The sequence below is a fragment of the Schistocerca americana genome, chromosome 2, assembly GCF_021461395.2.
Source record: "Schistocerca americana isolate TAMUIC-IGC-003095 chromosome 2, iqSchAmer2.1, whole genome shotgun sequence".
Lineage (NCBI taxonomy): Eukaryota > Metazoa > Arthropoda > Insecta > Orthoptera > Acrididae > Schistocerca > Schistocerca americana.
The window spans coordinates 848,322,066-848,610,423 of record NC_060120.1 but is presented as its reverse complement, the minus strand read 5'-3'; the positions used below and the strand labels follow the sequence as shown (position 1 = coordinate 848,610,423).

The 288,358-nt window shown below is 40.1% G+C and overlaps 2 protein-coding genes across 2 annotated transcripts in view; one reads left to right on the top strand and one right to left on the bottom strand.

Annotated features, from left to right (window-relative positions):
• LOC124595625 (ubiquinol-cytochrome-c reductase complex assembly factor 1) overlaps window positions 1-9,017 on the top strand; it is a 127,844-nt gene extending 118,827 nt beyond the window's left edge. Inside the window, exons 5-6 of the mRNA XM_047134448.1 lie at window positions 3,598-3,792; window positions 8,565-9,017. Coding sequence (XP_046990404.1) covers window positions 3,598-3,792; window positions 8,565-8,672 — 303 coding nt within the window. The 3' untranslated portion in view covers window positions 8,673-9,017. The remainder of the gene's footprint in view (window positions 1-3,597; window positions 3,793-8,564) is intronic.
• A 61,932-nt stretch (window positions 9,018-70,949) lies between these two features.
• LOC124596345 (sphingomyelin phosphodiesterase-like) lies at window positions 70,950-254,144 on the bottom strand. The gene is made up of 11 exons (XM_047135447.1): window positions 254,024-254,144; window positions 185,960-186,117; window positions 169,061-169,228; window positions 140,276-140,443; window positions 133,906-134,130; window positions 130,645-130,817; window positions 123,151-123,345; window positions 102,688-102,858; window positions 94,386-94,566; window positions 88,296-88,486; window positions 70,950-71,306 (listed from the first exon to the last, which is right to left on the bottom strand). Exons 1-11 carry the CDS (start codon window positions 254,097-254,099, stop codon window positions 71,144-71,146), a joined length of 1,869 nt encoding a protein of 622 aa, XP_046991403.1. The 5' UTR covers window positions 254,100-254,144; the 3' UTR covers window positions 70,950-71,143.
• Between the last annotated feature and the right edge of the window lie 34,214 nt (window positions 254,145-288,358).

Here is a 288,358-nt window from a genome sequence, read left to right as displayed (position 1 = left end):
CAATTATAGTTAATCTTTTTCAATGTGCAGAACACTGCAGAATAAAATGTATAAACATCGCAAGTGACACAGAAATAAGACCTTTAAGCTCTGAGAACATTAGCAACTTTTTCAGCAGCTGTTAGTAAAAATAATCGTCAGGTTTTACTGAGACCTAAATATTTCTTGTATTCTATTTTAATGAACTTCAGATTGATTTTAGCTATTCATCACATGCAATATAAATATGAAAAGAGTAGGTTTTACCAATTATGGGCTGTACACTATGTGATCAAAAGTATGCAGACACCTGGCTGAAAATGGCTTAAAAGTCCGTGGCGTGCTCTATCATTAATGCTGGAATTCAATATGGTGTTGGCCCACCCTTTGCCTTGATGACAGCTTCCACTCTTGCAGGCATACATTCAATCAGGTGCTGGAAGGTTTCTTGGAGAATGGCGGCCCATTCTTCACAGAGTGCTGCACTGAGGAGAGGTAGCGATGGCGGTAGGTGAGGCCTAGCATGAAGGCGGCATTTCAAAACATTCCAAAAGTGTTCTATAGGGTTCAGGTCAGGACTTTGTGCAAGCCAGTCCATTACGGGGATGTTATTGCCGTGCAACCACTCCGCCACAGGCCGTGCATTATGAACAGGTGCTAGATCGTGTTGAAAGATGCAATAGCCATCCCCAAATTGCTCTTCGACAGTGGGAAGCAAGAGGGTGCGTAAAACATCAATGTACATCTATGCTGTGATAGTGCCACACACAACAACAAGGGGTGCAAGCCCCCTCCATGAAAAACATTACCACACTGTAACACCACCACCACCTCCGAATTTGACTGTTGGCACTACACACGCTGGCAGATAACGTTCACCAGGCATTCACCATACCCACATTGTGTTCTGTGATTCGTCACTCCACATGACGTTTTTCCACTGTTCAATCATCCAATGTTTTTGCTCCTTACACCAAGCGAGGTGTCATTTACCATTTATCGGCGTGATGTATGGCTTATGAGCAGCTGTTTGACCATGAAACCCAAGTTTTCTCACCTGCCACCTAACTGTCATAGTACTTGCTGTGGATCCTGATGCAGTTTGGAATTTCTGTGTGATGGTCTAGATGCCTATTACACATTATGACCCTCTTCCACTGTTAGTAGTCTGTCAGTCAACAGACAAGGTCGGCCTGTGTGCTTTTGTGCTGATGTGTCCCTTCATGTTTCCACTTTCCTATCACATTTGGAAACAGTGGAGCCAGGGATGTTTATGAGTGTGGAAATTTTGCGTACAGATATGACACAAGTGACATCCAATCACCAGACCATGTGAGTTCGGCGGAGTGCCCCATTTTCCTCACTCTAGATGTCTAATGACTATTGAGGTCGCTGGTATGGAGTACCTGGCAGTAGGTGGCAGCACAATGCACCTAATATGAAAAATGTATGTTTTTGGCGGTGTCCAGATACTTTTGATACAGATAGTGTATATCAAGGGAGAGCAGTCTCCATCAGTATTTGACAGCGTTATACATTATATGAGGAAGACATGCTACACCTATTAAGTTAACTGCACTCTCACAATGATGCCTGGGTGGTAAAACCTAACCAATAAAAGAGCTTGAAACATGTGTGACTGGAAGAATCTGTCACTTAAATAAATTGCATTCCTTTTAGTTGAGTCGCAGATAGGCTCAACGAAGACTTTCATAGGCCTTCATCAAACACACACACACACACACACACACACACACACACACACACACACACACACACAACTGCAGCCTCGGGCAGCTGAAACCACACTGCGAGCAACATCACCATTGTATGATGCGAGTGGTGACTGAGTGGGGGTAAAGAGGAGGCCGGGGTGGAGAGGAGGAGGGAGTCACTGTCGTTAGTCACTGTCCTCACCCATCCAGCTCCTTTCCTGTTCCCATTCCAGTGCTACACAGCAGTCATTCCCCCAATACAACCAGTCTTTTATTTCCTGTCTTTTCCGCTTCCTCCCCCCCCCCCCCCACCCCCCTTCACTACCTCTCCCTTGCCATCCACTACCCTGCAGCACTTCACTATCTGTCACCACTCCCACCATACATCCCTCCCCCTCCCTGCCTCAGCCCCCTCTTTACCCCCACCCAGTCACCACTCCCATCATAAATCAGTGCTGCTGCTCACACTGTGGTTTCAGTTGCCTGACTGCAGTCGTGTGTGTGAGTTGCTACAGTGTCCTCTGAAATATACATTGAAATTAAATGCTCCTTCCCCCTCTCCCATGACTGACTAAGATGTTTTGCCTAGCAGAAAAACACACATCTGAGATTAGGTTGGATTCAGTTTTTGTTCCATAGGCCCAAAAATGAGATGATTCTCATGGGCAAGGGCAAGGTACAAGTCAAAAAGTATAACATAAAACATTTGAATATAATAGTCACTACACTGATCATTTGTCAGAAGATTGTCAAAATATGTGAATACAGTAAACTGGAACTGGCAATATTTACAGAATGAGTACACTGTCAGAATGAAACGTAATTATGGATGTTTAATAAATTTATCTCACACAAAATACCTAATCTCGACTGTTGTGACAAAGTGCTGCTGGCCGGAGTGGCCGAGCAGTTCTAGGCATTACAGTCTGGAACCACGCCGACCGCTATGGTCGCAGGTTCGAATCCTGCCTCGGGCATGGATGTGTGAGATGTCCTTAGGTTAGTTAGGTTTAACTAGTTCTAAGTACTAGGGGACTGATGACTTCAGAAGTTAAGTTCCATAGTGCTCAGAGCCATTTTCGACAAAGTGCTGTCAAAACTGAAATATTAAGACTGGTCTAACAGTTCCTGTTAAGATATTCATCTACAGATTAGAAGGAGTTGCCTATCAAAATGTCTTTTATACTTTGTTTAAATTGTCCTTCGTCTGAAACCAAGTTTTTAATGGTTGTTGGCAATTTGAGTGCGTCTAATAGGACCAAAACTAGTAAAATATGTTCTGACATTTTCACTAAGACTGTATTTTAATTTTCAAAGTTTTTCTTTAATTAGTTCTGAAAGTTACTTATTTGAGAATTTAGTGTAAAGAGTTACGTGATCACACCTGTACTGCACCTCTCCTCTATAAACACCAAGAAACATAGTGTTTTTTGGAAAAAGACACACCATTTCATGAAAAAGGAGATTTATACTACTTCACAAACTTAACCATGACTCTAAGCAACAAATCTCATCTGTGAGTATGAACTATACCAAAATCTGACAAATGGGGACTTCAAGGGGACAATATTTAAGTGAGAAGTAATTGAGTTAGCAAAGGGGTAAAAAACTGATGTTTTAGTTTTTTTGGTATTGTACCACTCACTTATTCTGTTGTGACTAAGAGCCATATTCCAGGTCAAACCACTGAACAGAACTGTTGGTGGGGAATAATGTGATATATAATCACACAGTGTTGACTCCTATTTTGTTGTCTGTAATTTGAATTGTGATTCAGATGTTTCTACACATGTATCTCTACAGATATCATTTCTAAGCAGTGTGATTAAGTTGCATGTGATAAATTGAATATACTAAAATAATGAGAAAACGGTTGAAATTTTCAACGCATGTTTCATTTCAGGCAGCGAATCCAGGTCTTGTACGGGAGCAGTTATCAGAAATGTCTGAGCAATTTCAAGCTGCCATTATGGGATATGACGAAGGACTGCTGTCAGATGATAAAGTGCTAGCTGGAGCTGTTTGGAGAAGATTCTTTGAAAGAAATTGTAACAACCCAGAGGCAGTTGAATGCTTAGTAAGATACATAAGAAAACAGGTATTAATCTTAATGTCTTCATTATTTATGCAAAATATACATTCCCATTATGGGGAGACAGTTAATAAAATATTTAAAGGGGTATGACATTTACTCATTCTCTCAAAGATGTAGATATCACAGCGAACCATACAATTTGTGAATTAAAATAAATAAATAAAAACAGAATTTGAAATAGTATTAGAAGTTTGTAATTGTCCATTATTTCTCTGGAATTTGAATGAAATTAGTCTGTGTGGTAATCAATGAGATTATCTGTTCGGTAAACATGAAAGAGGTAATAAACTGGAAGAGAGTTTGCTTACCATGTGTATTGCTATTTTACAGTGATAAGCAATAAATATAGATAAACCTCTTACACTGATATGTAAGAGTACTTGAAATGTTGGTAAATAGTTCATTGAACTTTATACTTGAAATCGCCAGCACTTGCACTGGCCTTATATTATCAGTTGCTCAAAGCATATTTTATCAGAGTTGATGGTCCTTTTCCCCCCTCCCAGACACATGGAATTAGTCCATTTTTGTCAGTATTCCTATCTGCTTGAATGCTTTCTCCTCGTTACTCCATTTCAGGCAGTTTGGATTTTCAAAACTTTGTAATTTGTTTAATGCTGTGGATGGTTCAGTGTTAGAACAGATGCAGAAATTTTTTAATTGCATATTTCTGCCTCGAGTCATCTTAGGCAATATGCATAGCCTATTATCCCTCTAACTGCAGGTGATTTTCATATTTTTCCCCGCATCATTGTGGGGCATTTTTATTTGATAATTAGAATAGTTTAAGGCTAGAACTATGGTAATGTAACAATGAAATCAAAAACTTACTTTAGAGTTGATTTTTAATGGACATTTAGTGTGAATAATGTGGGAAATGCAAATATTGAGTGTTGTGTAGCTTAAAGCAAGGTTTATACAAGCTTGGGAATATGGACACAAAATTGCTGCCACAAAAAGGTGAATGTGGAAGTATGTGAGTGAGACTTCAGAAAGTGTAGAATGCGACTTCCAATGTTTGACGGGAGTATAGTGATATCCAGTGTTCCAGGGCAACAGAAAAAGATTTTAGGGGAAAATAGTGGCCTATGATGTCCCAGAACAACAGAAAAGTATTCAATGGGAAAATTCATGACGTCTGGCTTGCAAGCAAATCAGAAATTACATCCAACACTTACCACGGGCCCTGCAAAATTATCTGGGAAGAGCTGAACACACGTTTTCATTGCCCGCACCTGGAGGTTTAAGATAAGAACAGGTTTGATCCTGAAGTTTCCTGTCTCGTTGAAACTGTATGCTGGATTGGGACTTGAACTTGAGACGTTTGTCATTTGTGTGCAGGGCTCTACCGACTGAGGTATCCGAGCTTGATGCATGACCCACATCTGTCTTACTTCTGTCAGTATCTCATCTCCTCCTTTCCAAAGTCACAGAAGTTTTTGTGTGTACATTGCAGGACTAGCACCTCCAGAAGTACTTGACCCTTAAAGTACGCAGAACTTCTGTGAAGTTTGGAAGGTTAAAGATTGAGGTATTGGTGGAAGTGAAATTGTGAGAGCTGGTGTCTTGAGTTGAGCTTGGATAGTTAACTGAGTAGTATACTTACCTGCACAAGGCAAGGGTATCAGGTTCAAATTCCAGTCTGGCACACAGGCTAAGTTTCAGATTGGTGCACACTCCTCTGTGAGATGAAGATTCATTCTGGAAATTTGATCTTATCCTCTGTAGCTGTATTTTATTTTTATGTTTAACTCATTTCTTCCATTTAGTCTGATTATCATCATTGTAACCATTGTGTAAAAGCATCGTCATTGCCACACATACCATATGCTAACAGTTCAGTAATGTTTAATTAAGAAACCAATTGTATGCCACAATAAAAGGTTGCATGTAACACTAAGTTGCGGGATTTCATCCTTACCGTGTCATTCACATAAGATAAATCACTTGTTGTCTTACGACTCTTTCTGACAAGGGTATTCACAATGCATGAATACAGGTATCACTCTTTTCATATAGGGAAGCTTGTGGCACTAGTGGCTAACAGGCTGCATAGCATAAGTGTGTCACAGAATTATAGTTGGTAAGTAATACTCAAGAAACTGCACTTCAGTGCACAAGTTTGTACTCAGGCTCCCTGAATGAAATCATTAGCCATTCTGCTGTTGCCCTGTTGTGTTCCAACATCTATTACTAATTGATGTCATTCCTTTTCCCAGATGTCCCTGTTTCATTAATATCTCAAATTTTCATTTTTTGGATGCTTGTTATTCATTTAAGTACCCATTGATTCGGGTGTTTTAAATACTTAAATCACCAGTTCCAGATCTGATTGATATTAGAGTTTTCTCTTCCCACCATGCTTAGTTGTTAGGTTCATTGTTTTTATTTCCAGTCACTAATGTAATGTTTTCAAGGTGTTGTAAATTCATTCTGCTTGACTTGCTTTCTATCCTCTGAAGTACATTTGAAGTACTGTGCTCCACAACTCGGGTAGTTCAGGTCTACCATCTTGACATCTATTTTTTGTGGTTGCGGAGGTAGAAACAAGCTTTCTTTCATGCATTTCGCTCTCTTGATCCATCTGGTCTTCCTTTGAAATGCTCCATTATGTGCCACTACCCCCTTTTTCTCATCATTTCTGTTTTCAGTTGGCATTATCATTCTCGTAGCTTATCGGGATCTGTCTCACTATTAAATATTTTCTATTCCCCCCCCCCCCCCCCCCCCCCAATTGTGACCCTGTTTTCCTGCTGTTAATCTTTTTCCTCCATTTAAACTCGGTGTTAGGTTCATAATTTTCTTTTTGATCTATTGATTGCGCACTACAACAGAATTTCAATCTTGGCGTCAACTTCATACATCCTGTCTCTCTTTTTCGTACGAAGGGCATTCAGTAAGTTATGCAACACATTTTTTTCTGAAAGCAGTTTGGTTTCATTCAGGATTTCAAAACATCATATTATTCCTCACTCTTTTGGCTACAGAACCCTATTTTTCAACGTAATTTCTGTTCAATGCACTGGTCTTATGCCACCTTACTGAAGGGCCTGTGTGCCTGCATGGTATACGTTGGGGCCAACATCTTGCTGCATCAGTAACCTCATCGTCACCCATGTACTGCTTCCCATTGGTCCAAACTCATGGAAGTTGGAAGATACGAGTTCTGGGCTGTAGTTTAGGAGCTCATAGAACTTCTTTGGACTGTTCTTCCTATTGTATGCACAGACTTGTGTGAGGCTTTGTGTTGTCATGGAGAATGAGAAGTTTGTTTGCTTTTTCTGGTGCCAAACACATTGGGAAGTTGTTCCTTAAATTTCCTGAGGGCAGCACAATACACTTGAGAGGTGGTCATTGCACCACGAGTGAGGACATTAAACAGAATAACTCCGTCAGGCTGCCCGAAGACCATCACGATGAGTTTATTGACTAAGGAGGTATGGCTTTAAACCTTTTTTTTTGGAGAAGAGATGGTGTGGCACTACTCGATGGATTGCTGTTTCATTGCCTGTGATAACGCTTGATGAGAAGTTGTCACAATAAGCCTTGTTATGCACAAGCAATTCTGCACAGATGGTCTGTTAGGTGGCAAGGAACCCAGCAGGCACACACTTCTGAGTACCCCAGTTGATGGATGTGGTGTCAGCACTACAAACAGAGACATCCAATTGAGCAGTGAGGTGTTTGATTGTGATCTTTTGATCACCTCACACGAGTGTGTCCATCATTGCTGGAATTACAACTGTGTGTGGCTGGCCAGCACGTGGGAGATCTGACAGGTTTGCACGACCTTGGTGTGATGATGACAGACACTTGGCCCAACAGTTCACTGTGCTTTCGTTCACTACCAGGTCTCCATAGATATTCTGAAAGTGCTGATGAATGTGTGTGATGCTCTGGTTTCCTGCCCAAAGAAACCTGATGACACCCCTCTGCTTCGAATGCACCTTTGTTATGGGTGCCATTTTGAAGGCTATGTATAGGGCCGCCACCTGTTGGAACTTCATGAAACTACAGGAGCTGAAGTGAGAATATTCCACGAAGTCCTACAACAAATTCTGCATTTTTCAGCCAAAATTGTTGCAGAAGAAAAAACGTGTTGTATTACTTATTGAAAACCCCTCGTATATCAAACAAGTTCTGTGCCAGTGTTTGGTGGATGGATCATTAGCTCTCTTCATTACCTGTACATCTTACATTTCCCAATTATCAGTGCAGGCACACTTCCTTTATTGACTTCATGCACACTTCATGAGTTAGTAATGTGAATGGCTGGTCCCACGTCTCTACACCACTACAATCCCTGACTAGAGAGGGGGAGACAGTCCTACTCTCTCTCTTTAACAGTATGTCATCGTCATATGCCAGTGAAGAGTAGTCTAGTATTTATCTAAAGATCACAACAGAGCAACAACAATTGTCAACAGTTGTCAATAGTTATTGGTTTTTGTCTTTGTGCATCTTGTCTTTAGTACTGAACATAAATCATTTTTGTAGAAGGATATTTCTGGACTTGTGCATTTCACTCACCAATCAGAATTTTCATTGTTTGTATCTATAGCTTAATGTCAAGACCAGGCTCAGTATTTGACATTGCTGTTGAAAATTTTGCATTCTGGCAGCCTTAAAAAAACTAGGTATCCTGTCATAAAATAATGCATTTTACACTGTATTTTTACTATACCATCCGTGTGTAAAATTAATCGAAGCTTGCTCACATTTTATTTGTGTTTGTGCTTAATGATATGACAGTTCAGTTTTGTTCTTCTTTCTAGATAAAACTTCTGGATGAAATTGGAATAAATGATTTAATATCGAACCCAGACATTACGTGGCTGCCTGCTCCAATACCATCCGATGTCAGAGATCAAGAATTAGTATAAATATGAAAATACTGTAAAGTAGCTGTTACAAAAGCAGAAAATGTGAAGATAAAAGGCTGTGAGGCTATTTCCTCATTTTGTGCATGTGTACGTGTGTGTGTGTGTGTGTGTGTGTGTGTGTGTGTGTGTGTGTGTGTGTGAGAGAGAGAGAGAGAGAGAGAGAGAGAGAGAGAGAGAGAGAGAGAGAGAGAGAGAGCATCTGATATTTGGGTGTTACATATTGCACTGCATTTACAGCTGTGCCTGTTTTTTTTCCCTCAAAATATTTATTTTGTGACAGTCATGTGCTCAAATCTCGTTTGACTGTAACAGGTCCCAAAATGAAATAAAAATATTGAAATTTGATTACCTCATTTCCTTTCATATTTTAGAATTAGCTGATGTTTGATAAATTTCAGAAAATTGTCTGATTGTTTAATATCGTTAGATGCAGCAGAGTGGGTCATATAACAAGTTGGCATAGGTCAGTATATACTGAAATTGGCACTTCTTCAAATTAATTATGTAAATATAGGCTGTAAATCACTCTTCAAACTGGTTCTCTCTTCTCTGTCAAAAGTGTGGAGTTGATTGTATTCGGAAAGTATTGGACACCTCAGCATGGCTATGTTAAAAGAAACAAAAACTTCCTCATTTGTTTAAAGCACTCCTTGATTGAGATGGATATTAACTGCTGGATATTAGCTGAAGCAATGGGTCATTGACACTTTCCTACACAAAAAAAGAAAACTTGATCAGCTGTTGGAATAAATCCTTCACTGAGAGGGAGAAAGAGGCAGGAAGAGGGATTAGGGGTTGGTAATTAGTTGCTCTTAGGGAGGCAGCAGGTTTTCTAGCTAGGAACACAGGACAGAGACATCAGGTACGTGGGTGGGTGAATGGACAGAGGAAGGAGAAACTGTTGGGTAGTGTGGTGCAATGGGGAGTTAGCAGAGATTGAGGCCAGGAGGGTTCCAGGAAAGAAAGATGTATTACAAGGATAGCTCCCATCTGTGTAGTTCAAGAAAGCTGGTGCTGGTGTGAATGATCCAGATGGCATGGTCTGTGTAGCAGCCATTGAACTCCAGCATGTTGTACTCGGCTGCATGTTGTGTCACTGGATGGTAAACTTCGTCCTTGGCTACAATTTGGCTGTGGTAATTCATTCTGGTGGACATAAGGTTGCTTGTCATAGCAAGATAAAAATCTGTGCAGTGATTGTAGCAGAGTTGGTTTATAACTTGGCTTCCTTCACAGGTGGTTCTGCCTCTGATGGGATAGGATAATTCTGTTGACAGGACGTGAGTAGGAAGGTGCTAGTGGGTAGATTCACAGTTCTTGCACCTGGGTCTCCCACAGGGACATGGCTGCATGGGCTGGGAGTGGCAGTGGGGTCAACCAAGATGTTGTGTATATATAAGATATTGCAAAGCCTTAGTTCAGAATTACAATGCAATGTTCCTGTGGACATGCATGCATGTCTGAAGGAATATTGTGTCATAATTCTGAACACCACAGGTGCTGCAAGATCATATTTATTCATTGACACTGGGCAAGCAACTTTCAATTAAAGTGCCCCTCCTGTACAGGAATATACATAATGAATGAGTACAGGTTGTAGACACATGGTTGACAACATATGGAAGTTTGGGTCTGGCCAAGCAGTGTGCTTGGATATCCTGTTGGGAAGGTGACTACTCACGACAAATGGGAAATCTGGGTTCGAGTCCCAGTCCAGCACAAATTTTCTTCATTGTCATTCCATTATACAGCTGATGGTTGTCCATATTGACAACCGTGAATACGTTTCATGTAAGATAGTTTGTAGGTTGGGTGGGCTATGGAATACCACTTCAGGAGTAGTAGGAAGTATCTAAAACAGGATGTCCCTCATTTCTGGACATGGTGACAGATAATCAAAGCCATGATGAAGGATATGGTTCAATTGCTGTAGTGCAGGATTATACTGTGTTGAGGGGACAGGCTCTTCTTTATAGCTGATTGACAGGGCGGTGGGAGGATTAGGGACTGTGTAAGGATATGAAGGATATGACAGCAAATCTGTTGGCGAACTAGGTTGTAGTAGGTAGGTAGTGGGTAGATAGTGCTTGTCTGTGAAGGCCATCGTGTGACATTCACCATACTGAGCAAGGGAATTGTGCCCACTGCAGATAAACTCTTCACGGGGGCCATGCAGTATGGGATCAATTTTTCAATTTGCAAGGGGTGACAGCTGTCGAAATCCAAGTACTGGTGGTGGTTTGAGAGTGTAACATGGACAGAGGTGTGGATGGAGCCATCAGAGAGGTGGTCACATCCAGGAAGGCTCATGAGGACCAGGTGAAGCCGATGAGAGAGAAGGTGTTGAGGTTGTGAAGGAATGAGGATCTCGTCCCTGGCTCAAGGTCATAATGATATCAGTGAACCTGGCCCAGACTAGCAGCTAGAAGTTTTGGAAGGCTAGGAAGGTTTTCTTTAGATGGTCTGTAAACGAGTTGGCATAGCAGGATGTCATGCATGTTCCAATGGATGTCGCGGATTTGTTCATATACCTTCCCCTTAAAGAAGTATTCGGTGTAAGAATATAGTTGGTAAAGTTTGAGGAATGAGGTAGTGGGTTTCGCATCTGAAGGACATTGGTAGAGCTAAAATTAGGTAGCGGCAAAGCCGTGGGCATGAGAGATGTTGTATTGGGAGGTGACATCAACAGTGACGTGTAGGACTGCAGGTGGGGGTTGGTAGAGTAGGCAGGTTTAGGATTGGCCTAAGGATTATTATTATTATTTTTTTTTCTGCCTGCCATCTGTTTCTCCCTCACCCACACCATCTGACACAATCCCCATGTCACCCCAATATACTTGTTGAAATGCAATCCCAGCATTGTGTGCACAGCCGAAACAATCTAGGGGCACAGTTGTACGTGTCTTTGTATTTCACTGTAGCTCAACAGAAGATTTGTTTGAAAAGCTGCATGTTTTCTTTCTTACTTGTTTGTACCTGTCAATGATGCATTACTCCTGTTATTTACTCCTAAATTATTTGTGTGTGGTATAATATTTTCTAGATCTCAAAAATTGTCTAGTTACCAGTGTTTTGTAGCTTGTTTAGCACCACTCAGAGGACACATGCAGGCTAATTCACTAAGAATGAGTTTGCAGTCTGCTTTGAAGGAGGGCTACTCAGATGTAACAGAAACCTGAAATATCTAGAGATCGCAACTGATAAGAACACTCAGTTACAAACAACATTTGTTAAGAACTGCTGCCAAAATCAATACTCAAAATAACTTTATCCAGAAACCCTGTCGCACATCATGGGGATCCTACGCATCAACGTTCTATACCTCACTTCTGGTGTAGTATTCGCTGGTGGTGTTTGATGTAACTGTAGATATTTTACAAAGATATTTTACATGCCTTTGTATTACAATTTAAGAACAACAAAATTAATGCATTTCAAAGACACACACACACACACACACACACACACACACACACAGGCAGACATACAGACAGGTCTAGAATGCTGAGGCTAGGACAGATAGTTGGCTGCGACCTTATAATAGGAAACATCCTGACATTTGCGTGAAATAATTTAGGGAGACCATGGACAACTTAAATCAGAATGGCTGGATGAAGAATGGAGTTTCCACCCTCCCAAATATAAGACCACTCTCCACACAGTACTATATCATTCAGTTTCCACCTAGTGTACACTACTGTTTCACAAATAAGTAATTTAATAATGATAAGACTAGTGCTGTACTGTTCAACCATTTCTCACCCACAGTCACAGTACACACTACACACACATTGTTTCATAATACTACACGTCAGCACCTGATGTCGGGATCATTTTTTGCACTGTAACTTCCTGTTTCTTAGCCTGAAAAACTGAGTTAGCATCCAAATATAACAAGTGATATATTGAGTGCAGAAAGAGGAAAAGGCATTAGTATTAAGCCACATACACACTGAGTTTTAAACATACTTTCAAACCATGATTCTGACTACTTGCTGTGGTCACCATTTCGAAACATAAACATGGCAACATGTATCCAAAGCAGTGTCGGCACAAATCGGAGCAATGTTTCAGGCAGCTACCACATGTCACCACTGCACGGCACTAACGTTTGTTTATATGTTGCATTGTGTGCATCAATTGTTTAGAGTTGTATAGTGTCATGTTGTGTACTTTCTGGGGAAAAAATGGATGAGACGACAGTCTTTCGAACTGCTAGTGCTACCTGACTAAGGACTGCTTATAGAAAAAATAAATAAATAAATAAATAAAATAAAAAAAGCAGTATATGAACATTAACAAAAATCCTGATGCTCTGCAGCAAATTGCTGATTCATTTGCCTGAGACAAAGCATTGAGAAAAAAAATATGGTCCCTTTTTGTCGCGTATCAACATGAAAAGAAGAAGATCGTGTCAAGCAAATCATCGGACATTGATGCAGATGCTTTATATAAACCATCTCTTGGAAGTTTCTCAATGATGTCCATGAGCCACAAAAAACTGCACACACTATGGACAAAGAGGTATGAAAATTATCATTGCGTGCCTGTATTTATATTTTATACTGTACAGTAACATTCATCCATAGTTGTTTTGCCATAGTACACTACATTGTGAAATTTAAAACTAATTTGCAAATTCATCTGAAATTTGTTAGTTTGTGTTCAAAGCTTCTATTGTATATTCTAGGGTGCAGTAAAAATTGATGCAGTGATGTATCATCTCCATTTGTCTGGAATCATTTCACCTTTCTGTATATCATAGGAATTCAGGCTTCCTTGTGGAATATATTGCTTCCTTGCTTCAGCATTTCATGTAAAAAGTTGCGGAGGTACACAGCTGTAAGGGTGACAGCTTGCGTCTTCCCTGGTCGCAGCAACATTCGTTTTTGGAAGAGAGAAAAAAACCAAAGCCGTAATGCCGAATGTGTTCTCCACAACCATTATAACCTGAGGCAGTCATCAATTTAAAAAAATGTTTTAGAACCATGAACGGCCGGCCGGAGTGGCCGAGTGGTTCTAGGCGCTTCAGTCTGGAACCATGCGACCACTACGATCGCAGGTTTGAATCATGCCTCGGGCATGGATGTGTGTGATGTACTTAGGTTAGTTAGGTTTAAGTAGTTCTGAGTTCTAGGGGACTGATGACCTCAGATATTAAGTCCCATAGTGCTCAGAGCCATTTCAACCATGAATGTCCTTCCACATACTTTCATTATGTGTTCCTGTAAATCATCTGCCATGAATTTGTCCCTCCAGGTAGAGATTAAGCTTGTGGCAAGTTCATTTTATTTTGATGAATTAGTTCACTTATGGTCACTTTCTTGAATACACTGCCATCTGAAATTCTTGCTTGGCAGCCAATATCTGCATACAAAAAGATGTAGCTGGCATAAATGATAGTAAGCGGCACAATGCTTAATGACCCTTTGTAATTACAAAATTTTATGCCAATAGCAACACGGGACAGTGAATGACTATATAGTTCCCATCAGCTGCTCCCACACAATAGGATAAGTGAAGTATTTGTGAGAACACACGTGGTATTTCAGGCTGGTCATTTTCAGTCACGAAAGAAATAAATTTGATTTCAGGTTATGTAAAATTTGACAGACTGAGGGAATGATGGGAAAGAGAATGTTGCTGGTTCTTCTGCGTAGTTGATGTAGAAGGACCAGCAACGTCCTCCACTGAGTAAATTAGTAATACAAGTGAATAGGAAGCAAGGTGGTGAGCTATAAAATGTTGCTTCAGCATTAGTGAATAAACTTCAGAAAAGACAGGAAGAGCAGTTTACTGTTGAATGCAGCATCTACAGCCAGTATGTGGCATCTAAGCTGTGAAAACTGAAAACTGCCACAGGTGCATAGAACTAAAATTATATCAAAGTTTCAGTGATGTTCTAATGAAAGAACAAATAGACTATTTTGAAAGTCTGAAGTCATCAGTTGATGTGGATGTGTCCAGGGCATCAAGCAGTAATTTTGATTCCCCTGTCACATTACTTATTATTGACACTTGACACTGAAGAATTTTTTTTTTTGTAATATCATGGAGAACAAATAAAAATTTAACAATGTTTTTCATTTACTTACCTTTACATAATCTTTCAATACTTTCACCATTGCTCTACACATTTCAGGTAATATTCGGGATATAGTTGGCTTCGAAATGTGAAATAAATATGCAAGGCTTTAAAATGAATCTTCCGTTGCCAAAAAACAAAGAGTAATACTGAGTCTTTGATTGGTTGTAATTGCTCTGCTGTAATTTGTGTCTTTTATTGAAACAATCGGTGCCATCACATTTGCCAGAAATTCCAAATCAGTAGATGACATCTGATTTGAAGTGACGGAAACCAGAGCTGTCTTCGATTCAGCTCCAGTAGCAACTTGTACCTACCAGTTCGTATATTCTATGGTTTTGCCCACCAATGATAATGACACCTCTCATTTTGTTTTGAGTGTTTTCTAGTACTGATAGTACGGCACCACACATCATTACAACTTCCTCTGCTCTGTGGTTTTTAAGTAATCCTTCAATATATTGAATGTTTAGTTTAACAAGTGATTAACTGCCTTTTTAAATAAGTTTGTTTTAGCAATTTCTTTAATTTCCTTTGGTAATTTATTGTGAAGTTTTATTCCTTGGTAGAAAATGCTGTTCTGAGGTTTATGTTAATTTGTTTGGTGAATGTAAGTTCAGTCAAGATCTTGTTGCGTTGTAGATGGAGCTGTTTGTGCAGTAATTACAAATATTATTTTTCATGTGCACAAGTGATGGGTAAATTATTCAAATGGTACAGTTAAAATTCCCAGTATTTTGAACTTATCTTTACAATGAGCTGGACTACTGTTTTTGGTTGTTATTCTTATGACTTTTTTTACCATTTCTAAATTTCATTGAGGATTTCATTTGCTTTCTCTTGAAGGAGTTCTGTTGGTCTCTCAGTGACTATAATATTATCATCAGCAAATAATTTTTTTTCTCCATGATGTGTTTCAGTGAAACTTTTTGACTACTTTGAGGTGCATGTTACCTTTGATCTCCGTACTATCTGTGCTACGTATGGTCAGAACCGGTCATTAGCTATCCCTCTTATTCCTAAAGTTTCTAGCTTTTTTAGCAAAATCATTTGGTTACCAGTATCAAAAGTTTTTGAAAGATCTAAAAATATGCCTGTGAGACACTCACCTTTGTCAAAAACATCAAATACAACTTTTGTGAATTCCATTGTGGCTGATTCTGTGCTTCTACCACATTGTAAACCAATTCACTTAAAATATTGTATATATTCAAATAACTCATTGCAAAGGTTGTATGTATTACAGTAACTCATTAGTCTGTCCTTTAATTTGATTCTATTATTTTTGAGAATGGTGACAACGGGGAAGTGGGCCAGCGATTTTCTGTTTCCTGCATTAAATTTTTAGCATATACTACTCTTGCCTGTTTTAAATACTCTGGAAATTTCTGTGGTGTGAAGGATTCATTGCGTATGTTTAAGTGAGCTTGTATACTATCTTGAACTGTTTCAGTGTGTTGCAAATTATTAAGTCCGAACAAAAAAGTTTCATTTAAAATGGTATATTTTTTTAGGACACAGATTTGGCACTTAAATGAAAAAAACGAACTTTGAGAAGATCCTATGTACACAAAACATACTTAATGAAAATACCAAGGAATACTACATTGAATGTTAAAAACATTTTTCCTTTTTTACAACACTTCCTCCAAAAGGATAAATAAAACGGTCATATGAAAACAAATAGTTACTATTTTGACTTCCTTCACACCAATCTCTGCACGCAGCAAATTAAATCGAACTCACTCAAGTGGCTTTGTCAACAGATCAGCTAACTGGTTTTTTCCGTTTATATGTTTTACCAAAATTTCACCATTCAGAAATCTTTTATGAACATAGAAGTGTCGGACCACTATGTGTTTTGACAGACAATGATATTCAGGTTTTTTTGCCAATTTTAATGTACTGGCATTGTCAATATAAAGTGGTGGAGGTTGTTCCGGCATTTCAACCAAGTCACTTAGTAAACAATGTAACCAAATTAATTCTTTGGCTCCTTCACTTGCTGAAATGATTTCTGCTTCAGTTGTAGATGTAGCCACTACCTTCTGCAACTGACTTGTCCATAATATTGCCCCTCCATGGTACTTTGCCACAATACCAGTTGTTGAACGTCTTGTCTGTCTGTCTCCAGCAAAATCAGCATCACTGTAAATTCTCAGATTTTCTTCTCTATCATAGATAATGCAATCATTTAATGTACCTTTCAGATACCGAAATATGCGTTTAACACGGTTCCAGTCTGAAGCAGTTGGTTTTTTCATAGCTCGAGCAACTCTATTGACTGCAAAACTTATGTCTGGATGAGTTGCTATTGAGAGATACAGAAGCCATCCAATTGCCTCGCTATAGGGAACGGAGGACGAAATTGCTTCTATTTCATTCTGATCATTTTCTTCATATCCAATGGGAGTTGAATTCATTTTAGATTTTGCCATTAGAAATCTTTCCAGTATTTCTTTCATGTACTTTACTTGACTTATCATAATTGCTCCATTTTCATTTTGTTTTATTTTTATGCCAAGAAAACTGTCAAGAGTCCTCAGTGTTATATCAAATTCACATTGTAAAGTATTCAGAAATGCTATTATTTCTTCTTTGTCACTGCCAACAATTAGGCCATCATCAACGCAAATAGCTACATAAAGTCTTTTTTCATTGCATTTGCGATAAAACAAACAAAGATCTGCAGCACTGTTCTGAAAACCTGCTTTCTCCATAACTCCCATAAACAGTTTGTTCCAGCAGCTTGGTGCTTGTTGTAGTCCATAGAGACTCCGTTTCAGGAGAGACACTCGATGCGTACTATCTTCAAAGCCTTCTGGTTGTTCCATGTATACTTCATCTTGAAGTATTCCATTCAAAAATGCTGTCTTCACATCAAATTGTTTCAACACCAGTTTTTTTGAAGCAGCTACCGCTAGCAAAACTCTGGTGTCATAACATGCAACAGGACAAAAAGTATCTTCATCATCTATTCCTGCTTGCTGAATATATCCTTTAGCAACTAATCGGGCTTTGAAGCGAGTGTTTCCATCAGCTGAAACTTTTTGACGTAGAACCCAACAATTTTGTATTACTTTGGCATTCGTAGGATGTTCAACTAACACCCAAGTATTGTTTCTCTTTTTCTAGTTCTTCATTGATAGCTTGCATCCAATTTTCTCTCTCATTTGACTGTAGTACTTCAGAAAAACAGTTTGGGTCTTTTTGTTCACCTGCAGTAAGATTTAAAAACATCAAGAACTCACCACTTTCTATCCAGGCTGGTTTTCTTCGTAGTCTTCTGTTCTCCAGTCCATCTACGTTAGAAGATTCTGATGCTTTGGCTTTCAGGAATTCTGCTGATTCTATTTTATTTTATTTTTTTTTCATTTTTTTTTTATTTTTATTTTTTTTTTTATCTGATTCCTCACTTCCTCCAGATTCAAGTCCTTTTAAGTTTTCTTCAATTTGACTTCCTCCAGAAGCAGACTGCCGAAGAATGTGTAAGGTAATGTGATCACTGTGGGAGCTACATACTATCTCTGGTTTAGATTTTATATCATGACTCAAGACAACTTTCCTTTTGGATGGAACCCAGACCCTAAATCCATCTTTGTCATTGACATACCCAACGAGTTGTCCAGAAACAGCCTTGTCATCAAATTTTGAACGGAATTGTTTGCTTATATGAACATAGCAACCTGTGCCAAATATTCTGAGGTGATCAAGTTTTCCCTCATATGGAATTTGTCTGGAACCGAAGACCTTCCAGAACAATTTAAAATATAGACTGCTGTACTGCACGCTTCTGACCACAGTCCTCTTGGCAGCTTACTTGTGTTTAGCATCGAACGTGCGGCTTCAACAATTGTTCTGTTTTCACGTTCGGCCACACCATTTTGTTCAGGAGTATACGGTGGAGAAATCAGTAATTCTATTCCTTTATCCATGAGTAATTTCTTAATCATGTTGTTGAATTCCTTGCCTCCATCACATCAAAATTGTTTAACAACATGTCCTCTGGTTTGTGCTCCATTTAAAAACTGCTTAAGCATATCGTACTCTTTATGTTTGTGCTTAAGAAAGAACATTCGACGAAATTTACTGAAATCTTCTTTAAAACTCATAATATTGAGCACCTCCGAACGACTCTGTACTCATTGGTCCATTGACATCTGCGTGAATTAATTCACCAGTAATTGTGGAGCGGTTTGTTCGTTGTTTGAATGGTACTCTGTGCATCTTTCCTAAGGCGCAACTGTAACAAAATTCATCATTACAACCTTCTACACTGATGTTAAGTTCCTTCTAAATGTTCTTGATGTTTTGCTTATTTTGATGACCAAATCTTTCATGGTACATTTGCAGTGTTTCAGATGTCGCTATATTTACTTGATCACTGTTTCCTGGTCTGACAACACGCATATTCAACACATACAGGCCATTTTCCACATAGCATGTCATGACGATGTCGCCACTGATTTTAATCATAACACTTTTATACCTGCAGCTGCAGGGGCACATACAAAACAATTTCCAACCTGGCCCTATAACATTCATTGTTTCGTCTTATTTCAATGTAAACTGAGCCTTTACCAAGTGCATGCATGTTAGTACCTTGTCTTCCTAATGAAACCACTTCAGGAACATCAAATTCGCTGTACAAGACGAAGTATTGTTTATTCGGGGTGATATGCTTCGTAGCACCACTATCACAATACCATTTATTTACGTCAATATAATTTACAGTAGAAGCACCCATGTCACATGAAGTAAACACAGCATTTCCACTCACCTTCTCTTTTGGCCGCTCGTTATTGCAGTCAAGAGGTTTCGGTGGCCACTCCGCTGCCCAGTGTCCTAGTTGTTTGCATTTGTTACATGGACATTTTTGTTTTGCTCGCTCTTTTGACATCATCTTTTTTCATGCGTTATATGCAGCCAATGCAGTTACATCTGTTGTACTTTGTTCATGCAGTTCAATAGCACAAAGTTTTTCGATAAGTAAGTTCAAATTCTGGTATTGTGTCCTAGAGATCTTTAAAATTATCATATTCCTTTCTCAGCGTAGATAAAATTCGAACATTTAATATTCTTTTGGATGATGTATTCTCTTCATGTTTCGTTAATTCATCATTTAAATCTACAAATAACTTTTGTAGCTTAACAACATGTGAGCTAATATCTTCTGCTTCATCACGTTTGACATGGAAGAATGTTTCAATTAACATGTTCAAGCATTGCGTGCTACTACGTTCAAATCTCGCATGTAGTTTGTCCCATATTTCTTTAGCATTTCAATACAAGTTCAGCTACTGGTTTGCTTAGCGCACTTGCTATCAAGCTTGCCGCTTTCGCGTCATTCTTTTGCCATTCTGTTTACGCTGCCATCTGTTCACTTGTTGGTTCCCGAGGCAGCACCGCGGGTTCACGCGTGCCGAAAACGTCTTCCAGCATATGAATGGAATTCCATAGAGATACGCCATTTCCATTTTGCTCAATCTTCAGGCCTTTCCGAGTTTATATTCTCAATTTGTAGCCATATTCTTACCGTACAGCTCGATTCAACAACAGATAGCTTCTACCAGCGCACACTGAATTGAATCAAACTTGAAAAAACTGTATTTTGTTCAGTTTGCAAATTATTAAGTCTGAACAAAAGTTTCATTTAAAACAGTATATTTCTTTAGGATACAGATTTGGCACTTAACTGGAAAAAAAAACGAACTTCAAGGAGACCCTATATACACAAAACATGAAAAATGAAAATACCAAGGAATACTACATTGAACGTTAAAAACATTTTTCCTTTTTTACAAGACAGTGCACACATTGGTACTTCACTTAGTCCTACTGACTTCTTATTTTTTAGTTTTTGTACAGTTCTACTGATCTTATGCCCTGTGGTTGGTGGCAACATCATTGTACTTAATGCATAGGTATTTACAGGTGTTGGTTTCGGGGGTTTTTGGTGTAACTTCTCTGCAATACTTGAAAAATGCTCATTCCTGGGAAAAACCCTGGATTTCTTTCATCCTGGAGAAAACTGGGGAAAAACCAGTGAACTTTTTAGAATTCAGGGAATTTTTCATTGTTTTAGTTTTCAGTTTTTGTAATTTTGACTGGTAAGAACTGTTACTCTAATAAAGAATTTTACTGTATTCCACTACAGCAATAAAACATAAATGAGAGGAAAAAAACAAAAAGTAAAACTTAAGTTGCAAAGGAAATGTGCCATTTACAACAAGCAGCTGCCAACATAGAAAATATGTCAAAGGCTTTAGAATGAAGACATGCAATACTTCTTAGCAACAAAACTGCTTTGGATGAGTGTGATGTCACAACTGTTTACATGAGGTCCATTCGAGCAGTTGCCTGCTAGATTCTATACACAGGGGGAGAGTGCCCATAGGTGAAACTGCATGTGGTTGGTTGAGCCGCTGTGATGCCATGTTTATGCCACAGGTCTCTCTCAATTACTATGCTCGCAGCATGTTTCGGAGTTACATTACTGTTTTGAAGACCTTTGGAAACAATTACAAGGTAATTTGAGTTATTTACAGATTCATCGTGCATTCTGTATGTGTTTCACTTTACTTGGCAGCATTTTGCACAAAATTTACATGAGTGAACTTAAATAAGAGCTCAAATAAGAAAGTATTTTTGTTATGAAATCAACACTGTTTTGAAGTAAGCACGATAGCAGTGGTACCATATGTATGTATCTTTAACTCATTCTGCAGACATTCAGAAAAGATGCCAGGTTGTGCGGCTTTCGGGTGTACCAACAGAGGCGAAGGTGGATTTCGTATGCTAGTATCTCTGCGGAATGAGGAAAGAAACTTCTGTTTGGGCTGGAAGCTTCACAGGCTTATTCAGAGTTTGTATCTCCTTTTTCTCTCTAGTACATTTGTGTAAAGATGTTCAGATATCAATTTACCACAGTTCCTTTCTTTTTCTTCTTTATTATGGACGCATTTCACTGATGACCAGTGGGAGAAAGTGAGGGTCGATGCCAAGAGGAAGCTCAAGTCCAACGCCATACCAACAGTTTTTTTCTCACATACTATGAAAGGTTAAAAGAATGTGTATTGTGCAAGACAGTGATTTAAGTAAACCAGTAGAATGCGAACTCTCAGATTACATTCATGTTCAACAGACAGATTTCAGCTCTCAAGGAGGAGGTCAATTGTCTTACATTGAAGAATACACAACTAAAAAAGAAACTCCACAGTATGTGTTACTCAGTTCCACATAAACTAAAAACATTGTTCAGTGACAATCAGCTGGAGAGTTTAAATAAGAAGAGAGTGAAATGGACAGTGAGTAGTGTGACAAAAGCTCTTCAGTTGAAATTTGTATGTGGTAGCTAACGATTTGATTTTTTAATTAGTTCAGGTTTTCCATTGACATGTCAACAAACACTAAGGATGAGACTTCAAGATTTAAACTTCAGTTCTGGTATTCTAGACCAAGGCATCGTGCTTCTCAGAGAAAAAGTTGAGTGTATGAGCAAAAAAAAAAAAAAAAAAAAAAAAAAAAAAAAAAAAAAAAAAAAAAGTGACTGTGTTCTACTGCTTGATAAAATGTCAATTTCTTCAAGCAGGGAAATTGATGTGGGAATAGGTGAGTTTACTGGCCATGTTATGCTTCCAAGCCATGAAGGTGTTGCCACACATGCTTGTTTTCCTCTTGCGTGGTATCTCTTCCACATGGAAACAAGTAGAGGCATATCATTTTACTGGAAACAGTGTAAGTGGTAAAGTTTTGTGTGACGTTATTTTACGAACAAATGCAGTGAACATATAGGACTGTGTACAGTGTGTGACAACAGACAAGTGTGCTGCAAATTAACAGTATATGGGGACATTTTGGAATTGTTTTTGTCATTTAGACTTACATTTTAAATCCTGAAGACCCAGCTAGAAAAATATACTTGTTTATAAAATAAAACTGACTTTTCTTGCAGCAACTTAAATATACTTCATTGCAGATGTGCCACAGCTTTTAATAAATATTGTCTAATGTTTACAGTCCAACACTGTTATAAACATTCCTGATAGGATAAGGGACAAGTATACATTGCTGAGTATAGAACAACAGCATGTTTTGTTGAGATAGTTGACAAGTGATTTTCAACAATGACTTCTAGACATTCAATTACTGTCCTCAGCACCTTCAGTGAGAAAAGGTACAAAGAGACTATCACGTTGCTGAATGGAATTATGATGATATTTGAGCACATTGAAATTGGAAAATTTGGTCATTGGAAACCAGTTCAAAGTAGTGCGAGACTGTACACACAAAGTGTACTTGATCTTCAGGAAGTCTTTTTGCTGACAGGTAGATCAACAGAAGACTGCCTAGAAAATTTGTTCTCCTGTGTTGGAAGCATTCAGAATGTTCCTACAGCACTGCAGTTAAAAAACAATTTGAAAAATGTTTTTGTTGCTCAGTATTTCATGCCTGTGGGAAAAGGATCCTACAACAAGAGTGATTTTGTCGACCTTTCAAGTTTCCTTGACCAACATTCCATTACACATCCCACATCATCTGTAACTTAGCCTGTATTTAAGCTTCCAAAAGGTGGAAAGATCATGAAGTCAGTTGTGAGAATGAATTAAGTAACACTGAAAGAAATTCGTTACATCATTTACCTTGTATGTTATAGGGACGGCAATGAAATTTGGTAAGCTGTGTGAGAAGTGCCTGAATGCAGTAGCTTCCTATGCCAGACAACCAAAGATTGTTGTACATCTGTGAATTTGAAACAGTTCGGACTGGAAAAAGACAGCCTCTATGCCCTATGCCTCAGAGGAATGTGTGTGTGTGTGTGTGTGTGTGTGTGTGTGTGTTTTTTTTTTTTTTTTTAAGGAAGTGATTTTTAGAAATATTGCTCCTAAACTTGAAAACACACAGAATTTGAGCTGTTTCCAGTTTGTCATTGATAAATTTTGTAGTAATGATCAGACCCAAGGAGTTAAGTTTCCTGATTGCCACAAAATTAAGTTAATTAAGTTGAAACTGGTGAAACAATGACAGATTTTGCCTGAAGGTATTCTGTATGAAAATTAAGCATAATATGTGCTTGAAATTTTGAAATGTTATGGTCAGCAAAACCTCTGCTATGCATGCACTGGCTCAAAATGTTAGGTAGTTGTAGTGAATCTGATCTGCATTATGTGACAGTTATAACAAATTACTTCTTGTGCTTCAGCTCTGAAATTTTTCTGGAGTGAAGGACTGTTTCAGTTGTATATAAACACCAGTGCAGTTTCATGCCCCATCAGATCTCAGAATGACAACACCATCTCCACCAAACAAGTAAAATGTGTTTAACCATGAGCAGTTACATAGATGGTCCAGTGTTTGTAGTGTATACATTGTATTTTGAAGGCATTTGATGTGCTTGTCCTGTATCTGTTGCTCATCAACATACACTGCAAAGAATTTAATGTTCGGGACTAAAATAATCTATTTATTAACACTCCAGTTGTATCTTGAGCAATCTTCGGAAAGCTCCACCACGCCAACCTTACAAATTTTATGGATTATGAGTGGAAAAGAAAACAAAGTACCCCAGGGAGTAAAATATCTCGACTCAGATAACAAGCAGGCATTTCGGATTCTGGGGAGGCTGCACTTCCTGCTCGTTTTATCGAAAGAACCTGAAAAACTCAAATTCAAGAAGAAATACAAAATAGGAACACTAAACATTAACTCACGGATCAAAAACAGGAAAACATCCAGAACTGACACAAGCACTTGAACACCATAATATCCAAATTCTGGCACTTAAAGAAACTCACCATACTGATGAAAATTCTTTTGAAACAGGCAATTACAGAATTTATAAGGGAAAACCAGCAGAGTATATCTTTGGAAAATGCCCTCTATTAGGTACAGCCTTTATTGTTAGAAAAAATATAACAGAGTTCGTAACAAACTTTAACTCTTATGTCCAACAGTCTCTCAACATTGACGTTCAAATGTTAAAACAAAATGTATACGTTTGTGAATGCTCTTAAAGCACTCAGTCTTCAGGCCACGAGTGGCCTACCAGGACCATCCAAGTGCCGTGTCATCCTCAGAGGAGGATGCGGATAGGAGGGGCGTGGGGTCAGCACACCGCTCTCCCGGTCGATATGATGGTATTCTTGACCGAAGCTGCTACTATTTGATTGAGTAGCTCCTCAATTGGCATCACGAGGCTGAGTGCACCCCGAAAAATGACAACAGTGCATGGCAGCTGGATGGTCACCCATCCAAGTGCCGGCCACGCCCAACAGCGCTTAACTTGGGGATCTCACGGGAACCGTTGTATCCACTGCGGCAAGGCCGTTGCTAGTGAATGCTCATGCTCCAAGAAATATTGACAATAAAAAAAATGCAAACAAAGTACTGATTTTCTGGGAAGAACTAGGACACGATTAAGAAGATTCCAAAGGAAAATGTCATCATTCTGCTCTTTGATTTTAATGCACAGCTCAGCAAGGAGAAAAACAAAAACATCATTGGAGAATACCCAGCACATAGGAGGACTTACAACAATGGAATAAGACTTGTGGCACTCTGTCAAATGTTCAACCTAAAAATTGTGACTACCTACTTCAAGAAACGTCCCAAGAAGATGCAGACTTGGAAAGCACCAAATCAACTCCTTGGAGAATTCCAGATTGACCACATAGCCCTTTCTAGAAGAGAATTTAAGACAATTCAAAATATTAAGGAACAGAAACGAGCCAAAATATATACGGATCACTGTCTTGTTAAGTCTAAAATTAAATTCATCCCAAATTCAGGAAGAAATAATAATAAACCAATGAGGAAGCATTTTGAAACCATGAATATTGAGGCAGATACTCAAAATTATTTCAAATCAAAATTGCAAGGTGATACATGGGATGAAATGAAGTCTCAAATAATGAAAGCTGCAGAAAATCTATTCCAACCAAAACTAAACAGAAGAATATCTGGTGGAATGAAAAGTGCAATGAAGCTTTGGAAAACAGACAAAAGCTTTGCAAAAATTTAAATTGAATCTGACAAAATAATGTGGAAAGGTTCAGAGAAGGTAGAAAAATAGCCTCCTACACAATCGGAAACGAAGAGAGACTGTGTGAAAGACTATCCCTTCAACAAATACAGGTGTACTTCACTCAAAACAAATCCACAGACTATTACCAATCTTTCAAAAGACACCTGAAAGGTTATGAACCATTCAGTTTAAATCTTCGTGACAAATCACGTAAATTAAGCACAAATGACCAAGAAAACTACATTTCAGCAAACTATTTCAAAGACCTTTTCAACTTTAAAGCGCCTCCGGAGAAACAGAATCAAAACTCCAGGAGAAATCGCTGCAGAATCACATCCACCAGCTCTACTTGAAGTCCGGCAAGTTATAAAATCTCTCAAGAACGACAAATCTTCTGGTGAAGATGGAATCATAGCTGAACTTTTGAAACTAGATGAGGAAAAAGTAGCACTACACCTCAGTACAATTACTAAAGAAATTTGGAGAACCGAGAAGATTGGAGGACGGCACTTATACATCCACTTCACAAAAAGGGTGACATATCAGATGTGAACAATTAAGGAGGATTTCCCTTCTGTCTGTTCCAAACAAGGTCCTTTCCGACATATTACTAAATAGGATTGAACCAGTTCTCGACACACAGATAGGAGAATACCAAGATGGATTTAGAAAAGGGTAGAGCTGTTTGGAGCAAATTATTAACCTTAAAAACATAATTAGTACACGTGGTGGTCAACCACATGTTATGATGTTTATTGATTTTAGAAAAGTATGAGACTCCATAGACAAAGAAAGCCTCATTAGAACTCTGGAGGAATTTGGAATTGACAGAAAAACTAGAGAGATAGTAAAGCAAACACTGTCAGATACCAAGTCCAAAGTCAAATTTAGAGGCAAAATTTCTGAACCTTTTAAAAATACAAACGTATTTGAGACAAGAGGATGGACTCTCCCCAATTCTTTTCAACATCACTTTCGAAAAGATAATCAGGGAGACATTGGAGGAATACACACAACAAAAAGTAAAGGGAATTTCTTTTGGAGAATCAGTTAAAGGCCTTAAGATTCATGCACTAGCTTTTGCAGATGATCTTGCTCTCCTATCCACAAATATAGCAGATGCAATTAAACAAATAGAAATCTCAGCAAAGCATGCAGCTGAATTTGGTTTACAGATACACAAGAAAAAACTAAATTCATGTCTAACAAATATAAGGAAATCAAAGAATTGCACACAATTATTGGATATATGGAAAGGGTCAAACACCTTAAATATTTGGGAGAAACAATAACGGATATTGGCATATAGAAAGAATCTGTCAAACTTTGAATAGATAAACTTAGGAGGGCACATATTTTAACACAGAAGCTGTACAACAAAAATACCTATCTTGAAATGCGAAGTTATAACACTACAATACAGTGACTAGAACAGAAGTTCAATATGCAGCAGAAACACACTCCCTCAAGAGCAAAGGACTAATAGATGAGCTCGAGAAGAAGGAAAGAGTAATTCTGTGTAAGATTCTGGGTGGACATAAAAAAATTGGTGAAAAATGGGTAAAGACGAGCAGTGATAAGATATACCAATTTATTAAACCAGTCACAACAGAAATGAGAAAGAGAAGGCTAATGTTCTTCGGTCATCTGATGAGAATGGATGATGGCATATTAACAAAGAAAATATTCAATATAATTCAACAGAGGAAAACACACGTGTCTTGGTTGCAAGGAATAAAGAAAGACCTCGGTGAACTTGGACTTACAGAAATGTCCGCAATGAATAGGGACAAGTACAGAAAGGCAATAACTGAATTCAAGGTTTTTCAGGAGGCTCCAAAACTGAAGACTAACAGGGAGCTAACAGCTGAACATCTGGCAAAAAAGGCAGGGGGTAGAAGAGCAACCTGAGAGAAGAGAAATAGAAAAGTGAACATGAAATGGAATTTGTAACGTGGCCCTTAGTTGGTCAATTCGTTTAAATAATTTATGTTCAGATTTACAAGTTCAGATTTCTTTGTTATGCTGAAGTTCATTGTTTTCAGTTTATCTGTGTAGCTCTGTTATGTATTGCTATGTTTGAGCTACCTTAAGTACAATTATTACTTTAGTATTTCTGGTGACTCACCTGTAATTAAAAAGTTGCTATCATCTGTGAACAGTATTGTTTCTGCCAGTGTGGTACATTACATATAATCGTTAATGTGAACTTGGAACCTCTGTATTTACATACTATTGATCTGAGAGATATTTACCAATCCAGTGAAATGAAATGTTTCAGTAATCCATTCCATTGTTTTCCAGGTGGGGTAGAAACAATTTCCTCACTATCCCCAATATTTTCAACATGTCAAGTTTCTTTAACAAAATTTCTTGGTCTAAGAGTCAAAGGTTTTTGTTGTGTCTAGCAAGATACCCATTACGTGCTTTCTTCATCTAACATTTTACAGTACTACTACTGTGAATGGTGCCACCACATGAAATCAAATAGTTCTTTACCGATATGTCTGCCTTAGGCAGTTCATAAGCATGTTTTTTCAGTAGTTTTTATTTTCTTTGTGGAAGATGACAGTGTTGGGAATTATTATAATTTCCTACATTGTCACTGCCACCTAATCTGTGTGCAGAGGAAGAAACTTAAGTGTGTTTGAAATATTGTGGGTTTGTAATTGGGTATCAGTCATATATCAATATTGTCAAATAAAGCCCTTCCATCCTGTTAATGCATTCTCTTGGCAAGTACACTGTTGTTTAAAGCTCTAGAAGATTTTTTTTTTTTTATACTGAACACTGTATTACTGGCTGTCTGCTCCTAGGCAATGGCACAAACACTAGTGGTAGCATAGAGTTAGATGATGTACAGTGACTTGTGTTAATAAATTCTCTTGTCGGTGAGCTTCACCACTGCTAAAACATTTGTTTATAAAATATACAAAGTTCTTGGGATTATGTAGCACATTAACCTTTTGTAGCTACTTTTTAGTTTCTTGTTATGAGTGTCCTGCTGGACATTATTCCATATGTTATGAGTGTCCTGCTGGACATTATTCCAGAGTGTTAAGTGACGTGTGTATAATAAAAATGAGTTTCAGTTATTGTACCCCAACAAATCTGTATATGTTTATTGCTTATGCACTATATGATGACCTGTTTGATTTTGTTTCTGATGTTTACTTTGAGCCTTAATGAGGGCCATGATGTCTGTTGTTAATTACTGACAAACAGGAATATTGCATTCTACTTTACCTACTAGATTTAATTGCCTACATTATTACTGATGTAAACTTTGTTGTATATCTGTTTGTTGTGCTGAAAGTAAAGTAGCAGGTTTGGATCATTCTGCATGTTCTTAATAGGTCTGAAGATACTTGGAATTTCCAGAGGATTTCCTGTTGCCAATAGTCACCCTACTCCTGGACAATCCAATTAAATATTTTAGCAAATGCTTCATCAAATAATTGCTTGAAGAATGTGGTGTACTTCCACATTTATACATTCATATCTCATTATGTTGTACACTTCCTCTTCTTTCTGCCTTTAACTAAAAAATTCTTTAAGGTGGGTGGAGGCAATGTTTTCTTTTGCATGCCATATGAGACTCCATTATATGGATAAAATAAAACAACCAGTGGTAAATGATGCTGAACCTGCCTCACCTTATGCAAATGAGGAAAGGTTGTTACAAGTGTCCTGCTGGACATTATTCCATAGAGTTAATTGATATGTGTGTAATGAAAATTAATTTCCTAGGGAACACACTCTCTCTCTCTCTCTCTCTCTCTCTCTCTCTCTCTCTCTCTCTCTCTCTCTCTCTCTCTCCCCCCCCCCCCCCCCCCCCCCCTCCTTTCTGTGTGCCAGGACACAGCCGATCTGAGGTAAGTTTGGGCAGAGGCGTTGTATATTATAGGTTTGTACACAGTCTGACAGTTTAGACGCCTGAAGAGCCAGAAAATGCTTTACTACTGTCATATTTGTGATCACAAATGGTTGGAAATGTGTTCTGCGTACTATATTTCTTTAAAATTTCGTGCCTCTCATCGTCAGTTTTTATGAAGCCCGTATCCGCCATTCGTCACTGGTAATGGAAAGTTTCATCAAATGCTTTGCAATGGTCATCCGAATTTGTGACAATTATAGATTTATTTGCGAACCAGAACACAAGGAATTGTTTGTGTTTCAGAATTATTATCGCCTGAGTCTTGACACGGATAAATTATTAACACAGTCATATCTTTCGCTATTATAGTTTGATGCGTCCACAGTAGTCATTTGAAAAATTTTTGTTGAACAAATCGTCTTTGAAAACTTTTCCGTTCTGTGGCGTACCACGTCTTTTTTGTCGGTTTGCCAAGGAAATTTGGCTTTCATTAATCTTCACTGCAGAGGCAGTCAATTTAGTTGAAACGAAGTATTTCATTCCACTCTATCCGCTAGTTTCTACTGTTCACTGAATTTCAAGTGCACGATTTTATCTTCCGGCACACATGCATTATACCATAAAGAACCAGAATGAAAATTTGCGCCCCGAAAACAGCACTGAAAAGCTTAATGTCAGGTTGAGGCCTGCTACATTGCATATCTGGACATAGGAATGTGCACTTCAAGCTGAATTATGCATGGTAGTGTAGTTTACGAAATTCCGATGCTCTTGGAGTACGGTATCTTCTGATGTCCTGTTTCTTTAATGAATAAATGTAAGATCTCTTAATGCTATATACTTACGAAACATCGTCCTTCCTACAGCATCGTAGTTGCGCAAGCACAGTAAGGCCTGTTTTCCGGCGCTCTCTGGCAACTGCTGAAACGCAACTACGAGAGTTGGAACTTAAATAGTGGCAACTATTTATTCACTACCGATACAAGCGAGATGCATGGTTGCACCTGTTACTATCCTTCAAAGTAGTTACCAGCGTTGTGTAGAACCTGTTGCCAGCGATGTGGAAGCGGTAGTATACCATTAGCAGAGCCAGTTCTGTTGATGGTGCGAATGGAGCGGTCTACTGCCTGTCGAATATCTGGAACAGTCCTGAAGCGAATGCCATGAATTGGTTCCTTCATCTTCGAAACCAAATGCGCAGTATTACTGTTCGTTTTTGGAACATCACCTCCGACCAGCTTTGCGAAAGAAGCGGCGAGACTTTCTGCGCAACCCACCCATCATTTTGCACGACAATCTGCGGACACATCCAGTGCCCGCTGTGGCAGCTCTGTTCGATCGCTGGTACTGGGCAGTACTGTACCGTTCACCATACTCCCCGGACTTGGTCCTTGTGACTTTGATTTGATTCCGAAGATGAAAGAGCCACTCCGTGGCATTCGCTTCAAAACTGTTCCAGAGATTCGACAGGCAGTAGACCGCTCCATTCGCACAATCAACAGAACAGGCTCTGCTACGGTATACTACGCCTTCCACATATCTGGCAACGAGTTATACACAACGCTGGTGACTACTTTGAAGGACAGTAACAGATGCAAATATGTAACTCTTTTGTATCGGTTGTGAATAAATAGTAGTACTTTTGAGGACCAGCCACTTAGAAGAATTTCGAACCCAGAAGACCAGACATTTATGTCATTATGTAAAATGTTATTGGCAAATTTGTGTGATGTCCTTAAAGCATAACACATGCAAAAAAAGACCATTATTAAATGTGAACGCTTAGCTTTACTTTTACTAATGTTCGCACTACTTTAACTGATGTTGCTATCGGCTGACTACATCACGTGTTCTACGCTCCGAATATCTGCTCTCATTGGCTGGCTAGATCATGTGACATGAACTATGATTGGCTTACAAAAGCACATCGCAATCTCAGTTTCAGTGCTTCTGAAATTAATGTGCAGTGTTTGGTGTAATTCGAATTTATACTTTCATAATATTAAAATGTGCAGCTTAACGTAATACGAAAAAATGCAGCGTATATGTTGCTGTGCATCAAAGATCTTTCCAAAATGCGCTGCTTTTCTTTCCGGGAAGTTCTACGCCGGCTTATTTAAACCTCTACAATTCAAAGGATTGTTAAGTTTTACGGTTCTGAGGGAAAGTATACTGCCACTTAAATCGGAAAAAGTTTATTTTCACCCAGGGAAGAGTGTATTTTTAACCTGGAAATTCGGGAATTTTGTTTTCTTATCCGTTTATACACCTGTTTGTACTGTTTTCTGTCCAGTACAGGCTTGTAGCAAATACAAGGCATCAATATGTCTGTCTCACTTTAGATTATCTTGTAACCACAGACCCAGAAATTTGAATTCTGTGTTAGTTTCTGTTCCAGGTAGATGAAAGGGGTTTGTTTTTATGTCACGTGGAAGTTCATGGAAGCAGTCTTGTTAGTGTTGATGGATAGTTTGTTGTTTATACTCCAGATGCTAACTTGTTCACTAACACAGTTTACAGCTTTCTGTCCTACACCTGTGTTGCCCCTTTGAGAGCACAGTTGTGTTATCTGCAAATATAATTGCAGTGCACACAAAGGTTTTTAAGCCCCATTCATGAATGGAATACGGTAAAGCATTAAAACGTGGTACTATGGGAAGTACCGTCTGCCAAACACTTCACAACGGTTTGCGGAGTGTAGATGTTAGTGATGGGGAGCTCGTGAATGAGTCGTTCAAATGAACGCTTCACTCTAGTGACGTGTGAACTAACTACTCAATTTCAGTGAACTGCTACTTCAAACTCTTCACAGATAGCACACTCCACACTTTTTTCTAGTTCATTCACTCACTCTCTTCCCCTCTCCCGCTACATCGGCGCTACGTCACTCAATTCTCCCTTCGCTTCAGTCCTCCCTCTATTGCCTATCAACGAATCGCGCGGTGTTTGTGGGGAACGATCGGTTTACGAGGGGTAGTGCGGGTGAGGGGCGAGGGGAAAGCAGCGTCAGGAATGGAGGGGGTATGGCTAGACCCCGGGTCAAGTCAGGAGTTGCACTATTGGTGCACTTAAACTTCACGTCTACAGATAGCCTACCGTTGGCAGCGCTTGCAGACAAATGAATATTAAAGATACAAACGAAGAAGCTGGCTGTGTGAGCACGCACAGCCAACATGAAAATAAAAGGTTTGTTAATGACACTGAAAGAGGGATTTTACTCGAAATCTTACCAATGACTACAGGTGACAGTTTACGTTTTGAATCTGGAGGATTATTATTCTCAACAAAAATAAAATCTACAGGAAAACGTCCCGAATAATTACTTAACGTAGGTATATAGACTTTGTAACAGTGGTAAACATACTCATTCTATTTTGCATTAAATTTTAAAAGGAACAAAAAATTGGACTGCATTTCGTTGGTAGCCCTAGTTTTCAGTCCATGAATACAACAAATAATGTTTAATTTGGCAGATAAAGACTTTTTTGGGCGCTTCATGAGAAAATGTCAAGCAAGATTAAATGTAATACCTTCTTCATATATGACAGGCTTCTCTGTTTATCGTTTCTTTGTCCTCTTCGACCACGTTCTATTTAACTCAGACGCTGTAAGAGCGTAAAACGTTGCGTGCACGTTACTGCATAGTTCGGCCACCTGTTGGTAAAATTATGAAGTATTACGAAGCTTTATTGTACGAGTGGGGCGAAGCTAGTGTAGCCGAGGCTGAGCGGCGAACTGGGCAACTTCGCCAGGCTTCCGTACTTCATGAATGAACTACTTCATTTGAACGCTTCACGGCAAAGAGTGAAATGATGTAGTTCACGAGAATGAACGAGTTCGACCCATCTCTAGTAGATGTATACGTAGAATAGACAAAGGAAATGGGCTGTGACCATATCACATTTTACGAGGTACGATCAAATGGTGACAGGAATTTTTTAATTTTGCAGGCTTTATAACATCCGATTTTCAATATATTTTTTTTTTTAAATTGTTGGACACATGTTCCTGATGTATGTTTCCATTTTCATCTGTTTTAAATATTTAGTTTATAGTTGACAGCGAAAAAGGTTTGTGTGTTTCCGAGTGCACAGCGAATTTTTACATAAAAAATTGATCAAAGAATTTGCATTAATTTTGATGGAAACATGGAATAAAGTGCACCAATGCATCCGAAGTATTGACTGTAGTTTATGATAATGCTCGGTTTACACTAGCAAGTTACTGCAGCAATTTACTTGCGCGAAGGAACTTGCCACGCAATTTGCGAGTGTAAACATATCGCCAAGTCGACTTGCGACTGTAGCAGTTTATTGCGGAAGTGACTTGCTGCACGTTTTCCGCTTCCAGTGTGAACACCACGCAAGAAGTATCTGCAAGTAACTTGCAGCTTTTAGGATTTATTTCTATTTCCTGCAAGTAGGAAGCGCAAGTTATAGTAAGTATGTCGTCTGCATAACACTGATATTTAACACTTTACTTAATGTGGTGACTTAATTTTATGCAACCATCTTACGTATTATATGCAAACAAATTTCAGAAATGGAGGAGAAACGGGAATGGATGAAGCAGGATACAGAATATTTCATTCAAGCCGTGGAGAGCTACCCCGAAATACGAAACGTGCATAACCGAGACTTTAAGGACAGAGTGAAGAAGATGAGCGCATTAAATGACATCTCGTCGATATTCAACTCATCTATAAAAGAAGTACATAGAAAGTAGCATAACTGGGTGACACAACCCCTTTGCCACCTGCATCCACTCGCTTGTTGTTTTAGGAGTCTAGAAAAAGACGATGTGTAATTATTACATGTTCTATTTACTTAGTTTGTCACTTTCCATTTTATGAGCATTAGAAAAAAAAAACAGTTTTATAAGCATATCATTCTGTAAAATGCAGTTTATTTCAATAAAAAATTTAATTTCATTTTTGTGTTTTCACATACCTTCAAATAATTTTCCCTTTCCTAGACGTTAAAAAAGGCTCTACATACATCAGGCACGATCAGAGAAATCGTGCTGACGGGAATATGAAGCAACTACATTAAGGACTTGTATGATTCTCCTACAAAGAAAAGATTTCACAATTCAAACTTTTTGGTTGTATGTTTCACATAAATATATAAAATGCCTATTTTATTCGTAGCTCACCGGTAGCTATAAATCATAGTGACTAGCAAACGTTCCTTTGCTAAAATAGCAGTATCGAAGTTTGTGTCTCGTTTTCATATGATGGGCGCCATTAACATCAGCAAATACTCAGAATCATTTGAGGACATTCTGCAAAGGTTTGCAAAAGTATCCATGCTCTCGATACTAAGTTCTTGCAAAAGGTTATTACAGGTACAATTTTGCGATCTTCTCATTATCTACTCCGTAACCCAAATACTTCTCTTTTTCTTTTTCAAGTTTTGCATTCCAATTACAAGAGTTGCAGCGTATCTCACCCGCCTACTTGTCATTTTACACTTTGGCTGACACTCGTAGTGGTACTGAAGGCATATGTAAACAGTATCAGCAAGTTGTTGACGCAAGTTTCTTGCCAAAGAAATTGCGGAAGAATCTTGCTTAATTCTTGCGCTGCTGTGTAAACACAGCTGCAAGCGGCTAGCAATAACTTCTGCAAGCGACTTGCTAGTGTAAACCCAGACAAGAGTTTGAGTGGTATGTTTCGAAGGGGTTCGAAAATACATTGAAGAGAATGACTGTTCTGGAACCTTAGGACAATTACTGTCTACAATGAGGCAGAAGTAATGCAAATGGTTCTTCAAAGTCGTAGAATCATCATCAGAGGGGTCGCTGATAATGCTGGAATATTCTTTACCTCATGCCAGCCATTTTCAGATGTTTTGGGCATGAAAAGTTTGTTTAGAATTTGTTGAATTTTGACAAAAAATGATGTTGCGTGAATATTGCTCAGGAATTGCTGAATGAAGTTGACAACGATCCAGAACAGGAAACAACGTGGGTTTAGTAGTATCGCGTCAAGACCAAGACGCAAGTGTCTCAATGGAAACTACCTGAAGAACCAAGAAGGGAAAAAAATTCGACGAGTTCGATCACCTGTGAAGGTTCTTCTCGCTGATTTCTTCGATCATACTGGGGTAGTGCATCATGAGTTCTTGTTTTACATTTGCACCATCAAAAAGGAATACTGGTTGGGAGTTATGTACTGTTTGCTTGATGCAATGCGAAGAAAACAACCATAATTGTGGCAAAACCACTCATGGAAATTGCATCATAATAATGTTTCCCCTCACGTCTCAGTGGTTGTTCATGATTTATTATGCAAAAAAATGTTATGTTGCCTCACCCACCATATTTGCTGGACATGGTCCCATGCGACTTCATTCTATTCTCGAGGCTGAAGAGAACCATGGAAGGATTTAGTTTTGCCACCATTGACGAGATAAACACACAGTCGCTGAAGGAGTTAAACACCGAAACGAAAAGTGAGTTCCAGAAGTGCTTCAGAGACTGGAAAAAGCACTGGCACAAATGTATTATATCTGTGGGGGATTACGTTGAAGGGGACAAAGTTGATGTTTATAGCTAGATAAAGATTGTGAAAGAAAACAAAAATTCCCTTAATGATTTGGTCACGTCTACTAAGTGGAATAACCACAGACCAGTACTTAACCTAACTTGGTGTAGATTTGAAGTGGTATTCTTAGACGAATTTAGCCAAATGCGATGGAATTTCTCTCATTCCGCTCAGATAATATTACAAAAAGAATGTATGTTGGGCAAATGGACAGGGAAACATGTACACATTCAAAGCTGCTTATCAATATGAAGCAATCCTTTTAGCCCTTGGAGTGTAAGGTGTGTAGTGTTTGCTAGGGTGACCAAATGTGTTCCTGTATGAAAACAAGGAAGATATGTCACATTCGTACAATGCTTACTAGTCAGAACACATACAAGCCAGCTGGTGTTAAATTTGTAAGTAGTTTTCCACCCTCAAAGAACTACTGTGGTAGATTTTTGTTTTGGCCTCAGATATACTTTGTCATCTTGGGTATTGATAAACCGCTTCTGCTGTATTTAGTCCTTTATTGCTGGATCACTACTTGCTTCGTGGTTTGAATCCTATCTGTGTGGTAGAAAGCAGAAAGTTATCGTGGAAGGACTGCATGGTGGCCAGGTATTTCAGAATGGGGCTCCATTACTGCAGGAGTACCTCAAGGCTCAGTGTAGGGCCCACTGCTCTTTCTAATATTTATAAATGACTTAGCACTCTGTACGGAATAGGGGAAAATACTCATGTTTGCTGATGACACCACTTTATCAGTTAATAATCTCTCAGGGAATGTGTCAAATGAGGCTGCAAATAACGCTTTTGCAGATTTGACAAACTGGTTTGAAACCAATGGCCTTACAGTCAACCTAAAAAAAGATAAATTACATTCACTTCTCTTCTAACACAAATGTTACTAATGAAATGAACCTAAAAATGGGCGAGCACAAGATTTTGAAGGTTGAGTCCTCCAGATTCTTGGGTCTGCATATAGATAGCAAAATGAGGTGGCACTACCATATTCAAGATCTGTGCAAAAAGGCTAAGCTCAGCAACGTTTGCCTTAAGAATAATTTCAGACACTAAGGAAATGAGCACAATAAAAACTACACGTTTTGGCTATTTTCACCAACTTATGGCCTATGATATAATATTTTGGGGAAATCAACCAATAGCAAAAACGTGTTCCATGCACAGAAGCGAGCAATAAGAATTATGTGTGGAGTACATCCTGGGCACTCATGCAGGGATCTGTTTAGAGCTCTACAAATCCTTACAACACCTGCCCAATATATTTTTTCCCTGATGCGCTTTGTTTAAAAAAAATAGCAACTTATTCAAAATCAATAGCTCATACCACAGTTATACCTCCCGAACGAAACTGCATATCCATTATGAGCTAAAAAGGAAAAGCATGGTCCAGAAGGGGGTTTTACACAGTGACACTGGTTGGAAACATGCCAAAGTTTAAAGAAAATCTGAAGCAGTTCCTTTTAGATGAATCTTGTTACAGTATTGATGAATTTCTTAGCAAAAATGCATAGAATCTCTTGTTTGTGTGACCTCTACAATTGATTAATCATACTCTGTAAGTACAGTGTAACTTAATACAATACCCAAATTTATGTATGTCTGTATATGATGCCTGTATAACTTAAGAACAATACCCAAATTTATGTATGACTGTATATTCTTTCAGATGTCCTGTATCTTAACTAATATGTAAGGGTATATGCTAAACTTCACAGTTTCTTTAATCTAATGATAAGATCAATGTATCTGTGCACAAAACAATAATCTGTAAAAACCTTGACGTGTTCTATATCCAGGGATATGTTCCCATATGGATCTATGGAACACGAAATAAATAAATAAAACTTAAAGCGACATCTTCAGTAGAACATCTGTATATAAGCATATGATGTAAATCTTTTACATCATCACACGCTCAAGCTTTAGCATAACTTACTGTATGATGTATGGAAGCTATAACTTGGCATGCAGTCCCCCCTAGTTCCGAATCGGAAACAATCAGCAGCAGTCAGGAGATTTCGTGGCGTGGCGATTTGTACATGTTGCCGACTGCATTTATCGTCTGCTTTGTTGCCTGCTACGTTGGTCGCTAAGGATACACGGTACTTTTCTGGCTCAATATTAGTAAAAATCAACACCTATTTCTTTCCAGCACTGTTTATAATGTATATGTTTTACAGATTTTTTGTTGATATCAGGCAATGCAGCACACTTCCTAAACAAATTTTGAATATTTTTGAACCTGCTTAGGGTCATTAAAAAAAATACAAAGAAACTGATGCAATATTTGTCCCAAAATGTTTGCTCAAATGGACGTACCATTTAATCCAATGTTATGCATTTGAAGGAGACCAAGTTTTTACCAGATATGCATGAAATAATGGTTGAGGTACTAGACCTATTTAATTCCACCTATTATGTACATAACAAGGATAAAAAATATCACATCTTACATTTTAATTTTTATAACTTTTCCTATTAAAATGCTATTTTTTCTATAATTTAGTTGATTCTGCAATAAAGCTTAGGTCTACTGCATAAGTATGGACTATTGCAAGTTACAGAAAAAAATTAGAGCAATGCTTTATAAACATTAGGAAATATTTGTACCTGAATTCTGAAAAAAACAACTTGCAGGAAATTGCGAATGAAGATATGAGTTCAATTAAACTGTGCCTCAAAACATTCCTGAACCATAGTCTTCATCCTATAGCATTTCTTCATCTTCAAGCTTGCTCTTGGCATTCCTTTTAGCACTTCTTGCTTCTTTGGTAACTTGAAGAGTGAATCTTTCAGCTTCATGCACCTGTCTTCTGTCACATGCAAAAATTGGTCTTCCATATTAGAGCCACATTTTATGCCCAAATTTCTCAGGACTTCCAAACTTCCTATCACTTCATCATTGAAACATATCACTTCATCTAGTACACCAACTTTTAATGTATTTAGTCCTACAAAAACATTCTTGGGCAATCTTTCCCATATGCAATGGTTGAACCTTTCATGTGTTTTCTGAGTGCCCCCATGAAGACATTTACTAAGCAAAACAGGGTCACTCAGGTCTCTAAAAATTGGTTTTATTTCATTCATAATAGGCTCAGGAAGCGGATGCTTATGGTAGTATATTTGACCACTTTCTTTTGCTTTTTGGTAACCACACCAAGTATCTCCTCCTCTAGGGTAAAGTTCGTGAACAGGGTGGTTATCTGTGGACGACTTATGAATGTAGGTGGCCCGCACAGCTTTTCTCATTGCTGTAACATCATTCAGAGGTGCAGTTCGTCTAATGGCCAGTCCATAATAACTCTGAAGGAGGTCTATTTCAGTTTCTGTCAATCTGCCTTGGCCAGACAGAAATCAGATAGCAACTTTCCTTTCACTTCTCTTCATAGAGAATCAATCTAGCACCCGTCCTCTTTTGCACATGCCCACAACACTCCAGTTTTGTTACCAAGGTATCACCATAAGCATTGAACTCATTACTTTTATTGAAAGCTTTAGAGTCCCCATCGCCTAGGTACTTCATACATCTAACATTATAAATGGGCATCGACCTCTGAAATATTTTTAGAGCTCCCTCACACTCCATACCACCACTGTAACCATCATAATTCTTGGAACACTGATGTTCAATATTTCCTTCAGTGTTACCATGGCACGTGTGGCAGTACTTAGATAAGCACTCAACATCAACAACTTTTCCATTCTCCAGAGAAGTAGCACTTACAACACCATTCAAGGAACGATGTCCTCGATGTTGCCATGTCCCATCAAGTGCAACAGCAACGCCCCTGGTTCCACTAATATTTACAGTTTCTTCTATTGCACATTTCATAGATGCTTTAGACACAACCACAAGGCATCTAAAGGTTATTTTTATGTACTTGCTGAACCTACTGGGAGGAGGAGGAAGGTCCATCAAACCACAAAATGTTTCAACAGCCTTTTTTCCTTTTCCTATTGCACGCATTGCATACACTAACTTCAAATTCACATCATATGAAATATGCACAATGTTCAAGGCAGATTTATTGCAGTATCTACACAGAACAACTAATTTTGATGCTAAAACCTTACTGCTACTTTGTTGTTCAGTTATTTCCAGACAGCCTACACCATCACACTGTTTACATTTCACCACTTCCTTTATCAAAGAAGATAAGATGCCCACGTCAACAACAACAAATCCACTACAAACTGCATCATTGTTAACACAAAAATTTGAATCAGCTGGAGGCGTGCCATGTGGGAATCTCTTTCCTGAAGAACTGATATATAGGTTACTTTCAACAGTGTGGCTTGCTTTGTTTGTGAACTGGTTACCACAGAATTTCGCTTTATTGAATTTATTGATGCATGGCATAGTTCATATTTATTGCACACAAATATATGTAGCACTTGGGCAACAAACATTCAATAACACTTGAACAAACTGCCTCAGCAAAACAAAAGTAAATAATAGCAAAGATAATCATTTACAGACACTAGAAACCTGCACTGTTACCAACATATACAATATATTATATGTATAATCGCTGGAAACAGGATGTTCACAGATCTTTTCGAAATAATACTGGTTTCTATAATGGAAAAAAGAGGGTGTGGCGTCATACATGATTGTAACTTTAAAACTTGGCATATATAGGTCATTTGTCATTTGAAACTCTAAATGTATATATCATTGTAATCAGGAAAGATAACAGAATTTAATAAAGTAATAAAAAATTTTCAGTTTTTCCAGTATTTATAAGCACCCTGTATCCTGTGGGTATTACACAACAATCCGCCGCGAATGGTACTGGTCTAGCGTGACAGCCATGTAGCGGTAGAACAGGTTAAACTAGGAAAATTAGCAGACATGTTATCCACACACGAGAATGGAGAGCAGTTCTAAACTGCTGTCAATCCGCACATGTGCAGTAGGCAGCGATAACTTGTGCATGTGCAGAACTGTGTACCACAGCGCTTTCTGCTTGTTTGGTTATTGTTAGGTGGCTAGTGGCTAATTTCAAATTTTTGTGTTGGGAATCTTCTGCATTTTTTTTGTAAGCAGGTTTCATAAATGAAGAAAAGAGACCCCTTTTTTCATATTAGCTGTTTGTGAATGGATTTTTTGCTGTTGGTAGCTTCATATTCTAGAAATGAAATGGAGCAAAGAGGCATTAAGCATCTTAAATCAGGCATACAGCGGGGAAAGGTGTATGTATGACCAACTGTATCATAATAAGGTAGTTGGAAATTGTTTCTTTCAGAGTAATATGCATATAACATTATACCATGATTTTCACTTTGTATCGTAATGTCTTAATTTACGAAAGTTCATGTTTGATTAGATTACAATCCTTGCCTGATTTCGGCATGCCAGAAAAGAGAAACTAGCGGTGAAAGGGAGAAAGTCCTTCCAGTTTGGCCCAGTGTGACAGACAAGGACTGCAAAACTCTGAGTAGCACATATACAGGGTTAGTCACCTAACAGTACCACTGGAAACAACTCCCAAACCACAACAAACACAGAGTAACCAATTCCGCAGACCAAAAGTGAGGAGATGGGCTGGTGTAATTGCTTAATACAAATCATCGAGAAATGCGTCGAAGTATGAGTTTCAACAAATACTTATGTTTTTCTAAATAGAAACCAGTTATTATTTTTAGCTCAACTGAAAATAGAATAAAAACTTAATCAATGTTGTTTATTACATTGTAAAATGTTAATTACATCCAGAGTAATTAGTAAAGTAAAGTTGACGCTTGAGTAACTCCTCAGCAGTTCAGTCGTGTGTATCGGAAAGAACCGAATTAATTAGGGATACAGAAAGCACAGTGCCGTAACGTAGGTGCAGAAGAGACATGAACAGCACATTACGTCCACATACTAACATTTTTAATAGCCTTTTCTTGTGAAGAATACTGTGCAGCACTGATTTGTTGGAAGAAAATGTACATTAACATGAGAATGTAGTTAAACTTACAAATTTGTTTTTGTTTTCAATTACAGAATGTAAAAGAGTGTGTCCTGACATTTCATGCCAATGCACACGTTTGCAATCTATTGCATAATGAATGTCTTACACGGCACAGTACATATGGTGTAATGTTGCCACAGGCTACCTCAATACGATGTTTCATATCTTCTGGGGTTGTAGGCACATTGCGGTACACACACTCCTTTAACATACTCCACAGAAAGAAGTGTAAATGTATAAGATCAGGAGAAAGGGCTGGCCACATCCTATGAAACGCCTGTTGAACATTCTGTCAATGGTCAGCCTAGTGTTCATTGCAGAATGTGCAGGAGCACCATCATATTGATACCACATATGTTTATATGTTTCCAGCGGGACATTTTCTAGCAGTGGCGGCAGATCAGTTTGTAGAAACTAGATGTATTTTGCAGCTGTTTGGGTGCCTCTAATGAAGTGGGTCGCCAATTACTCCACACCATACATTTACATTCCACAGTCACTGTCGCTCAACCTGTCAAAGCCAGCAAGGATTGTCTATGGACCAGTAATGCATGTTTTGTAAGTTCACTGCACCGTGGTTTGTGAAACCTACTTCATTGGTAACCAGGTAGAACTACAACACATTCTCTGTTAATGCCCATTGACAGAAATTCACTTGATTATTGAAGTGATTTCCATGTAATTGCTGATGCAACAACACATGATACGGGTGAAATTTGTGACGATGAAGTATGCACATTACATTACTTTGACTTATTGCGCTGCCTCTAATGATGTCACGTGAACTCGTGTAGGTTCACAGCAACAGCAGCTAACACAACTGCACCTGATTCTCCTGTTAAGGGTTTGTTACTGGCCCGTTTGTGTGTTATGACCATACCTGCTACATACAACTGTTTGTAGATGTTTTCAAATGAGCAGTGTGGTGGATGATGTCTGTCTGGGTACCTTTCCGCATGCAATCTTCAGGCTGCAGCTGCATTTTGTCTACACTTGCCTTAGATGAGCATCATCTCTGCCATTACAGAGTTAGAATAAACCATTTTCACAGTTCTTACAACACTGTACACACTATTCTACTTCTACATCCATACTCCACAAGCCACCTGACAGTGTGTGGCGGAGGGTACTTTGAGTACCTCTATCGGTTCTCCCTTCTATTCCAGTCTCGTATTGTTCGTGGAAAGAAAGATTGTCGGTATGCCTCTGTGTGGGCTCTAACCTCTCTGATTTTATTCTCATGGTCTCTTCGCAAGATATACGTAGGAGGGAGCAATACACTGCTTGACTCCTCGGTGAAGGTATGTTCTCGAAACTTCAACAAAAGCCCGTACTGAACTACTGAGCATCTCTCCTGCAGAATCTTCCACTGGAGTTTATCAATCATCTCCGTAACACTTTCACGATTACTAAATGATCCTTTACTGAAGCGCACTGCTCTCCATTGGATCTTCTCTATCTCTTCTATCAACCCTATCTGGTACGGATCCCACACTGGTGAGCAATATTCAAGCAGTGGGCGAACAAGTGTACTGTAACCTACTTCCTTTGTTTTTGGATTGCATTTCCTTAGGATTCTTCCAATGAATCTCAGTCTGGCAACTTTATATGACCATTCCATTTTAAATCATTCCTAATAAGTTATGGAATTAATGGCTTCCAGTTGCTGACCTGCTATATTGTAGCTAAATGATATGGGATCTTTCTTTCTATGGATTCGCAGCACATTACACTTGTCTACATTGAGATTCAATTGCCATTCCCTGCACCATGCGTCAATTCGTTGCAGATCCTCCTGCATTTCAGTACAATTTTCCATTGTTACAACCTTATGATACACCACAACATCATCTGCAAAAAGCCTCAGTGAACTTCCGATGTCATCCACCAGGTCATTTATATATATTGTGAATAGCAACGGTCCTATGACACTCCCCTGCGGCGCACCTGAAATCACTCTTACTTCGGAAGACTTCTCTCCATTGAGAATAACATGCTTCGTTCTGTTATCTAGGAACTCTTCAATCCAATCACACAATTGGTCTGATAGTCCATATGCTCTTACTTTGTTCATTAAACGACTGTGGGGAACTGTATCAAATGCCTTGCAGAAGTCAAGAAACACAGCATCTACCTGGGAACCCGTGTCTATGGCTCTCTGAGTCTTGTGGCCGAATAGCACGAGCTGAGTTTCCCACGATCGTCTTTTTCTAAACCCATGCTGATTCCTACAAAGTAGATTTCTAGTCTCCAGAAAAGTCATTATACTCGAACATAATATGTGTTCCAAAATTCTGCAACTGATCGATGTTAGAGATGTAGGTCTATAGTTCTACACATCTGTTCGACGTCCCTTCTTGAAAACGGGGATGGCCTGTGCCCTTTTCCAATCCTTTGGAAGGCTATGCTCTTCTAGAGACCTACGGTACACCGCTGCAAGAAGGGGGGCAAGTTCCTTTGCGTACTCTGTGTAAAATTGAACTGGTATCCCATCAGGTCCAGCGGCCTTTCCTCTCCTGAGCGATTTTAATTGTTTCTCTATCCCTCTGTCATCTATTTCAATGTCTACCATTTTGTCATCTGTGCAACAATCTGGAGAAGGAACTACAGTGCAGTCTTTCTCTGTGAAACAGCTTTGGAGAAAGACATTTAATATTTCGGTCTTTAGTCTGTCATCCTCTGTTTCAGTACCATTTTGGTCACAGAGTGTCTGGACATTTTCTTTTGGTCCACCTACTGCTTTGACATAATACCAAAATTTCTTAGGATTTGCTACCAAGTCAGTACATAGAACTTTACTTTCAAATTCATTGAATGCCTTTCGCATAGCCCTCCTCACACTACATTTCGCTTAGCGTAATTTTTTTGTCTCCAAGGCTTTGGCTATGTTTATGTTTGCTGTGAAGTTCCCTTTGCTTCTGCAGCAGTTTTCTAACTCTGTTGTTGTACCACAGTGGCTATTTTCCATCTCTTACAATCTTGCTTGGCACATCCTCATGTAATGCATATTGTACGATGGTTTTGAACTTTATCCACTGATCCTCAACACTGTCTGTACTTGAGACAAAAATTTTGTGTTGAGCCGTCAAGTACTCTGAAATCTGCTTTTGCTTTTTGTCACTTTTGCTAAACAGAAAAATCTTCCTACCTTTTTTAATATTTCTATTTATGGCTGAAATCATCGTTGCAGTAACCGCTTTATGATCGCTGATTCCCTGTTCTGCATTAACTGTTTCAAGTAGTTCGGGTCTGTTTGTCACCAGAAGGTCTAATATGTTATCGGCACGAGTCAGTTCTCTGTTTAACTGCTCAAGGTAGTTTTAAGATAATGCTCTTAAAAAAAATTTCACTGGATTCTTTGTCCCTCCCACCTGTTATAAACGTTTGAGTCTCCCAGTCTGTATATGGTAAATTAAAATCTCCACCCAGAACTATAACATGGTCGAGAAATCTACTCAAAATATTTTCCAAATTTTCCTTCAGGTGTTCTGCCACAACAGCTGCTGAGCCAGGGGGCCTATAGAGACATCCAATTAACATGTTTGAGCCTGCTTTAACCGTGACCTTCACACAAATTATTTCACATTTCGGATCACTGTCAATTTCCTTTGATACTATTGCACTTTTTATCCCTATAAACACGCCTCCACCTTCACTGTCCAGCCTATCTCTGTGGTATACATTCCAATCTGAGTTTAAAATTTCATTACTGTTTACATCTGGTTTCACCCAACTTTCTGTCCGTAATACTATGTGGGCATTGTGACCGTGTATTAATGAGAGCAGTTCTGGGAGCTTTCTATAGACACTCCTGCAGTTTAATATTACCACATTAATATTGTTGATGGCTATGGCAAAGAGGGCAACACTTAAAACACTGCCCTGGGGGACACCGTTCTCTTGCTCAAAGCGATCAGACTGTGCGTTACCAATGCGGGTCCGAAAAAAACGCTGAGACGGGAAAGACCAAGTGAAAATGGGGAGGTGGCTACAAAAGCCCCATTGATGCAGTCACGCAAGAATACAGTGTCTCCAAGTAGTATCATATGCCTTACTGATATCAAAGAAGATACTGATACAGTGATGCTGACGGAGGAAAGCCTGCTGAATAGACGCCTCTAGGAGGGTCAGGTTGTCGACCGTGGACCGAAATTTTCGGAATCCACACTGAGAGCGGCTAAGGAGCTGTCTGGTCTCTAACAGCCAGACCAGATGACAGTTAACCATCCGTCCCAGGGTCTTTCCGACACAGCTTGTCAAGGCAATACTACGATAACTACTGGGACGTGCGGTCCTTTCCTGGTTTGAGGAGAGAGATGAGGATTGCGTCCCTCCATGAGGTTGGAAACACTCCTGTCTGCCATATGAGATAGCCAACCGACTGAACAGTGGCCAGTTAGCCCTGCCAATCATCCACGATGGCGGCCTCTGCTCTAGCAATACACCATCCAGGAGATGAATGCAGATGGGGAAGTGATCGCTGGAATGAAGGTCGTCAATGACCTCCCAGTGAACAGAATCGGTGAGGGTTGGAGAGCAGAAAGGTAGGTCAATGTCTGAGAATGACCCAGAGGCAGCAGAGAAATGAGTCAGAGTACCAATGTTGAGGATGCACAACACTTGTGATGCCAGGAGGCTCTCCAAAACTCGACCCTGAGCGCAAAGAGAAGTGGAGCCCCACAGGACATGATGGGCATTGAAGTCGCCCAGGAGGAGAAATGGGCAGGGGAGTTGAGTGATAAGATCTGTGAAAGCCTTTAAGTACACTGCATCCAGAGGAGGTAGATAAAGGGAGCAAACAGTAAGCCTCCGACGTGAATGAATTTCAACTGCAACTGCTTGCAGGTCAGTATCCAGGGGGAGAGCATAGGAGTGGTGATCATTATTGACAAACATGGCGACTCCACCTTTGGCCCTTTCCCCAGTCAGGTCATCCTTGCGATATAACGTATAGCCCCTTAGTACAGGAGCATCAGATGGTTTGAAATGCATTTCCTATAAACACAAGTACATGAGGCGTTGCTGTACTAGGGGGTTCAGTTCCTCCACATGTGCCCGGAATCCATTCATGTTCCACTGTATAATGGGGGCCATCTATCAGGGTGGGAGTACCTTAATCCTCACTTTCTGTCAGGGAGGAGAGCCCACAACAGATGGAGGCTCAGTTTTGGGGCTAGATGATTGCCCCAGTCTGACATCAACCTCCATCACCTCTGAAGAGGAGTCGAGAGAGATGTCAGTGAGAATGACAGCAACATCAGCAGACAGTATAACGTCTACAGTGAGGAGTTCAGTACAGTGCGCCTTATTTGTGGACGACTTTGCTGTTTTCTGTTCCTCCTCCACTGTTGCAACCGTGAGCTGTCAGTTGCAGCTAACAGTGTGGCAGTTAGAGGAGTGGGCTGCAAAGACGGGTTTCCAGTTTTCTGCCGATAAGTGTGTTTGTGTTCATTTTAATCATTCTCGTCGTCTTTTTACTTTGCCAGCCTTGCATATGGGGCATACTGTCCTACATTTTCGAGACACAGCGCGGTTTCTGGGCCTAATTTTTGACTACAGGTTGTCATGGCTGCCACACCTACGAGACTTGAAAGCCAGAACCCTGAAGTCACTGAACATCCTCAAGTGCCTCAGCCACAGGTCTTGGGGAGCAGCCAGGGTGTGTCTCCTTCAGTTTTATTGTGCTTTTGTGTGTTCATGGCTGGACTATGGGTGCACAGTGTATGGGTCAGTGAGGCTGTCTTATTTGCAGATCCTTGACGCTGTCCACCATGCAAGGATTCGACTGGCCATGGATGCTTATCAGACCAGTCTCATACCCAGCCTCTGTGCTGAGGCTGGGGAACTGCCACTTACCATCCGGTGGCAGCTCCTGCTGGTGTGCCAGGCTTGTAAGTTTCTTGCAACTCTGACCTCGCCTGCTGACCATATTGTTGCTCATCCACCTCTGGACCGCCTTTTTTCCCACCGTCGCCGTTTGGGGTCCATGTGCAATGTGTGCTAGAGTCCCTCGGTGTGGAGTCTGTACAACCCCAAATCCTGGGTTTTAACTGCCTGCCACCCTGGTTACTGAAGCGGCCTGGAGTGATTTTAGATTTATTGCAGTACAAGAGAGATTGCACCCCTGCCACCGTTTTTAATGCAGCATTTTCTGCCATTTTATCTGAGCACCACGGCTATGTAGCTGTTTTTACGGATTGGTCAAAACAGGGGGATTCCATTGGTTGCTCTATTGTTTTTCCGGATCGTGCCTCAGCCTTTTACTGTCTTTGATGCAGAATTGTCTGTGATCTTGCGGGCACTGGAGCAGATGAGACATTCTTCCTGTCCTAAATTTCTTGTCTGTTCTGATTCACTCAGTGCCCTTCACTCATTGCAACGTTTGTATCCAGCAGATAAAATAGTCCAGACCATCCAGGATGCCCTCCTCCAACTACAGCAACTGGGGAAGGTTGTGGCTTTCTGCTGGGTTCCGAGGCATGTCGGCATTGCTGAGAATGAAAGGGCAGATCTCACAGCCAAGGAGGCGTGTCTCGATCCACAAGTATCTCAGTGTGCTATCCCCCTGCACGCACTCACCTCGCTGTTGAGTTCATGAGTCATGCGTCGGTGGGAGGATGAGTGGCTGGAAGTGACTGACAATAAGCTCCGTATAGTCAAGCCCACAACCCGTGTGTGGTGCACTTCCTTTCAGCCCCATTGACGAGACAAGGTTCTCCTTACTCAGCTTCGGATAGGCCATAGCCCTATGACACATGGCTTCCTGCTCTGGCGAGAGGACCCTCCAATGTGTGGTGCTTGTGGCACCCAGGTCACTGTGCGCCACGTTTTATTGGATTGTGTTTTATTTTCTGAACAGCGGGCCATGGATGACTTGCCAGCAGACCTGCCATCTCTTTTAGGCAACACTCGGATGAATATGGTTAAAAGTTTTAAAGTTCTGTGCCATGTCAAATGTTTTTACAAAGATTTCAGGGAGAGGATCTTAATTTGCTCACTGTGTGATGAGCTCCCCATATTTTATGTAAGTGGCCAGCCAATGACAATTTCCTGTGGCATTCTTGTTGCTACGTTTTCCCTTTCCTTATGTTTTACTTTCTTATGTAGCTTTTTCCTTCCTTTCCTGCCTTCTTTGCATGTGTGCTTCAGTTTTATTAGGTCTGTCCATATTCGTTCCTTTCCATGTGTGTCAGGGCGCTGATGACCTCCATGTTGAGCGCCCATAAGCCCCAACACACACACACACACACACACACACACACACACACACACACACACACACTTAATATTGTTATTCCCTGTGTCTCAGGAGGCGTCTTGTCGGGAGGGGATTCTCTAACCTAAAAAACCCACATGTGCACTCCACACATACTCCGCTACCCTTGCAGCTGCTTCCTGCGTGTAGTGGACACCTGACCTATTCAGCAGGACCCTACATTTCTCCACCCAATAGCGGAGGTCGAGAAATTTGCACCTCATATCTCTGCAGAATCATCTAAGCCTCTGATTTAAGCCTTCCACATGCCTCAAAACCAGAGGATACTACAAATAGTTAGCTCAGATTCCACCCCGCGAGCAAGGCTTTCCGCCTTCACTGACTCTGCCAACTGTCTGTATGAATTGAGGATGACCTCTGAACCCAGACAGCAGAAGTCATTGGTGCCAACATGAGCAACAATTTGGAGTCGGGTGCACCCAGTGCTCTCTATCGCCACTGGCACGGCCTCCTCCACATCTCGGATGAGACCCCCCGGCAAGCAGACAGAGTGAACACTGGCCTTCTTCCCCGACCTTTCCACTATTTTCCTAAGGGGCTCCATCATCCGCCTAACGTTGGAGCTCCCAATCACTAATAAACCCCTCCCCCCGTGTGCCTGCTCGGACCATGCTGAAAGAGCGGCCACATGTCCACTCACAGGCAGAGCAGGTGATGCCACACGACCAGCCTCCATATTGACCCTCCAACTCATGCACTGCGAACGCCGCTGAACCCGCCACTCCACCTGGGGAGACGGTGGCCCAAGCGCGCCTGGTACCCACGAAGATGTCTCGACAGCAGGGACCGTGGGTGAAGCATGTAACACCTGTGGTGTACCATGCAATGCACCAGACTCCCCACTGCCGCTACATTCCGAGGCAGCAGCATGAAGATGACTGACCGCGGCCATCAACATGTTCAGCTGTTCACAAACAGTGGCCAGCTCCTCCTGCATCCATACACAGCAGTCACACATCCTATCCATCCTAAGAAATCAATTTACTGTAGAGAGTTAATCAACTTTTAACTAGACTGCTAAGTCACTAAAGGCAGCTGATAGCTGACCAAACTGAGGGTTACTAGACACTTCTTGTTGAAAACAATGAAAATAAGCACTACCTGTCTCTGGACTGTATTGAAAACAAACACTAGCACTACTGGCACTACAGCTGACTAAAGGGACCCTCTCTGACTGTATTCAAAACAAACACGAAATCTATGGAACACTATTACTAGTACTCGAAAATTAAAGCTTCCTAAAGCAAAAACACACGGTAGAAGAAGTGACAAGTAAGGAAAATACAGTTAATACTTAAATTAATGTAGCTCACGTTCCTACTGTGCATACTTTTGTTTTTACTTGTGTACAGCACACTACCACAGATGTCTGGTAACACAGTGTACTACAGTTATTTTGAGTACAAGGACTAATTCAGGAAGTGTTACACGCAGACACAGAGCCTACCAAACTCATAAACATCATAGTCTTTGTAAACATACCCTTACAGATCTTGTTTATTACAGCACAAGACTGAACATCTGAGGTTTCAAGCATCAACTTTGCATTACAAATTGCTCCAGATGTACTTAACATTTTACAATGTAAGAAATGGCACTGATTAAGTATTTGTTTGTATTTTCCATTGTGCTAAAAATAATAACAGGTTTCCATTTAAAAAAACATAAGTATGTGTTGAAACTCGTACTTCTGTGCATTTCTCAATGGTTTGTATTAACCAGTTCCACCAGCCCCTTTCCTCACTTTTGGTCTGCAGAATTGGTTATTCAGTTTTTGTTGTGGTTTAGGAGTTGTTCCCAATATTAATGTTAGGTGACTCACCCTGTATATAGTCCAAACTTGGAAAAATACACAAGTACACCTTTAAGTATTGGTCCTTTAAAGTGTTGCAGATTGCAGTGCATATATCCACAACAACTTTTGAAATGGTGGACGGTGCTATTCTGTGGCTAAAAGCCAGACTCTTAAAAGATTCCCCAGTCGCCAGGAAATGTAATGTTACATCCAGCCTGCAATGTAACAGGGTGTTTACCGGTATTTTATTCATGGTCTAGGCTGGTATAATCACAGAATGTATCAACACATGATTTAATTCTTACATTCGAGAAAGGGAGATGGCCTCCCTCATGACTGTGTCTCACTTGCTAATTCAATCTTCTGTCATAGAGAGCAGTTTCTCGAAACAGGCCATGTCCATCCTCATGAAGCTCCAAAATTAATGCAGATCTTCAAGCCCCTGTTCTTTCATGAGCAGTAAATATAATCACCTACCTTAGTCCCTTCTTTTCAGCCAGGATCAAACTCTATAACACCTGGCTTTTTGATTTTGTCATCGTTATGCCCTAATCTGAAGATTTACTGTCACTACCAGGGCAATAGCTCCAAAAACAAGTAGGTCCTCCATGTGCAAAATGCTGTATAAATACATATACCTGTGTAATAAAGTGTTGTAATATAAAACTAACTGTTCAGTCTGTAATTCAGAACAGAAGTAATCTACATAAGAGAATAACAATTACTTAATAAACAATGAAATAATACAATTTTTTATGAAATAGGAACCTTGAGTCATATAAATAATTCGATCGGATGACATTCCAATGTCACACGGTCCCCCTTGTGTTTCGTGCTGCAGAACGAATGACTTTACAAGAGGTCGGACAGATCTGTTTGCATTTTGCACGTTGTCATTGTCTACTGCGCATGCATGCCAGGTATATCCCATGTGGATGGTGTAATAGGTCTATGTGAACCAGCCTGTTGTTACAGATATTCATGCTTGGGGCACTGGTGCATAGGTCTATGGTTTAGGCATACTGTGTAATACGGGCTTTACACCTGATTTGACAGTCTTCCCTCACAGCTGTGGCGTGCGCTGGGAAGAGCCTGCATAGTATTGCAAGAGTTAGAGAATTAGCCAGGAATCACACAGCCGTATCCCCAGGAACTCTTGGAAAAAAGAGGTTAGTTTCAATTATAATCCTATTAGAGAATATTTATAAATAGCTCCAGATTTGGTTGTAATTAATTTAAAATGTGTTCTCTCTTACTGATAGCCAGTAGAAAGATGTGCTTATAGTATTGACTAATTGTACACTTTAGCCCATTTCTGAAAGTATTCAAATGCAATTTCAGTTCGTGAAAAAAGCGTTTTAGTCTCTTCAGCTTAGGAGAAAATGCAGGGCAGTTGAAGTAGTTGTTTATGACTTCAACAAATTTGTTATTGGCGGGCTAGTAGAGCAGAGCTGAAAAAATTGAGCAAGACTAAATGTGCAAAGAGAGGACGGAATGCAAAACGGCCAAACTAGATGATAACATATTGAAATGGATTCAAAGACACTGTCAAAATGGCACTGGAATTAATACAAAAATGATTAATATAGTATATGTTCATAAGCTAGTGTTACAGTGGAACTTAACAAACTTTAAGGGTGGAGGTGCTTGCTGCTACAGGCTTATGAAGGATCATGGATTTAGCACGTGAACCAAAACCATAATATCTAGAAAATGCCACAAGAGTATGAAGAGAAAATATAGTGAAACCCCTATTTTACATTTTAGTGCAAGCCAGACTTAAAAAACCCAAAATTGATGAAAATGCAGAGTTGAGGGAAATGTTAAAACCCCCACAAAATATGATCAAAAACACATGTAATTGACATACATAATTAAAAGTCGTAATCATCTCCATTACTTTGTCTAAAATCTGTCTAAATGAAAGAAATTAAATGTACAATACAGTGTTTTTACAATAATTTGTGGTAATGAATTTCATCAGTTCTTAAAAATTCACAGATTGGTAACAGCAAGTAAAAACTCATCAAAAAATTGAAATTGGCATCTGTGTACTAGGTAATCTAGCTATTTTCTGACATGCTATCACCTCAAATTATACATTCAAAACACACCTTTTTGAGAGATCATCCATTATGCTCACCCAGGAAAAAGCAAAAATTGATGAACATGTTGAATTAAACCAGAAACATAACAGCAGCCAAGTGGTTAAACCATAAGTATACATTCGGACAGCTGCTTAATACAATCTTTGTCACCATTGCTTTATTGTTTAATGTTTTGCTTATGAGCTGCACTTCAGGCGCTCACCATCATTAAAGTGTTATTTCATGCTTGTTTAGAGAAACAGAGATGTGAAAAAATGGGTATTACTTCCCCAGTTGATGTTACAAGCTTATTAAAAGTCAGCTCAGTGAATTTCTGTACACTGTGTAAAATGTAAATTTGAAAGAAAGCTCAGCTGCTACAGGTTCGCTTCATGCCCTCTATCATGGGTGCCAATCTTTACTATCTACAGTGTGTGGTGCAAAGTATATACATGAGTAGTGTAAGTAGTTGTTGCAACTGTATTGTGTCAGATTTGAACACAAAAGTTTTTAAAATGTGCCAGTGCAAAACTCTTGTTCTATTTCCCTGTAATATCTCTGTCATAGCTCATCACCTTCATGAAATGTCCAAGGTCCCGAGTTTGAGTCTCAGTCCGGCACACAGTTTTAATCTGCCAGGAAGTTTCATATAAGTGCGCAATGCACTGCAGAGTGAAAATCTCATTCTAGAAACATCCCCCAGGCTATGGTTAGGCCATGTCTCGGCAATATCCTTTCTTCCAGGAGTGCTAGTCCTGCAAGGTTTGCAGAACAGCTTCTGTGAAGTTTGGAAGGTAGGAGACAAGGTACTGGCAGAATTGAAGCTGTGAAGACGGGTTGTGAGTCGTGCTTGGGTAGCTCAAATGGTAGAGCACTTGCCCAGGAAAGGCAACGGTCCCGAGTTCGGGAGTCGGTCTGGCAAACAGTTTTAATCTGCCAGGAAGTTTCAAGAGTTCTCTTCTTGTGCTAGATCAGTTTAGTAGTCATTTGAAAAATTCTGTGAAAGAGAAGCTGAGACAGGGGAATGCAGAGCTTGCTGTTATTCCTGGGGGACTTACTTCGTGATTGCAACTTCTTCATGACTCAGTAAATAAATGATAAAAAATGTATACAAGATAAGAATGGAACAAGTGGATGATTGATAAAACCCAACATGAATTCAAGTCAAATGGTGCTTTGAAACAACCTACAATCAAACATGTCAGTGGATAAAACAGTCATGGTCTAGGATGGGAGAAGATATTATTGTTAAATCCTTCAAGAAGTGCAGCATAAGTAATAATTAATGCTCCTGATGACAGTGAAAACTGTTTTGTATATGAAGAGGACAACAATGACGATGAAGAGGAAGAAGAAGTTAGTTCAGATGGTGATTTTCTGGAATGTTAAAGATCGGTTTGATTTTATAAACTAAGAGTTCTTATTTAATCTGGCTTTGCAGTCTAATAATATAAATGCTAAAATGTTATTTAAAAAAAATACTTAAAAATTAAGATGCTGTAGGGAAGCAGCCTACTCACGCTGTAGTAAATTCACATCAGTTTCCATTGTGTGCCAGCCAGTCTGCTGTAACTAGCTCTGACGTCATAAATGTTGCGCAATACCTTAAAAATCAAGCAAATGAACTAAAACTTTTCTAGCACGTCAGAAATAATACTACATTAATGTGTGTTAAATATCAGTTCGATAACTTCAGCCATTTTCGAAATTTGGACATTTTTGTGAAAAAATCATTGGCGCAACAGAAAAGAGCTAGAGACTTCAAAATTTATATTTAGATTCATCTTTCATAATGATTTAATAAAAATAGTACTTTGGATTTCACAAATTAAGACTTTAGTGGAAATTCATGATTTTGTGGTTTTAGTCTCAAAACTGAAGGAAGCAAGATAGATTAAGTAGGCTAGTAAATAAGGCTAGGATGTTTAGATTTAAATAGGTTGGAGGTCCGCTATGATTATGAAGATGTGTAAAGTTTCTTTTGAATACCTATAAAATTATAGCGATAGCGGATCTCAAAAGGGCCAGTTCAGAGCTCATCTGCTGCGTGCAGTGTAATTTAATTAATTCTCTCGCCCAAAATATTTAACTTAGCCACGTCAAAATTTTATTATCAATACTTACCTGCGTGCTGAATGCACGTTTAAATTAAGAGCTTCTTCGGCCATCAGCTATAGAAGCTATAAATTATTATGTAACTTGAAGTGGTGCGTTACTAGCCCAGCGGCTAGTCAGAAGAGCCGACTTGATCAGGCGTTCCCTTAGCCGTCCGCACCGCGGCTTTATATATAAGAACGCTGCGCGAGGAAGAAAGGCCCCAGTTCTCTCCAGATGCTGAATGACACGCCATCTGTGTCGGGAGCCGCGTCGCATCAGTGTCACTGCTACAAACAGCCTCGGGTACCGTATTAAGTTACTAGAGATACGCGGAACCATAAAAACATTTCATGTGAAGTGTTAATTCTGGGATGATTTTCATTATCTAGTTTCAGTTTGCGTATTGTCGTATTTTCACGTGCCGGCGCGGGACAGACATTCTACCAAATATTTAGCGTGGCGTTTGATGAAGTATTTTCATCAAATTATGGCGAGCATTCTCTTTAACATTTGATTTGGACATTTATAGTTGCATCAGCGCATTAGACTCTGAACTGCTCTGTTAGTTAGGTTGTAGGGATACTTGTGTTTTTTATCAGTGAATTTCAGAATATACTCAACTATTTTGGAAAACCGTTTTTGATTAGAAATCCCGGACAATCTCCTAATTCTTCAGAGCTATAAGCTGCAGCTATAATAACATTCTCAGATAAAGTGGGCACTAGGATCTCTAATTACTGGTTCCATGTTTTATTAAATCACTTTCTGGGTGCCAAAAAGTAAATAGAGAGCCAGTGTTGAGAACGGCGAAAGACAGCATTAACAACATTCTAAAAGCCAGAAACTGATTCAACATGCAAGTGTTTATACAGCAATGCAATTTAATTATTTTTACAAACTCATCCACCGCCCCACATATGGTGCATCGGCCGGGAAATGTTACAACATTCAAACAAGGATACAGCAAGTAGATTCATTTTTACAAACTCATCCGCCGCCCCACATATGGTCCATCGGCCGGGAATTCAACTAAGTGAAAGTGATTTTTAACTATTCGGATTCGCGAGTGAAATGCGACACGCAACTGAGTATAGAACAGTGAATGTGTTACGTGTGCATGTGGACGACGCAATTGGATTAACAACACATCTGGATTGACGGAGCTGGAACTGAGTCTAGCGGTGCTGCCGGCATCGTGAGAAGCCAGTCTCGCCGCACCGCAGTCGTCCGCTGGAGCAGCCGGCGCAGAGCCTGTAATTGCGGGCCACGCAAACACACAACAGCCGACGGAGAGCCGTCTGCAGTTCAACGTGCCACGTCGCATCAGGAATCCTGGTACGCCGCGCCGGCAACGCCATACGTCGTGCAGAAGGAACTAAGTTAAGTGAAAAGCTGTTAAAAATTTTACTAACCTGCACTAAAAGACTGTCGGCGATGGAACCGGCAAAAGAAACTGAGATTAAACTTATATCAGAACCCATGTCTGTTGAAGGAACTGTAAATCCAGACAACGGTTCAAGTGTGAATATGCATGAAAGTAGTAATGTTAAAGTGACAAATTAAGTATTGTCTCCTGACAGTAGTGTGGGAAGGGGCAATGATTCAATAATAGAGACCCCTGTAGTAAAGTGGAAAGTAGAAATTGTAAATTTATGGGATGATCGTTTCTCTGATGAATTAAAAATGAAACAGTCATCAGAAATGGTAGAGTTTAAGAAGGAGCAGTTGGATATGACTAATCAATCAGAAGTTTCATGTAGTTTTGATGATTCTGGTATTGGAGCTAGTTTTTCGTCACCTGGGTGTGATAAAAAGCCAGCTCGTGAGCAACCCAAAGATGCTGGGGCTGTTGATTTAAATGTTATATTACAAGCAATAGCTGCCAGCGATGCTGAATTAAAGTCTGAAATTGTGGCCAGCCAAACAAATTTTAATAAACGATTGGAGGTAATGGACGATACCTTCAAGGCTGGTTGCAATAAGTTGAAAGAGGATCTAGACAGTTTGAATTATAAAATTGATTACAATCATGAAGATATTAAGAAAAAGGTTGCTCAACAGTTTTCTGAAATGTATAAAACAGTTAAATCCGAAGTTGCTGAGGTTCGCAAAGACTTCCAAATGGAAGATGCGAAGCTGGAGCACAAGTTAACAGAAAAGATCAAGGCGGAATCTGAACTGTGCTCAGATAGATTTAAAGATGTTAATATAAAAGTAAATATATGTCAAGCAGAAGTAGAAGCAATCAAAACTGATACTACTCATATTGTACAAAGAGTAGATAATGTTGAAATGAAAGTAGAAAATATCAGTACTAACATTGCTAACATTGAAAGTAAAGTAGCTTCAGTAACTTCTGGTAATGGTAGTATACAACAAGTTGTAGCTGCAAACGCCGCTTTTATCGGGTGTCGGCAGTTCTTGCGGTTTGATCCAGATAAAAATATCCACCCGCTAGATTTCTGGAACGATATAGAAGATGTAATTCCACCGACTTGGTCTGAACGAAAGAAAATCTCATTTATTAAAAGCCATTTAGCAGGTGACGCCATGCGTTGGTCAGCTGATGTTATGTTGAAGTATAAAACATTAGCGGAGTTTAAAACAGCTTTCATTAATGAGTATTGGTCTAGCAATAAGCAAAATGAAGTATTGAGAGAATTTTGGAGTGGAAAACGCTTCAATGCAGGCAAAGAATCAATTAAAGAGTTTGCTAGGTCATGGATCTCATGTTTGTCACATTTGGCGGAAAAGCTAAAACCAGAAATGATTATACTAGGTCTTGAAGCCAAACTGCCATGGTATTGGCAAACGAGAATTATATCTGCCCCTAGAGACAATCTGGATCGTTTCATTGAGTATTTGGAACGTGTAGAACGTGTTGCGGCCATCACTCACAGTATTTGATAGATACCGTGTTAGAGACGCTTTCTAAGTGGGAAGAGAAAGAGAAGGCGCAGCAGTGTAACGATAGGGACGAGCTACAAAATACTGAATTGACAGGTGAAGAAGCAGAAGAAATTCATGCTTATATTTACGATGAGGATGATGTGCTCTTATCTAAAGTGCCTGTGCAGGATGTTGATAATGTACTAATAGATTTAGGACAGGAGATAAGTGGGAATGTAGAGGGTAGGCTGTTTGGGGTCGATGAACCCAGTAGCTGTGACCAGTTGTCACTTGAGAAGGAAACTGACGATAATGGTGAAAGTGGTTTAGCTGTAACTAATGTTATGCCCGGTCTGGAGGCGCAGAATCGCTCAGACTACAGTAATTTGGGTTATGTTCAGCAAACTAAATGTAATGAAGTCATGCGGTGTTTCGATTTAAAATTAATAGACCGACTGGAAAAAGCAGCTGAGAATGTAATTCAGGAAACCCCTACACACTGTGACCTAAATGTAATGAAGACAGATGTCGATCACTTTAGTTGGAGACAAATCCAAAAGGAACTACTAGATGAATTTGAGGAACCACCTGTACAACCTAGAATAAGCCACCCTATAATAATAGTGAATATGTTGGGAATCAATGTACGTTGTCTCTTAGACAGTGGAAGTGAGGTGAGTGCAATATCTGTCCTTCTTTGATGCATTACCTGGTAAAGACAAGCTTACAGTAATGAGGGTATCAGGACTAAGAATAATTGGTGCTACTGGCAAGGTTTTAAAAATGGTAAAGCAAGAAGCTTTACTACCCTTTAACATTAATGATAATTTAATTGATCATCCATGTTTAATTGTAAACAATCTCAGTATTGAGGTTTTAATTGGCATAGATTTCTTGTCAAAATATCAGAGTGTTGTTGACTTTGAAAGAAGCCAGTTAAAAATGGTCTTGCCAATAACCGGAGTAATTATAGTACCTTTTAGTGATAAACATGTAGTAACTGATCATGAAACTTGGGAGCTGCCTATACGAGTTCTGAAAAACAGGAGATATTGGGACGAAGGTGTTAATCTTAATAACAATAAGCTGAACACAGAAGAAGAAGAAGAAGAAGAAGAAGAAGCAATTATTTTAGACAAAATAAAAGCTAAATTGCAGGAAATCTATAAGATTTCAGACAGTCAAAAGGAAGAACTGAGACAGGTTCTAAAAAGGCATCATAAAGTATTTTCAGATCGACGTGGCGTGGTCAAAGGTTATGAATGAATCCTGTAGGGAGGAGGTTGTTCTGGAACCTCTACACAGTGTGGCAGCTGTGCAGTCCCAGCTGTGTGAGATCTTCTTTCCTTTTCAGGTCTCACTCATTCTTCATCTTTCCTATCCTCAAAAATTTCGACCTCTTCTTTCATACATGAAAATTTTCTGTCATGGCTATCAAGCCATGAGGTATGTAACCATTCTATCTACCGATTAGTGAAGAAAAATACCTAATGTGACAAACCCAATAGTGACAAACAATAGAGAAGTATGAGGTAATTAAGATACAAATGTATTTGAGTAACAATTATGTATAGTACCCTGGTAATATAATAAGTACAAAGTGTTGTTTTATTGGAAATGGTCCACCAACAGTAATTTAAAAAGATATATGAATTAGTGTTCAAGCAGGGTCTGAAGTGGCAGTGAAACCTGTTGTATGCTGTAGAGCTAACTAATTAATAATAAAAGAGAGTGCTTAGTGTTATGAAAAATATGTAGATAAGTTGTAAGGATGAACTCACCTTGTGTAGCAAGGAAAGGCAGTGTAATAGAATTGAGCAGTGTTTGTGGTTGAGACGTGAAGGACACGTCCCTGAAGTATTTATAAGGTTGGAGCTGGCCGTTAATTTGGTGTAGTTTGTGACAGGACACACCTACACGTATTGAGGTTATGAGTTGGAGGCATGAATGCGACCATAGGTATCCTTATGTTAGATGAGACAGAGCAGCTCATGGTGTCCTATAGGTTTAAGGAAATTAGCATTACGCTCGCCCATAATTACTTGATGCAGTTTAGTGGTAGGTCTGAGAGAGACTACCTGAGGTTTCAGCGTCCGATAAAGTGGAAATGGATTGCCACGTGAGCAAACTAATCAGCTGCAATACACTATGAATATGAAAGAAATGTGCTATCCTATGCTTTAAATATTAATAGAGTGAGTTTTAAATAAGTTCATACACTGGCAAAGTAAATAAATAACATACTGACAGACGTGAAATATTAGTTTAGCTCAGCATAAATACACTTCAAAGTAAGTAAGTACCTATTGCAGATGTGGAACTGACAACAGCAGAGGACCAATAAGTGGATTTAGTAGTTAACTAAACGTAGTGTGTTTTGAACACTCACAACTGTACTATTACCAAAAGTTACTCACATGTTCAAAGAAGCTGAGAAAAAAAAAAACAACCACTAATCATACTCATACTATCTCTAAGAATAAGGTAATCAAAGATGAGTCAGTTAAGTGCTTAAAATACAAATGTATCAGGAATGTACCGAGCATTGGTTCAGTGTTCCGGCCCAGAAATAAGAAATTCAGATTAAATATGATTTATGATTGTATGCCTTAGGGGCATAGATTTTCTCTAGTACGTGACTAAAGGCATTTTGAGCCATTTGTTTAACGATTTTATGACAGTTAAGTAATCGCGAGAGTAATACTGAAAAAGCTCTGTTAACTTTGTTCCAGCAAAATATTGATGGATAAAATGTATATATCCCCATTTCATTGTGACCCACCCATAGAGATTAAGTGAACGGAGTCTGAGGCACTCTTTTTGTTTGTTCTACAGGACAAACCAGATAATGGCAGCCTGGTAGCTGCGTGAAAGCATGGAGTGACTTGGACACAACTCACAGTGACCCCTCCCCTTTCCCCCATGTAATTTAGAGAGAACGTGAAGGACGCACACCATAGCAACTTCCCCTCCTCTACCCTTGTGAATGGAAGTGTAGGACGCCAGCGAAAGCGGCTACAACCACGTGTGTAAAAATTATTTGTGAACTTTTCTTTCAGGTTTAGAAAAGACTGCTAAGAGATAATCATCTGTTTATGTATCATGTTATTTTCTTTGAATTTGTGTATGTAAAAATGTATTTAATGTATTTAATGGATCTAAGATTTTCATAATTTTTCAATTTGTATGTGTTTGTTTGTCTAAGGCAATATGTATGCCAAAATATTTCATTGACTTTGCTTAAAATTTTGAGTAATGACATTGTTTGAAAGGCAGTGAACATGCCTACAATTTAAATAATTAATGTAGGTAATCAGTTTTCTTTCATGTTTCTACAGGTTTATATTTCAATTTTGATTTTTCATAGGGAGTTAAACTGTACTCTTGCTTCCCTTTTTGTAATTAAATTTTTTTTTCATTCATTAACATTCATAAAAAAAAATTTAAGTAGAGGGTGATGTAGGGAAGCAGCCTACTCACGCTGTAGTAAATTCACATCAGTTTCCATTGTGTGCCAGCCAGTCTGCTGTAACTAGCTCTGACGTCATAAATGTTGCGTAATACCTTAAAAATCAAGCAAATGAACTAAAACTTTTCTAGCATGTCAGAAATAATACTACATTAATGTGTGTTAAATATCAGTTCGATAACTTCAGCCATTTTCGAAATTTGGACGTTTTTGTGAAAAAATCATTGGCGCAACAGAAAAGAGCTAGAGACTTCAAAATTTGTATTTAGATTCATCTTTCATAATGATTTAATAAAAATAGTACTTTGGATTTCACAAATTAAGACTTTAGTGGAAATTCATGATTTTGTGGTTTTAGTCTCAAAACTGAAGGAAGCAAGATAGATTAAGTAGGCTAGTAAATAAGGCTAGGATGTTTAGATTTAAATAGGTTGGAAGTCCGCTATGATTATGAAGATGTGTAAAGTTTCTTTTGAATACCTATAAAATTATAGCGATAGCGGATCTCAAAAGGGCCAGTTCAGAGCTCATCTACTGCGTGCAGTGTAATTTAATTAATTCTCTCGCCCAAAATATTTAACTTAGCCACGTCAAAATTTTATTATCAATACTTACCTGCGTGCTGAATGCACGTTTAAATTAAGAGCTTCTTCGGCCATCAGCTATAGAAGCTATAAATTATTATGTAACTTGAAGTGGTGCGTTACTAGCCCAGCGGCTAGTCGGAAGAGCCGACTTGATCAGGCGTTCCCTTAGCCGTCCGCACGCGGCTTTATATACAAGAACGCTGCGCGAGGAAGAAAGGCCCCAGTTCTCTCCAGACGCTGAATGACACGCCATCTGTGTCGGGAGCCGGGTCGCATCAGTGTCACTGCTACAAACAGCCTCGGGTGCCGTATTAAGTTACTAGAGATACGCGGAACCGTAAAAACATTTCATGTGAAGTGTTAATTCTGGGATGATTTTCATTATCTAGTTTCAGTTTGCGTATTGTCATATTTTCACGTGCCGTCGCGGGACAGACATTCTACCAAATATTTAGCGTGGCGTTTGATGAAGTATTTTCATCAAATTATGGTGAGCATTCTTTTTAACATTTAATTCGGACATTTATAGTTGCATCAGCGCATTAGACTCTGAACTGCTCTGTTAGTTAAGTTGTAGGGATACTTGTGTTTTTTATCAGTGAATTTCAGAATATACTCAACTATTTTGGAAAACCGTTTTTGATTAGAAATCCCAGACAATCTCCTAATTCTTCAGAGCTATAAGCTGCAGCTATAATAACATTCTCAGATAAAGTGGGCACTAGGATCTCTAATTACTGGTTCCATGTTTTATTAAATCACTTTCTGGGTGCCAAAAAGTAAATAGAGAGCCAGTGTTGAGAACGGCGAAAGACAGCATTAACAATATTCTAAAAGCCAGAAACTGATTCTACATGCAAGCATTTATGCAGCAAATTATTTTTACAAAAATATCCGCCGCCCCACAATGCGTCTTAAAGTCCATTGTATTTTATAGTCCGTAAAATATGCACTTAACAGTGCAATCCCTTTCAACTCATTACAAACCCACATGGAACTGCTGCTACTTGTCATTGACCACAACTCTGAATACTGTACTTATGAAATAGATGAGACTGGAAAACAACAGAGGACCTTAAAACTGCCATTACAATCAAGACCTTAATCAGAAGCATATAGGTAAGGTAGAATATTCCAAATTTTTAGGTATGTCCATTGATGAGAGATTAAATTGGAAGAAACACATTGATGATCTGCTGAAACGTTTGAGTTCAGCTACTTATGCAATAAGGGTCATTGCAAATTTTGGTGATAAACATCTTAGTAAATTAGCTTACTACGCCTATTTTCACTCATTGCTTTCATATGGCATCATATTTTGGGGTAATTCATCACTGAGGAATAAAGTATTTATTGCACAAAAGCGTGTAATCAGAATAATAGCTGGAGTCCACCCAAGATCATCCTGCAGACATTTATTTAAGGATCTAGGGATATTCACAGTAGCTTCTCAGTATATATACTCTCTTATGAAATTTGTTATTAACAACCAAACCCAATTCAAAAGTAATAGCAGTGTGCATAACTACAATACTAGGAGAAAGGACGATCTTCACTATTCAAGATTAAATCTAACTTTGGCACAGAAAGGGGTGAATTATACTGGCACTAAAGTCTTTGGTCACTTACCAAATAGTATCAAAAGTCTGACAGATAACCAACAAGTATTTAAGAAGAAATTAAAAGAATTTCTGAATGACAACTCCTTCTACTCCATAGAGGAATTTTTAGATATAAATTAAGAAAAAAAAGAAAAAAAACAAAAATATTAAAAAAATAAAAAAAAAAAATAAAAAAATAAAAAATAAAGAAAAACAAAAAACACAAAAAAATAAAGTTGTTATATTAACTTAAGTATGTTGCTAAATTAATCTAATTATGTCATGTATTGGAAAATTCGACTCGTTCCACATCATTACGAAATATCGTATTCATGATCCATGGAACTAGTATTAATCTAATCTAATCTAATCACTGAGCTAATATGGGCACAGGTGAAACTTTACATTGCTTAGAAACACAGTTTGTTTAAAATTTCACATGTCTTGAGTCATGCACACAGCAATTGGCAACACTGTGATTTCCGCTGAAGTAGCACATGCTAGATGTACAGAAAACTTAAGAAACTTAAGCCTACCATACTAATTTAGAACTTGTGTGCGATAATGTGGGTTGAATAATGTGCCAAGAAATACCTATATGTCATTACTGCATTACTGTTTGAAAGATATTTCATCTTGTCCTTCTTAATATTACTTATATATGTGGAAATGCAAGTTAAAATTTGAAGTAAGTTAATTGGAGATAACGACTTTGAGTGTGCCTTTGTCAGATTTTTCTGAAGCCAGAGAAATATCATTTAGTGTCAACAATAGCATCTTGCATGACAAGAGTTTCAGATTTCACTTATGATATTGTCATAGCATAACCAGAACCAAGTCCAAACCTGAAAGCAGGGCAGTCAGTGAAATACAACACACAGCACTGAAAGCACATCATCGTGAAGACCAATGTACAGCTAGAACTGAAAAGAGCTGAACTCCTGGACAGTGTGTGGTGTTATTTGTACTAACATCAAATATTCTAGAATAGCAAACATAAGATATTTTGAGTACCTTCAAGAAGTGGCATATGCTAAGTAACAAGTAACTGCTGGTGGTCAGGTTTGAGCTTGAGACTTGCAGCACACAGTCCAGTGAGGCTAACCACTATGCCACACTGCATGCACCACAACATATGGCATTGTTGAGTTGGTCTTCGGTATGCTTAAAACTCCCATTGCCAATTTGAACTTCAGGACACTAATAGGTCTTCCTATGGAGGACATGGAAAATGTCGCTACACTTTTGTCTCCTTGGTGAAGGGTCATAATGCTTGACTTCATATGTGACATCTGACAAGCAACAAGGATACAATATGGCTAGTAATTTTCCCGGTAGTCCCATTTTATGTAGAGCCACACCAAGTCTCCCAGGCTCTATTTTGCTATACAGTGTTTGGCATTATAATGCTTTGTCTTTCTTTTGGGTGTCCTGGGTCTGCATGTGAGCACTTGTCTTGCTGCTTCTGTCCTGGTGGTGAGGTGTTTCACAAAGTCATCCTTCTGGTTGAAACATGTACAGTACATCTGTTCTCATTTTGGATTTGTGACTATGGAGCAGCAAGAACAATGCAATGCCTGTAGTGTCGTGCTTCACTCTTTTGTTTGTGAATGTGATGGCAGGCAGTATTGTATCCCAGTGTCTCAATTATCTCTGATACTAGTCAAACTGAGAACTTTTCTACAATCAGAGCTAATCTCAAGCAGTGCTACATGCTTCACTATGGTGTATTCTACAAGGAACTCGGAAATTTCTGGGTCTTCAGCACTTGGCACAACTTTGGTGACAGGATAACAAGTGAAATAGTCAGTGCATACTATTATATTATCCATCAGTTCCTACTTGCCGACTTTGGGAACCTCCCCAGGAGGTAGATTCCTGTATGGTGGAATGGTGCTGCTATAGATGGATTTGGTACCAGCTGTCCTGAAGGTAATTGCTGCATGTGCTTCCATAGCTGGCATTCCTTACTGTTTCCCACATATTATCTAATGGGCCAGTGGAAATCTGCATCTGTTTCTATCTAGAGTTTTCATGAATCCCACGTGACCATATGTTGGTGTGTCACAGAAATACTTCATGCTAGTTGGATGTAGATGAGCTGGGATGAAGGACAATCATTTACACTCCACTGGATCTTAATTCCCCTTATGCAACACTCCATTCATTAAATGGATTTCTCCTTTGATCAGTTCTTTCTCCTCCAATGATATTATGGTTTACAACTGTGCTGGATCTTTCCTCTGTAAAGCAGCAGCATCATTTAATGTAGTGATGACCAACATTTCATCCATTGTGCTGTGTTCCATGAAAGATTCCTTGAAATACACTTGGCATCCCAGTATAAACATCCACTATAATGTACCACTACAACAGCCTACTCCTGAAGCCTCAGTGCTTTCTCGCCATTTGATCCAATGAGTCTTTCAGCCTAGTCAACCAGCATAGAGAACGGTTGTGCATCACAATGGTGAATGGTTTGTCAAATCAATATGGTCAAAACTTGTTGGTGGCCAAAACAACTGCTAGGCATTCTTTCTTGGTTTTAGAGTAGTTCATTTCAGACTTGGACAGTACTCTGGAAGCATAAGCTATCCATCCATTTAAAGAGTTGAAGCAGGTATTTCGTCATATGTTCAGAGGTGGCTGGAGCATTATACAGTCCAAATAATATAATTTTAAACTCATAGAGGCCATCAGGAGTTTCACAGTCAACCTCAGTTCTCCAGTAGCCTGTCTGCAAGTTTGTAATGCAGAAATAATTTTTTCCTTTCAAGCAGTCTATGGTGTCATTAATGCGTCACTGCAGGCAGACATGTTGCTTTGTGATTTTGTTCAATCATTGACAGTTGACGCAGACATTCCATATGCCATCCTTTCTCTTCATAAGGACAACAGGTGAGGACCAAGGACCCTATGAAGGTTCAATGATGTCATCTTGTAGCTGGCAGCACTCTAGATGAGTGCTGTTTTATTGATGGATGATCCCCAGTGATCATATGGTGTTTTATCATGAGCCGCTTGATCTATCTTTTCTACACTTTGGATCTGAAAGCATCTGAAAATTGATGCATAACAGCTATCACTAACCGGTGCTATTCCTCAATCAGGCCACATCATATCGGTGATTTGACAGTAGCTTCCTCCCCAATGTTGTCTGTAGTTCTTTTGGAGCATGATGTTTTGTTGATGACAGTAACCTGCCCTTCCAGAACTGATTTAGCTGTCCATATACATAAACATTAGGTGTGAGTTGTGGCTGCTCATGTCAGTGACCAAAGTTCGTCTTTACCACCTACAGTGCTTATTATTGTCGCTGGCATGCAGATTTATTTTGTGAGACTGGGTAGATTTTTGCAACTGACAAAAATTTTACTGTTTAACAGAGCATCTCAATCAGTGACTAGAACATGTTGTGAGGTGTTTTAGCTGGGAAGCTGACTCACTAAGAGTCTTCCCACTCCAGCACAGCACAGTTCAATGCCCTTTCGTAATAAATAATTACCAGTATTAATATGTGTAATGTATGAATATAATAGAGGGAAACATTCCACGTGGGAAACAAACATCTAAAAACAAAGATGATGTGACTTACCAAACAAAAGCGCTGGCACGTCGATAGACACACAAACAAACACAAACATACATACAAAATTCTAGCTTTCACAACCAACGGTTGCTTCGTCAGGAAAGAGGGAAGGAGAGGGAAAGACGAAAGGATGTGGGTTTTAAAGGAGAGGGTAAGGAGTCATTCCAACCCCAGGAGCGGAAAGACTTACCTTAGGGGGGAAAAAAGGACGGGTATACACTCGCACACACACACATATCCATCCACACATATACAGACACAAGCAGACTATCCCCCTAAGGTAAGTCTTTCCACTCCCGGGATTGGAATGACTCCTTACCCTCTCCCTTAAAACCCACATCCTTTCGTCTTTCCCTCTCCTTCCCTCTTTCCTGACGAAGCAACCATTGGTTGCGAAAGCTAGAATTTTGTGTGTATGTTTGTGTTTGTTTGTGCGTCTATCGACGTGCCAGCACTTTCGTTTGGTAAGTCACATCATCTTTGTTTTTAGATATATGTGTAATGTATTGTAGATATACTACAAACTGTGTGATTATTTTCTTCGTTTCATGGTCTACACAGTGACTTGACAGATGTGGAGAGATCTTCTGGTGTAGTATTGCCAAAGAGAGGGATGACAAACAAGTTTGCAGCCATGTTGACAGCCAGACTACACAAGATGATTTCTTCAACCCAGTCAGGATCCCATTGAAAATCATTATTGTCACAAGAATAATGAAGAATATGTTATAAAACTCTGCATGTTCTAAATTAGCCATGGTTGCTTATGCATGTACACTGCTTTGTTGAAAATGTATGTTGTGTTATACAATAAAAATTTTTGAAATGTTGAAGAGAATATAAAGTGTTTGTGTGACAAATTATTTTCCAAATGCTTGATTGAAAATACTTGGAAATACTGTTTTATCAAAATACTAAAAAGAAGGAGTTTGTTTTTCTTTGGTGTTGGAAATACGAAACTTGTCAGTTTTAACTGTAAAAACTTGTATATACTGAAATGATAGCAAAAAGATAGTGACTTCCTTGAAAAATGATTGAATTTCTTTTTGAGAGAGTGCTTAGAGTGATACCAAATTTGAAAATAATAGCATTTAACTGAAAATAATTAGTTGGTAAGTCACTGAAGCCGTAGTTATTTCTTATCTTTGGTAATTACAGCAACCAGAATCAACAGTTCTATACCAAACAACAATCTGAATTGATGCACTTCTGCAATATGAAAAGAAATTATTTGATGCCCAGTGTCAGGCTGCATGAGTGGCACAAATCTGTTTATATAATTTTTAATTGCTTTGGATGACTGGTGCGTACGATCTTCAGTAGATTAGTGAGTCATGTTGAGATGCCACTGTACGTAAAAGATACATACATAATATGTATCAGTAACACTACTTTGTCCACATAAAAGGAGGTCATGGCACTACAGTATCGATAATGGCAGGACAATGGCAAATGACTGCCCTGAGCAATCTTTGCTGCGTGTGCTTGTTGGAATAGTTTTGTCAATATGGAACTCTGATCTTCAACAGTCAATGGCCGCTTGTGATGCCTGCAAGGAGGAACATCTGAAAATAACATTAAGGCTACATGATGATAAAACAACAAATTCAAAGTGCTGTTTTCTGTCATTGATAGTTATTCTTGCAATTTGTTTACGTGTCAGCTGGGTGTATTTCCCATTTGCAACCTTCTGAACTGTCAGATTCACATCACAGTATATAGTCTTTTTTAGATGGCAATGATAAGCATATGACATTATAGAAAAGGAGACTCTTGAGTCAACTAGCACCCAGACAGTTTAACTTTTGTGATGATGTCGGTGAGATTTCCCAACATCTTGGTAGATATACATCTTTGTGGTGGCCTCACTTCCGTGGGTGATTGCCTCACTTAGTTTCCCTGAGGCCGGCAGCTAGGTGAGTGGCTGGTACCTCTGAATGATGACAAGGAATAGCTATGGCCTGTTGGAAAGTGACCTTGTCCAGGGTGAGATGATAGGATTTATCCCACAGTTGACTGTAATAATTTGAAATCGACTGGTGGGAATAAAACTGTTGTGATGATCAACATTCTCTACCGCCTCCTGATGTATCTGTATGACATCTATGGCTGCTGTCTCTTTCTTGCTCAGTCAGACAGTTCAGGCTTTTATAAAATGTTGTATTTTCAAGTTTGCCTTCAGCAATTTTCTGAGTAGTCAGAGAAATTATTAATTCAAGGCTGGACTACCATCATGGGATAGTAAAATATTTGGACCCCATATTCATGTGCTGTCACCCTAGGCTGATAACTGATACTCAGTGTGCCTAGACTGGCCAACTGGTTGACAAAATAGATCACACCAAGCATAGTAAGTGCCAGAAGAATATAAAAAACCACTACAAGTATATAAAAGTCCATGTCCTGGGAGCACATTAGGAACATCTCTAGAAATGTTTGAGTGGTAAAGTCCATGCCTAACATTCAACATGATAGATCAATGTGTTCACACACTCTCACAATCTGTTAACATACATTAAAAATCTGTGTACTATTATCATCTACCTAATGTTCCAATGAAAGTGCGCTCTCAATTATAATCACAAGAACAGGTTCATGGTCTTGGCATTAAAGAAAATCTGTAGCTCACTGCATACATTAATGTTTATTTCAGACTGCTTACGAATATTGTTTTGTTAACTTTTATATTGTGAATAACAGGACAGGTGGTAATGATATGTTATTTTGATGGACTGTGACTTCAAAGACAATTAAGCCCACTACCACTAAGTATTGAACTTCTGTTAATCAACTGTTGTGATTACTGTGCTGGGAGTGCATTAAGTGGACAGTAAACTAGTGTTAGGTACAAGGGAACTGTGTAATAATGACATGAATGGACTGTGTAGACTTGCTACTGATGAATGCTGCTTATAGCATAGAAAGGTAAGGTCGCTTTACTTGGTTGTTTAATCACATTACTTGGAAGAAAATTAGGACAGTTTCTGCTAAATTAATCAGTGGAATAACACTCAAAGAGTTTTTAATTGGCGGAGACTGCTCATCACTTCGTAAGACTATATGGAATTGTAAAAAATTTAACCTAAGCATTTTGTGTTTGTCATTAAACTGTGTGACTATCAACAAAAAGCAATTTCTGATTATGAGACTTCAGTTCTGCAGATGCCTCTAAGAAACTTCAAACTGTTTAAGAAAAATACACATTTTTACACAATTTATGTAGCTGAACACTGACACACTTGTAATTATTCTTGGTTGAAGTTGAGCAAACACAACAGTCTTCTTTGTGAGATAGGGGTCTTTTCAAAATCAATGATTTTCCTTGGACAATAAAAATTCCAAATGATTTCTTTGGTTTACAAGAACACATTTTTCAAAAAATTCACTGTTTTAGAGTGACTGACTCATTGCTTGCTAGAATTGAATGACCACAAAAATTATAGCACATTAAACTAAATGAATACTCTGTAGAGGCATCAAAAGCTTAGTGATTTTTCACTCTTTACATTACTGCTTCACTAGTTTCATGTTGTAATGTGTTGGTTAGAAGGTAGTTTCATCTTTGTGGCTTTCTTTTAAATTACTTATTCAAAATTTTTGCTCTTCCAGGCATACTGGCTGTTATTTCGTCACATTTAGTAGTGCCTCTGAAATAGGATGTAACAATAGTGCACAGTTGACTTCTCTGGCAATTTGCATCACAGCCTGATGCCAAACTTGGATCTCCCTCTTTGACAGAGTATCTGAAACAAATTTGATTAATGCAGAATTATTTTTAAAAACATGTAATTTAGGGACAAGGTATGAAGGTAACATCAGAATTCATTGGTTAAATAGCATACTGACTGATGAAAATGTACTTTATATACCAATTTAGGAACATGGTTTTTGCAACATGATAACAGTATTGTTGTTGACAACTTTAAAACCAAAGTAAAGATGATTATGGATCAATAACTTATATAGTGAAATACACTACATCTACATCTACATCTACATGACTACTCTGCAATTCACATTTAAGCGCTTGGCAGAGGGTTCATCGAACCACAATCATACTATCTCTCTACCATTCCACTCCCGAACAGCACGCGGGAAAAACAAACACATAAACCTTTCTGTACGAGCTCTGATTTTTCTTATTTTATTTTGATGATCATTCCTACCTATGTAGGTTGGTCTCAATTAAATAATTTCGCACTCAGAAGAGAAAGTTGGTGACTGAAATTTCGTAAATAGATCTCGGCGTGACAAAAAATGTCTTTGCTTTAATGACTTCCATCCCAACTCGCGTATCATATCTGCCACACTCTCTCCCCTACTATGTGATAATACAAAATGAGCTGCCCTTTTTGCACCCTTTCGATGTCCTCCGTCAATCCCGCCTGGTAAGGATCCCACACCGCACAGCAATATTCTAACAGAGGACGAATGAGTGTAGTGTAAGCTGTCTCTTTAGTGGACTTGTTGCATCTTCTAAGTGTCCTGCCAATGAAACGCAACCTTTGGCTCGCCTTCCCCACAATATTATCTATGTGGTCTTTCCAACTGAAGTTGTTCGTAATTTTAATACCCAGGTACTTTGTTGAATTGACAGCCTTGAGAATTGTACTATTTATCGAGTAATCGAATTCCAACGGATTTCTTTTGGAACTCATGTGGATCACCTCACACTTTTCGTTATTTAGCTTCAACTGCCACCTGCCACACCATACAGCAATCTTTTCTAAATCGCTTTGCAACTGATACTGGTCTTCGGATGACCTTATTAGACGGTAAATTACAGCATCATCTGCGAACAACCTAAGAGAACTGCTCAGATTGTCACCCAGGTCATTTATATAGATCAGGAACAGCAGAGGTCCCAGGACGCTTCCCTGGGGAACACCTGATATCACTTCAGTTTTACTCGATGATTTGCTGTCTATTACTACGAACTGCGACCTTCCTGACATGAAATCACGAATCCAGTCACACAACTGAGACAATACCCCATAGGCCCGCAGCTTGATTAGAAGTCGCTTGTGAGGAACAGTGTCAAAAGCTTTCTGGAAATCTAGAAATATGGAATCAACTTGAGATCCCCTGTCGATAGCGGCCATTACTTCATGCGAATAAAGAGCTAGCTGCATTGCACAAGAACGATGTTTTCTGAAACCATGCTGATTATGTATCAATAGATCATTCCCTTCAAGGTGATTCATAATGTTTGAATACAGTATATGCTCCAAAACTCTACTGCAAACTGACGTCAATGATATAGGTCTGTAGTTTGATGGATTGATCCTACTTGACCAATAACTAGGTTACTTCATGCGAATAAAGAGCTAGCTGCATTGCACAAGAATGATGTTTTCTGAAACCATGCTGATTATGTATCAATAGATCATTCCCTTCAAGGTGATTCATAATGTTTGAATACAGTATATGCTCCAAAACTCTACTGCAAACCGACGTCAATGATATAGGTCTGTAGTTTGATGGATTGATCCTACTTGACCAATAACTAGGTTACCTTCTGTTTCAAAGAAAACGTAGAAGGACAAAGACAACACATTTACAATACTTTTCTTTGATATGCTTGTTGTTGAACTGAACTAGTAATACCATTAAAAAGATTACCTTATTCTCTCAGAAACAAGTAATATTTCTCAGAGGGAAAAAATCTAAAATGGTAACCAGTACCTTTATGCAAATGATGGGATGATGAGCTTCTGGGCTGTTATGTTAAAGATTACAATTATTGAGACAATTCATTGGAAGTCAAATTAGCATTTTGACTGCTTGTATCTCAGATCAAACATTTTCAGTTATCGTCTTTTTTCACACTTCCTCATTTCTTTTCCTAATTGTAAAAATATGTGTTTAACACATTAGCTGTACATCAATAATAAAATTACAAGAAGAGGAAAGTGTGTTTTATAATCAGTAACGAGCTGCTATTAAATTAGTATGAGGTCCATACAGATGTAAGAAAAACAAAACATTAAAAGGTTAACACTTGAGAAGGAGTGAGTACAGTCTAATGCTACTTTGATATGACAAGGTTTACTTTAAGATGACATGGATGGCAGAATAAAATAGCAGTGCTATAAACATAAGAATCATGCTTATTACAGAGAACATTTTCTATGTGTTGCAGGAAATACCTCTCCATAATTGTCGCAAACTGGGTGAGTTTCTAGAAGCTTATGCTGACCAACAACCAAAAACTGTTTGTCTCAATGAGTTAATAAAATTAGGCCTCGAGTTGGGAGTGGTACAACACTGACTCAAGACAGGTAGCAACCAAACAATGAAGTGAGCAGTATGAGGGATTCAAAAGACAGCATATCATTAACTATATTATATCAAAATGTCTAGGGTCTAATTAGTGTGATTGTGAACTAGATGTGCTTTTGATGGATCAATTAAAGGTTCAAATGGCTCTGAGCACTATGGGACTTAACATCTCAGGTCAGCAGTCCCATAGAACTTAGATCTACTTAAACCTAACTAACCTAAGGGCATCACACACATCCACGCCCGAGGCAGGATTCGAACCTGCGACCGTAGCGGTCATGCAGTTCCAAACTGAGGCACCTAGAACCGCTCGGCCACCAGCAGCCGGCTGATCAATTAAAGGATATTTCGGTTTTATGTATAAGTGAGCACTGGCTAAAAGAAAACCAAACATGTACAGCCAGAATAACAGGATTTGAAATTTCCAGAATGAGATTTTCAATCTGCACAGAGAGTGCACTGATATGAAACTTCCTGGCAGATTAAAACTGTGTGCCCGACCGAGACTCAAACTCGGGACCTTTGCCTTTCGTGGGCAAGTGCTCTACCATCTGAGCTACCGAAGCACAACTCACGCCCGGTACTCACAGCTTTTACTTCTGCCAGTATCTCGTCTCCTACCTTCCAAACTTTACAGAAGCTCTCCTGCGAGTCTGGAAGGTAGGAGACGAGATACTGGCAGAAGTAAAAGCTGTGAGTACCGGGCGTGAGTTGTGCTTCAGTAGCTCAGATGGTAGAGCACTTGCCCGCGAAAGGCAAAAGTCCCGAGTTTGAGTCTCGGTCGGGCACACAGTTTTAATCTGCCAGGAAGTTTCAGGATTTGAAATGATCAGTAGCTCTTGTATTGAGAATTTTAAAGGGGGAGGAACATGTGGATATGTGAAGCAAGGAATTGAATGTAAAGAAATTAAACTCAGTAAGATAAAACACATTGAAAAAGAGTTCAAATACAGTATGTGGAAACTTATAGAACCCAAAATAATAATTATGTGCATATAGCATTACCCATCAGGGAACTTAATGACATTTTTAGACAGTGTTGAAAGACTTATTAGTGTATTAAGACATTTTACAGAGAGCATTATTGTACTTGGTGATTTCAATGTCAACTTTAAAATTAACTGTCAAAAAGTATCAAAACTAAACAGTTTGTTATATTCACAAAATTTAGCACCATCTGTCCATGAATGCACTCGATATGGAAAACATTCTGAAATGATAATAGATCAAATATTTTTTGACTTGCAAAAGCTAGATCATGTTATTGAAGTAATTGACACAGGGTTCTCGGACCACAAAGCAATAAAACTCTATACAAATAAAGTACTGGGCACAAATTCTAGAATACGTGAGAAATATGTCTACAGAAGATGTATCAATGAGGACAATATCAGGGTTTTTAATAATTTATTAAGAAACTCAGACTGGGATTTAGACAATCTCAACACCGTGGATATGAAATTCGAGTCATTTTTAACTTGTTATAAACATAACTATGAAATTACATTCCCTCTTAAGAAAATTAAAATAAAAAGCAAGCCTAATACTTGGGTAACACAGGGGATACAGAAATCTGGAGAGCAACTTAGAAAGCTAAGTAAATCAGCCAGGCTAAATCCAGCTCTGAAACAGTATGTCACCTGTTACAGAAAATTGTACAGGAAAGTCATTAATGCAGCAAAAAAGTTACATAATGACTCATACATTGGTAGAAGCAAGGGTAACAAGAAAATGATATCAGTTTGGAATGTGATAAATACAACTGTAGGCAGAAGTAAAGTAAGAGACAGCAGCTTTGTTATTAAAAGTGAAGACAAAACAATAAGTGATCCTTTGCATATTGCCAATATATTCAACCTTCATTATGCAAGTATTGTACAAAGCCTCATAAAAACCCAAAGACAAACAAAGATTAAACATAACATCTCCACAAATCCTAAAACTATGTTCCTATACCCTGTAAGTGTACAAGAACTACAGAATGCAATCAACAAACTAAAAAATAAATTGTCTTGTGGCACTGATGGCATTCCATATAAAGTACTTAAACACAGCATAAATATTGCTCGTCCCCTTGTAGACATAATTAATGCCTCTCTCAGCACTGGCACTTTCCCTAAAGAACTAAAGCTGTCAATAATAAAACCATTATATAAAAATGGTGATTCTCATGATGTAAAAAACTTCAGACCCATATCCTTGATATCCTGCTTCTCAAAAGTTATTGAAAGTATAATGCATGAAAGACTCTCCGCTTTCCTGAACACAAGTAGAATATTAATCAGTGAGCAAAATGGCTTCAGAAAAAATAGGTCAACTGGAACAGCTGTATATAATTCCCTAAAACTTCTCCTGATCTCTATAGATCATAACGAAGTAAACTGTGGGGTGTTTTTAGATTTATCAAAGGTATTTGATGTTATTGATCATGAATTATTGCTTGAGAAACTACATTGCTACGGTGTACATGGTACTGTTCACAGCTGGTTTAAATCATACCGGTGAGAAAGATACCAGAAAGTAGAAATAGTTCACGAAGGAACCTCTTACTTTTTAGAATATAAGAAAGTTAGTAATGGAGTGCCACAAGGTTCTGTGCTGGGATGCCTCTTGTTCTTGATTTTCATAAATGACCTACCAAACTGTTTAATACTAGCTAATGCTGTATTGTATGTGGACGATACAAGTCATTTTATTAAAGCTCAAAATGAGACTGACTTGCAACACAAAGTAGAAATAACAAAATAAGAAGCAGGAAAATGGTTTAGAGATAACTGTTTATTTGTAAATGAGAAAAAAACAGTATGGATGAATTTCAGCCATGTATCGAATAAAGTAAAGCCCAATATAGTTTTGAAACTTGGTGAACAGAAGATTTTACAAACTTCTAACACAAAATTTTTTGGTATCTGGTTAGATGAGCATCTAAAGTGGGATAAACATATTGAAATGCTCAATAAAAAGCTAAGTAAATGCTGCTATATACTCAGAATGCTGAAAAACTGCTGCAGTGAAAAAACAGTAATATGTGCTTATTATGCTCTTATGCATAGGCTATTGCAGTATGGTGTCTTATTTTGGGGTAATTCAAATCTGGCAAACCGGTCATTCATTATTAAAAAACGAGCATTAAGAATAATGAAAGGGGCTGCAGCAAGAGAGGCCTGCAGGGAAAATTTCAAAGAATTTCAAATAATGTCGCTTCCATCTTTATATATCTATGAAAGTATCTGCTCCCATGTGGAATGTTTCCTTCTATTATATTCAAAGTATCTGCTTTTTCAGATCTCACCCCCAATTTTCTCCTTTAAATAGTGAGTGCCATGACTACCCAACAAGACACAGGAATGATTTCCACAGAGAAACACACAAAACAGCCCAATATCACAAAAGTGCAATACATCACCCCAAAATCCTTTTTAGTGCTCTTCCCTTAAGCATCCAAAAGTTAGAAAAGTTTTCCATTTTTAAAAATGAGCTTAAAAAATGTTATTAAGAGAATGTTTTTACAGTTTTACAGAGTACATGGATTTTCAGAACATAGTGACATAGAGGTCAATGATAATGATAATTCATATTTGAACAAATGTATGAAATAGTCTGCCTGTACACACTATAGTTAATTAATTATTGTTTGTTCTGTTATTCTCTACTACAGTGGTCAATGATATTGATAAGTCATATCTGAAAAGCAAATGTATGAAATAGTATGCACTATAAATAATTAATTATTGTTTGTTTTGTTATTATCTACTATATGCTGCATGAGATATATATTTATATATGTTTTACCACTGTAGGCCTATGTTATTAATTTATTGTATAATTACAAACTCATATAATGTAACATGACTACTCCTATATCATTGTATATGAAAAAATGGATGCTCAATAAATGAATGAATGAATGAGTATGATGAAGATCAGTGTATCCTAATCTGCTAACAGCATTTGGAACATGAGTCTCAATTCCATGCATGATTCATGAATCCAGAGAAGACTTTCTTGCAGGATTAGGAAGGACAACATTTCTGCATTCATTAACTCAGTTAAGTTCATATTAGTGATTTTGAAATTTGCATCTAAATTATGTTCGCAGTATCTCACAAATGAGCATGTTTTCTTCATGTGAGGATTGAAAAGTTTTATATATGTTAACCCCTGAATGATTTTTTTTTTCAAATTATGTTGCAAAAAATAATTTTTTTGAAGCATACTGTAATGAATGAAATTATATATAGACAGTTAAAGACTGCTTTTAATGCGTTAAAAATTTTTGAAGATCGCCAATAACAAAATCCTGTGTATGCTTGTGCACTGGACTTTTGGAACTTGGAGTAATTTTTTGGTTTATGTGTAGCTATGGAGACTAGTCATGTATTTCACATTGGTTTCCTGTGAACATAAATCTTGGAGGAGCTGGGAAGGAGCACAGTGAATGTATTTTATCTTGTACCACTGGTGAGCACTTGTCACTCAGCTGATGAACTGTCATCACTTTCAGTCTCTAATGAAGTAACATCACATTCTTCTTCACTTTCTGAGCTGCTAAATTCAGTGTCAAACTAAGGAACTATAGTGATACTTTTTTGAAAGCATTCTCTAAACAACAATATAGGAGAGAGTCTGAAAGCATGCGTTTCGCTGTCAAGTATCCAAAGCTGCACACAGTGAAGACGATATCTAGTGGCAACAAAAACACGACAGCCAGGTTATAAATGTAGTACCAGATGCTATTTAGTGGCCAAAATCACCCATCTCTTAGAAGATAGCCTTGTAAGAATCCAAGAAGGTTCCTAAATTAAAAACCAAAGAATGCCACTTACGCTCTTTTAATATTATTATGTTCAATGTCTCGAATGAATTATTGTCAGTTAAATAAGTGCTTACTAATATTAAATTTGCACTCCGAAAATATCTGACCTTGCCTGGTAAAGATGATGTTCATTTGGGAATTACTGAGGTGTGGCTTGTTTCCGTGCTAGAGAAGGGTATGAAATTCATCTATTATGCCTACCCTAGACCTCGGGTTATTCTATACATCAGTCTGTCATTGCAACCATGATTTCAGGAGGGGAGATGGGGGAATATCACAATGTAGCCAAAGGTTTACATATGATTTTTTTTTTCTGTTTCATATTCAGCTACTAAATATCACTAAAAGCTAAGTCCAAGATAAGATTTATAGGTAGTATATTTATTTAGTACATATTTTGCACATAAAGATATACATAAACAAACATGGGCTTCAAGAGATGGCATCACAAAAAATCAAATTGATCATGTATTAATCGAAAAACAACATCATAAATGCATACATGATATCAGAAGTCAAAGGGGAGCAGACTGTGATTCGGATCACTTTCTTGTAAAAGCCAAGTTCAAGATCTCACTCTCAAGACATAAATGGTCTAAATTAAATGGTGTTCCTAGGTTTAATACAATGAAACTGAAAAACCCAAACATTCTCAACCAGTACATTAGAGAATTAGAAACACACAAACCTGAAGTGGAAAGTAAAATTAACAATGATGATACTAATCAAGCCTGGAACGCTCTGAAAGAAAATATCACACGAGCAACTACCTCAGTTTTGGGACATTTTACTACAACTAAGAACCCCTGGTTTGATGCCGAGTGCTCGAACGCTATCGAAGATAGAAAATTAGCAAGGGAAAAATTCCTACAAAAACCAATAACACAAAACAAACTTATTTTTGAAGAGAAACAGAAACTTGCCAGGAAACTCATTAGGAAAAAGAAAAGGGATTTTATGAATTACAAATTAAAAAGAGCTGAGAATGACCGTACCACAGACTCCAGAGGATTTTTCAAGAGCATAAATATGTTTAAAAGTGGGAATATAAAAAATTATGGACAGTTCATAACAGACCCAGATGGCTCCTTGCTAACAGAAAGAAGTGACATTGCTAACAGATGGAAGGAATATTTTAATGAGTTACTAAATGCTCCAACTATAAGCATCTCTCAGGAAGATGACAATGAATATCTTACTGCTGACCCATCGGACGAAGAGCCCAGCTTAGCAGAAATTAAAGAAAGCATCAAGAAGCTGAAGAGACATAAAGCTCCTGGAAGTGATGGTATAGACACAGATATATGGAAGCTCAGTAAATTTCCTTTTGTAAACTGCTTACACAAAATCATCACCAACATCTGGAAGCAGGAACAGGTCCCACATGATTGGAAAGAAGTAGTTGTGTGCCCTATATACAAGAAGGGGGACCCAACAAATTGTTCAAACTACAGAGGAATTGCGTTACTAAACACAACATATAAAATTCTGACAAATATACTGTTAGCAAGGATAAGCCCTTACGTTGAAGACTCCCTAGATGATGCCCAATGTGGATTTAGACCTAACAGATCGACTATTGACAATATATATGTCCTAAGGATGTTGGGTGAAAAGAAATATGAATTCAATCAAAATGTACATATGCTTTTCATTGATTTTAAAAAAGCTTTTGACAGTATCAACAGGGAATATTTATGGAAGTGCATGAGGCAGATTGGCATCCCTAACAAATTGATAAATTTAATAAAATCTTGCACTTTAAACTCAAAATACAAAATAAAAGTAGCTAGCAAACTTTCTGAAGACTTTGAGGTTAAAACTGGAGTCAAACAAGGGGATTCACTCTCACCAGTTCTTTTTAACATAGTAATCAATAGAGTAATCCAAAAAGTAAAGCTACTACAAATTGGAGCACAACTGGAAAGCAAAATTAACATTGTAGCATACGCTGATGACATTGCATTATTATCTGACAGTGAGAATGATTTGAAGCTTCTTACAGCACAATTAATTAAAGCCACAAATGGCACAGGCCTCCAGCTGAATACAGACAAAACAATGTACTTTATCTTATCCCGCTATCCATCAAATAATAATGTACTGCAAATCAATAACACAGCTTTCACAAAGACAAATGAATTTAATTACCTTGGTACAATAGTAACCTCTGACAACTCCATAAAAATTGAAATAGAATCACGAATTCAGAAGGCTAACAAATGCTACTATAGTCTCTTGACAGTTTTCAAAAGCAAGTTAATTTCTAGGAACACCAAACTACAAGTATACAAATCATTGATTATACCAGTACTCACCTATGGATCTGAAACCTGGACTCTCACAAAAAAAGAGGAAAACAGATTAAGAGTATTTGAACGAAAAATTTTGAGAAAAATATTTGGACCCATAAGAGATAGGATCAGTGATGAATGGAGATTGCTAAATAACAATGAAATTTACAAATTATATAAAGACTCCGATATAGTGGCCAAAATTAAAGCCAAAAGACTGAAATGGATAGGGCATGTCATCAGAGCACCACCAAACAGGACCATCAAGAAAGTGACTGAAGAGATTCCCACCGGAAGACGACCTCTTGGACGCCCACGCATGAGATACTTGGACAATATTCAAGACGATCTCAGAAAACTAGGACATGACAGACAGTGGCAAATTACTTGTAAAGACAGAGCAAAGTGGTTCAACATTGTCCATTCTGCAGCAAAAAGCCTTCATGGATTGTAATGCTTAATAATAATAATAATAATAATAATAATATTTATTTACTGAAGTCACATTTCCTGAAACTTTATGACAGCAAATTGTACTGAAAGATGTGTTTTGGAGAAATCCTTAATGCTGCATGTGTTAGCTTTGCTGCAGGCTCAAATTTTTTGTGTTTTCAATTCTATACTTGAGACATTTAATGCTTCGTGTGTGACCGGTCTGCAGGATTTGTGGGTTAACACAAGGAGACAGTGATTTTTCTATGATGTCACAGATCTTGTGCTGTGATTGTGATTTTTGGATGAATAAATAAATATTGAATTGTGATCAGATAAGGCACTGACAAAATAAACAATCTTAATTCATTGATTCTCTACCATGTTCACACAATATAACAAACACATTCCTGAGAGAGAGCTCTTGGTGGCTGTATGTGCATAATATCTAATATTACAGAACATACTTCTCTTAAATTAATAAAATAGTCCCAAAATATTTTAGAAAATGCAATGGTGGGGAGAAAATTGTAGAAAGAAGAACACAAACTCATGAACTTTGATACACCTCTATGTACTGGATGTCCCATTTATCTGATGACCGCCTGTGTGGTGCAGTTGATGCTGAGCAGTGAACACTCCATTGCCCAGCGATCAGATGCTGTGTTGCCCATCTACTGATGCATTACAACATGACTACATTTAAAATATAAGCAAATAAATTTTGTGCTCAGCCATGTCATGCAAGGAGATACTGTAACTGCCTGCCATTATTTTCCATGCATTTCTAACATCTACTCAAGAAATTATTAATCACATGGTGTAATTCTCTCTGAGATATAGAATTAATTGGTTCACGGGCATTATCCTTTAGTTCCTCTATTGTGTGAGGATTTGTTGTGTACACTTTGTCCTTCAGTGCACCCCGTAAATAAAAACCACACAGAGTTAAATCAGGACTTCTAGTGGGCCAAATATTGTTACTAAACACTCTTTCATTGAACGCATCATGAATTGCGTGCAAACAAACATTTGCTGTATGAGCCCTTCCCGAATCCTGTTGAAAAGTGCGAAGCTTCATTCTCTTTTACTCAGTTCATTAAGAAACGCTCACAAAATATTTTGCATACATATTTCACTTGTAACTGTGTCATTAAAAAAAAAAGTTTGGGCTGTTATTCTGTCACCACTAACTGCACACCACACCCCAATTATCTGATCATGAAGGGCTTTCCTCATGAAGCACAACAGGTCTATATGCACTCTATTGTCGACAGTTTTGGGAATTAACGTACCCTTATAAATGGAACCAAGCCTCATCTGTAAACAGAAGGAGGTAAGGATTGATTTCACTGCCATGCACTTGTTTTAAAACCCATTCGCAAAACTTAACCCTGTGCTCAAGATCATCAGGTTGAAGTTCTTGTACTACTTATATTTTATAGGTCCTTAGCCCAAGCAGCTTAGCACCTCTTTGTACATAGGTGCACAATATTTGAGTGTGCTGTGAAAGACATCTAAGAGACTTTTTAGGGGAATTTTCCAGGCGGGATGCAATGTAATCAAGATGAGCTTCTGTGAACACTGTGTGTCGTCATTTACACTTCTTGTCTTGAGCGCTTCCTGTTTCATGAAATTTATTCACTAATTTGCAGACTGAATCATGAGTGGGAACTTCCGTTTAAAAAATGTCTGTATGGACATACAAATTGTAAATACTGAATAATTTGCTCTTGCCATTGTTGTATTTGCAAACTTCACTGTTCCATTTGTGATGCCTGTTCACTGCTCAAATGACACTAGCTGACAAGGCATGTATGTCTTTATGGCCTTCAGGCTAAAACTCACAAAAAGGGGGGGGGGGGGGGGGGGGGGGAGCATAGTGTAGTTCCACGGGACTCATTCGATTGGCAGGTGCAGCTTCCTTGGCCGGCCTGCAATACCCCGGGCAGCCGGTCATCATATAAATGGAGCACCCTGTATTACACTGCCTTAACTCCTGCACTTATGTTTCATATATGATTCTCTAATTGCTGACATGTCATAACTGACACTTAATTATAACAAATCGTAGCAAGAATGATGCTTCAATGCACCATTACCTTAAAATGGCATACTTTCATAACACACAAGCTATAATATGAATACGACAAAATACAAAAATTCTTTAACCAGCAATACAATGGTTCTCTTCATTTTTTTATGACAAATTGTACCAGTAATTACACATTTTCAATGTGCTAGTGTTTTGAAACAGCATGAATTCATAGTATGTAAGTTATAAAATATAACCCACAAAACATGGGCTTCAACTGATGAGGCCAAAATCCAATATGGCTTGTTCAAAGTTCTGCATGTGATGTAGATGTGATGTAGGATAGCTGGACTGAAGAGACCAGTGTACAGGGAGAGCTGCAGTCTGTGGAAGCCATGCCCCCAAGCCTCTGCTACACTGAGCTTAACCACCACTGAGATTACACCCCATATACAAGAGAATGGGATCCCACAATGTTCAGTCCTGAGTGTCCCTCTCTTTTTTAGGTGTGGTCAATGGTCTTGCATTAGCAGTTGGATGATCAGTATCTCCCCCCCCCCCCCCTCCCCTATATGATGATGATTTTTGTATTTCCTTCTGCTCCTCTTCTATTGTTGTGGCTGAATGCTGGCTGCAGGGAGCTATACGGAAGGTGCCCTCACTCACAGCTTTCAGTTTTCGGCTGCCAAGACTTGCGTCAGGCAGTTCTGTCATTGTCATAATGCCCATCCCCATTCAGAGCTTTACCTCAATGACCAACTACTAGATGTAGTGGAGACTTACTGCTTTTTGGGACTGGTATTTGATGCCTGCTTAACTTGGTTTCCCCGCCTCCGTCAGCTTACGGGTAAGTGTTGGCAGCACCTTTAATATTATTTGATGCCTGAGCCCCACTGACTGGGGTGTTGTTTGTCCTACACTGCTGCAGCTGTACAAAGCTCTCATACAATCCTGTATTGACTATGGGAGCCTGATGTATGGTTCAGTATTGCCCTCCGCATTGCATCTGCTGGACCCTATTCACCACTGTGGAATTCGGTTCGCGACAGGAGCCTTCTGAACTAGCCCTGTGAACAGCCTCTATGTGGACGCTGGCATTCCTCCATTGTGGCTCCAATCCTGCTGGCTTCACTTATGCTCATGTTGGATGTACTGAACAGCACTCCTTACTGGCTGGCTGCAGTGTTTTCACTGCAGAGTTGGTAGCCATCAATTGTGCTCCTGAGCACATCCACTCCTGTGCCGGTGAGTCCTTTGTCATCTGTAGTGACTCCTTAAGCAGCCTACAAGCTCTCAACAAGTGCTTCCCTTGACATCCTTTGGTAATAACTGTCCAGGAGCTCTTTATGCCCTCGGGAACAGTGGATGTTTAGTGATCTTCATTTGGACCCCAGGACATGTCTGGATACCAGGCAATGAACTTGCTGACAGACTGGCCAAACAGGCTACTGGTAAACCAACTCTAGAGATCAGCCTGCTGGGGACTGATCTCTGATTGGTCTTCTTCTACAAAGTTTTTGTGATTTGGGATATTGAATGGTGCAGCCTCTGTACCCCAAACAAACACCATGTTATAAAGGAGACAATGAATGTGTGGCGGTCATCCATGCGAGCCACTTGCAGGGACTCTGTTGTCCGTTGCCAGCTCCGCATTGGCCGTACTTCACTAAAACATGGTCACCTCCTCCATTGCGAGGACCCACCTCAGTGTCGCTGTGGCTCCTGTATAACTGTCATCCACCCCTTGTTAGATTGCCCAATTTCAGCCACTCTGCAGGGGACTTTTTACCTACCCAGCAGTCTACCTACGGTGTTTGGCAACATTGCCTCAATGGCTAATTTAGTTTTACGTTTTATTTGTGAGGGTTCTTTTTTTTATTATTGTACCATCTAAGATTGGACACCTGGCTTTCTCTTCCAGGCCTCCACTCTTACTTTGCATTTTGTTTGTCTTGTTGTTTGTCTTTTCCCTATGTGTGTTCTTCTCACCGTGTCTTTTAGGCTGGTGATTTTAGTATGTTGTGGAGTGGCTAGCGCATCCTTTTTTGTCCTGGTAATCAGTCAGCCCAAGCCATCTGCTATGTGATTTTACTGCCTTTCCTACCTTTCCTTTTAGTGTACGTCTCCCCCTTTGGTTCGCTTCTTTCGTTTTCTCTTTCAGTGTGGTTTCCCCTTACTTTTACTCCCTTTTACTTGCCCCAAGTCCTTTGTTTTTAATTGTTTTACCTTGACACTTGTTCGCTTCCGGAGAAATGAACTGATGACCCTGTAGTTTGGTCCCTTTACACACCAAACCAACCAACCAACTACCTATTAAAAAACCATCAGTCAGTATCATCAGTTCCAAAACATTGACTGTCATTATGTAAATTCATGTGGGGAAATATTTGAAATATGTCCTGCTCCATCTCAGAGAATACAACTACAAGCCACATCTGATTTGACCCCTAAAATGATGCTTAGAAAGATAAAAGCTGATTGGTTTACAACCCTGTATAACAGTCTTACAACATACTGAAGGAGAAAATAAAAAGTTAATGTGAAGACTTGGGCCCTCACAGTCTCATCATCTCAACAGCAGGAAACCAATAATTTCTTGTTATCATAGTTATTCATGCAACATCTAAATAAAAGGTTTGTGGCTGATTAAATCCAAAGTGGCCTACTATACTATAAATTATTTGAATTTGTACCATATTTACCTGAGTATAAGCGGCTTTTACCTCTTTTCTTTCTTTTTTATAAAAAAAAGAAAAAGAGGGTCCTTGAGAAAAATTTATTTTTAACAAATTCTGATTGATGAAAATTACAAACTGTTTTTCTAACATAAAGCATCTGCCTAAAACATTAGCATTATATCATTTTAAACTTAGACTATTCACTGATTTCCTACATATTGATAATGCAAGGAGTAATAAAATAAATAAAGAGAAGCTGTTTACACTAATTTTTATCTTCACTAGCTTCTTTGCCTACTAAACCTTACACCTGGGGTATCACTATTCTTAAGCACCTCTATCATCCTAATTACACTGTGTAATTTATATCTTCATTGTCACAAATACTTGCCTGTTCCCTCTGAATATATTATGATTTCTGAAGCAGTGGTTGCAGTGGGGCCTGAGAACACAGCTGTTTCTTTTACCAAATGATTTTGCCTTCATCCCTACCATCTATACTGCCCACAAAGCTTTCACTATTAAAAATTAGAATAGCTCTTTACAAATCCTCAAACAGTTCATGAAGGATGAAGACTGAAAGGTTGCAGCCACAGCCATATCAGGACTGGATGTAGGTAAAGAATATGCATCAAATGTGGAGCTGATGGTTTCCTATAACAGGACCATTATTGTCCACACTGCAGAACTTATCTCAGTCTCTTTGCCTTTTGCAAGTACCATTCTATCTATGAATCATCTGAGCAGATCAAACTGCACAACTAGAGCTTCAGTCTCTTCAAGTTTTTCTCCTGCAGTTGCCAACTCAGTACGTTATCCCACAATTCTGTATTGTAGCACCTCTGGAAGAAGCGTTTGACTGAGAACTGTCTTGTCAAGTTAGCAAAGTTGTGCTAAGGTTGGTCTACCTACTAACTGAAATTGCATGCTAATTACAGCATTACAAATATATGAGAATTAGCAAGAGAAAAGAACTAGCAGACTGTAGCTGGAAGACTGCTGGTGGGGCAACTTTACCTTACCTGGTAAGAACATTGCCAATAAATGACAAAAAAATCTTGAATGACTCTAAGTACAGGACACACTTTTAACATGTTAGATGGTTCAATATTGATAAGTATTTCATTACAAAGATGAAGTTTCAATATCGTATATATACCTTCATAATGGTTGAAACTCATTTTCCAAAATCTATATTTTCCAAAGTATTACATGTACAAATATGACTGATGCATGACTAGGACTGTAAACTCATAAATTTGGCATATGGCACTTGAAAAATGTCCTACAAGTGCCTCTCTGCCCACATGATAGATGCCCAGGCAGTAATCAAGTTCATCCATGCCTTATGTAGCAATATTCTGTCAATGGTCATCACCACAGTATTGATGTGTTCTCTGTACTTTCCCAGTATGCAGGAAGTGGGAGGCGTGGGGGTGGGGGGGGGGGGGTGTTTGGCGTGCATAAACACAATCCTTAATATACTCTCAAAGGAAAATGCGACAAGGCATTAGCTAAGGTGACCTACAAGGCCAAGGGAACAAACAACGTGGAAGTTTGTCATTTAGGTAGCGATTAACACTGATGCTCCAATGAGGGGCTATCTCATCTTGTTCTTTTCCATAATTCCTTCAGAATGTACTCTGTGCCATTGTAACAGATAAACATCTTACATTTCCAACACACAAAAACTCCTTTCTTACTTTATTGCCTCTTTGTCCAGGCACTGCACTTGCAACTGGGTGAGTTCACAGTTCTACTCATGCACTTATCATATTTATTCATTTAATACTTCAGAAAATGTAAAACTTTGAAAATGAAAGACTCATTTGTAGTAGTACAGTATATGAAAAGATATAAAAAAATGAATACATTTTTATTAATAGGAAATATAGTTTGAAAATCATAGAAATGAAACACACACATCAACATCAACAGTTTAGGCTAAGAAAGATATGGAAAAAAGGGAAACAAAAGTAACAAAATTTAATAAAACTAAAAACTGTGAAAAATGTGCCTCATTAGGTGCATTTATAACATTGCATACTGTAGTTACACATCTAATTTCTTTTAGATTGTCAATTATCTCCCCATACTTGGCCAACAGGAGGCATGTGTTTTTCAAATACATCAGATTTTGGCTCACTGTGTTATGTTCTCTATCACTAATCTAGAAAATGGCATATTCAGCTTACCCATAGTATTGCTGTATGATCTCGGGAGTCTCAGCCATTCGATGGACTAATTTGTCCAATTCAGTCAAATTCATAGACTCCACACCATAAGCTTCTCGGAAAGAGTAAAGTTTGTACCAGTTAGGCTCAGTATTTGGGTCAAGGTTGGCTTCAGTAAGATTAAACATCCAAGAAGTGTAATCCACAACAGCCTGTATTTGAGATAAAACATTGTACTACAATCTGGATTCTTAAAATTTTTAGTTCTTTTTTAAATATCTTAAATGCTTTTGAGATTGACTCTGTCCTTTTTTAATTAATTAGAGCAAAATACAAACATGTAAAGGTAATACAAAAATTACAGACTACAAAAATAATAGGTTTTTCTTGTTACTGTTTATAATGGGAAAAAGCTTCAGACATTTTTAATAGCTAAGCAGGTAACATGGATGAAAAAATAGCAGATAAGCAGTTTACTGAAACTCAAAGTAACAGTAACAACTGTTTGAATTGCTCAGCAAAACAATAAATTTTGGAAAAACGTGTTAAATGCTTATTGTCATATCTTTACTGTAGTTTTATGTGCATAGTTTGGGAGAATGAATCAAGTGAGTTAGTGAGGAATGTGAGGTGAATGTTGATGATATGTCCATTAGCCTGCAGCAGGCATGCGATGAGAGGATCTCTTCCTCATTGTTAACAGTTATTAACAGGCCAAGCATGTAAATTGTGTCACTAGTTGTCATTGTTTCTTCAAATTGTCAGTGCAAAAATAATTGAGAGAATGCATGAAGATTTTTTTTTACCAAAAGGAGCCTTTCAATTATTTGAATCAAGCTATTGTAGGGAAGAATACTTTATTGCTAACAGGGAAGCAAGCTATCAGTCTGAATTGAGTATGAATGTGTCAGAAAAGATAAAGACATGTAAAATAATTAAAAATGTGTGCCAACATTTTCTGCAATGGAATTACTGTCAGAAAGCTACAGAGAGTCACCAATTTTTGGTCTATATAAACCCTTGAAAAGTTTAGATGTGCAGCTATGAGTTTTTCATGACAATCAAGATCAGCCACATTATGGAAAATAGAAAGTGAAAGTTAGGGAAGATTGTCATTATCCTGTTTCATTACACACTATTTTATTTTCTATATAGCAAAAGCTAATACTTTTATGCGCTTCAGCATCTGTGTGCAAATACCTTAATTTAGTTAGCTTTGTATGGATCATAAAGCATATTATTCACAGTACTAATTACAAGGGATTTTCAATAAGTAATGCAACAGACTTTTTTTCTGAAGGCAGATAGGTTTTATTCAGGATTCCAATCACCATGGGATTCCCAAATCTGTTGGCTACAAAATCCTATTTCTCAACATTATCTCCATTCAATGTGCTGGTCTAATTCCACCTTACTGGGAGGGCCTGTATGCTTGCATGGTACTACTCTACTGATCGATGCTGGAGCCAACATCCTGCTGCATCAATAACCTCTCCATCATCCATGTACCGCTTCCTGTGGAATGCATCCTTTATTGGACCAAACAGATGGATGTTGGAAGATGTGAGATCTGGTCTGTAGGGTAGATGAGGAAGAACATTCCAATGAAGTTTTGTGAGCTCCATTTGGTGCACAGACTTGCTGTGATGCCTTGCATCATTACAGACAAGGAGAAGTCCATTTGCACTTTTGTGGTGATGAATGCATCGAAGTCATTTCTTCAATTTTCCGAGATTAAGACAATACACTTCAGAGTCAATGGTTGCACCATGAGGGAAAGAAATCAAGCAGAATACCCACTTTGAAGCTCCAGAAGACTGTTGCCATGACCTTACTGGCTGAGGGTGTGGCTTTGAACTTTTCCTTTGGAGGAGAGGTGATGTGGCACCATTCCATGGATTGCTATTTTGTTTCCGGTTCGAAGTGATGGCCTATGTCTCATTGCCTGTGATAATGGTTGACAAAAAATTGCCACAATCAGCTTCCTAACATGCAAGGAATTCTGCAAAGTGATCCTTCATTGCCCTTTATGTCTTTTGTTAGGTGGCAAGGAACCAAGTGGGCACACATCTTTGAGTACACAAACTCATTGAACGAGTGTGGCAGCTCAACTGACAGAGAAGTCCAATTGATTAGTGAGTTGTTTGATTGTGATCCATGAATCACTTCAAATGAGAGTGTCTGCACATTCCAACATTGCAGGAGTCACAGCAATGTGTAGCCGGCTGGCACGCAGGAGATCGGACAGGTTTTCATGACCTTGTTTCAATGATGACAGATGCCCACCCAATGACTCACTATGCTTTTCTTCACTGTCAGGCCCCCGTAGAAATTCTGCAAGTGCCTATGAATATCTGTGGTGCTCTGGTTTTTTACTAATTGAAGCTCAATGACAGCTCTCTGCTTGGAATGCACCTCTGTTACAGGCACCATTTTGAAGGCTATGTATAGTGCTGTGACCCATCAGTACCTCATGGAACTATACAGGCTGGAGTGGAAATATTCCATGATGTCCCAGAACAAATTCTGCATTTTTTCAACGGAAACTAGTTAAGAAAAAATGTGTTATATTAGTTACTGAATGTCCCTCATGTTGAACAATTTATCGTTTATTCAACTATTACAAATCTTCATTGTGAGCCCTGTGTTCAATTTTTGTAGCCATTTAAAAGATTACTAAATTTTAATCCATTGGGTGCCTGTGTGCACAGTGACCATTGAATACTTATATCTAAAGGACACCAGTCAGTTGCAGTCACAAAAATCCATAATCTGTTGCAGATTTAGATTTCGAGAATAACATAGTCATCACTGGTGCATTACCAGAAGAGTCATACGAGTACAAACTAGTCAGAACATAAATTTGTGACAAATGACACTACCTTTTATGTGGCAGAAACAAAAAACTTAATTATTCAGAGAATATCATGATTCACACAGTAAAATGCCTTAGATAGGTTGCAGAAAATGCCAGTTTGCACTATTTTATTATTTAATGGTTGTAGAATTTGGTGAGTGAACATATAAATGGCATTCTCAGTAGAACAACTCTTCTAACTGTAATTTGCCAATGATATTATAGTTGATCAGCTGAGATACTATTGTAGAATATGTCACCTTCTTGAAAATTTTCGAAAATGATGTCAGGTGTGACAGATATGTAGGCGGCTTTAGGCCTCAGGGATTGTGAGAATGGAAGCTAAGCTGGTGTTACCATTCCCTCCTACATAGTTCAGGGGAATTTCTGCTGTGTGGAAGAGGAAACAATAAACTTTGGGTAGTGAAGCTTTAAGATTTTTCAATTGCTTTTCTTACTTAATGTTGCAAAACAAGAATAAATGTGACTGAGTCTTTTGTGCAACACATGTGGAAATAGTGAGGCATATTGCACTCAATCCAACAGGATACATGCCATTAGTGGAAGCTTAAGGGGGCAGTTTCAAACTACAATACTTTCTTTATAATATTAAACACTTACACTATCGGTAATTATAAACATATAAGACTGTAATGATCAACACTGCTTTACAAAAAGAGTGAAGCCCCTAGAAGGGACGAGGAAATGAAAAGAAACTTCACAAGTTGAAAGGGTGTGTCATGTTATTTCAGCAATTACAAAACTGAGACAAATTTACCAAGACATTGTCAGTATGATTCAGTATGATAAGTGATTTCCACTATGTTGTTGTACACTATAGACCCTGGGTGCATGCACTGATTCAGTTGGGAAGAGTGTCATAAGTCTGAGCTGATCCCACAAGTTTTGCCAGGGGCAGATTTGAGGATCTTGCCAGCTACATAAGTTTCTCAACATCACATAGATATTTCATAAAGAAATGTACCATGTGTTGTCGACCATTGTCCTGGTGTAAAATGTCACTATAACAACACTCCATGAGAGGTAAAATATGTGGGTGCAGGTTGTCTATGACATACCCTTGTGCCCTCAGAGCCCCCTCATTCACTACTACCCATGACCTGAAGTCATACCCAATGGTTCCCCACACCACAACACCAGGAGTAACACCACTGTGTCCCTCCAAAACATTGGAAGAATGGGACCTCTTCCCATGTTGCTACCATAATCACCATAGATAGTCATCAATGGTAGTATGGTAGTGAAGAACTGCATTTCACCACTGAACACAATGTGATGACATTCATCAGCACTCTCTGCTTTCCAGTAGCGGCAGAACCCAAAACACAGGATGCAGCATGTTATCATAAGGCTCTAGTCTGCCTTCTGCTAGTCTCTGACCAATGGTGTGCAATGACACAGAATGTTGTTGGGAGACCACACTTGTTCTCATGCTGGCACAAGTTTTAAGGGGATGTGATGTGCTTGGTGAACATTGCGGAGATCTTTACTTGTGGTGGTCTGACATGGTTGACTGAACATTGACGATGAGTAAGCTGACCCTCAGATTCTCATGCAATCCAACATCAGGCCATTGTCACATCTGAAAGTCTCATAAATCTGGATATCGCATAATTCAACCAGATGGCCAAATGGAGATCCCACAATGAAGACTCTTTCATTTTATGTCAAGTGCTGCTGATGCTGTCCCACACAAGTAAGTGGCATCTGCACGTCCTTCACAGTGATCACATCACTCTACATCTGATGCTGTCAACACCCTTTATATACCCTCAAGTTCTACTAACAACACTAAACATGAAAAACACAAATGCTCTCTGGTGCCCATTTTACTCGTCACAGAGAATTAACCATTTATGTACACATCAATTGTGTGTATTTGATGTACTTACAGTGTTTACAAAAGAAAGTGAACCATACAAGTGATTAATGTAATTAAAGGAAAGAGCAGTGTAGAAAATGACCACTCTCAGTGAGGCAGGGTACTGGAACTGACACTGCAGAAATTGTCTATGTCAGAAGATGGAAGACTGCCATTAACAATGCACTAACCAGATGGGGCAGCCAGTGAGTGCCACCCATACTGCTACATCTGATAGGGGCTCCACACAACAGTTGCAGATATCAACTCACCAGCATTGTACATAACTGTAACTGCTCATAGTTTTGTAGTGATTGCTCATAGTTCCAGTTCACTGTTTTATGTTGTTTGCAGACAATAACTGACTGTGTACAGAATGCATTGATCTTTAATTTAAGGAGTTTTTTCTCAGTGCCATTGCTAATATAATAGATTCTTCATTTATGAAATTTCTTTGAAAAACCTTAGAAGGGAGCAATTACCAAGTAGATTGGGAGTCTGTTAAAAGACAAATTGTCAAACAAAACACTAAACATACATAAAAAATTTGGTGAACAATAAAACTTTACTGAACGGTGATGACCAAAACATATTTATTTGCAACCTTTTTTGAAGTATACTAGTTAATAATTTAAGCAGTTAATATTCACTGTCTCATGTTTCTGATGTTAATTCAGTACATCTTCTTCCAAGATGTTGTGAAGCAGCTGTCAACAGTGCTATCAAAAGTGATCTGATCATAGCTGGCTTTAATATAGAGTAAAAGGTAAATGTAGCCACTTTTACTTTTCAATGAGTTGGTGTTATATGCTAGAGCCAAATATGAGGGCTGGGATAATCGTGCGTCACATCGAAAGTGAAAGCAAGGTTTGGCTGTGGCCTGTCTACCACCAGCCATAGAGAGTTTAATATGAGCTAGCAGAGATGGAAGACAAAAGTACTAGGTGATTATAAGTGAAGAGGCACACAACAATGAAGTCTAGTTGCTGAATGATTGTTCTGGCAGTAACAAGAAGTCAGTCATGCAACATTTTATCACTTGGTAAAGGCAGAAATATCAAAGGAGGACTAATTTGACCAGAACCCATTTGATCAATAGAATGATCACAATCAAACAACTGAGCAGAAGTGTTACAGATTGTCCAGAGGGCAACAATCTTTGTGGTGTAATATTGGGGGTATAGGTGGCAAAGGGATGAATTTGGATATTGTGTGAGTTGGGCAGGTGACAGAACACTATTATGAGTGATGGTGATCAAATTTTTGTACCAATATATGTCAAAAACAATTGTTTTCTGAGTAGCTTGTCATCTAATCCTCCTAATAAGTCCATAGTAACAGCACATTATTGTAATGAAAGCAAATTACTCACTCCTGTATTTCCATCCACTTTGTAGACTTTGTAATTTGGATTTACATCACTGTATGTCACAAGACTTCCTCCATTGTAAGCAACAATGCTGGCCCTAGATGTATCATCAGAAGCATAGTGCAGCTGAAACCTGTCTTTGTGTGTGTGTCCATTGAATACAGCTGCTATGGTGTACTCAAATCTAAAAATTAAAATAAAGATGAATAATAAAAATATTAATAATAAAGATTAACAATATAACACAGAAAAAGGTTATAATAGTGCAAATTGGTAACAGAATAAATCAACACTGAACAACAAGATAAAGCAAAAAGGAAATTGTTACAAAATCAGTAAACATGTGGCAGCACACATGCATAATACGTTCTAAAATCCCATGTATTAATATGGGGTTTTCCAGTGCTCACACCTCAGGTTCTATTAGTGATAAAAAGTTAGGTGGAGGGTTTGGATAGCTTTTGTGCAAGGGACCATTTGTACACCCAACAGAAAGGTTGCCTTTGTGTCACTATCCTACAGCATAGGGACAAAATATGAATATTACACATCCTTTTGCGTAAGCAAATGGGTTGGTTCTTTTTGTGTCCCGTGTGGTCTATGGTGGGTTTGGTGGGACTTATAGAGGCACTATTAGTTCATGTGCAATTTCCGCAAAAATGACTTTTTTTACTATACTTTGGCCATCACAACTGGACCAAAATGCAGCCAAGGATTCCAACATGGCTAGGCAAAGAAAATGGCTGAAATATTTATGATGTATTCCCAAGATCATGATTTAAAATAACCGTGAAAATTTTCTTGATGTCTTTAACTGTTTCTAGGATACAGAGGTTCAAAGTTACCCTACTTGTACACATAAAATACACATATAAAATCCAATGTGTGACAAAAACATAGTTTATAAAGTTAGTTAGCATGGAGAAGTATGCTGTAAAGTGTCTGTTATCACTAGCGAACCCCGCATTGTGGTAGTGTAGAATGTACAAAATTTTTTGTACGTAAAATTTGGTCTGAGCTGTAAAATTACTTTTGCATTATTTCAATTTCACATAAAAAATCTGCCTAAATTTTACTGACCAATACATTTTTTTCATTTAACTTATATGCCCTGCTGCAACAGGGAATAGAAGGGAACCAGTGGGAAAAGTATCCTATCAGAGCACAAAAACGTGAATATGCTCCTATTTTTTTAAAAGCCTCTGACTGAAGAGTGGGGTACTAGCTGTCTCAGTCTACATTCCTCAGCACCTTTAAAAATTTTCCCAAATGAAGACTTATGTGCACTATTTTATGCTTATACAGAAGAAGACAGTGGCAGTGGCAAAAAGAGAGAAAAGTAATAAATACTGGAGGAAAGCAGACAGTGGTTGTGTTACAGGAAGAGCAAAGGACACACTGGCATTGTGAGAGGAAGAGGAGGACACAGTGGCAGTGAAACATAGATGACCGTGACAGAACAGCACTAGTAAAAGAATGAAGACTGTGCTGGAGTGGCATGGGGGGAGGGAAGAGGAGGAGGAGGAATAAAAAGAAAGTGGAAGTGGGTGAGAGCCAGTGATAATGAGAGACAGAGTATATGACAACAAGAAAGAGAGAGAGATAGTGATAGTGAGAAGAGACTGCAGCAGTAGGAAGGAAGGAATGAGATATTAGGAATAAGTGATAGCAAGGAAGCAGTGACAGTGAGAGGAGACTGTAGTTGAAGGGCAGAACAAGGGGGACTGTGGCTTTGAAAAGGACAAAATGACAGACAGATACAGAGAGATAATGACAATGAAGGAATGAGAAAAGGCAACTGGGAGTTGATGGGTATGACCAACTATCAACAGTGGACTAGTGGATATGAGTGAGTAACAGTTCAAAAATGGCTCTGAGCACTATGGGACTCAACTGCTGAGGTCATTAGTCCCCTAGAACTTAGAACTAGTTAAACCTAACTAACCTAACGACATCACAAACATCCATGCCCGAGGCAGGATTCGAACCTGCGACCGTAGCGGTCTTGCGGTTCCAGACTGCAGCGCCTTTAACCGCACGGCCACTTCGGCCGGCAGAGGAGTAACAGTAAAGGGAGTTTGAGGTGAGTTGTATGTTAAAAAAAGCATGAATATGTTTGCATGCCAAAGTTTTGGAAAAAAATTTAAAGGTGCTGAGGAAGGGAGAATTAGGCAGCTTGTATCCTACTCTTCAGTCAGAGTCTTTTAAATAACCAGGAACATATTCACATTTTTGTGTTCAGATAGTAGCATTTTTCCACTGGTGAAATACTGATCTTAGAGGGTACTAAGGCACAAAACTAAGTAATCAAACAGCTTCTAATGTATTAAAATACAAATAATATGAATATAAGGTGAAGGAGCATTGGAAAATATAAATTAACACAATTAATTATAGAATGAAAATTTATTACAAAAGAAAATCATTTACTTGAAATATGAAAAGTCTAAATGGGTATAAAATATAGAGCAAAGAATAAATAAAATAAACCACAATTAAAAACACACACCCCTCTTTTTTGTTAAAAAAAAGTTTGGATCATCTACTCTCTCTGAAATAACCAATCTGTGTACCGAAGAAGTATACTGATGCCACAAAAGTTAACTTTCAAGAGGCAAGCCTTATATTTCTCACTTAAGAAATGTAATGCTAAAGGTAAATTAAATTGTGGTTATGATTCTTTGCTCTAACCATTCTCAAAAATATTACAAACAGTGAAGAGGCAGATTAATATTCTAAATAAATTTAATCTTTTCAGCACAGCATAGTTTAGTTTCAGAAGACAGAAGTATGAGATCTGCCATAACAGAGCACCTAACAGAAGACCATTTAAGGTCTTGGATACTGTTGACTACAAAGTTACAGAAAATAGATGGAGTCACACTGCATAAAAAATTAGAAAATTATCAGATAAGTACATTCTATGAAGAAAAACTGCCACACTTGGTGGTCAGCATGCAATTCCTCATCTCAGTTCAAGACGAAAGTGTATCATGTCCAAGTAATGTTAACGCCAAACTTGTTATTTTCATTTACTTATTTTTATTCCCCCCCCCCCCCCCCCCCCCCCCCCCCCCCCCCAGTTAAAGCATCAAATTGTATCCAGTTTACAGCTCCGCAATGCAGTATCTTGTGTATTTCTTTCTCTTTCTGTTACCTTCATGTAAGCATTAAGACATAACATGAACTTCTTATAAATGTAAATGACCACTTTGTTTCTTCCATGATGCAAGTAAAGTGAATAGAAAATAATATAGGATACAGTACCCATCTGTATATAATAACACACAAAAAACACTATTGTGGGATACACTAAATTGCAAGTTATGCTACACACAGGAATTCCATTCTGTGCATTTGACATTCAGGCATATTTTCACAGAGCTGGTATGTACATGTACAAGGAGCATTCATTTTAGAGTAGATGTTCGAAGTGACCACCTTGCAATTGCAAACACTTTGCCACTAATTGGCTCATACTTTGCTGGATCCTACACAACACATCTGCATCCACCACTGCCAAAGCGCCATGCATACAAACTATTAGGTCATGTATATCCAAGGTTGGAGTACTATAAATTTGTTCCTTTATGTATCCCCACAAATAAAAATAGTTAAGCACATTCATTCCAAAGTGTGGTGGTGCACAGTCAGGCTGAAACCACAGCTGTTGCTGAACACCAAATGGAATGTTTTCTAATTTGTCAAGCGAAGTATTGCAAAAAAAAATGTAATACAGGAGTGCATTCAACTTGTCCAGCAATAGGTATGGGGCTCAAAAGCAGTCCTTACCTTATTCCAGCCCGCAGGTTTCTGCTAAAGTATGCCTGAAAGCCACATTCACAGGTGACATGTGGACTGTGTTCCAACCGATAGCAGCTATTGTGGAGGTTGAAAATACCTTCATAAGTGAAGCTAGATTCATCAGTCCATATCACGTTATTTATAAAATGTTGGTTATCTTCCACTTGGCGCAAAAGCCATTTGTGAAACTTATCTCATCAAATGCAGTCTTCTGGTTGCTTGTGTTCAGTTAATATGTAACAATATGGTTGCAGTTCATGAAACACTTCAACAACCAGTCTCTGAAATCCAGAATGAGATTTTCACTCTGCAGCGGAGTGTGCGCTGATATGAAACTTCCTGGCAGATTAAAACTGTGTGCCCGACCGAGACTCGAACTCGGGACCTTTGCCTTTCGCGGGCAAGTGCTCTACCAACTGAGCTACCGAAGCACGACTCACGCCCGCTACTCACAGCTTTACTTCTGCCAGTACCTCGTCTCCTACCTTCCAAACTTTACAGAAGCTCTCCTGCGAACCTTGCAGAACTAGCACTCCTGAAAGAAAGGATATTGCGGAGACATGGCTTAGCCACAGCCTGGGGGATGTTTCCAGAATGAGATTTTCACTCTGCAGCGGAGTGTGCGCTGATATGAAACTTCCTGGCAGATTAAAACTGTGTGCCCGACCGAGACTCGAACTCGGGACCTTTGCCTTTCGCGGGCAAGTGCTCTACCAACTGAGCTACCGAAGCACGACTCACGCCCGGTACTCACAGCTTTACTTCTGCCAGTACCTCGTCTCCTACCTTCCAAACTTTACAGAAGCTCTCCTGCGAACCTTGCAGAACTAGCACTCCTGAAAGAAAGGATATTGCGGAGACATGGCTTAGCCACAGCCTGGGGGATGTTTCCAGAATGAGATTTTCACTCTGCAGCGGAGTGTGCGCTGATATGAAACTTCCTGGCAGATTAAAACTGTGTGCCCGACCGAGACTCGAACTCGGGACCTTTGCCTTTCGCGGGCAAGTGCTCTACCAACTGAGCTACCGAAGCACGACTCACGCCCGGTACTCACAGCTTTACTTCTGCCAGTACCTCGTCTCCTACCTTCCAAACTTTACAGAAGCTCTCCTGCGAACCTTGCAGAACTAGCACTCCTGAAAGAAAGGATATTGCGGAGACATGGCTTAGCCACAGCCTGGGGGATGTTTCCAGAATGAGATTTTCACTCTGCAGCGGAGTGTGCGCTGATATGAAACTTCCTGGCAGATTAAAACTGTGTGCCCGACCGAGACTCGAACTCGGGACCTTTGCCTTTCGCGGGCAAGTGCTCTACCAACTGAGCTACCGAAGCACGACTCACGCCCGCTACTCACAGCTTTACTTCTGCCAGTACCTCGTCTCCTACCTTCCAAACTTTACAGAAGCTCTCCTGCGAACCTTGCAGAACTAGCACTCCTGAAAGAAAGGATATTGCGGAGACATGGCTTAGCCACAGCCTGGGGGATGTTTCCAGAATGAGATTTTCACTCTGCAGCGGAGTGTGCGCTGATATGAAACTTCCTGGCAGATTAAAACTGTGTGCCCGACCGAGACTCGAACTCGGGACCTTTGCCTTTCGCGGGCAAGTGCTCTACCAACTGAGCTACCGAAGCACGAGCACTTGCCCGCGAAAGGCAAAGGTCCCGAGTTCGAGTCTCGGTCGGGCACACAGTTTTAATCTGCCAGGAAGTTTCATATCAGCGCACACTCCGCTGCAGAGTGAAAATCTCATTCTGGAAACATCCCCCAGGCTGTGGCTAAGCCATGTCTCCGCAATATCCTTTCTTTCAGGAGTGCTAGTTCTGCAAGGTTCGCAGGAGAGCTTCTGTAAAGTTTGGAAGGTAGGAGACGAGGTACTGGCAGAAGTAAAGCTGTGAGTAGCGGGCGTGAGTCGTGCTTCGGTAGCTCAGTTGGTAGAGCACTTGCCCGCGAAAGGCAAAGGTCCCGAGTTCGAGTCTCGGTCGGGCACACAGTTTTAATCTGCCAGGAAGTTTCATATCAGCGCACACTCCGCTGCAGAGTGAAAATCTCATTCTGGAAACATCCCCCAGGCTGTGGCTAAGCCATGTCTCCGCAATATCCTTTCTTTCAGGAGTGCTAGTTCTGCAAGGTTTGCAGGAGAGCTTCTGTAAAGTTTGGAAGGTAGGAGACGAGGTACTGGCAGAAGTAAAGCTGTGAGTAGCGGGCGTGAGTCGTGCTTCGGTAGCTCAGTTGGTAGAGCACTTGCCCGCGAAAGGCAAAGGTCCCGAGTTCGAGTCTCGGTCGGGCACACAGTTTTAATCTGCCAGGAAGTTTCATATCAGCGCACACTCCGCTGCAGAGTGAAAATCTCATTCTGGAAACATCCCCCAGGCTGTGGCTAAGCCATGTCTCCGCAATATCCTTTCTTTCAGGAGTGCTAGTTCTGCAAGGTTCGCAGGAGAGCTTCTGTAAAGTTTGGAAGGTAGGAGACGAGGTACTGGCAGAAGTAAAGCTGTGAGTACCGGGCGTGAGTCGTGCTTCGGTAGCTCAGTTGGTAGAGCACTTGCCCGCGAAAGGCAAAGGTCCCGAGTTCGAGTCTCGGTCGGGCACACAGTTTTAATCTGCCAGGAAGTTTCAGTCTCTGAAATATCTGGAACTGCCTTCCACTATCAATGATACTTCATTGAGGTGACTGATGAACAGTTTCAAGAAACACTTCCTCTGTCTATAGAGTGCACTAGTCCTTGAATGACCTCTGTCCATTATTAGTGGGTGAAAATTACTGGATTCATGAAGGTATTACTCGAGGTGATTAAAAACATTCTTATTGGGGATGGAGCAGCAGCACCAAAAGCATATTGACATATTCATCATTTATGTATTCCATTGGGAAGCTGCCCTACACAAACTTGACAGGACCAGTATGGTTAGTAGACACAAGCATGCTCCTTAATGGATCTCACTGTCATATGATAGGCTATTGTCATGTGACAAAATGATGTCCAGCTTATAAATGATGAGAACTGGGGAACAAATGTCTAAAAAATAAAAAAAAAGTACCTTATGAGGTATTGGACCATGGTTCCATGGTGGATGTGGGTTTGATGTACCAGCAGTCTACTCAATGAGCTACTACAGCTAGTACAATAGTGTAGGGTGATACACATTTCCCTGTATATTCTAATGTGCAGCAATATGTGACAGTGTTGGCAGCTCCTCATTTTCATACATGTGTTTTCAAAATGGATCCAAACTGATTCTGCTAGATAAACTTTCGTCTTGAACCTGGAAGAGGAATTGCATTTCGATTCTAAATGTGCAATTTATTCTTCAACCTGTATACTTTAATGATGTTTACTTATGAGCCAATACAACAGTTTCATCTGCATTCATAGCCTGCAAACCAGTGTGAAAGCGCATAGCAAAGGTACTTAGCATTGTGCGAAATTTAATGGATTTTTTCCACTCCAGTCACGCATGAAGCATGGGAAGAATGACTGCTTCACTGCCTCTGCACATGCTGTAATTAGCATAATTTTGTTTTCATTGTCCTTACAGGAGCGGTATGTAGGAGGCTGAAGTATATCTTCAGATTCTTCACCTAGTACTGGTTCTTGAAAGTTTGTAAGTAGGCTTTTTCAGGATAATTTGTGTCTATCTTTAGCAGGCTTTCCAACATTTTTCACATTTCCATGACAGATGGCAAATTTTGAAACACATCACGATAGTTCCAGTTAGTGATTTGTAAAACTTAAATGTCTACCCTTGTATATGTGCAACAGGACAAGTCACAACATCTTGTGCCCATGTCAGCTGAGGTCAACGCTGCAGCCTAAACTACACACATTAGCTCACTTACCATACTCACAATGAGATGGCTGATGTTTGCCACTAGGACTTTTCTGTTTGTGTTTCACATGTACAGAATACACTTTCCTCCTACCAGTTTCCTTGCCTCTATGATAATGGACAACATGTGATACGATCATATTAACAAATGAGCTTTCTATTGGAGGAATCAATACCTGTAAATCTGTGGAAGATATTCACTGTTGAGATGACAAACTGTATTGCATAGTTATCTCCTTTCATGCTTTCTGCACATATCTTCATAGACTAGTTCCCAGAAATGTTTCTTCCCCCTTTTCCCTCATCTAACAGTTCATCATATCTCTAACTTGACATCAATTTCAACACAATTTAACTTCAAAATTACTCAGTTGCCACCATTTGGGAAAACTGAAGGATCAGCCCTCCAGGCACCTACAGTCAAATTGCAATGAAAAATCAAGGCTTTTCATTTCTCTCTCATGCAGAAATGTTCTTTATCCAGTGATCAACTAGGTCAACCAATACAGTCTACAGTGAGTTACCACACATGTGTCCTAATGACAAAGTTATCAAAATGACATAATTCTGTCATTATCTGTCATGTCCATATAAGATGAGAAGATTATATTGCAGACCAATGTGAACAATAATCTGTTATATATTTTGTAATCTTCTACAATTACATACCGATCAACTATTTTGTTGTATTCTCTTGACCATGTTGAATAGCAGTCACTAGATCCTGATGGAACATGGCCAAGAATGTGTACTTTTTCTCCTGCTGCTTCAGCTGCAAGTAATGTTTCTGCTAACCACTTGAGCTGTTCACATGGATCTGCAGGCTTGTAATGAATCCACCTATGAAACAGTAAGTTATTGTTGTACTGAATTTCAGAACCATGAACATAAATCTGTTTTTATGTCATTCCTTTTTCACAAACACACACACACACACACACACACACACACACACACACACACACACACACACACACACACACACTTGTGTGCACTGTAATTAGTCTAATATTTTTCCACAGTCACTACTGGTGTGACATGTAGAGGAATCTGGGACATTACTAGATTCCTCACTTAACACACATTCATGAAACATTGTAAGTAGAGTTCCAGGGGGTAGTTGGCACCCATTTTCAAGAATCTTCCCATTCAGGTTTTTCAGCACTTCTGTAACACTGTTCTGTGAATCGGACACTAGACATTAAACCTCAGCTTTCTGAGGTCACAGCTTGTGGTCAAGGGCTAGCTAGTACCTAAAGCTATCAGTAGCTAAATGTAAGTATGTATGTATGTATGTATGTAGATGTCACACTCAGAGAGTCGTTCTCTTCAAGACTTGCAGAAATGACTGCAATGAATTTGAGTTAGTGTCAGATTTTTTATGCACTCTATAAGTGTTTACACTCTGGTCAGACTGCAGGTTGTATAGAGTTTATGACAGAGAGTGTAAATATGAGGTTTTCTCCAACAAGGAGACCTTATGGAACAACTCCATTCAATTTTCTTTACATTTTTAGTATTTGGAAGTCTATGGCCGAACATCAATTTTTTAAAACACAATTTTAGAAAAGAAAAGCTTGAAAAAGTTGCCTCTAAAAATCATTTCTGAGCACTGTTAAGTGCAGAACACTTGGTGTGTGTTACATAGGTGCTTGCTGGTGAATGTATAGCATTGAAGTCTGGTAACAGGAAAATCTCTCGTCTGTGTCTCCTTTATTGCAATTTTTTTTTACTTTTATTTAAATTGTACATTTTCTGTCCAGTTGAAATTATAATAATCAAATTGGAATCATAATTTTCTAATGAAACCAACATATTTTGTTCTCAGTTATGGGTCATATGAAACAAATTTAAATCTGATGCAGACATGTGAAATAACTTATACACATCAATAGTACCCCAGAAAAAATGTACTCTCTGCAGTGAATATGTGCTGAAATGAAAAATTCCTTGCAGTTAGTCCCAGTAGAACTGTTTACTGTAAATAATTGTCCAATTGAAGATAGTGTACTGAAACTATCACATTGACAATACTTTATACTACAGGGTTTGTAGTCTCATGACACAGCACCTATGCAGATTGTCTAAATTAAGGCATTTATATTTGTTGTTGAGTTTTGTCTTATCTAGTGAGGTGCAAGTTTCGTGTTTAACTTCTTGCACTTGACTCAACACCTAAATTTGTGGTAGGTTCTTGTTATTTTAGTGATTTGGCTCCTGAACAAGCTTCAAAGCAGAAATATGAAGTTGTATAAATAGCTTTTACATTCACTGTACTGAACTCCATATACTGTTAGTGTGAACATAACTAAAAAGCTGTATTGGTCCAGTAAACAGACAATAGTTCAAAATTTGTTTATGCAATTTTATCTCTTTTTTTGCCTCAGTATCAGAGGTGTAACAACAAAATCTCTACTTGTTACAGTCCTGTTTGTATCTGCTGCTATAGTTTGGAAGAAACATGGCTGCTTTAGTGGTGTTGGCCACTCTTTCACTGTATATAGATTTGTGGCAGCCACACCAGTCAAACGCGCGAAGGGCTGAACTACAGCACAGCCAACACAAGTAAGCGATGCCCGGCATTCACGAGTGCAGCTATACCATTATGCCGAATTTTGGCAATGGTGCGTTGCGCACTGGACCGCCCGGGACAAAGCAGGCAGACAGGGCGAGCTGGTCAACGTGACGTGACACACATCTCCGACTTCTCCCACTACTGACCACATGTGTCAAGTTAATGCGACTCCTCCATAAATGCATATTCGCAGTCTTAAACGCAGTTGCCCATTGTGTGGTGTCCACCCTTCCATTTGGCAGTGCCTTTCTCCCTTTCGCGGACATCATGGCGCCTCCGGTCATGCTGTGGCTCATCACTGGAGTGTATACCCTGTGGGATCAGTGATCAAACTGTACTGCCAGTGTTACGCGCCTGTACAGACAGGCATTAGTGATGAATTGTATTTGTAACTTCGTGTAAGACTTGTGAAGTATAAATGTGTCACGACCTCAACTGCTCTAGTTGTTTCTGTCACCAAGCCTACCCCTTGAACATAGTGCGTGGGCACAGCAATAAAGCTGGTCTGCTGCACGTTAATGACTGTAAGCAGTGATACCACACATCTCTGCTTCACTGATGACTCCAACGTGATCTGAGGGTAACAACAGTTGGTGATGAATGTTCGTTGGTACGAGTGACGTGGAACCACGAGTAGTCTGGCGCGTACATGCGCACACCCGAACAGTGCTCTGTAGTGATAAGCAATTTTTTTTTGAGCGAACTCCTTTTTTGTATTGCTTTTTATGTGTATGTTTTGTTCGTGAACTGACTAGTGTTATTCTTTTTTGTGTGTTTTCCTTTGTTGTGTTATTTTCATTGTGTCCTTTCCCCTTGTGCAAGAACTCAAGAACTCGACTATAAGCTAAGATGGCAACTTTAGAAGTGTTGCAAAAGACTGTTGAAGACCTGCTCGCATGCAACAAGGGGCTGGAGAGTGAGCTACAAGCACGGACTACATGCGCGAACGCTGCGCAGCCATGGACAGCCCAGGACAATTTTGGTGTGCAAATCCCCACCACACTGACGCTTACTACAATCACCAGTGCGCCCACAGGCACTGGATGGGTGTTGATCAGGCTGCCTCCCTTTTGGCCCCATGACCATCTAATGTGGTTTAGCCAAGTAGAAGTGGTCTTTATGAGTAACCATGTAACCTACGACCTGGCAAAATTTGGACACGTAGTGAGCCAGCTCGACCAGAACTATGGAGTCAAAGTGCAGGATACAATCACCATCCCACTGATGCAGTCGTCCTACAAACAGCTCAAGGAAGAATTGATCTCATTGTCTGAAGAACAATGAGTGTACCAACTGCTGCGGCAAGAGGAATGCGATAACCAGAGGCCTTCACAGGTCCTGTGCCAGTTGCGGAGCGTCACGCAGTCTGACATGGTGCCAGATTCACTGTTACGCACCATCTGGATGCGTAGCTTCCCAGCTCAGGTGCAGGCAGTGATAGCAGCATAGACAGAGATGCAACTGGACGCTATCGCTAACTTGGCCGACTGGGTGCACAATGCGCTGACATCGGCACCTAGCACCGTGGCAACTGCAGCTTATGACACCATCCCCCCACTCACAGCAAGAGGGCAGCACACATTGCAGTGGCAGCAGACCAGGCTACAGGCAGCATGACTCACGCAGCCAGCAACACTGCAACAGCCACTCCATCGGTATGCCACTGACGTCAGAGCACGCACAAAGCAGCTACTGCTGATACAACGCCTGTTTTGGCAACGAAGCAACCAGGTGCAGCATTGCTTGCTCCCACCCAAATTCCAGCTGCTACTCGACCTAGGCATACCAGGCTGCAGTACGATATGAAAGCGTCTGTTTGTCATGGAATGGGTTGTGGGCGTGAGGTACCTCGTCGACACGGGTTCGGACCTTTTGATATTCCCCTGTTCTATGTTACGAGACCGCAGGTGGGTCGAGGCACTCTGCCTCGCAGCGGCAAACAATTCAGCCATTAAAACGTATGGCACACACAGCCACAATTTAGATCTAGCTCTACGCTGCACATTCTTGTGGACTTTTACTGTGGCCAACGTCAATGAGCCGATCCTGGGCGCAGTCTTTTTCGACCACTACGGGCTGCTAGCTGACATCGCAAACGGCCAGCTCAGCAACGCGAAAACAAATTTAAAGACAGTGGGACAGCACCAGCAGGCCACATTCTATAGTATTAAATCTGTGAAGTGCCTCGGACCTTACGCTGACATCCTTGGAAAATTCCCCGACCTCACCCATCCAGCCGACGCACCGTGAGACATTAAACATTCGACGGTGCACCGTATAATAACCACACCCGGAGATGTTGCCCACGTTGACTCACACCTAATAGACCTGCAGCAGCAAGGCAGAGTTCAAGGCCATGTTGTGACAAGGCATCGTTTGACCATCGAGCAGCCCGTGGCCATTGGGTTACATTTAGTACCAAAAAAAGACAATTTGTGGTGCCTGTGTGGGGACTATCGTGCCCTTAATTCGCAAACAGTGTCAGACCATTACCCAGTCCACACCTTCAAGACTTCAGTTATGCTTTGGCAGGCTGCGCGGTGTTCAGCAAGATAGATTGCACAAAGGTGTACACCCAAATTCCAGTGGCGCCGGAAGACATTTAAAAAACACCTATCGTAATGCCCTTTGGGCTTTTCGAAAGCATGTTTGTGACTTGGCAGCGGTTCCCAGGTGGCGTCTTGCGAGGCTTGCCATTTTGTTTCGCGTACCTCAACGATGTCCTGGTGTATTCCAAGTCGCCCAAGCTTCACTGACGCCACCTGACAACCATCTTTCAGCCCCTGAGTGAAGCTGACGTTATTAATCCAGCAAAATGGGAATTCGGTGTGACAGAAATCGAGTTCCTTGGCCATTTAATTACCCCCACCGGATTGACTCCAGTACCAGAGGAAGTGCAAGCGATACTGAACATGCCGCGTCTGCAGACCCACAGAGAATTACGCTGTTACTTCGGCATGTAGAACTTTTATCGCCGACACCTGCCCAACATTGCCGCCATGCAAAAACCATTAAATAAGGCTTTACACAGTCCTACTTCAAAGGAAAAAACCCTCGTGAATTGGACGGATGCAATGGAGCAGAGCTTCACGGACTCAAAATGGAATCTCTCAGAAACGATTCTGCTCGCGCACCCAGTACATGATGCAGACTTAGCTGTAGCCGTGGACACCAGCCAGGCCAGCATCAGTGCGATGTTACAACAGCACATTGGCAGGAGCTGGCAGCCTCTTGGTTTTTTCTCTAAGAAGGTATCTGAATCACAACATGCTTGGAGTGCTTATGACCGAGAGTTGCTTATGGTTTATGTGGCAGTGAAATACTTCCGACCATCTGTAGAAGCCCAACAATTCATCATTTTCACTGACCACAAACCGATTACTCACACGTTCCAGAATAATCACAATAATTTTTCACCGCGCCAACTCCAGGAATTAGAGTATGTGTCGCAATTCACGACAGACATCTGACACATTTTGGGGATAGACAATATTATACCTGATTGTTTGTCCCAAGTGTGTGCTGTTATCTCACCCCCTGTGAACTTTGAGGACAGGAGAGTGATGAAGAACTGCACCACTTCCGTGATGACACTTCCAGTGGCCTGCAACTAGAGCTGGTGCCTGTCTCCGGCTCTGCCCAGAACATTTGGTATGACATCTCAACCGGCACGCACTGACCATACCTTCCGGAGAAATTCCGGCACAGTGCCTTCGACAGTGCCCACAGTCTGTCACACTCCGGCACCAACACCACTGCGATGCTCCTGGCTGTGCGTTTTGTCTGGCCTGGGCTTTGGAAGGACTGCCGTGAATGGGCGCACACTTGCACAGCATGTCGGCGCACCAAAGTCGGGAGGCACACCCACGCACCCGTGGGTGCCTTCCCTGACATGACATGCTGATTTGTGCACGTTCACATGGACCTCATCAGCTCGCTTCCTCTCTCTCAAGGCAAGTGGTATCTCTTAACTATGGTGGACTGCTTCACTTATTGGCACGAAGCAACACCCATCGTGGAACTCACTGCCAAGACTGTTGCCACCGCATTTGTCGACACCTGGGTGGCACGCTTCAGATGTCCCAGTCACGTGACAACTGATTGCAGCCACCAGTTTGACTGTGCATTGTTCACACACATCACCAGACTGTGTTGCATCTGGTTACACAGGACAACAGGCTACTAGCTGGCATCGAATAGCACGGTCGAACGGCTCCACAGGACTCTGAAAGCCACCCTAACTTGCCATGACACTTCATGGCCAGAAGCACACCTACTAGCGCTGCTCAGCCTGTGGGTAATGCTGAAGGAGGACATCAGCGCATCACCTGCCGACCTCATTTATGGACCACGTCCGACAATCTCGGGCGATTTTGTCGAAGAAGTATTACTCCCACACTACGCTGCGGCACCCACTCTGGCAGAACATCTGCTCACTCACATGGCCAGCCTCCAAGCACACGCACCGATGTGGTGTGGCACTGGGAAGGTATTTGTGCACACCGACCTGCAGTGCTGCATGCACATCATGTTGCATGCCGACGCAGTACAGCCACCTCTCCAGCCACCCTACTATGGACCGCACCGCATGATCGCGCGAGGAGACAAAACACTGGTCATCAAATGCAACAGGAAGCTGTCTACAGTGTCAATCAACTGTGTCAAGCCAGCTTATGTCTTGCACGCTCCAGCAGCCATGCAGTTCTTCGACCCGGCAGTAGATCTGATTACAGATGACACTCCCTCTGGCAGCGGTTGGATTGAGCCCACACCTGTAGCCACTGGTGATGCACAGCTGCTTAGCCTGCTGTTATTGCACTGGCATGTGCGCTTCCCACCACCCTGCCCAGGCAGCTGGCATGGCCACCCGGACTGCACCCACCACAGGCACACCCGTCGCCCCCACTACAGCCGCCAGCAGACTACATCACACGCGCCAGCCTCCTCATCCAATTCAAATGCCAATGCTGCGTCGCCAATGTGCCATGCCACCAAAAACAGCAAACATGCACCTGAGCTGCTGAATTCTGTCAGAATCCAGTATCCAGGAGCTGCCGTCTGCTGCAGACACCCACCCTTCAGCTGCCCATGCCTTCAGCCGGTAACTCCAGTCGAGTCCCGGACAACTCCTCCCGTGTCCGTCGCAGCTCTTGAACCTGTGTTTGTGTCCCTGTGTCTCTGCCACATAGGGCGTTGAGGCTGGACCAGCATCCGTACCAGATTACCTTATTTGCATTGCCGTTGAGCTCCAGACATCGTGCTCCACACTTCCCGGCTTGTCCATAGCAGCTCCCGGACTCACGTTTGAGTCACGACAGTACCACACTCGTGTATATTCTCCGGACCTCTGTTGACTTGAGCGTAGAGATCAGTTCAAGTGCTGTGATGTGCTCCTGTGACTGAGTCAATCGGCAAACTTGTGGAACTGTGCAACGTATGAACACTTGGACTTGCCACTCTCGACACCATTCTGAACAATCTAAATAGTGAACTTTTTCTGTAGCTCTTGTGAATCCTCGGAGCTGTTATTAAGATTTCAGTGCCTTTGAGACGTCATACTAAATGACCTCCAGTGCACGCCTTCACTGTGCATTGGTACGGACAGTTGTAGCCAGTGGCTGCTGCCATTCTCACTAACCGACCGTGCGAGGACATGCCCACTCCACACTCGCCGGTCCAGCGTGCTGAAGTCATGGGCAGCCGCCCTTCCAACACTGACCGACCCCTGCCAATGCTGCTGCACTGTCATTATGCAGCACGCAAATTTTAAACACACGCATGCCACAGAACAATCACTGCATTTTCGCAGCTACAGAGCTCTGCTCTGCAAGGGGGGATCTGTGTGGCACCCACACCATTCAAACAGCTACACCACTACGCCGAATTTTGGCAATGGTGCTTCTTGCACAGGACCGCACGGGACAAAGCAGGTGGACAGTGCGTGCTGGTCAGCATGACGTGACACATGTCTCCGGCTTCTCCTGCTGCTGACCGCATGTGTTGAGTTAACATGACTCCCCCGCAAATGTGTACACGCAGTCTTAAATGCAGTTGCTTGTTGTGCAGTGTCCACCCTTCCATTTGGCAGCGACTTTCTCCCTTTCGCGGTCATCGTGGCACCTCTGGTTGTGCCACGGCTCGTCACTGGAGTGTATACCCTCTGGGATCAGTGATCAAGCCGTACCGCCAGTGCAATGTGCCTGTACGGATGGGCATTACTGATGAACTGCATTTGTAACTTACTGTAAGACTTGTGAAGAATAAATGTGTCATGACCAAAACTGCTCTAGTTGATTCCGTCACCAAGCCTCCCACTTGAACATAGTGTGTGGGCATGGCAATAAAGCTGGTTCGCTGCACGTTAATGACTGTAAGCGGTGATACCACACGTCTCCACTTCAGATTCTCTGAGAATGACTCTCTAAGAGTGACATCTACTGGCAGCACTAGGTATTTGGCAGCCTGACATCATGAGCTGTGACCCCCAGAAAGCTTGGGATTTTCTGTCGAGTAGTCAAACAAACCTGTTATCATTTGTGTTGTTATTCTTTGTATCGAGTCAATATTTTTTTTTAAAGTAAGATCCATTTAGTCACATACCAGCATGCCTTGGGAACAACTATGTTCAGTTTCAGCTCTGTAGCTAATCTGTGTGGTTCTGTTCTGTGGTTTCAAAATGTTTAAGACCATCAACTCGCCTGCTGCATGTGAGGTTCGCTCAGTGATACAGTTTTTGTAAGCAAGGAACCTGTCTGTTGCAGAAATTCATCGACAGATTTGTAAAGTGTACGGTGATACTGTTATGAGTGAGAGCATAGTGTTTAAGTGGGTACGAGAATTCAAAGGTAGTCATGACAACGTCCATGATGAGGACTGCTCCAGTCGCCCTTCTTTGATTACACACGATTTGTTGGCTTCAGTTGAAGTGAGGATTCATGAGAACAGGTGCTTCACAAAAACAGGTCTCTCAAATAAATTTCCTGATGTGTTGAGATCAGTGCTTTACAACACTGTTTCTGAACACCTAAATTTTAGGAAACTGTGCACCCATTCGGTTCCAAACTCCTAACAGTGGACTACAAAAACCAAAGATTTGAGTGTGTGATGAAGTTCTTGACTCATTATGGCTTCTTGAGTCAGATTGTAACTGGAGACAAAACATGGGTTTCGCGTATCATGCCCAAATCGAAGCAACAGAGCATGGAATGGAGACACACACACTCGCCTGTACAGGTGAAGGTCAGACAGACACTGTCCAGAGCAAAATCATGGTGTTGGTGTTTTGGGATAGGCATGGTGTTTTGCTGGTCGACTTTGTGCAGTGAGGAACCACTATCAATGCAAAAGCATACTGTCAAACCCTGAGAAAGGTATGCAGAGCGATTCAAAACAAAAGACGCGGCATGCTGACAAAGGGAATTGTCCTTCTCCATGACAATGCAAGACCTCACACTGCAGGTCAGACCCTCAATTTATTGGACAGTTTTGGTTTTGAAGTTTTAGACCACCCACCCTACAGTCCTGATCTTGTGCCGAGCAATTACCATCTGTTACTCCACCTCAAACAACCCCTCAGTGGCAACCATTACAATGATGAAGACGACCTGAAAAATGGCAGTGAGCTCTTGGTTATCGGAGCAGGTGGCAAGTTTTTATGAGGAGGGTATTTTAAAATTGGTTGAGAGGTGTGATACGTGTTTCAACAAACTTGGCAACTATGTCAAAAAATAGAGTGAAGCATGTACTTCCTGAAAATAAATTTACTTTTTCGAAATAACCTTTCATTGTGTGCTTATGTTCAAATGGACATTACTTGAAAAACACACCTCGTACAATAACAGGTCATCAAGATTTAAATGAGTTGAATGAGGTGTTATAGTCAGTTCATGAGTGATGGGACACAGCACCTTCAAGGTAGTGATGACATAGGGGATTTTCCCATATGACTATTTCATGAGTATACTGTGAATATCAGAAATCCAATAACACATCAAGTCTCTGATATCACTAAGGCCGGAAAAAGATCCTGCAAGAATGGGACAATGACACCTGAAGAGAATCATTATATATGACAGAAGTCCAACCCTTCCACAAAATTGCTGCAGATTTCAATGGTGGGCCATCAACAAGTGTCATCATCAATTTAGGCTTTTGGAGCCAAAGGCCTACTCGTGTATCCTTGGTGACTGCATAAAACAAAGTTTTACCCATCACCTGGGTCGATCAACACTGACATTGGACTGTTTATGACTGGAAACATGTTGCCTGGTCGGACGAGTCTCATTTCAAATTGTATCAAATGAATGGATGTGTATGGGTATGGGGACATCCTCATAAATCCATGGACTCTGCATATCAGCAGGGGACTGCTCAACCTGGTGGAGGCTCTGTAATGGTGTGGGGTGTGTGCAGTTGGAGTGATATGGAACCCCTGATACATCTGGATATGACTCTGACAGATGATGTGCTCATAAGCTTCCTATCTGCTCACCTGCATCCATTCATGTCCATTGTGTTTTCTTACGGACTTCGGCAATTCCAGCAGGACAATGCAGTATTTCACACATCCAGAATTGCTACAGAGTGGCTCTAGGAACAGTTTTCTGAGTTTGAACACTTCCACTGGCCACCAAACTCCCTAGCTTGGACATTATTGAGAATATCTGGGATGCTTTGCAACTTGTTGCTCGGATGAGATCTCCTCGCCCTTGTACTCTTACAGGTTCATGGTGTCACTTGCCTCCAGCACTACTTCAGACATTAGTCGATTCCATGCCATGTCATGTTGTGTCACTTCTGCCTGCTCTTGGGGGTCCTACATGATATAAGGCAGGTGTGCCACTTTCTTTGGCTCTTCAGTGTACAAGTGTTTTGTAAACAATCTCCTTTGTACTCTGACTACATTTTCCCAATATTCAAAGTCTGTCACTTGCTTTGCCTCTGATTAAGTGTATGTGATCATTCCATTTCATATCTCCACAAACTGCTACAGCCAACTATTTGTATGAGTTGACTGATTCCAATTGTGACTCATAAGCTACTAGGTTTTTGCACTTTGTGACATGTGAACATTTAAAGCAAGTTGCCAGTGTTTGCACCACCTGGAAATCTTATTAATATCCAACTGAATATTTGTGCACCTTTTTTCAGATAGTGCCTCACTATCTGTGAAAAATCTGAGGTTACTATTAATATTTTCTGTCAGATTATTACTATATAACATGAGCTGTAAGGGTGCCAACAAGATACGCTGTGGCATGCCTGAAGTTACTTCTACATCAATTAATGGCTCTCCATCAAAATAAAAAGCTGTGTCCTCCCCACCAATAAATTCTGCATAATTGTATAGTTTAGAGTGAATTTGTATTAAACATAATTTGTAGAGTTTTATTTTGCAATCCACAAAAACAATATTGATAGTGATGGGATAAGAAAACTGTTCATAATAATGGTTTTTTGGTTCCAAATATCAGATCTGCTTAGGCTACTGAAAATCAATTGAATTGCATTCTAAAAGAACACAGTGGTCATTAGAACTTTAAAATGTGATTTTGGTATTTTTTTTTATACCAGAATAGCAAATATATACGAGAAATATTGACTGATATAAATATTTTGAAGATCTGATATTGGGTTGCTGAGTGAATTATATCTCATATGGACATTTTTGTGCTGTTCTTGCATATATTTAAATGCTGAGCTGCCTAGAAGTTAGCTTCACTTTCCTTAGAGTGTAGCATAAAGATAATATATTGCCTGCCTCAATAGCACTATCATCTGTCATTTAACATTTCCATTAATGACTTGAGAATGACATTATTTTTTGAATTACTGTTTTGAGCAACTACATTAGCTAAGTATATTAAATAAATGATGTGACACATAACACTATCTGATCAGAAGCATCAGGACACTCCTATGTAATGTACAATTGACTACTAGATGTCACAAGAGGTGTATCCACTAGCATAAAAGTATTGTGTTGTCAGTATAAACACAGTTACAATAGGTTGGGTCAATCAGGAGAGCTCAGTGACTTTGAATGTGACTAGTCACTGGTGTCATCTGAAGATAAATTTATTAGGGAAATTTCAACTTTTATAAAGCTGTCCCAGTCAACTGTTGGTGACGTGATTGCAAAGTGGAAATGTGAAGGAACAACTGCAGGTAAGCCAAGACCAGGCAGACTCCATGTATTGACTGAAACTGAACACCGGGCATTGTGGAATGTAGTGGTAAACATTACATGAAATCAGTGAAGGGATAATGTGTGAGTTACAAAGTGCTACCATCAGTCTAGCTAGCAAAATGACTGTGTGTGTGGAGTTAAAAAGAATGGGATACCACTGTTGACCGGCTCCCATAAATGACACATTTCTATAGTCGATGGTAAGCAATGCTTGAGGTAATGTGAACAGTCAAGATGTCAGACAGTGGATGATTGGAAATAAATTAGCAACCATGATAATTTGTTAACTATGAGTCGTGGCGGTTTCTGTGAGGGCGCACACGTGATCCTACTGGTGACACTTGTGTGCATGTTCCATTGATTCTGGCTCTTGTCACATAATCTTGGCTTGGTTGTGTGTTCCCTCTGGTACTGTGTGGTAGTGAGTGGTGTGTGGGACATGAAGCTGAATGTGTGTGCCTGAGTACTCAGCATTCTGGTGATTGCAGTGCGTTGAGACCATTCACTATTGGCCTATGAGGGACCTTGTTTTCCTGCAGCATTGACCATTGCTAATGACAAGTTTAGTGGGCAAGTAGTAGCCATCATCACATGCAACTTAGTTATGAAGTTCATCAGTCAATTGTGGTGTTATAAACATATTGAGATGTATTGAACAACTTGTTAGCAGCTACAAGCAGAGGGCATTACTATCTGGTGTCTACCTGGAGCCCTTAAGCCTCCTTGGCATTTATTTGAAATTATGTATGAGGACTGTTCAGTAAGTACTGTACCAACAGATTGCCAATTCTGCCCCAGTTTGAACTTGCCATTAATCCAATTCCTTATGCCTTTCAGTGACTCCATTTGGGGCTGTGTGTGTCAATCTGGAGGTTTCTGTAAGCACCAAGATAGTGTTTTGCAATGTTAATCTGACACTTAAAATCATTGTTTGTTATGCTTGAGTATTGGATACTACTGATTGTGATTTCTGTTTGGTAAAGACCTGATGGCCCTTCCTGGGGCAAGTTATTGGTTTTGGGCTGTAACTGAAATTTTGTGCACTACACCTAGAGGTACACACATGTAGGTCAAGTGTGTGTGTAAGCTCATATTTGCACACTGTAAAGGGACACCCCCCTCTAGCATTACTTTTCTTCAACAGAAGTTATCGACACCAAAAATACTTTCTCCTTTTAATCAGGTTAATATTATCTCAGGTGTTTAACTAAAGGAATTTCATGTGATTGTGTACATGATGTGGTACTTTTCAGACTATAATCCATAAAAAGACATTACTTTATTTTTGTTGTTACAATCAGTATGTACTACCTCTGTATGTACAGTTAAAATTCTTCTTCTTCTGGAAACATTATGAAATATCTGGCACACTTAAAATTTCTGTTATTAATTGTGCAGTCAGATGATATTTATGATGTTTATTCTGAATTCATTAATAAAATAATGGTACAGATTAACAGAAAGTCATTTGTCAAGAAATTTTGTAAACTCTTTGGAATATTGTTAGTACCGCAGAATGGAACAGCAGTGGGCATGCCTCAGATGTGATCGGACGTGTTTTTATGTTTGGGAATAACAATGTAATTTTCGATTTTGAAGTGGAAATTGTAAAGAGAGTTTGAGAGTTTGATATAGAAAAATATGAAAGAGTAAAAATTACAGAAACTGAAATTTCTGCTCAGGCAATATTTCAACATTATTTGTGTCGATTGGAACTATGAGAACCTATAATATCAAAAAATTTCAGCTTCAAATTCAATATCTAGACATGAAGAACTGGAGCCACCTATGAGAAGAGAAGATAAATAAAAAAGTTTATTGTATATCTAACTCCTCTCAAAGCTTACTAAAAGAGTTTATTTTGAAGTCAGTGACAATCAACAAATGATGTGAGGGAGGGGTAAATTATAACACTCTCTTACTCGATGTTGAGGAGCCATTCGGGTTATAGGTGTACATTTTAACCAGCTATCTGCCATTTGGTGTGTATCCAAATTACAGTGTCTATTAGTCCCTAAGAGGCCCCAGTAAAGATGTATGTTGACTTATTTAAGCTTACTTGAATTATTATGTAATTATTCTTTTAAATGACTTTGTGCAGTGTTTCTTGTTATTGCTAGGAAGGTTAAACTGCAACTTTTATGAGTGGATCACTCCTGTACTGAAGTTTTAATAGTTGGTTTCCTTGAAAATAATCTTTAATTGCCCGTTTAAGTATTGCTGTGTAAGTAAATTTCTATTGAACTCATTTTCTGTTTGTTGTTTGGTATATGTTGACAGCCTTGCATCAGCAGTGGTTGATGCATTGCTGTTCTGTTGGTCTGGTGCAGGGACACATTTTCCTTCTATTTCGGGGGCTTTCCCATCATCACAATATGCCTAGATGTTGGCAGGTCATGCATGCTTCTGCAGATCTCCCATTTCACCCTCAAGTTGAGTAATTAATTGCCATTCTTTTGGTATCAATCTGCAGTGGGGGGGTGTCACCAGATTAGGACTTGGCTTTAGCGATTTTGGGGAAGCAGTTTACTCAGTGTTTTGATTGTTGTAAGATCCTTGTGGGCATGTGATGAAACCCTTTGGGGAAACTGAACACTGAATTTCTTGATTTCTTTAAAAAAATAATGGTTTATTTGTCATTATCATTTTAATAGTGTTTTAAGGGCCCAGTAATTTATTTAAATAGTTAACTTGATTTTAAAAGCCTTTTGGCCATCAGTGAAGTATTACTGTTTGCTTTGGTTTTTACATTTGGGTAGCATTTGACCTGCTTGGCCATATCTTGTCTACATGGGAGCAGAATAACATTGTCTTATAAAGCCAAAGTGTCATCATTTGCCTTATGCTCCCTAGTATTATTAGCAAAAGGAAAATTTAATGTGACTGTGTACCTCCTAATGACGAAGCAGCTAATAGACTTTGTATACCAACATTATATGTACTTGTAACTAATTTCTCATCTTGGAGTAGACCTGCAGCTTACTGTTGCAGTGGAGATGCATGTATTTTCATGTTTTTCATTTAATATTTGTTCAACTTTTATTCAAGTCCTGTTGTGGAATCAGCCCACAGTTGTAATGCTAGTCACGTAGACAGCATGCCACCACAAGTTTATTTAGTCAATTAGCTGTTTGTAATCAGACCACCATTGTATTGTACACCTCACATGTTCTTCAAGTACCATTTATAATTTTATGTATAATGCAAATGCCCTTATGCATTATGATATTAATTTAAAAACCTTAACTATTTGTATGAATTTGGCAAGAATCTAAGTAACTGTTTGTTGGCTTGTGATTGAATTGTTACTAAATAAAAATATTTGTTTGGGAATGATAAAAGATGCATCTAGTTGGCTACCGTTCCATATATATGTCTGCTTGTGTCTGTATATGTGTGGATGAATATGTGTGTGTGTGTGTGCGAGTGTATACCTGTCCTTTTTTCCCCCAAAGGTAAGTCTTTCCGCTCCCGGGATTGGAATGACTCCTTACCCTCTCCCTTAAAACCCATATCCTTTCGTCTTTCCCTCTCCTTCCCTTTTTCCTGATGACGCAACCGTGGGTTGTGAAAGCTTGAAATTTTGTGTGTGTGTCTGTGTGTTTTTTTATTGTGTCTATCTACCAGCGCTTTCCCATTTATATATACTGTGAAATGCAATGCACAGGTTATGTTCCATTTTACCAGGTTTTGTGTGCACCACAATTAATCTAAACTAGTCATCAAGAGCTCTGTGTGAGCAATAAGCATGTGGTTATAGTGTGTCCCTAGAATCATGATTTAAAGCCTCTTCTAGAAATTTTGTAAGTAGTCCTTCACAGGATAGTTCACCTCTATCTTTTAATGTGTGCCAGTACAGTTTCTTCAGCTTCTCTGTGACACTCTCCCATGGATCAAACAAATCCGTGACCATTTATACTGCTCTGTGTATATGTTCAATTCCACTGTAGTCCTATTTGGTATGGGTCCCATACACTTGAGCAGTATTCCAGAATGGACCACACAAATTATTTATAAACAACCTCCTTTGTAGTCTGATTGCATTTCCCAGGTACTTTGCCAATAAACTGACGTCTGCTTCTTGACTTACCCATGACTGAGCCTGTGTGAACATTGCATTTCATATCCCTACAAAGTGTTATGCCCATGTGTTTGTAGGAATTGAGTGATTCTGACTGTGATTCATTGATATTATAGTCATAGGATACTACATATTTTCATTTTGTGAAGGGCACTATTTTACATTTTCATTTCAAGCAAGTGGCCAACCTTTTCACAAATTTAAAATCTTATCAAGATCAAACTAAATATATACTCAGCTTATTACAGTTTCTTACAGACAGTATTTTCCTATAGACAACCGCATCATCTGCAAAAAGCCTGAGATTACTAGCAGTTTTATCAACACGGTCATTAATATACATGAACATCAAGTGTCTAGATACATTTCCCTGGGGCACACCTGAAGTTACTCCTATATCTGATGATGACTCTTCATTCAAGATAATGCTGCATCCTCCCTACCAAAAAATCCTTAGTCCATTTACAAATTTCACATGATGCCCCATGTCAATGTACTTTTGACAATACACATAGATGTGATATTGAGTCAAACACTTTTTGGAAATCAAGAAATACTACATCCTGACTACTTTTATCCAAAACTTTCAGTATGCTGTGAGAAAAGAGCATGGTTGATGTTTTTGGAATCCAGCATGGAGGAGATCAATCTGTTTGAGATACCTCATTATGCTGGAGCTCAGAATACATTCTAAGATTCCACACAAAATTGATGTCAGTTGATGTCAAAGATGTTAGATGGCAGTTTTATGGATCACTTCTACTTCCCTTCTTGTAAATGGGTGTGACCTGTGCTTTCTTCCAACTACTGGATACAGTTTTTAGCTCAAAGGATCTGTACTAGATTATATTTAGAAGAGGGCCGAACTCAGCCACAAATTCAGCATAGAATCTGATAGGGATTCCTTTTACCCTGTAACATTGTTCAGTTTTAGGTCTTTCAGCTGATTCTCAACACCACTGATACTAACACTTGTTTCACTCATTTCTTCAGTAGTGCAAGGCTTAAATTGGGACTGTTCTCCTGAGTTTTCATTTGTATATGAAAAGTTAAAAATGGCAGCATTGCAGATTTTGCATTTCCACCCTCAATTTCAGTTCATGTCTCATTTGCAACTGACTGGACACTAACTTGGGTGTCACTAACAGCCTATACATACAACCAGAATTTCTTAGGGTTTTGTGAAAGATCATTTAACAATATTCTGCCATGGTAGTCACTGAAGACATCATGCATTTCTCTCTAGACAGCTAAACAGCTTTCACTCAGAATCTCTCTATCTCTACCCTATACTTTGTTTTATATCTATTGTACAGTAGTCTCTCTTTTCTTAGAAGTATCTTTCCAGTGACTGTATACCATGGAGGGTCCCTCCCACTATGAATAGTTCTACTTGGTACATATCTATCCATTACATTCTTTTAAACCTGAGACATAGTTCCTCTACATGCTCCTGTTCTGTGCTAAATATTTCAAGTTCCTCATTAAGATATGACATTACTGCTTTTATTATCTAGTTTGCTGAACATATATATCATTCTTCTTCTTTTAGGTGTCCTTTGTGCTTTGATAATCATCATTGCCACAACCACATTATTATGTGGACATCCTAAATAGGTCAGGTCTATTTGTTGCAATTATATCTAATATATTTCCATCATGAGTTGCGTGTCGAACCACCTGTTCTAGGTAGTATTCAGAGAAGACAATTAGTAGTGTCTCATAGGATGTCTTGTCATGACCAACACTAAAAAAACTGTGGTTTCCTCAGTTGATTGTTGGATGATTAAAGTCTCCACAAATGATTACAGTGCAGTTGGGAAACTTACATACAAGCAAACTGAGGTTTTCCCTAAAGTTTTTGGTTATATCAGGAGGTGAGTTGGGTGGGGGATAGAAAGATCCAATTACCATTTTATGCCTACCTCCAATACTGAGTCTTGCCCCAACAATCTCATATGCAGTTTCAATTTCTATTTCAATGGATTTGAGGTTCTTGTCTGCTTCAACAAATACACCACCTCCATTACCCATTAGCTATCCTTTTGATAAATGCTTAAAATTTTCCCCAAAAATCCCACTGCTATCAATTTCAGGTTTCAACAACCTTTCTGTACCTTGTATTGTATGAGCTTCACTGCTCCTAGTATTTTAAAACTCTCACCTGTGGTGGTGGGGTAGAGGGGGGGGGGCATTCTTTTGGACCTTACACTTACACTTATGGGTCTCCTTGTGTGCATCCCACAGAGAGTCAGCTGCCTGGGTAGTGCACAACTGACATATTTATTTATATGAATCACCTCTGTACAGAATATTTTTGTGTTCTGTATTGAAGGTAATGTGTTTAATTTTAACAAATTCAGAAGATAATGCAGTGAAAATTGGATCTTGCATTTATACCTGCATTTCCTTCATTTTTCGTCTTGGTGTCTAAAAGAATAGACTCCTCCAGTATAACGAAAATTGTACAAATGGTGCTAATTTCAGCAGTGTTTGTGGTGGAAAGCATAATTTATTCTTTGCCAATCTATCAACAGACTGAATATTATATGAAAGATGTTTCTATATTGATTCATTACAAGAAAGAAACAGTCATGAACTGTAATATTAACTCAGACAAAAAACAGTTGCCATTTGGTGGAGAACTGGGGAAAACTGAGGCAATTATAATGAACTGTGAAATCAAAACTATTAACAGTGTGTTTTTGTTACAGTGGTAAATGTTTCAAATTAATTCATCATTAGTATTTTGCATCAGTTTTATATTCATGTGTATTTTATATTTGTATTACTGGTAATCAAGTGAAAATGATGATTTAATAGTTAGATGTTTTCTAATGTAACAGTAACTACAGCAGTATATTAAACTTCACTTAAGCAATTTCTCACAAACCAAAACAATTGATATGGTAACAGTTTATGAAAATGATAGTTGCTACTCACCATATAGTGGAGATACTGAGTAGCAGATAGGCACAACAAAAAGACTGTCAGAAAATTATCTTTCAGCCAACAAGGCCTTCGTCAGAGATGGAACACACACACACACACACACACACACACACACACACACACACACACACACACACACACACGACTGCAGTCTCTGGTTGCTGAGGCCACATTGCGGGAGCATATAGAAGAAGGTGAAGAGAGGGTAGAGCAGCTAGGCGCAGTCAGGCGGTTAGACAGGGGTCAAGGCGGAGGGGGGTCAGTGGAAAAGAAAAGAGATAAAAAGACTGAGTGGCTGTGTTGCTGGAATAGAGGACTGTGTAGCACTAGAATGGGAACATGGAAGGGGATAGAGGGTAAGGACAAAGACCAATGAAGGTTGAGGCCAGGAGGATTATGGGGACATAGGATATACTGCAGTTCCCATCTATGCAATTCAGAATTTGCACCAACACCACCTTTTCTGAATTGTGCAGGTGGGAACTCTCTCTACAATATATCCTGTTCCCGTAACCCTCCTGGCCTTAACCTTTGTCAGTCGTCATCCTCTAGTCCCTTCCCTGTTCCCATTCCAGCACTACACAGCACTGGACTCGCATTCGGGAGGACAACGGTTCAATCCCGCGTCCGGCCATCCTGATTTAGGTTTTCCGTGATTTCCCTAAATCACTCCAGGCAAATGCCGGGATGGTTCCTCTGAAAGGGCACGGCTGACTTCCTTCCCCATCCTTCCCTAATTCGATGAGACTGCTGACCACGCTGTCTGGTCTCCTTCCCCAAACAACCAACCAACCAACCACTACACAGCCCTCTACTCCACCATGGACCAACAGTCTTTTTCCACTCTACTTTTCCTCTAACACTCCCCCCTCTGTCTAGCCTCCCGACTGCACCTAGCTGCCATACCCTCTCTCCACTGTGACCCTGTATGCTATCACAAGCAGCACTTTACTATCCCCCACCCCTACCCTACTATCCCCCCACCTCCCTGCCCAGGTCTCCTCCTTACCCCCTCCACCCAGTTGTGTCTCCCATCATGCACAGATGCTCACAGTGTGGCCTCAGCAGCTAGAGGCTGTGGTCATGTGTGTGTGAGTTTCATGTATGTGTGCGTTTTCTATTCTGACGAAGACCTTGTTGCCCGAAAGCTCATTTTCTGACAGTCAGCATCTCTGCTATATGATGAATGGCAGTTATCCTTTTCATAATATTGCTACATTCCATCATGGATTTTCCACAGTACAGTTGATATTGAGTAGGCACCAGTACCATATGAGGAATTTTACTGAAAAAAAAATGTATTGACAGTAATAATGTAAAATCAAATTGGCTCACCAGTTATACTTATAGCACACATTGTTGTTGAGAGATATGATCCGAAGTCCTGGTCTCACAAGGGTTGTATAATATCCCCCCTTCGTAACAGTTGGTACTATATCAGCTGGTAGCCATGTCTGCCACAGATTTGCCATTGTTTCGTAAAGCCATTTGGAGGATACAGTATCATCTGTTACATCATCAGGTGCGTACCTGTTTTAAAAATTACAGACAAAAAGAATATCTGCAAATTACAAATAATCAGTTTTAGGAATTTACTCATTATTAATCAATAATTTAGACATAATGTCTGTTCAGGCAAACACAATTTCTTGAGTGTAAAAAACAGTTTTGATCACATTTATTTAACTTTAATGTTGTAGAAACAGTTCTCAGCTGAAATGTCGGATGTTGCTGTGAAATACTCACAATACTCCATTGGCACAATTGACCAATATCTTGAGGTGTCACAAACCTGCAATTTATATGCATACATTTTACACTTCTTGCAAGGAGACAATGCCCTCTCCTGCAAGTTAAGTTACCTTATGTGTATCCCATCTTCCTAATTCCTATTACCCAAGTGTTTGTTCCCATATTTTTTCATTTCTCCAGGTGTAATGCTACATATATAAATGTCTAACAGCGATTATATAAAGAACAGTCATAGTAACTGACATCTTCAGGTGTCACAAACCTGGAGATCTCATTCAGTTGCGCTGATGAGATATTGTGAGGATTTTATGATGACCTCTGCTGTCTCCCCTGAGAACCATTTCTACAACTAGCCTGTCACAAAAGCCTCAAAAAATATAATGTTAATTGTATTAGCTCTTTTGGTTGGTAGACCATTGTCAGACAGATTTAAGGTGACAGCAACATATGCTACAAGGTAAAACTGAATGATACACCTCTCCTCAGCTTGGGACTGATACCATGCTTCAAATAGTGTCCGATGATGGGCTATTGACCAAAAGCACTAACAACATAGCACTTTGACTGTTTTTTATATAATCACTGTTAGACATTCATATTCATGGTGTCTCACCTTACTTTGCCACCTCAAATGCCTCTGGAACAACAATAGATATTCAAAAATGGTTTTCACCAGCATGAACGTACCGCAGGGGCTTAGGAAACCAAATACTATGCAAAATTTTAAAACGTAAACAAATAATATTTTCAATACAAACTTGTGTATTTTTAAGTTGACACTGCCTATTATATTGTATGCAATCAGTAACATGAAAAATAACAAAAATAATGGTGTTGGTTGCATCGCAATACGTCAATTACATACCGAGAAATTGCAAAGCGAAGTTGATGCTTGAAATAAATGAAACGCACAGCTAGCACATGTCCTGAGACTCAAGCGTGCACCTCACACCACCAGTAATCATGATGTGGTTAACGTACTACGTCAGTGGAGTGTTAATGTATGGTGTTATATTGTATGACAACACATCATTGGCCCATATTTTGTTAATGGCACTTCTGAATGGGAATAGTTAGCTCCTTCTTGAGCTGTACCTTTCTTGAACTGATCCACCTCTTATAATGTGTCAAATAATGCTGTATCAGAATGATGGATGTCCTGCACATAATGTTTATTGTTGTGAAATGACAACCAGATGTACAATCACTGGTAAAACACTTGGTTTCACGTTTCTAAATGTCATAAGTTCTAAAATATGTGGCTTGTAAAGAATAGCAATGGTGTCACAGTTTCTGACCTAATGCATCGCATGTAGTACTGTGCTTAGAGCAGGGGTTGCCTGCACTGGTGCCTGTATCCTGCCATGAACATACCAATATCACCATGGCACATTCTACCTTCAGTGTACAAGCGTCTCTTAATCTGGTCTGCTGAAGTGCTCTCATACTGTCATGTAATTCACATACTTTGCCATATAAAACTTGTTATTGTGGCTTGTTACATTTGCCATCATCTAGTCGATATGCCGGCCTTCAGTAATGAAGAAAAACTAGATATTATTTTAATTTATGGTGAATGTCCCAGAAATGCAACTGCAGCTGTGACACTGTATGCTGAAGGCTACCCAGTTCGGCGGTGTCTGTTATGTTGAACCATTGGCAAAATCTGCAAGACACTCACGGAAACAGGAAGCTGGGCACCCACAAAACGTCGATGTATAATGCCAGTGACTGTCAATGGAAATGATATTGCTGTTCTGGCTGATGTAGTGTACAATCCTCTGGTGGGTGTATGAGAAATTGCATGAGGTGTAGGAATAAGCCACAGTAGTGTGTGCAGAATCTTGCATCAGCACCAGTTTCACCTGTTACGTATCTCACTGCACCAAGAGCTGTATGGGAATGACTTTGAATCCTGCATTGCATTACGTCATTTTGCACTTCAGCAGTTGCAAGGTAATCCAATATTCCTAAGCAATATGTTGCTCATTTACAAATCATGGTAATGTGAATCTGCGGAACATGCACTACTGGTCCATGCAAAATACCCACTGGATTTTCCAAGTTGCTCATCAATGACAGTGGAGTGTCAATGTTTGGTGTGGTATAATTGCTAACTGTATTGTAGGTCCCTATTTTTACTGTGGAACATTGAATGGACAGCGATATGCATCATTTCTTCAACACACTCTAGCGCTTCTCATGAAGGATCTAGGATTGGAAACTCATCTACCAATGTGGTTCCAACATGATGGATGTCCTGTACACATTGCAAAAGTTGCCAGAGACATTCTACATGTGACATTTTCAAATAGGTGGATGGGGCGGGGAGGTACTGCCGGCCGAAGTGGCCATGCGGTTAAAGGCGCTGCAGTCTGGAACCGCAGGACCGCTACGGTCGCAGGTTCGAATCCTGCCTCGGGCATGGATGTTTGTGATGTCCTTAGGTTAGTTAGGTTTAACTAGTTCTAAGTTCTAGGGGACTAATGACCTCAGCAGTTGAGTCCCATAGTGCTCAGAGCCATTTGAACCATTTTTTTGGGGAGGTACTGTACGATGGCCAGCATGGTCCCCCGACTTTACGCCATCAGACTTCTTTCTCTGGGGCGTAGTGAGAGACAGAGTGTATCAAGAACCCCCAATAACAGTAGATTATATGCAACATTGTATTACTTCAGTGTGTGTGGCAATATCTGTAGAAACTCTACAATCTTTGCAACACTCTCTCGTTACCCATCTGCAAACATGTATTGATGCAAATGGAGGGTTCTTCAAACATATGTTGATGTGACACAGTTTCATTGGTCAAGATGTGGGTGTATTTTCTATGCTGGATGTAATGCACAACAATACAGTTTCTGTAGGTGACAGGACACTAGTAAATGTGTTTAGCAAAGTGAATTCAAGTGTGTTATCTCTAATGGTAGCTCTAGTTGTCATTTTGATAGAATAAACATACATTTACAATTTGAAAAACCTAAATTTGCATTGGATGTGTTACTTGTTTATTTTTGTGGATTGTGCATACCTTCCCATTGTGTGAGCCCCTGAAACAGGCAGCATGAGGTGCACACTTGAGTCTCAGGATGTGCGCTAGCTATGCGCTTCATTTATTTCAAGCATCAACTTCGCTTCACAATTTCTTGGGATGTACGTAATTGACATATTGTGATGCAACCAATACCATTATTGTTGTGATTGTTCATGCTATTGAATGCATATAAAATAACAGTGGGTGTTTATTTAAAAATACACAAGTTTGTGTTGAAAATAGCATTTATTTATATTTTAAAATTTTGCATAGTATTTAGTTTCCTAAGCCTCTGCCATACATTCACAGTGGTGAAAACCATTTTTGAATATCTGTTGTTCCAGAGATATCTGAGGTAGCATAGTTAGGTGAGACACCCTGTATATAGTATTACACCTCGAGAAATGAAAAAATATGGGAACAGCCATTTGGGTAATAGGAGTTTGGAACACAGGATACACATAAGGTAACTTAACTTGCAGGAGAAGGCATTGTCACCTTCCAAGAGGAGTAAGATGTATGCATATAAACTGCAATATAATACCTGCAGTATAGTCATTGAGTGAAAATCTATCATCCAGTACTACGTCCCCATGTTAGAAATAAAGCTTATTGCAGCTCAGTGCTCATGTAAAATACATCTACATCTACATCTAAATACATACTCCGCAATCCACCTTGTACCACAACTAGCATCTTCTCTCCCTGTTCCACTCTAAAACAGAACGAGGGAAAAATGACTGCCTGTATGCCTCTGTACGAGCCCTAATCTCTCTTATGTTATCTTTGTGGTCTTTCCATTAAATATAAGTTGGTGGCAGTAAAATTGCACTGCAGTCAGCCTCAAATGCTGATTCTCTAAATTTCCTCAGTAGTGATTCACAAAAAGAAGGCCTCCTTTCCTCCAGAGACTCCCACCCGAGTTCCTGAAGCATTTCTGTAACACTCGCGTGATGATCAAACCTACCAGTAAAAAATCTAGCAGCCCGCCTCTGAATTGCTTCTATGTCCTCCCTCAATCCAACCTGATAGGGATCCCAAACGCTCGAGCAGTACTCAAGAATAGGTCGTATTAGTGTTTTATAAGCGGTCTCCTTTACAGATGAACCAAATCTTCCCAAAATTCTATGAATGAAACGAAGATGACTATCTGCCTTCCCCACAGCTGACATTACATACTTGTCCCACTTCATATCGCTCTGCAATATTATGCCCAAATATTTAATTGATGTGATTGTGTCAAGTGCTACACTACTAATGGAGTATTCAAACATTACGGGATTCTTTTTCCTATTCATTTGCATTAATTTACATTAATCTATATTTAGAGTTAGCTGCCATTCTTTACACCAATCACAAACCCTGTCCAAGTCATCTTGTATCCTCCTACAGTCACTCAACGTGACACCTTCCCGTACACCACAGCATCATCAGCAAACAGCCGCACATTGCTATCCACCCTATCCAAAAGATCATTTATGTAGATAGAAAACAAAAACAGACCTACCACACTTCCCTGGGGCATTCCAGATGATACCCTCACCTCTGATGAACACTCACCATCAAGGACAACGTACTGGGATCTATTACTTAAGAAGTAAAACTGGGTTTGCATGAAAAGTCACTTTCTGTAGCTCATAGATATACAGGGTGATTATAATCACAGTTAAACTTTCAGAATGCTGTAGAAATAACACCACTGGTCAGAATGGTGTCAAAGGAGGAAACATATGGCAGAAGAAAAAAAATAGTGTGAAAATTGACCAATAGATGGCAGTATATGCGTCAGAATATGTAAATGAAAACACCTGTTATGTGTATGATCCTTTGAAGTTGGTATAAACACACTGGGACACGGCTTTTCCTCCTTTTTCATCTGCAGCATTTGCCATGACTGTCTCAATGCAGGATCATGCTCTGCTTGTAAAGCTGTATTGCAAGAATGATGACTGTGCACACATCGCTCTGCAGAAGTTCCAGAAACTGAAGGGTTAAAAAAAAAAGGCATAGGTCCAATGACTGGTGTGGGTCTGGAGAAAATGATTCAGAAATTCGAAAAGACGAGTTCTTTTGGTGTACGACCTGATAGAGTGAGGAAATGAATTAATTTGACATCAGTGGAAGCAGTGGCCATGGCAATGCAGGTGGAGACACGTGATATTGTGGAACCATGTAGTGCACGGAGAATTGCCTGAACATTGGACATACCCAAGAGCATGGTAAAATCCTACAAAACATCCTTCTTTGCTATCCATTCAAAATAACCCATATGCATGAGTTGCTTCCTGTTGACCTGCTGGCAAGAGAGACCTTTGGCTTAGAATTTCTTGCTTACATGGAAGTGGACAGTGATTGGCTATGGAAGATTTTGTGGACTGATGAAGCCCACTTCCATCTGACAGGATATGTCAATACACAGAATTGTTGGATATGGGCAATGGAAAATCCACATGCAAATCAACCAGTACCACTTCATCCTGAAAAGGTCACTGTATGGTGTGGGTTTACAGCATCATTTATCATAGGGCCATATTGTTTTGAAGAGACAGGCACTTCCAGTCCTGTTACGTACCGTCACTAGTAAGTGCTATGAGTGTCTTTTGTGCAACCACATCATTCCAGCTCTCCAACAGTGTGGATGGGATCATTTTTTATGCAAGATGGCGCACCTCTGTGCACTGCAAATCCAGTTAAGCAGCTGCTGAAGCGCCATTTCAGAAATGCTAGAATCATCAGCCGCCAGTTCCCTACAGCCTGGCCAACCCCAACACTTGATCTTAATCCGCGTGACTTCTGGTTGTGGGGCTTGTCTGAAAGATGTTGTGTTCAGTGTTCCAATTGCAAACTTTTCTGCATTGAAGACAAGCATTGTACAACACATTCTGAACATGATGCTGGAAACACTTCAGTCAGTTGTTGAACATGCTGTTTCTCGATTTCAACTTGTTGCAGAAAACGGTGAACAACATATTCAATATTTTTTTGCAGTCACAAGGAAATTAATAATCTTATCTGATTTTGATTGATGCTTTTTATGCAGTTTTTGGCCTCAGGACAATTAAAAACTGATGTGGTTGATGCTTTTTGTGCGGTTTTTGGCCTCAGGACAATTAAAACTGATTTTTCTTGTCTGACGTGTTATGACCTTGCTGTGGTGGATGGGCTTATGTAACTAACAGTATTACACCTGTACACCCATACATACTGAGTAATACAGTTTGTCTAATGTCAAAAGTACACCTTAGGCATTGTTGTATGGTTCATTTGTCATTTTTAGTCAACCACTAGTACATTATGATGCTTACAGCACCATCTATTGCTACATTTTGTAACTATTTATTTTACTTCTGCCATTCATTTTCCCCCTTCTCTGATAATATTCTGTTGCAATTTGATGTCATTCTGACCAGTGGTGTTATTTCTACAGCATTTTGAAAATTTAATTTTAATTATAATTACCCTGTCTTTTGGTTGGTGGATGCATCACAACATGAGAGGAGTCACCATTTCTGTAAGACTTGAAATATTATTGTTAAAGGTAACGTGCATGTTGCTGCTCCCTGTCAATAATGTGGTAAATACCTAGTGAAGGAATTAGAAGAAGTCTTCTAGCAGGAAGCTCACATGTTCTGACACTACCATCAGCCAAGAGGTATCTATAAGCGACTGAAAATGACTTATCCGTTGAAACCACCTCAGCCATTAAAGAATTTATGAGAACATTTGACTGAAATAAAATTAATTGTTATAAGTGATGTGCTCACTGCTGCTCTCTGCTGATAAAATGACAAATACGAATATCCTTATGTTGTCTCCCAAACATTCAGGGTGCTCTCAGAGGGTATTAATCTGCTTCCAATTTTTTTTTTTTTTTAATATTTAGAATGATATAGCTTTTAAGTTTCTATTGAATACATTATAAATTTAGTTCAAATGAACATTATTTTCTTGCCTCAGTGCATTAGAGAAAGTGGTTATACTTTTGAAAACATATTTACAACAGCTAAATTTAGCGATCCATTTGATACACTGGAAAGCAGACTTACTGGTTGAAAGGATGTGCTTCATGGTTGCCAAATGCTGGGAAAACAGTGGCTTCACCAAATGCCTGTTTCAGTGTTGGATAAAAAAGCTGGAATGACTCGTTATTCCTTTGTATGCTTGTCTGCCACACTCCATGGTCAATGATGTCACCAGTAAAGTAAACATGATTGATGTCCTGTGGAACAAAGAATGTCAGAACTTCCACTGCAAAAACTGTCATATGTAAATTAATTTCACAAGATATCCTGTTGTTCATTATCACATAAGATTCTTTTATTTTTACAGCAGTGGGACAATGGTAGGTTTTATCAGAGCATATAATTTTTAAAAACTTACCATCATCGAGTGTGTTCTTTGTCACTGTTTGCCATTTTGATACCAGAATAAATGTTACTGTTTAACAAAGGGAGAAAATCTGGCATTAAAATATTACAGCAACTGCAAGATGAATTCAGAGAAGGATAACAACGTAGTCCCTCACTGTGACATTAGCAGAAACTACTGAGTCACATTCTTGTGAATTAGTAAACCAAACATTAGTTGACCTTTCTGGATTTTCTATACAACTGAACTAATCAAAATCTCCACTAATGGCACTGAAAATAAATTGCATCCATAAAATTACAAAGAGATTTTTTACTGTGTCCTGTCATTACTTTAGGAAATTTAAAGTGATTTCTGCATGATTTTCTGGATGGTGTTCCTATATATCTAGGTGCCTTCTGCCACCTGAAAATAAACATAGCTTTTTAGGAATTTTCCCACAGCAGTATGCCATACTGTAGACAGGAGTGGAAGAAAGTGAAATAACAGTTACACAATAACTAGCTCTACACCCTCTGTCTTAATTTTGTACACAAAAATAGATGGACAAGTCTGCTGCACAAATAATTAATTTGTGAAAGTGCATTATGACTACACCATTGCTTGTATTCCATAACAAATTCTCACTTTCATAATGAAGTTATATAACTGCTAGTGGTCTGAACTGGAGATTGCTTTAATACTGGTACATAAAACAAAGAAATGTGACTCATTAACATTGAAATTAAGAGCTTCAGGTTCTTCTATCTTTTACATGCTATGATGTGTAATTGTATGCTTGCCGAGTCATTTGCTATTCATTATGTGGGTGACAGTAATAAAAATAACAGACAGGACACTTCACCATCTACATTTACAATGTCTAGTATTGATTTTGAGCGAACTTAATTTTCTAAATTCTGCCAACAGATCTCTGTCCAAACAGAGAAGCCTAGCATATGATCTCTCTCTCTCTCTCTCTCTCTCTCTCTCTCTCTCTCTCTCTCTATCATGCACACACATGAGCATGCAGGCACTCATGCACGTGCATGCACACACACACACACACACACACACACACACACACACACACACACGCACACACATGTTAGACATAGATCTATGGGTTAATGGCACCAAAATTCTTCATAATTTAATGGACATCATCTTTATTCGATACTGGTTGAATTACCTTTTCCCAAACACCTTTTTTCCCCTCTTATCTTTCTATTAATTCCCCACAAAGGGGCCACTAGTTCCAAAGTGTTGATATTGATTGGCCTTTATATTTCACATTGTTCTTGATTCTCTCCCAATCACTTAATTTTTGTTCTGGTAGACAAATTTGTTTCCTTGGAACCTGGAGTTTCAATTGTTTAAATTTGCTACACGTATTTTATTAGTTTTACTAGGTTTTACTGTGACTGAGCTATAGAATGTATACAATCTGAACTGGGGTACAGAAGCATGTTGACTAGTGTTCTTGGAAGTAATTCGTTGTCAATACTTCATTGAGGCTTCTACTCTCATACAGTCTCATTAAGATTTGCTTCACTTCATGCCCTGCCTAATATTTCAATTTAATTCCTGAATAATACTTCTTGTTACAATGGCAACCTCTATTTAATTGACTAAATTGATTTCTGGTTCCAAAAGCTTATTGATGTATGCTGCTACCTGATATTTAGGAACATTATTTATTTTAGTTTGCTGGTGGTTGTTCTCTCTTGTAAAAGCTGCACAGTTACAGATGCAATATAGCAATATGTAAGCCAATCAGAATTCTTTCATTTTCTTAGAGCTCATTTGTTGTCTTTTGGCAATGGCCTATGAACATCAGTGGAAGCAATGTTATCCTCACACACTTTCCTGTACAAATCAAACATTGGAAGCATGTCTTAGTGTTCATTTCTAAAGGAATGTCTGAGTGCAGAGAATAAAATTTCAGTTCCTTCATTAATGTTGTCAGTTTTTTTCTGATGTGGTCATTGATGATTGAGAAGTCATGTACACCTGTCTGAGAATTTAAATATGTCTGGGTTGATTTGAGGGATCTCATGATAACAACAATATGAATTGCCTAGTTTGATTCAACCTCATCTGCAATGGCTATCACTATGGACTTAATACATGAAGTGAGCTTACAGCTGGGTGCACTTTGAATATCTTTTATGTATCACTTCTTTTGATTTATATTGCAATGTGTAATCATAACTTAACAGGAAACATCACACATATTGCAAGTGGAATCAGAAACCAGCAACAAATAATCTGTAGGAAAATAAACATGCGTGTAACAGAAAATATACCAATAATGAAGGCTTTCGTTTACGACTGAATGGAAAATGCTACAGTAGAGTTCATTTCCTTTTCTACTTGTGTATACACCTCAGTGAAATATTGGTGTTTTGATACTTATTAAACTTAATAATTATTAACATTTATAAGTAAAAGAAGGGAAAGACAACCACTCACATATGGCTGATTGATGTGTAGTGCACAGAAATAGGCAACATAAAACAGTATTGACACTAGATTTGAGCTCTTGTTCTTCCTCTAGGATACACACGCGCACGCACACACACACACACACACACACACACACACACACACACACACACATGCACACACGCATGCACGCATGCGTGCGTTTGGGTATCTGTGTGATTGTGTGTAAGAATGTGAGCACTTTTGCTAGAGGAAGAGCAAGAGCTCGAAAGATTATGTGAATCCTGTTTCCTGTTGCATGTTCCTATGTACCACACATCAGTCAGCTATAGGTGAATGGTTAAATTTCCTTTATTTTAGATATTATTCTGCCCAAGATTTCCATTGTTGTTATTAATATTTATTTACCTATTGCTCGGTGTTGTCTTTTTCTATTCAGTATGTGGAAATTTTGTTTCTATCCCTGCACATTTTTATTCTCAAATTATGAAAAAAAGGGAACATGTACTTACAGGATTCTGTGTGACAGCATTTGTAAGCATGGACACCACACTGTGCCAGGGCATATCACAGTCCCTGTAGTCACCCCAGTAACCAGCAGCAGATGCTGCGTCTGGTGGCTGACCCTGATCACTGCGGCAACATGTCGGCTCGTCACATGCTGCCATGCCACCCGGTGAGTACATTGGATCATAGTGAGCATCTGTTATATGGAGCACTGTGAGCACCTCACCCTCCTGCAAAATGCACATTGTCTGGATATGACTGAGAAGTTGCATCACAGTAAATTAGGCGATGTTCGTAAATTTAAAATATTATATCATCATTTTAAGAAATTATGATGAATGCAAATGAGAAACATGTGCATTTAAAGGTAAAACACTATTCTAAGTCTAGGACAGAATAAAATATGTGTATGAGAATAAATCACCACTCACCAACTGGGAGACAATGTGCATAGGATAGGTACTTAAAAAAGATGAAAAATTACATAGCTTTTCAATAAAATCCTTTATCTTACACACACACACACACACACACACACACACACACACAAGGGAAATAGATAGATGGATAGATAGAGAAACAGACAGATAGATAGATAGAAAGGTAGATAAATAGATAGATGTAGAGAGAGGGAGATAGAGAGAGATAGAGAGAAAGAATAGCACAAGAGATGTGTGTTTATTGGCCCCAACAAAGGACTTTGAAAGATAAACAATGTTCTCTGGGCTCATTTGCTATTAAGCCCTTTCTATATTTGGTATGAAATGATATGTCCTCATGTAAATACTGTATTCTAATACAACTGATTTTATGAGTCTTTCATTAAAGGATTGTGATATTTTTTAAGTACATAAATCTTATTCTATTTTGTTGAAAATGGGCTTTGTGAGATCACCTCTTTGTAAAGATACAAGGTTAATTCTTCAAAAACTAAAAACAGCTATTATACAGACATTGTATCAGGGCAGCTTTGGTTGGGGAGTGTTTTGTACTGCTGTAGCCACTACAAAATGCTTTGTGTACTCCAATTTGCTTTGCATTGTGGATTGCTCATTTTTTTTCTTTTTGAAGTTAGGGAAGAGAATCATTCTGATGCATAATGGGGTTCAAATGAGACTCTCACCATGAGAAAAGGAATCAGTGATCCCTATGATCGTTATGTCAGTTCTGCTATCATGGGAGCACAGAACATGGACATAGGGTGGCAGCCCTTCAAGAGGGAGGTGGAGCTTATTGCTCCACACCACTCTTCTACCCTTGACCAGTGCAAGTTCTTGTTTGTTTACAGTTGTGGCTGACTGCCATGTTATACTGTCCCCATAATACCAGCCAGTGTTGATAATGCTACATGTCAAAAATAAATATCCCATTACTGGTTTCAAACCAACAGCTAAACCACCACTGATGGCTGTTCATGTTTAGAATTACATGTAGCTTATGCTGAACATATTGTGTGTGATATTTTTGTGGTGGCAAAAGTTCCTTCATTGTCTTTGAAGAGGTTCATGTCTCACAAAATAATAAACAAGATTCCATATGTTTAGAACTTTGGAGTTACAGACAGTCTAGAGAAACTCCCCTCCTCCTCCCACTGCCCCCCCCCAACCTCGTACACACAAACACACACACGCATACAAATACCTAAGTATTTCAGCCTTTTTATATATAAGTTAAGAAGCAATGTGAAGAACTACTTATCACTTGGCCCTTACTTCACTTTCTTCCAGTCCCACTTACAGTGTGGGATACTGGGTACTGCTATCCCTGCAACAAGTCAAAGCTACTTGGTTGTGGTCTTGTGGGTGGGGCATCTGTATATCACCAGTAGGCATCACAAGTTGTCAACACCTATCTCCTGTAAGGTTATTGCTAAGAACTGGTGTGGCTAAGTGTCCTGTGGTAGAGACACCTGTACTGGACTTGGCTATAAAAGAAAACTTCAGAGAAAAGAAAGCTGAAGGAACCTCACTAAAGTTTAATGGGTATGTATTTTCTGTCCTTCAACAACTAGACATGGAGCATGTACGACATGCAATGGAACCGCACAAAAGATGCAGGTCCTATGATAGATAGAGCTACTATCAGTGCTAATTGCAAAGAGGCAAGAGACAAAAAATGTAAACTCCTTCATTAGTTTTCGACTATCACAACTTCAGAATCCACATGACTAACACTAAGAGCCCCTTCATTCAAAAAAAAAAACATGGGGTGGTATGGGCTAGGATCTGTGTTCTGCACCTTCCGTTCTGGTGGGGACTATTGGCCAATCCTGTGTGACAGAGTTCCCAAAGTATTGCAGAACTAGTCTAAGTGTGCTCCTCTCTCTTTGTTTGTGGATGCAAATTGGTGTTCCTTGCCTTGTTTGGTATAAAAAATAACGATAACTGTTGCTTGTACAGCATTTGGTGGGGCCGGGCTGTGCATTGCTGCTTTACATTGCTTGAATGGGGACCCCTTCTGCCCAAAGCCCTTCCTTCAGTGTTCTCATGCATAGTAAACATTCTGAATTACGAATTTGCATGAGGACAAGTTAACAACCATGTGCTTACAGCAGGCCTGATACAAATGTGTTAACATAAACCTCAGTGTGACCAACAGAGGTTCCTCAGGTAGAATAACCACTGTCTTCAGTGGGACTAGACTGGAAAACCAACACAGTCAATTCTAAAGTGGAAATTGTACCTGGTGGTACCCAGAGGAGTTACATCTGTGATTAGACTATGTACACTGCCTCAGATAGTACCTCTGATTTTGTCTCTTGGATTCTCCTACATTTACATTGGTAGCTGTCGTCACAGATCGTGACAATTGAATTAGTCTGTACACAGTTTACAGATTACTAACTATAAAATTTATAAACAAAGAATTAATAAAATAAGAAAAGTGAAAAAAATGAGAGAGACAGAGAATATATGAATAAGTAACACATTACAGGGAAAATTTATCAGTTGTTGTGAGGAACTCTTGTAAAGAATAGAAAGAGTGTCACAAAATAATCTTTTAATAAGAAAATGAATATTTTGGATTTATTGCCATTTTTTTTTAAGTTCTGCTAGATGTCTTTTGAAAATTAAACTTGCTGAATAGTGTGCATCTTTCTATGATTGACAAAGTTTTATCCACATGCATATCATTTTTCTATTTAGTGTTTACTGAATCAATGTTGCAATTTACATTGAATGAATCAATATTGTCAACAACAAAGAGGGGACAGAAACAGTTTCCACCCCTTCTGTCCCATCACCTCCTCCCAATTCACAGCCCCTCACCCTCATCATGTGTTGCTCTCTGCCAATGCACCCACCAGTCTTTTCCCCTCTCTGCTCCTCTCCTTTTAATAGCCCCCTCCACCTCATAGCCTTCTGATGCTGCACACGGCAGCCTTTTTCTGCCACCTTCTAGTCCTGCATGCTTTTCCAGACAGTGCTCTTCTTTCCCCTTACCCATACCCTGCTACCCTTCCTCTTTCCCTGCCCCTCTTCAGATTGATGCTTTCATTCAACACAACAGTACAGTGTGGTCAGAGTGGCCGAATGTAACAGTCATGCGTGCATGAGGTGTGGCTGCTTGTGTGAATGTGCAGTGCTGTTTTTCTGGGGGAATGCTGGGGGATGTGTATCCCTAAACTTTTTCTCCAACAAAGTAATTTTTTTATGATGTTGAGAACTTGGAAGAGTGTCAAAGATTTATTTCACGGATGCAAATTTTTTATTCCATTTTGTCATGTTGGTAATTGCAATATGAACGATACCTGTGCAGTTTCTGGTGGGAAAAGCGATGTGATTGACTGTTTCAAACATTTTGAAGCTGTGGCAATCACTCTCGACAACTGAATTGCTGGCAGCCAGTTCGACAAGCATGTAATGCCCTCGCCTGCTAATAGTGGGCTATGGTAGTGCTAAATGGATATGCGTATGCTCAAATGCCGAGCTACTGATAGATGTCTCTATGGTCCTGCTACCACTATCCTTTGTGATTCATTGCCACCTTTGTTTTGTTTTTCTTTATTCTTTTGTGTTTGCTGTTCCGTTCTTGTCAGTTGTGCAAAGTTTTACAGTGTGTCCTGTCTTTTATTGCAACTTGTAAGTTACGTTGGTGGTGAGAGATGAGCAGAAAACTAACAAACTATTTTACTTGTTCTCCCGTATCTAAAAAACCAAAAACTGTCAATAATTCATGTGTGAGTGAAAAGCCAGGAAGTTCAGCATCAGTGGATGACAAAAGTAAGACTGTAAATCTACATTTGAGCGTAGTAAAGTCAACTGAAGAGTCCTTTTTTTTTTTTTTTTAGTTAGACATGTTGATGACGTCATGGCTAAAAGCAGATGGGTGGTATCCCATGCTTCAGTTATAAGTAATTTTCGCTGCGGTTTATCCAATGCCGGAGTACCCTCAAACTTTTTTTTTAGAAAAAAGCACTGTGAATGTGTATGTGTTTTCCTTTCTTGTCTGAAAAAAACTTTGGATAAAAGCTGAGAGCGTAACATTCTTTTCATTGTGCCTGCCTGCAACTCAATGTGTCATCTGTATTGTGAGTAGCAATCTATCGTTTTCGTAATTGCTGATATTTTTATTTGAAATTTCAACATAAACATGGGAGTCTTTAGTGTTTAATGATGTAATAACTGACTCAGTTTTGTATTTGCTTGTTTCTTGTAGCTCCATGTGATGTAGCTGTCTAAGAACACCAGTTTTCGTGAATTCGATGTATATACCTGTATTCCCAAACTTCGTAATTGTACTGAATCTTGTTTATTACTCTGCAAAATATGAACTCTTCAAAAGCAGTCAACATTTCCATTTTTGATGACACCACCAAACCAAGACTTTCAGCCCAGTCTTGAAGAGAACACGTTTCATGTTCAACATATCAGTTAAATGGAAGTATAAAAACGAACAGCCATCAGACAATGAATATCAGTTTCAAACAAATAATAGTGCAATTTATTCCTAATAAGTAACACTATTAACAGTGACCGCTTGCTGCTTTTACCTTTTGTAAGATTTAATCTACGTGTAAAACTTTTACCAACATTTTGGACTTGTGTGAAGTGTTTTAACTCTCAACAGTCACACAAACAAGACTAAAAGTTTAGCTAAACTTGATTTAACTTAAGAAAAGTTGCAAGGAATGACATTGTCTGAAAGCTTTGAAACAGTTTCTGTCTTGTTTATGTGTCTGCCAGCCATTCAATGTCTCGTTTATATGCTGAGTGGTTACCTTACCCTTTTCAGTATTTATTTTTCACTAAGGTCATTCCATTTACTTAAGTAATACACAACAAACTTCTGAGTGACTAAATCTAATCATTTCTGTAAATAGGAGGTGCTGAGTAACAGATAAGCCACATAAGTAGTAGAACGCACCATACAGCTACAAAACCATGATCTGATTTCCAACTGTTTTGTAGGCTGTCAACACCATCATGTTTCTTATAAGATAAATTGTACATCAAAAAGTCAAGGTATGAGCAATGATTTCAATAACTGAGCTATTTTCGTTCCACATCCTAGCATCTCACAGGCATTAAAGGATCTAAGGAATACGAATATAAATAAAATAAAATAAATGATTGCAAATATTATTGTGTACATATGTAACGATTATAACACAGTCATCTTCATTATGATTCTTTTTCAGCTACTTTATATCATGAATGACAACAGTACATCGTGCACTTAACTGCTTTACTGATATTTATTACCCAGTCCTGGCATACTTTCTCCTACTATTGCTTCACAGAAAAAAATCAACATATTCATAATAACTTAATTTCTACATTTCTCTTACATTTGCCAAACATGTTGCTAAATATAATACTATTTAGTTTGTTTGTCTGTATGCTTTTATGGTAAATGTGTGCAAAGCTGTGAAGCAACAAGCAATGTTATTACACCTGCTGTGTTTCTTAATTCTGTTACCTACTTCTGCAGGTAGGGTCTAATGTAAATCTATTTCCTGTATTAATAAACTTGACCTTAATCAAGACATATGTTATTTGGCATATGCTTTTTGAAGTAAAAAGTTACAAAATCTTTTCAAAACTACCACGGGGTTCTGGAGCTGGGAAAATGAACCACCAAAGCCAAGAATCAGTTATCTGTTTTGTAGGCTGTCCATACCATCATGTTTCTTATGAGATATGTTGTGTACCAAAAGTCAAGATATGAGCAATGATTTCAGTAAGTGGATTACTTTTGTTGACAGTATTATATCATGATAAAGGACCTCAGGACATAATTGTGATTCCTTAAAAACTGAAGTGAATAAATATATGTGATTGTAACTTTTTGGAATATTTGTTATATATTTCTCTCCCAAGTCCTATTAAGAATAGTATATCTTATAATGCAGTACAGAGTACTGAAACATACCACTGGATCTGATGGTGGAACATACTGTGGTTTCTCTCCAAGATCAATATCAACTGTCCATTCATATGGAGGCTCAGTCTCTGCACAGTCTAAGTCCTGCAGAAGAACACTACATATCTGATTTCCTGTCAGAGTTGGGGTGTTATCAATTATGTACACCACGGTATCCTGTAAAATAAAGTAAATATTATAAGCTGTCATGCTACATCATAGAAGATGGTTTATCACTATACAAGCCATGCTGAAAGCAATGCCTCCAAATTTTTTTAATGTGAAATCACTTAAAGCTTTTTAAATAAAACAAATATTATTAACATTCTACATCTATGTTCTTCATGTCTACATATTTATTTCACAAGATAGTCACTCTGGCAACAAACACATTTCTCCCAAGAATAGACTAGTTTGTTGGCAATGGCATTGTAGAATGTTTCACTTTGTTGATGGAGCCACAACCTCACCTCTGCCTGCATAACATCAGTATCAATGTGAAGTCTTCAAATGTGTTCTTTAAGTTTTGATAACAGATGAAAATAGAATGAGGCCAAGATGGGACTGTATGTAGAATGATTGATGACAGTGAACACTAAGTGCCAGATTGTTGCAGATGTTACAGCACTCATGTGTGGTCTAGCATTGTCATGCTGAAGGAGAGGGTGCTCCATGCACGGAGAAACTCTTCAAATTCGAAACTCTATTACAGCACAATGTTTCTCACATGCTGATCCAGTTACTTTACACACCACCATGTTATACACTACAATTCAGAGACCTCTAGTGGCAGATGGCTGCAAATGCTAGCACATGAAGAATAAAATGTAGAATGATAATAATGTTTGTTTGATTTAAGAAGCTTAAGATTTGTGGTATAAAAAGTTCAGAGGTATTACTTCTCAGCATGCCCTTGTAGATAATAATAATAGCAACAAAAACAGATCATTTTAGTAATAATGGAAAGAAACACATTTAAAAGTAGAATGCTGTTTACCTACTAATAAACAGCCTTCTACACAATTACTGGTTTATGTTCCCCACAATGATCTCTAAACTATAAAGTTTTGTAATGAGCCACAAGCACAAATTCCACAAAATATGAGAAAAATTCAGTTCATTCCTGTAGCTGTATCTACCTTGTAATGCACTCTAGAGTGCATAGTGGAGGGAGATGATAGTTGTATAAACGCTATTAAATGCTGTTCACACCCTGTCCGTAGTTGTGGGACACAAAATGATCAATACGTATGTCTTTACCCTGTACAGAATGAAATTAATCTTTTCAGTTGCATCTTTCATCTGGATACCCCCTTCACACCACCTGATATTTTTAATGAACTTGGTGTTGATGTTCCTCTTTCTACCTTCCTGGTTCCCATAATGATGGTGGGTGCAGATGCTCCTAGACAGTGACAATTGTTATCCCACAACTGAGCTGGTGTGGTCTTTATTGAAGTTGTGTCTGTATGCATTATTGCTGACTGTTATTAATTTTATGTGTCACTAAGATTGCCTTTCCTGGGACATCCTTAATTTATGATACAGTAATGGCTGTTTTCCCACTTGCACTCATATTTTCTTAATATATTTTCTCAGACAGAACTGATCCAACCCTCTTCTGTGTTGCATATAATGTTTCTTATTTATCTCCATCACGGTGACACTTAGTCGTACACATCTACATACAATCTAAATTTATATTTTGCAAACCACTGTGAAGAGTATGGCAAAAGGTACTGTCCATTGTACCAGTTATTAGAGCTCCTTTCTATTCTAGAAACGTACAAAGTGTAGGAAGTACAGTAGAGTACTGTTCCTCTTGTGACATATTATTGTTGGCTTAAAGAGTAAGCTTTTGTCTATGCGTCCTGAAATAGGAACCACTACTGTCCTCCCAGCACCTAGAATGTGTAATGTTATCATCATCTCAAACATTGAAATGAACCTCAATTTTTTGATATATTCTTCACTGTAAAAGATGTTCTATGACTACTTGTGTTACTAGTTTTGGTCCTGGTAAGCTTCACTTGATCAATGGCAATCCAACAGTGAGGCAACCTGTCTTACTTATCACTTGATGTACAGCCAATGTTCAGATTTCTGTTGCAGTGTAATGACAGCTAAATTGTCATTAACAATGAATTGAGAAGTAGTAACAATAAGCACAATGCATTTTGAACCTTGAGGACCCATCTTCAGGTGCTTGACATAGTATACCCTCTAGCCACACTGTCTATGGCACCACTGTGTCCATCTAGACACTAAAAACTTTTATTATACATTTTAACCTCAGCTCACACAAATGTCTACCTTGCAGAAACTCAGCTTGAGCATGCTTTACAGCATGATTCAAAGGACCAGAGTACTTGCTTCACCACACAAGCTATTTGAGTACTCCCGTCTGATACTAGTTTTCTGCAATGAACTTCAGAGATGGGAACTCGCCCTCCAACACATCATTGTATCCCAATGCCCCATGTCCTTAATCTCATAAAAAGTTTCTTTTTTTTTCTCTCTCATAATTCTTCATTGCACCATTCATTTCTGTTCCCACTAATCTATCTTTGCATCTCGCTCTGTCCTCATCATTTATGTACCGAAGCTGGCACTGTGCTTACCAATGTGTGATGTTGACCTCTCTGACATCCTTCTTCATTTTTGTGTACCATTGTACGTACTAAAAGTGGGTCTCTCTCATTCTAGTATCCAAGAGATCAGCCCTTCCTTTTAACCTTTCCAAATATATCCATCTCTCCTCCTCAAGAAAGGAACTGTTAGTTCTGAAAGTTAAGAAGTGTATACTTACTTTTATATATCTACTGGAAGTATGAGTACTACACATTTCACCTCCTGAAGGTAAGGATGGGCCAGGAACCCTGTGTACAATTTATTAAATGGTATGATTTATCAGTTTTGACTTCTGCATACACTATTTCGATTGAACTGCCCACTGTGGTGGCTGCAGTCATGGCTGGCAGGTGTCTACTGTTGTCTAGGCTAAGCAATGGACCAATTGTTGCTGGAACTTGGCATCCAACTATCTTGATATCATCAACTGTCTCTTGCAACTGCTGAGCTTTGACTCCTGAAGTAGCAGTGATGTTCCTTTCTCAGTTGTAATCATTAGTTTGTAGGTTCACAGAAATATTTCTGAAATGTATCTTTTACTTGAAACCCTTCAGTACTGGAGAACCCTCCTGTTTAAGGCATAGGGCAATGTTCTGGGATAAAATGATTTCTGAATAAAGTTAATAAAAAGGCAAGTAATAAACAAAGTTATGTTGCTGCAGTTGTGAGCAGTTTTGAAAACACATACAGACAGTAACTGATGGCATTAACAGCTGGTGGTCACTTGCAGCTGCCGTGGCAGGAAGCTGCAGCAAAATACTACCTTTAGCAAGCTCTCATCAGATGGTGTGGGTTGAATGACACATAACTTTTGTGCTAAGACAGAGATTCCAAAATTAAATGTATTTTCGGTGTACCCATGAGCAGATATACACTCAGATCATAATTTAGTAATGATGAAGCATAGACTGAAGTCTAAGAGAATCACATGAAATAATCAATGTGGAAAGAAGATGGATACAGAAGTACTGAGTAACAGTGAGGTGCATTTGGAGTTCTAAAAGGCTGTAAATAGTGCAGTAATGAATAACACAGTAGATAGTTCAGCTGAAGGGGAACAGACATATTTGAAAAGGGCAGTCACAGAAGTTGGACAGGCAAACATAGCTGTTAGGAAGGTAACTGTGAAAAAAATCTGGGGTAACAGAAGAAATAGTGAACTTGATAGATTAAAGAAGGAAGCACAAAAATGTTTAGGGAAAGACAGAAATAAAGTAATACAAGCTGCTTAGGAATGAAATAAATATGATGCGCAGGAAATCCAAGGTGAAATGGCTACAGGAAAAACTTGATGACACTGGAAAAGGAATGGTCATTGTAAGAGCTGATTCATCTTACATAAAGTCAAAACATCATTTGGTGAAATTAAAAGTAAGGTTGTTAACATTCAGAATGTAACGGGAATTCCACAGTTAAACAAAGAGCAGAGAGCAGACATGTGGAAGGAGTCTGTATGAGGGGAAGGAATGGTCTGATGACATGATTGAAGAAGGACTGGAAGTTGATGTGGAAGATCCAGTATTAGAGTCAGATTTCAACAGAGATTTGGAAGACTTGAAATCTGTTACATCCTCTGGTGGTTGTCAGATGACATCCCTTGGTATGGTAGGATTTCTCCAGTTGTATAATCAATAGGACAGGACATTTAATGAGGCTGATAGTGACTGATGCCTCAAGAGGGCACTGCAGCCAATGGAACTACATTGCCACACCTTGCAAGGCACCAATCAACTGCCTGATGACATCAGGTTATGCAGAGAGCCAAAGAGCATACAATCATCACAGCTGCTGGCAGCCATTCAACCAGATGGAGTGTTCTCATCCGCATGATAATATAACCAGTGCCACTGGGCCTCTGCTGTCAATCTATGCTCAGTCAGTCTATGCTCAGCCCACAGTGAGTCCATGGGAGTTTATGGTTGTAGTCTACACCAAGAAGTCCACAATGCCTCTTTTGCCACAGGCATGGTCATAAAGCTGAGCTGTGTTTACAAAAGCAGTGCCACACAAATACTTTCAGTGGTACAGATGATCCAGTGTTTTTGAGTGATTTTCCTCCTCAGGTTTAGGAAACTGATTATTATAATGCTGATTTTGAAAATAAGATGTATCCTACTCAGTATGACATTATAATGGTGATACTGCTCAAGATGTTTGTTCCACTGTAAATTCTGTTTTGATTGTTCTTTTTCTTATCTTATTTCATCACATTGTACAGGGATGTAACTTGTATGTGAGGACAACTTGTATTATTAGATTGTGAGTAACTATTTTTTGGCTTAGGTTTCCTGTAACTTTTGCATGTTAATTTGATTTGTATTTCTGGGGGTAAAAGTATTTGTGTTCAGGGATTTGCTTTTGTAACTTTGTGCTGGTTTGGTTATCGAATGTGGATACACATAACCATTCCAAGAGTAGCACTTGATGCAACAAGTTAGAAAGCAACATCAAACAATGAAAGGTCCTAGTTTCTGTGGTCGATCAGCTGAAGACTGTAGAGAACATGACCCCGAGTTCATCCTGGGTCACATAAGAAAGTGAGCATTTTGCCAAGCCAGATTTTAGCAATGATGCCACAATTCTAAATTTGGAAAGTGTGCAACTGGCTTTCCCGACCAAGCCTGAGGATCAAAATGTAGGACAGAGTTCCCAGTGTAAGAGTGAGGTTACTCTTGAGCCTGCAATTAGTCTTGTTGCCAGTAATTAGTTAAGTATGGCAGAGCTAATGCAAGTTTTGATGAAGGAATATGAAGAATACAATGAAATATTATCTCCAGACATCGTAAAATCCAGACAATAATGCAAAAATATCACAAGATTTAGGGGACAAAATTAATGAAAAGCTAAATTATCTTGCTCTGAAAATGTGAACCAATGTTGTAATTGAACTTGAGGGTAAATTTGAGCTAGTGGAGCAGCACCCCAGCATCCTAGAAGTGGAGCAGCTGCACGTTAGTGAAGAGATTAAGACATGAGAGGCATGGCTTGTTGGGAATTTCCATGCATTAGAAGGGCAGTACTAGTGCAAGCAAGTGAGTTATTCACTGTCAAAAAGCTGGGGCACAGTGCCCTGAGTCCATTAAGGGCCATATAGCAGACAGTATCCAGGTGATTCACATACTTGAATAGGAGGTTGAGAGTATAAAGCTCACTAGTGCTGATGAGACTCAGCAACAGAAGGATGAGGTTGCTAAGCTAGCAGAAAAAGTAGGGAGCCTTTCTGTCAGCGAAAGTAGTGAGAAGACAAAACTGGTCACTGTCAGTGATACCAAAGAGGTGCGCTCTCTGTTGAAATTTCAGCAGGGACATATGAGATAAATCTGAGGCACAGAGATATTGCGTACATACTACAAAAATGTGTGGCTCACGTGGAGGAACCCCTCAGGTGTGACACTGAAGTGCAAGTGCCAGAAAAAATAGGCAGGACCTAGAGTCTGGCCATGATGAGGAATGTGATAACAAAGAAGAAAGTGTTATTGGGGGCAGGTGGGAGCAAAACAGGAATCTTTGCAAACAGTCTCATGGGGAGGAAATGCAAGGATTCAGTTTCAAGCACTTCCTCTTTGTGAGGAAGTTTGAAGTATTCAGAAACTCTTGCAGCATGATCTAGCTCAGGGCCTAGCTGGAACAGTTTTAGTTTTCTCTCCCAGCTGCCTGGCCAAGGCACACAAAATTGAGTACTTGAGCAGTTATCTTGAAAGTGAACCCACCGTACGAATGAAGTCAGCAGTGCAACACTGTAATTAAGTAAGAGATTTTCAACAATCTTGTCTATCAGTCTATTAGTTCAAGGTGTCACAGGAACATGTGAAGCACAGCACTACCCTGTTGCCAAACTTGAATCAGTCCAGCTTCTCACGTCTCACGTGATTATTCAGACACATGTTTTATTGCAACCAGTTCCTGTATAAAGTGTACAGGCCAGTGGAGTTGATCCACGTCTGTACTACACAGCTGCCTATGCATTTGTGCCACATCATACTCACAGAGATATGCAAGGATTATGTGGAAACATTTAAGGTGTTGTTGCTAGAACTTGGATATGACACAAGTGAGTGTGCGCCAAACAGTGCACAAGGCTGTTACAGGCCACAGCCTCAAGTGGGCCAGAAAATACAGAGGGTTGCTACAAGTTCCCCCCTCCTGCCCCCCCCCCCCCCCCCCCCCATCCCTTCGCTGGTGGACAGTCCATTGGTTCAGCTGGACAAGGCTCCTTGCCGTGGCAATGACCTTGAGTGGAGAGTCACCATCTTTTGGTGCACTAGGGTTGATGAAACTGAGTTTTGGTGAGACAGCTGGGGTGTGCATGTAAGTGGTTGTGACAGGTCACTGGCGCAACTGTCAAGTATTCCAGGTAGTGTAGGAGCACGGACTGGTCACTTGTGCTTTCAGCAAGACAAAGATGCAAGACTCACTATCACTTGATCTGTGTGAAATCAATCCAAATTAGTAGTGACATCCAACATGACTGGTGCTCCAAGGAGGCATACCATTACATGACACGTCATCTCATGCACCAATTCTGTGAGAGATATGCAGGATGTGTCATCACACTTGGCCAGCTGATAGCTGTCATATGATAGCGCACCATGGTCAGTGTTGTCTCTTGCTACGGAGACATACAGAAGAGACATAACAAGCCATCCTTGCACAGGAATAACAAAATGAACACCAGCGCTCCACAATGGGATGCTGATAATGCATGGAGACACTCAGTCATGACTACCACCATGTCCTTGAGATTCATGGGATGATACAGGCCAATTTAAGAGGGTTTTCTGGGACAGAGGCAGTGAGTTTATGCATCACAGATGGGCAGTATGACCCCCACTGATACCTGTGAGAATGAGGCCCCACCTCTGTCTCCTGCTTTCATGCCATATTATGCTGGAACTACTGTGCATGTGAAAATACAGTGTTTGAGCATTCATTTAGAGTGTGACACTTTCAGGTATTTCTGAAAAGAGGGAAGGGAGAGAGCGAGAGAGAGAGAGAGAGAGAGAGAGAGAGAGAGAGAGAGAGAGAGATACAAGGTGCACATTAATAAAACCAGCAAACTGCAGGGTTGGATTCTTGAGTGGAAATGGAGGGAGGAAGGTCCTGTGTACCAGTGTCTGGAAATGCATTGTTGCCACAGAAGATGGCACTGACAAATGGCAGTGCTCCTGACTATGTGCCGTATGTTCCTTATATGTTGTAGGGTGTGTGATTGATGCGGCATATTGTAAGCACCAGAATGGTCTGATGTTCATTTTGGGAACAAGATGGAAACGGTTGAGAGGCAGCATGGCTATACTGAAACAAGTACCCTCACAAACACCAACCACATCAAACAACATTTCAAACCGTTTTTGGACATTTGTGTGATCATGGACCCTTTCAGATAGACGAACATGCAGGGAGCTAGCAGACTGTACATATGCCTGACTGGCTAAAATATGCAGATGTTAAGCCTCTATTCAAGAAAGGGGATAAAGAGATACCATCAAACTACAGATCAGTTTCACTTTTGCCAGCATTCTCAAAAATTTTAGAAAAAAATGATGTACAGGCAGCTGCTCAACCATCTGACCACAAATAACATATAATCAAGAACACAGTTTGGATTTCTGAAGGGTTCTGATATCGAGAAGGCTATTTACACCTACAGTGAAAATGTACTTAATTCATTAAATAACAAATTACAAGCAGCAGGTATTTTCTGTGATTTGTCAAAGGCATTTGACTGTGTGAACCAGTGATTTGTCAAAGGCATTTGATTGTGTGAACCACAACATCCTTTTAAATAAATTAGAATTCTATGGTGCTACGGGCAGTGCTGCAAAATGGTTCAAGTCTTAACTTGCTAACAGGAAACAAAGTGCGTCAGTGCAAGGGACTAGTGAATTAAGTCATCAGTCATCATCAGAATGGGAAGAAATTACATGTGGTGTCCCACAAGGATCCATCTTAGGGCCATTGCTTTTTCTTGTGTACATTAATGATCTCTCATCAGTTACACTGCCAGAAGCAGAGTTCGTTTTGTTTGCAGATGACACAAGTATTGCAATAAATAGTATGTCGAGTGTAGTTCTAGATAGATCTGCTAATGATATTTTCATGGATATTAATAAATGGTTTAAAGCCAACTCACTGACATTAAACTTCGAAAAGACTCACTATATGCACTTCAGAACCTGTAAGAGGTTTCCACCCAGCATATGCATAAAGTACGAAGAAGAGCAGATAGAAGAGGTTGACAGTCTTAAATTCCTGGGATTACAACTTGATAATAAAGTCAGTTGGGAGGAGCACACCACAGAACTGCAGAAATGCTTTAACAAATCTGTATTTGAAATTCGAGTATTAGCAGACATAGGTGACATAAAAATGAAAAAGCTTGCATACTTTCATTCCATAATGTCATATGGTGGCCGGCCGGTGTGGCCGTGCGGTTCTGGGCGCTTCAGTCTAGAACCGCGTGACCGCTACGGTCGCAGGTTCGAATCCTGCCTCGGGCATGGATGTGTGTGATGTCCTTAGGTTAGTTAGGTTTAAGTAATTCTAAGTTCTAGGGGACTGATGACCACAGATGTTAAGTCCCATAGTGCTCAGAGCCATTTGAACCATTTTTTTGTCATATGGTATAATATTTTGGGGTAACTCTTCAAGTCAAACAAAAGTTTTCAGAGTCCAAAAGCGTGTAATATGTATTATTTGTGGAGTAAATTCACGGAAATCCTGTAGAAACCTCTTCAAAGAACTGGGTATACTAACTACTGCCTCTCATTATATTTACTCCTTAATGAAATTTGTCCTAAATAATGTATCTCTTTTTCCAACAAACAGCTCAGTTCATACATACAATACCAAGAACAAAACTGATCTGCACAAGGACTTAAAGCACTTACTTTAGTTCAAAACGGGGTCCACTACTCAGGAACACTCACCTTCAATAATTTGCCAGCAAACATAAAAAATTTAGTTACAAATAAAGATCAGTTTAAAAGGAGCCTGAAAGACTTACTAGTGGCCAACTCCTTCTACTCCATTGACGAATTTTTTAATAGAAACAAATGATGTATTGTATATATATTCATACTATTCTACTCCATTGACAAATTTTTTAATAGAAACAAATGATGTATTGTACATATATTCATACTATTCATATTGTTATTTCAGCTTTTTATTAAAAAAAAAAAAAAAAAAAAAAAAAAAAAAAAAAAAAAAAAAAAAAGAGAGACATGTTCCACATCCACGAGGATCTCCTCAGCACGGATCTATGGAACGAAAAACTAATCTAATCTAGCCTAATCTCTAATCTAATCTAATCAAAAGCTTCACTCAGAACCGCAGAAGGCTCTTCTGTTACATCCCCTTTTTACTTAATACTAGTGTCGATCGTCAATTAAACTTCCTGGTATTCACATTTGCTACTTGAAGTTAAAATCTGAAATGCGATGATGCCTACATAGAATACAGCACAGAGGTTGCAGCTTAGTTTGTAAATCATATGACTGGTTTCACAGGTAGCCCTGCCTTTGATGGGATAGGTGATGCTTGTGACCAGACTGGAGTAGGTGGTGGTAGGATGTGTAGAACAGGTCTTGCATCTAGGGGTATGAGGCATGTGGTAAGGAGTTGGGAGCAGGGGTTGTGTAGGGATGGACAAGTATATTGTGTAGGTTCGGTGGATGGTGGAATACTACTGTGGGAGGGGTGGGAAGGATAGTGGGCAGGACGTTTCTCATTTCAGGGCATGATGAGAGATAATTGAAACCCTGGTGGAAAATGTAATTCAGTTGCTCAGCCCTGGGTGGTACTGAGTGACAATGCTCCTCTGTGGCCAGATGATGGGACTTTGTGAGGTGGTGGAGACTGGAAGATAAGGCATGGGAGATTTGTTTTTGTACAAGGTTGGGAGGTTAATTACAGCTTGTGAAGGCTTCAGTGAGACCCTCAGTATATTTTGAGATGGACTGCACGTCACTGCAGATGTGGTGCCCATGGGTGGCTAGGCTGAATGGAAGGGACTTCTTGGTATGGAAGGGTGGCTGCTGTCAAAGTGGAAATATTGTTTGTGGTTAGTAGGTTTGATATGGACAGAGGTAGTCATTTAGCCATCTTTGAGGTGAAGGTCAACACCTAGGAAGGTGGCTTTTTGGGTTGAGCAGGACCAAGAGAAGCAGATGGAGGAGAAGTTGAGGTTCTGGAGGAATGTGAGTAGGGCGTCCTCACCTTTGATCCAAATCACAAAGATGTCATCAATGAATCTGAACCAGGTGAGGGGTTTAGGATTCTGTGTGTTTAGGAAGGATTACTCTAGATGGCCCATGAATAGGTTGGCATATGATGGTGCCATGTGGGTGCCCATAGCCATACCATGGATTTGTTTGTAGGTAATGCCTTCAATGGAGAAGTATTTTTGGGTGAGGATATAGTTGGTCATGGTGACTAGGAAGGAGGTAGTCAAAGGCGAAGTATTTTTGGGTAAGGAAATAGTTGGTCATGGTGACTAGGAAGGAGGTAGTTAGTACGGAATCTGTCGGGTGTTGGGAAAGGTAGTGTTCAAAAGCAATAAAACCATGGGCATTCGGGATGTTAGTGTAAAGGGAGATGACATCAATAGTGATGAGTAGGGCACCATGTGGTAAAGGAACTGTGGAGAGTTGGTGGAGGAAATGGTTGGTATCTTTTATGTAGGAAGGTAGGTCCCAGGTAATAGAGATTCTCTCACTGGGGCCACAGTAACCAGCCACAATGGGGTGTCCTGGGTGATTGGGTTTATGGATTTTAGGAAGCATGTAGAAGGTAGGAGTGAGGGAGTGGTAGGGGTGAGTAGAGAGATGGACTCCAGGGAGAGATTCTGGGAAGGACCTAAGGATTAGAGGAGTGACTGGAGATCCTGTTGGATTTCTGGAATTGGGTCACTGTGGCAAGGTTGTAGGTGGATGTATCTGACAGCTGATGGAGCCTTCTGCCAGATAATCCTTGCGGTTCAAAACAACAGTTGTGGAGTCTTTATCCACGTTAGGATTATAAGATCAGGATCAGTTTTAAGATGGTGGACTGCGGTTCTTTCTGCATATGTAAGGTTAGTTTGCACGTTGAGGGATTTGGGGAATGATGGTGAGGCAAGGTTCAAGGTTGAGAAATTCTGGAAAGTTAACAGGGGGTGATTTGGGGGCAGTGGGGGTGGATTACAGTTGGATGGAGGAGTGAACTGAGTTAGGCAGGGTTCAACATTGGTATTTGGTTGAGTCTGATTGGTTGTGGTGGTGGCAAAAAAGTATTTCCACTGTAGGGACTGGGAGAAGGAGGGAAGGTCTTTAACAAGTCCCGCATGACTGAATTTGGGAGTGGGGCAGAAAGTGAGGCTTTTGAAAAGGACTGACATCTCTGTGGGGCTAAGGATTCTGGAAGAAAGGCTCATGACTGTGTTTTGGGTCTGTTTAGGTTCTGGATTCTGTGTGGTGATGGGAGGGAGTTTTGGAGCATGGGGTAAATGTAGTAACTCTGCGAGACAGGGTTTGTCGGCTATGAGGGGATATGGAGCAGGTTTGGAGGTTGTTGTAGAGGGGGTGGCCATTGGTACTCCAAGGTGGGAGAAGATAGTGAGCATGGTGGAGAGCTATTTGAGGTGGTGCTGTCATGTTGCTCTAGTTCCTGGAGGACAACAGTTTCGATGTGTGTTATGGGTTCCAGGAATTTGGGATTGCATAGCAGGAGAACTTTCCATTTGGAGAGAAGGTACTGTAAGGAGGTTTGGGCCTGGTTGATATGATTTTGCAGGACTATGTTGGTGAGGACTAAGGATTGGCAGAACCTGAACAGTTGGAGGTCATTGTAGAAGGAGGGATGGCAGCCGGAGATGGATAATTTGATGGTAAGGCCGTTTGGGGGAATTCCATGACCCAAGCAACAACGCAGGTACAGTATGTGGGACTGGGTTCTAGTGAGGTATAAGGAAACTTTTCTGTATTGACACAGACGGAAGGAGCAGGGATCCATGGTGGTGGAAAAAATGCAAAAAATTACATGAACAGCATAGAATTACATCCGAAAAAATTTGCAAAAAACACCCAATTACGTGTGAAAAATCATGAAGAGGATGAAATGGAGGCAAAAGGAGGAAACAAGATGAAATCTGTGGGAGTCGATGATAGCGAAAGGTGGAAACTCAGTAAAATTGGTGAGAAGTCACAATGAGATCAAAGAAAAGATATAAATAATATACACATGTACGTGTATAATACAACTTCGCGCACGCACATCGAAAAATCTAGTAATTACATTCATAGACTTCAAAAAAGCATATGATTCTATTGATAGACCAACTCTGATTAACACATTAGAAGAATTTGGGATTGATGATAAAAGCAGAAGTCTAATCCAGGAAACCCTTACGGGAACAAAATCGCAAGTGAAGTTTTTGGGTAGATTGTCACAACCGTTTGTAATTGGAACAGGTGTTAGACAAGGGGATGGGCTCTCCCCGCTGTTGTTTAACATTGTCCTTGAAAAAGTGGTCAGGGAATGGAGAAAGAAGATGGCAGAAGCCGGAGTGAAAAATGGGATAACGTTAGGAAGAAATAAAACAAAAATTGAATGTCTGGCATTTGCTGATGACATGGCAATATTGGCAGATAACATCGAAACAGCAAAGATTCAGATAGAAATGCTGCATGAGATCGCTGAGAAGACAGGTCTACAAATATCGTATGAAAAGACAGAACTGATGATACAGGACAAAACAGACCCAACACAGACATTGCAAACTAAATATGGAATAATTAAGAGAGTTCATAAATTTAAGTATCTAGGGGAATGGATTACACCGACAGGGTTACCAAATGTTTCACTACAGGAAAGAGCAATAAAGATGGAAACGGCATACCAGCTATGCCGAAATGTATACAATAAAAAGTCGATCTCCATCAATGCCAAGCTCAGGCACTACAATGCGGTAATAAAACCAGAAAGTTTGTATGCGATTGAATGCATCCCACTGAACAGAAAACGTCTGTTGGAGAAATTGGAAATAAAAGAGAGAAAAATACTGAGAAAGATCTTAGGACCTAAAAAGGATGGACAGGATTATAAATTGCGATCCAATAAAGAGTTATACGAGAAAATTGAAAAACTGACAACATCCTTTAAAAAGAGAAGACTGAGTTTCTATGGGCATGTCAAAAGAATGGCACCAGAAAGAATGGCAAAGAAAATCCTGGAATACATGGAAAGCAGAAAGACACAAATTAACTGGCTGAAAGAAGTAAAAGAAGACATTGCAGAAATGAACATTATACCAGAGACAGTTTACAACAGAATGGAATATAGGAATGCCATCAACAAAATACAGGGATTCAAAGACCGAACGCAATCAAAGAAGACGGGAACAACCTGGTCGCAAGAACGTAAAGAAGCCCACTCAGAAAAAATGAAGAAGTACTGGGAAGAACGCAAGAAAAAGCACAAGAAATGACTGATGCTTAGCGTAGTCCAAAGTTGACTGTAACGAATAATAATAATAATAATAACACATGTATGTTATGTGGGCAGCAGAACGAATAAGTCTGAAGAAGAGGGATGGTAGATGTGAATGCATGAGGTGGAATTAGGGGGTACGAACTAGAATAGAATGGAGAAAGAGAGAGGGGGTGGGGAGGGGTTTGTAAGATGAGATAAAGATTGTGTGGCACTGGAAAGGTGCGGCAAATAACATGTAAAAATATGGGATAGTGATGCAGGGAGAGTGATAAATTACACAGCATGGATAAATGATATCAGCGGGACTGATGTGGGACATAAGATGGTGCACCAACAATCGATGTGGCCTCGTAGCCATCTGTTGTGTGTGAACACAGTATGGCTATGGGCACCTGCATGGCACCATTCTATGCCAACCTATTGAGGGGCCATCAACAGGAATCCTTTCTAAACACCCAGAATCCTAAACCCCTCACCTGGTTCAGATTCATTGATGACATCTGTGTGATTTGGATTGAGGGTGAAAACACCCTATCAACATTCCTCCTGAACCACAACAACTTCTCCTCCATTTGCTACACTTGGTCCAACTCAAGCCAACAAGCCTCCTTCCTAGATGTTGACCTCCACCTCAAAGACGGCTAAATCAGTACCTCCGTCCATATCAAACCTACTAACCACCAACAATAACTCCACTTTGTCAGCTGACACCTAGTCCATACCAAGAAGTCCCTTCCATTACAGGCTAGCCACCCATGGTCACCACATCTGCAGTGACAAGTGATCCCTCTCAAAATGTACTGAGGGTCTCACTGGAGCCTTCACAAACTGTAATTATCCTCCCAACCTTGTACAAAAACAAATCTCCCACGCCTTATCTTTCCAGTCTCCCACTACTTCACAAAGTCATATCATCTGGCCACAGAGGAGCATTCCCCTTCTAACTCAGTAACACCCAGGACTGGAGCAGCTGAATTACATTCTCTGCCAGGTTTTCAGCTACCTCTGGTCATGCCCTGAAATGAGAAATCTCCTGCCCACTATCCTTCCCACCCTTCCACAGTGGTGTTGCACCAGCCACCGAACCTACACAATATACCTGTCCATCCCTACACAGTGCCTGCTCCCAAACCCTTACCTCAAGGCTCATACCCCTAGATCAAGACGTGTCCTATACATCCTACCACCACCACCCACTCCAGTCTGGTCACAAACATCAGCTGTCCCATCAAAGGCAGTGCTACCTGTGAAACCATCATGTGATCTATAAGCTAAGCTGCAACCATTGTGCTGCATTCTATGTCGACATGACAACAATCAAGCTCTCAGTCCGCATGAATGGCCACCGACAAACTGTGGCCAAGAAACAAGTGGACACCCTGTTGCTGAGCATGCTTCCAAACATGACATCCTTCATTTTAGTGATGCTTCACAGCATGTGCCATATGGCTCCTTCCCACCAACACCGGCTTTTCTGAACTGCGCAGGTGGGAACCTTCCCTGCAATATATCCTATGTTCCCGTAACCCTCCTGGCCACAACCTCTGTTAGTCATTGTCCTCTCCCATCCAGCCCCTTCTCTGTTCCCATTCCAGCACTGCACAGCCCTCAATACTCCATTGTACCCAGTCTTTTTACGTCTCTTCTTTTCTGCTATCCCCCCACCCCCCTCACTGCTTCCTCTGTCTAACCTCCCAACTGCACATAGATGCCCTACCCTCTTTCCACCTCATCCCTCCGCACTCCCTAACAGCATGTCACTGTCCGCCATGCCTAGCCTACTATCCCTCCCTCTCCCCACCCCAGCCCCCTCCTTATCCCCATACAGTCACCACTCCCATCATGTACCGATGATGTTGCTCGCAGTGTGGCCTCAGTTGCCTGAGACTGCAGTCGTGTGTGTGAGTTGCATTTGCATGAGTGTGTATGTGTGTGTTTGAGATCTAATTCTGATGCGGGTCCTACTGGCCAAAAGCTATTATTTGTGACAGTATGGAATATGGACTGAGCATAAATCAAAAAAAGACAAAAGTAACGAGAAGGAGCAGAAAAGAGAACAATGAGAAACTTATCAAGATTGATGATCACTAAGTAGATGAAGTTTTAACGAATTCTGCTACCTATGTGCCAAAATAACCCATGACACATGGACAAGGGTGACATAAAAAGCAGACTAGCACTAGCTAAAAGGGCCTTCCTTGCCAAAAGCAGTCTACTAGTATCAAACATAGGCCTTAATTTGAGGAATAAATTTCTGGGAATGTATGTTTGGAACTCAGCATTGTATGGACTGTGGAAAAACTAGAATATAGGAGAATTGCTCGTAGATAGCAAGTATTACTCTAAGATGAAGAGGTTGACACAGGATAAGAATCTGTGGCAGGCTGCATCAAACCAGTCAGAAGTCTAATGATCCAAAAAACTATTATCCACTGTTCCCCATGTAATCCACACCTCTGTTTTGTATTGCTTGTGTCTTACATTCCTGCATTCTATTCTTCCCCTCCTCTCTCACATGGAAGAGTGAGTGAATGTCCTTGTCTTCTTGCAATTTCCCAGGTGTTAGGTATTGTTTTCTGTCCGCAGGGTGACAGTATGACCAACATTGAGGCAAAGAGGTTTGTCCTCTCTGCATAACTCATGTGACTGTTGTTTGGTTGGTGTCGCAAGGGCCACCTTGGATCACTTCTGTTTATCTGGGTGATTTGTTGGTCAGTAAGCATGCGTGGGCACTCTGCTGCTGGGATTTGGTGAGTGAACTTCATCAGTTAAGCATGAGATAGGAACTTAGAATCATGATGAGATGTGTAAGTCTTCAGCCTAACTGAATCATTTTCTTTTGCAGTTTTATTTTCAGATTCACGTTTCATGATTTATTTAGAGTATGACTGGTAGGATTTTCATGATTTTTTGAGGGACTTGGTTTGTTCCACTGAAACTTTCATATGTGGAAGTGTGACCTACCTTGAGATGCTTCATTTATGTTTGAAAACGAATGAAGAAAGTAAAATGCCAAAATTCCCATATATAAACCACACAACTGGATTCATCTGAACAACCAATACATACATTTCAAACCTAATAAAGAAACTAAAAGTCAAGTAGTCATCTGGCTTAAGTGGTGTTACATCACATCTCATAAAGGAATGTAGGGATTGCCATATCCTGCTACTAGTACATATAAGTGTGAGTGCACCAAATGTAGTGTCACCATGTACTTAAATCAACCGCCAACTGTATCAGCACAGGCCAGCCACTAGAGGCCACCTGTAGGAAGTGTGCCCATGGCATGGTCTCTGCCACTCTGTCTATGGTGACTCACACCTACACACACACGGAGCAGGGCTGACTCACACTCACTATGTTATTTTAGCTAGTACCACTAACATCAGTTTTACTCTGAATTGCTTATGTTGCACCATCTATATGATTCTTTTGTCTTTTTATGTGTGAAGTCATGAGAGGCTTATATCCGTTAGTGTTCAGAGGTTTACCAATAAAGGCATATACTTTGTCAGCTTCCATCAACAGACAGGGTACCATTCCACCGGTCTATCCACCCACTTTTCCTCAATATGATGATTCAACTGAGAATTGGGAAGCTTATGAAAAAGACTCTGATAGCAATTTTTTGGCTTTCAGCATGACAGACTTGAATTTGAAAAAAGCCTTATTCCTCTCATGGATTCCACCCAAGGTGTATCAATTATTGTGTCAACTTGATACTTTACAAGAAATGGCAATTTTTACTTTTGGTCACATGTGCAATTTATCGTCCAAGTACCATAACAAACGAATGTCTGTCATAGCAGCATGAATTGAATTCTACTGATGCCACAAGAAACCAAACCAGTCATACAGGGCCTGAGCAGCTGAACTTCACGGGCCTAGCTGTAAGTGTCAATTCATTACTTATGTCCTTAATGACTCTTATGCAGGTTTTATGGTGTGCAGCACAATTATCTGTTTAGCGCTAGACAAAGAAGTGCACCAGAAGGCTTTACTCTGTGAAAAACCCCCATTGGTAGAAGTTTTGCAAATAGCATAATCTTTTGAAATTTCTCAAGCAGCAAGTGGCCAGATTGGAGTGTGGGGCAATGTGGCAGCAGTGTCACAAGATGTGCCCACTAGGATGACAGATAGCTTGCACAGGGAAGTAGCAGTAGTGGTGGTAAACATGTGGGCCCAGCACTGAGCCGACCAAGGCTGGCCCAAGCAGCTGTGACTGCCACAGCACCAGTGTCTGTGTTCTCTGTTTCCACCTTGTCCTTCCAGTTTTGTTCAGCACAAACATTTAGCATGCCCTAAATGCAAACATTTAGCATGCCCTAAGTGCTGGGCTACTTGTAATGCTTGCTAGAAGAAATACCATATTGCATCCATGTATTTTTTGCAGAAGGACCTGGACGTAAACTTTGTGACTCCAATGGTTGTGATTCTCCCAAGTTGTTTATTGAGTTAAGTGTTTTTCACCAGGTGCTCCAGCTACAGGTGCTGCAGTGACTTTATGCATTCTCAAACCTACATCAGTTTAGGATTGCCACCATTGACACCAGTCATGTGCAAGTTTGTCAGTTATAACAAACAGAACATTGCACTGTGGGGAAAATTTACAGCATCTGCCTCTTACAAGGCAGTGGTTCATTCCATTACGTATTTGAGGCTTTTGATGCCAATATTGAGAACTTGTTCAGGATGGACATATTTCAAGCATTTGCATTTTCTGTCACCAATGCAGTTCGCCTTGTGCCCATTCAGGTACCATATTCTCAATTGGAAACACTGTGTGAGGAGTTTTTGGATTTGTTTTTTTGGATGGTATAGGGCATGCTAGGAATTTTTCTGCTCATATTTCCTTGAAATTCACAGCATGGCATCATTTTTGTTGTGTTCATCCTACTCTTGTCACCTTGCTAGATCAAGTGAAAACTTAATTGGACAGAATTTAATCTGCAGGGGTGGTGCAACCTGTTATGACTAGTGAATCGTCATCTCCACTGGTTGTAGTTTGGAGGCCATCAGGGAAACATTGCCTCTGTGGTGACTTCAGTATTACTGTCAATCATGGATATGTATCCTCTCCCGAGTCTATAGCAAGTTCTGGTTGAATACTCATTTTGGTCTCTAACAATACCTGCACCTTCCTTTTGGTGTGGCTAAAGCCCCTGCTATTTTCCAAAGATTTTTAGAGCAACTGACTATGCCTGTCCTGGGTTGCATTAATTATCTGGATAATATTTTTGGCATGGGCTCCTCTACAGCCAATCACTTGTAAACTTTGGGCACTTTGTTTTCTGTCTTACAGTCTGCAGGCTTACAGTTTAACTTCACAAAACCTCAGTTTTTTTAACCTTCTATGGTTTACTTGGAGTTCAAGATCAGGCTTTGGACCCGGGGCACAATTATTTTTCCTTATGGTATCACCTCTCTGTTTTTGACAGTGTTTTGCTGTTGTCTATAGAAGACCTGTCTCCCAGAGAAGCCTCTCCACCAAGGCCATTTCAGAATTTCACACACTAAACTGTTAGCTAGGAGATTTGTTTTTTGGCCAGAGATTGATGATGAAATAGTCCATTTTGTTGCAGTTTGTGAGCAGTGTGTCTGACGACAGGCAGCTCCCAGAGCACTTCTGGCCCCCTGGTCCACTCCATGCCAGCCATGGGAATACATTCATGTGGACTTTGAAACTCCCTTCTTGAATTTCTATTGGCTCTTGGTTGCGGATGCATTTTCTTTGTTTCCTCACATTCTAAAGTGTGCATTGACACTAGTTGAACTCACAGTTTCTACTGGTGACTCACATCCATGTACGCACGGAGCACTGCTGACTCACTCTCACTATGTTCTTCTAGTTTGTACTGCTCACATCAGTTGCTCTGTGTATCACTTATGTTGCACCTTCTGTACGATTCTTTCATCTTGTTATGCCTGGAGTCTTGAGAGGCTTATTTCCTTGTTGTTCAGAGGTTTATGCACAAAGCCACATTTGTGTTATTTGTTTCAGTTTTATGTATTACTTGTTCACTGCAGGGAAAGTATACTGAAACCATTAACACATGCTGAATGCTGCAGTAGAGGGAGATACATTTCCAAATTCATTAAAAGCAAGTAAAGTAAAGCCAGTATTTAAGAAGAGAAACAGAGGTGAATTACAGAACTATAGGCCAATATCACTCATCTCAATTTTGCTAAAATATGTGAAATGATAATACAGAATAGAAGTTTATTAACAAATTTAAAATAATAAATTTATTGCAACATGGTTTCAAAGAAGGAAAATCACTTGACAGGCAACAGAACTCTTGCAGGATCTTCAAGGACCCATCCAAAGTATTTGACTACATAAACCATTCCAGGATAATGGAAGAACTCTATCAGTTTGGAATTTCAAGGACATGCTATGATATAGTCAAATTTTACATTATGAATTGGAAACAGTGCACAGAAATCGGACATACTAGTGGGGGAAACACAATTAATTATAGACCTTAATTAAAAACTGTCAGATATGGTGTACCACAAGGCAGTATGCTTGGGCCAGTACTCTTTATTCTCCATGTAGGTGATTTCCCAGAATACATAAAGAAGAAACTTACAAAATACTTAGTACAAGGCACACTTTTTATAAATCAATCTAAAACACTTTATCTCATGCTCCAAACCAAAGTGAAATGTATAATATAATTATTAAATTAAATAGTGAGGTGGTTAGAAAAGTAAGGAGCACAAAATTTTTGGGAACTATAATAGATAAGCATCTGACATGGAGGGGGGGGGGGCACATAGAGATGCTGTGATAAAAGATAAAGACAGATTTTCCTCATGCACAAAACAGCAAAAACTGTGCATGATAAAGTACTCAGGACAATATACTATGGATCTGGTTACCACATCTGTCCTAAAAATTTCACATATGGTCAAGTGCACAATATTGTTACTTATAAAGAATATTTAAAATTCATAAAAGAGCATTAAGATTTATAGCCATAATACTACCCAGACAAATTTGTAGATAAGCTTTTGCACTCCATAAAATTATGGCAGTGTATTCACTGTACATATATCAGAATATTATGGCAGTGAGAATAAGACAAACACCTCCTAAATAAAGATGTAGATGACCATTTGATACGAGGAAAGGAAAATAATTACACAAGACAGCAAAATCTAAAACTGACAATGAGTGCATGAAGCATTCAATAGATTTTTTAACAAGTTACCAAAGCAATTGAGGAAGTAAAGGAAATAAATTTATTTAAAAGTTGTTTAAAAGTGTGTCTTCAGAGAAATGTATATACAGTATGAGTGAATATTAAATATCAAATTGAATATTAGCTGTTATATTGTAACAGAAGATATGTAATAATAACATATATGCCTGTTGTTGTTGTTGTGGTCTTCAGTCCTGACACTGGTTTGATGCAGTTCTCCATGCTACTCTATCCTGTGCTAGCTTCTTCATCTCCCAGTACCTACTGCAACCTACATCCTTCTGAATCTGCTTAGTGTATTCATCTCTTGGTCTCCCTCTACGATTTTTACCCTCCACGCTGCCCTCCAATGCTAAATTTGTGATCCCTTGATGCCTCAAAACATGTCCTACCAACCGATCCCTTCTTCTAGTCAAGTTGTGCCACAAACTTCTCTTCTCCCCAATCCTATTCAATACCTCCTCATTAGTTACGTGATCTACCCACCTTATCTTCAGCATTCTTCTGTAGCACCACATTTTGATAGCTTCTATTCTCTTCTTGTCCAAACTGGTTATCGTCCATGTTTCACTTCCATACATGGCTACACTCCATACAAATACTTTCAGAAACGACTTCCTGACACTTAAATCTATACCCGATGTTAACAAATTTCTCTTCTTCAGAAACGCTTTCCTTGCCATTGCCAGTCTACATTTTATTTCCTCTCTACTTCGACCATCATCAGTTATTTTACTCCCTAAATAGCAAAACTCCTTTACTACTTTAAGTGTCTCATTTCCTAATCTAATGCCCTCAGCATCACCCGATTTAATTTGACTACATTCCATTATCCTCGTTTTGCTTTTGTTGATGTTCATCTTATATCCTCCTTTCAAGACAGTGTCCATTCCATTCAACTGCTCTTCCAAGTCATTTGCTGTCTCTGACAGAATTACAATGTCATCGGTGAACCTCAAAGTTCTTATTTCTTCTCCATGGATTTTAATACCTACTCCGAATTTTTCTTTTGTTTCCTTTACTGCTTGCTCAATATACAGATTGAATAACATCGGGGAGAGGTTACAACCCTGTCTCACTCCTTTCCCAACCACTGCTTCCCTTTCATGCCCCTCGACTCTTATAACTGCCATCTGGTTTCTGTACAAATTGTAAATAGCCTTTCGCTCCCTGTATTTTACCCCTGCCACCTTCAGAATTTGAAAGAGAGTATTCCAGTTAACGTTGTCAAAAGCCTTCTCTAAGTCTACAAATGCTAGAAACGTAGGTTTGCCTTTTCTTAATCTTTCTTCTAAGATAAGTCGTAAGGTTAGTATTGCCTCACGTGTTCCAACATTTCTACGGAATCCAAACTGATCTTCCCCGAGGTCCGCCTCTACCAGTTTTTCCATTTGTCTGTAAAGAATTCGTGTTAGTATTTTGCAGCTGTGACTTATTAAACTGATAGTTCGGTAATTTTCACATCTGTCAACACCTGCTTTCTTTGGGATTGGAATTATTATATTCTTCTTGAAGTCTGTGGGTATTTCGCCTGTCTCATACATCTTGCTCACCAGATGGTAGAGTTTTGTCATGACTGGCTCTCCCAAGGCCATCAGTAGTTCTAATGGAATGTTGTCTACTCCCGGGGCCTTGTTTCGACTCAGGTCTTTCAGTGCTCTGTCAAACTCTTCACGCAGTATCTTATCTTCCATTTCATCTTCATCTACATCCTCTTCCATTTCCATAATATTGTCCTCAAGTACATCGACCTTGTATAAACCCTCTATATACTCCTTCCACCTTTCTGCTTTCCCTTCTTTGCTTAGAACTGGGTTGCCATCTGAGCTCTTGATATTCATACAAGTGGTTCTCTTCTCTCCAAAGGTCTCTTTAATTTTCCTGTAGGCAGTATCTATCTTACCCCTAGTGAGACAAGCCTCTACATCCTTACATTTGTCCTCTAGCCATCCCTGCTTAGCCATTTTGCACTTCCTGTCGATCTCATTTTTGAGATGTTTGTATTCCTTTTTGCCTGCTTCATTTATTGCATTTTTATATTTTCTCCTTTCATCAATTAAATTCAATATTTCTTCTGTTACCCAAGGATTTCTATTAGCCCTCATCTTTTTACCTACTTGATCCTCTGCTGCCTTCACTACTTCATCCCTCAGAGCTACCCATTCTTCTTCTACTGTATTTCTTTCCCCCATTCCTGTCAATTGTTCCCTTATGCTCTCCCTGAAACTCTCTACTACCTCTGGTTCTTTCAGCTTATCCAGGTCCCATCTCCTTAAATTCCCGCCTTTTTGCAGTTTCTTCAGTTTCAATCTGCAGTTCATAACCAATAGATTGTGGTCAGAATCCACATCTGCCCCTGGAAATGTCTTACAATTTAAAACCTGGTTCCTAAATCTCTGTCTTACCATTATGTAATCTATCTGATACCTTTTAGTACCTCCAGGATTCTTCCAGGTATACAACCTTCTTTCATGATTCTTGAACCAAGTGTTAGCTATGATTAAGTTATGCTCTGTGCAAAATTCTACCAGACGGCTTCCTCTTTCATTTCTTTCCCCAATCCATATTCACCTACTATGTTTCCTTCTCTCCCTTTTCCTACTGACGAATTCCAGTCACCCATGACTATTAAATTTTCATCTCCCTTCACTACCTGAATAACTTCTTTTATCTCCTCACACATTTCATCAATTTCTTCATCATCTGCAGAGCTAGTTGGCATATAAACTTGTACTACTGTAGTAGGCGTGGGCTTTGTGTCTATCTTGGCCACAATAATGCGTTCACTATGCTGTTTGTAGTAGCTAACCTGCACTCCTATTTTTTTATTCAATATTAAACCTACTCCTACATTACCCCTATTTGATTTTGTATTTATAACCCTGTAATCACCTGACCAAAAGTCTTGCTCCTCCTGCCACCAAACTTCACTAATTCCCACTATATCTAACTTTAACCTATCCATTTCCCTTTTTAAATTTTCTAACCTACCTGCCCGATTAAGGGATCTGACATTCCACGCTCCGATCCGTAGAATGCCAGTTTTCTTTCTCCTGATAACGACGTCCTCTTGAGTAGTCCCTACCCGGAGATCCGAATGGGGGACTATTTTACCTCCGGAATATTTTACCCAAGAGGATGCCATCATCATTTAATCATACAGTAAAGCTGCATGTCATCGGGAAAAATTACGGCTGTAGTTTCCCCTTGCTTTCAGCTGTTCGCAGTACCAGCACAGCAAGGCCATTTTGGTTAATGTTACAAGGCCAGATCAGTCAATCGTCCAGACTGTTGCCCCTGCAACTACTGAAAAGGCTGCTGCCCCTCTTCAGGAACCACATGTTTGTCTGGCCTCTCAACAGATACCCCTCCGTTGTGGTTGCACCTACGGTACGGCCATCTGTATCGCTGAGGCACACAAGCCTCCCCACCAACGGCAAGGTCCATGGTTCATGGGGGGGCATGAAAATGCATTACAGAATCACGAAGCAGCCATAAAAGAACTGCAAACTATTGTTCATGAAAATCATGAGACCTTGCAAGCTAAATTTGACTCAGTTGCATCTACCGATTCGGTTACGGAACTTGCAAAAACTCAGGAAAACTTAAAGGACACAGTAGATACATACACTCCTGGGAATTGAAATAAGAACACCATGAATTCATTGTCCCAGGAAGGGGAATCTTTATTGACACATTCCTGGGGTTAGATACATCACATGATCACACTGACAGAACCACAGGCACATAGACACAGGCAACAGAGCATGCACAATGTCGGCACCAGTACAGTGTATATCCACCTTTCGCAGCAATGCAGGCTGCTATTCTCCCATGGAGACGATCGTAGAGATGCTGGATGTAGTCCTGTGGAACGGCTTGCCATGCCGTTTCCACCTGGCGCCTCAGTTGGACCAGCGTTCGTGCTGGACGTGCAGACCACGTGAGACGACGCTTCATCCAGTCCCAAACATGCTCAATGGGGGACAGATCCGGAGATCTTGCTGGCCAGGGTAGTTGACTTACACCTTCTAGAGCACGTTGGGTGGCACGGGATACATGCGGACGTGCATTGTCCTGTTGGAACAGCAAGTTCCCTTGCCGGTCTAGGAATGGTAGAACGATGGGTTCGATGACGGTTTGGATGTACCGTGCACTATTCAGTGTCCCCTCGACGATCACCAGTGGTGTACGGCCAGTGTAGGAGATCGCTCCCCACACCATGATGCCGGGTGTTGGCCCTGTGTGCCTTGGTCGTATGCAGTCCTGATTGTGGCGCTCATCTGCACGGTGCCAAACACGCATACGACCATCATTGGCACCAAGGCAGAAGCGACTCTATTCACGCCCGTCGCGACACCACTGGAGGCGGGCTGCATGATGTTGGGGCGTGAGCGGAAGATGGCCTAACGGTGTGCGGGACCGTAGCCCAGCTTCATGGAGACGGTTGCGAATGGTCCTCGCCGATACCCCAGGAGCAACAGTGTCCCTAATTTGCTGGGAAGTGGCGGTGCGGTCCCCTACGGCACTGCGTAGGATCCTACGGTCTTGGCGTGCATCCGTGCGTCGCTGCGGTCCGGTCCCAGGTCGACGGGCACGTGCACCTTCCGCCGACCACTGGTGACAACATCGATGTACTGTGGAGACCTCACGCCCCACGTGTTGAGCAATTCGGCGGTACGTCCACCCGGCCTCCCGCATGCCCACTATACGCTCTCGCTCAAAGTCCGTCAAGTGCACATACGGTTCACGTCCACGCTGTCGCGGCATGCTACCAGTGTTAAAGACTGCGATGGAGCTCCGTATGCCACGGCAAACTGGCTGACACTGACGGCGGTGGTGCACAAATGCTGCGCAGCTAGCGCCATTCGACGGCCAACACCACGGTTCCTGGTGTGTCCGCTGTGCCGTGCGTGTGATCATTGCTTGTACAGCCCTCTCGCAGTGTCCGGAGCAAGTATGGTGGGTCTGACACACCGGTGTCAATGTGTTCTTTTTTCCATTTCCAGGAGTGTATATGCCTATAAAATGTAATCTTGTTTTTCCCTACATTTTATGCATGTATAAAATTGTATAATGCACCCAACTAGAGTCAAAGAAAAAAATAAATAAATAAATGTTTCTTTCTCTTGCATGAATTTGTATGTAACTGTGTCCTTGCATGCATGTATTATTTTTCTTGCAATAGCTCAATATTTATTCAAGTTTTCCCTATATACTTTATCTGTGTGCTTTATCTTTTGATCTCATGTGTTTGTAATTCATTCATTGAGCCTCCAGCTCCATCTTTCCTGGTTTCCATTCACAATCTTTCATAGCAATGAATAGTCTGTGCTTAAACTGCTTGTCCGATTGAAATTAATCTTGAATTTTCTGTGTTTCTGAAACTTGCTTTGTTCAGAGGTGAACCACGTGTCACTGTGAACAAGTTGAGTGCTCAGCTTTTCCTATTCATTACTTCACCTGCACCACTGAATTTCTCTTAATCTTTTTGAAACGTATGTTGGTTACTTAGTCAATTTTCAACTCTTTATGATAATTAGCATGCTTGCTACCTTTTATAAATTACTCAACCACATGGACTTTGTCTTTTGTTTTTACATTTGAATATTTTTGTATCATTTAGTACGTCCAATATTACCACTGGCTTTATTTATTGTTAACATCACATTAGCTGGTACAGATTTCTTTGTCACAAATGTGTGTGTACAATGATGGTCTAATTTCTTTGTATCTTTAATTTTTTCTATGTGAATCCATTTGTGAGTGTGCTAACCCATCCTTTCCCTTCCTTGAATTTCATGTGTGATTTGACCAAGAGAAGCCTTTTGCCATCTATCAGGTTTCAATTAAATGTTATTTTATGAGTAAATCAGGCACTAGCAAATGTTAATGTTAGGATGTTATTTCTGTATTTTGATGCCAGTTTTCATGGAAACATATGTTTCAATCTAAAATTTTACATCTTGTCTCACCATGTAGTTTTACCAGTTTTCTTGCCTGCCATCCCAAGCATTACTAAAGTGCAAGTCATGATTCAGCAAATGTCTTACGTTTTTTGCTGAAGATTTAAGTGATCTATTTTAAATGCTGCTGAAGGAAGCAATAGTTTCACTGACAATAATGAACATCTTAAAGACATAAGTAAACTAAGACTATACTTCCCCCAAAAGAAGTAGTAATATGCTGTCAGATGTGGGTTTTTATAATGACGCCTAGCTTCTTATTTTAACTTTTCAATGAGATAGTTGGGTAGCTGCACTGATACTTTCTTTCAGTCATTTAATTTATGCCAGCTGATACTAAATTCATATAACATAGTCTGCTGTAAATTGGCTTCACCATTCTGCAAATAGTAATATTTCATTTAGGTTTTGTCACAGCCAGCCACAGACATCACACTCCATCACTTTTAATAGTTGACATGTAAAGTTACAGAAATGTTTTTTTCAAAGAATTAGATCTAACAGTAGCTGAATAGTATAAGAGGAGAAATAGTGGCATTTTCCAAATATACATAAACACATGTTTGCCTCAAATATACATAAACACATGTAAAGTAAATTAGATATAATTTTTATAATTCTCCATGTGGGTAGATTATCACAAGCCATAATGTGTGGTTAGTATACTTTACAGAAGCAACAGGGGCTGCTTCTGACAGTTAATGTGTAACTTGACTTGTCCCACATCCCTAAAGATTCCCATTCATGATGTGATCTATGGAGCACAGTGTGTGAGTGACTGTTAGACTGAGTAGTGACTTGTCTGATAACAGTTGACCTCTGTATTTTGTTTTTGATCTTGTCTTTCTCAATCTTCTGATTTATGGTTCTCATTAATTTTATTTCTAAAGCTTTTCTTAATGGATTCAAAGATTTGGCCCATAACTATAATAAATACTAGTGATGACAAGGCACTTCCTTGTTGAATTCCTTTCTCTATTTTAGAGCACCTAGGTCTTTCGTCTGATATGTGAACAAAGCTTTAACACTGTTAGTATAATATTTTATGGCATTAAAGTCCATAAATTTCATCAAAATAGTGGATCCTCAGTGAAATGAAATGACTCAAAATATTTATTATCCTGTGGGTATGTATATCTGTGGTCAAATGATTCTCTGGATGATGCTAACAACTGCAATTGCCGAGATTCGGCTAACTCATCTGTTTACACTGAAACTACATTTTGACATTTACAGTAAATATATGCCACTTAGCACCGCTTGTATATACTCTACCACTATATCCTGCACTACTTCAACATTATTTACTTCCTTGCCAATTCCTTCTTTGCCTTGTTTGTTAGGACAGTTTCATGAAATACTAACTTGCAATTAATGTCATTCTGTTTGCCACAAACTTACTAACAATAATTTGTAGGATAAATTGTATATGTTTCTGATGGTTTGTCCATGGATGTGTGATTTTCACAAGAGATAATATATCTGCAATATTTCTAAAATGTTTGTATACTTACAATATTGCCCTCAATGAGGCCACTGCAGACCTCCTCAGTCTGTATGTTGAGTGTGACACAAGCATCCAAGACTAAAGCTTGTAATTCATCTTTAGATTTCCCATTCTTGTAATACGCCAATACTGCATTCAAAACCACATCGCAGAGGACACAAGTGGTCAACTGGTCCTGTAAATCAGAGTATAGCAAGAATAACAAGCAGTGTTTTATTTATTACAGCAATTACTGAGCTTGCCTCTACTATTACACTTCTATCCATGGAAAACAACAACATACATTAATTTTTTGAAATTTATTACTGGATATCTTCTGCAACTCAAATATTTTCAAGTGTATGTGAGAGCTCATACTGTAAATGCACTTTTCTGTTTTTTATATTGAGTAAAATTATGTCCACTGTATTTATGTTTTGTGGTAATTCATAATGTTGCAAGTGCTCTCAGCCAAGCCATATGATTTCAGCTCACACCATATTGAAAACTGTGCCACTATTTGGTATTTGTGGCATCCTGTGTGAATGGTAACTCACAGTACCATTATGGTATGCCCTGAACTGTTGCCACCTTAGATGCACGTGTGATTGTGGCTTAACTGCATAACAAAACAACAGCACCCCAAATGAAATGAACAAATATTTCACAGGCCTATTTAATAAATGCAATTCTGATTAATAATAGTTTGAATAGTAACAAGAAACAGAATTTAATTAACTGCACTTTTTTTTATAATTTTGCGTAATTTTGTTTGGCGGTGTGCTATTTTTGAATTTAAATTGCTGCGTAAATCTCTACTGTTATGGCACAAGTTTGTATATGTAAAAGCAAACTATCTTTTATATTCTATTGCTTGACTATCTTCTTGGTGTGCTTCTAAGCACTGAATATTGCACTTGTAGGATATAACCGAGCATTAATCATGATATAGATTCAATGTTGATGCAGATGGATGATGTTAAAGGTAGACATCAGTGGTGAAATGTTAGCAGTTTCTAGGATTGGGAATGTAGTCTGTTAGTAAAAGTAAGAAGTATGAGTACAGATTTGCTCCCAAAACTATATATGCCCAGGCAATAGAGAGGTTGGCCGAACCCATACTCGTTTTCCATGGTCATGCAGTTGGTAGAAAATGGTAAGCAACTGAAGGCAGATCTTCTGGAAAAATTTGAGAAAAGTAACAAGCAAAGAAAGGGAGACTGTAGTTGCTTATAGGAAAATAGTAAGCAATTAAGTGAAGATCTTACTCGAGAACGTGGTGGAAACAGAAGGAAAACATAACAGAAAGCTTTACCGCAAAAGCTGACCAAAACAATGAATTGGTGGCAGCAAATGACTGGCATCTGAGCAGAGAATGTAAACAAAGAACAGATGTGATCAGTGCCCAGCTAGGGGAGCAAATTGAAAGATGGACACAACAATGTAAAGAGATCAAAATTGACATTAGTGACATAGAAGAAGTGTTGTTGTTGTGGTCTTCAGTCCTGAGACTGGTTTGATGCAGCTCTCCATGCTACCCTATCCTGTGGAAGCTTCTTCATCTCCCAGTACTTACTGCAACTTGCATCCTTCTGAATCTGCTTGGTGTATTCATCTCTTGGTCTCCCTCTATGATTTTTACCCTCCATGCTGCCGTCCAACGCTAAATTTGTGATCCCTTGATGCCTCAGAACATGTCCTACCAACCGGTCCCTTCTTCTAGTCAAGTTGTGCCACAAACTCCTCTTCTCCCCAATTCTGTTCAATACCTCCTCATTAGTTATGTGATCTAGCCATCTAATCTTCAGTATTCTTCTGTAGCACCACATTTCAAAAGCTTCTATTCTCTTCTTGTCCAAACTATTTATCGTCCATGTTTCACTTCCATACATGGCTACACTCCATACAAATACTTTCAGAAATGACCTCCTGACACTTAAATCTATACTCGATGTTAACAAATTTCTCTTCTTCAGAAACGTTTTCCTTGCCATTGCCAGTCTACATTTTATATCCTCTCTACTTCGACCATCATCAGTTATTTTGCTCCCCAAATAGCAAAACTCGTTTACTACTTTAAGTATGTCATTTCCTAATCTAATTCCCTCAGCATCACCCGTCTTAATTCGACTACATTCCATTATCCTCGTTTTGCTTTTGTTGATGTTCATCTTATTTCCTCCTTTCGAGACACTGTCGATTCCGTTCAACTGCTCTTCCAAGTCCTTTGCTGTCTCTGACAGAATTACAATATCATCGGTGAACCTCAAAGTTTTTATTTCTTCTCCATGGATTTTAATACCTACTCCGAATTTTTCTTTTGTTTCCTTTACTGCTTGCTCAATATACAGACTGAATAACATCGGGGAGAGGCTACAACCCTGTCTCACTCCCTTCCCAACCACAGCTTCGCTTTCATGCCCCTCGACTCCTAGAACTGCCATCTGGTTTCTGTACAAATTGTAAATAACCTTTCGCTCCCTGTATTTTTCCCTGCCACCTTTAGAATTTGAAAGAGAGTATTCCAGTCAACATTGTCAAAAGTTTTCTCTAAGTCTACAAATGCTAGAAACGTAGGTTTGCCTTTTCTTAATCTTTCTTCTAAGATAAGTCATAAGGTCAATATTGCCTCATGTATTCCAATATTTCTACTGAATCCAAACTGATCTTCTCCGAGGTTGGCTTCTACCACTTTTTCCATTCATCTGTAAACAAGTCGTGCTGGTATTTTGCAGCTGTGACTTATTAAACTGATAGTTTGGTCATTTTCACATCTGTCAACACCTGCTTTCTTTGGGATTGGAATTATTATATTCTTCTTGAAGTCTGAGGGTATTTCGCCTGTCTCATACATCTTGCTCACCATATGGTAGAGTTTTGTCAGGACTGGCTCTCCCAAGGCCGTCAGTAGTTCTAATGGAATGTTGTCTACTCCCGGGGCCTTGTTTCAACTCAGGTCTGTCAGTGCTCTGTCAAAGTCTTCACGTAGTATCGTATCTCCCCTTTCATCTTCATCTACATCCTCTTCCATTTCCATAATATTGCCCTCAAGTACATCATCCTTGTATAGACCCTCTATATACTCCTTCCACCTTTCTGCTTTCCCTTCTTTGCTTAGAACTGAGTTTCCATCTGAGCTCTTGATATTCATACAAGTGGTTCTCTTCTGTCTCAGATAAGAACTGATTTTATCAGATAAACCTGTTTTATGCTTTCAACAATACTGTATTATAAAAGGATAGCCTGCTACTTACCACATAGAGGAGGCTGTGAGTTGCAGACAGCTACAACCAAATGACTATAAAATATTTAAGCTTTTGGCCAAAAAGCCTTTTTCACATCCAGACAAGCACAACTCACGTGTACATGGCCATTTTCTCTGGCCTGTGAAGAGGCTGCAGGGTGCAACTTGGTCTGACGTGAGCAGCAGTCTGAGGTTGGTGGTGGGGTTGAGGAGGTGGCGTGGGGTGGAGATGGGAAGGGATTGCAGGGAAGGGATGGGGTAAGGTGATGTGCTGCCTGTGAGAGCATGCAGGGATGTGGTGGGGACTGGATAGTGCTGCTAGCAGCTGTGGCTGCTGTGTAAGAGCACATGAGTAAGTGAACACCCATAATTTTGACACCTTGTGGATTTACTGGTTATTTTTTTGTGAATGCTGTTAAATGTAATATAGATGCAGTAATCTGAAATACACTGCACTTAAATTTACTGTGCTGTTCCACTTTGCTACCCCTCTAGACTCCATGAAACGGGGTATCATGGACCCGAACACACTGTCAGTTGTGCACGTTTTAAGGAGCTTCTGCTCATGCATGGCTGGGGTGATGTAATTGCCTTATGGGTCAAATACATGCAGATCAGATAAGCAATGTGCATGAGTTGTGGCGTGCACAGCTAGGTGTTACCACTCAACTACAAGTCTACACAGTGCCACTACATGGCAGCACACTCCACTCATTTGGCAGCTGGGGTGAATCCCGTTAGATGGTAGCACACTCATCAGATATGCCAATTCACTTGACATATAGTAAAATTAAATTGGACGTCAAAATATGTTATAGTTATACTGACAGAAAAATCTATTTTGTGGGCTTCTGAGCGAGTTATAGTATATTAAGTTTGGGATTTTATCAGACAGGAATCCTTTTTTATTCCTAACAGGAGAGTGCTCCAGTATAGTTGTTTTCATTTACCTGTAGCCAGGTGACTGTGTTGGTAGGCATTAAGGCATTACTATCTGAGTTTAATCATTTCCATAAACAGCAGTTTGTGTTGTAGTTGACCGGGTACTGTGTGGTCTACAGAACGGACAGAAAACAGTGAATTGGCTTTCGTGTGTAGTTTCAAGATGAGCTCTGCTGAATCGGTTTTAGGAGATAACAGAAAACTAAATTACCAGGAAAACTTAGCTTCAAAGGAACTAGGGAGCCCTCCGACAATATTTGTTGATTGAGAATGTTACCAAATATAAGTGAAAATTTAAAAAAGAAGTGTACAATAAGCATAAGTGGTCCTGTGGGTGCAACATAAGACAGGCACTGTATTGTTTCCCATATCGATTTTCAGTCTGGAAATTGATTCGTGGACTAATACAGTCATAGGGATCTTGTACATTTGTCCAAACAAATAAAAAAACACAAAAATGCAAACACAGGACTCTCAGTGCTTGGTAAAGTGAACATCAGTACTCAGCTCGACAGTGTATACAGAGAACCAGTCAGGAAACATAACAAGCAAGTGGACAGGAATAGACAAATCCTCTCCACTTTAATAGACTGCATAAAATTTTGTGGGTTGTTTGAGTTAGCTTTACCTGGTGACAATGAGTGGGAAGATTCAGAAAACCCAGGAGTATTTCATGGGCTTATAAATTTACTAAGTGCTATTGACAGCTCAGTGGAGGAACACTTAGAAATTGCAACTGTGTTTAAAGGTACATCTAAAACTACTCAAAATGAACTTCTGGATTGTATGCTCTTTACCATGCAACAATTGATGACTGTGTATAGATTTGAACTTCATGGCACTGTCGTGGAGAGATTATGGGGCTTCATTAGCCCTTATACACAGGATTCTGAGACATTATTTAAGGCAATTAATTCTCAATCCCAAAAACATGCAAATGGAAAGAAGGAAAAAGTGATCACACAATACTATGATGGTCTTACTGTTATGAGTGGAGGCATTAATGGTGTTCAGGCAAGGATTAAGCACATGTATCGTAGGGCTTATTATGTTCACTGCTATGCTCATCAATTCTATAAACAATCTATAAACAAATCTGTTAGAATATTTTCTCTAATGTCTCCGGCTTTCCAGTTTTTTTCTTCTAGTCATCACACAGAACAAGTGTGCTAGACAGAGTTGTGCAGACTAGACTACCATGGTTAGCAGCTATAAGATAGGTGTTTAACTGTCATACAATCAACCCACAGATAAAGAGGACAAGGAAAGTCTCATCAAGTGTTTAAAAGAAATCATCCTCTCTGATTATGCAGATGAAAAAACCACATGAGAAATTTATGGTCTCCTCTCCAGTATGAATGACCTTGAGTTCTTATTTTGGCTAGAAATTTTCCATTGGATCATGCCAAATGCAGACATACTCTCCAGAAGCTACAACATTGGCATCTTGAAGCAAAAACCGTTAGACAATATTTATTGGCATTTGAAGATACAATTACAGAAATAAGAAATACTGCCATTTCATTATCTTGTGAAGAACAAATTCAAAAGAAAATAAAATAAGAAAATAAAGTAGCAGGTGCAAAGAAAGTTTGTGATGCCATAATAAGCCATATGAATGAAAGATTTTCATTCACAAATCACCCTGTGGCATCAAAATTGTTAGATGTGAGTTCATTTTCTCTACTTTCAACAGGTTCTCCTGAGAGAGAACTTGACATTACTGTTGAAAAGTACCCATGGTTATTGAAGTTGCAACTGAGAACAGAGATACAGGAACTCTACAGCAGAAAAGACTTTCAATGTGCAAGTGTTGCCGTTGCAATGCTGCAGCTTCTACTAGACAACAACTTGGATCTAGACACATTTCCCCAGTTATGTGAACTAATGAGGTTAATTACAAGAAGTACTCTTACAATAGTTGAACCTAGCATTATTTCTCAACAATGAAAGGATAAAAACCTTTCTTAAAAACATAATGACAGAGAACAGGTTTTTGGCATCAGCAATGCTTGCAATTGGAAAAAGAATCCAGAACCTAAGCAGACTGAAACATAGTCATGAACCTTTCCTCCAAAAGCCTCAGTACCACAGAAATACAGCCCTTTCCAAAAGCCTTATCTTCTCCCCTGCTCCCAAATTCAACCACCCTGGAATTGTCGATGACCCAGTACTTGCAGTGGAAATACTTTTTCACCACCAACCCTACCAATCAGTCTAAACCAAATCTAATATTAAATTGTGTGTGACTCAGTTTGCTCCTACATCCAACTGTGATTGATCCTCACTGCTCCCAAATCATCCCCTATTAATTTTCCAGAATTTCATAACATCAAACCTTGCCTCACCATCATTCTCCAAATCCCTCAACATAGAAACAACCTTACATCCACAGAATGAACTGCAGTCTACCATCTAAAAACTAATCCTGACCTTATAATCCCATCTCCATACAAGAGCTCTACCACTGCAGTTTTGAAATGCAGGGAATGCCTGGTGGAAGAACTCCACCAGCTGGAAGTTTAATCCACCTACAAATCCTGAAACATTGATCCCATCCCAGAAATACAACAGAATCTCCAGTCTCCTCAGGTTCTTAGGCCCTTTCAAGAACCTCGCCCCTGAATCTATCTCTCTCCTTATCCCTACCATTCCCCATACCTCTACCTTGTAGATGCTTCCTGAAGTCCATAAACCCAACCACTCAGGATGCCCCATTGTGGGCAGTTACTGTACGCCCACTGAGAGAATCTCTGCTTCTGAAGATCTACACCATTTGCCTGTTACATGTAACCAACCATTATATATAACAGACACTAACCATTTCCTACACTGACGCTCTGCAGTTCCTGTTCCTTTATCATCCGGTAGCCAGTTCAGCATTGTCGATGCCACATCCCTCAATACCCATACCTTGCTACTGTTGAATACTACCTTTCCCAATGCCTGAGTGATTCCAAATCTACAAAATCCTTCAGGGTCACCATGGCCAGCCGTATCCGCACCCAGAATTATTTCTCCTAGAAACAAGTCCATGGTACAACAATGGACACCACATGGCATCAACATACACCAATCCATTTTTGAGCCATCTTGAGGAATCCTTCCTAATCACCCAGAATCCCAAGCCCCTCACCTGTGCCGCACAGGTTAGCTGCGCGGTCTAGGCACCTTGCCATGGTTCATGTGGCTCCCCCTGTTGGAGGTTCGAGTCCTCCCTCGGCTATGGGGGTGTGTGTTGCCTTTAACGTAAGTTAGTTTAAGTTAAATTAAGTAGTGTCTAAGCCTAGGGACTGATGACTTCAGCAGTTTGATCCCATAGGATCATAACACAAATTTCCAATTTTTTCCCCTCACCCAGTTCAGATTCCGTCATCTGGACCACGGGTGAGGACATATTAACCACATTTCTCCAGAATCTCAACACCATGTCACCCATTCACTTCAACTGGTCCTCCTCAACTTAACAAGTGACGTTCCTTGATGCCAACCCCTGCCTCAAGGATGACTAACTCTGTATCTCCATTCACATCAAACCTACCACCTCCACTTCAAAAGCTTCCACCCATTCCAGTTCCTTCTATACAGCTTAGCAAACTGTGTTCATCTCACCTGTAGAGATGAGCAGCCCCTCTACAAATATATTAAGGGTCTCGCTGAGGCCTTCATAAATTGAAACTGTCCTCCCAACCTTGTTCAAAAACTGTTGTCCCATGCCTTGTCTCTCCAACAACCTACTACATTATACATACCTTCAGTTCAGTCACAAGGGAACACTTCTCTCATGACCCACTGCTACCTAGGGCTGGAACAACTGAATCACATTCCTTGCCAGTAGTTTGACTACCTCTCTTCATGCACTGAGATAAGGAATATCCTACCTCTCCCAGGTACTGTGTGGTCTACAGTACGGTATTCTGCTGCCCAGTTAACCTATACAATATACACAGACAGAAAAAAAAGATCGCAACACTGAGAAGGAATTGTGTGACATAAAGGAAAGCTGGTATATGTGTTCCTGCATCTGAAAGATGATGTCTACTCAAATTTTGCATCAGTCTCATAAGAGTGGTACTAGAAGTGCCACTATGAGGATGTAGTTCAGGTTTGGTTTAAATACACACTGTAATGGTCTTGAGTGTTAGTTACCTTTGAGATTGGATATGGTGAGGTGATATGAGTCAAGAATGCCTTCAAGTCGACAAAGGCACCATTATCAGCACATCACTGTGTTTGAATGAGGTCATGTAATATGACAGCAAGAAGCTTGATGTTCCTTCCGTGATACTGCAGAAATATGTGGCAAGCATGAAGCCATTGTACATGACTGCTGGCAGTGGTGGTCGCAAGAATGTACAGTCACATGAAGAATGGGCTCCAGATGGCCGTGTGGCACTATGAAGAGGGAAGATCATTGTTTTTGGCTTATGGCTCTGGCTCATCATAATGCATCTGCAGCAGCAATTTCAGCAGCAGTTTGTGCCACGGTGACACAACAAACGGTTACACATGGGTTACCGTATTTACTCGAATCTAAGCCGCACTTTTTTTCCCGTTTTTGTAATCCAAAAAACCGCCTGCGGCTTAGAATCGAGTGCAAAGTAAGCGGAAGTTCTGAAAAATGCTGGTAGGTGCTGGTAGGCGCCGTCGAATATATGTAGCGCTACACAGGCAAAAAAAGGTGTAAGACGAGCTTTTTTCTCCGCCCCGAGTTTTGACCACTGCATTTTCATACATTATCCAATGAAGTAAATACAAATTCCGTGTTGTTCATCTTCGAATGTAGCAGCATTTCAATGTATTACGAAAATCCGACTGGCATGACTATTTGGGATGTTTGTCAATATGGCCAACTCTACATTCTGAATTTTTTCCTACCTGTGAGAAGAGATGGTAGCTAATAGGATCTTTTATGAATTGCGAATCACATGCAGCATTCTCTTCAACGTAAGAATAATACGAATATAAACATTTTGTCATGTATTCTTTCGTGTTTGCTGGTATCTCATTTAAATCCTGTCTGCGTAATAACCTAAGAAACTAGTGTGAGACAGCAGCAAATGCGGAAGAATATACAATCATGTCATGTTTATATTCGTATTATTCTTATGCCTAATAGTGATACAATCAGAAATGAAGCACGGCAATTGACTACATTTTTAAATCTAAGATGACTCTAATTTCCATGCAGAATGTAATGTACAAAAGAGGTGTCTGCAAAGATTTTCAAACGGAGAAAATTTTTAGCTAAGCTCTCGTTCAGAACATCTATCATACGCAGTCTATCATTTGGTTCTTATTGATCATTATCAAAGAAAGCAGCAGTGTAAGTAACAACAAATAGCAGTCTCTTGTCATTGTTTCACTAATGAGACAATTCCTCTCTTTTTATTTTATTGTAAGCGGCGGTAGCGCGCACAAAAGCAAGCCATGCCGCGAGCGGTGACAGGTCGTAAGCACTTATCAGAATGCGGCAAACAATGCATGACACAGTACAATAATGCATTTTCAGCCTAGAGTGACGTAAACGCCTATAACAAAGAGAACAGCACTTATCAGATCAAAGAAAAATAAGCAACCGATTCAAACCAGACGAAGCACGCCTGACGCATAGCAATGGCTACCTGGTAAAGCTTAGCTGCTAAGCTTCCGACCCAAACCAAACTACTGTAGCTGTATCGTCATTTATTCTACCTAAATTGTGTCTCATATTACAATAGACCAACTGTGTTTCAATCTGGAGGTGCGGCCTAAAACTTTTCTCTCCCCTTGAATTTAGAGTCTCAAATTTCAGGTGCGGCTTAGATTCGGGAAAATTTTTTTTCCTTGATTTCGAGTCTCATTTTTCAGGTGTGGCTTAGATTCGAGTGTGGCTTAGATTTGAGTAAATACGGTACTTCAAGGGCAGCTCCAAGCCAGACAACCTGTAGTACACATTCCACTGACCCCAAACCACCACCATTTGTGACTTCAGTGGTGTCAAATGAGAGCTCATTAGAGGACAGGCTGGCAGTGTGTTGTGTTTTCTGATGAAAGCTGATTCTGCCTCAGTGCCAGTGATGGCCATATGTTAGTTAGGAGGAGGCCAGTTGAGGGCTTGCAACCAGCCTGCCTATTTGCTAGACACACTGGACCTACACCTGGAGTTATGGTCTGTGGCTTGATTTTATATGACAGCAGGAGCAATCTCGTGGTACCCCATACACCCTGACTGCAAATTTGTACATCAGTCTGGTGATTTGACCTGTTGTGCAGTCATTCATGAACAGCATTCCGGGGGGTGTTTTCCAACAGGATGATGCTCACCCTCATACTGCTGTTGTAACCCAATATGATCTACAGAGTGAAAACGTGTTACTTTGGCCTGCTCAATCACCAGGTCTGTCTTCAATCAAGCAGCACATGTGGAACATCATCAGGTGACAACTCTAGCATCATCCATTAATTGCAGCCATTGTACTGACTGACCAAGTGCAAAAGGCTTGGAACTCCATCCCACAAACTGTCATCTGGCACCTTTACAACACAATGTATGCATGTTTGCATGCTTGCATTCAACTTTCTGGTGGCTACTCCAATCACTAGTGTACCAGCATTTCACAATTGCTGTGTTTTATCTTGTGCTTGGATTAACCTGTAACCCTGCCATGTTAAATACGTTACCTAAACAAATGTAGTCCCAAAATTTCATTACTCTACATTAATTATTTTTTGGTGGCACATATGTTTTCCGTCAGTGTGCATGTCCATCCTTAGTCCACCTTTGCTCCCAACCCTTTGCCTCATGGCTCATATCCCTGCAATATACTTACAAGGGGAGGCCACGGCATTGGGATCACAGATTTACTTCAATATTTGTCACCTTTAGTAGACCATTAAAACAACATAAAATGCAAATAGTAAGGTGTATCACTCTGGCAATTCCGAGAAAATCACAAGAGAAGTTTTACGGGCCTATTGTGTAACTGGTTATCAGGGCATAGATTCTGAGTGCTGCAGTTCATGGTAGTCAAGTGGTTATTGTTTAAGCTTTGTAAGACAAATGCGGCTGGAGTGACAGTTTGACTCTCATTCAAACTTAACACGTAATCTATAATTTTCATCACTGGTCATATTATTTAATTTACATCACATTTGAGAGGTAATAAAATGAAAAAGTCACATGTATTTCCAGGAAGTATTTGCACAAAGTTTCAGTTTACGTTTTCCATGTCTGCAGCATGTGATGTTGGGAGCACATCCAATGAGTAATTGTGCATTACTCTTGTGGTCTGTTTCATCAAGACTTACTGTATTACTGATTGTGAATAATGTCATTCACTTCATTGTTTATTGAGGTTTGACTTGGGCTTCCCAAGCCTGACCCTCATCCTTGAAAATTTAATTACAAACGGTAAACAGTCAAATAACATATGAAATCCACCACAACTTCATGAAAATGAAGATGTTTTTTTTTTCATTATATTACCTCTTGAATGTCATATAAATTAAATAATGTGACCATTGAGAAAAAAAAAATAGATTAAAAAATAAGTGTTTGTGGAATTCAAATCCTCACCTCATCCACAACCCTCTTCCACTGTGCTTGCACTAATCTCTTGACCACAATGACTTCTTATCACTAGCATGTTTGTACAGATACATCAGTTACATAATACACTCCTGGAAATGGAAAAAAGAACACATTGACACCGGTGTGTCAGACCCACCATACTTGCTCCGGACACTGCGAGAGGGCTGTACAAGCAATGATCACACGCACGGCACAGCGGACACACCAGGAACCGCGGTGTTGGCCGTCGAATGGCGCTAGCTGCGCAGCATTTGTGCACCGCCGCCATCAGTGTCAGCCAGTTTGCCGTGGCATATGGAGCTCCATCGCAGTCTTTAACACTGGTAGCATGCCGCGACAGCGTGGACGTGAACCGTATGTGCAGTTGACGGACTTTGAGCGAGGGCGTATAGTGGGCATGCGGGAGGCCGGGTGGACGTACCGCCGAATTGCTCAACACGTGGGGCGTGAGGGCTCCACAGTACATCGATGTTGTCGCCAGTGGTCGGCGGACGGTGCATGTGCCCGTCGACCTGGGACCGGACCGCAGCGACGCACGGATGCACGCCAAGACCGTAGGATCCTACGCAGTGCCGTAGGGGACCGCACCGCCACTTCCCAGCAAATTAGGGACACTGTTGCTCCTGGGGTATCGGCGAGGACCATTCGCAACCGTCTCCATGAAGCTGGGCTACGGTCCCGCACACCGTTAGGCCGTCTTCCGCTCACGCCCCAACATCGTGCAGCCCGCCTCCAGTGGTGTCGCGACAGGCGTGAATGGAAGGACGAATGGAGACGTGTCGTCTTCAGCGATGAGAGTCGCTTCTGCCTTGGTGCCAATGATGGTCGTATGCGTGTTTGGCGCCGTGCAGGTGAGCGCCACAATCAGGACTGCATACGACCGAGGCACACAGGGCCAACACGCGGCATCATGGTGTGGGGAGCGATCTCCTACACTGGCCGTACACCACTGGTGATCGTCGAGGGGACACTGAATAGTGCACGGTACATCCAAACCATCATCGAACCCATCGTTCTACCATTCCTAGACTGGCAAGGGAACTTGCTGTTCCAACAGGACAAATCACGTCCGCATGTATCCCGTGCCACCCAACGTGCTCTAGAAGGTGTAAGTCAACTACCCTGGCCAGCAAGATCTCCAGATCTGTCCCCCATTGAGCATGTTTGGGACTGGATGAAGCGTCGTCTCACGCGGTCTGCACGTCCAGCACGAACGCTGGTCCAACTGAGGCGCCAGGTGGAAATGGCATGGCAAGCCGTTCCACAGGACTACATCCAGCATCTCTACGATCGTCTGCATGGGAGAATAGCAGCCTGCATTGCTGCGAAAGGTGGATATACACTGTACTAGTGCCGACATTGTGCATGCTCTGTTGCCTGTGTCTATGTGCCTGTGGTTCTGTCAGTGTGATCATGTGATGTATCTGACCCCAGGAATGTGTCAATAAAGTTTCCCCTTCCTGGGACAATGAATTCACGGTGTTCTTATTTCAATTTCCAGGAGTGTAGATGTGTAAAACTACTCTTGCAATTTTCTCAGAACTGCCAGAATAGTGCACCTTACTACCCGCAGATTATGTTGTTTTAATGGCTTACTAAATATTTACAAAATTCGAAGTAAATCCCTGATCCCAAATCCCAATGTTGTGGCCTCCCCTTGTTAGATGCAAAACCTGTTCCACACATATCCCTACCATCAACTACTGCTGTCCTTTCAGAGGCATCTCCTCCCCCATCAGAGGGGGGGGGGGGTACCTGTAAAAGCAGTAATGTAAGCTACAAACAAAGCTGGAACCACTGTGCTGCTGTGCTGCTTTCTACATCTGCACATCAACTAAAAAGCTGTCTGTCCTCATAAATGACCACTCCCAAGCTGTGGCTAAGAGACTGCTGGACTACTGAGTTACTGAACATGCTGCTGAACACAATGTGCTTGACTTCAATGACTGCTTCACTGCCTGCACCACAAGCATCCTCCCTACTAACAACAGCTAATATGAAATGTGGAGATGAGAAGTCTCCCTATAACATAGCTTCCCTTCCATGACCCTTCTGGTCTCAACCTTTGCTAGTCCCAGTCACCATGACACTGCATGGCCTCAAAGGCAGTGCAACACTTACAGCTGCCCTTACCCTTCTATCCCCCTCTCCCCCCCCCCCTTTCCCCCTCCATCTGCTATGCTTCCTCCTTACCCCTCACCACTCATCTCAGATCTAGGATTGCTGCTCACATCAGGCCCAGTTGCAGCTCGAATTCCGTCCACAATGGTCAGAGGAAGGCCATGCATGTATGAACTGTGCCTGTGGTAATGTGTATGAACTTTCTATTTCTGAAGAAGGCCTTTTGGCCCAAAGCTTAGATGTTAAGTAGTCTTTGGATTGTGCCTATCTGCAAGTCAATGCCTTCTCTTTGTGGTGAGCAGCATTCTATCCTTTTTGTAATATTGTTTTTATTCCATTCTGGACATTCCATTGTTTGTTTTCTGCTAGGTATGAAACTCACAACTGCTAGTTATCATTAAGTTCAATCTCATTATTTGTCAATCCATGTGTTACTTCAGTGTATGGCTGCAAATGGACGTAGCACTGGTGCAAGTTTCGTGTCACCTCTGTATCAGTTGTTCCATATGTTAACATTGGTGTTACTTGAAACAGTGACATATCCATGCCACATATCTGTGCCTCACCACTTCTGTGTGCATGTGACCTTAAGCTGTAGATACTTTGGCAATTTACAATGAATGTAAAGTGTGTCAGTGTTGATGCCATATCAATAAACTTTTTTATGTAACACTATCAGGATACTGTTCTTGTTATAACCTATGTCTTGTTACCCAGGTGCAATGAGTTTGATTACCTCTCGCCATGCCCTGAAATGAGAAATGTCCTGCCCACTATCCTTCCCACCTCTCCTACCATGGTATTCTGCTGTCCACCGTACCTACACAATATACTCGTCCATCCTTACACAACCCCTGCTCCCAATCCCTTACCTAATGGCTCATACCCCCGTAATAGACCTAGGCGCAAAACCTGTCCCATACATCCTCTTACCACCACCTACTCCAGTCCGGTCACTAACATCACATATCCCATCAAAGGCAGGGCTACCTGTGAAACCAGTCATATGATTTACAAGCTAAGCTGCAATCTCTGTGCTGTATTCTACGTAGGCCTGACAACCAACAAGCTGTCTGTCCGCATGAACAGCCGCCGACAAACTGTGGCCAAAAAATAAGTGGACCACCCTGTTGCTGAACACACTGCCAAACATGATATCACTCATCTCAATGACTCCTCCTCAGTCTGTGCCATATGGATCCTTCCCACCAACACCAGCTTTTCTGAATTGCGCAGGTGGGAACTTTCCCTGCAATACATCCTATGTTCCTGTAATCCTCCTGGCCTCAACCTTTGTTAGTCACTGTCCTCACCCATCCAGCCTCCCTCTGTTCCCATTCCAGCACTACACAGCCACCATTTCACCTCCACACCCAGTATTTTTTTATTTATTTTTATTTCTTTCATTTCTGTCCTTTCCGCTACTTACCCCCTCCCCCCTCCGCACCTTCTTTGCTGCCCTCCGTCTAAACTGCAACACTTCACTGTCTGCCACTTCCACCATACTATCCCTCTCCCTCCCCACCACAGCCTCCTCATTACCCCCAGCAAGTCGCTATTCCCATCATGCACTGGTGCTGCTGTTTACAGTGTAGTTTCGGCTCTCTGGGACTGCAGATGTGTGTGCAAGTTGTGTTTACGTGTGTGTGTGTGTGTGTGTGTGTGTGTGTGTGTGTGTGTGTGTGCGTGTGTGTGTGTGTGCATGTGTGTATGTGTGTCTACTGCTGACGAAGGCCTTAATGGCCGAAAGCTTTAATTGTGTGAATCTTTTTGTTGTGCCTACTGCGACTCAGCATCTCTGCTATATGGTGAGTAGCAACTTTCCTTCTCTGGTACTGTTACATTCCATCCTGGATTTTCCATTGTTTGATATTTGTCTATAGTGTATTTGTTTATCAAGGGAATCATATTATAAAATGCCACTATACCCAAATTCACCATTTTTTTGTCAGAATTTATGCACAGTATCAAATAGTGGCTTAACAGTCCGGTTCAAACTGAAATAACATCAGTTACAATGCAAATTTTAGCACTCAGTGGCTCAAATCTTTCTTTTGGGGACTAAAGTAATTTGACACCTAAGATGAGAAATGCAAGTTGGTGCCAGATAAGGATTCAAAATAAGATTTACTCCTTATTGCTAGCAGTCAGTTTAATCAGTTACGCCAACTGAATGCACCTCCAGTAGTGACTCAAACTTTCAGTGTCACTGCTGCTTCCTTTAACACTGTAGCTATTTGTTATCTCATAGAGTAAGCACCTTTGGGAGGAATGGATTTGTTGGAGAGGCAAAGCAGTACCACTAATGTAGGGATGCATATATCCATGAAAACACTGAAATCAAAGACTCAGTCTTTTTATCAGACAAAGTAAATGTTGTCTGTTAATAAGAAAAGTGAAATATCATGATCAAATTTTATTCATAAACTTTCTTTATGTACTTGTGTCACACTTAATAGTTAATATGTCCTTATGTAACCTTCTTTATATCAAATCTATATTAAGCTAGAATTTCTAAATTAACTAGCACCAGTACATTTGCCAACTGGCAGTCAAAATGCAAATATAATTGCGCACACAGTGCTGACTGGTTTAAGTTTTTGCACTGCATAAATGCTTCAGTCATATTTGGGAATAAAAGTCTTAATTCCAGGAAGAGCTATGTTAGTTACATTATGATGTATGTGTTGATACTAAGTCATTTCATGTAGATCTTTGTATAGACCCTTAAACATGAGCAGGGCAAAACACATTCTTGTCCTTTTTCAACGAAGTCAACACCCAGTGTCCAATGATATAACTGTTGATGTGTCATTAAAATAAAAGAACAAAAGACATAAAAGAAAATTTTGTATCAACACTGAATTATTACTAACTATATAAAAATTCCTAGTCTCTTTTGTTACAGTGATATTAAAAATATAATGTTATACTTGCTGCAGAAAACTTTTTTGTCCAGAAAATGCAGGTGAGCCAAATTAATACTGCATATATCACATGATTTGAAAGACAATTTATGTTTTGTATGTATACTTCTGAGGACATACCTTTGGGCTCATATCTGTGAGATATTCTGACTCAATCTTATTTGTCAGGGTAAGATGATGCAATGCCTCTTGAAAATGAGGTGGCTTCACTCTTGTTGAATGAAATGTATCCAGTCCACTCATAAACATCTCTGTTAAAGCCTTGTGCTTCCATGCTTCTGCAAAAAAGAGTTTGACAGTGTTAAAAAGGTAATCAAGGGCAAAATGGGAGGGTTTGTATAGAGTATTTTTTTGATGTAGCAACAGATATTGATGTCCTTGTAGTATGAAAAATTACTTTATGTGAAGTATCACTCTCATACTGATGCTCATTTTGATGTGATTATTTGGATTATGCTGATCACAATAAAATCAAATTTTCTGATAGCACCATAATGCTATCAAAACATTTACAAATACCAATAAATAAATCTGCATACATGGTATGTACTATGAAAAATTACTTTATGTGAAGTATCACTCTCATACTGATGCTCATTTTGATGTGATTATTTAGATTATGCTGATCATAATAAATTCAAATTTTCTGATAGTACCAAAATGTTATCAAAACATTTACAAATACCAATAAATAATTCTGCAAACATGGTATTATACAGGGCTGTAATTACGGTATTTCATTTTAGTTTTGAAATAAGCAAATCTTTTGTGTTTGATAGGTACAAGCATGTATGTGTTACCAACAAATAGTGTTATAAGTTTCATTTTTATAATTGTTACTGTTCAGGATGAAACTGTGACTTAACTGATGAGACTGTATAAGTATTTTGTCCAAAAACATTACATTTCACGAATTATTCACAAGTTACATTTAAGAAAAACCACTCGAATTTGAAATATCAACTTTGGAAATAAGTGTTTAGGATTTACACACCTCATTTGAAAGCCCTGACTCTCTACTATTTAAAGAATATCCTGCATTTTTTCTAAATTTTGAAATTTAGGAACTATCACTGCTGCAAAATGTTGATATGTGATTATTCAAATTTTTGGAACACAGTTTTGCTATCTTACAGCCCTAACAATTTTAAATTCAAAAATGTAGATTTTTACTAGAAAAATATGGCAGATAATGAAATATCATTAATACAAAGGTTTGGCTTTTAGGGAAACGTTGTTGAACTTGGCTAGAAAAGTGCACACTTAAAAATCAAGTAGAGGCATTACAAGAATGTAGAATTAATCGTTATGTGAAGAACTGCATTGGCAGATATGTATAAGTATTATCTATTAACCTGCCTGATAAGTTGTTATTGAATATGTAACTGCTCTGTATTTTGATATTTTGTAGAATACTTCCTACACTAGTCCTTGAGTAGTTGCTGTGTCCTGTGCCACAGCCAGTGACCAACAATCTGTGGTAGAATTCAGTCAGTAATTCAGTCACCATTTAGCTTTCAATGAGGCACCTTCAGTAAATTCAGACTCTTCTAAAATGTTGTCTAGCTAGTTTTGGTTTGGTACACTTGACAAGGATGTGAATTATTTTGAGGAGGTTTATGCAAAGTTTATAATTGTAATATTTGTATGTTGTTGTTGTTGTGGTCTTCAGTCCTGAGACTGGTTTGATGCAGCTCTCCATGCTACTCTATCCTGCGCAAGCTTCTTCATCTCCCAGTACCTACCGCAACCTACATCCTTCTGAATCTGCTTAGTGTATTCATCTCTTGGTCTCCCTCTACGATTTTTACCCTCCACGCTGCCCTCCAATGCTAAATTTGTGATCCCTTGATGCCTCAAAACATGTCCTATCAACCGATCCCTTCTTCTAGTCAAGTTGTGCCACAAACTTCTCTTCTCCCCAATCCTATTCAATAGCTCCTCATTAGTTATGTGATCTACCCACCTTATCTTCAGCATTCTTCTGTAGCACCACATTTCGAAAGCTTCTATTCTCTTCTTCTCCAAACTGGTTATCGTCCATGTTTCACTTCCATACATGGCTACACTCCATACAAATACTTTGAGAAACGACTTCCTGACACTTAAATCTATACTCGATGTTAACAAATTTCTCTTCTTCAGAAACGATTTCCTTGCCATTGCCAGTCTACATTTTATTTCCTCTCTACTTCGACCATCATCAGTTATTTTACTCCCTAAATAGCAAAACTCCTTTACTACTTTAAGTGTCTCATTTCCTAATCTAATCCGCTCAGCATCACCCGATTTAATTTGACTACATTCCATTATCCTCGTTTTGCTTTTGTTGATGTTCATCTTATATCCTTCTTTCAAGACACTGTCCATTCCATTCAACTGCTCTTCCAAGTCATTTGCTGTCTCTGACAGAATTACAATGTCATCGGCGAACCTCAAAGTTTTTACTTCTTCTCCATGAATTTTAATACCTACTCCGAATTTTTCTTTTGTTTCCTTTACTGCTTGCTCAATATACAGATTGAATAACATTGGGGAGAGGCTACAACCCTGTCTCACTCCTTTCCCAACCACTGCTTCCCTTTCATGGCCCTCGACTCTTATAACTGCCATCTGGTTTCTGTACAAATTGTAAATAGCCTTTCGCTCCTTGTATTTTACCCCTGCCACCTTCAGAATTTGAAAGAGAGTATTCCAGTTAACGTTGTCAAAAGCCTTCTCTAAGTCTACAAATGCTAGAAACGTAGGTTTGCTTTTTCTTAATCTTTCTTCTAAGATAAGTCATAAGGTTAGTATTGCCTCACGTGTTCCAACATTTCTACGGAATCCAAACTGATCTTCCCCGAGGTCCGCTTCTACCAGTTTTTCCATTCGCCTGTAAAGAATTCGCGTTAGTATTTTGCAGCTGTGACTTATTAAACTGATAGTTCGGTAATTTTCACATCTGTCAACACCTGCTTTCTTTGGGATTGGAATTATTATATTCTTCTTGAAGTCTGTGGGTATTTCGCCTGTCTCATACATGTTGCTCACCAGATGGTAGAGTTTTGTCAGGACTGGCTCTCCCAAGGCCATCAGTAGTTCTAATGGAATGTTGTCTACTCCCGGGGCCTTGTTTCGACTCAGGTCTTTCAGTGCTCTGTCAAACTCTTCACGCAGTATCTTATCTTCCATTTCATCTTTATCTACATCCTCTTCCATTTCCATAATATTGTCCTCAAGTACATCGCCCTTGTATAAACCCTCTATATACTCCTTCCACCTTTCTGCTTTCCCTTCTTTGCTTAGAACTGGCTTGCCATCTGAGCTCTTGATATTCATACAAGTGGTTCTCTTCTCTCCAAAGGTCTCTTTAATTTTCCTGTAGGCAGTATCTATCTTACCCCTAGTGAGACAAGCCTCTACATCCTTACATTTGTCCTCTAGCCATCCCTGCTTAGCCATTTTGCACTTCCTGTCGATCTCATTTTTGAGACGTTTGTATTCCTTTTTGCCTGCTTCATTTACTGCATTTCTATATTTTCTCCTTTCATCAATTAAATTCAATATTTCTTCTGTTACCCAAGGGTTTCTATTAGCCCTCGTCTTTTTACCTACTTGATCCTCTGCTGCCTTCACTACTTCATCCCTCAGAGCTAACCATTCTTCTTCTACTGTATTTCTTTCCCCCATTCCTGTCAATTGTTCCCTTATGCTCTCCCTGAAACTCTCTACAACCTCTGGTTCTTTCAGTTTATCCAGGTCCCATCTCCTTAAATTCCCACCTTTTTGCAGTTTCTTCAGTTTCAATCTGCAGTTCATAACCAATAGATTGTGGTCAGAATCCTCATCTGCCCCTGGAAATGTCTTACAATTTAAAACCTGGTTCCTAAATCTCTGTCTTACCATTATATAATCTATCTGATACCTTTTAGTATCTCCAGGATTCTTCCAGGTATACAACCTTCTTTTATGATTCTTGAACCAAGTGTTAGCTATGATTAAATTATGCTCTGTGCAAAATTTAACAAGGCGGCTTCCTCTTTCATTTCTTCCCCTCAGTCCATATTCACCTACTATGTTTCCTTCTCTCCCTTTTCCTACTGACGAATTCCAGTCACCCATGACTATTAAATTTTCATCTCCCTTCACTACCTGAATAACTTGTTTTATCTCCTCACACACTTCATCAATTTCTTCATCATCTGCAGAGCTAGTTGGCATATAAACTTGTACTACTGTAGTAGGCGTGGGCTTTGTGTCTATCTTGGCCACAATAATGCGTTCACTATGCTGTTTGTAGTAGCTAACCCGCACTCCTATTTTTTTATTCAATATTAAACCTACTCCTACATTACCCCTATTTGATTTTGTATTTATAACCCTGTAATCACCTGACCAAAAGTCTTGCTCCTCCTGCCACCGAACTTCACTAATTCCCACTATATCTAACTTTAACCTATCCATTTCCCTTTTTAAATTTTCTAACCTACCTGCCCGATTAAGGGATCTGGCATTCCACGCTCCGATCTGTAGAATGCCAGTTTTCTTTCTCCTGATAACGACGTCCTCTTGAGTAGTCCCCGCCTGGAGATCCGAATGGGGGACTATTTTACCTCCGGAATATTTTACCCAAGAGGATGCCATCATCATTTCATCATACAGTAAAGCTGCATGTCCTCGGGAAAAATTACGGCTGTAGTTTCCCCTTGCTTTCAGCCATTCGCAGTACCAGCACAGCAAGGCCGTTTTGGTTAATGTTACAAGGCCAGATCAGTCAATCATCCAGACTGTTGCCCCTGCAACTACTGAAAAGGCTGCTGTCCCTCTTCAGGAACCACATGTTTGTCTGGCCTCTCAACAGATACCCCTCCGTTGCGGTTGCACCTACGGTACGGCCATCTGTATCGCTGAGGCACGCAAGCCTCCCCACCAACGGCAATGTCCATGGTTCATGGGGGAAGAATATTTGTATGTAACACTGAAAAAAACTGGATTAAACAAAAAATATGAAGATATGCTTATTATTCATATTACATTCTGAACATCTGTATTTGTTCATAAATATACAAGGTCCAGGATCTCAAGAGAACCATCAGAATGCTTAATTGACACTAACAAAAGTTTTTTTTTTTAAATATAAGTTACCTTTCTTCTATAAGTATGTACTTCTTACTCTCTCCAAAAAGAAACAAAAAGTACAATTTCATTATCACTTAAACTGTGCACTTGATGTAAGGGAGAGCAAGGCAGTTAAATCGTAATCCAGCCTTGACAGTTGTACATTCATATGTGAATTAAGTCTTTTCCTGACCTTTGCTATCTGAGAGATTCTCAAATAAACACCCATTCAGATATTGTTACTGAATTTCCTCTGTTATATCAGTAAGTTACCACTGTGCCATCACCAGAAATGTCTCATCTAGGAGTCCATGTATAGGTCATGGAATTGAAAATTCTGAAGATGAGGCACGCCCAAGAGGTATCTTTTATAGAATGAAATTTTCACTCTACAGTGGAGTGTGCGCTGATATGAAACTTTCTGGCAGATTAAAACTGTGTGTCGGACTGAGACTCGAACTCAGGACCTTTGCCTTTCGTGGGCAAGTGCTCTACCAACTGAGCTACACAAGCACGACTCATGCCCCATCCTCACAGCCTTACATCTGCCAGCTCCTCATCTCCTAACTTCCAAACTTTACAGAAGCTCTCCTGCGAACCTTGCAGAACTAGCACTCCTGAAAGAAAGGATATTGCGGAGACATGGCTTAGCCACAGCCTGGGGGATGTTTCTAGAATGAAATTTTCACTCTACAGTGGAGTGTGTGCTGATATTGTCCATAATATAGTAACTCCTCACTTAGAAACTAGGAAACAACCCCTGTTGTCTCAGACCCATCAACAGTTAGTAGAAGAACCAGGGAGGCAGTTAATGGCAAAGAGAAAGGGAGCCCCCAGTGAGAGGCAGAATTCACTGCGTCATTGTCATCTGATATGAGAATGCCACTTATTGTCTGAAATATAAATACAACAACAGAGAATGGTAGGTAGTACGTAAACACAGATATGAGTAAGGAAACCAGAATTTTTTTTTAGCAGGGCCACAGCAACCAGTCACAATGAGGCATTTGGGATTGTTGGGTTTGTTTGTATGCTGCTCATGCTCCCAATCACTACTCGCATGGATCATATGGGTGTAAAAGACTTAGGTGTAAGATGAGTCATATGCAACCATGAAACAAACCCTGCTTCTGTCCTAATACCAATACATGCTATCCAGTCAGAGACTCGATCACCTGTGAAAGTAGGCATACTGCATGTAAACTTCACATAGTTAACTTCAGTGGAATGGCTGCTTTGCTACAAACTGGCCTCCCCCCCCCCCCCCCCCCCCCCACATTCTGCAGTTGAGGACTATGGCTATCTTCCCTATTCTCACATTAGCTAACATGCATTTTACTGTATTTTATGATTTTTAAGACTTAACAGTCATTTGTGAGTGCCACCTATATGAACAGGGCCATGTACACAAGTTGCTCTCTGATTTTACATATTTTATTTCTGCCAAACCTTTGTATGATGTGCTACATTTTATCGACTAATATGACAACTTGGCATGAGGTTTCAACTCACAATGAGCCTGTTTCACAACAAAAATTCCGGAAGACCAAAGGTGACAGCAAAGTCTGTCAAAACTGCTTGTCTAAAATAAAGAAGTATTTTTGCGATGTTGGCTATAGAATCACTCCTTCTCATTTCTCAACATGAGAGAATTTGATTAGACTTTTTTGCTTCAACTAATCATGGCCACTGGAGACTATGTGGTCTATCTACAGTTGCTGAGTCAGCCATAGTGCCGCTTTGATCATCACTGCAGTTTTTATTTACAGGCTTTTGCCTGCTGTATTTTCACACTTACAATAAAGATAGGACATAGGTCTCCGAAGCTAGTCACCATCAAGAAATAGACAAGATACTTCCTAATGCAACTTATGATGGAACTACAACCATTTATTTCAATTACAAAACAAGTTTTGGAGCTATGTTTCAGCTGCAGTATGCTGCAAGTTCATAAATTTAAAGCAATATGCTACTGAATGATTTATTCCTTTCTTAACTATGGGATGAATTATGGGGCTGTGCAGCTGATGTCCATTTGAAAAAGAAAAGAACAATATGATGCTGTAAAGGGACACCTTCCTCTAGCATTACTTTTCCTCAACAGAAGTTATCAAAACCAAAAATACTTTCTATCTTTTAAACACGATCATATTATCTCAGCTGTTTTTCTAAAAGAATTTCATATGATTTTGTACATGATGTTACGTATTTCAGGCTATAATCCATAAAAAAAATTATGTTAGCTTCATTGTTACAATCAATATGTACTTGCTTTGGATGTGCAGTTAAAATTACTTTTCTTTTAGAAACATTTGGAAATTATGAAATATTTGGCACACTTAAAATTTCTATTATTAATTACACAATTTAGTGCAATTTATTAAATTTTTTTCTGGATTCATTTATAAAATAATGTTATAGGTTAATAGAAAGTCATTTGTCTATAAAGTTCGTAAACTCTTTGGAATATTGGTAGTACTGAACAATTAGTTAGTGGTGGGCGTCCCTCTCATGCGATCGGATGTGTTTTTCATTTTTGGCAATAACAACGTAATTTTTGGTTTTAAAGTGGAAATTGTAAAGACAGCATGATATAGAAAAATGTGAAAGAATAAAAATCAATATAAAAACAGACAATTTTTCAGTAGTTATCTAATCAATTGGAATCATGATAACCTATGATATCAAAAAATTTCAGGTTCAAATTCAACCTCTAGACATGAAGAACTGGAGCCAACTATGAGAAAAGAAGATAAGTAAAAAAGTTTATTGTAAATCTTACTCCTCTCAAAATTCATTGACAGAGTTTATTTTGAAGTCAGTGACAATCACCAAGTGATATGAGGGAGGAGTATATTACAATGTGTACATGGGATAGGCCACAGAGAATCACCTCGTGATGTGTTTGTACAGCAAAATACTTAATGCTATATTCTGAATACATATTTAAATTAGTTACTGTACATACTTTATGAGTCAGCAACTGAAGCTGCCAAGTGCAGTGCTGGTACACAATCACAATATCAGAACAAAACGTGTCTACTTACAGAAAAGAATGAAATTAAAAATGACAGTTCGAAGCCCATACACCAATGGTTTCGTTTGGCTTAGCAAACTATAGAACAAGAACCAATTATGAATATGTAACTGGATTGATTTTAATTCAAAATTGAAGTCTTTTCTTATAGAAAAATATTTATAGTCATTCAGTGAATTTTCAAATGTAGCTTGTGATACGAACCAGTAGAATATTAGTCATAAAGTAATAAATGTATGAGGTAGATGTAGGATGCAATAACTGTAGTAAGTAACATAGTTTGAAAGTGTCATGGTATTTTTTTGACATTTGTAAAAGACATTGTTGTCTTGAGTCCATGCAAAGAAAATGCAAGTAAATATATAAACAACCTTAAGGTTAATAAACACAGGGAGTATATGTGGACAAGGAAAAAAAATTCCCGGATTTTCCTGGATTTCCCAGTTAAAAATACTCTTTCTCCCGGTTGAAAACACACGTTTTCCATGTTAAGTGACAGTATATTTTCCCTTATCAATCCTTTGAATGGTTATGATTTTATACATGTGCGTAGAATTTCCCGGCCCTTTAGAAAACGAAACTCAGGAAAAGAGACATGTTTTGGAAATATCTTTGATGTGTAGCAACATGTACACTGCGCATTTTCATATTACACTGCATGTTACTTTCTGAATGATTGAAATCAAGATAGCAATGTGCGTTTATAACCCAGTCATAGCTCATGTCATGTGATGTTGCCAGCCGATGGAAACGGATATTCAGAGCATAGGACACATGATGTAGACCAACACCAACATCACTGTTAAGTATCATGAACACACAAACATGGAAAGTTAATAGTTTAAATTAATATGCATAGTGTTGCTGCAATAAAAGCAAAACTTTCACATATAATATTGGACTCTATGGTTAATAAGCTGCAAGAGAAGCTAAGCTTTTGCATATAATATTGATCTTTTTGGGTGTGTTACAATTAAGATATATCACACAAATCTGCCAGCAATATTTTTAATAATGACATAAATGTCTGGTCTTCAGGGTTCGAAATTCTTCTAAATGGCTCGTCATCAAAGAGTTGATTTTTAAATGAGAGTCAAACGCCCTGTGATTTAATAAATTCATGGTCCATTCTCGCACATAGTTCAACTTATGTAAAAGGACATTTACTTTGAAAGTAATGCTTTTCAAACCACCATTCGCAATATTTTCCCGCGACCTGTTAGAAATAGGTTCATTTCCGCAGTTGCCAGAGAGCGCAGATAACAGGCGACACCGCGCTTGCGCAGCTATCATGACGTAGGAAGCCCGTATGTACGTACATGTACAATATTAAAAGATCATACATTATGTCATAAAAGAAACAAGACATCAGAGGATACTCCAAGAGCATCGGAATTTCATGAACCATACTAAAATGTGCGCATTTAAAGTCCATACTTAAGTGCACATTTGTATGTCCAGATTCCCAATGAAGTAGACGTTGACCTGATGTTAAGCTTTTCAGTGTGGTTTTTGGGGATGTAAGATTTCTTGGAGCACCAGTATTGTATTATGTCATGTTTGGTTCTGTATTATGGCAAAATTTCATATGTGCTAGAAGATGAAAATGTGCACTTGAAATGCAGCAAACAGTTGAAACTAGCCAGTACTGTGGATTAAACATTTCGATTCAAATACATTGACTGCCTCTGCGAAAAAAGTTTATAAAAGTCAAATTTCTTTAGCAAACAGACAAAAATAACTTCATTGTTCCGCAAGGTGATTAATGCTTGACTGTCAGGAAAGTGGAAATAAAATACAGTTTGAAACTAATGACATTCATTTTTAATTCACTTGATAGCTCCCGGCCACAGATATCTGCTTTGTTTTTATTTGACGTGAGAGTAAACGAGGGGAAACAGCAAAATCACTAAATGTAAACATGGGTCACGTGGAGACTACCCACTATAACTCAGACTGCTCTGCACATCAGCCCTAGATCTACGATATTTGCGAACCGGGTCAATAATAAAAAAATTGAACTTTCAAAAATATGTTCTTCTTGTAGCACATGTCTTTCTGAAAAGTCTGAAACAGAAAACACATGTGTTCCAGGAAATGTTAAGACATATTATTTGGACTTAAGTGTGCCAAAGTGCAGTGCCACGCCTCTTCATAAAGCATTCTTCTACCGCATGTCACTGTATTTCGCTCTGTGGAATTGAAACATGTATATTTTGTAATGTATGCCATCAAACTACATTCACGACAGTGGAAATTGAAATGCCCCATGGTGCCTCTCCTGCTCCCAGTCGGGTTGTTTGACAGTGTTTGACAGTGTGCCTCTCATTTTTTTTTTTTAAAAAAAAAAAAAAAAAAAAAAAAAAACACACTCACAATTAATAGCGGATCAGGTTATTTGTAATCGGGAGAACAAGAACTCTTCAGAAAATTTGCACTCTTTATTGCCTATTAGCTAATAACTTGCTGTTTTGTGTGATATAAAATTAAATATAGCCTACATAAAACCAATAAAGACAAGAGATAAGCAAGAAATTACACATTTCTTCAATCCTTAGCTCCTAGCATTTTTTTTCCTCTATGATCTTGCTACAGCTTTACATCACATGCTTTCCTTTCTGCGAAAGCATCTATTACCTCATCGAAGTTCGTCAGTCGTTTTGCTACATGAAAAATCAAAATGTCATTATCTAATACTAAAAAAGCTGTTAACACAAATAATACCCAAGACTGGTGTGTTTTCTCGATCTGATTACATCTATTTTGTCACTGTCTGCTAGGTAAAACAAAATAGGCCTTTGTAATATAGCAGCAGTTTTGTAACACACACCAAATAAACAAAACTGTTTTGGCACAAATGGCCATTTTTATAACAAGACAGAATATAATTCACAAAGTACCAATATCAAATGCCCATTAGACCTACTACAAGCAAAAAGCTTTATGCTAGAAAATAGTTTCACATTTCATTCATACGCATCAGTTTCTCAAGCATGAGATCGAAAAGTAGTATTACGAAATTTTTATATAAATTTGGAATCGTCTTATTCTTCCATAATTTGTGTGATGTTCCCGTTTCTTCTCCTTCCTCATTCTAACAAACAATCTTGTCATCACCAATTCTGTAGCTATTCATGCCATTGTTAAAATTTGTTCGCCGATTAACTTCACTAACCCTGCCAGAATCACAGGTTTAGTTATCCCGCAATTATTTTCCGGTTAGGCGCTATTACGTGTTCGTACAATATGTTTTCTGCGTTACTTCCAAAATAGAATTTTGGCTGCTAGCTGGGGACTGTATAACTGGTCCTTACTAGTATAGCAATCTTGCCAAAAATTTTCTGTCAAAATTTCAGTTTCTTTGATACACAGAGAAGATAATACGTAATTTTTCTCACCTGTTATTCCTGTCAGTTGTTTATTTCCATTCTGGTAGTCTGAGTCTATGGATTTTGCTAGTAATTATAACAATGCTGATCATTAGCAAACCCAATCAACCACATAATCAGACAGCGATTGGCATTCATCCCTTCGGCTTTACTCCACTCAGCTCGTAAAGCCCCGACCACTTTTGACTGTGGAAAGTTTATTTATAGATGTGACAAGGATTCTCCTGACAGAGACATCATGCATTCAAAAATCAACTTATGATTCATTCAGAAACCAACTTAAAATGTGTTCAAAAATGTTCAAAAACCAACAGGGAAGCGTTTCAAAACCATATGAATAATCGATAGACAAACTTGCCCTGGATGCTAGGCACTTTGTGAAACAAGTTCTTTTCCTCAACAATATGAATTTGGCGCCCCCTTTTCCCGGTAGCATCCAGCTGCTTGCTGCGACTGCTTGCACAGGCAACAGCCACATTCCTGTAGCCAGAAGCAGGAGAATCTACAACTGAAACGCGACTCAACTGCGCATGTGCACGAGCCCGATCGTAAATCTAAAACGAATTTAATGTAAACAGTTGTGACTTCACGCTCATCAGAGGCAGTTTGTTGTTATGAAGCAATGCATAGTCTTCCTAATGCCTTTGACACATTTTGATGTTGGCAGACGCTTGCATGAGCACTGTGCGTCATTATTGTATATGCCGCATTTCCTTTGCAATTTACGTTATTTTCATTTCTTTCTCTCGTTTATCTTTTATTTTTGAAGTATTATTCTGCAATAGTGGGATACAGTAATGTCCTTTGTTAGAGTATCGGTTCTTACCAGTCAACATTACAAAAATTTAACTGAAAACTAAAACAATGAAAAATTCCCGAAATTCTAAAAAATTCCCGGGTTTTTCCCGGATGAAAAAATTCCTGGGTTTTTCCCAGATCTCCCGGTTGTCCTGGGGTGTATACACCCTGTAAACAGCAAGATGAATTGTACTGATGAGAAATGATCATGATTTAATGTCCAGTTGTGGGAGACAGGAGGTCGTTTGGTTGTTTATGATTGATTGTGTTAGTCAGGGTATTTTTTATAACGGAAACTAACATCTTTGTGAATGAATGTAACTACTACATCTGGACACAATTGGTAACACATCTGTTATACATCATTTTTATGATCTGTGTGTATCTACTTTAGTTACCTATGCAGATAGCATAGTTTGACATGTCACATGACTGGGGTGGATGTTTTATCAGCCATAGACATGGCCACGAATGCAAGATGAGCAAAACATGCTGCATCAACGCAGCTGTCTGCAGCACAGCTGTGGGTTTGTGAAGTATGGGACACTCCATTTCTGACAAAGCAAATTATAACAAATAATGCATAAGATTTCAATGCTCAACAATACTCTGTGAGCAGATCCACAACAACCCGCTCACAATTTCATACAGAAGCCACCGTTCTACACAAGCATCTCTGCTCACTAGACATAGGCTACAGAGATTAGTCTGGGGCAGGAACACTGCTGATTCATCCTTGAAGGGAAAATGTCATCAGGACTGGTTAGTTGATACTCCTATTGGTACATTCCAATGGCATCACATGACTGTGTCAAATACAATGATAGTCAATGCTGTCTACTTGTTAAAAGGACATCATTCAGCCAATTGGTGCAGGTTTTCCTGGGTGGGAAATATTTACATTGGATGAAATGGTGTCTCTGATATGTCTATCATCATCTTTCGCTAAAAAACAATGCACAAAATAACTGTACTTTTACATGCACATGTCTGTTAGCCTGCAGCAATGTAACAGTGATTTGTATCTTCAGCATGACAATGCACAACCCCTCACTTCTGATTGTGCCAGAATTGTCTGAGGAAGACCACATGGACATAAAGGTGCTTTTGTAGTCTCCAAGAACATTTGACCTTAACCCTACTGAAAGTATCTTGAGTGACACTGAATGAGATATGGAAATATTAGTTCCAGCTCTGTCCAGTCTCAGTAGTGCAGTGACAGATCACCATGACCGCCAAGTAATTCATTTTATCAACAAGCTTTTGTCATAATGTTTCACTACTGATGTTAGAAAGATGTAGGAGCTACACAGCAGTCCTACTAAGTTTCTCTTTTATTTATTTATTGTATCAGCCTTTCCACTGGTATGATGTTGTCTTCTATCCATGACATATTTAACATTGTGTGCAGTCCACAGCGCTAGTGAAGCGTAGCACCACCTTTCAGTAATATGTACACCTTTTCAACGTATTATTTTTACTTCCATATGCTATGTGAATGTGATGTCTAATAAAATATTATTTCAATATTTCAACCGCTAATACATGCTATGCGTCTTGAATTTTAGAAGCATTGTCTGAATACCATAATCATCATTAGGCAAGACACAAATTGATCCATCTCCCGTTGATTCTCATTTCACAATCTAATTCTGTCCGCACAGTCTGATTTAATTTGACTAATTTCCATTACCCTTGATTTACTTTAGTTGATATTCATCTTGTAACATCTTTTCATGTCACCATCCATTCCATTCAGCCGCTCTCTGAAGTCCTTTGTTGTCTCTGACAGAAATATAATGTAGACGGCAAACCTCAAAGTTCCTTTCTCCTTCTCCCTGAAGTGTAATCCTCTTCCCAAATGTCTCCTTTGTTTCCTTAACTGCTTGCTCAATGTACAGACTGAATAACACTAGGGATAGGCTAGAACACTGTCTCACTATCTTCTCAATTATTACTTCCCTTTCATGTCTTTCATCTGATATAACTAAACTCTGTTTTCTTTACAAGTTGTAAATAACCCTTCACTCCCTGTATTTTAAACCTGCTACCTTAATAATTTCTAAGAATGTATTCCAGTCAACAATGTCAAAAGTTTTCTTTAAATTTACAAAAGCTATAACTGAAGATTTGCCTTTCTTTAACCTTTATCCTAACATAACTCATAGGGTCAATATTGCTCTTGTGTTACTCCTCACAATCTGATATTCCCCAGGGTTGGCTTATAGCAGTTTTTTCAGTTTTCCATAATAACAGCTGTCAGCATTTTGCTGCCATGGCTTTTAAAACTGGTAGGTAGGTAATATTTACACCTGTTAGCACCTGCCTTGTTTGGAATTAGTACATTGTTCATGAAGTCAAAGGAACTTAGCCTGTCCCTAATATTTTGCACACAAGGTGGAATATTTTTGTCATAATTGTTTTTCCCAAAGGTACATGAAATGTATTCACAGTTACAAATAGGGTCTAAAATCAGCTGTATAATGGAATAATGACAATGAAAATTTGTGCGCACTGGGACTCAAACCCGGTTTTTCCGCTTATCACGAGCAGTTGCCTTACCACTTGGCTATCTGATCATGAATCATGGCCACACCCAAACTTCATCAAACATGTTTTTTACAACCTGTACTTGTGCATCCATTGTGTGTATTCCAATACAGGGAAGACATTTTGCTTGAAAGTTGCTTGCCTAGTGTTGATGTATAAATACAATACTGCTGTGCTGTAGACACATGGTTGACGAAATATGGAAGTTTGCGTCTGGCCGTGAGCCATGCCCACATAGCCAAATGGTGTGACCGCTCATGATAAATGGGAAATCCGGGCTCAAGCCCCTGTCTGGCTCAAATTTTCATTGTTGTCATTCCATTATACAGGTGATGGTAGTTCATACTGACAACTGCAAATACATTTCATGTATTTCTTAACAGTTGGAGTTCCCGCAGTGCCTGGTCCTTCGGACATGTATGCATGTCTGAAGGAATGTTGTATTGTAATTGAGGTGCTGCAACTTCATATTTATCGTCTGAGGCCAGGCAAGTGACTTTCATGTAAATTGTCTCACCTGTGCAGGAATATACATAATGGATGTACAAATACTGGTTGTAGAGTCATTTTTGGTGACATTTGGAAGTTTGGGTCTGTCTGTGAGTCATGCTCAGATAGCCTGATGGTAAGGCGACTGCTCATGATAAATGGGAAATCTGGGTTTGAGTCCCATTTCAGCACAAATTTTCATTGTCATCATTCCATTATACAGCTGATAGTAGTCCATATTTGCAATTGTAAATACATTTCACATATTTCTTAATGGCTGTAGTCGATGCTGAGTGTATTGCTTTGGATATGCATGCATGTCAGTAGCAGTTTTCTATCATGATATAGAATAACACAGGCATTGCAGTATCACATTTCCTGAAGATCTCAATGATTCTGAGTGAATGTTGTCCACTGCAGGAGACCACATTTTAACTTACGTCTTTCAGTACTTTGTCAAATTCTACTCGTATCCATCACAAAACTGAAATAAAAGATTTGGTCCACTACCTCCTAAGACCATGTATAACACTGAAACTGACAAAGTGACTAGGGTACATTTAAGCTTGGTTTCACTGAGTCAGATGAGTAAAGCAACCTCTGTTCCAGATATTTACAATTGCTCTAATTACGAGCGAACAGGGCTGGCAGTTGTTGTCTGTTGCTGATGCTGTCTTGAAACCAATTTCAAAATATTATACCTTATGTTAAAGGGTAAATGCACGATATTATCCACATTAGTATTGTAAATGCAAAAGTAATCCTGTCTGCTTTGTTTTAATGAGAAACCACTGCAAATGTTTTTGATGAAATATGGTATGGGGATCGCCTGAACCATTAGGAAGACATAGACAACTTTAGAAATAATAATAATAATAATAGGCTCCTAGGATGAAGCAGAGAATGTTTTAATATGAGTGAATGTAAACAATGTTAAAAAGTTATTAAATTTGTTGTATAATGGATTGGATTGTTTGGGGGAAGAGACCAAACTGCGAGGTCATCGGTCTCATCGGTTTTAGGAAAGGACGGGGCGGGATGTCGGCCGTGCCCTTTCAAAGGAACCATCCCGGCATTTGCCTGGAACGATTTAGGGAAATCACGGAAAACCTAAATCAGGATGGCCGGACGCGGGATTGAACCGTCGTCCTCCCGAATGCGAGTCCAGTGTGCTAACCACTGCGCCACCTCGCTTGGTGTTGTATAATGAATGCACTGTATAATGTATATAGCTACAGTAGAACTCCAACTATCCAGATCACTTTGAGAAAAAAAGGAATTTGTACTGTATGACTAAAAATTTTGGTTTTGTTCAATATTTATTACAATACGCAGGACACTGTATGTTTCTTTATCGCTTTATCATCAATTCACAGTGAATATATTAAAAGACAAAATATTCAAGTGAACAATGAATAGTACACTTTTGTGCTTGTGGTCCCTGTCATTTAATGCCGCCTATGTTGGTGTTGCAGCCTTAATGTGTACACTGATTTGTCTTTTGATTTGTTTTGTACATGTGTTTTAATTTACTGTGTGGCATTTGTCTTCTAAAAGGAAATGCTGAATAATTAGGCAAATGCATGAGTGGTAAGCAGTTAGCTGAGAAGTTTAGAGTGGGAACATCAGCAATTTCAGACATACAAACACAAGTCACCATTTTAAACTTTGTTTCTATCCGTGAGACTGAAGATAAGAATTCATCGAGAAAAGTAGTGAAAAAGTAGTAAACAAAGAGCTGGAAGAGTCTGTTTTCAAGTGGTTGAAGCAACAAGCACTGGGAAACCATCTTTCAGGGCCAATTGTTTCTGAAAAAGCAAAACTTTTAGCCAAGAAAATCAACAGTTTGTTTTAAAGTGAGCAATTGCTAGCTGCAGAATTTCTAGGCAAGGCATGGTATTCATGACTTGGATTTAAATAGTGAAAAGCTACCAGCAGTCCCAAAAAGCAGCAGAAAATTTTATTGAAAAATTCAAAATTGAAGCAGAATCTTATGATCCTGAATTTTCATACAACATGGATGAGACGCATGTTATTTGGTAGGATCTGCCTAAAATAACTTTAGCTTCTAAAAGGGAAACTAGTGATCCTGACCATAAGATTAGTAAAGACTGTGTCACGGTACTGCACTGTGCTAACTCTACAGGAAACCCACAGAATACCTTCTGTTGACAGGGAAATGAAAACCCCATCGGGCTTTCAAAAATTTTAAAAAACATCTGCTCTTTTACAAGAATCAATCAAAAACCTTTCCATACCCTAAATAAAACAATATCAAAAGGCCATTGGGAAAGAAGGCAATAAGGTGATGTTAAATCTCGGCAATGTGTCTGCCCACCCCGCAGAAAGCATTCTTGCTAACAAATGTAATGAGTCTGCTACAGCAAATGGGCTAGTTGGTTATCAAAAACAAAAAGTGACATTACAACAGACAATTTTTAAGGAGGTTTCTGATAGAAGAGGGAAATGAAGAAGTCATTGTGGCTCATCACCAAAAATTTAATTTGAAAGACTGCTCTTACATGGTCGTGGAAGCATGGAGTTTTGGTGAAGAAAATCACATTAAAAAGAGGTTGGAATAAACTGATAGACATTTCAACCAAAGATGAGGTAAAGCGATGTGAAAAGGAAAAGGAAGAAAGAGAAGCTGCAGAGGATGAAATATCACTTGCGGACATAAGAAAGATCCTTTCAAAAATTCCTGGGCATTCTGATTGCAGTGCAGTGTAGTGATTGCAGTGCAGAGAATAGAGGCAAGTGGCTTGCTTGTGATTCTTTGGAGCCTGTGTTCCAAATCCTCAGGATGATGAAATTATTCAAAATATGAGAGAAAAAACTGATGACCAGGAGGATGACATTGCCACTGAACCAGGTGTGGGACCACCAGCTGGTGAGGTGTTTGTGTGTCTAGACACTGTGCTAACATGGGTGGAGTGGCAGCCTGAATGTGACCACTGTCAAGTGGATGTGAGACTTGGCTGCCGACAACGATTGAGGACAGCAAAACAAATGACTACGACCGATGTATTCAAGAAATGACACTGTACTGTACAAAATCCAAACAATCTTGTTTTGCAGTTATTAAATTAATATTACAGTAGTATGTATAGGCCCTACACAGATTTAGCTTTTTTAAAAAAGAAATAACCTATTTACATGATTTATTCAATTATCCAGATACTTTATTATCAAGATCTGCTCTGGTCCCTACTCATGTGGATAATTGAAGTTCTACTGCACTTCAATAGCATGATGCATAGTTGTGCATCCCTTCTGATGCCCCTTTGCATGCACTATGCTCAGCAGTGATGCTATGTTTGCCACACCATCAAGCAGTGTGGGGCAACTGGGCGGCGAGGGTGGTGGTGGGGGGGGGGGGGGGGGGGGGGAAGCACATCATGAGCTATACTTACAAAAAAGATAGACACATGAGACCAGCTGACATTATTGGACATGTAAATATTATAAAATTTGCGCTGCACCATTACTTATTTTCTTTCTTCATCAGTTTAACACTATTTAAAAAAGAGCTCACATTTTATTTTAGTGCCCAACTTGATCCCATGAAACACACATCCCATGAAACACACATAATAGATATTTTGTAATTTTTAATTTGTATTTATTTTCTTTTCTATAATACAAAGCAGCTGTTTAGCAATTTATTGTGTTTTTTCATGATAATTTTCACTATGAATATATTTCACTGACATTTTTTTATAGGCTATCGTTAATAAGCTACTCGATAGTGATCAAATGGTACATTGAGTACTTCAGCTGCCATTGACCTTTCTCATGAAGAGACACCTATTGGTAACATCAGTAAAAATAGTGACTGTGGTCGGACTTTGCTGAAATGAAAGCTGTGGGTCTGAGATGAATGTATGAGGTGTGATCAAAGAGTAACACAAATTTTGGTTTTCTTAATGAACCTTTATTTGCTTGGAGCTCAGATGGAATGGAGGGGGTATGGTTAGACCCTGGGCCAAGTCAGAAGTTGCTTCAAAGTAATCCCCCTCAGATATAATAAAATTGTACCGGCAATTTTTACCATCTTGGAAACGCTTCTGGAACTCATTTTTCGTTATGATGTTCAGCTCCGTTAGCAATTATGTTTTTATTTCATCAATGTTGTCATAACAAAATCCTTTCATGGCAGTATCCTTATGGCACTGTGTTGAAAAATTTAGTTTAAAAAGAAGTATGTGCGTACAACTTCACAATGACACATAATCAGCACAATATGTTGATTGGTCACAAGTAGTAAGAGATATTGTAGAATGTTTTTTGATAATATTATGCATGCTGAACAAGTGATACACTATAGAACAGTGGTCATCAAACATGTTTTGTTCAAGAGCTAGTACAGACATTTTGGGGAGTCACCTCGGACCACGTAGGTACCGATCTTATTATTAATTGTTAACCTATATAAATTTATATATTATGAGCCACCAACAGAAGTAAGAACATGGTATGTTTGTCACCAACCCCCAAGCACTGATCTTTAAAAGTCGGCACTATACAAAACACTTCATGTCTGCTGTTCTCTGTTTCAGATTCCTGGCACTCCAGATAATGAGTGCCCTGTAAGTGCAGTATGGTATTCCCTGATGATGTTTTTTTATGTTGTCAGTGTGAAGTGTCTCATATTAAGTAGGGTATTTAAATATAAGTGGAGTTACTGATTAATAACATTACCGGTAACTCCACTTATATTTAAATACCCTACTTAATATGAGACACAATCACAAATATGCACTAAGTGTGTTTTTCTACTCATTGTTTTCTATCACAGCACCTTTCATTAATTTCATATTCCTTGCTAGAAATACGTATCACATTTGAACATGTCCATCTCTATAACCTGCACTGACGAATCCATGTTACTGTAATTCCGTGTCAAAATTTAAAGCATTGGATCACTACAAGTCACGCATGCTCTTTAGTTGTCAGTACTGGAAGACAAACAAACCCTACAGTGGCCATGCAATTTACCACTCTGCCCCTGAGGTAAGCGGCCAACTTCACTAAACTCTGTGCAAATTCATAAATGTCAATTAAAATTAGGCTCGTCTTAAACTATTACTGTCTGTGTTAGTGCCGGTACTTTTGTTTGTTGGTGAGTAGGAATACTGCTGTCTTAAGAAGCTCGTAACATCAGTTCAAGTTTTTGGATTTGGTTGCGATTTGCTAGAAGCATGTTATCAGAAAACACAGCTGAGAATGGCAGGCCACACTAATGCTTGATCTGGACTGCAGTTTGATGACCACTGGTGTAGACTTGCTAACTCTTTGTAATAGTCAGGCGCGCCTTCTCATGAATGGACGTTAAAGGTACCATAGACTACATGTTCCAGTCCTCTTAATGTGAAATCTTGATGCAACAAGATTGTGTAACGGTACATGCTTATAATTTACGCATCTGGGCCGAAATATTGCTAGGGCTATTATAATTATTGGCACAGTTAAAGGAGACTGTTTTGATCCCATGAATCCAAAGGATACCGACGAAATTGCCTTTTCAATTGAAAAGATTGCAATTCCTACTAAAAATTTCATTTGGAATTACCACAAATAAAGTTCAAAGGCAAGCAATCAAAAGTTGCTGTTGTGCATTTAGAAAAAACTGTGTTTTCTCAAGGCGTGTGTGCTCACATGTATCCAGCCCACAAAATGTTTATGTCTTTGCTTTAAAGAAGGCAAGACAAAAAAATTTTTAAAGAACTGTGTTAAGATCATGCAGCAATAATAAGAAAGAAACATTTTTGTAGCTTGTAGTATTTTTATCTGATTCGACATACTGCGAAATAAAAAAAATGTTCATTATATACTGTATCTATATACCAGTACTAATACATTTAAACATACGCACATAAATATTCACTGCACTATATATGGTACCCCCATATTTATAAATTACCAATTTAATTATGAACACTCATCATGACTAAGCTACTGGTATGCCAGTGCAGCTGCAGTTAAAAGCTAGTAGGCTTATAAGGCTTAGACCTTTAGATATAACACACTTTTGCGACAAACACAATGGTTCTATGTCGCACAGTGAAATGTAGCGACACACATGTTACGAATACATATTCTACTGCATATGTTGTGCATAGTCATGGAAGCTGGGAAGAACACAGCAACTTTGGGCATGAGAGAATAAAAGCAATGGCGTTTCTGAATAGGTTAAACGTTAAAAAAACACTTGGAAACTTTACACAAATGCCTAGAAACATAGAAGATGAACAGCAAAGGCACACTGTGCCCACATGACCACATAACCAGCATGAAGTGGGCTAGAAAAATTATAGATTATTGCTCTAATTAAGTGTTAGAGTCTATTCTGGTCGTTCAAGTGTGTCGCTGTGCAGCCTACATCCTTAGGTGCAAAGGTGTGTCAAGAAATGATTTTTAGCCGACTTTCGTTTACAATGTGAAGTAAATAGTTTCTGTCGGCAATACTGTGCCTGCAGTTCACAATAATGCGCAGCACAGGATAACGTAAACAGAACTTGTTTAAGAGGGTGATAGGAAATGGCAGTTACAAATTTCTAGTTCTGGGACTTACAAAGGAGACCAAGCACACAATATTTCAAATAGGAATTCATGTAGAGAAATATACTGCTTCCATTCTACAATCAGATGTGTAACTCATCCGCTTCTGCTGAGGGAGACAGCAATGTCTCGGTCTGGCCTGTTATCACATACAACAGTTTAGACGAGGTGTGTCCCTACTTTTTGCCCTCAAAATTGGCTTTTGGAAATTCTGTAAATTGCTTTTCATGAGATATTTCATAGGCATACTTCTTCGAATGCCATACAGATTGTTCAGTATGTTTTTCACACTTTTCAGCTAACAAAACGGGTCTTACGAGCTGGGCCTGTTCACGAACAGTTCTCCTTACAAGGAGCAACATATTATTTGGTGCTGCTTGGCACTACTGCCCCTCACACAGACATTAGTTGTCCTGCCTTGGGTTCTTGAAAAGACTTTTAAAAATAAATCTGCATCTAGCGATCTAGGATAAGGGGTTGTTTTTTCTTCTAAAATAAGTACATAGGGTAATCTGTAGATGGAGTAAGCTGTGAAGGAAATGAATGATAAATTTGTAGAGGGAATCAAAGATCTGGGAGAAAAATTTAAAACTTTTACACTGGCCTCTGTCAGTGGTGTAAAGCACTTGGGAGAGCAGTTGTAGAGAATGGATAGTATTTTAAGAAGAAGTTACAATATGATCTTCAGTGAAAGTAAAACAACGTTAATGGGATGTAGTCAAATTAAATCAGGGGATGTTGACAGAATTAGATTAGGAAACGAGACACTAAAAGTAGGAGTAGAATTTTGTTTCTATTTCAGCAGAAAAATTAATGGAATATTTGAAATAAAGATGATATAAGGATGCAGATTGGCACTAGCGTTGAAAGCATTACTGAAAAAGAGAAATCTGTTGAAATTGAATATAAATTTAAATGTAAGGATGTCTACTGTGGAAGTATGAATGTTGCCTTGTACAGAAGTGGAATGTGGTCGATAAATAGTTCGGACAAGAAGAGAATAGAAGCTTTTGAATTGTGATGTTACAGGGTAGTGCTGAAGATTAGATGTACAGATCAAATAAGTAATGAAGAGGTACTGAATCAAATTAGGGAAAAAAAGACGTTTATGGAACAACTGAGTAAAAGAAGAGTTTATGTGATAGGATATGTCATGAGGCATCAATGAATCATCACTTTGGTAATGGAGGGAAGTGTGGAGGCTAAAACTTTTAGAGGGAGACCAAGACTTGAATACAGTAAGCAAGTTCCAAAGAATGTAGGTCACGTTAGTTATGCACAATAGACGATGTTGAGAGCTGCCACAAACCAGCTTTTGGACTGAAGACTAAAACAACAATACCTGTAGACATTGCCCTGTAACAGGAATAAATTTCTGTGTCTAATTCCAGGCTACATATTAGAAGAAGAAACAATTCATTTCCATTTAAGGTAATTCACAAGATCTTTAAATTATTTAGTGAAAGCAGAAGGAACTGGAATTGTTATATTGTTTAGATTCAATAAAATGTCTACCTATTAAACTGAGTGGAAAGCATGAAAACACAAAATTTATGTTATTTTTTAATTTACCAATGGAACTTGTTAATCCTATTATTCACAGATTATTTTGCTTTCCATTGAAAACAAGTTGGACAGAAACACAAAAAATATCATACAATTTTATATTGATGTGTTAAACAGAAGACATTGTTTAGTTGTGTAAGTTGTATGTTACATCTGGAGGAAACTGACCACTATGTTGTTAACTTTTAAAAAGATAGCCATGAAAGTCATAAAAACGTTACAAAAATGGTAAAAGTTTTTTGTATGCAGCTGAAAAGTAAAACAAATTTGTGTGATTTGAAAGAGAAACATTTTATTACTGAAGTCATGAATATTTGCTGCAGATATTCACAACACTTTCATTTGGATTAAAACATAGAACTGACATTTTTCTAGCCTTTAACTTTGCAAAATGGATATGAATCTGTTGACTTCAAGGCACAGCTTTCAGTAGCCAAAGTTGACAATCCAAACAATTGTTGTTGTTGTTGTGGTCTTCAGTCCTGGGACTGGTTTGATGCAGCTCTCCATACTACTCTATCCTGTGCAAGATATCCCAGTACCTACTGCAACCTACATCCTTCTGGATCTGTTTAGTGTATTCATCTCTTGGTCTCCCTCTACGATTTTTACCCTCCACGCTGCCCTCCAATACTAAATTGGTGATCCCTCGATGTCTCAGAACATGTCCTACCAACCGATCCCTTCTTCAAGTCAAGTTGTGCCACAAGCTCCTCTTCTCCCCAATTCTATTCAATACCTCCTAATTAGTTATGTGATCAACCCATCTAATCTTCAGCATTCTTCTGTAGCACCAGATTTCGAAAGCTTCTATTCTCTTCTTGTCTAAGCTATTTGTCGCCCACGTTTCACTTCCATACATGGCTACACTCCATACAAATACTTTGAGAAACGACTTCCTGACACTTAAATCAATACTCGATGTTAACAAATTTCTCTTCTTAAGAAACGCTTTCCTTGCCATTGCCAGTCTACATTTTATATCCTCTCTACTTCGACCATCATCAGTTATTTTGCTCCCCAAATAGCAAAACTCCTTTACTACTTTAAGTGTGTCATTTCCTAATCTAATTCCCTCAGCATCACCCAACTTAATTCGACTACATTCCATTATCCTCGTTTTGCTTTTGTTGATGTTCATCTTATTTCTTCCTTTCAAGACACTCTCCATTCCGTTAAAATGCTCTTCCAAGTCCTTTGTCGTCTCTGACAGAATTACAATACCATCGGTGAACCTCAAAGTTTTTATTTTTTCTCCATGGATTTTAATACCTACTCCGAATTTTTCTTTTGTTTCCTCTATTGATTGCTCAATATACAGATTGAATAACATCGGGGATAGGCTACAACCCTGTCTCACTCCCTTCCCAACCACTGGTTCCCTTTCATGTCCCTCGACTCTTATAACTGCAATCTGCTTTCTGTACAAATTGTAAATAGCCTTTCGCTCCCTGTATTTTACCCCTGCGACCCTCAGAATTTGAAAGAGAGTATTCCAATCAACATTGTCAAAAGCTTTCTCTAAGTCTACAAATGCTAGAAACGTAGGTTTGCCTTTTCTTAATCTTTCTTCTAAGATAAGTCGTAGGGTCAGTATTGCCTCACGTGTTCCAACATTTCTACAGAATCCAAACTGATCTTCCCCAAGGTCGGTTTTTAATCAGTTTTTCCATTCGTCTGTAAAGAATTCGCGTTAGTATTTTGCAGCTTTGACTTATTAAACTGATAGTTTGGTAATTTTCACATCTGTCAACACCTGCTTTCTTTGGGATTGGGATTCTTGAGAAAGTATTGTCTTGAAGTATGTCTCCATCAGCTTGAGTATTAGGAACTCCTTCTTCTTAGCACCAGTGGCATATGTAGGTTAATATGGGAGGCTTTGTAAGCCTATAAAAGAATTGAGAAATTGCTTTTTGTAACATAAGATAATGAGCTTTGTGTAAAACTATGCTGGTCTAAGTGGCCGAGTGGTTCTAGGTGCTACAGTCTGGAACCGCGCGACCGCTACAGTCGCAGGTTCGAATCCTACCTCGGCCATGGATCCGTGTGATGTCCTTAGATTAGTTAGGTTTAAGTAATTCTAAGTCCTAGGGGACTGATGACCTCAGCAGTTAAGTCCCATAGCACTCAGAGCCATTTGAACCATTTTTGTAAAACTACAGGAAGAATGGGTGCTAAGATCAGAACTACATCATTTGGTTCCTAATCATCGATGTCACATTTGTTACTATCACTTAAGACAGTCTCAAGAGCCATGTCAACAGATCATCAATATCACATATAAAACTCACGTTCTTGCTATGGTTGTCCATAGCTTCATTGGCAACTAGCATTTTTCCTGTGGATTTGCCTGCATCTGTGTTTGACACATATATTGCATGCACCTCCTCCACCCCCTCTCTTGATCCATATTCTTCTCTTCCCCTCTCTCTGCCCATCTCCTCTCCCATCTCTCTGTTCATCTCTTCCTCCCCCTCACTCTGCCCATCTACTCCTCTCATCGTCTCTGCTCATCATATTCTGCCCCCTCTCACTGTCCATCTCTTCTCTGCCTTTTCCCTCTCTCTCCATCTTGTCTCCCCCCCCCCCCTTCCTCTCTCATCTACTCCTTTTCCCCAGACTGTCTCTATCCATCTCCTCATCCGCCTTCTCTCTTTACCCATCTCATCCTTCCCCCTCAGCCCTCTCTCTAGAGAACCAATACTGAGAATGACATGATATTTGGACAGCATATTATTGACACAGGAGTAAACGCCACAGCAAAAAAAGAAAAGAAAAAAATACCAATGGATGGCGCTTAATGCGTCATAAGGTAAACAGGATCTGCTAAAAATGACAGATGACTCACAATACGACGACTCTGGTGTGAGTTGCCCATTATGCCATCTGTACAGTTCAATGCGCATGACTACACAAATTCGATAGTCAACAGCTAGGTAAGACCATCCAACAATGCAAGGGCGTACCACATCAGTTGGGAAAAATTGACTTTTAATTGTTCTGAGGCCAAAATCAGCATAAAAAGCAAAATGTCCTGGAACCGAAAAACACATAAAAGCAAAATGACATTGGTCTTTAATGGTCCTGTGGACAAAAACCACATAAAAAGCAAAATTACATCAGTTTATAATTGTTATGTCCATTTTATAATTGTTGTGAGACTGGCTCCAGACATGTTCAGTTCACTGTCCACCATTTTCTGTCACAAGATGAAATCGAGAAACAGCTTGTTCCATAACAGATTGGAGTGTCTCGGGAGTCACATTCAGAATGCATCGCACATACATGCCTTCACTTCTGCTATGTTCGTAACTGGAGTACTGAATGCAACATCTTTCAGATAACCACCCAACAAGAGGTCACATGGATTAAGATCAGTGATCCAGACGGCCAGACAGTGGGAAAATGACGGCTGATAATTCTAACAGTCCCGAAATGTGTCTGCAGCAACCGCTTCACTGGCTGTGTGGTGTGCACAGGAGCGCCATCTTGCATAAGAATGGTCCTACCCACACATCCACGCTGTTGAAGGACTGGAATGACGTTGGTGCGCAAAAGACTCTCATAGCATTTACCAATGATGACACGGGTAACAGCACCGGCAGGTCTCATCTCCTCGAAAAATTATGACCATACAATAAATGATGCCATCAACCCGCACCACCCAGTCACTTCTGCAGAATGAAGTGGTGCCAGTTGATGTGCATGCGGATTTTCTGTTGCCCATATTCTGCACGTTGGCACATCCTTGGAGATGGAAATGGGATGTGTCTGTCCACAGAATGATTCACAGTCATGCTCACTTCTCTGAGAGCAAGTAACTCCAGAGCAAACGTTTGTCTTTCTGGTGCGTCAGCAGGAAGCAACTCCTGCACTAGAATGATTTTGTATGGATAATAGTGCAGGATGTTTTGTGGGATTTTATGCACTGTGCTCATACGTATGGTCAACGTTCAGGCAATTCCTCGTGTGCTGCATCTTTCCACTGCTCGACCCCTCCTGCAATGCTGTGCCACATCTTTGACAGATGTCGGTCAGGCCAACTGCTTTCCTCCCTCTGACACACTGCACTTCGAAAGAACCCGTCTTTTCGAATTTTCTAATCTTTTTCTCCAGACACTTAGTAGACATTGGACCAGTGGCTTTTTTTATAACCTTGATTGTCCAGAACTTTTACGGGGCTATAGCGCTATGAGCACTGATGAGCCAAAACACTGTGACCAACTGCTTAATAGCTTATTTGTCCATCTGTGTAACGAAATATATCATTGCTTCTGTGTATCAGGAATCCGACAGATTGTTGGTAGGCTTGTGGAGGCACGTGGCATTAGGTGTCTAACACAGGTCATGTAATTCGCGTCAGTAACGGGCTGCTGATTTGCATTCGTGGTGATGGCGTCCAATAGCGACTCAGTTGGGTTCCATAGGATTTACATCAGGCGAAGTTGGTCTCCGAGACATAAGCATGAGTTTATTATAATGCTCCTCAAATGACTGTAGCATGGTTCTGGCTCCGAGACACAGACAATTATACTGCTCAAAGATGACATCACCTTTGGGGAAGACACCCAGCATGAAGGGATGCAGGTGGTTCGCAGCTGTCAGGGTGTCTCTGATGAGGATGACTCCCATAGCAGAAAACTGCCCTCACCGCGCCCTGCACGTTTCGAGCCGCCGTTCACCTCGATGTCAGCGTTTGTGGAGACGACTATCGACCTCGTGTAACAAAAATGTGATTCACTCGAAGAGCCGACACGTTTGCGTTGGTCGACGGTCGGATCACTATGGTTCCATGCTTATTGCAGTTGAGATTGACATCGTTGGGTTAACATCTGAACATGTATAGGTGGTCTGCTGCAGAGCTCCGTGTTCAACAATGTACGATGAATAGTATCCCCTGAAACACTCGTGCATCCACCAGCATTGTGATCTTACGACAGAGATGCCACAGATCACCATCTATCCCGATTTACAGAGCAGACAAGCCTCTGAACTCTTACGTTCTGCGAAGAATCTTGGACAACAAGCACCTAGTGGTAATTTCACGGTCCTTCTACCTCTTCCTATAGATGCTCACGGCAGTAGCACGTGAACATTCGACCAGCTTCGCTGTTTTCGAGATGCTCATTCACAGGCTCTGCGTAATAATAATCTGCCCTTTGTCAAAGTCACTTATCTCAATGGATTTCCCCAACTTCGCTAGTGTGATCCCCCGTCCGTGTCTGCTCCGCTACATACTTTTGTTACCACGTCATGTGTGCATAACGCCACCAGGCGATGTCCAACATTGCCATGGGCTGTGGCCATGATGTTTTGGCTTGTCAGTGTAGAGAAGATATATGATGATATTCAGTATGTAAAGCAGATGAAAATCTAATATTCACATGGATTGGAATGCAGTTGTAGGGGATGGAGTACAAGAAAGAGTTATGGGAGAATATAAGCTTGGGAGAAAGAAAGAGAAGGGAGAAAGACTATTTCATTTTTGGAATAAATTTCAGCTAGTGATAGTGACTACCAGTTCAAGAATCTTTAGCTGCAGTGTAAATGAATTAGGCCCTGCAAGTCTGCCATGCTGTTAGTAAAACAACTACCCCGGGTATAAAGTGAGCACATCTAGCGGGCATTTTGGTGTGCAGTGTAGCGTTTCACTAATAGCATGGCAGAGTCCAGGACCTAATTCATTTACACCACGGCTAAAAGTCACAAGAGGAAGAGGTGTACTTGGAAAAGGCCTGGAGACATTGGGAGATCCCAGCTGAATGACATCACTGTTAGACAGAGATCCTGAAATCAGATATTGGATCACCCAGGGGCAGATATAGACTCAGATTACAAGACGGAGAGTAAGCTGAAGTCTAAGACAATTGTCAAGAAAAACTAGTGTGAAAGGAAATGGAATACTGAAGTGCTGAGTAATGATGTGTACTACGATCAGGAAAACCACAGTAAACAGTTCAGTTGAAGAGTAGCAGACATCACTGAAAAGAGCAATCACAGATGTTCGAAAGACAAGTGTAGGTACTAGACATGTAGCTGCGAAGAAACCTTAGATAACCGATAAAATACTTCAAATGATCAAAGAAAGAAGGAAGTACAAAAACGTTTCGGGAAAGACAGGAATACAGCAATATGAAACACTCCGTGAAGAAATAAATGAGAAGTGCAGGAAAAAACTGAGAAAACCGAAAACAAATAAATCTCGGAAAGACTGATTGAGCATATAGAAAAGTGAAAACAGACTTCAGTGCAACTAAAAAGCAAGGACGGCAACATTAAGGGTGCAACTGGAATTCCAATGTTAAGCACATAGGAGTGCGCGGATAGGTGGTAGGCCTACGTGGGGATAGAAAATGTTTCACAATGTCATAGAAGAAGATATTGGAGTTGATAGGTAAGATATAGGGGATCCAGTATTAGAGACAGACTCTAAATGTACTTTGGAAGACTTGAAATTAAATAAGCAGAACTGATAGACAATACTCGTTTGGAATTTCTAAAATCATTGGAAGAAGTGGTGAACCTACGAGTATTCAAGCTGGTGTGTAGAATCTAAGACTGGCGATATACTATCAGACTTTCGGAAAAATGTTATCCATTCGATTGTGAAGATAGCAAGAGCAGATAAGTGCGCGAACTATTGTACAGTCATCTTAACAGCTAATGCGTCCAAGTTGCTGACAAGAATATTATACTGAAAAATGGAAAAGAAATTTGAGGCATTATTAGATGACGATCACTCTGACTTTAGAAAAGGTAAGACCTCCAGAGAGGCAGTCCTGACATTGACCTTGGTAATGGAAGTAACACTGAAGAAAAAGCAAGAAACGTTTATAGTATTTGTCAACCTGGAAAAAGCTCTCAACAGTGTAAAATGATGCAAGGTGTTTGGAAATCTGAGAAAAATAGAGTCAGCTATACGGAAAGACGAGTAACATAAAATGTGCACAAGTACGATTAGGGAACATAACGATTGGAAGACCAAGAACAAAGTGTTCAGATTAGAAAGTGTGTAAGGCGGGATGCAGTATTTCGCCCCTACTGTTCAATCTGTACATCGAAGGAGCAATGAGGGAAATAAAAGAAAGATTCGAGAGTGAGATAAAAATTCTGGTTGAAAGGATAGCAATAATAACATTTACTGATCACATTCCTGCCTTCAGTGAAGGTGAAGAAGAATTACAAGACGTGTTGAATGGAATGAACAGTCTCGTGGGTATAGAATATGGACTGAGAATAAACTAAAGAAAGACAAGAGTAATCAGAAGTGGCAAAAATGAGAATAGCGAGAAACTTAACGTAAAAAATGGTGACCAGAAACTGGAGGAAATTACAGAATTCTGGTGCCTTGGAAGCTAAACGACCCACGACGAACAGAGCAAGGAGAACATAAAAAGCAGACAATTACAGGTAAAGAGGGCAAGTCTACTAGCCTTAATTTGAGGAAGGAATTTCAGATAATATGCATATGGAGCACAGCGTTGTATAATAGTCAAACATGGAGTGTAGGATAACTGGAACAGAAGAGAATCAAATCCCGCGAGTCAGGCTTGTGACGAAGGAAGGAAGATAGGGTTTAAAGTCCCGTCGACATCGAGGTCATTAGAGACGGAGCACAGGCTCGGGTTGTGTCAACGATGGAAAAGGAAATCGGCCCTGCCCTACAAAGGAACTATCCCGGCATTTGCTTGGGGTGGTTTAGTGAAAGCACGAAAAACCCAAATCTGAATGACCGGACGCGGGTTCCAACCGTCGGCGTCCCGAATGCGAATCCAGTAGGACTTGTGACGACTTGTGCCGATCTTTGTATATGAGGTGTGTTAAAAAATAAAGGGGAATTTTTGTTTTTCTTATATTCTCGTATTTATTCAGCAACATCAACTATGTTCCCTTCAAAGTTATCCCCCTAGACATAGCACATTTGTGCCAGTGCCTATTCCATTCTTGCAAGCACTTGTGGAATTCACTTTTCGTTATGGTGTTCAATTCCTTGAGCGATACTGTTTTATCACATCAGTGGTGACAAAATGACTTCCTTTCATGGTTATCTTCATCCTCGGGAGTAAAAAGAAGTCGCAGAGGGCCATTGCCGGCGAATACAGTTGGTGAGGTCGAAAAGTCACGAACAAGCATTGAGGTGTGAACGGGAGCGCCATCGTGATGCAATTTCCACACGTGGCTTTGCCACATTTCTAGTCGCTTTCTTCGTATTGCTTCAAGCAAACGGCTTATTACTTGCAGGTAGTATTCCTTATTGACCGTACAACCATAAGGCAGGAACTCATGATGTACTATCCTATTCTAATCGAAGAAAACAGAGAGAAGAAACTTCACATGTGATCGAAGTTGTCGAATTTTTTTCGGTTTCTTCAGGCAGTTTCCATAGGGACGATTGGCTCTTGATTTCGACGTCATACCCGTATACCCATGTTTTGTCACCTGTTCTCTAGAAGTTATCTAAGCGACGTCGTTTTTGCTCTAAATTCAACAATTTCGCAACAGATTTTGCTGGTACACGTTTCGTGCCAGAAACGTCGAAAAAATTGCTTGGCGTGAGCCAAAGGATACACCGAAATTATCAGCAACCTCTCTGACCATTTTCTTTAATTCTTCCACATTGCCGTCAGTAATCGACGTGCTCTGGCGTCCAGGACAATCGCAGTCCTAAATTTCTCGACCCTCTTTGAAACGCTTATAACACTCATAAACCCTTGTCTTACTCATAGTAGATTCGCCAAAGGCCATTGCCAGCGTTTAGAATACGGCGCTAAATTGTATTCCACTTTTCAAGCAAAATTTAATGCAAAATCTTTGATCCATCTTTTTCGAAAGCAAAAATTCGCAGAGCACTCGAAAACACATATAGCGTTTTCGACTGTCAACAATAAACGGAATATTCAAAACATCTGAAAATGCAAACACACTTCAGGAACTCGTGTATCAACAAGATAAAAAATTGAAAATTGGATGTATAAAGCCCGCGAAATTAAAAAATTTCCGTTAATTTTTGATCGCATCTCATACGTCCAATATTCCATTTTAGTCCAATCTGGTATGGGTCCCACACACTCGACAGATATTTCAAGAACGGTCGCGAGAGTGATTTGTAAGCAGTGTTCATCATAGAGTGACTGTACCTATCCAGTTGCCTGCCAATGAAGCGAAGCCCGGCACCTATGTCATCTGCCACTGAGCCTATGTGGTCATTCCATTTCATATCCCTACAAGCTGTTACACCCATGTACACCTATCGACAAAAGTTTTGCATCACCTCCACTGTCGTGCAGATCTGTTGCCATTGTAATTGTTCCCGTACCGACTGGAAGGTCGCCCCTGACGTTGTTTGTAAACATACACACAGTTACCATGGGCGCAACCTATGTGTAGAGCGCCGCACTCGAATGGACTGCAGCATTTTAATTGGAAGTAAAGCATCAGGAAGACACATTAGAGACGTCAGTTGAAGAGTAGGGTAAACATCCACCATGCTACGAAGGACAATCCTGACTAATGATCGGGTATGCTTCACCAAGTTACTCGCAGAAGGTGTGTTTACCAGGGAAATTGCTCGACATGTGCACCAGAGTCAAAGTGACATCGATTCCAATTGACATGTGTTGAGGACTTATACCACAAAGGCCATCCATGTTGGACAGGTGCACAGGATGATCGATATCTATGACTTTCGAATCAAAGGAATCGTGGGCTGAGTGCTCCAGAAATATAACTGAACTCGAGATTTGAAGAGTCCACAGGATACCATGTATAGCATCAAACTGTTAGAAGATGACTGCATGTTGCGAATCTGCTTCCCCGACGACCATGGTGACCACCAAGTCGTACACCACAACACCATGGACTCTTTTACAGATGGGCGTAAATTATGCAGAATGGACGCCCCAGAATTTGCGTCAGGTGCTGTTTATGGACAAACCTCGGATCTGTTTGTGCCCTTACAATCTCAGACAATGTGTTTGAAGACAACACTATAATATCGAACGACGCCAACACTGTGCCCCACGCGTGCCTCAAGGTGGTGGATTTATTTTCTGGGATGGCATTACAACCGTACACCTCTCATGGTTGTTGAGGGCAGTCTCACTGTTCTACGGTACAGGAATGTGATGCTGCAAGCAATAGTGGGGCCGTACTGCCAACCTTTCGGTGACAATTTCATCTTGATGGATGAGAACTAGCGCGCTCATCGTTCTGTGCAGTATGCTAGGATCACCAGATTGGAGTGATCTGCCTGTTCCTCGAACATGAACCCAGTATAACACGTGTGGGTTCCACTTAACCTTGCTGTTTTGGACGTCGACAAGGACCACCTACTCTGAGCGACTTATGCAGAATCGCCACTGAAAGGTGGGATGATTTGGACCAATTTGGATGTGACTATGTCATCGATGGTGTGCCGAGAAGGATTCAAGCGTGCATCCGAGCAAGGAGACGTTCCACCACATATTTATGTTTCTCGGAAGTGCTGCGAAGAGCCCCCATAGGAAACTGCCGAGTTTGTTGTTACATATATGTCTGTTCCTTTGATCTGGCTATCTGATCATATTGCAAATGAATATATTTGCATGCCTCAGAGCTTATTTTTGTTTTCTGTGGTATGAATTTCAAGATAAATGAGTGATCCAAATTTTGGTGATATGTTTGTATCAGTTGACTGATTCTAAAAGTAAGTTTTTTCGTTTTGTGAAGAGCATCATTTCACATTTTTGTACATGTAAAGGAATGCCAAGGAGAAAGTTGTCAATCTTTGCGCATCTATGAAAGTTCATGAAGATCACGTCGAATATTTCTGCTGCATTTGTTAGACATAATTTGATTATAGATAACTGCATCTTGTGTAAAAAGTCTGAAGCTACTAATATAGTCTGCCACGTGATTAATATATACAGGGTGAGTCACCTAACATTACCGCTGGATATATTTCGTAAACCACAGCAAATACTGACGAACCGATTCCACAGACCGAGAGGAGCTAGTGTAATTGTTTAATACAAACCATAAAAAAATGCACGGAAGTATGTTTTTTGACACAAACCTACGATTTTTATAAATGGAACCCCGTCAGTTTTGTTAGCACATCCGAACATATAAACAAATACGTAATCAGTGCCGTTTGTTGCATTGTAAAATGTTAATTACATCCGGAGATATTGTAACCTAAAGTTGACGCTTGAGTACCACTCCTACGCTGTTCGATGGTGCGTATCGGAGAGCACCGAATTACGTAGGGATCCAAAGGGAACGGTGATGGACCTTAGGTACAGAAGAGACTGGAACAGCACATTACGTCCACATGCTAACACCTTTTTATTGGTCTTTTTCACTGACGCACATGTACATTACCATGAGGGGTGAGGTACACGTACACACGTGGTTTCCGTTTTCAATTACGGAGTGGAATAGAGTGTGTCCCGACATGTCAGGCCAATAGATGTTCAATGTGGTGGCCATCATTTGCTGCTCACAATTGCAATCTCTGGTGTAATGAATGTCGTACACGCCGCAGTACATCTGGTGTAATGTCGCCGAAGGCTGCCACAATACGTTGTTTCATATCCACTAGGGTTGTAGGCACATCACGGTACACATTCTCCTTTAACGTACCCCACAGAAAGAAGTCCAGAGGTGTAAGATCAGGAGAACGGGCTGGCCAATTTATGCGCTCTTCACGTCCTATGAAACGCCCGTCGAACGTGTACCTCACCCCTCATGGTAATGTACATGTGCGTCAGTGAAAAAGACCAATAAAAAGGTGTTAGCATGTGGACGTAATGTGCTGTTCCAGTCTCTTCTGTACCTAAGGTCCATCACCGTTCCCTTTGGATCCCTACGTAATTCGGTGCTCTCCGATACACACCATCGAACAGCGGAGGAGTGGTACTCAAGCGTCAACTTTAGGTTACAATATCTCCGGATGTAATCAACATTTTACAATGTAACAAACGGCACTGATTACGTATTTGTTTATATGTTCAGATGTGCTAACAAAACTAACGGGGTTCCATTTAAAAAACGTAGGTTTGTGTTAAAAAACATACTTCCGTGCATTTTTTTATGGTTTGTATTAACCAGTTACACTAGCCCCTCTCCTCACGTTCGGTCTGTGGAATCGATTCGTCAGTATTTGATGTGGTTTACGAAATATATCCAGCGGTAATGTTAGGTGACTCACCCTGTATAACAACGAGGGTTCCAGTACACTACAGCGCGGCTGGCCTGAAGTTCCTTCTACATCTGCCAATAAGTCTCCATCCAAAATAAGATGCTGCATTCTCCCTAGCAAGAAATCCTCAACCTAGCCACAAATTTTGTTTGATACTGCAGATAATAGCACTTCTGTTAATAAACGATGGTGTGGTTCCGAGGCGAATCTACATCTACATCTAGTTACTCTGGTTACTCTGCAATCCACACTTAAGTGCCTGGCAGAGGGTTCATCGAACCATTTTCATACTACTTCTCTACCATTCCACTCTCGAATGGCACAAGGGAAAAAGGAACTCCTAAATCTTTCCGTTCGAGCTCTGATTTCTCTTATTTTATTATGATGATTATTTCTCCCTACGTAGGTAGGTGTCAACAAAATATTTTCGCATTCGGAAGAGAAAGTTGGTGATTGAAATTTCGTAAATAGATCTCGCCGCAAAGAAAACCGCCTTTGTTTCAGTGACTGCCACCTCAACTCGCGTATCATATCAGTGACACTCTCACCCCTATTGCGCGATTACACGAAACGAGCTGCCCTTCTTTGCACTTTTTCGATGTCCTCTGTCAATCCTATCTGGTAAGGATCCCATACCGCGCAGCAATATTCCAGCAGAGGACGGACAAGTGTAATGTAGGTTGTCTCTTTAGTGGGTTTGTCGCATCTTGTAAGTGTTCTGTCAACAAAGCGCAGTCTTTGATTCATCTTTCCCACAATATTATCTATGTGGTCTTTCCAAATTAAGTTGCTCGTAATTGTAATTCCTAGGTATTTAGTCGAATCGACAGCCCTTTGATTTGTGCGATTTATCGTATACCTAAAGTTTATCCGATTTCTTTTAGTACCCATGTGGATGACCTCGCACTTTTCTTTGTTTAGTGCTAATTGCCACTTTTCGCACCGTACAGAAATTCTCAGTAGATCATTTTGTAATTGGAATTGATCGTCTGATGATTTTACTGGACGGTAAATTACAGCGTCATCTGCAAACAATCTAAGGGGGCTGCTCAGATTATCTCCTAGATCATTTATGTAAACCAGGAATAGCAGAGGGCCTATGACACTACCTTGCGGAACGCCAGATATCACTTCTGTTTTTTGAAAGTCAAGGAACACTGCATCTACCTGATTTCCTTGATCCATAATTCTCAAGTTGGGTTTGCATGATCGATGTTTTCTGAATCCATGAAGTGTGACATGGAGGAGGCCATTCTGTCCTATATACATCATTGTTTGAGTTCAAAATATGTTCTAGGATTTCACAACGGATGAACATCAATGAGATTGGACGATAGTTTTGTCGATCACTTCTGTTGCCGTCCTTGTTGACAGGTGTGACCAATGTTTTCTTTGCTACGACTGTGCTCGGTTTCTAATTCAGTGCATCTACCATTTATTGGCATTAACATGAGAGTAAACTTAGTTGCAAATTCTGTATAGGGATCCTTTTGGACCCTGGACCTTGTTTAAATTTAGCAATTTTAGCTATTTTCAATGCCACCAGCACTAACATCACTCATCTTTTAAGTGTGCGGAGAGTAAATTGGGAAAGTACATCTGTAGCTTCCTTAATAAAGGAACATTTGAAGATAGAATTCAGATTTTCTGCGTTTGCTTTGATACCCTCAATATCAGTCCCCTTATTACCTGGGCACAACTTTCTCTGCGTACATTCCATATCCCCTGTTGTACCTATTTAGTCCCACAGACTAGAGCAGTATTCTTGAATGTGTCGCACGATTCTTTTGTAAGTAACATCCTTTGTAGACAGACTGATTTCCCAGTCTTCTACCAGTGGACTCATGTTTCCCCCCTGCCTGTTACACTTATGTGTTTGTGTAAGTTGACTGACTGCAGATGTGCTTCATTGATAATGAAGTAGTGCGATACTATGTTTTTGCGTTTCGTGGTTAAAATGAGAGCTAACTCTTTTGCAAATTCGGTATAGAATACGACAGGTGTTCAGTCTGGTCTTAAAACTTTACTCAAATTATGACGATTTGAGCCTTTTCTCATTTCTGCAGTGGTACGAGAATTAAACCGGGGTAGCACTACAGGATATTGTATTGCGTATTATCAAGATATTATTCCGCGACTCGTAAGTCTGGCTAGAGGCCCCATTTGCATGTACGAGTATTTTCGGCAAGCTACTGACTAGAAGGCAAGAAACACAAAATTTACCTGATCGCTACAATTCGTATTACATTTTTTGCGGAAAGAGAAGACTGATAACATAGTGATCCATTAGTGGGTGCTGTGAACCGCCTAATCAGTAATCGGTATTAATTTATCGTCAGTGCGATTACTTCCAGAGATACGAGCAAATCTTGATTCTCTATCTAGCGCGAGAATTTATCGTGAGAACAATTAAAATGATTAAATACATATCACATAATTCAAAGATACGGCATTGAGAGTGCGATTAGATTACGTGTTTTCCTGAAGAGCTTAACGTAGTTAATTATGACATGTGATGTTAGTTTTTCTGGGTACTGATATCGTAAGCTGCACATGTTTTCTGTCAGATATTGTACTTGGGGACATTAAATTAACCATGTGCGCCTCTAAAAGTTGTAATTCACTATAGATGGGTAGCAGCTCCAGGCTTGTAAATTGATACAACAAAACTTCCACCATCGAGTTTTTAATTTACTGTAGTATGTGGTATAATCTTCATTGCAACAGGGTCCGCAGCTACAATTAATTTTTAAAACTATTTTGTGATTCCCTTTGCTGACATTTCTTTACTGGATGTGCGATGTGGCCTTAGGCCATTTTCAGGTATTTAAAACGGGAGCATTATACTCTGAATGCAATATATGTATTACCTATGAACTGAACATAAGAACAAGTAATCCCAAGATTTACTATTGAAAGGTTTATTCATTAAAAGAAATAGTAGTAAATCACGAAGGAAGTAAGAAAAAGAAAGGAGATGGCGCTATAGCATGGGCGTACCCGGGGAGGTGAAGGGGGGGGGGGGGGGGGGGGGAGGGGCAGCTGCCCCCCCCCCCAGAAGATATTCGCAGTTTTCCACTATTTTACTGTTTTATTTAATAAGAAATGCTGCATTTTTTCTCGGATTATACAAGTGCATTCATGTATTTAAAATGTTTATTAAAAGCAGTTTTTCACTGGTTTACTGTTCTATTTAATAAGAAGTGCTGTATGTTGTCTCGAGTCCTTGTTTCCTGAGACTAGTATGACCTGACCCCCCCCCCCCCCCCCCCCCTCTAGTTCAGATCGTGGGTACGCCCTTGCGCTATAGACTTCCGTCGTACGTTGTTTTGAAGCCAGAGTGGGCGGGGGCCTGCCGCCATCTTAAATAGCCCAAAACATTAGCAGACTACTGTTTACGTTTCCTTCTTGTTCGTCATGTCTGTCCTCTGCGCGCAACATCTGTTTTAAATACTAAAAATTACTGTACTTATATGAATAACATAGGGCAAGGAAGGCTACATCGAACGCTTTTCTGTTCTTGAATGCGTATTTGCTCTAATAATATGAAACATTTAATTCCACTCTTACTGTACTCCTATCGATAGTAAATAAAGCTGGAACTGGGAAACCAATGCTTGTTTGCTTATTGGTACTGCTTCTTGTTCGTTACAATGTATGCAATGAGGAAAGAAGCGTGGCATGCTGTCGTATCTTGTGCATATGAACAAAGTGATTGATTATTCAAAAGTCAAAGAAACAGAACCGCACAGAGATGTACCTCCATTCAGAATAGCGTCCTTGTTTTATCAGATTGTCAGTGACATTAGGATCACTGTACTTTTCACATTTTCTCACTTTGAAATCTTACCTATGTTGCGTCGTTCAGTGAGTCGCCAACAATAGCAATTTACAGGACAAAAAAAAAATAAATAAATAAATAAATAAATAAAATTTAAACATGTTCCTGTATTGTGCAATACTATAAAAATGATTAACGGAATGGTCTCCAATGCTTAAGACCCCGTAAAATGGATATTTTGTTTTAACTAGTGCGTAAGTCACTTGTTAGTTACTTTAGTAGACCTGTGTAAGATGTAGGCCTACCTTTCCAACTGTAGCCTATTTGCTTTTTTCCCCGTATATTTCTCGCCATAACTCTCAGTTTGTCAGGAATAACCAAGCACATCACAACTGGAATGTACGTCTACTTTGACCATCTGCGTGATTTCACTGAAGTTTTCAAAGTACCGGGTTATTACAAATGATTGAAGCGATTTCACAGCTCTACAATAACTTTATTATTTGAGATATTTTCACAATGCCGATATGTGCCCCTTCAGTGATTCGGCAGACATCAAGCCGATAATCAAGTTCCTCCCACACTAGGTGCAGCATGTCCCCATCAATGAGTTCGAAAGCATCGTTGATGCGAGCTCGCAGTTCTGGCACGTTTCTTGGTAGAAGAGGTTTAAACATTGAATCTTTCACATAACCCCACAGAAAGAAATCGCATGGGGTTGAGTCGGGAGAGCGTGGAGGCCATGACATGAATTGCTGATCATGATCTCCACCACGACCGATCCATCGGTTTTCCAATCTCCTTTTTAAGAAATGCCGACATCATGATGGAAGTGCGGTGGAGGACCATCCTGTTGAAAGATGAAGTCGGCGCTGTTTGTCTCCAGTTGTGGCATGAGCCAATTTTCCAGCATGTCCAGATACACGTGTCCTGTAACGTTTTTTTCGCAGAAGAAAAAGGGGCCATAAACTTTAAACTGTGAGATTGCACAAAACGCGTTAACTTTTGGTGAATTGCGAATTTGCTGCATGAATGCGTGAGGATTCTCTACCGCCCAGATTCGCACATTGTGTCTGTTCACTTTACCATTAAGAAAAAATGTTGCTTCATCACTGAAAACAAGTTTCGCATTGAACGCATCCTCTTCCATGAGCTGATGCAACCGCGCCGAAAATTCAAAGCGTTTGACTTTGTCATCGGGTGTCAGGGCTTGTAGCAATTGTAAACGGTAAGGCTTCTGCTTTAGCCTTTTCTGTAAGATTTTCCAAACCGTCGGCTGTGGTACGTTTAGCTCCCTGCTTGCTTTATTCGTCGACTTCCGCGGGCTACGCGTGAAACTTGCCCGCACGCGTTCAACCGTTTCTTCGCTCACTGCAGGCCGACCCGTTGATTTCCCCTTACAGAGGCATCCAGAAGCTTTAAAATGCGCATACCGTCGCCGAATGGAGTTAGCAGTTGGTGGATCTTTGTTGAACTTCGTCCTGAAGTGTCGTTGCACTGTTATGACTGACTGATGTGAGTGCATTTCAAGCACGACATACGCTTACGACATACGCTTTCTCGGCTCCTGTCGCCATTTTGTCTCACTGCGCTCTCGAGCGCTCTGGCGGCAGAAACCTGAAGTGCGGCTTCAGCCGAACAAAACTTTATGAGCTTTTCTACGTATCTGTATTGTGTCGTGACCATATGTCAATGAATGGAGCTACAGCGAATTTATGAAATCACTTCAATCATTTGTAATAGCCCTGTATATACCAATAGTTAGTTAGTCAGTTCGTTTCATGTCCCAAGTATCATTTGCACAACAAATCATAATGAGGGATGAGTTATTTTATATTAATATCAATTTTTTTGTAAATATTTCTTCGTGATGATCGTTTCTTGTTTTTTTTCGTTTTTTAATTAAATACAGGCATGTTAGTTAGTATTGCCTACCCATCACCATTTACACATTACAATAACTGATTGTCTTTTGGAGAATAAGAGAAATTGTCAAATAAAAACGTGCTCAATTATGTCTCAAATTTTACTTTGCTGTCTTTCAGACATTTTACATCAATGGATAAGTGATCCAAACTTTTGGTTGCAGTACTGTGAACCCCTGTCTGTGCCACAGACAACCTTAATGGTGCCTAATGATAGTCATTTTTCCGCTTGTAGTATTGTAATTATATACATCATTGTTCCTGATGAAGTGCAGTGGATTATTTGCAACAAAATTCATGAGGGAATAATTATACCGTCAAGCAGATAGATTGCTAATCACACGACGAGCAGCATGCTGGAACGACGGAAAGAGTCTTTACATAAAGATTTCAGCCAGAGAATTCTTCAGAAAGGTAGCAAAGCATACACACACATTCATACACGCAAAACTCACACACACATGAACGCTGTCTCTACATCTACATCTGCATCTACATAGATACTGTACGGTGGGTGGCGGAGGGCACCTAGTACCACCACTAGTCATTTCCTTTCCTGTTCCACTCGCAGAGCGAGAGAAAAACGACTATCTATATGCCTCCGTCTGAGACCTAATTTCCCGAATCATATGGAGTGGTCCTTATGAGCTATGTATGTTGGCGGCAGTACAATCGTTCGGCAGTCAGCTTCAAATGCTAGTTTTCTAAATTTTCTCAATAGCGTTTCTCGAATAGAACGTTGCCTTCCCTCCAGGGATTCCCATTTGAGTTCCCGAAGCATCTTCGTAACACTTACGTGTTGTTCGAACATGCTCGATAAGAAATCTAGCAGCCTGCCTCTGAATTGCTTCTATGTCTTCCTTCAATCCCACTTGGTATGGGTCCCAAATACTCGAACAATACTTAAGAATAGGTCGCACCAGCGTCACATATGCTGTCTCCTTTACAGGTGAATCACTCTGTCCTAAGATTCTCCCAATAAACTGAAGTCGACCATTCGTCTTGCCTATCACAATTCTCACATTCTCGTTCCACTTCATATCGCTTTACAATATTACGCCCAGATACAGGGTGACACAGAAAAACGTCAACATTTTCACATTCTAATAACGCTAGAAGTGATGAAGGAAAGAAATTGCATTGATAGTAATTGAAACCGTACAACTTTGCCATTTACGAAACATTGATGGCATTTATAATTTTTTTAAAATTACGTCCTTTAGATGGCGTCCTTCCGTACGAATACATTCGTTAAATCTGCTGTTGAGATTACTCATTGACCGCTGCAACATCTCAGCTGGGATACTGTAGTTTGCATCCCGAATTCTCTGTTTTAACTCATCCAGAGTTCTTGGCCGTGTCGTGTAGACTTTTCTCTTGAGATAGCTCCACAAGAAAAAATTACAAACGGATAAATCTGACGATCTAGGGGGCCAGGGAATGTTACCTAATGGTGAGATCACACGGTTGCCAAACAATTCTCGCATACATGCCATTGATTGCCCTGCACTGTGTGATGTCGCTCCGTCCTGCTGATAACAGGCTTCTTGAACGTTTGTGAAGTTGTTCAATGCAGGTAACATCTCCACGTAACGATCAGCATTGACAGTTAATGTGTTTCCCTGTTCATTTGCGAAAAAATACGATCCGATAATCCCGTGTGATGAAACACCACACCATACCTTTTACTGGCGCTGTAAAGGGCGCTCATGAACGTGATTAGGATTTGTGTTTCCCAGTAACGGTAGTTCTGTTTATTCACATAACCTGTGAGATGAAAATGTGCCTCATCTGACATCCATAGCTTGTTTAGAAGTTCACTGTCATTGTTTATTTTTGTTATCATTTGTTGACAGAATCCTAATAGTAACTGGTAATCTTTGTCCTTCAATTGTTGCATCATCTGGCGTTTGGACAGGTGAAAATTTAAATCAACATGAAGAATTCTGTGAACACTCTCCTGGGACATTCCAACCACTGGTGCTTGCTTACGAATTGAACGCCGTGGGCTCCATAAGACAGACTCGCGTACAACATTAATGATCATTGGAGAACGCACACTTCTTGGTCGTCCTGTTCGTTTCTTCTTGAGGACAGATCCAATCACTTAAAACTTGTTAATCCAACATATTATGGCTTGTCATAAAAACGTCGAAACTCCCTCTGCGCCGCTATCAAACTATCATAGTTTTTATAAAACATTTTTATGGCTAACGCATGCTGTTGTCCTTTCCACTGATCCATGATTACTGGAATGGCGGACTCTGCACTCGCTAACTGTCACGGACCCGCAGTGCTGCCACCTGCCCATGGCTGCCACTACACATTTCCAACATTCCCATTATTCTATGTCACTCTGTATTGAAATAACTTGACTGTGTCGATCAGAACACTAGTTATACTGTAATCGAACATTACATGTTTGTTCTTCCAACCCACCCACATTAATTTAAATTTTTCCACGAATAGAGCTAGCTGCCATTCACCACCCCAACTGGAATGTTTGTCTAAGTAGTCTTGTGTCTTGCTAAAGTCACTCGACTTCAACACCTTACCATACACCATAACATCATCAGGAAACAACTATAGATTGCTGCCACTCTGTCCCCCAAATCAGTTATGTATAAAGAGAACAACAGCTGTTCTATCACACTTCCCTGAGGTATTCCTGACGATACTCTTGTCCCTGACGAACATTCGCCGTCAGAACAACATAATGTGTTCTATTATTTAATAAGTCTTTGAGCCACTCACATGTCTATGTTCTTATTCCACATGGTCGTACATTCTTTAACAGCCTACAGTGGGACACCAGTCAAATGATTTTGTACATCTAGAAATATGGAATCTGCTTGGTGCCTTTATCCATAGTTCACAGTACATCATGTGAGAAAAGGGCAATCAGGGTTTTGCTGTTCAAGCGAGAATCTTGTTTAAAGAGGGAGGAAATGTGAAAGATGAATAATTTATCTGCAGGAGGAATGTAGAGCATGAGATGCTGGAACTAAAATCAGCGCAGTTACATAGTTGTGTTTTGGGTTGGGACGAGACCATTGTTACAGCGTGGCTCCGATGACGAGGCGTTTGCGATTTGGAAGGCAATAAAAAACACAGGAAACAAAAGAAAGAACGGATACAGTAAAGGAATTCCAAAGACAAATGTCAGAAATGGAACCACTACAATAAAAGTAAATAGTGCAACCATAATTCATGTGTGTAGGAGAAAATATTGCTTGAACGGCTCCACTTCCGAATGAAATTTGGTTCCTTTAAACTTTAGATTAAGATTAGATGGATTAGTACAACCGTAAACGATGCAAACTGGAATTTCTGGTGAAACAACATCTCTACACGAGCAAAGCCCGCAACAGGGACAAACTGGGCACGGACACGTCCATGGAGGTAAGAATAGAGGGAGACGCCGTGACGTCACAGCTGCGAAGCTATGTGAAGACGAGGGTAGCCATCTCAGTCCGACCATAACATTGCTGCTGTAAACTTGTGTGCATAGGCTTGTCGCTCGCTTTTGGAAGGATTTTGCACTATTATGGTGACTTGTGTGGTGTTCGGATGTACGAATCGTTTTGATTGTGATGCAAAATCGAAGGGAATAACATTTCATGTGTAAGTTGTCTCGTTAAGTGTGATTTTACAACTTCATTGTGAATGAACGTGTGCTACATCGGTACTTGTACTATAGCGTGTTTTTCTCCTGTATGATTTTAGATTTCCTAAAAATGAAAGTCGGAAATCTCTGTGGGAGAATGCCATGAGGAGGAAGAATTGGCGTGCGTCTAAATGGAGCACTATATGTTCTCAGCATTTCCAAGAAGAGGACATAAACCGAACTTCCCTTTCAACAGAAAGGCTCCGAGAAAATGCTGTACCATAAGTTTTCCCTAGACACCCAAAACATTTGCAAAAGGTATGTTAATTCAAAGAATTAAATTCTTAGTTTTCAAGTTTACGTTTCAGTGTAATACGTACATATCGTCGATAATCGAAGTGTTGAGTAACTCACTTTGTCTTCATCATGTACCAAATTAAAAGCTAACACTACATTAACTGGCGTAAAGTATAGGCCTAAACAGGACGCTGTGTAGATTTGCCATTCTATGTACCGTATTTCAGTAAATATTGGTGGTAATGAACAGGGTTTCCCAGTAGTGTAACGTAACTGAAATGTCCCAGTACGTATTACAAACAAGATGTATTTATTGGGCTTTCGAGGGAGGGTATAGCTAACCTAGTTTTCAGTTTCTATTATTTAGCTCTAACTCCGAAAGTAATGGAATAAACGTGTGAAGTAAATTATATCAGTTATGTGAATATTTAAGGCAGTAGTTTGTGAACATCTCACTTTGTCTGGTCTACTGTGTTGTACAACATTTTTATTGCACTGTCTTTGCTAGTTAATGGCAGTTATGTTTTAGGAGTAATAGATACAGCTCTAGTTTTACTTATATATGTTGATTTTGGGAGGATTCCTTCAGGTCATTTGAATACATTAATTTCACTTTCCACCTGATTAGGTCATTACACATAGCTTTTGCCTAGGAATGATTCCATGCTGTATATAGAATTTAAGAGGGGAGGTGCTGGAACACTGAAGTGTTTCTGCAGCTACACAGTATGTTATAAAGAGATAATCTGGTTCTCCACATTGTCATGTAGAAACAAATTTATGAAACTCCTTTTTGATGAGCATCAGCCTCTGCACACAAGAGAATATTTGAGAAGAAAATTCAGGTTCGCTGTTTAGATTATGAGACTACTGAAGCTAACAAGTTTGTGTGGTATAATTATTTAGTGAAGTCACAGAAATTAACACTTGGGCTGTGTTAAATATAACTCTGTATTTGGGTTAAGCACAGCAAATGAACATTTCTTTTGTTTGATGCACTATTCATTGACATTCTCCATTGAAAGATATCATTGATTAAAATGCTTTGGCAGTACCTTCTTGTTAACATTATCCACTACTGTGGAACATTGAATATGCACCAACGACAAATGCAAAATTAGATATAACACACAATTTTATATCATTAACTGTTGGACCAGTTGTATTGAGAACTTGTTAACTGACAGCACCCATAGCGATACAGTGTGATAGTTAAACAAGACACCCCAGCAGAAATATTTTACATGTTCAAAGTTTATATTTTTTCAATAAGTGTGTATTAATTGTAGCTGCGCACATGGGAGGCATTTCAAGTTGTCTGCTGAACACAACAACGGTTTTTGTTAGAGTAATGAGTATTTTATGAACAAGATAAATAGTTGCTGGAAAAATAGAATTTATATTTCTCGAAAGGACTAAGAATAGGAGTAATTAGTGGGCTGCAACATGCTGTTGATGAAAAAGACTGTAACACCTTCAACCATCTGTTAAAAACAGTTCTTAATGTTTTCCATCCGTTTATTTCATTTAGGGAGACAAGAAGAGAAAGCCACCATTGCGGAAGGAGAGCTCTTCCTTTCCATCTTCAGTTTTGGCTGCCGTCAGCAGAGTGCAGGATGAAGTAGTTCCTGCTCTTGTTCCTGAGTACACTGCAGGACCACCAGAACATAGTCAAACATCCTCTGAAAGTGAGGTACTGAAGACAAAGTGTGAACACCTCATTAGAAAAACTGATCAGTACAAAAAAACAAATTAAAACTCTTCAGCAGTCTAAGCGACGACTTAAGAAGAAAGTGGCTTCTTTGAGTGCTATCATTAAGGTACTGAAAGACAAGCATCTTGTGGATGAAAGTTCACTAAATATACTAGAAAGCATACCTGGAATGCAGAGAGACTTGCTGCAGCGACAAACTGCGAAAGCTGGGGCACAGACCCTAGGTCATACAGCCTAGAACTGCACTCCTTTGCCTTAACACTGCATTTTTATTCCCACAGGGCGTATAATTGTTAGGCGCTGTTTTAATACATGTTTGTCACACCCCAGAACATTAACAAAGTGGTACCAGTGTGTGGGTGGAGCACCTGGCTTCACATCCGAGGCGTTTAAGGTAATTATGGCAGAAGCTTGTCACCGTGAAACAAACTTTCCAACTCTATGTAGCTTGGTAGTTGATGAAATTGCCATCAGGCAACATGTAGAATTTGATGGTACATGCTATTACGGTTATGTTGACATGGGGTCATCTGTAGACACAGATAATTTGCCCATTGCCAAAGAAGCATTTGTGCTCATGCTTGTGGCTATTAATGCTTCTTGGAAGCTCCCAGTTGGGTATTTCCTGACTGCTGGTATAACGGGTGAGCAAAAATGCCGAGATAGTTAAATAGTGCATTGATCTTGCCAATTCAAGTGGTGTGAAAATTGTTTCGCTCACATGTGATGGTTCAGCTAGCAATTTGTCAATGGCTAGATGTTTAGGCTGCAATCTCAATTGTGAAACTTTGAAAAGTTCTTTTTCAGTTGAAGGGAATGATCATGAAATGTCATTTTTCCTAGACCCTCCACATATGTTGAAACTTGTGCGCAAAGCTTTAGGAGATAAAAAATTTCTTTGGGATGAGCAAGGTGGTGTCATTTCTTGGCACTTTTGGGACTGTTACATAAATTACAGGTCAAGGAAGGGCTCCACATGGGCAACAAGATCACTGCCAGTCACCTTAATTTTTTTTTAAATGAAATGAAGGTGAAACTGGCTACTCAGCTGCTTAGCAATTCTGTGGCAGATGCCATACAGTACTGTTGTGATATGAAACGCCCAGGTTTTGAACAGGCATCTGCAACAGTAAAATTTATACGCATTTTCAACTGTCTCTTTGATGTCTGCAATTCCAGAACACTTTTACAAAGTGGTTTCAAGCAGGCATTAAATACAGCAAATTTTTGTGCTGTAGAGGGATTTCTTTTAAAGGCACAGAGGTACCTCAAGGAACTCACTGTTGGTCCAAATCCTCAAGCAATGAGAGTTGTTGACTCAAATAGAAAGACAGGGTTTATTGGTTTCGTAGTGTGTATATCCAGTGTTTTACACATGTATAGCAAAGTAGTGGGGAAACAAACTCATGCTCCTCTATTGAAGTTTCTGCCTCTTTACAAATGTTCTCAGGATCACTTGGAAATGTTTTTAGTGCCATCCAAAGTCGTGGTGGTTGGAATAACAACCCCACTGCTCGCCAGTTTGCTGCAGCATACAAGAGGCTACTAATTCATAGTGAGATCCGTGGATCAGAAAGAGGGAATTGTATAACTTTGGAAGATATTCCCATTCTTACTTTCAGCAGTTCCAATGCTGAAGATCACATAAATAACACTTCGGAACGGTGGCAGTTACTAAGCACGGAAAATAGTGCAGCGACAACTGACAACGACCACAATTACTTTGCTACTGGAATTTATCTCTCTGAAGTGGCAGTCCATATTGTAGTATATATATAGCTGGATTTGTGGTGCGTCACTTAGAGAAAACCTTAAAATGTGAACCATGTTTATCCGTGTTGAGAGGGATGGTAGCCATGTTGTTTATTCTCTCATTCATAGAAAGAGTAGGGGATGGTTGGTTTTACCATTGAATGATATTGTTGACATCTGTGTGTGTGCAGAAAAAGTGTTCAGGTGCTATACTACAGGTAATTCTAAAGTTCCTTTGAAAAATCAGTTTTCCAAATGTGTGTCCGAGGTGCTTAGTGAATTCATATTCAAGCCAGTGTATAAGGAGTTAGCAGACCACATGAAAAATCAGCATCCCTTAGACAATCATATGATACTGCAGATTAAAGCAATTGCCACACGATACCTCCTGACACGGCAAAAACATGCAGCCAAGAGAATAAGTGATGCATTGCATGAAAATAAAATCAGGACAACCTATACAAAACTGGTACTCTTTAAAGGTTAGTAACTGATATTTGTACACAGAGATCTAGTGTGTGAGGCATCTTGTATAAAGCACTCATTATATTGAGGCAAACTGGGAATGTAACCTTGTTGTAATTAATAAATGATGCACATTCTTCCTTTTCCGTTATGTCTATGTTGCTATAACCAGCTACAAAATGTTTGTGATGTCTGTATCTTAAAACTATTACTATTAGCATATTCAGTGTATCTATGAAAATTTGTTCCTGGTGTGTGATGGAGTCAGACAATTATAATTTTGTGTGTGTGTGTAATACCTTTCAAATATATCTTCCTCAAACCAACATTTGTAACTACATTATATGTAGAGTGTTTCCAAGTGTTTGATACTCTACCATACTAGTATGCAGTACAGGTTCTGCAATAGCTTGTGATCTGTGTGCTTACAAATGGGACATACATTTCTTTTTGAAATATTTAGCCATAGTTTGGCAGAGTATGCTGTAGTATGTTCTAGCCAGTGTTGTTAATTAAGTTTCCACGAGTGACAACATATTAATGAGAAATAGAATTGCCTCATTTTTGGCACATTGAAATACATTCCCATCATTGTGTGGTATGTTATGGTTTTTGCTTGGGTGTCATTACAAATTATATTTTTTTGTGATCTAGTCCAACAGTGGTTTATCCTCAAAAATTGAGAGATAGTAGTGTTCGCAGGTGAGCGTTATTGGTTTTTCACTACTTCATTGGGCACTAAATTTTCTAGCAGTCTCTCCCCTAATCCATTGATATGTAACCCATGTGTTGTACAGAAACTACAGCCCACAACATTTATATCTGTAGTAAGACATATTTTATAAATGATTGCATATTTTCTCATGTTTGTTTGCTTGACTACTTTTCTGGTTTATGCAAGACCACTGTGATAAATCATATGTATGTGGAATGGTAAATAGTATTACATTTGTATCAGTCAGGTGACTGGGACATTTCTTTCATTCTCAACAAGCATTGATGTGGACTTTGTTACAATTTCATATAGTATTTTTTTTTACATAGAACTGTGTTATTTTTAAATTCCACAATCTTGTGAAAAAGGCAGTTAATTGAAAAGTCACATTGTAATAATTTTTCTGTATACCTGTAACAAGCAGTTCAACAAAGTGGATAACAACAGATCAAGAAAAGCTTTTTTGCTGGAATAAAATTCTGAATATAGTACCTAATATTTATGCTTTATTTCATTCCCAGTTCCCATACGTTTTATGAATGAATAAGGAATATATAGCCTATATTTTTATTAGGACAATGATTTCAAAAGCAAATCCTAGTTTCAATGTTAGTAAAACTTTGTCATTGGCAAGCAATGAAGCTTCTGCTTATTGATTGAGGCATTCCACACTTCTCAAACTATGATGTAAAGTTTTGCTCCATGATCTGTCTCAATCCTTTCATCATTTCATTTTGTACCACTGTAAATACCTGCCAGCTTGACAAGAAAGGCTTGCATTTAAAAGAATGAAAATTATAAAATAGGGAATGACCTAAACAAAGCTCAATGTAGAATGGTTTATGCCTAAGCTACCTAAAAACACTGGGACATAGTTGTCCTGTTAAGAAATCTCTTCCATACCAAAATAAGAGCCTAAGGTAAGTAAGCAATAAGTAGAACTCCTTACTAATATTAAAATGAGTCCCAAAGCAGATGAAAATTGGAACACTGTTATACTGCCTTGGCTAACAGACATGTCATTAAAGTGCTGCTGCTGCTGCAGTTGATTTGTTAGTTACTAAAAAAAGTGCCCTAGTCTCATATTAGAGCTGCTGCATATCACTTAAGAGAAGAAATGTGGGTATGTATTGAAGTGTGTATGAAGTGTATGGCAAAGAGTTTTGTTTTCTTCCTCAGGGTCAATGTTATCCAAACTGAAAGTACCTGTTTTGTGTATAACAAACACGTAATTTGTATTTCTTGGGATTCTCCGCAGTTATATTCCACTTGACAACAGAATGAAGTTGTGCACAATGTGACAGGTTGTTGGCTAAAAGTTAACTCACATTGAGTTATTTTATGAGACATATTTATCTGCTGCTTCATTGTTTAAATAATTAACAACAAAGACAGATCATTTGGTTACCTCTTCAGATATAGGTGGTGGTCAGAACCGCAATCAGTCTGTTACACATTAGTAAATAGCTGCTACAATACATCATTCTGAACTCAAACAACTGAAAAGTTTTGGTTTGTATGTCACGAAAATCGGAAGAGACGTCACTTTTCGTAAATCTGGCATTGCTTCGTCCAATCAGATGATCGTAAGAATAAGTAAAGAAAGAACCCTAGTTTGTGATACACGCTGATTACTGAATTTGTATCGTTTTCAATGAAGACTAGCTATTCGTAATATTACATTAAAAACTATTTTTGATCAGAAGAAACGCGGAATTTCGCCTTTACGAGATTTTATTTTAAACAAAAACTTTGAAACAACCAATCTGATGATGTTACATGCGTATATGGTGCAATTAGCGACTTTAATACACGCAGCGCTATAGCACACTGGCAATGTTTTGGTCAGAGTGTCATGGCAGCGAGCCACGCCCCCATGGCTTCAAAACGTAGTACGGCTGGGATACGTAGCGCCATCTCCCCTTATTCTTACCTCCATGGGCACGTTAGAGTGACGTCACAGGAAAAGCGTCATCACAATGAAGCATGGAGGTATGAATGCAGTGACCTAATGTTTGGGCTATATAAGATGGCGGACGTTGACTTTCTTTTTTTTTTTTTTTTTTTTTTTTTTTTTTTTTTTTTTTTTTTTTTTTTTTTTTTTTTTTTTTACGCGTAGTGCTCGTTTCACAACAGTTCCTGCAAACGTGACGTCACTTTGAAACCATGTGCAATATTGACAACCGCAAAATATACTATCGACTTTGTGACAGGGAAAAATATGAACGTTATTGCTTCTCGATTATCTCGCGGCAATTTTACGCTGTCCTTTTAGGTTCCCATCTAACCACCCACTCAGAAATCGCGCCTTATTCGTAAATAAGCAGCGAAATATTGGTGACAAGGAAGTATATGAATCTTATTGTTGCTTGTTTCAGTCGCGGTAGTTTAAGCTTTCCTCTTACGTTCCTGCCTACCCACACACTCAGAAATCGCTAAATATTTATTTCATCCTTCATTCTCCAATTAGATGGAATGTAAATAACATTGAATATTGCAGAACACACGTGTATTCCATTCATAAGAAAGTCTCAGAACGTGTTGGCAACGCTAACACGAAAAATAATATTTGCATGTAGTGGGATGCGAACCTACACTAGCACTTGATCATGTGATGTTTGTCTCCTGTCTTCGTTATCATATTCTCTCCAGAAGATTTATATCGTTGATGCATTATTAAGTAACATTTAATGATAATGGTGAAGTGTTTGCGACAGATTTTCAAAGCTGGCGTACTGCCAACTGTAAAACAAGTGCGTTTCATGCCTAATTTGTAAATTATTGACGATAATAAGTCATTCGCTACAGGGCATTATTATATGAAGTCATTAACAGTCGATAAATCATTGTGCAATATTTTATTATAACAGTAATTATGATAAATCATTCCAAGACTAACGTGTTTATTGTAAATCTACGGTACGCGAATTAAGCCTTGTGAGAATCCCGTATTGAACGCTAACAAAATCGATGGCCAATCATGCGTTTGTCGATATTGTGGGTAATGTCAAAATGATGTTCCCATTTGCGGAAATTGTTGTGAAACTGGCGTAACCCATTATTGTACCTCTGGAAATCACAGTTAGTTTGGTATATAACACTCATCTCTATACTACGTGAATGTTGAACTTCATATGTCTGATCGTGCCAGTCATAGATGTTCATATTTCGTTTCTTACCAAATTACAACATGGCTGCTAGGAAATGTCAATAGAACATTAAAAGAAAATGCTTTTAGGTTCCGCTCCCACACCAGCCTATTACATCACATGTTGACAAAAACTTCAAAACAAGAAGTCTGTCTGCAGCTCTTTGTCACGTACAGACCAATTGAAAATTGTTTGCCAAACTACAACGTGGCGGACGATGGAAAGCACATGAATCTGAAGTTATGCACTCAGAGATCAGTCTTTTACATCTAGGATGTATCGAGATCTGTGGTATATTACCACACGGTGTATGAATACAAATTCAATGAAAATTATCTGTTTATTCGGAATATTGTCACTTTAAGTTTCTTTGCATGCTGGACATACGAGCGATACACAACCTCTGGTTTCCATGTCGCGTTATTGAGGAAATCGTGGGCAAGCTGGTAGGTAACAGTCGAGTCGCAGCTAGCGATGGGCCAACTCGGATTTACGCCAATCCTAGTTAATCGAGTTAAAAGTTAGTATAAACCGAGTTCAAACCGGGTTAGACCGATTTGGGACGAAAAAACTGTGATGACTTTCAATTCCGTTCCTTCTTTCGCGTCTGGGCAGATTACAATTCAGTTCAGTTAACCAGCCTGAGATGTGCAGTTTCCCAATCTAAGACTATATATATATATATATATATATATATATATATATATATATATATATATATATATATATATTCACGATCGTGATGTATAACGCATAGGACGCAATTTTTGCCTTTCAGCTTGAAATTTTGATGATAGAATTGTGAAAAACCTGAAACGCTGTATAATTAATTCTTGATGGATATTGGGCATTCGTAAGATTGCCAAATGCTGTTCGTTAATACTGTACTACAGAGAGCAATATTTGGGCTTTGCGTTTGAAACCTCGAATATAGATTACGAAACATCTGAAATCCGCAGTATAAATTTTGACAGCTATTGGTCGATTATAATATAGCCAAAAGCCTGTTCACGGGCATGACTGCACACAGGGCTGCAGAGCGCAAGTTCGGGTCTCGAAATTTTGAATATCACGATATATCCAGGATGTGCTGTAAAGGTTTGTCGGCGATCTGACGATCTTAAGGTAGCCAAACGTCTCGCCACGAGCGTTAATGGATGCCGCATTGAAGACTGATTTTAAAAATACACTCATGAGATACTTTGAATTTGATGTAACGCTGGACGCTGATAGGACGATCTTAAGGTAGCCAAATACGTCGTCGTGTTCATGAATGGTAGCCGTGCTTTAGGCCGCAATTCGAACGCTCATAACACATCTGGAATATGCTGTAAGAATTTTGAGGACGATCGGACGATCTTAAGGTAGCCAAATTCCACGGCATAAGCATGAATGGTGTAAAGTTACCGCTTTGTCATTGTTTCCCTCTGTGACTGTGTATTCAAAATTTTAATCTATATATACAGGGTGTCCGAAAAGACTTTCCCTGATTACATAAATTGATAACTCAGGCTAGAAGTAAGATACAAATATGAAATTTGTGTCGAATTGTTTACAACTATCAAAGTTTTTTTCCGTTTTAGGTTCGCAGTACATAAGTAGTGGATGAGGTGCAGTGCCCAAGAAGCCATGTTAACCAATCAGGAGAAGGCACAGTGTGTCCTGTGGTACCGTGAGACACGATCACCAACCACAGTGCAGAGACACTTCCAGACAATATTTGGAAGGAATCCACCTGATGTCAAGAGCATTAAAGCCTGGTGTGACAAGTTGAAGAACACAGGATCGGTTGCTGACCTTCCGAGGTCTGGTCGACCAAGAACCTCAGCAGACAGGGTCGAAGCTGTAAGGCAGTCTTTTCTGCGAAGTCCGAAGACATCGGTGCGCAGGGCCTCACGTGAATTACAGATGCCAAAAAGCTCTCTCCATGACATTTTACACAAACGTCTATTGTTTCGTGCATACAAAGTGCAAATCGTTCAGGCCTTGTTGCCCAATGACAGTACACGTCAATGTGACTTTGCGGCCGAAATGCTATCACACATTGAGGACGATGATGGTTATCTCAGACGAATTGCCTTTTCCGACGAAGCGACCTTTTTTGTCAGTGGAGTAGTGAATCACCATAATGTGCGCATTTGGGGTTCACAACCCCCTGGCGAAGTCATGGAGTGCACCAAAGGCAGTCCAAAGGTGAATGTTTGGTGCGCGCTATTGCACAATCGAATTATCAGGCCATTCTTCTTCGCTGAGGCTACCATCATATTTGCAGTGTATCTGGACATGTTGCAACTGTATGCTGTTCCTCAGCTGCTTCAGTATCACCTTGATGTCTTGTTTCAGCAAGACGGTGCACCGCCTCATTGGGGTTTGGACGTCCGTGCATATCTCGATATGACCTTTCCTGGGCGATGGATTGGTCGTGATGGGCCAACAGTTTGGCCTCCACGCTCTCCTGACATAACCCCATTAGACTTCTTTTTATGGGGCTATGTCAAGGACGAGATCTACCGAACACGTGTACTAGATCTTGAAACCCTGCGGCAACGGATAACCACAGTCGTTGAATCGATCCCTCCAGTGATGTTGGCTAATGTGTGGACGGAAACTAGATGTGCTACGTGCTACCAAGGGTGCTCATGTGAAAGTTTACTGATGTGTGAAAAAAACTTTGATAGTTTGTAAACAGTTAGATACAAGTTTCGTATTTGTATCTTACTTCTATCCTGAGTTATCAATCTATGTAATCAGGGAAAGACTTTTCAGACACCCTATATATATATATATATATATATATATATATATATATATATATATATATATATATATATATATATATATATATATATATATCATCGATAGCGGCGAACACCGCGCACCGCGTGAACACAACTCGAGTTAGCAACAACCACACTCGGGTTGATTCGAAATCCTTGGTAACTCGAGGTGACCCATCTCTAGTCGTAACCTTGGTTCCAAGAGTTCCGCAACTTGTACAGAAAATTAGAATAGAGATCAACATAAACATCATTTCCGTCCTTTTTATTGCTCATGAAAACCACACATTGCGTGTTGTACCATCATACAGCGAGACCTTCAGATGGTGGTCCAGACTGCTGTACACACCAGTACCTCCAATATCCAGCAGCACCTCCTCTTGCATTGGGGCATGTCTGTATTCGTCATGGCATACAATCCACAAGTTCATCAAGGCACTGTTAGTCCAGATTGTCCCACACCTCAATGGCGAATCGGCGTAGATCCCTCAGAGTGGTTGGTAGGTCAAGTCGTCCGTAAACTGCCCTTTTCAACCTATCCCACGCATGTTCGATAGGGTTTTGGTCTGGAGAACATGCTTACCACTCTAGTCGACCGATGTCGTTATCCTGAAGGAAGTGATTCACAAGATGTGCACGGTAAGGGCGCGAATTGTCGTCCATGAAGACGAATGCCTTTCCAATATGCAGCCGATATTGTTGCACTATCGGTCGGAGGATGGCATTCACGTATCGTACAGCCATTACGGCGCCTTCCATGACCACGAGCGGCGTACGTCGGCCCCACATAATGCCACCCCAAAGCAGCAGGGAACCTCCACCTTGCTGCACTCGCTGGACAGTGTGTCTAAGGCGTTCAGCCTGACCGGGTTGCCTCCAAACACGTCTCCGACGATTGTCTGGTTGAAGGCATATGCGACACTCATCGGTGAAGAGAACGTGATGCCAGTCCTGAGCGATCCATTCGGCAGGTTGTTGGGCCAATCTGTACAGCGCTGCATGGTGTCGTGGTTGCAAAGATAGACCTCGCCATGGATGTTGGGAGTGAAGTTGCGCATCAAATGGCTCTGAGCACTATGGGACTCAACTGCTGAGGTCATTAGTCCCCTAGAACTTAGAACTAGTTAAACCTAACTAACCTAAGGACATCACAAACATCCATGCCCGAGGCAGGATTCGAACCTGCGACCGTAGCGGTCTTGCGGTTCCAGACTGCAGCGCCTTTAACCGCACGGCCACTTCGGCCGGCTGAAGTTGCGCATCATGCAGCCTATTGCGCACAGTTTGAGTTGTAACACGAAGTCCTGTGACTGCACTAAAAGCATTATTCAACATGGTGGCGTTGCTGTCAGGGTTCCTCCAGGCCAGAATCCGTAGGTAGCGGTCATCCATTGCAGTAGTAGTCCTTAGGCGGCCTGAGCGAGGCATGTTATCGACAGTTCCAGCCGTGTACCGCCTTCCTGGTGGAATGACTGGAACTGAGCGACTGTCGGAGCCCCTCCGTCTATTAGGCGCTGCTCACGCATGGTTGTTTACATCTTTGGACGGGTTTAGCGACATCTCTGAACAGTCAAAGGGACTGTGTCTGTGATACAATATCCATAATCATCGTCTATCTTCAGAAGTTCTGGGAACTGGGGTGATGCAAAATTTTTTTTGATGTGTGTAGATCAGTTAATACCAACGACTCGCTCAGTCTTCTCCACACAGTGACACATATGCCATTCTCCACTATCTCTGAGAGTTTATAGTGAATGAGTTGACGCTGTGGTAAAACGCTGGACTCGTATTCAAGAAAATGTCGATTAAAATCCCCGCCTAGCCGTCTTGATCGAAGTTCACTGTGGTATTTCTCAGTCTTCCTCTCTTTACTTTGTTCTTCATGCCAGAAATCTACATTACGGCCTATACACCGCCAAATAATTTAAAAAAATTTCAATAACTCACATGTTAAGCTAGAAACTGAATCATTATTTTAGGGTGAGTAGTGTGTTACGATTTCCTAATCGTTGAGCTAAAGATATACAATAATTCCCTCATACCAGTGATCTCTACACTTCGATCAAAACAGCTTTGTGATTGACGTTTGTGCGAGTCGAATGGTAAGGGCTAGCCACCAACCATTCGTAGTTCTTATTCGAACGTCACATGGTCGGAGCGTTGCCCATTTTCAAGTTCAGGCAGCGCCTTCTCAAGCGTAGCTTGCTGCACGCTAGCAGTACAGGTCCCCGCCACTGCAGTGTGTCAATCGCAAAGTTATCTTATTCGATGTATATGCCACCTGGGTGTCAAAATACAACTGTCTGGGAGGGCCAGCCAAAGGCCTTCGCTCTTCGTTTCATGCACACAACACGTTTTTTTTTACATAGAGAACACTACTGGCCATTAAAATTGCTACACCAAGAAGAAATGCAGATGATAAACGGGTGTTCATTGGACAACTATATTATATTAGAACTGACATGTGATTACATTTTCACGCAATTTGGGTGCATAGATCCGGAGAAATCAGTACCCAGAACAACCACCTCTGGCCGTAATAACAATCTTGATGTGGTGTCACCGCCAGACACCACACTTGCTAGGTGGTAGCCTTTAAATCGGCCGCGGTCCGTTAGTATATGTCGGACCCGCGTGTCGCCACTATCAGTGATTGCAAACCGAGCGCCGCCACACGGCAGGTCTAGAGAGACTTCCTAGCACTCGCCCCAGTTGTACAACCGACTTTGCTAGCGATGGTTCACTGACAAAATACGCTCTCATTTGCCGAGACGATAGTTAGCAAAGCCTTCAGCTACGTCATTTGCTACGACCTAGCAAGGCGGCATCACCAGTTACTAGTGATATTATGAATAATGTACCGTCAAGAGCGACGTTCACCATTTATGGATTAAAGTTAAGTATTCCACCAGCTATGTCCGTTTTTTTCTAAATTCTAATTTCCTTGTCCTGTTCCAGACCTCACGCCAGCCTGCGTGAGCTAAAATGCGTGCCTTTCGGCTTCCTCTTGTAACCCGGTGTTGGCTCTCCTGCCAACCCACAACACTTGATACACCTGGGCATTAAGTCAAACAGAGCTTGAATGGCGTGTACAGGTACAGCTGCCCATGCAGCTTCAACACGATACCACAGTTCATCAAGAGTAGTGGTTGGCGTATTGTGACGAGCCAGTTGCTCGGCCACCATTGACCAGACATTTTCAATTGGTGAGAGATTTGGAGAATGTGCTGGCCAGGGCGACAGTCGAACACTATCTGTATCAGAAAGGCCCGTACAGGACCTGCAACATGCGGTCGTGCATTATCCTTCTGAAATGTAGGGTTTCGTAGTGATCGAATGAAGGGTAGAGCCACGGGCCGTAACACATCTGAAATGTAACGTCCACTGTTCAAAGTGCCGTCAGTGCGAACAAGAGGTGACCGTGACGTGTAACCAATGGCACCCCATACCATCATGCCGGGTGATACGCCAGTATGGCGATGACGAAAACACGCTTCCAATGTGCGTTCACCGCAATGTCGCCAAACACGGATGCAACCATCATGATACTGTAAACAGAACCTGGATTCATTCGAAAAAATGACGTTTTGCCATTCGGGCACCCGGGTTCGTCGTTGAGTACACCATCGCATGCGCTCCTGTCTGTGATGCAGCGTCAAGGCTAACCACAGCCATGGTCTCCGAGCTGATAGTCCATTCTGCTGCAAAAGTCGTCGAACTATTCGTGCAGATGGTTGTTGTCTTGCAAACATCCCCATCTGTTGACTCAGAGATCGAGACGGGGCTGCACGATCCGTTACAGCCATGCGGATAAGATGCCTGTCATCTCGACTGCCAGTGATACGAGGCCGTTGGGATCCAGTACGGCGTTTCGTATTACCCTCCTGAACTCACCGATTCCATATTCTTCTAACAGTCATTGGATCTCGACAACGCGAGGAGCAATGTCGCGATACGATAAACCGCAATCGCGATAGGCTACAATCCGACCTTTATGAAAGTCGGAAACGTGATGGTACGCATTTCTCCGCCTTACATGAGGCATCACAACAATGTTTCACCAGGCAACGCTGGTCAACTGCTGTTTGTGTATGAGAAATCGGTTGGAAACTTTCCTCATGTCAGCACGTTGTAGGTGTCGCCATCGGCGCCAACTTTGTGTGAATGCCCTGTAAAGCTAATCATTTGCATATAACAGCATCTTCTTCCTGTCGATTAAATTTGCGTCTGTAGCACGTCATCTTCGTGGTGTAGCAATTTTAATGGCCAGTAGTGTAACTAGAAATCAAAAAGAAAGCATTTTCCGAGTCTGCAGCCACATGAATCTATTAGGTCGTTTGGTTCAAGTTCCCGGAGATTAGCAGAATGAATTGTTCCAAAACTGGTGCGAAAATTGGTAACAGTTATGCTGCACGACTTAAAATCCGAAATTTGAAAGGCTCATCAGCAAACTGATTCTTCTATATTTCATGGGTACACTTTACTAAAAGTTTCCACTGTCGTGCAAAACAACACCTTCAGATTCCCTAGAAATAAATGAATTCGGTACTATATTAGTCAGACCTTTAAGTGCGTGTAATTCGTAAAACCAAATGCCGTAAACAAAGCAGACACCTCACCAACAAAATCGGCGTCGTTTGGTTATACGTGTACACTGCTGAAGATAAAAATTTTAAAAACTCGTAAGCCAAAACTTACATTGACATTTGCGAGGACATCTATTTATCAGGTTAAAGCAAAAACACATTATTACTCTCCTGGTATCTGGAGTCACTAGTATCTGAAGTGATCGGTGTCTGGATTGACGCATTGCTTATCAGCATTTATGTTCCACTCACTGTCACGGTGACACGTGTTGCACGTGTGATAAATGTATTTATCGCAACAAAATATTAAGTCTCGAATTTTAACGAAGATAACCTACACGTTTGGGACCAAATGTGATCTATTTGGACGACGGAAATATGTGCACAAGGTGAGAGATAATCGATTTCGGGAAGAGTTTTACAGAGGCTTGTTAATTACCTGCATGATATGCACTGTAAAGCAGAAGCAAACGAAATATTTCTGGACCGCAGTTACAATCTGCTGAAAGAAAACCACAAGAGAGGTCGTAAAATTCGTAGCTTATGTGAAGGGAAGAATTATTCTGTTTCGCTGTTATCTTGTAATGAAGTATTGCAGTCTTGCTCTGAACTGATAGTTCCCTACTTCAGTCACTTTTATAGCTAATAAAGTAAGGTTCATCTCTTGGAATAATAATCTTCAATCACGTACTGACTAATGGGAACTTTTTGTACAATTGCAACGTGGAAGACGTTGGAGACAAGAGAACTGTGCAAGTCGTCTGCTCCAAGGCCAGAGTTCTCGATTCAAGTAGTATAGAGATAACTGAGTTGCAACACTCCACATACTATCGTTCTTCTTACCCTCTTAACGTAGGGTTGTGTTCTGCTTTGAGATATAGTTGCAGACTGGCACTTTGTGGAATGAAGATTAGGCGTTAACGTCTGGTCGACATCGGGGTCATTAGAGTCAGAGCACAAACTCGAGTTGTTTCAAATCGGTCGCGCCCTTTCAAAGGAAACATCCCGGCATTCGTCTAGAGCGATTTAGCGATATCAATAAAAACCCAAACCAGGATGGCCAGACACGAAGTTGAACTGTTGTCTCTCCGGAAGCGAGTTCTAACTCGGTGGCACTTGGTGGAGGAAAGTGGGAGTTTTGTTCATCCATGAATTCATGATAATATGGAGTATCAAAAGAAATTTATGACTAGAATGAAGAATCTTGGTAGACAGAACATGATATGTTATCGTGAATGGAGAAATCCACAGACACATGTAAAAGTATGCTGAGCTAAAAACACCGCTGCAGCCGTATGGACACTTTATTTAAAAAGCACGACTGGTTTGGTACCGTTAGTTACAAGATCAGGTGAAGTCCTGAATAAAAATGGACCGTGAAACACCAGAAGGTGAGCACTTTAGGTAAAAAGGACGTCGGATCTTTGCCAAAAGTGGCTGAATGCAAGTAATATAAAATTTTGTAATGACCAATACTTATATTTACATCTTGATGCTGGAGTGCATTTGATATTACACTTTCCCCCGATTCCTACACTGTACTTCCTTCTAAAAAACTATGTGCCACCCAAAATTATGTAGTAAGGGGGGGGGGGCAATTGCTGGAACCCAAAAAGGAATGTAAATACAATGCTAAATTACGGTGCAGTGGGGGGAACGGAAGGAAACAGACAAAAGATCAAACCGGAGAAAATTACACCTTATAGTGGATCCGACGAGCAGAGTAAGGGCAGCGCCGCGACTGACGGCACTCTAACGCGGAAATAAAAGGACCACTAGATAGCCACAGACACATGTAAAAGTATGCCAGTATCCCCCCCCATGAACCATGGACCTTGCCGTTGGTGGGGAGGCTTGCGTGCCTCAACGATACAGATAGCCGTACCGTAGGTGCAACCACAACGGAGGGGTATCTGTTGAGAGGCCAGACAAACGTGTGGTTCCTGAAGAGGGGCAGCAGCCTTTTCAGTAGTTGCAGGGGCAACAGTCTGGATGGTTGACTGATCTGGCATTGTAACATTAACTAAAACGGCCTTGCTGATAGCTCCTGGAGATACTAAAAGGTATCAGATAGATTATATAATGGCAAGACAGAGATTTAGGAACTAGGTTTTAAATTGTAGGATATTTCCAGGGGCAGATGTGGACTCTGACCACAATCTATTGGTTATGAACTGTAGATTAAAACTGAAGAAACTGCAAAAAGGTGGGAATTTAAGGAGATGGGACCTGGATAAACTGAAAGAACCAGAGGTTGTACAGAGTTTCAAGGAGAGCGTAAGGGAACAATTGACAGGAATGGGGGAAAGAAATACAGTAGGAGACGAATGGGTAGCTCTGAGGGATGAAGTAGTGAAGGCAGCAGAGGATCAAGTAGGTAAAAAGACGACGGCTAGTAGAAATCCTTGGGTAACAGAAGAAATATTGAACTTAATTGATGAAAGGAGAAAATATAAAAATGCGGTAAATGAAGCAGGCAAAAAGGAATACAAACTTATCAAAAATGAGATCGACAGGAAGTACAAAATGGCTAAGCAGGCATGGCTAGAGCACAAATGTAAGGATGTAGAGGCTTATCTCACTAGGGGTAAGATAGATACTGCCTACAGTAAAATTAAGGAGACCTTTGGAGAAAAGAGAGCCACTTGTATGAATATGAAGAGCTCAGATGGAAACCCAGTTCTAAGCAAAGAGGGGAAAGCAGAAATGTGGAAAGAGTATATAGAGGGTCTATACAAGGGCAATGTACTTGAGGACAATATTATGGGAATGGAAGAGGATGTAGATGAAGAAGAAATGAGAGATACGATACTGCGTGAAGAGTTTGACAGAGCACTGGAAGACCTGAGTCGAAACAAGGCCCCGGGAGTAGACAACATTCCATTAGAACTGCTGATGGCCTTGGGAGAGCCAGTCCATCTGGTGAGCAAGATGTATGAGACAGGCGAAATACCCTCAGACTTAAAGAAAAATATAATAATTCCAATCCCAAAGAAAGCAGGTGTTGACAGATGTGAAAATTACCGAACTATCAGTTTAATAAGTCACAGCTGCAAAATACTAAAGCGAATTATTTACAGACGAATGTAAAAACTGGTAGAAGCCGACCTCGGCGAAGTTCAGTTTGGATTCAGTAGAAATGTTGGAACACGTGAGGCAATACTGACCTTACAACTTATCTTAGAAGGAAGATTAAGGAAAGGCAAACCAACGTTTATAGCATTTGTAGACTTAGAGAAAGGTTTTGACAATGTTGACCGGGATACTCTCTTTCAAATTCTAAAGGTGGCAGGGGTAAAATACAGGGAGCGAAAGGCTATTTACAATTTGTACAGAAACCAGATGGCAGTTATAAGAGTCGAGGGGCATGAAAGGGAAGCAGTGGTTGGGAAGGGAGTGAGACAGGGTTGTAGCCTCTCCCCGATGTTATTCAATCTGTATATTGAGCAAGCAGTAAATGAAACAAAAGAAAAATTTGGAGTAGGTATTAAAATCCACGGAGAAGAAATAAAAACTTTGAGGTTTGCCGATGACATTGTAATTCTGTCAGAGACAGCAAAGGACTTGGAAGAGCATTTGAACGGAATGGACAGTGTCTTGAAAGGAGGAAATAAGATGAACATCAACAAAAGCAAAACGAGGATAATGGAACGTAGTCGAATTAAGTCGGGTGATGCTGAGGGAATTAGATTAGGAAATGAGACACTTTAAGTAGTGAAGGAGTTTTGCTATTTGGGGAGCAAAATAACTGATGATGGTCGAAGTAGAGAGGATATAAAATGCAGACTGGCAATGGCAAGGAAAGCGTTTCTGAAGAAGAGAAATTTGTTAACATCGAGTATAGATTTAAGTGTCAGGAAGTCGTTTCTGGAAGTATTTGTATGAAGTGTAGCCATGTAGGGAAGTGAAACATGGACAATAAATAGTTTGTACAAGAAGAGAATAGAAGCTTTCGAAATGTGGTGCTACAGAAGAATGATGAAGATTAGGTGGGTAGATCACGTAACTAATGAGGAGGTATTGAATAGGACTGGGGAGAAGTTTGTGGCACAACTTGACTAGAAGAAGGGATCGGTTGGTAGGACATGTCCTGAGGCATCAAGGGATCACAAATTTAGCATTGGAGGGCAGTGTGGAGGGTAAAAATCGTAGAGGGAGACCAAGAGATGAATACACTAAGCAGATTCAGAAGGATGTAGGTTGCAGTAGGTACTGGGAGATGAAGGAGCTTGCACAGGATTGATTAGCATGGAGAGCTGCATCAAACCAGTCTCAGGACTGAAGACCACCACAACAACTAGATAGGTGGTGCTAGCACGGAAGCGCTAGGCTGACTTTGAGAGTGAGGAAATTACCAGAAATCGTGTGCACACTAGAGTACAATGTCGAATATTACAACAGAAAATATTAATTAATACTGTAGGAGTGCGTAAATGATGTACTATGGGAAACTCCTTGAAAACTAAAAGTAGTGGGAGATACAACGTACTTTAAAAAGGTCCAGTGATAAGTGTGTGTGTGTGGGGGGTGGGGAGGGGGGGGGGGGTGGGGCGGGGGGGGGGGGGGGGGGGGGGAGTGAGAAGGAGGAAATGTACAAACAGGTAAACGGACCGGGTTATCCACTGAAATAATCAAATTTGGTTTATGTTTCAATTCAAATTCGGTGTTGAACGACTAGGAGATTACTTTAAGACACGGTAAATCTCTAGTTCTTGTAGAATATTAAGACATTTCCTTTACATTCCCTGATACCAAAGCGACCCGTCTTAGAAAAATGGGTATCCAAAGCTGAGTTAGAACCCGAGCCAGATAAATGTTTCCTAAATCTGACCTCAAATGTTCTAGCTGTCTGGTCGATATATTTGTACAGGCAGTCATTAAGCATAATTCTGCAAACACACGGAGACTTCAGGGGAAGCCTTAATTTTTTGCCTATTTCCGCAATTCATCCTGTTATTCCAGAGAATATCAAATATACTTAAGCATCACGCTGTAATTGTAAGTTTTGGTCATTGCCGCGTTTTATAGTACTTCCATTCAGCCACTGTTGGAAAATTCCCGATGTTTTTTTTATCTAAAGTTATCAATTCCTGGTATTATTTTACAGCCTCATCACTCCACGTGATGATGGAGCTAGCGCTACGAAACCAAATGGCTCTGAGCACTATGGGACTTAACATCTAAGGTCATCAGACCCCTAACTAACTAACCTAACTAGCCTAAGGACATCACACACATCCATACCCGAGGCAGGATTCGAACCTGCGACCGTAGTGGTCGCGCGGTTCCAGTCTGAAGCGCCTAGAACCGCTCGGTCACACCCGCCGGCGCTACGAAACCAGTCATGCTTTTTAAATAAAGTAACCATATTAGCTGCACCAGTGTCTTTACTCAAAATGAAGTTTTTTAGCTGCTGAGGTTCGTATAATAAATTTTTATTTATGTGTGCCCCAGGGAAGTGTGTTGGGACATTTGCTAGTACTCTCAGGTGCATATCATACCGTTATCTATAAGAAAGAATTGTCTAAAAACTCTTGCTTTAATTGGTCAGAAATGTAAAAATTTGCATTTCGTAAAACTCAAAAACGCAGTATATTCCCAATACAATATCAACAACTGGAACTGGTCAACTTTTGAGGGTATGAAGTGTTATGATCACATAGGCTCAGTCTTGTGTAAGACAACTTTTAGGCTTCGGTTCACTGGTGGGATACTGCGAGCATGCAGTGTATCTAAACAGGAGAATGCTTACGAAAGACTCGTTTGACTCATTCTAGAATATTACTAAAGTTAGTGGGAGCTACATCAAATAGGACTAAGAGTGGATGTTAAACGTACATAAAGAAAGATAAAACAAATAGTCATGGGTTTTTTGCAGCCACAGGAGAGTTTTTTTATACCACCACAGGACTGTATCCTTTAATATGTGACATGTATTTCAACGTGATCCTTCCCCCCGATTCTGAGAAAAAGGGGTCTTGACAGATACACACAGACAGTCGAATATGACAATTTTCTTTTTCGTATGGTAGAGTTACAAATTAACACTTTTCGGATTATTTCCCTTACTCGTATTGTTAAATCTTACTTCTTGCCTAATTTCATGGTTATATGTCAAGTGAGTTTGCGAATAACTCATATGTGACATAAATGGCCGAATCTTTTGATTGCGTTGACGTGGAAGCTTAAATTTTTTTCATCGGCGAGGGGCTATAGATCTTACTATGCGACATAAAGTTCAGTTTGATACGTCTGCACCTTCCTGCGAAAAAGGACTGTTAATAGTTTGAGAGACGGACAGGCAGGCAGACAGAATGGCAGAGACACGGAAAATAAAATGATTCTATAAAAAGTTCATTTTTACATACAGTCAGCGTCATGAGCTGATGACTGTCCATGTATTCTCATTAGATTAAGGTTTTCTTTCATTTCCAGCTTCTGGTTGTATCTGCAGAATATGAAGAAGGCAGCTCTGCACTCCGCACAACCGATGGCAATAGCCGAGAGTGCGGCGCATAGGTATCAACCACGTCGCGGACAATCTCAAGATTTTCTCGAGAATGGAAAGCGTTGAAATTAGATTAGATTAGATTAGTTTTTCGTTCCATAGATCCGTGCTGAAGAGATCCTCGTGGATGTGGAACATGTCAATTTTTTTAAAGCTGAAATAACAATACTAATAGTATGAATATATACATCATTTGTTTCTATTAAAAAATTCGTCAGTGGAGTAGGAGTTCGCCACTAGTAAGTCTTTCAGGCTCCTTTTAAACTGATCTTTATTTGTAACTAAATTTTTTGTTTGCTGGCAAATTATTGAAGATGAGTGTTCCTGAGTAGTGGACCCCTTTTTGAACTAAAGTAAGCGGTTTCATGTCCTTGTGCAGATCAATTTTGTTCCTGGTATTGTATGTATGAACTGAGCTGTTTGTTAAAAAAAGAAATATATTGTTTAGGACAAATTTCATTAAGGGGTAAATATACCGAGAGGCAGTAGTTAATACACCCAGTTCTTTGAAGAGGTTTCTACAGGACGTCCGTGAATTTACTGCACATATAATACGTTTTACACGCTTTTGGACTCTGAAAACTTTTATTTGACTTGAAGAGTTACCCCAAAATATTATACCATATGACATTTTGGAATGAAAGTGGAGAAAGTATGAAAGCTTTTTCATTTTTATGTCGCCTATGTCTGCTAACACTCGAATTGCAAATACAGATTTGTTAAGGCGTTTCTGCAGTTCTGTGGTGTGCTCCTCCCAACTGAATTTATTATCAAGTTGTAATCCACCGTTAAAAACAATTTCAATGTGGTAGCTGTACTTCGTATTCAGCAATGTATGGCATAAAACGCACTAAACCTAAGTCGGTCGTTGACTACATGTTTCACCGCAAACTTTTTGAAATATACGGGTTGTTAAACTTTACTTTTAAGTATTACCAAGACTATGGACAATAACGAAAACAAAACCAGTTCATTATCAAGCTGTGATGTGTGGTTATAAGATTCGGAAAAGTAGTTCTTGTTTACTGAATAGTTTCCTCAGACTCAAAGGAGAAACAACGCATAGCGGAGAACACGCGCGAATCCGAAAACAGTGGTTTTTATTTTTTTACGCGAAAAGTAAAAGTTTTGCTGAGAAACTATCTGCAGAGACGGATGTACCTTTGCTTCGTCTGCACGAAACTTGTGTTTTGAGACAAAGCGGGTACTGTAGCAGATGGTGCGGCCAGTTAGTTACCTGAGGCAAGGACCCCGGTCACAGCGGCTAGCATCAGCGCCAGCAGCGGCAGAAGGCAGCTCCTCACCGCAGCCATGGCGAGCAGACTGAATCGCGCCGGACTCTGCGCTCCCTTATCTGCGAAAGCGCGACTCCGCAAGGAAGAGTTTAGCGCGCTGCTGTAGTTGTACCCACCGCTCTTGTTGCCAACCGTGGCCAGCCTCGTACATACTGTGTAAACACGGTGGACCAAAAAGTAGCCATCGCCAGGCGACATAGGTGGGGATGATGACAGCTAAGTTTCAATTGCTATTCCAAACAGTCTTAGATTTTCTATAGTATGAAGACCTGGTGGTTTAGCGGAACAGTCGAGGGGCAATAGGATGCCTGAGCGTTTGTCAGACTAGCAACGTATGAACGCAGCCTTGTCAACAGTACTGCTTTCTTGGAAGACAACAGCGTCCACTTGTCATGAAGATGTAGAAGAAAGGGCAAGACTTGCCGGCAGGAATGTACTGTATACCAGAGTATGTTTTCATACAATAACTGATCAAAAGTACCTGGACGCCTATTAGTGGGCATTAATATGCAGTGTTCCCAGAATGAGATTTTCACTCTCCAGAGGAGTGTGCACTGATATGAAACTTCCTGGCAGATTAAAACTGTGTGCCGGACCGAGACTCGAACTCGTGACCTTTGCCTTTTGCGGGCAAGTGCTCAACCAGCTGAGCTACCCAAGCACGACTCACGCCCCGTCCTCACAGCTTTACTTCTGCCAGTACCTCGTCTCCTACCTTCCAAACTTTACAGAAGCTATCCTGCGAACCTTGCATAACTAGCACTCCTGAAAGAAAGGATATTGTTGCCCACGAAAGGCAAAGGTCCCGAGTTCGAGTCTCGGTCCGGCACAAAGTATTAATCTGCCAGGAAGTTTCATATCAGCGCACACTCCGCTGCAGAGTGAAAATCTGATTCTGGAAACATCCCCCAGGCTGTGGCTAAGCCATGTCTCCGCAATATCCTTTCTTTCGGGAGTGCTAGTTCTGCAAGGTTCGCAGAAGAGCTTCTGTAAAGTGTAAAGTTTGGAAGGTAGGAGATGAGGTATTGGCAGAAGTAAAGCTGTGAGCACGGGGCGTGAGACGTGCTTGGGTAGCTCAGCTGATAGAGCACTTGCCCGCGAAAGGCAAAGGTCCCGAGTTCGAGTCTCGGTCCGGCACACACTTTTAATCTACCAGGAAGTTTAATATGCAGTGTGTTCACGTTTCGCCTTTATGACAGCTTTAACTCCGCTGGGAACACCTTCAATGTGACGGCTGAATGTTTTGGGGAAATGGCAGCCCACTCTTCCTCAAGGGGCAAAACCAGAGAAGGTAGTGCACGAAAGCTGCATCAAACCATTCCTCGGAATGAAGACGATAGCAGCAACAACAGATACAACAGTACTGCCTGTCAGTCCCTGTGATCACACAAAAGCTCTCTGTAGCCGTACACTGATTTGCATATCTAGCTTATAATCTCCCAAAAAAATTATTGATGTTTATGTGAGTTGTGTTTTCTTTTCTGAGGATAAGCGTGAGACTAAAGAGGGGTTAGCATTTCAAATTGCTTAGTCGCTTGCTGGTCGCCATGCCGTTCAAAGGATGAAATGGAACAACTTAAATCACCTTCTTATGTTGAGTCACACGAACAAGTTGTTAATGTCTGACGCCCGGCCTGTGGAGGATACTGCGGAAGATTGCATTATGGAAGTACATCCTCATGCCACGGTTTTATAGGGAAAGAGGGGGAGGGGCTTGTAGATATTAGCACCAGTGGTGTCTGCCGACATCTTTCGTCCCACTATTTTGCCACGTTTTATACAGGTTTTTCGAAAGGATTCATCCTATTTCAGATGACTGTATGAAAAAAAAAATGGAAATGAGCGTTTGGCGTCGTTGGCCGGGAGGCCCCTTGCAGGGCAGGACCAGGCGCCTTGGTGCAGGTGTTATTACATTCGACGCCACATTGGGCGACCTGCGCGCCGGATGGGGATGAAATGGGGATGAAGACAGGACAACACCCAGTCCCTCAGCGGAGAAAATCCCCGACCCAGCCGGGAATCGAACCCGGACCCGTAGGACGGCAATCTGTCTCGCTGACCACTCAACTATCAGGGCGGACAGATGACTGTATCATCTACGTGAATGAATATGCATTGGCTGACAAAAAAGTGAAGCATTCAGAATATATGACCGGATGCGAATGTAACTTCATACATGTATAAACCATTGGCAGGTATGTAAATGATCAGAGTTGCAACTCTTTCTGAAAAATGGAATGCCCACCAGAGTGCATTACTGTTCTACATGTTTAGTGTTAGCAGGACTGGTAGGGAAAATAAGGGACATTTTGGTAGTTATCACTGTGCAGGACATGGAGATGTTGTGTGCTCCTGCGAGCCAGCATTATCAGCACGAGATAGAGGCTGAAAAGGACTGCATAATGGGTCTCGATTTGGCTGGCTGGTCGAATCGTGCAGATTTGTGGGGGCATTCAGATGTGACAATAGCTCACATAGGAAAGTGAGGCGAGGCATACTTGTCGTCAAGTTTCCCGTTGATCACGTGTGATCACCACAAGGGACGATAGCTTATATTGTGTAGCAAGTGCATCACAACGTCTTCACATCTGCTCTCACTGCCCGAGAACAAGGAATGTACTCATTACTACATTATGTGACGTCCTCAATTGTTGGTCAGAGACCACCAGCATCCGGACTAGGGATGCTAGTTGTAACTTGGTGGTTGATGTGGTTACCAGTAGGTGTCTTCCTGATGTAGCAACCTCACTCGCTCCTTCATTACCCAACGTGTGTAAAATCCAGATGGCGATAAAAAAATAAAAAATAAAAAAAAACAGCAAATGGGGTTTTCATTCCATGTTTCAACAGAACAGTTCAGTTACAAACGTGTGGCATCATTTTTGTCTACACTACGCTACTGGATCTTCTGGTAAGGGACGTGCCACACAGATCCCGCATGTCAACATTGGCCTCCAGCGTCGCCTAATCTCACTTTTTGTGATTTTGTGAGGTGGATTCACAAAGACTCTGTGTGTTGTGGGTTGGTTGGCAGTGACACCTCGTAAAACAACAACAGTGAATGACATAACTCAAAATATCCAGGCGAAAGTGTGGATGAGTGTGACTGTCATCCGCTCAGTAGTCTTGTGTCTGGTGGAGGGCACACTGTAAATTTATGCAAAGTAAATTGAAAATCTGATCTTAAATTTGATTGTAAAATGTACCCTAAGCCTGTATTAGCGTGCATGTAAAATACTGTATGTAAGAAGTAGGGTAGGGGGATGCTCAGTGCGGAATGCATTGTTGTCAGATGTATCCAAGATGGCGGCGGTGACGTCATCCAAGATGGCGGCCTGTAGACTAGGCAACAGCACATAACGTGATCCAAGATGGCGGCCATGACGCTAGCTGATGACACGAGTACTGTTATCCAAGAAGACGGCTTTTGGCGGGAAAGTGCCACACCCCCTGCCATGCCCCTCTGGTGGGAAGTTTGGATTTTGGCGGTAAATTGAATTATGTGATTTTACAGGTTCAAAATGGTTCAAATGGCACCGAGCACTAAGGGACTTAACATCTGAGGTCATCATTCCCCTAGAACTTAGAACTGCTTTAACCTAACTAACCTAAGTCCTTAGGTTAGTCACACAACCATACCCGAGGCAGGATTCGAACCTGTGACCGTAGTGGTAGTGCGGTTTCAGACTGAAGCACCATAACCGCTCGGCCACACCGGCTGGCTTTCTGCGGGTCACCTCACCTGGCAGTCCCCCCCCCCCCTCCCCGACTTTTTGTATGATGGTACGTTATTCTCTTGGAAATGGGCGGGAATTTCGAATTTTGGTGGGTATTTTGGTCAAAGAGCTTACTCCAGCCGCTGAGGGGAGTTCGTATGGTGTTGCCCCCACTAGATACTGCTCATGATGTCATTCAATTCGAATACATTAGGTCTACAACTTTGCTTCTGCCGTTTTGCAATAGACAGAAGTAGTGGAAAGTAGTGGTTCAAGTCATTCTCGTAAGTGTAATACAGTAAGCTTAGGCATTTGAAGATAACACCATCAAAATATCAATCGATATTTGATAGCATCGTAAAGTTATTCTCGACTGAATATGTCAACTTATGAGTCCAATTCTCGTCATCTGTGGGAGGTTTTAATTTTCTGCTTTAATATGAAGAAATCTGTGGCTGAGGCTCATAAAAAGGTGGGTAAGACCTATAATGAGACGCCAGTTAGTGACAGAACTTCGTAGAAAATGGTTCCCATGCTTCAAGAATGGTGATTTTGACGTTGAAGACTGGCAAGGTTGTGAAAGAGAGAAAGCTTTCAATGCTACTGCAGCCGACGCGAACAATCACAGGAGATTGTTATCGAAAGCAATTGATATGTTTGAGCAGAGCACTGAAAGACAAACGGCCACACTACAGCGATAGACATAAAAAAATGATTTTGCAGCATGATAGTATTCAACCCCAAGTCGAAAATCCCGTCAAAACATACTTGGAAACGTTGAAATGGGAAGTTCTGCCACACTCACTGTATTCTCCAGATATTCTTCCCTCTGACTGCCTCCATTCTTGATTTATGACACATAACCAAGCTGACTAGCACTTGCGGTCATATGAACAAGTTAAAAATTGGATCGATGCCCATTTTATACACTGCGGGACTCGTATGCTGCTCTAAAGCTAGGAGAAAGCAGTGGCCAACGATGACCAATACTTTGAATCGTAAATTTTTTGGAGGTTTTTCACAATAAAGTCACGAACTTCGAGAAAAAACGGTGGAAGCAAAGTGGTAGACCTAGTAATTTGTATAGATTTGTTGAAATTTGTTTGAATTTATTATCGACCTACAGCAGCAGCAGCTTAGAGTGGTGTTGCCCCCACAAGAGGCTGACATATCAGTGCTTGTTGAGCTGTTTGTGTGGAAGGAGCATGTGTTCAGTTAGCGAGATGTTGGTGCCGACATGGGGAGTCTTAACAGCTGTATTACATGCACTAATTCAGCTGAGGTGTGCATCCACAGCTCACTGCATGAAGAATGAAAGCGAGCATTAATGCTTGAGCATATGGAGAGGAAGAATACGGCCCTGCAAATAAAAGCTTTGCATCGAGATGCATTAAACATGCATTACACAAGCCATAGAAAAATCTGTCTCTCCTGGAACTGTCTGACATTTCTAAAACCTTCTTAATAAGCTTCCACCCCCACAAGAGACAACTGCCTTCGATCCAGCAGACCAAAAAACTGAGCTAGTTCGTGAGTTCACCGCTAGAGGGCGTCATGAAAGGTCATGTGGTCGTGCAGTTCAGCCAATAGGAGCACACCATCATAATGACGTCATGCGTTTTTCTCAGCTGCACGTGTGCCCCAGCCTCCTCATCCCCCCTAGCTGTCTGGAGGGGAAAAATGGTGGTTCTAATGGTTCAAATGGCTCTGAGCACTATGGGACTTAATTTCTGAGGTCATCAGTCCCCTAGAACTTAGAACTACTTAGACCTAACTAATCTAAGGACATCACATACATCCATGCCCGAGGCAGGATTCGAACCTGCGACCGTAGCGATCTCGCGATTCCAAAAATTGAGGGAAAAGTATTCAGCCTGTTCTGTGTTATTGAAGAGAGGAAGGAGTGTTCTTTATTTCGAACAATTTATTTAGGGACGGATTTCACAAAGTTTATTTATTATGCTGATACAAAGCACTCACAATGATATGCTTAAGTCCATACTAAATAGTCTGCACACCTGCAAACTACTCATAAATAATGCAGTACACTGATGTGCAGAGACTCAAACAACTCGTAAATTACCGATATAATGCATTACACAGCATACATACATGCAAACTACTTATAGATCACCGAAAAAATGCATGTGTAATGCTATGGAAACACGCTCATAATGCTTAAACACCAGAAAATAATGCAGTGCATGAACACTCACGCAACATGTCAGCAACTCGAACCCAGGTTTTCCTGGGCTGAAATCCCAAGTGCACCCTCCTAACACAATTAAACCACCAGAAGCCCCTGAAATTGGAAAATTAAAAATAGCAGTGCCCTTTCCGTGATTCGAATCCTGGTTCTCCTGGATCGAGAGCCCAAGTGCACACATGGAAACTGTCCAGATGCAGGAGAGGAAGGTTACCTTAGTGTACTTTATTTATTTTGGTCGGGAAACTGACGCAAAGATCGATCCTAATTACGTAATTAATCACAAAGAATGGTAATAATTACAGAACTATATGCATAGCGCTGCACAAGGGTGGCTTAAAATCGCAATACAGCTCAAAAACTAACAATACCATACAACTGGTATTATCCTCATGGGAAAACGTTTCGCAATACCACTCGAAACTGACGCAAATATCGATCCTAATTACGTAATTAATCACAAGGGTCGGGCATAATTAGGCAACTATATGCTTAGCGCTACACAAGGATGGCGAAAAAGCGCAATACGCTGCAAAAACTGATGATACCATACAACTGTTGTTATCCTGCTGGAGAAAAAAAAATCGCAATACCACTCAAAAGCAGCGACAGAAACACTCAAACTCTATCCTAAACCTACAGGCTGGTGCGAAAAAGGTTGCGGTGTAAGGTACTATCTTTATTCTTTTTGGCGGGAAATATCTTCAACTGACGAGATGCTGGTGTTGAACAGAGAGGAGTTTGAAAAGTATATTACCTATAAGCATACAGCATCTATCACTGTTTGACTTCAGAGTTCGCTACAGATTCCTATTAAAAGTCACTCTACGGTCCAGGTAATCGAAGGCAATACATGCTATCACAGCTAATGGAAAAAAATACGTCACAGTTCTAATTACACATCGAAATTGTCATGAAAAACCAGCACTTGTAATGAATGGGTCATAATGCAGCACATGTACAGGGGAAAATCGTCGTCCTAAAAGACTGCTGAGGAGGCGGTAATTCAACGGGCGTTCCCCTGGATGTACAGTCACAAACTGCCGAAAATCGAGGCCCTCTCTCCACCTGCAGTGTGGATGGACAGACGGAGCCTTTTTCCGCCAGTTTGTAGGTGTGGGGTAGAATCTGAGTGCTTCTGTCACTGCTTTGGAGTGGTATTGCGTAATTTTTGTCCAGCAGGATAACACCAGTTGTATGGAATTGTCAGTTTTTGCGCTGTATTGCGATATTATGCCGTCCTTGTGTAGTGCTATGCATATAGTAGTGTAATTAGGACCGAATTTTGTGATTAATTATGTAATTAGGATCAATCTTTGCGTCAGTTTCCTAACCAAAATAAATGAAGTACAATAAGATAACCTTCTTCTCCCGCATCTGGACAGTTTTCATGTGTTAAGGGGTGCACTTGGGCTTTCGATCCCGGAAAGGGCACAGCCATTTTTATTTTCCAGTCAATTTCAAGTACTTCTGGTGGTTTAATTGTGCTAGGGGGGTACACCTGAGCTTTCCAAGCAGGAGAACCAGGGATCGAGTTGCTGATACGTTGCATTGTTTACGTGCACTGAGTGTTTCTGCACTGCATTATTTTCTGGTTTTTGAGCATTGTGAGCGTGTTTGCATAGCGTTACACATGCATTTTTTCGGTGGTCTACGAGTAGTTTGCAGGTCTGCAGAGTATTTGCTGTGGCGTCAAGAACTTCAGGGTGAGTGTTTTGTATCAGCGTAATAAATAAACTACGTGAAATCTGTCCCTAAACAAATTGTTCGAAAAATGAATAAATAACACTCCTTCCTCTCTCCAGCAGCACAGAACAACCTCAGTACTTTTCCCGCCATTTTCTCCTCCAGACCGCCAGGGGAGATGCGGAGGCTGGGGTAGAAGTGCAGCTGAGGAAAACACGTGATGTCATCATGATGGTGTGCTCCTATTGGCTGAACCGCACAATAATGTGACCTGTCGCGGTACACTCTAGCAGTGAACTCACGAACTAGCTCAGTTCTTTGGTCTGCTGGATCAGAGGCAGTTGTCTCTTGTGGGGTGGGAGCTTATACGTAGGTTTTAGAAATGACAGACAGTTCCAGTGGAGACAGATGTTTCCATGAATCGTGTAATGCATCTTAAATGCATCTCGATACAAAGCATTTATTTGCAGGACCGTATTCTTCCTCTTCAGATGTTCAAGCATTAATGTTGGCTTCCATTCTTCATGCAGTGAGCTGTGTATGCGCTCCTTGGCTGAATTAGTGCATGTAATACAGCTATTAAAACTCAACCTGTCTGGCACCAACATCTCTCTAATTTAACACATGCTCCTTCCACACCGACAACTCAACGAGCACTGATATGTCAGGTTCTTGTGGCGGTAACACCACTCTAAGCCGCTGCTGCAGTAGGTAGATAGTAAATTCAAACAAATTTCAACAAATTTAGACAAATTTAAACAAATTATATTCTAATTGAATGACATCATGATCAATTTTTTAGTGGGGCAACGCCATACCAACTCGCCTGAGTGGCAGGAGTAAGCTCTTAGAGCAAAATTCTCACCAATTGCCGCCCATTTTCCAAAAGGATAACATGCCATGATCCAAAAAGTCGGAAAGCGGGGTGGGGGACTGCCATGTAACCCTAGATGCACATAATTCAATTTCCCACCAAAACTCAAAATTCCCACCAGTGGGGCATGGCACTTTCCCGCCAAAAGCCGCCATCTTGCACAATGGAATTCGCGCCATCAGCTGATGTTCTGGTCGCTATCTTGGATGACGTCATGCGCTGTTGCCAAGTTTACAGGCCTATATCTTGGATGACATCATTGTTGTCATCTTGGATACATATGGCAACAATGCACTCTGCACTGAGAATACACCCCCCCCCCCTTACCCTACTACTTATATACCAATATAACATCAGGTGGCTCTTTTTTTTAATGTAATTCCTGTACCTAAGTTCAAATTGACATGAAGTTTCTATCCTCATTCTCGTAGAGTCTTGTGAAATCGGATGAAGCTTTTTGACACACCATATACGAGGGCAGTTCAATAAGTAATGCAACACATTTTTTTCTGAAACAGGGGTTGTTTTATTCAGCATTGAAATACACCAGGTTATTCCCCAATCTTTTAGCTACACAACACTATTTTTCAACGTAATCTCCATTCAATGCTACGGCCTTACGCCACCTTGAAATGAAGGCCTGTATGCCTACACGGTACCATTCCACTGGTCGATGTCGGAGCCAACGTCGTACTGCATCAATAACTTCTTCATCATCCGCGTAGTGCCTCCCACGGATTGCGTCCTTAATTGGGCCAAACATATGGAAATCCGAAAGTGCGAGATCGGGGCTGTAAGGTGCATGAGGAAGAACAGTCCACTGAAGTTTTGTGAGCTCCTCTCGGGTGCGAAGACTTGTGTGAGGTCTTGCGTTGTCATGAAGAAGGAGAAGTTCGTTCAGATTTTTGTGCCTACGAACACGCTGAAGTCGTTTCTTCAATTTCTGAAGAGTAGCACAATACACTTCAGAGTTGATCGTTTGATCATGGGGAAGGACATCGAACAGAATAACCCCTTCAGCGTCCCAGAAGGCTGTAACCATGACTTTACCGGCTGAGGGTATGGCTTTAAACTTTTTCTTGGTAGGGGAGTGGGTGTGCGCCACTCCTTTGATTGCCGTTTTGTTTCAGGTTCGAAGTGATGAACCCATGTTTCATCGCCTGTAACAATCTTTGACAAGAAATTGTCACCCTCAGCCACATGACGAGCAAGCAATTCCGCACAGATGGCTCTCCTTTGCTCTTTATGGTGTTCGGTTAGACAACGAGGGACCCAGCGGGAACAAACCTTTGAATATCCCAACTGGTGATCAATTGTGACAGCTCTACCAACAGAGATGTCAAGTTGAGCACTGAGTTGTTTGATGGTGATCCGTCGATCATCTCGAACGAGTGTGTTCGCACGCTCCGCCATTGCAGGAGTCACAGCTGTGCACGGCCGGCCCGCACGCGGGAGATCAGACAGTCTTGCTTGACCTTGCGGCGATGATGACACACGCTTTGCCCAACGACTCACCGTGCTTTTGTCCACTGCCAGATCACCGTAGACATTCTGCATGCGCCTATGAATATCTGAGATGCCCTGGTTTTCCACCAAAAGAAACGCGATCACTGCCCGTTGTTTGCAACGCACATCCGTTACAGACGCCATTTTAACAGCTCCGTACAGCGCTGCCACCTGTCGGAAGTCAATGAAACTATACGAGACGAAGCGGGAATGTTTGAAAATATTCCACAAGAAATTTCCGGTTTTTTCAACCAAAATTGGCCGAGAAAAAAAAAATGTGTTGCATCACTTATTGAACTCCCCTCGTATACCACCGTTTTTAAAATTAGTGATGTGATGTGGTCGAATGCACTGAAATCCGGGCTAGCAAGTGCTCGAATGGCATTGCTTCCTTTGTGACAAGTTCGTGTATTCATTTTGTTGGAGGGTTTGGTATGGTGGGCAAGTTAAATTTGGTCAACATCTCGTTTCTTTTCCACTCCTGCAGTTTGTCCCCACTGGTAAAAATCGCCCTGCATCTTCATTGGGCATTCGTTTCTACTTTTCATGCGTTTGATATCGCTTCACAACCTTGCCTCTAAATACTTTATCGATCAGACAGAATACAAAATTTCATTTTATCTGTCGATCTCTTTGAACCCCCCTCTCCCTCTCCCTCTCATACACACACACACACACACACACACACACACACACACACACAGATTCACCTCCTCTTTGACGTTTTACGCAGCTACGCAGCATATCACGTATTTACGGTCGCTAGCGATCTTGGCTTGTGAAGTTTTCTTCAATTGCTGTTCACTGCAAATCGTCCCCAGACTATGTCAGGAACATCTATCTCGCATTTATCTACTTCTAAGACTGCCTGTTGTCACAAATTCGATTTGTCTCAGCCATTATGTATTGCTTAACACTGCTTAACACTTAAGCGGAGTGCACACTGTGGCGACACGATAAATCTCTTGAGATAAAAACGATAATGATCACTATCCGTGACGATTCACACACCTTGTGTGCATTAAAAATCTTCTGAAGATAAACAGGAGCACTCTGGTACCTCAGTGACATGTGTCTTTCAATACATGTGTCGGGAGACACAGCATTCTGATCTCTCAACGATTAGTACTGTACTATGTTCCGTGGCATCGAGATTTCTTTAATGATTCTGTGCAATCAATAGTTTTTCAGACAGAAAAAGAGACCGCCTGAAGTTCATGTTCTTACTTGCAATGGAAGAAGTCACAATCTGCTTCTAAACTTTCTGGGTTCCTTCGGTAAAGTATCAAAACTTAGCTTCATATTGAGACACTTCTCGTAAAACAACTGCCGAATTGCAATTCACATTGAGCAAATTATACGGCTCTACACATTGTTCATTTTATTTCTCTTTTTGTTTAAATTCGAATAGACCACAACAGTGTTTTCCTCGCCCACAAGCGCATGATTACGAATGACGCAGAAAAATCTACCACAATCCGTCGCATCGTCCAAATTGTATAGCTATAATATGCACCAAAGTTATCGCACGTATGATGACAACCGCATATTGCTACTAGTATAGCTTCAGTATGTGCTGTGCATTATATAGACTTGATATCCTCATTTGGAGAAAGACTTCATAAGCTACATGTCTGAGAGTGCTACCTGTTATGTTCGAAGGGTCGTTGACAACTTCACATCGTTCTTAGTGAAAAATGCAGAACTCTTAATGAAGTAGTGAACAGAGTGAGATGTAGTTGACGTATTACATTGATACAAATAAACCATTAAATGCTTATAACAATAAAAATAAAGCCAGAATGAAAAATGCTCGTATCATAGCACAAAAAAGGCGAATATGTCCTGGGCAGAGTTAGGGACGCAGAAGAAGGAAACTACGTTTTCGACTTATCTGGGAACTTGAAAGACATTTGAAACAAAACATCTTGACCTATTCGTGTTTTGTTACTTGTTAGTATTAGTATCAGTGGAATTTAATATAATGCATTGTGTCGAGTAAAGTAACATGACGTTATTCATATAACATACCACATGCCATCATGCCATCCACCATGGCATTCGTCACCACACCACACACACAACAGGCGGTGGGTTTGGAGGTGAAATGGTTCTCGGGGGAAAAAAATCAGCCCCTGGCCTCCACCCAGAAATAAAAAGAAATTTATATAGATTCACTCTGGGGCTAAATACCCTTCCAGAGAGTTTATCCCCCTCTCCCAGAAAAACTTTTTTAGCTATTTGATATATGCTCTTCCAACTATATGATATTATTATATATTATTTACTATGACTGGGGAATGGTCTGGATTTCAGGCACTGGACAGGGACTTCAGCCTATAAATTGCAAGATGCAGGTGTGCCACAATCTTGCAGCTAAGAGAGCTCACTGCACTGGGGAAGTAGGGTTAACTCATGCACTGGGGAAGTTGGGTTAACTCGTAATAAATTGCAAATACGTCAAGGTGTTTTGTTTTAAATGTCTTTGAAGCTGGCAGGTAAGTTGAAAAGCTAGTTCCCTTCTTTTACATCCCTAACTCCACCTAGGACATATTTGCCCCTTTTTGTGCTATGATAGGAGCATTTTTCATCCTGGTTGTACTTTTACTGTCAGAAGCGGGGAAGTGAGGATCACGCGAATAGCACTGCAGCGCTCAGTAGCACAATGTGACGCGAGGTCTTAAGTCATCAGGAGTTAATGCTTCCACTTTCTGTTAATGCTATGGGTGTAGCTGTTGATCTGACATGCGTGCAAAGTTGACAAATTTGCACACAATGTTAGCAACTATGCACATAATAGATCAATTTATTACAGTGACTCATTCGTTCTCGTGTTCCATTGGCAGTGTTAGCAGCCATCAGGCTTAGCTTTGGTTCCTTTAACTCAGTTGTTTCCACACAAGGGTTAAGTATCTCATAATGATGCGTTTGCCATTCTCCACCACCTCCGAGAGTACAGTGAATGAGGTGCTGCAGTGGTAAACCAGTGGATTAGTATTCGAGAAGATGGCGGTTCAGATCCTCACATAGTCTTGTTGATTAAGGTTCACTGTGATTTTTATCAGTCTCTCTCCTTATTTTTTCAATAGTCTTATCATCACAGAAACACTCTCTACTATTCGTCTGGCATAAAACTTATTACAGATTTACCTTATGGCCTATTCACCGCCAAATAATGGACAAAATATTTCAGTAACTCACATGTTAATCTAGGAAGTGAATCATTACATTTGGATGACTAGTGTGTTACGATTTCCTACTAGTCCAGCCAAAGTTAATCATTCTCTCATAACAATGATCTCTATACTGCAACTAAAATAACTTCGTGATTAACGTTTGTGCAAGTCGAATGGTAAGGGCTAGCCACCAACCAATTGTAGTTCTTCCTCGGACATCACGTGGTCGCAGCGTTGCCCATGTTAGGTTCAGGCAGGGCCTTCTCAAGCGTGGCTGGCTACACGCCGCTAACGCAGGTCCCCGCCATTGCAGTCTGTCAGTCACAAAGTAATCTTATTCGAAGTATATACTACCTGGGTGTCGAACTGCAAACGTTTGGGAGTGCCAGGCGAGAAGACCTTTGTTCTACGTTTCATGCACACAACACGTTTTCCACGAAGAGTCACTAGAATGGGAAAAGAAAATATTTTCCGAGTCTGCACCCACATGAATATATTAAGTCGTATATTTCTGGTTCCTGGAGAACATCAGAATGAATTGTTACAAAACTGGTGCGAAAATTAGCAACAGTTACGCTGCATGGCTTAAAATATCGGTTTAGAACCGAAATTTGAAACACTGATCAGAAAACTGATTCTGGTATATTCCACGGGTACACCTTACTGCAAGTTTCCACTATCATGCAAAACAACACCTCGAGACTCGGTAGAAGTAAATGAATTACGTACTATGATAGTCAAGCCTTCAAGTGTGCGTAATTCGTAAGATAAAATGCGGTAAACAATCCCGACAACAAAGTCATCCACTGTTGAAGAGAAAAATTTCAAGAACTCGTAAGCAGAGACTTGTTTTTACACGTGCAAGGGCACCTACATATCAATGCAAAGAAAAACACATTATTACTCACTTGATGTCTGAAGAGACCGGTATCTGAAGTGATTGCTGTCTGGAGTGATGCATTGCCTATCAGCATTTATGTTCCACTCACTGTCCCGGGTACATCTACAGCAAATGTGACAGTGTACTTATCTCAACGAAGTAATAAGTCTCGAATTTTAACGAAGACAGTCTGGAATTCTGGGACCAAAAGTGGTCTACTCGGATGACAGAAACACGTGCAAAAGGGACACACAATGGTTTTGGGAAAAGTGTTAGAGATACATTTTGGTTACATGCAGGACACTACAGTAAACTTTAAGCACACAAAATATTTCGAGAACACTGTACTATTCGCTAAAAGAAAACTACAAGAAAAGACCTAAAACCCCGCAGCTTACATAAAGGAAAGAGCTTTTCTGTTTCGTTGGTGTCTTGTAATGAAGTGTTGGAGTCTTGTGACGACCTGATAATTCCGAGCTTTGGTCTATTTTATAGCCAATGATGTAAGGTTCATCACCTGGAATAATGATGTTTAATCATGTAAAGACTAATGGAATGTTTTTGTACAATTGCAACATGGAAAACGATGAAGACAAAGAATTCTCTAAGTCTTCTGCTCCATGGTCAGGGTTCTGCATTCGGGTGGTATAGGGATAACTGAGTTGTAGCATTCCACATACTACCGTTCTTCTTACCCTCTTAATAGGGTCGCGTTCTGATTCGGAATGTAGTTGCTGACTAGTACTTTGTGCAAGGAAGATTAGGGTTTAACATGAGGTCGACATAGAGGTCATTACAGACAGAGCACAAGGCCTAGTTGTTTCAAGGGCCAGGAAAGAAACTGTCCGTGCTCTTTCAAAGGAACCATACCGACATTTGCCTAGAGCGATTTAGGGTAATCACAGGAAACACAAATCAGAGTAGCTGGACGAGGATTTGAACTGTCGTCCCTCCGAAAGCGAGTCCAGTGTGCTAACGACTGCACCACCTACTAACTCGGTGGCACTTTGTGAGGCCAGGTGAGAATTTTGATCGTCAGTGAGAGCATGATCATATAAGGTATCAAATGAAATTTGTGACTAGAATGAAGATTTCTTGGTAGACAGAACACGGTATTTTATCTTGAATGGACAGCCACAGATACATGTAGAAGCATGTTGAGGTAAAACAGCTCTGCTGTTGTGTGGTTACTTCATTTAAAAAGTACGACCGGTTTTGTAACGCTAGTTGCGTCATCAGGTGAAGTCCTGAATAGCAAGAGACCGTGAAATAATAACAGGAAGTGACAATCTTGGATAAAAATAATGTCAGATCTTTAGCATAAGTGGCTGAATTCCAGTAGTATAAAATGTACCAGTGACCTATCCTTATACAGGGTGTTACAAAAAGGTACGGCAAAACTTTCAGGAAACATTCCTCAAACACAAAGAAAGAAAATATGTTATGTGGACATGTGTCCTGAAACGCTTACTTTCCATGTTAGAGCTCATTTTATTACTTCTCTTCAAATCACATTAATCATGGAATGGAAACACACAGCAACAGAACGTACCAGCGTGACTTCAAACACTTTGTTACAGGAAATGATCAAAATGTCCTCCGTTAGCGAGGATACATGCATCCACCCTCCGTCGCATGGAATCCCTGATGCGCTGATGCAGCCCTGGAGAATGGCGTATTATATCACAGCCGTCCACAATACGAGCACCAAGAGTCTCTACATTTGGTACCGAGGTTGCGTAGACAAGAGCTTTCAAATGCCCCCATAAATGAAAGTCAAGAGGGTTGAGGTCAGGAGAGCGTGGAGGCCATGGAATTGGTCCGCCTCTACCAATCCATCGGTCACCGAATCTGTTGTTGAGAAGCGTACGAACACTTCGACTGAAATGTTCAGGAGCTCCATCGTGCATGAACCACATGTTGAGTCGTACTTGTAAAGGCACATGTTCTAGCAGCACAGGTAGAGTATCCCGTATGAAATCATGATAACGTGCTCCATTGAGCGTAGGTGGAAGAACATGGGGCCCAATCAAGACATCACCAACAATGCCTCCCCAAACGTTCACAGAAAATCTGTGTTGATGACGTGATTGCACAACTGCGTGCGGATTCTCGTCAGCCCACACATGTTGATTGTGAAAATTTACAATTTGATCACGTTGGAATGAAGCCTCATCCGTAAAGAGAACATATGCACTGAAATGAGGATTGACATATTGTTGGATGAACCATTCGCAGAAGTGTACCCGTGGAGGCCAATCAGCTGCTGCCGGCCGCGGTGGTCTAGTCGTTCTAGGCGCGCAGTCCGGAACCGCGGGACTGCTGCGGTCGCAGGTTCGAATCCTGCCTCGGGCATGGATGTGTGTGATGTCCTTAGGTTAGTTAGGTTTAAGTAGTTCTAAGTTCTAGGGGACTGATGACCACAGAAGTTAAGTGCCATAGTGCTCAGAACCATTTGAACCCAATCAGCTGCTGATAGTGCTTGCACACGCTGTACATGGTTCTCCCGTAGCACTCTCCATACAGTGACGTGGTCAACGTTACCTTGTACAGCAACAACTTCTCTGACGCTGACATTAGGGTTATCGTCAATTGCACGAAGAATTGCTTTGTCCATTGCAGGTGTCCTCGTCGTTCTAGGTCTTCCCCAGTCGCGAGTCATAGGCTGGAATGTTCCGTGCTCCCTAAGACGCCGATCAATTGCTTCGAGCGTCTTCCTGTCGGGACACCTTCGTTATGGAAATCTGTTTCGATGCAAACGTACCGCGCCACGGCTATTGGACCGTGCTAATCCATACATCAAATGGGCAACTGCCAACTCCGCATTTGTAAACATTGCACTGACTGCAAAACCACGTTCGTGATGAACACTAACCTGTTGATGCTACGTACTGATGTGCTTGATGCTAGTACTGTAGAGCAATGAGTCGCATGTCAACACAAGCACCGAAGTCAACATTACCTTCCTTCAATTGGGCCAAGTGGCGGTGAATCGAGGAAGTACAGTACATACTGACGAAACTAAAATGAGCTCTAACATGGAAATTAAGCGTTTCCGGACACATGTCCACATAACATCTTTTCTTTATTTGTGTGTGAGGAATGTTTCCTGAAAGTTTGGCCATACCTTTTTGTAATACCCTGTAGTTACTTGTGATACTGGAATACATTTGATATTAAACTTTTCCCCCGATTCCTAGAATTTTACTCCGTTCTAAAGATGAAGTAGAATCCCACGATAAACAAATGTAGAAAGGGAGGGCCAATAGGCAGAACCTAAAGAAGGAGTGTGGATAAGTCATTCAATTACGGTGCAGTAGGGGGAACGAAGGAAACAGGTAAAAGAAACAAACCGGAGAAAACCACACGATGTTATAGTGGATACGAGGTACAGGATACAGGACAACACCACGATTGACCACAACCGATCGGGCAACAGGATAATGATGGGCCACTAGGTAGGTGACCCATGCGCAGAAGCCTTAGGCGGACTCTCGTGTGCAAGAAAATTGCCAGGAGTGGTACAACTAGTAATTGGATATTATTGGAGGGACTAGATGGCGTACTGTGGGAAACTAGTTAATATGTTAACACTCTAAAAACTGAAAAGAGAGGGATCTATAAGAAATCAGACTTTAAAAAGACTCAAAGATGGGGTGAGGTTGGAGTGGGGGCAGGAGAAGGGGAAGGTGGCAATGCACAAACTGATAAACGGGTGGGTTACCCATTGAGATAATGAAAATTAGCTAAAATCGTGCTATGTTCCAATTCAACTTGGGTGTTGGCAATATGAGCAGCAAATTGCTTTAAGGCACGGTAAATCTCTAGTTCTTGAAGAACATTAAGAACGCTGCCATTACATTTAATATGGAACACTAAAGGGTTAGACGAAATACTGATACCAGAGCGACCGGTCTCAGAAAAATGGGTATCCAAAGCTAATTTAGAACCCGAGCCAGATAAATGTTCCCAAAATCTGACCTCAAATGTTCTATCCATCTGGCCGATACATTTGTACAGGCAGTCATTAAACGTAATTCTGCAAACACTCAGAGACTTGAAAGGAAACTCCTCCTTTTTTCCGTATGTCTGAACTTCACACCATTATTGCTAAGAATATCAAATGTACTTCAGCATCATGCTGTAATTGTAAGTATTGGTCATTGCCACCTTTTATAGCACTTGCATTGAGCCACTTTTGGCGAAGATCTGACGTTCTTGTCACTTCCTGGTATTATTTTACGGTCAGTTTCTAATCATAACGTCAGCTGATGATGTTACGAATCCTGTCGTGGTTTTTAAAATAATAAAGTAACCATACAGACACAATGGTGTTTTTACTCAACATGAAGTATTTTAGCTGTTAATGTCCATTTAATAAACTTTTGTGTACATGTAGAAGTAATTTCAGGTGTGCACGAAGAAAGTATGTTGGGACACTTGCTAGTTCTCTCAAGTGTTCTACATGTCATACAGTTATCTATAACAAAGAATTGTCTGAAAAAATCTTGCTTTAATTGTTCAGAAATGTAAAAATTTGCAATGTATAAAACCTAAAAATGAGGTTTCCTCTAAGACAGTATCAACAATCGGAATTGGTCAGTTTGTGAAGGCATGGAGTGGAATGATGACATAGGGCAGGTTTTGACGCGGATACGGCAAATATGCTATGTGTCTAAATAGGAAAATGCTTACGAAAGGCACGTTTGACTCATCCTGGAATATTACTCAAGTTAGTGGGAGCTGTATAAAATTGGGCTAAGAGGAGATATTAAACGTTAATAAAGAAAGGTAAAACGAATGGTCACGGGCTTATTGCAGCCACAAGAGATAGGATGAAAACTGTCAAACGGTAGGCACTTGCAGAGAGACGCAAAGTATCCTACGGAAACCTACTTACTATGTTCGAAGGACCAGAATTCAGTGGGGGATCTAGGTATATAGTTCAGTCCCTTCCGTATCGCCCCATACGGACAGTAAGGAAAAGATTAGACTAGTTACAGCTTGCACTAACCCATTAAGGCAATCATTATTCACGTCTCCCATACATGAATGGAACAGGAAGAATACTTAGCAAGTACATTCTACAGTGGGAAGTATGCTCTTCCATGCACCTGACTGTGGTTTATAGAGTGTGTTTTCAGATGTAGACAGGCTCAATCGTAGGTTAGGCAGATGATTAAATTTGCTTCATTGGAAAATGGCTTGGAGTCTACAAAATAGATTACTTATAAAACACTCGTGCAATCTCTCATAGAATATTGCTCAAGTGGTGGAAAGCATACCAAATAGGGCTTGTACTCCCAAATCTTCCTCCAACTTCGTAATAGTCATGGACAATGCACTTCATCACAGCAGACAACACAACAAACCACCCACCAAATACGATAAGAAAGTGTCTATGGTACAGTGGCTGCTAAATAGAAAAATCCAACACGATGAGAGTATGACAATGGAGGCTCTGTACTACCGGATTCGGCAGAATAGGGCGGCAGCGAAGTCGTCTGGAGTTGACATACTGGCAACAAGAAAGGGGCACAAAGCTATTCGCTTGCCGGCTTACAATTGTGATTTGAATGCCATTGAGCTATTGTGAGCAAAAATAAAAAGACCCTTTCGTGAGTGCAACATTAGAGGTGACATGTCATATGAAAATCTGTTGATTTTTGCCAGAGTGTGTTTTCAGGCTGTTATTGTTGAAGACTGGAAAGGTTACTGCAAAAAGGTACAACATCTTGTGACAATTGCCTGGTTTATTCCTTCGTTGCTGATCCTTGGTGTTGATGTACTGCTTTGGTATACTGGTTGAAAAATGGGGGTGGAAGTTCAACACTGCCTACTTTAAATGATGTACGCGGCAGATGCACTTTCGCGTTTCACAGTTCTTTATTTTCACTGTTCACAACCTCCCAATAATACACAATTATATAGCCAGTGCACTATTAACTTTAACTCTGATAAGCCTCATTAATAGTTTGCAGGCAAACATCAACATACTGCTACAATAGTTTACTGTTGAACATCTACGAGCAGTAAAAACCTAGCCACACGATTCACTGTCTTTCAAATAAATTGGACAGACACTGTCATTGCTTTAACACACGGCCTATTGGTGTAACACTTATTTAATGGTTAAACTGATGCATTGTCGTTGTTCTAACCAACACAGATTTCTTGTCTGAAACTTGGCCGCGGGCCAAAAATCAAGCACTTATATATCATCACAATAATAGGCACTGCAACTACACATTGTTCGATGTTTAATATACAGAAATTACAAGTAACAGCTTCGTCATTCAATTAACTGAATATATAGAAAAATTCCGTCTTTTTAACAGTTTCTTCTACTACAATGGTTAAGCCGTATTATTTGTAAAATAAATCATGAAATTAACACATATAATTACAAAACAATACTTTTGACAAAGCTGGTAATTATTTTAGAATTAATTAAGGACTGGCTTTGCTAACACGTTTTCGAATAGAGCCAAATAAATACTTAAAGAATGCTATTAGTTGTTCCTCCAAATGTTCATAATGGGTGCAGAATTTATATTTGTTTATAAGTCAACAATATAATTTAAGTTACGAAACAATTACTGATTTCACCCTATAACAATAGTATTAACTAGGAATAGTCGAAATTAATTAGAAAATAAATTACATACATAAAACTAACCACAACATTAGATCCGGTGCTATATTCCTTACGACAGAGGGCCAACCTTTCTCTTTTATAGAAATGCAGATTATACTCACACATGTTAATGGTAATTAGTCAGACATGAAAAAATGAATTTTAAGGAGGAAGATGGCAAAACAAGAGTGGATGTAAAAATATCCCAGCTGCCTTCGTCACAAGCTTGAGCAGCAGTACTGGAGGCATGACGGTGTGATGCAAACAGCCATTGACAACCTCATTGTCGACGTCGGCACTTTAGATACCACTAAGGAGGCAGAGAAAACGATTACATGCGAAAGTGAAACTGTTAGTGCATCGGAATTATCAGAAGATTCCGCAAAATTGGGCTGTTCCATTCTTGTTTTATTATACATTTGTGTTGAATTTTATTATAGCTTTGCTGCAATGTGTGGCATCCAGTAAATTATCTTCCATCCCTAGCGTCATAAATTGTTCTTTTACCTACGTCTAATTCCGCATTTATTTGTATACGGTAACTGATAGTGTAGAACGTTAATGTCTTAAGTTAATATGTCAGTACAAACAGTGATCTTTATTTTGATAGCACGAAGTATTTAACTGATAATTAAGGCTATCCTTTTTTGGAAGTTTAAGAAACACGTTTGTGCTGCCTGCTCTGCGTGCTTGCAGTACATGCACCCTGCGTCTCCTATCAGCAGCTGTAGTGCTCGTTCCCCGCAACGAGATGCCAAGTGGAATAGTTCGCGTGCTTTTAAATTGGTACCGCTTTGAAATTAATAAAAAAGACGTGTTAAGATATCCCAATAATTTTATTTTTACATGTAAGCCTGTACCTTAGTACGCACTGACGTCATTACAGTCTGATTCATCCTTGTTTACGATGTGTACTGAGTGTTTAAGATGCCTCCGATAATCGTCAGTCCAGCCGACTGTGAAGTACGGGCTGTTATAAGATCTCTTAGTGCTAAAGGCCTAAAAGCGATCGATATTCATCGTGAGATCTGTGCAGTTTACGGGGAAAACATTATGAGTGATGGAATGCTAAGAAAGTTTGAGTGAGAGCATTTAAAGATGGCCGCACAAATGTGCATGATGAACAACGGAGTGGGCGTCCTTCGGTCGTTAATGAAAGTTTGGTACAGGAAGTGGACAATAAGGTGAGAGAAAACAGACGCTTTACGATTTCCTCCTTGTGGGATGACTTTCCTAATGTTTCTCGTAGTGGTTTGTATGGCATTGTGGCCGAGCACTTGAATTACTGAAAATTGTGCGCACGTTGGGTACCGAAAATGTTGATGGATGTGCACAAAACCAAACGTTTAGACATTGCATTGACTTTCCTTGAGCGGTACCACACCGACGATGATGATTTCTGAAGCCAAATTGTTCCGGGTGATGAAACATGGGTAGCCTATGTCACACCAGAATCAAAGCAACAGTCCATGGAAGTTGAGCAAGGGCATCGTTTAGCTGTGGTATGATTTGCATAGGACCCATCCACTGTATTGGAATTTGGCTGTTTTATCCATGACATACCGCCCGTCCGCATGTGGCGAATCAGATCAAAGATCTCATCGCATCTTTTCGATGGGTAACTCTAGATCACCCTCCGTACAGTCCCGATCTTGCACCCAGTGACTACCATCTGTTCCTGCACTTTAAGAAACACCTGGGCGGTATAGTAAGGAATGTTATTAACGAAAAAAATATGTCAACTGCCACCACCATATGCTACAGAGTGTTATTCTACAGATTGTTTGCAAAAAAGTTTTTGTTCTTTTTAACCCAATATTTCTTGTTCTCATTCACCATTCGTGTATCCCCCGAAAAGACTACCCATCATTCGGTGAACTCACGCATCCCCAGTGCATACGCGAGCCATCTACCGGCAAGCTGTTAACTTTGCTGCCATCAGTATGACAAAACACATGGCTGCTTCACCTGTTCGTGATTGCGTATAGACTGGCGCAGCAGTGAGTGTGGTTTTCAGCTTTAGCTTTTCAGTCAATAGCTGTTTACTTGACGGGTTTGGTCCAGGTAGAATATCCCTCCATTTTGAGGCAACCACTTCTTGTTTTTTTCTTTCTGGCCAAAATTAGGTTTTAATAGTTTTTCATTTATTTTCACTGTACCAGTGGATCACTGTGGTATGATTTGCATAGGACCCATCCACTGTATTGGAATTTGGCTGTTTTATCCATGAGATACCGCCTTTTAATAGTGTTTTTTTGTGACGGACAACGAATGTTGGTTACAAAAGCTCTGAGCTTTTCAGCTCTAATGCTTTAGTTGTATGACTATTAACATTTTAATATTCTCCTTTAAAAGTTTCTTACAGTTTTTAAAAATTTTGTTAAAACATTAAAACAATTTACAACACAAGTGTATATCTCAGAGTTGTTACTCCTTCTGGATTTATTGTTATACAGATGTTCACCTGAAAATGTGGCTTTTAGTGCCACAAAACCAGTAGTGATCCAGTAGTAAAGGATTAAATACAGTTGGAGTGATTTATTAGTACCCAAGATGACTACTTGTAGCTGTGGTTGCCCTGCCTACAGGGTTGTCTGCAATACTGTACTGTGTTTAATAAAATTCTTTGTACATACCTTAAAGAGAGTCTCATATTTATTTCTGTACTTGTTAGTTAGTGGCTTTTCAGGGTGATGGCAATACAGATAACTGTTAAATCTCAAAATTTTATATGACTTTCATATTCAAAGTAAGTTGCTTGCATAATTTCTGTGATCTACACTTGTACCATAAAGGTTGTCACTTGTATTTCATCTTCAGTAACTAATTGGGTTTTTATTTTACTTCACTGTGACACTTACCTGTGACTAGACATTCTGTATTTGAAAAATGATTTTACTGTGATTCAGGATCCATGTTACACATTAGGTTGTGCTGTAACAAAGTGAAACTATGTCACACATTAGACCAAGGATGGTCGCACCATCTCTTGTAGGAAAGTATCTAGTGAAAAACTTAGGTTGATGTCTGACGTCTGGACCGCAAAACTTTCCATACTGTTGACCATGGGATGGACAATTCTTGTGACACTGCATGAGCACTGGCGCTACCTGCTGCGTGTGCTGCATGGTCAGTTACAGCAACAGCAACATTGTCAATGACTTCCAGTGGGACAGGACACATTCCTCTTCCTTGTGCCACACCAAGGTCACCCACGTTTTGAAATTTCATTATCATCTTTGTTAAACCATTTAGTGACATTGGGCCTCTCTTCAGACCTTTCAGTTAGTGTACTTTCTCAAAGCAGCATTGTAACTGCTGTTGTTCAGATAGAGGTTCGCTAACAGCACACTCTCTCTCTTCTTGATAGATACTGTTCACTCATATTATAGCTTGCCAAATGACAGTGTGGGTGTCGTAACGTTGTGTAAACTGTACAGCACCAGGTTTGCACCTGGTGTCCACATTTGGAACTAATGTTTTTCCAGCGTAAATCGGTATTGCATTAAGGCATCAGCTTATATACAATGTTTCGCTGCCACACAATAATTACAGCCCACACTGAACATGGGTCTAGTGAAGCAGGGGATGCAACCCATCGGCTTTGACAATGACGTCAGAATTGGCCAGAGAGCATTTATTACACAGATGAAAGAGCTGACAAGAACGTTCAGGAACAAAGTAATAGGCCTATGAGAGACGAAAAATATAGTTGACATATATAAAGGCCAGTAGTATTTTCACGTTAAGGATGTCACGTGTTTGTATCATATTATTTCTCTGGAAAATGAAAGGGAAAAAATGGATGGAAAATATTCGTAGCGTAGAATACATCACGTCACATATATACAAGTTGTATCTCGAATCTCATTCGAATTGTATTGCTTAAGTGCAGTACAGGATGCAAGTTTGACATACGTCGATTTCTTCCTTTCCACTAGCATTAGTGTCCTGTTGTTCACTTGAACTAAGTATCCCCTGCTTCGCTAAACCCTAAATGAAGCACGGGATACAAGTTTTACATGTGTTGTTTATTTCGCCTCCACTATCACTAACAGTCTGTTTTTGCGTAGATATTAGTATACCGATGGCAGAATGAGCTACATACATAATGTCTGTATCCTATACTTCCATTGACCTCTATGTATATACACTGCTAACGAAAATGTGGAAATGGACGTACGTTACATTTACATCCTGTACCTCAGTTGACCTACGTGAAGAGGCAACAACACGACACATACAATTTGTATCCCGTACTTCACTATGGGGTACAGTTTCTTTTTCACCTTCGATGTGAATAGTATCCCATTCTTTACTTGAACTATATAGCTATACACAACATTTGTATCCTGCTTTCCAGTTGACATATATTGGTAAATCTCATCAATGTTACAAATGTCGTTCTTTTCAAATACATAGTGTCAGTGTAAAGGTCAACTGAAGGACGGGATACAAATTTTAGCTGTGTTGTACTACCTTTTGCCAAAATGTGATTCGTCAATTTCGACCATAACAACCTCCCCGCCCCCGATCCCCCCCCCCCCCCCCCAACGGCCCCTCCCCCCATATTTCATGTATTCCTCACAAATTTCCCTACAAAAACAGTACAAAACCACAACTGTTTGCTTACTCACACGACATTCATGGGCACACAGAATATCTCAAGCACCAACAGTAATTGATTTTCATAATGTCTCGCAAGGACAGCTTAGATTTTTTGAACCACGTCCCTCTTCTAATGGATCGCCACAACCTATCTCTGCTGCAGGGCCATCTGAATAAGTTGTGAGTATGGCGACGAGATACACTTGTTAGGTGCATATGACCGCCACACTCATGACATCGAACATACTCAGCAATGAGATCACACATTTGCAAAAAACAAATCGTGGCCAACACGTCTTCGCCCATACCCTGTCATAAATCATCAGTTAAATCCATACCTACAAATGGAAATATCCTAAAAATTGTTCTAAAATAAAAAACTAATAGTCCAAATTACCTCACTATCACTAAGAACGAAATTACGTACCGAATGAATTAGAAACAATCAACTAATTTAATAAATGCTCACGAAGAATGTTTTCAGCATTATGTAGCAATCTCTTTTAAAATCACATTCAATTACTTTAATGTACAATGATAGCGCATATCCAGACACAGAACTGTTTTATTATCTATAGCTCGAAGTGAAGACATTACTATCTATGAGCACTGGATGACGTCATTGGTCAAAGCTGACGGGTTGTATCCCCTGCTTCACTAGACCCTGGACCTCCACGAGTAGCTGCATTTTAATTGAAACCACCTAGTTTATTATTTTCTCACTAAAGGACGTTTTTACAGCAGTCAGCACCTTCGTATAAGCCGTTTTGTAATTCTAATAGAATTTTAAGAACTCTGGCTCATTATGACCCTTTTAAATGGACCTGGAGTACTTAGGGTTTGGAAGGACTTAATACCTGCTGTTATTCACTGGTTGTTGTGAGACATTGATAGTGATGTGAATATTTTTGGAAAACTTTTTTTCAATTTAAATAACATTGAAGATATAGAGAATTTCACATTTACAATGGTTTCTTTATACACTTCATCCCAGCTGTGGTTTGCTAGTTCTTTTGATAACTCTTGTATTTTGGTTTCCGATAACTGTCTTTTGTTATCTTGCATTTAGGGAATTTTTCCACACACCTTTTTACTGTTGTTATTTGGTAGAAATTGTCTGATAGTCTAAGATCTTTTACAGCTTCCTCACACTCTCTGACCATATTTGTATCTACATGGTCAGTTACTGATGCAGTCATTGTGGTAACCTTTGTTGCACAATTGACCAACAGGGACATGCCAAAACTCTGAAGGATATTCATGGGGTTGCTAGTTTCATCTGTGGTACTTGTGTTTGTTTATGTCTCCTCACAAAATTATGTTGATTTTTGTACTTGAGAAAATGTACTTGGTGGTATAAATTCTGTTAATTCAATGGCTGATATTTTGAAGTCATATGCCCCATCCCTGTTCAGACTGTTTCCCTCTCCACTCACTGTCTCTATATAGTCTTTAAAAAAATTACATTAAGTTCCTAAGTCCTCTATCACTTGACTTTGTCATATCTGCAAATCCGCATTTCTGCTATATGGTGACTAGCAGCTGTCCTTTTCATAATACTGTTACATTCTATCCTGGATTTCCCATTGTTTCATACTGTATGTAATTAATCATCATGTTTTGGGTGCCCTAGCAGTGGACTTTTAGCAAACTGTAATTAGCATTAGGTGGTCATATATATGTTCTGGTCATGCTCATCACTATTCCTCTATTTTGAAACAGAGGATCTTTCTTCCAGTAGTCTTTCACATTATCCAAGATGATGAGTATTTTGTCTATACTTACTGGTTTCTAGCTACAAATACTAAACCCATTTTTCTTATTATTGCTCAGAAAGATATTCACAGCATTGTCATCCATTTCAGCAGCTAGACACTTGAGTATGTCATCTGTAAGTGACAACCTAAAGAAATCTGTAGGTGTATTGCTAAAAGGTTAAATAAGTAAACTTTATTGTTTTTTAAACGGATGGTATTTTGTGTCTTGTGGTTCATCATGGCAAATCTCACCCGAGTTATTAACTTCTGGCAGTGTGGAATGTTAATGATTTCAACTCCATGACCCATATCTCCCAGTTCTGCACTGTTATGAAACTATTTGAAAGCTCTGCTTCCACATTGTCATCACTGGCAAGTTTCAGTATTCTTGAAAGTCCAGTTGTCCTCCTCTATAGTTTTTCTTTACAAACTCAAAATCACTATTTTGTTTTTTATTTTATTTGGTATGCATATTCCATAGATCCGTACATGCGAGTGATTCGCCTGGATGTGGAACGTGTCAATACAATTGTACAAATACAATTAATGCTACAGAATAGTAATATAATTCAATGATATAGATATTACAAGCTGTCATTAAACTAGTATAGCAATTCTCAATATAACATTATAACTATAACATTAACACTATAACATTAAAATAATATTGTATCATCCATCTAATAACTAAGAGACTAAATACATCTATTATTAAGGGAGGGCATTACTTCTGGAAAAGAATTCATCTAACGAGTACAGTGGATGGTCGAGCAGGTATTTTTTTAACATACCTTTGAACAGCGTTTCATTTTCTATTGTACATTTAATATAATTAGGCAATGCATTAAAAGTCTTTATAGCCGCATACTTTACTCCCTTCTGTACAAGTGTTAAATTTTTTAGTTCAACATGTAGATCATCTTTATCTCTAGTATTGTAGTTATGGTATGAACAATTTGTTTCATACTGAGCATAGTCTTTATTAACTACATTCATCAGAGAGTATATGTACTGACATGTTGTGGTCAGAATACCTAACTGTATAAAAAGTTTTCTACATGAGGTTCGTGGAGGAACCCCACACATGATTCTGACTGCTCTCTTCTGAGCAGTTAAAATTTTTTTTGAGGCTGGTGAATTACCCCAGAATATTATTCCGTAACTCATTAATGAGTGAAAGTACCCAAAGTAAGACGATTTTAAAATGTTGATGTCCCCAAAATGAGTAATTATTCTTAGAGCAAAAGTTTGATAACTGATTGGTAGCGAATCTCTTATTCTTCATATTCCTTTTAGCATTACTAGATACTGGATGCCAGCTGACTAACTATTGTTTTGAACTGTGGATCAACTGAGAACAAGAAAATAAAACTGTAGGGATACAAAACTGTTCCTGGACACTTCAAACATTTGTTCACAGCTAGACTGAGTAATACACCTGTGGATATGCACACTTGTAAGCGATTGTCACAGTGACTTGTTGGTTGGGAAAATGCTTATAAGATTTAGCAATAAAAGACTAATGGCTTGTAATGCTGAGGAAGTAAAGGAATTGCAAGAAAGAAGTAAGTGATCATGATGACTTCATTAACACTGTTCTGCAGTACTCCACACTTAACACGTATTCTACAGATGAACACAGTACAGTATCCGACCTTGGATGGTTCGTCACTCCGGTTAGTTCGACCATGCTCAGGCTCGCGAGCCTGTGCCGACTTGTTAGTGACCGGACGCCTGTCAGGCCGTTGTTGCAATGTCTATTGCTGTGCATTTGTTATACTGTACATTATTGCGCGGTTTTATCCTTTGTCGGGATTAAAAAACGTCGTTGTTTGCTTTATTCTGTGTTCTCTACAGTACTTATTACAGTAGATTCATTGTGTGTACAGTTGTCTGTTTTTCAGCATGTCTGGATTCAAACGTAAACATGTAACTCTTTCACTACATGAAAAATTAGCAGTGCTACAAAGACTGGACGAAGGAGAATCGCTCCAAAAAATTGCAAAGGAACTGAATGTAGGTGTTACGACAATTAAGGATTGGAGGAAGAATCGGAAAGACCTTGAATCCTATAAAGTTACGATTGATGGTGAAAACACACTGAAGAATCGCAAAACATTAAAAAAGCCTAAACTTGAACTGCTTGATAAGGCATTTTGGATGTTGTTTTGTCAAGAAAGAAGGAAAGGGAACTCCAATATCAGGGCCAATTCTCAAAGAAAAAGCGATAGTTTTGCACAAAAAACTGAAGCCGAAAGTAAATTTGCTGCCAGTGAAGGCTGGATTGATCGTTGGAAAACTCATCATGGCGTCCGATTTGTTTCTATTTCACATGTAAAACTATCGGACGATGCTGCAGTTGCTAAAGAGTTTTCTGTTGAGTTTCAAGAAATTGTAGAAGAAAATGAACTGTCACCCTGCCAAGTGCATAACATCGACGAGACAGGGCTGAACTTTAAAATGTTGCCAACAAAAACGCTCGCAGCTACAAATGAATCCGTGGTAGGAACGATACTTATGAAAGACAGAATAACAGTTATTCCTTGTAGCAACGCAGATGGTACCCACAATATCCCCTTGTTCGTAATTGGCAAATATAAGAAGCCAAGGTCATTCAAAAATATAAACTTATCTTCCTTGCCAGTTTATTACCGCAATCAAAAATCTGCTTGGATGGACTGCAACCTTTTTAAATCCTGGTTTTTCGACGAGTTTGTGCCATCAGTGGAAAAAGACTTGAAACATAAAAACCTGCCGGTTCGTGCTCTACTGCTGTTGGGTAACGCGGCATCACATCCATCTCAGGAAGATTTGGTGAAAGAGGACATAAATGCTCTCTTTCTGCCTCCTAATGTGACCTCACTCATCCAACCAATGGATCAGAGCGTTATTGAATGGTTAAAAAGGCGATATCGCAGAAAGTATATCAGCTCAATCTTGGAAAAATCTGAAGGTGGTCATAACTTATTTGGGGCAATGAAATCCCTGAACATCAAAGATGCTATTTACACAATCGCTGCAGCATGGGATGAACTGAAACCTAACACACTGCGGAATTCGTGGTGTAAGCCTTGGCCACAAGTTATGACTGAAAATGAGCATACCGAAGATGAGCAAAACAACGACGCACTGGAAATCGTTAAAGATCTACAATCTCTGGAGGCGAACATCCCTGCCAATGAAGTTTAAGAGTGGAGCAACGAAAGTGACAAAGATTGTGACACTTTTGAAGAGCTCAATGACGACCAGATTGTTGCCGCTGTTAGCCAGGAAACTGTAAATGAGGACTCGGATGGCGAAGACGAAATCCCCACCCAGATTTCACAGAACAATGTAAAAAACGCTTTTCACATCGCCCTTTAATACATCAAGCAGAATCCAGCTTCAACTCCAATGGACGTTATGTGGATAAAAAAAACGGAAGGACACTGCAGATAAATCTAGAATAACATCTGCTTAACAAAAATGTATCACTGATCTTTTTCCCAAGTAATTTGTTTTCGTTTTTACTGTAGAAACAATGCATACAGTATAATTATTTCTTCGTTTATACACTCCTGGAAATGGAAAAAAGAACACATTGACACCGGTGTGTCGGACCCACCATACTTGCTCCGGACACTGCGAGAGGGCTGTACAAGCAATGATCACACGCACGGCACAGCGGACACACCAGGAACCGCGGTGTTGGCCGTCGAATGGCGCTAGCTGCGCAGCATTTGTGCACCGCCGCCGTCAGTGTCAGCCAGTTTGCCGTGGCATACGGAGCTCCATCGCAGTCTTTAACACTGGTAGCATGCCGCGACGGCGTGGACGTGAACCGTATGTGCAGTTGACGGACTTTGAGCGAGGGCGTATAGTGGGCATGCGGGAGGCCGGGTGGACGTACCGCCGGATTGCTCAACACGTGGGGCGTGAGGTCTCCACAGTACATCGATGTTGTCGCCAGTGGTCGGCGGAAGGTGCACGTGCCCGTCGACCTGGGACCGGACCGCAGCGATGCACGGATGCACGCCAAGACCGTAGGATCCTACGCAGTGCCGTAAGGGACCGCACCGCCACTTCCCAGCAAATTAGGGACACTGTTGCTCCTGGGGTATCGGCGAGGACCATTCGCAACCGTCTCCATGAAGCTGGGCTACGGTCCCGCACACCGTTAGGCCGTCTTCCGCTCACGCCCCAACATCGTGCAGCCCGCCTCCAGTGGTGTCGCGACAGGCGTGAATGGAGGGACGAATGGAGACGTGTCGTCTTCAGCGATGAGCTTGGTGCCAATGATGGTCGTATGCGTGTTTGGCGCCGTGCAGGTGAGCGCCACAATCAGGACTGCATACGACCGAGGCACACAGGGCCAACACCCGGCATCGTGGTGTGGGGAGCGATCTCCTACACTGGCCGTACACCACTGGTGATCGTCGAGGGGACACTGAATAGTGCACGGTACATCCAAACCGTCATCGAACCCATCGTTCTACCATTCCTAGACCGGCAAGGGAACTTGCTGTTCCAACAGGACAATGCACGTCCGCATGTATCCCGTGCCACCCAACGTGCTCTAGAAGGTGTAAGTCAACTACCCTGGCCAGCAAGATCTCCGGATCTGTCCCCCATTGAGCATGTTTGGGACTGGATGAAGCGTCGTCTCACGCGGTCTGCACGTCCAGCACGAACGCTGGTCCAACTGAGGCGCCAGGTGGAAATGGCATGGCAAGCCGTTCCACAGGACTACATCCAGCATCTCTACGATCATCTCCATGGGAGAATAGCAGCCTGCATTGCTGCGAAAGGTGGATATACACTGTACTAGTGCCGACATTGTGCATGCTCTGTTGCCTGTGTCTATGTGCCTGTGGTTCTGTCAGTGTGATCATGTGATGTATCTGACCCCAGGAATGTGTCAATAAAGTTTCCCCTTCCTGGGACAATGAATTCACGGTGTTCTTATTTCAATTTCCAGGAGTGTACATACAGTAGTTTATTTCTTTGTAAAAAGTTCTTTTTTATATACAGTGCTATAAACATTTTTTAGTTTACAGTTTTACAGTATATATCATTTATACATTATTAAGTACAGTACAGTACTGTAATTTGTTTGTTGTTTTTACTTTTAAAACCAATACATATTATAGTGTGTAGACTTTTTTAGTTAATGTATTGTTTAACACTGTGTAAAAAAAACATCCTTTTATATTACTGCAGATGTCTTTTAGTTCTTAAATCGTTTAATTTTTTGTACTAAATGTCTTTTCATATTTTTTGCAATAAATATTAGATTTTTCGGATAATCCGACCTTTTTTTCGTTCCGACCATGGTCCCGGTCCTGAAGGTGACAGATTAGAGGGGTTCTACTGTATGTATTCTACAGATGAATACAGTATGTGAGTGCAGACAACATAGTTTCTCATTTGAACGAAGAGCTATCTAGCAGTCAGTGAACAATGTTAAGAATATTAAAGAACATGGTTTCCAGGTGTATTGGAATGACAGGTGAGAGGACATAATTTACAGAGAGGAATGGCATTATGGGTGCAAGGAATAATGTAAGAGACCAAAGGTGGTAGAACATCTGGCATTTATTACATTAATGAAATGTATGGACATCACAACCACACAAGGTCAATGTGATGGAAAATGAGTGGTGAATTTGGTGGTATTCAAGTTTTGGTGAGTAGAGGTGGCTGTATTATTGTGATTCACACATGATTAGCTAACTCAGGCAGTTTGCTCAGAGTAAGCTTAGATTTAAGGCATTAATGTCTAAGTTATGAGGATTCCCATTACAATATTATGTATTTGCTTTTTTTTTAAAATTATGGTTTTGGAACCAGTTATTGTCATACACCCTGCGCCCACTTGCATGGCCCCCTCCCCAACGCCCAACAACTCCTCCCCAAGCTTGGTTATTGTGATGGACAACACTGTGGCAACCACCAAAGCTCCTACTACGCTTACAAGAAAATTTGATATTACCACTTGGTTATCGTCTTTTACGGATTATAAGACACACTTTTTGTGTTGAAAAATTGCTTCCAAAATTAAGGTGTGTCTTAAGCCAGGTTCACACACGCAACGAAAGTGTCGCCACAAGTCAAGTCATTCTGGAGTGGCGCTGTGAGCTACCGTTCACACAGGACGCCACGAATTCTTCGTAATTGTGCAGTTTGCAAAATGGCGTCACCTGTCTCAGCTGATTAAACGGCTGTACATATTACTAAATAAGATGTTTTGGAAACATAATAAATGTAAAATATTACTTACCAAAGTGTTTCTCGTCTCTCTTGTCTCGACTACATGTTTTAAGAACCGGTCTGCAGCTTCAAACCAAGCAAGGCTGGGTTTATAAATACCGTCTGTAGACGCACCACTCTTAAGTGATTTCAGTACTTTTTTATGTTCATTCATGTAAGCATTTCGAATGCTTCGAATGTTTAATTTTGTTGTAGCCACATCAATTCCAGGTTCATATTCACGCATACTGTTTACTATTTCAGTTAATGCAGCATCTCTCAGATTTCTGTCTTTGTATGATTCGCTTTTGTGGTTCCAAAGGCATTCTCGTTCTTGATACACCTCCAAGAATCTCATAATTGTCGCTGTTGACCGCTTTTTCGACATATTAATAGCAAACGCACAAACAAAAGCACTATCTGCGAACGAATACGCACTAGAAAGGTTTGTATCCAGCCGCGAGGTAGCTATCGAATGACGTTATTCGATTGTAGAGAAGGCAAAATGACGCAACAAAGTTGAACCAAGTTCAACTTTTTGTGGCGTGACAAAAGTTGCGCTTCTTAAATGGCGCCACCGAAAACTAGGAGTTCACACATGCAACTACAAAGCAACTGTAGTTCGCCATTAGCAGTGGCGATACTTTTGTTGCCTGTGCGAACCCGGCTTTATACTCCAAATTAATATGAAATTGTCCGTTGTTTGATTTAAAATTCCCACCAGTCTTAAAAATGGCCATAAATATGATGCTGCGGAATGGTAGCAGCTGTGCACCAATGTGACGAACATGAGTTGTGGGGATTCACAAGCTTGCTAACACTGTCTCCATCCTGACCCACATCACAAACCCAGAATGCTGTCTAGCCTATGATTCATCATTTCAGTCTACTGTGCCAGTGAACTTAAATTGAAAAATGATTTGTGTTACTGATAGCAGTACATTAAGTTTGTTAGTAGTCTTGTAATGGAAAAAAAACGAAAGGTATTCATATGATGTGGACA

Excerpts from the sequence above, each read along its gene's own strand:
- LOC124596345 (XM_047135447.1), bottom strand. The coding sequence starts at position 254,099 with ATGGCTGCGGTGAGGAGCTGCCTTCTGCCGCTGCTGGCGCTGATGCTA. Across the intron at positions 102,859-123,150 it reads GTGTGCTATAAGTATAACTG|GTGGATTCATTACAAGCCTG; the intron begins GTGAGCCAATTT and ends ACTGTTTCATAG. Across the intron at positions 94,567-102,687 it reads TACAACAAAATAGTTGATCG|ATTTGAGTACACCATAGCAG; the intron begins GTATGTAATTGT and ends TTTAATTTTTAG.